This window comes from Tenrec ecaudatus, chromosome 2 (assembly GCF_050624435.1).
Source record: "Tenrec ecaudatus isolate mTenEca1 chromosome 2, mTenEca1.hap1, whole genome shotgun sequence".
Classification (NCBI taxonomy): domain Eukaryota; kingdom Metazoa; phylum Chordata; class Mammalia; order Afrosoricida; family Tenrecidae; genus Tenrec; species Tenrec ecaudatus.
In genome coordinates, this window is record NC_134531.1 from 141,866,499 (window position 1) to 142,154,856 (window position 288,358).

General features: G+C 43.6%; 1 protein-coding gene across 1 annotated transcript; it reads right to left on the reverse strand.

Annotated features, from left to right (window-relative positions):
• Nucleotides 1-6,166: 6,166 nt before the first annotated feature.
• TRPC7 (transient receptor potential cation channel subfamily C member 7) lies at nucleotides 6,167-192,579 on the reverse strand. Its single transcript, XM_075542691.1, has 12 exons — nucleotides 192,455-192,579; nucleotides 185,325-186,102; nucleotides 126,608-126,790; nucleotides 88,397-88,561; nucleotides 79,299-79,515; nucleotides 47,208-47,441; nucleotides 41,937-42,201; nucleotides 26,880-27,075; nucleotides 16,799-17,020; nucleotides 15,715-15,795; nucleotides 8,057-8,132; nucleotides 6,167-6,336 (listed from the first exon to the last, which is right to left on the reverse strand). Exons 1-12 carry the CDS (start codon nucleotides 192,577-192,579, stop codon nucleotides 6,167-6,169), a joined length of 2,712 nt encoding a protein of 903 aa, XP_075398806.1.
• Between the last annotated feature and the right edge of the window lie 95,779 nt (nucleotides 192,580-288,358).

The window sequence follows — 288,358 nt, forward strand, 5'->3', positions numbered from 1 at the left end:
TGTACAATGTGGGTGAATGGGGGCGATAAGCAGAATAGGAAAAAGTAGCAGTCAGTGCCCTGCTAGAAACTACATGGCCCCCTAAGAAACTCAGGGCATGGTGCCCATGGCACCACCACCAAGTGTCTGGACCGGCACAGTTGGACACAGTGCCGCCCTGCTCATGGACGGACGTGCCAGCGCCGCTGTGTCACTGCCTGGCCATCATCCACCGCCTGTACCTGGCTTTCCAAGGGACTCACGGTTCCTCCTTCAAGGCTCCCCGTTCCAGGCCTCCCATGGGTACTTTTCTCATTCTGGTTGACATTCCGATTGACCCCAGTTTTAAAATTTTCCATCTATTTCTGTTTCATGACTGAACTGGTTTGAACTGGTTCAAAGGTACACAGCTCAGTCTGGAGCTTTTTTTGGTGGGGGGGGGGTATTCCTCCACCATCTCTTCTCTCATCCTGTGGATGATCCCCTCCAGCGCTTCACTGAGAGAGGACTTGGGCACTTGGAAAAAAGTCAGGACACCTTTGCCTTTTTCTGCCTTCTGCCATTTCATGTACAGCAGCTCTTGTGGCATATTGATTATAAGCTGGCCTGCTAACCACAAGGCTGGCAGTTCAAACCCAGCAGCCCCTCGCAGGGAGAAAGATGAGGCTTCCTGCTCCCGTCAAGATTGACGGCCTTAGAAACCCACAGGGGTGGGGGCAGTTCTCCACCTTACAGGGTTGCTAGGAGCTGGGGTTGACCCTGTGGCCATGAATTCAGCTTGGCTTTCAGTTACCCGGTAGTGCAGGACTCCAGAGGGCCACGTTCCTGACTGCTCATGCCAAGATGGGTAGTTTGAGCCCTTTCAGAGGTGACGTGGAAGAAAGGCCTGGTGATCAACTTCTGACAAAGCAGGCACTAAAAGGCCCGAGGAGCACAGTTGCATGCTGACACAAGTGGAGCTGCCACGCATCGGAATCAACTCAGTGGCAACGGTTAGAGGCATGCTGTGTCCTTTCTTCCTTGAAGCAGAGCACAGCAACTACCCCAGGCACCTGACTGGCTGCGGGGAGGGAGGGGCGCCCAGGAATAGGCCCAGTTTCACGTGACCCCAGCTTACCCATTGGCAGTTGGCTTCCCCATTGGAGCTTGCTGCCTGAGGGCCAGGGTAAGAATGGTGCCCCGCCTGGGCAGCAAACACACATACCGAGTTATATCCCTCTGTACCTCTCCTAAGAGTTCCTTCCCCGCTGGTACTTTGGCCCTTCCAGGGATGAAAGGAAGAGATGAGTTAAACATAGAATGTAGGCGTGCCACCCTGTCTCAGCTGATCAAAGTGCCTAATTCCTGCCAGCTCGAGAGCAGGCATTAGGGAGCACTCTGAGGGGTGATGGGGCCGATGAGGCCGTTTATTTTTAACCAGAAGCTGAGTGCTCTGGAGCAGGCCAAGGTGTCTCTGTGTCCCCTGGGCACGTGGACCCGAAGGTGGCTCATCACAGGCCCCCCACCGCCGCTCAGCAGAGCTTTTGTGGAGCAGACGTGCACTGGGAGGCCCCGCTCCCCCCGGCCTGGGCTCTGTGGGCCCGCATTCAGTCTTCGGACCCAGCTGGGAGGAGGGGGGTGATCGGTGATGGACAGAGGAGGGTGGCTGTGTTTTCTCAAGTGTGTGAACACAAGTCCTTTCACAACTGCACTGGGCGTTAATTGGAGGGTTTTGCTTGGGAAGTGACACGCGGCTATGTGAGGCCCATTACAAGCGTGCTCAGAAGGTTGACAAGTCACTGGAGAACTCCGTGCTTAACCACTGGGTACCCGAGGAAATGGGCAGGGGCTCCTACCTTCCGCTGATTTCCTCCAGATCACAAATTCTAAAGAGACTTCCATAGTAGACAACGTGGCATGCTGGGTAAAAGGCACCTGGGCCTCTCTAGGCTGGGAAGAGAAGGGGACTGGGCCCACGTATTTCAGTTGGGTCTGGACCAAGATGGGTGGCTTGCATTTCCGACCGTTCCATGGAGCTTTGTGAAGGGTCTGTGTAGTTAGCAGGAGGAGCCCTGGTGGCCCAGTGGTTCTGCATTGGGCTATTAACCACAAGGTCGGCAGTTTGAAACCACCAGGTGTTTCGTGAGAGAAGATGAGACTTTCTACTTTCAGAAAGAGTTACCCTCTCCGAAGCCCCCAGAGGGCAGCTCTACCCTGTCCTATGAGGTCTCGCTGTGAGTCAGAATCGACTCCGTGGCAGTGAGTTTGGTTTTAGGGGTAGTTAGGAAAGTGGGGCTCAGCGGTGCCCGCCATGCCTCTTCTTAGGCCCTGAAAGCTGCACACGGAATGCTGACTAGTGTGCAGAGTGCAGCAAGGGGACAGGGCGGATGCTGGTGAGGGGGAGGTCTTAGCAGTGCCTGTGACATGCTCAGCCCACAGTCCTCCCTCCAGGCGCTGTTTCCCGGTTGCTGCTCCTGGCTGACTGGTCTCATGAGGGAAGGAATGGGGAGAGTGGCTGAGAAAAGCAACTGGAAAATCACAAAGCATTGCCCCGGGCTCCAGGCCTCCCGCAGTCGGGGGGCCTCCCCAACAGCCCTCCACAAAAGAGGACCTCTACCTCCCCCCCTCCCGCGCCATCTGGCAGTGCTGACCCATGCCCGGAGCATCCCCAGCTGCAGGATCTAAAGGCCAACGGATGGGACAAGTTTACTTCTCCAGAGTTAATGACTTCCCTTCGTTCAGCTCCCGAAGGAGAACACTCAGTACTGAGAGTTGATAGGATTCAGCCCTCTTACCCACATTCTGGAACCCCAGGAAGAAAGAAAAGAAGAGGGTGAGGGCTTAAGCACGACTCTCAGTAACTGCCTCATGACACACCTGTTTGTATTTCAGTGGATGGCCTAGCTGTAAGGAAGTCTGGGAAATGTAGTCCTTAAGTGAGCACGCGGGTACTCAAATTAAAAACTCCACTAGTAGCTTAATGTCACTTCAAGAATTCCATCAAGAAGAATTAACTTCTCTTTCTGTCCCTGAGCAGGTTTCTCCTACTGTTATTACAGCCAGAAGTTCATTCCCTATCAGGTTAACATCAGTGCGGTATTTTTGCCTTACATTCCCTGAAGACTGTCTCCTAGATTTCAGCATCTCTGAATCAATACTGCCTACAACTTTTTCTTGAAAGACAAATAAACTTATATCTTGTCTTAGTCAAAAATAAATGAATGAATGAATGAATGAATAAATAAAGTTGATAGGGAAAGAGCGCCCCCACAGTTCTAAAATGGAGTTGCAGCTGCTCTGGTTGAAGGGAGATTGGGCGTTTTGCTAATGCATCTCAGGCGTGTTTATTGGCCTCTGAGAAAGTTCAGGAGAGCGGTCTCCTGGGTGGATCCAGGGCTCTTCAGGCTCCCAGTTCAGCGTCCAGGCTTGAACAAGAGCCCTCTGGCCACACGTGTGCCTCGGCCCTGTCCTTGGCCAGGGTCCCAGGAAACACGGATGTAGACGAGTGTTTGAGGAAAGCCACAGGTGTCTTGTCTGACCAGTGCACGGTGCCCAGGACAAGGACACGATCAGCTGGACCCTTTCAGGGGCTGCAGGTTCGTATTTTAAGGCTTGCTTCGCTTTGTAAGGTATGGGCAGCCAGCCCATGTTGCTTGCCTTCTGCGGGACTCAGTGATGCCAATCATCCGGCGCACACAGTGATTGGGCCCTCCTGCCCAGCTGGGGTGCACTCAGCCCACCTGGGGCCTGGGAGGTGGTGCCCACATTGGGCTTTGAAGACTCAGGCGTGGACCTTCATCTCAGGAGCATCTTCTTTCGTTGCTCAACTTTTTATTAACTAGGACGATTTGACAAAAGTAGACCTGTATTCCTGATGGTGGCAACGACTGGCTGGGCTATCAGCGGTCCGCACTAGATAGGGCCTGGCTATCCAGTTTGTCACAGCGCCTCCAACCTGCTCAGTGTTGACAGCAACTTCTATGATCACCAATTTGACCTGTGGTTTTTTTTTTTTCTCACAGTGGAGATAAAACATGCCCACGGGGCTATATGAAGGGAAGACAGAAAGCATTGCTACAGAATCAGAGACACCTGGATGAACAAATAAATATATCCCAATGCACAGCTCTTGGTTTCTCGGCATCGCCTCCATCCAGGTCTGTCGGCATCGGAGGGTGGCATTTCCATCTCGCTACCCTTCCCGGAAGAATTCGGTCCTCTCTGATTTGTAATACAGCCACATGGCAGTTTGGGCACCCACAAGGGCCTCGGATTGTCTTCTTGTTCCATGTTCTTTGCGTTTGGGAAACAAAAAGAAGGCTGCCCAAAGAAATTCCCATAGCCCCGCCTACCCTCTGCTGTTCCTCAGCCCGCTCACCTGGTCCCTCTCACCAGTGCGGCTGCTCACTTTCCGGAAGCATCTTCACACAGCAGGCACGTGGGATTGCCTGTGTCCTTTGGGAAGACTTGCCGAGATGATGCCCCTGGAACCCGGCACACCAGGTGCCGACCTCCATGCCCTGCATTCAGCGGGCCCAGCAGAGCAGATCACCTTGGAAGCCGCTGATTGCTGCCCCTTTAGTCTTTGAAGACACCCTAAGGAGGCTGAGACAAGTATCTCCCTAAGAGAACCTGTCTCCAGCTGTCCACTGAGGGCAGAGGCATGTTTGAACCCATTTTGTTTGGAATAAACCGGGACATGTACAAACTGGCAGCCTAGCGGCAGTGCTTGCTGACTTATCCTGAGAATCTTGACACACCAGCCCCTCTGCACGCACCCATGTGTCTCTGCATGCGCCCATGTGTCTGCATTCGCCCATGTGTCTGCATGCGCCCAAGGGTCTCTGCGTACATATGTAGATCACCCTTGTCTTTGAATCCGATTTGCTTTCTGCGTCCTGTGAGGACCCTTGGGAGGTGTTTGAACTTGTGACTGGTCCTCCTTATGGACGCCTGAGAGGAGTCAGCAGCCCTTGGCACAGCGCCTGACAGGATGGCGCCCTCTGCCCCGTGAGCTGCCATCAGCACCAGTCCTTGGGCCCAGTGGCACCTCAGTGGAGCTGGCTCCGAATGGGCATTGTTTGGGGCTGGACCGCCCTCTGGTGGCAGTTCCCTCTCCTCACATCTGGCCCCTCCCACAGAGAAGAGATGCTGCTGGGGGGGGGAGGGGGGAGGATGGTTGGACCGCTAGCCCCAAGTTGGGGAGGGAGGGGGCGTTCAGACCCACCAGCTGCTCCGCGGGACTATCCTGAGGCTGTTTGCCCCACAGGGAAAAGTTGAGAGACAAGCCTCCACTTCCCTCACCTCACCACTTGCTTTGCCTTGGATCTGGGGAAGAGGGGCACGGAGTTGAGACTGGTGCCAACAGCCTTTCGGGTTCCTGGTCCACTCTGGGTGGGTGAGGCCCTGCCCCCTTCACAAGTCCCCTCTCCCAGAGCCCCCTGGTTTTGTGGTACCTGGGCCTCACCCCACCCCCTCCCACCCAGATGCAGGGATGGCCTCTGGCAGCACTTCCCCAAAGTAGTATGAGGTAATTTTATTATCTTTTTTCCATTTTAGGTAAAAATAGTCAATACAAGATAATCTTAATAAAGGTAAAAATACATCATTTGGATTTGTTCTCTAAACAGTCCTACCTACAGTACAATGTTTGATTGAAGAGTTTGAAACTTTTTTTTGTTTTGTTTTTGATATAAACAAATAGAACTATGTTGCTAATAGGCTATCTGTGTTCTCATCTGGCACTTAAGAATAGATCACAGGTCACCTCCCGGTTCTGTTTGGATGGTCCGAGTCCACGTGTGTGGGAGGGGGTGGGAGGGAGTGAGAAAGGGGCTGGTGGCATGAGGTGTTTGTCTCCCGGGAAACAGCTGCGGCCCCACCCACGGGCAACGAGCAGGCCCATGTGTGCATCCGAGATGAGACGGCCGTTGCCTGGCCTGGCCACAGGCAAGGCTCTCCACTGTGGCCGGAGATCTCCCCTCCTCCGGTGCTGACATCGCTTACCAAACAACCTGCAGTCACCACCCTTCTGGGCCAGGCAGGCCACTGGGCTGGAGACACCATCTGCTGCCCGGCAGTGAGCCAGTGAATCCTCTTCACGGCCCAGAGGAGTGGGCCTGGGGTCCCCTCCCGGCCGGAGCTGGTGGCCAGGGGTCCGGCCTGGCCTTGGAATGCTGGTAGAAGTCACAGATGCCCACGTGGACCCTTAGATGTCCTTGCCCTTGTTCACCCTCACGTGGTCTCTGTTTAAGTTCTTTCCAAACTTCTCACTGAGCTGTTGGATCAGGTCTGCCAGCTCCCCGGTCGCTTGCGATTTCTCCTCAAGAAGCTCGTAGCGTAGGCTGGAGATGTCCTGCTTGATCTCCTTCAGTTCACCTGCAAGGGCAGAAGGGCCATGGTGAGCACGTGGAAGGGGCTCACCCTAAGTGCACGTGGGGTGCCTCCACCAGGGGTGCAGGCGAGGGGCTGTCCCTTCTCTGTTGACCTCAGTACTGTTTACACCACTAGAGGACTCCTCCCTCTCTCCCCCCTCCAATAAGCCTTTCCCCCTATTCCTGGCAAACCTTTCCACTATGGGTCTTGGACTGATGAAGGAGTCAAGGTCAGGTTCCTCTTTCCTATAATGAGGAGCCAGTGCTGGTCTCAGAGCTCGGAAAGGCAGATTAGTGAGTAGGAAGTTTTATTTTCCTGCTGCGGCCTCATTTGCTCTGCTCTTGTTTACAGAGAAAAGACACTTGCAGCGTGGGAAGGGGAGACTGGCTCCCGCCGTCGCCGTGCTGGGCTGACTGAGAGGCCTTGCACGGGGTGAGCAAGCAGCGGCCGCAGGAGGCCTGTAGGCCAGGCCAGCCACACCGGCTCCGCCAGACAAGCTGCCACAGTGCCTGCCGCCGCCTCCTTCAGGAACAAGACACCCCCAGTGGGGGACTTGGCATCTTTGGCTTCCACAGTCCGACCATGGGGTTTGAAAGCCACGTGGGCCTGGGCTGTGGGCATCTCTTTATTGACCACAAAGGGGAATGGAAAGGTGGTCTCCTAATGTTACAGACGCTGTACTGGTCCCAAGTGAGACTATGCTGCCTGCAGACACGCTCTCTATGGTGATTTTTAAAGAATAAAAATTTACATGCACAGGCAAGAGTCTTAAAGATACAGTTCAGTCAGCACTGTAAGTGCATCATCTCCCTCCTGTCCTCTGCACCCCTCCCACTGCCTCTTTAAAATCAAGCACTTCACCAACTCTCAGCTTCACAGTGTAACTCTAGTGGTCTAAAGGGATATAGCTCTATGTTCTTCCGTGACCACGTCCATTTCGATCACAGGCACACACTGGTTGAGGCTGACTGGCATATTGCCTGGCAGTTTTATGCCCGAGACCCCAGAAGGGGTGGAGCACTCCCCACCCCTGTCAGCGGGGTCTTCTTGGTCATTGTGGATGTGCACCCTGCAGGCCAGGCAGAGCATGCCCCTCACTCCTGCCAATGATGTTTGTGTTGGAGTCCCTGCTTTTCTGCCTGTGAACATGGGAAATGGAATGAAGGAGGTCGCCAAGTGTCCGGTAGAGCGACTAATCAGATGAGGTCTGAAGAATGGACCAGAGGGGAGCAAGGACAGAAGGGAGGGGAGACCCGGCAGGGCGAGAAGGGCACAGGTCCTGCTGCTGGCTCTGGGATGTAGGGGGCCAGGTGTCTCAGCCAGAGGAGACCGCCAGGAGCTACGGCAGCCCCAGCTGAGAAATAGCAAGGAAATGGGAACTTCAGCCCTACAGTTGCATGGAACTGAATTCTGTCAACCATGCGAGCGAGCCTGGAAACATTCTCCCCAACAGCCACTAGAAAGAGACACTATCCTAGTGTCACCTTGATTTCAGCGCAGCGCTCTGTCCCCTGTAAAGATGGCAGCTGAAGTGATCCTAGGGGGCAGTTCTAGTCTGCCATAGAACTTCGCCGTAAGTCAGAATCAGCTCACGGATACACAGCTTCAGCAACAATGGTCTATTCAGGACGCCTGGCCTATAACACTGAGAGAACCTGTGCTCGGGCCCCAAATTCATGGTACTTGGTTCTGGCAGCAGCAAGCATCAAATACGATCACTTACCTTCGTTAACTTCATCATTTTCTCTATCCACCTGGGCCTTCAGGACATATCTCTTTATGAGCCGTTTCATGATTTTCTGAAATGTGAACACAAGTGATCAAACCACCTGACCCATCACAGAGCAGCCTGCCACCCCGGGGATCGACATGACCACCCCTCCAGAGGGCTTGATTCGCATGGGGATCTTGCCACGTCTTTTTAGGGATTCCCTGCTAGTGGGAACCTGGGCTGGCCTCTCTGTTGAACTCCTTTCTCCCGGGGTTGGGTAACCACTTGACTAAGAACAGGGCACCTCTCCAGGAGAGGACGGAAGTCCAGGAGAGAGAAGCACTTCGGGTGGGCAGGCTCTGGTGAAGGCCCCCACGCTTGGATCTCCTCTGCCCTCTTTTGTGACCATGGCCAGTCACGTGCTCCTTTCTGGACCTCTGCTCTGAAATTCTTTATTTCAGGAAAAGTAGGAAGGCCCTCGGGGGGATGAATTGGCATGGGGGCTGCGACAATGGGCTCAGGCAGAAGAACAATTGTGAAGCGGGCTCTGGACCAGGGCAGTGTTTCGTTCTGTGGTGCACAGGGTCCCTGTGGGTCGGAGCTGACTCAGTGGTACCTAACGACAACATTTCAAGAACTGGTGTGATCAGCAAGGAGTCTTGGAGGATGCTTAACAGCCACATGAACCTGCAGGCCCTGGGAAGACAGGGAGAAGTGTGCTGTTTGGGAAAGGAGATTTATGGAGTTGGTAGATCAGCCTAGATCAGCTCTAGGCGTGGAAAATTCCGACCAGACGCAGGAACAGATATAGCCAGGCCTCGGGAGGCTTTGCTGAGACACCACTTCCCAGGACATCCCACATGCCTGCCCCTGTCCTGCCACTCCCCCTGGAGGAGGAGGAGTGGGCCTTCATGGTGCGCTATTCTGCAGATCCTGTATTCTCTACATAAATAGGGCATGAACAAGCACTTAGGAGGCCCCGAGAATAGAGCCAAGTGTAAAGAAGACTGCAGGAGGTGAACTTTACATGCTGCCAGTACTCGTTCCAGGGTTCCCGAGAAATCACTGGGTTTATAAATAGTCTGGCACCCAGACTTATGCATCTTGTAAGAGATGAGCGGCAGGGTAAAGAAGGGGGGATCCCCTTGGCCCTGGTTCATCCTGTGTCTTACCTGCTCAGACCTGAGGACAGGCAGTATGGAGGCAGCCTTCCCCAGATGGAAGAAACCCACAGGGAGCTGATGTCCCAGGCTATGCTGTGTGACGTCTAAGTACAGGCTCCCACAACAAGCTTTCCGCAAGTAAGAGGGAGGTAAACTGCTGGAGGATTGAACTCGCTATGGTCACTAAATGGTGCCTTCAGCAGTGGAGATCTTGCCGAGGAAGGAGCCCCCGACTCTGTGATTCTAAGTTTTCAATTAAAAAAATGACAAAGTGAGCCCCCGAGTCCATTATTCAAGGCTAGGGCCACCCCAGCCTCAGCCCTCAGGCCCGTGGCCCAGATGGTCCTATCGCTCGCGTCATGATTCAATTTCAGGCTGAAGAGCTAATCAGCACGTCTTCATGTTGCTGCTTCTCAGAGAGACCCAGGTTTTATCATATTGGTGCCTACGCTGCCGAGCTAGGCTTCTCATCAATGTCCTTCTAGTCACGAAAACAGGTTAGCTAACTTGCAGCAGTAGGTATATTGCTATGGCACTCGGGAATGTGGGTTTCCCTTCAGATGGGAAAAACAAGATGCAAAACCATGTACTTAGATGCATGGGGTGGGGGGTGGGGGGAAACACACACAACACAATCAACCCAATTGTCCAAGTATCTGCTATTCTTACTCAGACATTTAGAACGCCTCTTCCTCTACAGACTTGCTGTGGTGGTTAGGTCTTATGGCAACTTGATGCTACCTCTGCAGAGACGGGTGCAGACGGACTACCAACCAGGTGGTACCCTAGAGGTTTCTCTTGCCCTTTCTATAAGGAGAAACTGGGAACGTCTCTCTCTCTCTCTCTCTCTCTCTCTCTCTCTCTCTCTCTCTCTCTCTCTCTCTCTCAGTCCATTGCCTTCCTCCTTGCTGGGACTCTGTCTGCCTCCAGAGGTGGCCCCAGGTGAGCCACCTGGCTCTGGGAGCACTCACTTGCTGTCTTCCCATCGACCTTGGATGTACAAGTCCTGCACCTGTGACCTCCCTCCGCCCTGCTCCACCATTCTGTGTTACCGGCCTGCAGCTGCGTGAGTCTGCAGAGGGCTCCAGCTAGCATCAGACTCATGGACTTGAGGTGGGCTGGGCTGGGCTGGAGCCGTGATATCAAACGACTCCTTGATAGGAAGTTATTTCTTACACACATGTGAGAATCACCTGTTTTGTTTCATTAGACAACCCAGCTACAGCAGTTCCAGACGGACACAGGTTAAGGGGAGTCTAGTTAAGAATGCAGTGTCTTTCCAATGCAAACCTCAATAATGGAGGTTTCTTTAGTTTCTCAGTCCATCGATTGAAGGACTTTTATATTTATGTTACAAAATTTTAAGATAGAGCCCAGAAGTGCTCTGTCCCCTCTTCTGTGAGTAGAAAATCCTTTCATAGTTACGATAATAAATAATCAAGGCCTCCTGGTTTAGCCAATGTGGCCAAATGCAACACAATGGGATTGTTTTAAATCATTCCCTAGCAGCAGGGTAAGTGAGAGTGTGCTCACAGGGCTTACATGGAGAGCAGCCCTCCGGGATGAAAGGAGAAAGGTTTAAAAGGAAGTAAAGAAGTGAGCATGTTGAATGCTCCCATGGAGCGGGGCTTGTGTTAGCCTCTTTGACCAAAAAAGAGAGACTTCGTTGAGTCCTCCAAGCAGCCTGGTGAAATGTAAGCCATTGACTCCATTTACACCACAGGGCACCGGAGGCTGGAGCGAGCCGGCTGCTCCAAGTTCACGTAGTGGGGAAGTGGAGCTCAGGGAATGAACCACCATGGAAGCCAAAGCTGGGAGTCCATCCAAGCTGCAGCAGACGCCCAAGAACAAGGTGCTTTAGAGAAGGACCTTTCAGGAAACCGGCTCCCATTGGTCAAAGGGGATATGGCTGCTTCTGGGTAGCGATTTACCCCTTTAAAAAGCATGGAGGTCTAGGGCAGGTGAAGTCTCTGCTTGATTTCACAGGCTGGGTGGGGCCACCCACTGTTACTTCATGGAGGAGAGGAGATACGCCATCGGCGTGGATGCTCTTGTCCTACTCTGGAACATGGGAGCTAAGGTTTATGCAGATCTGCTGCTTAAAGGGTAGAAAGGAAATGCTTTTTTATTTAAGTCTCTCAAGGGTGCTAGTGATTTAATATCAAAGCAGAATTGGCTGAGCTTCCTCCTCCCCTCCCTAAGGAAGTGCTATGTACCCTAAGGAAGACCAGTGTGATGGCCTAGCAGTTGCTTTGAGGTGACCTGGTCCTGATGGGGACCCAGCTCTCCTGGGTGTGCACATGGTAGACACCCCAACATCTCCAAGAACAAGATGTCAGTCTTGTCTTCATAGAGGCTTAAACGATTGGAACATGTCCCAGAGTGCTGAGGAAATCCGGTTCCAGACAAGATGGACAACAAAAGCTCTTCCTTCACTATGTGGTGGAAAGTCTTTGAAATATCTCAGTGTGGTCTCCCACAGTTTCTTCATTTCATGAAAGTAGCAAACGTTCCTCAGTTCATATGTCCCGGCCTGCCCCTGTGCACTTAGCAAGTGCGAGCAACGAGGATATCTAGGGACGTGGTTCAGGCAACAGAACGAATACTTGAGCAAATGGGAAGAGATGCTCAATGGATAAGAAGAATCAGTGAGGAATGCATATCACTTCCTCTCCACCCCCTCTCCGGGTCTCTAAGGGGCCAGAATGACCACTGGCTGCTGCTGGTTGGGGAGAAGACACAAAGCATTTCCCAAGACTTTCTATGGAAGGGGCAACTCTAACTGCAGGTAGGAGGGTGAAGGACGCAGACCGGGAAGAGGACGCATACTGCATGCTGAAGATGGCCAACAGAGTGGGGTCCAGAAGGAAGCAATGTTGCCATTCAGGAACACAGAAATTGAGGTTTATGAGAAATCAGAATAGAAGTAATAAGCATTGCAAGAATACCCATCCTCTTTCCATTTATTTCTCCAGTAAAAACCAACTAGAAGATGAAAAAGAAAACAATTTATGGAATTTTGGAGAAGAGACCATCGTAACATTGGGGGCTCACGTGGATGAACGGTGCCTTGATTTAGAGTTTATTGGGGACATGGCTTGTTAGGTGTGTACACGAAGAACATGCCCCTCCTTCCCTGAGAGTCAGTAGATGGGTCTGTGCGAACCCCACCTATTTGACACGCTGGCTCCTGGAAGAGGTCCCCGGCCCCTTGAAAGGAGGGGCTCGCCAATGCCATGGTAATGTTGCATTGCAGTCTCTTCCACACAGCCCAGATTAGATTTTCTAAAAAGTTGCAGATGAAAGGAACTAATTTTGTGAAAGACAGCAGTTCAGACACCCCAGCATCGAAGAAAAGCAAAGCACAGAGAGCCTCTGAAGTCTGACGGAGCGTGTTTTCTCGACAACAACACGCTAAAGCAAGCGGACAGATTGACAAGGAGCTTGAAACAAACACCTAAGGCACCGAGTTGAAGCAATCAAGTCGATCTAATGAGGAGACAACCAGGAAACAAGCTGGAAAGCCGCTTGTGAACAATCGGGTTTTTGTCTTACTGGGAGTGCTACAGACTTCCTCAGGAGCCTGACAATGGGAGGATCCGGGGCATCTGAACTCAGGAAGATGCCGGTTCTGGACAGGGCCTGCAAGGAAGAGAGGGCGTGAACCGGACCCCGTGTCCACTGGACTTTGGGGAATCGTTCTGGGAGAAAAGAATGTGCCTTGGAGGGCCACCAGCAGGTTTAAGAAAACAAGAGTGTTGAAGTTTTACCCCAGGCCATCCCCTGCTTCACCTCTTGCTGCCAGGTGAGAGTAGAGGTGCCTTCTCCTTGCCCCCTCACCTGAGGCCTGAAAGGCTCAGACCCATCTCGTCCTCGTGACTCCCACACGCAGGAAGGCAGGCTCCGATGCAACACTTGGAAGATGCATAGTGGCGAAATGCCCGGACACTGAGTCAGACAGAGCTTCACCAGATGCATAACCTTAGGCAAATCACTTGTCCACTGAGCCTCAGTTCCCTACCTGCTAAATACACCTTTCAGACGAGAGGAGTGAGATTGCAACTGGGCTGGTGTCCAGCGCGGTCCTCTAGTGTCATCTCAAGATTCATTTCTACTTTGCCATGCGACAACGATGGCCCAAGAGGCCAACACGGGACCCGCCAGGCCGAGCAAAGGGCAGACGTGCATTTGCCAGGAGCCCCCTGGCCCCCGTTTGCTGCCCTCTCAGCCTGTGATTTCTGATGTCTACGGGCCCACTTTTTCTGTCTTCTTTTCTGTGGCTACTATCTGAACAAGTGGCCTCAGTGGATTCACAAAATACAAGGTGACCAAAGCTTTCCCAGGTCATCGGGGCCTTGAAGCTGCAAATGTCCGTCTGCGCAATCACAGCAGGCAACTCCCGGGGAAGATTTCAGGCAGCAGGGACTCAGCACTGATGATGGAAGACAGACACAGGCTCACTCGGGGTTCTGTGCCGCACACGGGCATGTTCATGAAGAATTAATTCACTGCGGGCACAGGACCCTCTCACACAATCCCTCTTCCTTTATCTCAGTAGCGAATTCTGTGCAAAACCCTGAGGCGACTGGGGTCTGGCCCGTGAGGGGCTTCTGTCTTCTCAGTGACCTACAATCTATCCTCTCTGAGAAGCTGAGAAATAAAAATCCTTTCACCCACCGAAGGACTTGCCTTGTGAAAAAAGGTCAAAGCTGGTCCAACTGCTCAGCCTCGATTTGGTGTGGTGAAATACAAGATTTTTTCCCCCTCATTGCCAATTTTCAGTCTGTGTCATCTGATATAAAACTATGAATGCTCTGAGGGCTGAGCCACTTCTTAATTGTACAATTAAATCCTCCAAACGGCACAGCTGGCTTCTGAAACACAGACTGAGAGTCAATTAGCCCGTGTCTGAAAGATGCTGCGTCTGTAATTGCTTGCCTTGGGAAGGTGTCACTATGGACACATCACCTGGGCCCAAGGGAATTCTCAGGACAAGCTGAAAATCGACACCTCAGAAGGGAAAGGCAGGACAAGAAGGACCTGCACTTTTCTGTCAACCATCTGAAGTTCCCATTCAGCTCACTGGCGGATTTCAATGGATGCAGAGATTTGACATTCATTTCCAGAGACAACGTAAGGATTTTGAGAGTAACAGGTCTTCTACTTTATGAAACACAAGCTTGCAGGGGCTCAGTCTACACCCCGTGTGCACTGAGGGCACCCGTAATACCCACCTGGCGGCGTAGGGCTATTGATCCTCCAGTGCACGTATAAGCGGAAGCCCAGGTGGGAGAGTGGGCTCTGTGCTGGGCTGAGAGCCGAAAGGTCGGCCGTTCCAACCTCCCAAATGCTCCTCAGAAGCAAGATGAGATTTTCTACCATGGAAGACTTACAGTCTTGGAAACCCGTAGAGGCAGTTAGTTATTCTCTGCCCTGTGGGGTTACTATGAGGTATAACCAACTTGATGGGAAGAGTGGGTGGGTGGGTGAGAAGCTGAGGGCAGGTATCTGGGAGTCCACCATACTTCCACGTCAGGTAGGCTCTGCTTCCTGAACATCTACTGAATCTCTGCTTTCTTGACTGCCCTACCCATTGCCAGATCCAAGCCACCACTCCCTGCACCGGGCAGATCGGCTCATCTTCCTCACTGGTCTCCCTGCGTCCACTATTGCCCCCACTGTTCTCATTACAGCAGCCAGAATGGTCTTCAGTATGCACAAACAACCCCCCTCCCAGTAACCCCCCCCCCCCCACTGCCCTAGTAGAGAATTTAGAATAAAATCCACATCCTGATCCTGGACTGATCCCGCGGCCTTCCTCTCTGCCTTCAGCTCCCACGACCCTCCCTGCTCACTGGTTTCCAGTCGCTCTTGACCGGCCGGCCCGGCTACGCTTCTTCCTGGGGCCTTGGCTGTTGTCTTGCCTCTGCCTGGAGTACTGTGCCCCCCATCTCCACGTGACTGCCTCACCTCCTCCTGCTCACCGTGCCCCTCATCTCCATGTGACTGCCTCACCTCCTCCTGCTCACCGTGCCCCTCATCTCCATGTGACTGCCTCACCTCCAGAGGGCTTAGCTTACCTGCCCTCTCCTTAAGGTTGTGTTCTTTGATAACTGTCTCTAAGCCGACATTTCTATTTTCTCTCTACTTCTTCAGTCTGTTGTTTCCTTCTTGGTAATTTTTGTCAAGTTGGAGTTATAGCTTTATCTCTGCGTTTGTTTGTTTGTTTGTTTGTTGTCAGTCTCCTTCAGCAGACTGGCAGCACTCCAAGACAGGGACTCTGTCTGCATCTCCAATAGCTAGCACAGCTCCTGGTGTTTAGTGGGCGCTAAGTAAGTTTTTACTGAAGGAAGGAAGGAAGGAAGGAAGGAAGGAAGGAAGGAAGGAAGGAAGGAAGGAAGGAAGGAAGGAAGGAAGCTTAATCTGGGGAGAAGCACACAACCATGCCATCTGATCCATGTCCAGACACAACTGGCTCCTGGCCAGGCTTGGCACAGGGGTGCTTACCTGATACCTGGTGGGCTTGCTGAAAGTATTATTGGCTGTCAGGTTTTCAGAATTCCTCATGCCAGGCTGGTAACGAGTCTTCTGGAAAAACACGACAAACCAAATACAACAATGCCCCATCCATCCACCCACCCACCCATCATCTATCCATTCATGCACCCATCCACACATCCGTCCATCCATCCATCCATCCATCCATCCATCCATCCATCCATCCATCCATCCATCCATCCATCCATCCATCCATCCACCAGTCCATCCATCCATGCACATGCTTATCCCTTCATGGGGGGACGTGAACACTTAGCAGGCGGCCTCTACCAGGAGGACACTGGGGAGGACCCTGATGTTTCCATTGCTGCGTGGCTTCCTAGAACATGGCTCCTGGGAACTCTAGTTCCGGAGGATGTTAGCAGAAGTAGCACTTTATTGTTCAGTTTGTTTGGGAAACATAGTATTATTTTTAAAAATCATTTTAAAAGTGTCTTTCCTCTAGCACTCTGAGGTTTTAATATGCTACCTAACTTGGAAACTCTGCAGAAGGGAGAGATTGTGGGCAGGGCCCCTTTGTCTAAGCGACTGGGATCTTTTCTGGAAAAAGTCATTCCAGTCAAAGAGTTCCTGTCTCTGGCTTCCTGGCTCAGCGAGGCCTTCTGCTAAGTCCCCAACAGCACGACTCTCCAGGAGCTGCAGGGAGAGGGCCACCTCTGCTGGTGGCTTCCCTTTGCTCAGGTGTCTGGAACACTCGGAAGACCCATGCCCCCTCCAGGCCCTGGCTGCCCTTGCCTTAAGGGTCTTCATACGAATCCAGTGCACAGGACCCGACCCGACCCGCTCCTCCCACCACCCCCACCACTCTCGTTACTCTCTAACCCAGTGGTTCTTAACCTGTGAGTCGCTGCCCCTTTGGGGGTCGAATGACCCTTCCACAGGGGTCGCCTGATTCCTAACAGTGGCAAAATGACAGTTCTGAAGTAGCAATGACAATCATTTTATGGCTGGGGGTCACCACAACACAAGGAACTGTATGAAAGGGTGGCGGCATGAGGCAGGTTGAGAATTCCACGAGCTGCGGGTCACATACCCTGAATTTGGAATTCAGCATGCCCATTTCAAGGTCATTTTCACAGCTTTTGGTCTTAGATTTGCAAAGTTTTATGAGGCACATCTTGATTCTCATTATGAGATAATAAAATGATTTAGGACTTGGCACTAGATTAAAAGGAGCAGGTAGAGTTCTTCCTTCGTCAAAGTAAGACAGCCAGAGCTTGGCTCGAGCAAATTTCCACTCCACGTCTGCATCCTCCTGTGGGAGAAGGCAAACAGTAAGACACTGTCAAACCAGCGAGGCCTACACATCCTGAGAGGGGACATCTAAGCAGGACGCTGATTGGGGCTTTGTGAGTGACACAATGGACGGCAGGCTTTGAGGAATTTGGTCCCTGTTACCACCACCTGAGTCCTCTCAGCCTAACTCTTTGGGATTCATCACCAAGAGCCCCACTGGGTGTCTGCCACCCCTCTGGTTGTCTCCAATGGGAGTTTTCACCAACAATCCCCACCTGCCACGTCTGCGAGAACTCTTCTCTCAATGAACTTTCTCCAGCTCTGCTAAGCGAGTCACCAACCACCCCAGCATCAGGGCGTAGTCTCTCAGCGCACTCTGTCCAGGACACTACAGTGTGGCTCGCAGTCACGGTCACACGATAAGCAGGAAAACGACATGGATGAAGTTAACCTCCGGGGTTTGTTTATTTAATCCAACATATCCAAGATGTTGTCATTTTAATATGGAAACCTCATAAACCATTTGTGAGATAGTTTACATCGAAAGACAAAACGACCAAGCTCTCCACATTCGGCGTGTATTCAGTGGAGTCCCTGGGTGGAACACACTGTTGTTCGCTGGACTGGTCGCCAAAGGAACCCACCCGGAAGCAGGCACCCCAGAAGACAGGCCTGGGGATCTGCAAGGTTGTGGCCTTGAAAACCTCACGGAGCCGCCCAACCCTGCATGCATGGAGCCACCAGGAGTTGGGACTGAAGTGACGGCAACTAATGTTTTACATGGACAGACCGTCGCCCTTGGACATGCTCAGTATCCTCAAGGGGCTGCCATGCTGGATCGGAGAGTTAGAAGGGCATACCATATTGGTCAGCGTGCCGCCAGGGAAGATGGTAGGAAACCTAGCCTAGGTAATGCAGGGGCACAAGGCTTGACTGTTATTTGCAAGAGGTCATCCAGCTGGCTTCTGCGGCTCAATTTAAGGCCTAGATTGAATCGGTGTCAGTGGCCAAATGTGCGTGCCCTGCTCTCCCTCCCTCCCCTGAGAGGGAGTGGGCATGTTGGTTTTTTCCCCCTACAGACAGGCTCTTTACTACCTGTTTGAGGCCTCATTCCACACGCTGGCTTTGACAGCAGGGCCGTTTCAGCTCTGTGTGATCTTGGGCAAGGGCCTTGGGTTTGCTCATCTGTGCAATGGAGCCAACACTGCCTCCCTTGTTAGCCACTGGCACTGAGCACGCGCCCCATAAATGCGGGCTTCTTTACCCCACAGGCAGTGGCTGTGCAGGAGGCCCACACGAGGGCGTCCTGGGTGAGGGGAGGTCAGAAACAGCCCGCACGGTTGTCCCATTTACGGTGGTTGGGACTCTGTGGACCCTTGGCCTGTCTCATTAGAGACATTACAGATTGGTCTTTCAGATGGATGCTTTGTGAGAGCAGGGGAAACAGAGAAGGGTAACAGAGTGACCCTCCTTGAGAGGAAGCATCGTATGTAATGGTCAGAGCACAAACTCGAAGTCTGCATTCAGGCCTAGCGAAGTGACCATGCAGGTGACTGGCTGCTCTGGCTGAGTGCCGTCCGGTGTGGAATGGGGTCCTAATGCTGGTTTCACAGGGCGTGAGGATTAAAGTCGCTGATGCTCGAAGCACGCTCAGCCGTGTCGGACGCTCAGTCCCTCCACAACCACTTTGCTTGTTTGTTTGAAACTAGCTTGTTTGTCATCAAAGAATCTAAGTCAGTTTCCCGTTGGCTGTTTCTCCTTTTATAGCCACTCAGACTGGTATGGAGGTCTGATGGGTAAGGAATCTGGAGAATTTTTAGGATTTGACCCTTCTCTTTTTCTTTTTTACATTTAAATTTTACTCATGTCCCCCCATTTTATCTGTGGCATTTAACACAAAGAAAAACATCCATCATATGGCTGCACTGCCCATCACATCCAAAAGTGACAGTACCTCATCACTGGATGTGTGGTTCCTGTTTTTCCCCTTTTCCCAGGCTCCCTCTTTCCTGTCCATCTCACCCTCCCCACCTCGGGCCTGGCCTCCTTGTGGTCTTTCATTCTTTTGGTATATAAGCCATGTTTCTTTCTTCTTTAATGATAATAGTGTCATGAAATATTTACCTTTATGAGATTGACTAATTTTGCTAATCATAATGCCTCCGATTTTGTCCAGGTCATGAGATCTTTCACAGACTCCTCACTGTCTTTAAGGATGCATCATATTATATTGTGTGTATGGCCCGGAGTTGGTTTATCCATTCCTTTACAAACAAAGGTTCTGATTGTTCCCCTGTTTCCTCTATTGCAGAAATTGTTGCAATGAACATGAGTGTGCATATGTCTGTCTGTGTTATTTTCTTTATTTCTTTAGGGTATATGCCAAGAAGAAGGTGGCAGGATCATAAGGTATTTATGTTTGCCTCTATTGAAGTTTGCCTGCACCATAGTGGTTGCACAGTTCGGCAATCCCACAAGCAACGTGTGAGCTTTCCAGTCCCTGCACCTCTTCTCCAGCTGTTACTATTTCGTTTTTAATTTGCTCAGAGTGTTTGTGTGAGGTGGTATCTTATTACTGTTTTAATTTATATTTCTTTTATGATTAATGGATGCTAGCATTTCTTCATATAATTGTTGGCCACTTAAAGGTCATCTTTAGTAACTTGCCTATTCATGTCTTATGTTCATCTTTGATTGGGTAATTTGTATTTTTCTTATTGAGGTGGTGTAGTTTAGTAGTGCTTTGAATTAGCCCTTTCTCTGACATATCTTTGCCAACTATTTTTCTCTTTTTACTCGTTTGGTAAAGTACTTTAATGTCCGTAAATGTCGTGTTTTCAGAAGGTCCCAGTCTTCTAGTTTGTCTTCTGCGGTGTGGTTTTCATTGTGGTTGGTAGTGTATTTATGCCTTGCATTAGGATCTTTAAATGTGTCCAAATTTTCCCTTGGATGATCCTTGGATGGTTCCAGGGTCTATATTAATAATAATAATAATAATAATAATAATAAAAACCCTCACCCAGTACCATTGAGTCAATGCTGACTCACAGTGACCCTACAGGAGAGAGCAGAACTGCCCTTGTGGATTTCCCAGACTGTAAATCTTTCAGGGAGTAGAACGCCCCCCCTTCCTCCCTCAGAGAGGCTGCTGGTTCTCAACGACTGACCTAGCAGTTGGCAGCACAATGGGCAGCCGGCTTGGCCAGCAGAGGTGATAGAACCGTTTTATCTCTTCCCATGCTAGCACAGTGCGTAGTGGGTGGAGCTCACAGTCTGGCCAATCGCATGAGTATGTGAAACAATTCACCAACCTGTCTTTTACCTAAAGCTGTGCTTAGGGGAAGAAGCCCCTGAGGTACGTGTCAGGAGGGTGGCGGGAGTGCAGGGTGGAGGGACGAGTAGGCTCCTGACCTTGCCTTGGGTCCAGGGTAGGGGAAGGCTGCCCAATGGCTGATATTTGAGCTAAGATGCCAGGAATGAGTAGCTCTAAACCAGGTCAAGTGTGGGGGTGTGGCGGAGAATGAGTCGGAGTTAATTAGTGGAAGAGATGGTGAGAAACAGTCATGAAAGAACTGGAAAGCGAGGTTGCGGGAGGATTTTGTTGTTGTTGCAATTTTTTTTCCTCCAAAGATCAAGAGAATTATTTAAATGCTGACAGGGAGGATTAAGTAGAGCTAGGGGGTGAAAACGCTAGCAGAGCAGGGACAATGCGCAGTGGCGGCTTCTGCCCAGGGGCAAGAGAGAGGAGAGCCAGGGCGCTTGGAGGGGCTGCCTAGCCACCCCACCCCAGCCCTGCAGGAGGGCGGTGAACACAGAGGCAGAGGCAGGTAGCCTTGAAGATTTGGATAGCAGGTGCTCAAGACTTCTTGACGGCACATGGGTGGGGGCGTGGCGGGGTGGGGGGGCTTTGTGGAAGGGTTCACAGTTCCTCACGTGGACATTAATCAGGGACCCTTTCAGTGGCATTTCTCACAGCCCTGCAGGTGGATCACCAGCGAGGTGGGTGGGGAGGCCTGCTCTCCCGCTGGGGGAGAAAGAAGTGCAGAGCCCTTGGAGGAGGTGTGGGGGGTCAGGGAGGGGAGGTGGTATGTGTGCCCTGAACATTTTGTGGTTTCACTTCATAGTGGATAATTGGGTATCACAAACTCATGGGCTATGCCTCGGCTTCCGTGCCACATTCGTTTGGACCAGTCTGGTGGGCTTGTTAGGAGGTGGGAAAGAACCCAAACCGAACCAGCTGCTGTCCAGTGGACTCTGACTCATGGTGATCCCATGCACGTCGGGAGAGGACTGCGCTTGATAAGGGTTTTCAGTGGCTGATTTGTCAACGCTATCTTGGCAGGACTCTTCCAAAGCATCTTGGGGTGGACTTGAACCTTCAAACCTCTCACTTCGCTGCCAAGTACGTGAGTGGCTTCCCCCACAGAGGTCCACGCACCGACTGGTTTTGTTCTACACATGGGGACATGAAGGCTCAAAAGCTCAGGAAGGGTTGGTTATAGACAATCAACTAAATACATAATGTGTATGCGTGCTTCAAAAAGTCTGTGGAAAAATGGAACAGAAGGATAATGTAATTCCCCACGAACTGGTTGAAGCTACCTCGTGTACTGTCTGTTCACTGATGCTGTGCAGCCACTCGCTTCCCTATTGGACAACGTAGGACTGCCTCGGTGAATTTCCGAGGCTGTAAATCCATATGGAAGGAAAAAGCCTCACTTTCTCCCTTGGAGCAGCTGGTGGGCTCAAACCACCAACCCTGTGGTTAGCAGCCTAACTCCTAACCCACCACGCCACCAGCTCTCCCTTGGTGGTAAATCTTTACTTGAGTTGAAAGCCTCATCTTTTTCCTGCGGGGTGGTTGGTGGTTTCAAACTACTGACCTTGTAACTCACTAGGTTACCAGGACTCCTTTACGCAGTGCAGTGCTGCATTTTTTTTTCTAGGGCAAAGGGCCCTGGTGTGGGCTTCACCTCTTCTTCTGACCTCTTTCTTGCATAATTTACACTCTTTCAGTGCTTCACACACCATCTTGCTTCACACCTCTCTGTCTTGGCATATGCTACTTCTACTGTCTGGGAACTTTTTAAAAAATGTGTGTCTATTTTTTCCATATGAGAAATACACAAACAACTCTTTCTTAGAAACTATTTGAACTCAGAGGTTTACCAAGCAAATGTGAAAGCCCTTCCAATCTTCTCCCTCCTCTCTCCAGAGGACGCTCACGAGAAGAGCTTGGGAGCATCCTTCTAGTTCCTTCTTGACCGTTTCCTCCGGCTTTTGTATTCTCCCATCTGCACTTTCCTACCACTTAGTTTTTCACTTAACACTTTTTTAGAGATTTCTCCATGCCCGCACAAAAAGGTCTCTCTCTCTGTTCTTAGCAGCTGCATGGCATTTTAATGTGTGACTATGTCATAGTTTATCCGGTACTGGCTGGCTGCTTCCTCCCTCCCTCCCCCTTAAGGAACAGCTCTGTAAAATCATAGTTATACACAAATCTATTCCTAGAATTGGGAGTTGGGCCAAAAAGTTCATGTCTTTTATTTATAGTAGTAAAACATCTACACAACTTATATAGCACAAAAAGGCATACAAAGGCATCCCCCCTCCTTCCTCCCACCCCAACCTCTCAACAGGTTCCATTATTGAGAATTTCTTATGTACTCTTTCAGTACTTAAGAAAAATTGTTAGTTTACACACATATGGATATAGATCCATTTTCCCATCTCTTTTGCCTAAAACAGAGAGCACTGTGCACATACAGTTCTGAGAAGCCTGCTGGGCAGTGGTGAAGATCACTGGTTTGAGCCCATCAGAACGATGTTGCCATGTGCTCTGTGAAGACTGGCAGCCTGGGAAACTCAGTAGGGCACGTCCACTCAGTCCTAAAGGGCCACCGTGCATCGTATTGCCTGCATAGCAATATACATTGCTCTAAAATTGGAGCTTTCTTCACTAGCACTTGAGGTTTTTTCACATCAGTATATCGAAGATACTCTAACTTTTTTTGTTTTTAAACAGCAACATAGGATCCCATTGTTCAGATGCATCATCATATTTTAACTAGATGCCTATTGATGCTTTAGTTTTTAATCTCTTGCTATTTTTCATATGGCTTGTAATCCACAGTTTGTGGTTTGTGTGTTTTAGATTTTGATGTACATGTTTGACCTTCTTATCTGTCTGTAGCTAAGTTGTATTCATCTTTAATTATTTGTCGTTTTATTGGGTTAAGGAGAATAAGATTTTACTGTCATTCCAGATAACTGTGTATCTTCTTTGATATAATAAACAAACTTGACTAGTGGAAATTTCTTCAAGATTAGTTAAAATGAAGACTTACACCACATCAATAAACTATTTTTTGTACAGCTACTAAAATCAACTGGACTCTCTTTTACTTATAATGAATATTTAGTAACATTACTGGAAAATGTTGCAAATTTTGTAATGTTTTGGAAGATGTTGGTTCACTAAGTAATGTGACATCACATATTATCAAAAAGTTCATGTGTTAATGTTACCATCTATCTCATCTGAAGAGAAGCTGGTGGAAGGAAAATGTTCTCTAAAATACTAATTTCTGCACAATAACCTGCATTTTCATGGCAATGAACACTGCCAGATGGTTATTTGAAATGACGTGAAAAAGAAAACCAGACTCACTGGCATCAAGTCAATTCTGACTCCTAGCGGACTCATAGTAGAACTGTCCCTGTGGGTTTCCAAGAATGTAACTGTTTACAGGAGTAGAAAGCCTCATTTTCTCTCCCAGGAGTGATTAATGATCTAGAACTGCTGACCTCTTGTATAGCATATCAGAGTGTAACCACTACACCACCAGAGCTCCCATTTGAAGTGACAGGCACAATTAATTTGAGAAAATGTCTGCCGAATGTTCAAGTTCAAATAGCCATTACCTGTCCATTATTAAGTTTTTCAAAGGTCTGTGACAAGAGTAGGTAGGTCAACTCACGACTCAATCCCACAAGTGCCTTTCTGCACCTAATCTATCTTAGTTGGGTTTATAGCAAGCACATTAACTGTTCCTCCCATCTTCTCACATAGGCTACTTAAAAAATGTGTACTTTCAGATCAAGACTCCATAAAATTAACAATTTTTATTTCACTGACTGTATCTTAAAAATCTAAATATCTTTAAAATTTTACTTTTGATTTTTCTATAGCCCAATGGATTTTTAATTTTAATAATGCTATTGAGTTTCCACAAATCTATTTAGTTTTCCTTATTCTTCTTGTTATTGATTTGTTGCTTCATTCAGTTATGGTCCAATTAGATGCTTTTTATGGTTGCAATCTTTTTAAACTTACCTTAAACTAGTCTCTACTGGACATATGTGCAAGAAAGCAGAGTGTGTACCACGCTACTGCTGAGCAGTGCGCTCTGTTGCGTTGGAATGGCTAATAGTATTCAGGTGTTATGTTTCTTTATTCACTTTTAAAATGATTCCATCTATCATCAAAAGTGGTGCATCTAATGTTCTTCTCTGTCACATAGTAAATTTTGACTTAAAATTTATTGTCAGATATTAATATTGTGACTTCCTCTCTCTTTCTCTTACAGCTTACTTGGCATGCCATGCTCCTCCCCCAATACTTTTAATCCATTTGCACATTTATGCCTAAGGCGTGTTTCTTGTAGACAACCTATGGAGGTGTCATGTTTTTAGTACAGTCTACCACTCTGTTTCTTGACTGGAATATTTCATCCATTTATATTCACTGCATTTAATTATCAGCAGAAAAGAATTTACTTCAAACATTTTGATATATCTATATCTATCTATCTATCTATCTATCTATCTATCTATCTATCTATCTATCTATCTATATCTTGTTGAGGTTGATGGCTTCTTTGTCCTCTATCTTAAATACTGAATTCCTTTTAAGAACAGATTTGCCCCTTATTATTTTTTTAACTTTTAAATGACTGAATCACTTAGAGCTCCCTCTTTAACAATTGAAAAGTCTCTGTCTATATTAACCGCTCCTTTTAATTTTGTTACTGTCTATTATAATTTGTAGCCCAGATAGTGTGTAAGCTCGTTGTAAATTTATTTCATTGTCTTAGTCCAGTGGTTGTTCAGTGTCAACGCTGCACTGTTGAGCTGGTGCCATTGGTTTCCTTTCCAGAAAACTTCCTTTCATATTCATTGCAGGGCTGTTCTGGTGATTACAAATTCCCTTAATTTCTGTTTATCTGAGAATATACTCATTTATGAATGGCAATTTTCTGGGTATATTATGTCTGCTTGACAGTTCTTTTCTTTCAAGGCTTTGTGTATATCACCTCATTGCCTTCTGGCATGCAGTTTCTGGTGAGAAATCAGCATTTAATATTACTGAGGCTCCTTTGTGACATTTCCCTTATCTCGGGCTGCTGTCAAAATTATTTTTTTATCGTTGTATCTGGAAAGTTAAGTTATGCTATATCTTGGGGTGTTTCTCTGAGGGTTTAACCTATATGGAATTGATTGAGCATTTTGGATGATAATAAAATCTTCCATATTTTGGAAGTTTTCTGCCATTACTTTCTCAAAAATATCTCTGAGACTTTGTTTACTCTCTTCTTCCGGAATTCCTATTGCGTGTATGTTATTCCTCTTGATGTTGCACCACAAGATCTTGTGCTGTTAATTTTCCCCCCTTGTTCTTCAAACGGAGCCTCTATCCTTCCCCCCCATGCTCAATTATTCTTTCTACTTCGTACCGCCCGAAACGGTAAGGCTTCTTGGTGGCAAGGACCCCAGGGCATGGTACTTTGTTCATGCAGCTATCCAATTTTGTTTTTGTTTTCCATTTGACCTTGAGTTCTTCAAGGGCAGGGACTGTGCCTTAGCCATCTGCATTGCCAGTGTACTGCAAGGCTTGTGGCCAGTAGGTGCTTAGTACATAAGATGGGAGAAATGGAAAGGGACATGGACTAAAGGATAATCATTTTGATTTGCCATGGGCCACCTCCATAAAACCCTGAGAGGACATATAGGAAAGATTCTCGATCCCAGTTATCTTTCTCTCTTACACACACTGGTGCACATGTGTGCTGACTTTGAAAAGTTCATGGAAAAAGTCTACTATATTTTCATTCCATTTTCCCACAAACTTTCTGACGTTGATATCTATATTTATATATAGAATTGTGTCCCAAAAGAAACTTGCAAATCCTAAGCTCTGTACTTGTAAAATAACCCTGTTTGAAGTAGAGTTTGTTTTGTTTTGACACATTAACAAGGCAATGTCTAAATAGGGTGGTCTCTACACTTAATCATTTCTGATTAGTGTCTTATAAAACACATGAAATAGATACAGATCTATATACACGTGCGCATGCACAAACACATATATAGATGGGAAAGACATCAGGCCATAGAGCTACATCTAAAAGCATCAAAGGTACGCCAAGGTTGTGATAGTTACTAGATACTAGGAGAATGACCCACAGAGGAAACCAATGTGACTGAGACCCTGCTTTGGACATTTAGTCTCTAGAACTGTGAAAAAATAATTTCTGTCCTGTAAAGCTATGTATTTGTGGAATGTTTTTGTTATGGCAACACTAGGTGACTAAGATGTGTGTGTGTGTGTGTGTGTGTGTTCTTGGGCCACTTTATGTGATGGTGGGTGCCTTCTCTGCCGTGTGGCAGATTGCTTGGAGGCACCTCTCAGAACAGTCCAGGAAGCAGACCTCTTGTTCCGACTTGGCATTTAATAGTACACAACTTCACATTTAATCATACACAGCTTCCCATTTAATAATACACTGGCTTCCAGCATCAGTACCCTCTGCGCTGAAAACAGCCTTGTAAATGAAACCAAGGAGGAGAGAGAGCATTTTCAGCGAACTGGGTCTTACCTCAATTTCCTGATAGGAGTTGTTGATCATGGCTATTAGCATATTGAGCAGCACTACCACCATGGTGACGTTATAAACACCATAGAGAACGTAGCCGATGTTCTCAATGAATTTGTGGTCGTATTTCAGCACCACCGAGATCACTTCAGACAAGCCGAATATGGACCAGAATAAGGTTTTAAAACTTTCTTCAACCCTACAAGCAAAGAGACAGATCTTTCACACAACTTGCCTCAAGCTAGCATTGTAAAAATGAGAGCTTCCGTTACCGAAGATTCTGTGGTTACTCTGGAGCTGGGCTGGGGCTGGGGTGGCTGCTAGCGCCTCAAGGGTGAACTTTTGACATTGTCAGAAGTCTAAGGATCCTTTAAAAGATAGTTTCTAAGTTGCAGGCTCTTTCTTTTTTTATTCAATCCACTTACTGGGACGCCTGTCTGTGGAGCCATTTTCATCTTGCTTTAATTAATTAAGCATTTAAAATCAAACACCAGGGCAAATACTTCTTGTTTGTGATTAGCCTCAGAAAGCACATTCTTTCTTCAATAATCTCTTAAGGGTCTCTTCTCAGCTACGCCTCCCGTGTGGAGGGAGAAGCTCTGACAGGTACCCGAGGAAGGAGGTGGCAATAAAACTGGTGCCCACTGACCGAGCTGGAATCACTGGCGCTTGGCACTTGCTGGGCACTTGACACCGAGCAGCTCATTTAGACCTCATGAACACCCTCCTCGTACAGGCGGGAAAACTGAAGCACCGAGATGCTAATGCCCTTCCCAGCGGTGGCACCCAGCTGGAAAGTTGGGGGTAACTCTAGCTATGTCTGAGTTTCTCATAAATATTTTTGTTACGGTAACGTACAAAGCATCCGTGGGTGAGTTAGAAACTGTTGCTACAAAACCATGGAAATCTTTACTCCACTAACTTAAAAACGGGAAGCACTGGTGTTTTTGCCATATCTCCCACTTGGGCCTGTCCTCTTCAATTTACCCATGATGCATTGGTAGATGGGCGTCCTCAAGGGACCCCCATCATGTTCCTTTTGCACGTCCTTTCAATAGCAAAAGAAGTCTGACCAGGCAAGATGGGGCTGCAGCGTGGATGGGGCAAGGGTTCCCAATGCAATGCGCATATCACAGCTCTTACGATTGTCAAAGAATGAGCAGGTGTCTTGTGACAGAAAAGAATCCTGCGGCACAACTTCCCTGGCCTTTTCCTCACCCATGAAGCTTTCCACTTTTCTTTAAATGTCACCGTAAGTCCCTGAGATTGTCTGTGTCCTTTGAAAAAAAATCTATCAAGATTACCCCATTGGAATCCCCAAAAGGCACTCACCAAACCTTCTCTGCTTTGAGTTTCACTGGCCCAGCAAATCCCCTTGAGAGCTCCCGTTTGGATCCGTGTGGATTGGACCTTGTTTAGAAGGAACCCTAAGGCGGCTGAGATAAGTGGACAGAACTGTCTGCAGCCATCCACTGACCTCGGCGATTTGTTTGAACACCTTTTGTTTGGAGTAAACCCGTGTGCGGATGAACTGAAATCCCAGTAGCAGTCCTCTTTGACTCCTCTTTACAGGTGACAAACCATTTTAAAGTGTGAAAGTCATTCACATTAATTACACCCATCATAGTATGGGCCATCAGCAGTATTTACGTTCAAACATTTTCATCACCTTACTTTAAGAGTTAGTGCCCCAACATCATAACTCCTTTCCATTCCATTCCAGCCCCGGAGAGCACTAAGGCTCTCCTGTTTCTCTGTCCCTATGCTGCACAGTCTCTGCAAGCCGGGCCACGTATTGGTTGTCCTTTTTGTGTCTGCCTTGTGCCTTTAGTGACTTGCTGCATCGTCTCCCTGGCTTGGGGGAGTAAGGCCAAGCGTCGACCACGGCTAGCTTGTTAGGCATGGGAGGGGTCAACTTGTGCGCCCACATTTTTATTTTCACCAGGAAATTGTCCAAACCTTACCCTCTAGCTTCCTCCGGGCAGGGACTGCACACACTTGAGGGTCAATTCAGGTAAGATTGGGGTTTTAGGATGCTGCTCTTGATCTGAAGACTATGACGTTACCCAAGGACAAGAGTTTTAAGAGCCAGGCCACGCACATTTCACACTGTGCTTTGCGACTATGACCCTATATATGCTTATGACGTAGAATCCAATCAGAAAGCTGGGTTTGGGCCTGCCGGCGTACACGCAGGCATATCTGCGAGCCTCTGGAGGGCTACGTGCAGTTTCTTCAGAGCGCATTGAGGTTTTGTTACCATTATGAGAAAGCACTTTCCCCCCGTCTTCTCTAACATTTCAGGGTTTCAACACCCACCCACAAATGGCCAAGATTAGCTAGTTCTGAGAAGAAGAAGAAAATCTCCATGTTTCTTAAGGATTGGCATTTATTGGACAAGATATAAAAAAATACTAGTACTTGTCACGGTGGATAAAAATCCAGCTCTCACTTGCATGAATTTTTAGCGCTCCTGAGTGTGAGCGTGTGTGTGTGTGCGCGCGCACAGATGTGTGTGCCTCGGCAGCTATTTGGCTCATCCCCTACACATCCCAAAGTTGGAACAACCGATTTATTTTCATTTTCTTTTAAAGCTGTGGATGTGGCACTTACAATTCAATTCAGTGTTAGCAAAAAGGAATTTGAGTATTTGGAAGAAACAACTGAATATCGAGCCTTTGTTTTAGAGCCCTAGCTCCAGATATGGTGCCGAGGAAAGTAAACTATTTCCTATTTCCGACAAAACATCAATTTTGTGTGAAAGGGAAGCCATTCTCGGTGCGGCATGGCTCCGTGCAGGCCTTGTCCTCCATCCTGACACCCTTGGTCATGGCCCCAGTGGGCGGGCACAGTGGCAGAGAAAACCCAAGGTCACTGGACAAAGACAGGTGGATGTGCTCTGTGGCAGCTGCCCCCTGCCTGGCGGGATTGGGCAAAGCCTGGGGGCCTGAGCAGCCAGGGGGCTTGTCCAGGATGATGTGCTTACCATGAACAATCTAAGAACTGGAAATTACATGTGAGTAAGAGATTTTCACAGAAACTTATCTTCTCTTTCTTACAAAACCTCACAAACCTTTGGCTGGTTCTGATGGAAGTACGGCAATTATAAACACTTTCAGGGAAACCCGCTGCATTTTGATCAGGGAAAATGGGCCTGGAAGTAAGTATATATGTTTCTTGATATGAATATTTACCACTGAGCTCTGATTGTTCTGGTGCCTTCACTTAGCTATTCTACGTCACTAATTTGAGCAAGACAGAGCTGGCCCATTAAGCAGTGTGTGTTCCAACACAGTAATATTTATCAAGCTCCAGCTCTATCCCTTAGTCCTTCATCCCCCTCAACTGACAAATTATGTTCGTGACCCTGATCCCCTGGCTGAGGACCAATAACTTGGCTTGGGAGGTTGATCAGTTTGCTTTGTTGTGTGGAAGTCAATCTTCACTACTGCTCACCTATTGCACTTCTATTCTATAGCTCCACGATTAACTTCTGGATTTGAACTTGGCCACGATCTGCGGGAGGATCCAATGATAAGGGGCATGACCTCATCAGGAATGCTGTAACGAAAACTTTCCCCTCAGAGCAATAATCCAGGGCAGCACACTGGGGGTGGGAAGGTCTGAGCCAAACTGCTTTCCTGACTGCTTCTTCGAAGCTCTTTCAGGGCAGTGTCTTTAGCCTTCACATATCTCTATCTCATCTATATCTATTTAATTTGGAGACAATGAGTCGAGGTTACAAAACCCTCCTTGAAAGGAAAGATGGGTAACTGGGTCTACACTCACCAGATGGCTCTCTTGGGGTTTTCATTTGTACCCACTGCTCTTGACATGAGCATTTAATGGAGTAACCCAACAGACTAACTTTTTGGTGGGAGTATTTTTTGTTAGAGGTCACCTTCTGGGCTCAGTTATGTCCAGGGAGTTGGGCCCAGATGGTAAGCAATATAATATTTAATCCATAGTTGATGTCAATAACAAACTAAAGTCATAATGGAATTGAAAGGTTAAGTGTAAATAATTACACATTCCCCGCCCCACCCAAAGTGAATGCACAATTGGCAGACCTTCAGATCATCTTGGCTGGGGGAGATTTCAGAAATTGCAAAGGGAAAGCTTAAGGCTATGTGGACACGTAACAGTTTTAAAGTTACATACGTCAATTAAATCAATACACGAAAGACCCAAGTGAGGAAAAAAGTGTTTGCATCGTGAAGAACAGACAATGGATGGAGGGCTTTCTTATATAAAGAACTCTTGTTCATCGATATGAAAATGAAAACATCATATGCTTCACTGAAAACTTGATGTTTTTTATGGTGAGGAAAAACAAAGGATATAAAAACAAAAAACAAAGCAAAACAGACTCACAGCCATCAAGTTAACTTCCACTCACAGAGCTCCACCAGGAGCGTCAGAGGATTCACCAGTGACATCTTCTGGTGGAAGATGTGGCTGGAAATCAATGGAACGTGGTCTCATAGCCTCCGGTGGGGAAAGAATCATGTAAACCTGATTTTGGAGCCTGCAATCATGTAGTCTCAGAGAAAGTGCTGACCTTGGAACAGAGCTAATAGCACGTTCCAGCTCCCAATGGCTTGCTCACTGGAATTACCTCCAAAGTCCCATGAGGTCGAGGCGTCCTTGGGCCACGTATTAACCCTTATCCACAATTTCTAAGAGCTGTGGGAGGCAAAGAATGGGACAGCAAGCCAGTCACTGAGGAAGCCTGGGGCTGTCTTTCAGGTAGTGAGTACCTGAGATTTGTCATAGCTAAGTGTGAAACCACTGGTCCTACAAAAAAGGCCCCACTGTCAACGAGCTGATTGTGTGAGGTTCTTCGCTGATATGAACGGCAGCCATTGGCACCTCATCTCCCTGCCGCTGCCACCACTGGGCAGTCCGAGCCCTTCTACTGTGTCAACCACGGGAGGCGTCCCAGAGCCAGCGCAGAGGGGTAAGAAGAGCTCCAATCTCAGCCCCATCATTTCCCAGCTGCGTGAGCATGTTACACAAGCCGCTTTGAGTCTCACTTACTCATCTCTGGAAAGGGAGATTGCGGTTCCTATTTTGACGCACCGTTAACAAGATTAAAAGAGCAACCCACATAAAGCCACAATAGGAGAACAATAACTGGTAGCTACTCTTTTTTGTTCATTACTTTGGTCAATATTTACGCTTGCTGTGTGCCAGCAGTTGTGTCAGATGCTGAGAACCAACCGGTGCTCGGAACAAACACGTTTCTGTGCCGGGGAGTGGACCAACACTGAAGTGAGACCAGAAAGGGGCGGCCTGGTCTGAGGCTGCAAGCAAGGCTGCTCCATCGGTCACTGCCTGCACCTTCCCCAGGGGCACATACAGCTCCGCAGCTCCCCTCTTCTCCCCCCAAGTGCTCCCTGCTCAGGGCTGAATGGAGTTCATCATTTCCCTGCTGATTGACTTTCCAGAGCAAGCCTCATTTTCTCTTCTATCTGCAGAGATGATCACAAGCCCTTGATTTCATGCAAATGTTCTTTCTGATTTCCCCAGCCCAGGCTGTCTTTCTATATTTGCCTCTTGGCTTGCAGTGGGAGGGGCTGAAGTTTAGTCAATAGGCCACCCCAGCACAAGAAGTGCTCCTAATGAAGTCGAAGAGGAACAGTACCTATGAGTGACGTTGAATAGACCGTGATTCACCCTCCTCTTGCTGAGTGGGGGCGTGTGTGTGGGGGGAAGGTTGGGGCTGACTTGTCATGCAGAGAGCAGGGAGAGGTAATCAGTTCTCTAGCAGGTCTGTCTCGCCTGGATAATGGGACTTTAATAACAGGCTGCCTGACGAGGCAGTTGTGTATGGGCTTCAGAGAACAAACTGATCAACAAGGGGAGGGTTTGGGGCGATTGTTGTGAGAAATGTTGCCTCTTCAGAAGCCACAATTCCTCCCCACGCCCCCCCATCCCCCTACTGAACAGTTCAGTTCAGTTACCTACCCAAATCTACCCATAACAGGCTAACATTAAGCAGGAGGATCAGCTCTTAAGTTCAGAAGATAATAGCTGGCACGGTGCTGGAGTTCAAAGCCTTCCTGCCACCCAAGCTGGGCTTTTGGAAGAAAGTGTTTGGAATGCAGAAAGACCCCGTCAGAGGGCTGTGATCCAGTAATACTCAGACCCAGAGCGGGACAGCAAGGGGACCAGGCATGAGGAGGGTCCGGGAGACAGTCAAATCCTTGAGGACATCTGAATCACATCCTGGCTGTGGTCTCCCCAGAAAGTTCTGTACTCAGAATCATCTCTTGGGTCTTGTCTTGGGTCCTAAAGGAGGACTTTGATTTAGAAGATCCAGAAGCAGAGGAGTCTGTCTGACTTCAGAATCCATGTCAAGAAACGGAAATCCACCAAGCCTGCTTGCGATGGTTAGGGATTCTGTCAACTAGGCACTTGTGGGTGAAGATAGGCAGAGCCCAATCTATAAATCGGGTCGCAACCTGATGATACCTCCTCCGGCTTGTGGCCTTTTGTATAAGAGAGAGCGCAAGCAAACAGGGTTGAAATGGACTTCCTGCTTGCTGGGACTCTGCGCTTGCCTCCAGGGGCGGCCCCAGGTAGGCCTGCTTCACCTTTCTGCCTCACCGGCCTGCAGCTCTGGGAGTGGGAAGAGGATTCCTGGCAGCATTGGTCCATGAACTTGAGTTGAACTGGGATGCCTTCTTGACTTAAGATTACTTCTTGATATAAAGCTCTTTCATGTACATGGATATGCATATCTGTATTATCTGTATATTTATGAATGTCACTGGTTTTGCTTCTCTAGACAACCCACCCTGACCCACTGCCCAATCTGGATTGATTTATACTAAGGGTCAGACTACACTCTGGTAGCTCTGTGAGGGCAGAAGTTGTGTCTTCTACACCCTAGAAATCTCCAGTCTAGGACAGGGTGTGGTCTTCAGAAGGTTCTGTCAGTCTGATGTCTGTCATATAAAAGTACCCCTGAAGTACCCGTGGATTTCCTGTTCCCTTCTAGCACTGAAAAGAGCCCCAGTGTGGTCGAGTGCAGGTTCTGGAAGCAGGCAAGCTGGGGTTTGACTATAAGCTTCTGGCAAAGAAATGTCGCGTCTCTGTGCCTCCCCTCCTACTGGAAAATGGGGAAACAGCACCCCAGGGCACAGAGGCAGCGATGAGGATTAAAGGAGCTAGTAAAATCCGTGCGAGGTGCCCAGCACACCACAAACAGGCAACGAAAGGCACTTGGTTTATGACAATACTAGTCGCACAAAACGAATACAGTTTTTTGTTTTGTTTTTAAACTGCAACAAACTCTAGTCTCAGGCTGAAAGAGTCCCGTGCCCTACACTCTGTTCTCAGAACAAATATTTAGGGCTACAAAGTCAGAGCCTTTGAAAAGCTCCCATGGTGGGTGGTTTGCCGGAAGACTGACAATCACCGCCAGCAGGGTCCTGTGCCACGGGACTCCTCCAGCGCAAGCAGACCCCTCGCTTACCGCTCTGCACCCCAGCCCCTCTGGCCAAGGTGTTTCCTGCTTTGGTACCTTCGTGTCCGCCATTCTTTCTGCGTCAGATGACACCCCCGCTCCCCCATCCGCCCCGCCCCCCCGTGCATGGTGGCTCCTCCTCTTCCCATTTTGTAGGCCTGATTGTGGCGTGCGCAGATAGACTTGCTCGGACTGCCCTGTCGGAAGGAGGCATTGCTCTTATGATTCAGGGCACTGTTCTCAACTACAGTGATCTTTCTTGTCTGCTTATTTCTTTCGTGTATCCTTTTTGTGCGGGTGCCTCTCTGCCCCTCTGGAAGGGGAGCTCCCTGAGGGCAGGCTCTGCTGACTCGCTCAGGGCTCTCACGTTAGTGAGGACCCTGTAAACATGCCTGCCATAGAATGGTTGGATTCTGAGAAACCGTGGCACGGGGTGATTGGAAGACTTGGTCTTCCCCAAGGTGCCTCACACCTGCCTAACAACTGCCCCCTCCGATATCATCTCTAGAGCGGACCCTGGACAATCCTGCTTCCTGTCACTTTGTCACTTTGAGGAATGGTGTAGGTTAAACCTTATGTTGACTTTGGACTTGAGTCTCAGTGAAACAAAAGGTCTTTCATCCTTAAAGGTGATGGCTTTGGGCAGCTGGAGGACAAGGTTGTCTTGGGGGGCCTGGAAATGTCCTGTGTTGACGCTATCCAACTAATCAAGCTTTCTGTCTGTCATGAAGGATTTTTCCTCAAAATTAGGTGGGCTCTTAACTGGCTCCGGGGCTCATAGGCACCAGGCTTTTAAATTGCTGTGGACAGACAGAAGGGGAGAATGTAAATAGACATCACATAATGGAAGAGGGTCTACTCTAACAGGCTTAATTATTCTCCTAAAGTAGTCTGGGGAAAAATCTATATTTGTATCACTTATTGGAGAGCTATGCAAAGCTAAGAATTAATATTAGATCCAAGCTAACTTTTTTTATGTGTTCACATGAAGGTCATTTCTAAACCTCCAGCCTTGCTGAGCCTGATGTGAGCCCCACCACTGACCTCAATTGGCTCCTCCCATCAAGTCTCTGAACTGGGAATCCACTTGAACATAAGGATAATAGGCTCTCCTATTCCCCCTAAGCCCTGGTGGTATAGTGGTTCCATGCTGGGCTGTGACCTGAAAGGCCAGCAGTTCAAAACCACTATCCCTGCCTTGGGAGAAAGACCAGGCTTTCTACTCCCATAAACATTTACAGTCTCAGACACTCACAAGGGCAGTTCTGCCCTCTGGGGTCACTACAAGTCTTCCTAAGAAGAAAGCTTGTGTTGTAATTTTTAAAATGCAAGAGGGGAAAAATGTGAAGACAAAACAGCCTGTACAGATGCCTGTATTTCAACGCTGGCTGAGAGTCCTTGGCAAATCAATTCTCTGTAAAGCCCGGGAGGCTGACCCCACTACACACACACACACACACACACACACACACACACACACACACACACACACACATCCCAGGGTGACTGTTCCCTGGTTTCTCTTCATGGGATTTTAATTATAGGGGACTTTACAGGGGCACACAGCACATCACCCCTTAGGTTGTCCCAGAGCCTTCTTGGGAGTCCAGCTGTTGGGTTCAGGAGGACCCTCTGGGTCACCGGTCCCTCCTGGGGGTTTCTGTCAGCTGCTTTCCCCTCTCTTCCGTGGGCCCGGAAAGTCTCCCGCTTGCCTTCTGCTTGTAACGACAACATGGGTAGTTTTATCCCCAAAGCCACTTGATGCCTCTCGGAAAAGACTCCTCTCCTTCATCTCGAGCTAGGTGCCTCCCAGAGGCTGTCCTTCTTCGTTCTCTCTACAAAATCCTTCGGGGACTTTCTCAGTGTCCCCACTCCCTCCAAGAATATTATACTTCCTCCTACTTGGATTTATTCATTCAGTCTCATCTATTCTAAAGATCATTTCCCCAAGCTCCTGTTCTCTGTGCCTTTTGCCAGTCTCTAAGTTTAGAAGTAAGTCCTGCAGTGGGCGTGGGACTTGTGGGAACAGAGTTTGAAAAGGCCTCCCTTGGCCCCCATTCAGAGAAAGATGTCAAATGTCTTGGAAACCCACAGGGTCAGCTCTACTCTGTCCTGTAGGGTGGCTGTGAGGGGGCACACAGTCAATGGCAGTGAGTTAGTTAGTGAGTCGGCCCCAGTGCCCAGCTCAGGACTGCTAGATGGAGTAGGCATTTCTATGGCCTAGACAGATTGGATGGGGCAGACCAGTGTTTCCTGCTCCTTGGGGGTATATGCATCCTGGTTTAGATAGGATGGGGGATTTTCCAAAACTGCCATGGGAAAAAAAAACTGCCATGGAAAATAGAATCTTCTCACTTTGCCCAAACCCTTTCCATTACAAATGATTCCTGGGGTGACAGAGTAACCTTAGGAGCAGTGTTATTTGGGGCTAGAAAAACCTTGACCCAGTTATGCCGACTGCTCAGCATTCCATAGAGGTGAGCTGGTGGCTGTCTTTGGGGGCTCAGAGCCTCCATTTCATATCCCCCTGCGGTTAAGTGCGGAGGGCACTGTAGCCCCAGGCAGAGACCAGGAGCCCATGGGTTGTGTTGGCATGGTCTTCTCTTCCCTGCTCTGGGTCCCCTCTGGCCTTCCCCTCTCCCCTCTTCTCTGAACTCCCCTTTTGCTCATGGCACCCCCTTTCCTGTGCACTCTAGACAGCTGTGCTTCATCTAGGAATCAAGGACTTGCTTACTGCCTCTCACCCCTCCACCCCCGCCCCACAGTAACCAGACTGCAAAGTTGCCAGATAAGCTCTAAGTCTAAAGTCCTTGGTTTATAGACTAGATTCATCTCAGTGTAATTGACTCTTAATCAAACCTCCAAAGAGCAAATCCTATTTGTCCACTGACGCTCATGATAAAATCAAAGCTAGGTTCCCAACCAGAGAGCATTTCTAACAGTCTGACCAGAAAATTCTTAAAGAGAGCGAATTCTCAGGCGATTTTCTTTCCACTTCCTTGGACCTACGTTTTGGGATACTCCGGGCTTTTGTTTCCACACTAGTCTGAACTCCTTCCCCTCCTCCCTCTTGGTCATTTGCAGGCTCGAGGGGAAGTGGCTGGCAATAATGAGCTGTCAGATGGTGTATGGTCTGTCGTGTCCAGACAGGCTCTGGTCCAGTGTCCGCTGTACAGGGGTTCCCACGCCAGCCCATTCACCGGCTCTGCACAGAAGTGGCCGTGAAGAATAACACAGGCCTTGGAAGGAATCCTTGGGTGCTGAGGTGGAAGAGAGCTGAAAACACTAGGACCTGCTCACTGCGCCCCGATGGGGGTGGCTACACGCACTCATGACTTGTGCTTCAAAAGATCTTCCTGCACAGGCCCTGAGATCCTGCCAGTAAGCTGCACACTTCGGTGCACAAGTTACTTTTCAAGAAAGCGTTTTTCAGAAGTCCACAGAGTTAGGAGCGAATGGTCTCAGTAATGATGCAGCTGAGCAAACAAAGATCGCTCAACCCCCCAAACCTCACTAACCTCACTCCGTGCCAACTTATAGCAACCCCTTTGGACGGGGGAGCACTGCCCCATGGGTGTCCCAGACTGTCCCTCTTGATGGGAGGAGAAAGTCCTGTCTTTCTCCCAAGGAGCAGCTGGAGGCTTCAAACGGCCAGTGAGTTATCACTATGTGCCCTGGCTCCTGATCATACCTGGGGCGTTGTAGATGCTTAGACAATTGTATCAAGAATAATATTATTAATAGAACTGTTTGCATTAAAAACACACTCTGGAAATATTTTATTTGGAGCATGAGAACACTAGGAAAAGAGGAAAAATGCCTCTTCTCCTTTCTTCTGCAGCAGAATGTCCATGCCCTTGGGAGGCACTGTGACTCAGTTGGGCTGTGGCCATGCAGGGCTTTTGTGAGCAGGGCTCTCATGAGAAACTTCTCTCTAGATTCTTCACAGCTGATTTTGAAAGGGCACTCCAATCAGCCTTTAGGATTTAGGCTGCTCCTGAGCACACAGTGGTGGGGTTGGGGTGTCATAGGGACATAGGTTGCCAATCTTTTCAGTAAGATTACACCTCTGTCTCTATAGAAACAGCTAAGAGAGCCTCAGTCAGACCCTCCAGGCTTAAGATCCTGCACAGACAACACCACTCGTGGGGGCGCTGAAGGGAAGAGTTGAAGCTGGACAAGGCGGCAGGGAGGTTGCTTGTCACCAGCCTGCACCTCCCTGGGGCTGCTTGCCTTCCCCATCGTTGTAGCTGGCACAGAAAACACCTCTGGGATCCCCACTATCCTCAGGCGGCTTTTTGTATTATCAGGGGAGATCTCTTGGGGGTGGCACACTCCAGAAAATAGTCAAAAAGTGAAAGATGGCATTTGCAGAAATCTGTTCTTTTTCTTTCCGCGTTGCTGTTCTGACGGCCGGTTCCTTGTTTAATCAAATCCTCTTCGCAGCTGTGCACGCAGCCAAGTTCCGGAACTGCCAATATAATGCATGCCCCGCCCTTTCTCCGCCCTGCTCGTCATGGCCATCCTCTCTCCCAGTCCCCTTCTTGGAAAGTCCAGAGGTCTCTGTGGCTGGCTCTCTCACATCTAGAAACTCTTCATCCGGCTCCTAGAACACGGGCAAAGTCAATTGCTTTGCCCCTTTGTCCTATTTTCACGCGACCCCGTGACTCTTCCTGATCCCAAAGACCCCTGTCCAAGCACCTGACTTGCTCTTGCTTTAAAGTTAACCATCCTCCAACTAGCTGAAAATTGTGGCCAGACACACCCTGCTCCCCACACGGTCTTCCTAGTTTTCTATGTGTTATGATGTCACGTCGGCATCTGAGGGACTGCCGGGAGGTGATCCAGGCACCCTTTCAGGGGCCAGAGGACCCCAGGGCAGTGGAAACAGGACAGAGGTCCGCATGCTCAGCGTGTCAATCTGCCACCTTGATCCTGGTTTTGCTTCTCCTGTTCATGTCTCCATTCTCATTCACGAAGCCTTCAGTGAAGCAAAACCCCCGTGAGCACCACCGGGAGCCAAGGCCTGTGTCGGCTGCCTGACCTCTCCTCCGCATTCACCATCAACATCTCCGACGCCAAGTCAGTGCATTCTGCTTGGATCCAGGGAAAGTGTTTTTTGGGGGGTCATTCAAGCATATTCCACTGTTTTGAATTGGATTGATAGCAAGTTGTCCAGCTGGCTCCATCCTGTGCTTGGTCTGAGCTGGTGGACAGTTTGTAAGTGAGGCTACTTCCCAGAGCAGGTTAAATCAGTACCTAGGTGTCTTCCCCCTTCCCCATCCCTGCCCTGTTATCCCAGTCTTTCTTCTCTTACGCATCAGCCCCGCTGGAGCCTTGACCCTTGATTGTACGGCCGGAGTGCTCCTTAGGGGCAAAGAGAGCCAGACCTTGCCTTACATACTCTCCGGACATGTGCTCGGGAGAGACTGGTCCCTGGAGAAGAAGGATGTCGTGTTTGGTAAAGGAGAGGGGCAGCTGAAAGGGGGAAGGCCGTCTGGGAGATGGACTGACACAGTGGCTGCAACAATGGGCTCAAACCACAATCGTTGAGATGGTGCAAGGCAGGGAGGCACTTTGTCTGTTGTGCACAGGGTCGTTGTGAGTCGGAGCTGACTCGAGGGCACCTAACAACAACAACAACACGTACCCCATTTGATCCTCAAAACAGTTTTATGAGGTTGGTGAGCTCAGTATCCTCATTTTCAATCCCTCGACATTGAGGCCCAGGAAGTTGAAGCCACGCTGACAGCAGCAGGGGGACTGAGACTGAAGGATGGATGCAGAGACCCGTCAGGGGAAGTTCTCTGCCCTGGACAGACCCTCGCCCTGTGTGGAAAGGAGTGCGTTGCCTCAGGGGGTAGCAGAAGGCCAGCGGCTCCTGGGGCTGTTGCTTCCAGGGAGCGCCAGTTGGGCGAGGCATGGTTTTAAGCAGGGTGGCTCAGGGCTCCGGGCACCTGGTCTGAAGGTTTAGGGATAAGTATCTTTCCTCAGTTTCTCCAGGAGGGGGTTAAGGTGAGGCCCTGCTGTGAGGCAGGGATCTCTCAGAGATCCTGCTTGGTTGGCACCAGCTCAGAGCCATCTCCACGGCCCGGAAAACTTAACACTCTGGGCCAGTCAGGGCTTCCTGGGGACCACCATCAGAAGTTGGCCTCAGCTTCTGTGCTTGTGGTTCGATACCTGGATTGCTAGCCCTCAACATTCTGTTCAGGGGTCCCATGAAATCAGGAGGCTGGGCCTGGAAATGACACTTCTACACTACAGGTATTTGAGGTAAGCTACCCCACTTATTCATGAAAGTCTCCAGGAACAGATGAGAGGGCAGACGCTAGGTAAACCCAGCGACTGGGTCAGTTCATGGCCAGGCCAGGATGTCAGAATCTTCCACCACAGCAGTGCTCAGTGCTAACGATGGCCTGGCTGTACAGGGACTCACTATAGAGGGCAGCTACCACAGAGGAGGACCGGGTCTCTGTGGAGACGGGTTCATGGAGCTCCATTGCCAACTTCGGGGTGACATCCATACTCTTGAGTTTGGCTGGCTGGAACCCTGCAGCAGCTACTTGTGAGCGCAAAGGCCCATTGACTGGACAGCACCTTTCCTCATGCCTTATCCACATGCCTCTTGCTTCCAGGCCCGGGCCTCTTCTACCCCCTCACTGAGGTCTTGCAGGAGGACCATGCATGGCTGCTGGCTTGCCCAGCCAGGCACAGAGTGCTGGGCCCCCTTGAAGATTCCCCTCCTGTGCTGTGTGGATGCAGTTAACCCGGGGCTGCCCTGGAAGGGTGGTTGAGTGAATTAATGTCCTGTGGGGGTGGGTTTGACTAATGAGAGATAGCGGATGGGAGAGAGATGCACTATCCTGAAATGTGGGGTTTCCATACAGCTTCTCCAGAGAAATCCCTCCTGGCCCAGCTGTGCGCTCTGGCAGATGGTGGCCAGGTCGGTGACATACCATGCATTGCACCTTCTGCTCCCATCCCTTTCTTTCTTTTTCTCTCTCAGCCCTACTGGCTGGGATGGCAACCTCCACAAAGCACTGAGGCTGGCAACACTTGATCATGTTGGCCTTCACTTTATTGTGTTGCCTGGTGGCTCTCTTTTTCCAGAGACCATAGACTAAGCCAATACTAATGGGGACCTAAGTACTTCCTCCTATTTATTGAGAGTTTACCAGAAGCCAGCCATATTGCTTACATGAATTCTCATATCCCTATGGAGTAGGTACTCCTGCTATCCTCAATTTAAAGATGAGGAAATTAAGGCACAGAGTTTAAGGACTCTGTTCAGAAGGTAAAGAATATGCTCAGGTTCACATCCTAATTTTCTGTTCTTTCACCTCCAGAGCCCAAACTCTAAACCGGTTTGCCTTAAACTTTGGGAAGGACCGAGGGAATTGGAATCTTCTTGCAGCCACCTGTCAGAGACCCCCGGGGAGCCCAGCAAGATTCTGGGAATTGGAATCTTCTTGCAGCCACCTGTCAGAGACCCCCGGGGAGCCCAGCAAGATTCTGGGAATTGGAATCTTCTTGCAGCCACCTGTCAGAGATCCCCGGGGAGCCCAGCAAGATTCTGGGATACTTACGTTGTAAACGCCGGATTGTACTTGGCACCTCGGTAGTAGGAATACAGGTTGAACATTCCGATCATGAAGGCCACAAATACCATGATGAAAATGACCATGAACTTGAAGATGTCTTTCACGGTTCTCCCCAGGGAGATCTGCAGGGGCCCGAAGCTCTCGTTGGCCGGCAGGATGTACGCGATGCGAGAGAAGCTCAGCACGACAGCTATAGCATACAGCCCTTCTGAGATGATCTGCGGGTCTGAGGGCCACCACTTGTCCCTGGCTAAAAGAAAACGACCCGGGTTACTCACTGGGGGACACAATCTGCTCTGGGGGAAAAAGTCATTCTAACCTTATCATGCGCTCTTCTTGTCCTTGACCTTCACTCCAGCCCGACACCCTGAAGGTGCTTCCCTCCCGCTGAGCACATCCTGGCCCATCAGCCACAACCTCTCTCCCTTCACTTCAACATTGGCTTCATTTCTGATCATTCCTTAAGACGATGCAGGTGCCACCTTTTCCAGGAAGCCTCCCGGGGGTTGCCACAGGCTGGGACATTCTTTTCTCTGCTCCCACAGTTTCCCGTGCACACCCCATGTTAGGGAACTTCACACTCTCCTCTCTATCAGGATGGGGGATCCATGGGTAGATGGGGTCCCGTTTACTGGAGAGACAACAAGGGGAGCGGGTGGAGAGAATGGATTTGGGGCCACAGACTGAAGGATGGGGATAGCCTTTCCCCTCACTGGCTTTATGACTCATAGCAAATTACCCTTTGGGATCTCCTTTCCCTCACATCTACACTGGGGATGACATCATCAACCTCACGGGGCTGTAGGGTGCAATGAAATCATGTGTGGAACGTAGTCTGGGGCATGGCACGCAGGGGGTGCTGATGAGCGCAATCTCCACCACAAAGTCCAAGATGGGGCTCAGATCAGAACAAGTGAGCCCCTGTGGGGACCAGGCATCTGAAGGCTCTTGGATGAGGGATGCTCTGGGGAGTTGTTTCCCAAACTCTGTGTGTTGAAGAGAGCTGCTCGTGAGTGAGCTAAGTCCCGCTAAAGTGCTGACCATCAGGACAGCCATGTTCAAGGTAAGCAAGTGTTCTAGAACAGTCCTGGGCTAGGGAGCCTCTGCTTGGAGTCAGCAACAAGGGATTGAGTGGCTCTGGGGATAATGTCTCAGCAAAGGCAACCTGCGTGGCGTTCTTAGCTGTTCTAAGGAGGCAACATCTGTTATTAACCAGCTGTTGATGATGTGTGGGGGCAGACAGTGATTCTCAACCGAGGACAGTCCCCTGATCCCACCTCCAGCCCTCCTGGGAGAAGTGTACGTGGCTGTCTGCGGTGGTAGGTCACGATGACTGGGGAGGGATACTGCCGGGATGCTTATATCCTGTAATGCTCCAGACAGACCCACACCATGCAAACAGCCCTGCTGAAAAAGCCAATAGTGTCCCCGTTGAGAAATGCTGAGTGAAACTTAAATTGAGAAACTCTGAGAAGCCTAAATTAGCCCTTCCACTCGCATTAGCTGTAATTTTCACAACAGCCCTGGAGAGCAGAGATTATTGCCATTTTTTAAAGGTTGGATTTGGGGAATGGGGGACTTCTTAGAACATGGTAAATGCACATAGCAAGGACCTTACATAGCAATTCTAGGCTCCCCCCAAGGGAGCTGGATGAGAAAGAAATTTTTTCTGTATTTTGTAAACTGGCCTCTGCCACGTCATCGTAATAGGAAAGAGCAGCCTGAAGCCTCTAGTAGAGGAGGCCAGCCACGCAAGTCCACGCTGTGGACTCCGAATCACATTAGGAAATGTAATGAAATGACCCTTCAACATTTATAACTCAGAGTCCATGAAAGACCAGCGGGGAGAAGAAATGATGTGTTTTCCAATATTATCTGTCGCCCTCTGTGGATAAATGACACACTCAGATAACATGAACTCGGGCTCGGCTTTTTCCAACAGATACCAAAAGGGAATGAATGTTTTTTCCCCACCTGTAATTACCCATCTTCACCGTCAGCTGTAATAACAGTAAAAGTCAGTCCTAAGGTCTAGGAAGGCTGGTTGAACCGTTGTCAGGGCCCTGGAGACCAGGCCAGCGCCTTTGGTGAAACATTCTACTTGGGTGGGTCTGTAAGTGTTGTGATGGGTATAAAGCAAACTGCCCTGGGATGATTCAGATGAACGCGTTTTCTTCTTGGATTTGTTCCCAAGAGGGAGATCCCTTTTTCATTAACCTGAAAAATTGCGCACTTGGCTTGGCAGAGGTTAGACGGAACCGCAGTTTGGCTGGTCACAAGAGGGCGCTCTTCACCTGCAACTGGAGCGCAAGTGACCGCCCAGCGAGATTCAGAGAGATTTCCAAGGACACAGAATGAACCAAAGGGGAAATCAGGCTACCAGTCTGAGGGAGAGAGGTTAGCAGTGGACAACACTGCAGCCTGAATCCCGTCGTTAATGATCTGGTACAACATGACGATCGCCTTCCCTCTTTCCCTGGCGAACCCTGCACAAGCAAGAGGGGAAACCATCTAAGAGCATTCTGCTTTAAGGAGATCTGAATTTGCTGGACCAACACGATAGACTTGATTGTTCATGCCGCAAGGTTGTGCCTTTTCTCAATCCGTATTTCCCTGCCAAGCTGGTGTCCTAAAATTTTGACCTAAAATATCTGACCACGAAGGTTTTGTGGGCAGAGGAGATGTGGTTTCTTCTGACAGGGCCCTGCATTTGATGCACAGACTCATGATACAGCAGCCGCCATGAAGAAGTACATGAAAAACCAGTGAGTCCATTCCGACTCAAAACACCCCTACCCAGGGCTGTAAGCTATGGAAGCAGAAAGCTGCCTCTTTCTCCTGTGAAGTGGCTGGTGGGTTCAAACTGCTGACCTTGCAGTTAGCAGCCCAATGTTTAGTGGACTGAGCCAGCAGAGCTCCTTCAGGCACAGAAGCAGAGCTTGGTAAGTGTCCAGTGGCTATTTACTGCTGTCATTAGCTATTTGTTTACTGCTCCTTTTCTCGTCAACCTTTCTCTTTCAATACAAGAGGCACAATGCTTGAGGAGCGAAGTGATCTACGATAGAGAAATCATCATTACTGTAATCAGCCAGTAAGCGGTGGATATGTTCAGAGCACAGGGCAAAATTCTCTTGATCCATGATCCTACTTAATCCTCAGATCACATCTTTTAACTAAAGTATTCGTAACTCCATTTTATGCATGAGAAAAAGGAGGCTCAGAAAAATTGAGCAAACCTGGTTTCACAATCAGTTACAGAAACTAGTGCTTAAATCCAGGCCTTTCTAATTCCAAGGCCAGGGGAATAAAAAGTATGCATTTCTGTTGAATTTTCATTCATTTCAAGTCAGGATCCCCTGACATACAAGGCAATCCCTCTATTTCTGAGAAGACCAAAGGCCCTGCTATGAAATTTTCAATTTCTTCATCTAGGAAATAGATGCAAGGCTATTGCAAGGATTGGAGTTTATGGGTATAAAATGTCTACCCAGTTCTCGGCACACAGTAGGTCCTCATCAACAGACATTCTTTTATTAAAAGAGCTCTCCCTGGTGGCAGAGTAGTTAAGATTCAAACCCACCAGCTGCTCTGTGGGAGAGAAATAAAGCTGCCTGCTTCCATGAATCTTCCAGCCGAGAGGTCCTGCGCACCATCATGCTCCGTCATGTGGGGTTTCTAGGAGTCAGAATCAACTCAATAGGCAAGGGGGTGGGAAGAACTTTTATGAAAGGCTCCTGGGTCTGGTGTTGTAGTGGTTACCCCTTGGGCTGCAAGGTCTGCAGTTGTGCTCTGAGTGAGAAAGACCAGGCTTTCTACTCCCATAAAGAGTTACAATCTTGGAAACTACAGGGGCAGTTCTACCTTATCAGATAGGGTTGTTATGAGTCAGGATCCACTCACAGGCAGGGAGTTTGATCTTCGGGTTTGGGTGCTGCAAGCCAGTTCTAGTTGACTGCTCACCCACTGTGTAGCCAAGGATGAAGAGGCCAGTGATCTGCTAAAATTTTACAGATTACTTCTGTAACATAATACAGTCAAGAAAAGCCCGTGGACCAATTCCACTTGCTAACACATGGGGTTGCCATGAGTCAGAATCACCTTTAAGATGATTAGCATTAACAACAACAAAACCCAACTACTATTGCTGAATAACAAGGATGTCACCCTGAAGACCAAGGGAAGCTTGGTTGAAGCCATGCAATTTTCAATCGCCTCACATGCACCCGAAAGTTGGGCAATGAATAAGGAAGACCATGGGAATATGGACTGCCACAGAATATTGAAAGTACCCTGGACTGCCAGAAGAACAAACAAGTGTGTCTTAGAAGGAGTACAACCAGAATGCTTCTTAGGAGGCTGGAGAGCTTTTGTTTCATGTACTTTGTATGTTATCAGGAGAGACCAGTTCCTGGAAACGGACATCGTACTTGGTACAGGAGAGGGCCAGTGCAAAAGAAGATCCTGGACGAGATGGACAGACACAGGGACTGTAACTAGGATTTCAAGCGTAACAATTGTGAGGAAGGTGCAGGTCTGGGTTATGCTCCGTTCTGTTGTACAGAGAGTTGCTCTGAGTTAGAACTAACTTAACGACACTTAACAGCAATGATATTATCACCATTCCTGGAGCTTTGATTTGTCATCTCAAGCGTGTGGACTTGTGGTCTGAAAGAACTAAGGCATCTTGTAAGAAGAGATCTTGCCACATGAATTTTCAAACTGGGAAAGCACAACTCCACAAAGCAGAGGGAACCAATATTAAAAATAGGACAATATGTTCTTTTCTGGTTCCTAGATCCACATCAGAAATGAGATAGACAAAGGAGCTTCAAAAAGTTCTTGGAAAAAAAAAATCTCATGACATTTTAATGTCATTTCCCCATAGACTTAAAAAATTCCCTTGTGTGTGTATAATATATGTACATCCATGTGATGCCTGGAAGGCAGTTCTACTGCACTCTGGTTGCTATTAGTTGGGATTGACTCTACGGCATTGTGGTGTTTTCTTTAAAATGCCTCCAAGAACCTTTCCAAATTAAATGTATGCTCACTAGTAAAAAAAAACCATGAGCCTATTCTCGTAGTTATTAATCCTCGCTCTTCTATTCAGTAGCTATACTGCAGCACCAGGGCTTGTGTCGAGCATCCGCATTGGCCCTGGAGATAAACAACCTGGGGAGGACCACTGGTAGAGGCTGCCCATGACCACGTGCGAAAGCATAATCATCCAGGGTAGGGTGGCGCCCTCTGACTCACCGTAGGTGAAGTACGCCACTTCCGGCGGAAGCGAGACATTGTGTAGCGTCCTGTCCTGCACGTGCTGGTCCACGTACAGCTGCGCCTCGCTGGCTTTCAGAAAGGCCATGAACCTCGCGGTGAAGGAGGCCACGAAGATGGACAGCATCCCGAAATCCAGCAGGTTCCACAGGTGCAGTACGTACTCCCGCGGCCCCTCCTCCCAGATTTCCTTGCACTCGGACCAGATCATTCCTGCAGGAGAGTGAGAATGCCAGGCTCATTTGTCAGTCCCTTGGCATTTTGGGGGCCGCACAAGGACATGAAAAGAACCACGGTACAGATGTACCATAGGAGAAGAGATCACTGACAACTGGAGGCAAATGAAACGTTTTAAAAAGGCAGATAGAAGATCAAGAAATCGTGGAATCCTAGGTGAGAAGACCACCTGTGGTCCTGCTTCCAGAGACAGCATCTCAGGAAATGAGAGAATTCATTGGTGGAACCACAGAGGCAATGTAATATAAGCACAGTAGCTGGCAGTTACACAATTTGAGAATTGGAAAGTATAAGGAATCAGGTCGTTGTAAATTAAGTATAAGGAAATTGAAGTTGAGGAACAGTAATGGCTTTCTGAAGGTCACTTGTATGACTGAGACCTCAGTTCTAATATTTCCCGCCTCCCGTTAGACTGCTTTCATTTATATTTCTAAGACCATTTCAGGGATCATTATTTTCAGGATATTAGATTTTCTTTATGCTTATATACGATTTTATTGGTTTTTAACACTGGGTTTACAGAACGAGTCGTTTCCACGTGTTTCCATTTCCTCAACAAAAATTACAGAAACCGTTTACATTTACCTCCTACCGTTTATACTGTATCTGACACTGCTTAGAAGGTATGCATAAGGTTTTCAGCGGTTCTTCCTCTGAAGTGGAGAGCCGAATCCTTCATTGCTTTTTGTTCTTCTACTGCAAGCTCCACTGAAACCTGTTCATGTCGGCTAGCCTTGTTGGCTTGTGAAATACCGGTAACGTAGCTTCTGGCATCACAGCAACACACAAGCTACCACTGCATGAAAAACTGGTAAGAGAAGTGGTAGACACACTCACTCATTTCTGCCAGAAAGTTTGGAAGACAGCTAATTGGCTAACTGACTAGAAGGGAACCATATTTGTGCCCATTCGAGAAAAAGGTGACCCAACAGAATGCCCAAACTATAGAACAATATGGTGGATATTGTATGCAAGTAAAAGTTTGCTTGAGGTCATCCAACAATGGTTGCAGTGGGACATTGACAGGAAACTGCCAGAAGCTCAGGCTAGATTCTGACGAGGAAGAGGGAAAAGGGAAATAATTGCTAATGTGACATGGATCTTGACTGGAAGCAGAGAATACCAGAAAGATGCTTACTTGTGTTTCATTGAGTCTGCCAAGGCCTTCCGCTGTGTGGCTCATAATAAACTGTGCATAGTCTTGAGAAGAAGAGGAATTGCAGAACACTTCATGTGCTCATTCAGAACTTCTCCATGGATCATGAAGCAGTTGTGCAAACAGAACAAAGGTTTAAAATCAGGAAAGGTGTGATTCAGGGTTGTAACCTCTTACAATACTTGCTTAATCTATGCTGAACAAATCAAGCTGGTTTATATGAAGAAGCACGTGACATCAGGATTGGAGGAAGGCTTATTAGCAACCTGTGCCATGCAGATGACACAATCTTGCTTGCTGAAAGTGAGGAGCACTTGAAGCACTTATAGATATAGATCAAGAATGGTATGGCTTACAGTATGGGTTGCAACTAAATATAAAGATTTAATCCTCACAACTGAACCAAAATACTCACAACTGAACCAATCCTCAATCATGATAAATGGAGAAAGGTTGAAGTGGTCAAGGATTTTGTCTTGTTTGCTTGGATTCACAAAGAGTGATAATGGAAGCAGAAGTCAAGAGATCAAAGGATGTAATGAATTAAGTAAATTTGCTGCAGAAAACCTCTTTAAAGTATTGAAGAACATGGATATTACTTTGAAGACTAGCTTCACCTGATCCAAGCCATGGTATTTTCCAAAGCATTGTATGCATGTGAAAGTTGGACACTGAATAAGGAAGACTGAAGAAGAATGGATGCATTTGAATTGTGGTGCTGGAAAAGAAATTGAAAGCATCATGGACTGCTAAAAGGACAAACAGATCTGTGTTAGAAGTAAGGTCAAAGTGCTCCTTAGAGATAAGGATGGCAAGATTTCATCTTACATATTTTGAACATGTTGTTAGGAGAGACCAGTGTCTGGAGAAGGAAATCATGCTTAGTAAAATGGAGTGACAATAAAGGAGGGTAAGGCCCTTAATGAGATGGACTGACACAGTGGCTGCATCAATGGGCTCAGGTATAGGAACAATTGTGAGGAATGCACGAACCTGGCAGTGTTTCATTCTGTTGTACATAGGGTCACTATGGATCGGAGGCGACTTGATGGCACCTAATAACAACAGCAACATCTATGCTGAATTTTATCCATTTAATGAGGGAAATATAAATCCAAATTCATTTTCTTCCAAGTCTTCTAATCTTGGGATTCTCTGGGTGGTATAACTATCGCTACAGATATGCAGCAATTTGATACAAACATAAATTTAATATTAATTGAGGAGTTCCAGCAAGATGGCCACTGAGTAACACATACTGGAGGGATTCCACGAAATCAGCACAGGAGAGTTACTAAGAGGGAAACTACTCTTCCAGGTCACAGGGGGAGCATAATAAAGATAAGTAGACACAGATCCAGTAGGTTTTGAAGATCTATGGGCTTTTGGCTTACTGCTGCGGAGGCCATCTGGGGCTGAGCTTTACTCAAAGTAGCCCAACTCAAGGGCTTTATTTCCACACCACCACAGTTCTAGCTGCCTTTGGGCAGGGTTTAAATCCCTCCAGCCCCATGGTCAGGCAGTTGGGGCTCATCTATTTCTTTACATTTTTCCCTCTCTCTTCTCTCTTTCCTGCCATAGTCACTGCTGGATCAGTTTGTTTTCTGTCCACCCCCCTCCTTTCATTAGCCACTGCCAGCTGACAGGATCCTTGGGCAACTCTGTCCACCCTCCACCCACCTGGGGAAACTCCCACCGCCTTCCTGGAGACTTGGGGAAACCCTGCTGTCCTCTTAGCTGCTGGAGGAACTCTCGCCCAGCTTCTGCAATCTCCACGTGGCTGGTGGAACACCTCCAGTCCTCTAAGTGGCTGGGGGAACTCCCTTCACTCTCCACAGCAGCTGGGATAACCCCCGCCTGCCCTACAAGACCCTATAAGCAACTAGGGGAATTCCCAACACAGTCTTAGTAGCTGAGGGAACTCCAGCCCCACCTTCCACCACTCCACATGGCTGGCAGAACACCAACAGCGTTCCAACAGGCTTAGGGAGCTCCCTTTGCTCTACACAGCAACTGGGGGAACCTCTGCCTGCCCTCCAAGGCCCTCTGAGTGGCTGGGGGAACTCCTGACCATGTTTCATGGTGCTCTACTCAGCTGGAGGAGCCTCTGGCCACCTTCTACAGTGCTCCATGTGGCTTTGGAAATCCTGATGCTTTCCTAGCAGCTGGGGAAGCTTCTGCCTGCCTTCTGTGGCTCCACATGTCATGGTAGAATTCCTGCCGCCCTCCTAGTGGCTGGGGGAACTCCAAGCCACCTCCGCCACCTGCCAATCAAGTGGGGTAACTCCTGCCTGCATTCTCACCCCCCCCCCACCCCCAAGTAGCTGGAGGAACTCCTGCCAGCCTTCTGCCATTCTCCCCACCCCGCAAGTGGCTGAGGGAACTTCTGCCTTCCCTCCAAGGCTTTATAAACAGTTAGGGGAACTCCCACCCACTCTTCTTGGTGTTCTACTCAGCTGGGGGGAGCTCTCTCCCCCGTTCTATAGTGTTCCATGTGGCTGCCCACCCTCTGAAGCCATACATGTACCTGAGAGAACTTCCCCTTCTGCTGTGCTTCACATAAGGCAGCCCTGCCAGACCTCTGCTGTGCTCCACGCTGTTGTGAAAACCTCGGCCAGACCTCTGTGGCACTCTTGCTGACTAGGGAAATTCTGCCTGCCATCTGCGGTGCTCTACACCAAAGTGGGTACCCCACCTGCCCTCTGTGACACGCCCGCTGAAGCGGGCACCTAACACATGTCCTCCAAGGTACTCCAAGCAGCTGTGGGCCAAACTTCCAGGGCTTCCCTTGAGATCATCCAATACAGTGCCATCCTTGCCGGCCCTCAACCACCCGACCAGCATCCCGTGAGAGGGCCATCCAACTTTCCCTCCAAATAACAGAATACTGGTTGGCTATGGAAAGAGTGAAAACGAAGTTTGATAAAGCAGTAGCCCAGTCCCCCAGCAGTTAGCTGCCGACAGTCCATAGAAGCATTCCTATGAGTCTCCCAAAAAGAGAGCTCAGTATTCTTCGACTCTATGGAAAATAGTGCTGAGTCCCTGTAAAATGACACACAGATAGCATCCAGCCCCAACAACCTCAACCAACCCCTCCCACCCCCCCCCAAAAAAAAACCCAGGAGAAATAAGAGGCAATGTTGGAAGAAGTCCTGGACCTAATGATGTGCATAGAAGAAGCAGACATTGATCTTCCACAGAATGCTGCTTGAAGTCATAGAGGATATGAGGGAAGAAATACAGAAAAAAATGAAATGGTAGGGAGAGAAAGGCCATGCACCAAAGGGAAATACAACTGATAAGGAATGAGGAAACAAAGATGAATAACAAATTAACAGACATCGCTAGCAGGCTAGAAGAAGCAGAGAACCATATCAGTGACCTAGAGGACTACCAGGCAGACTTGAACAAACTTGAAAGACAGTCAAACAAGTTAATCAAAGAAGCTTAAGAGAACCTAAGAAGAAAGTCTGATGCCATGAAGAAGAAGAACATTTGAATAATTGGATTACCAGAACAGGACACACCAAGAAGTCAACAGCAAAAATAGTGAGAGAATTCCTAGAAGAAAACTTCCCCAGCTTAATAAATGAGAATCAGGCAATCATTTAGGAAGTAGAAAAGACACCAGCTAGATTGAATCCCAGGAAGAATTCTCAAAGGCACATACTAGTTAAACTATCTAACATTGAGGAATAGGAGAAAATCATAAGACCAGCTAAGGAAAAAAAAATGGTAGTCACCTATAAAAATCCTCAGATAAGAATATGCTCAGACTAATCAGCAGACACCATGAAGAAGATGAGAGAGTGGAGTAACATCTTTAAAAAGTTGAAAGAATACAATGCAAAGCCAAGAATCCTCTACCTTAAGATAGATGGAAAAATACAAGTCTTTCCAGAGAAGTGAAATCTCAACGAATATGTTCAAAGAAAGCCATTTCTACAAAAAATTCTTTCTGACCCACTGTGGTCAGAAGAACAACAAACCCTGACCACAAATAGAAGAATGCCACACAGAGCAACTCCACCCATAGGTCACCACATCAAAAACAGCCCCCAAGACAACATTAGCTCTACGTTGAAAAGATGGCAAGAATTATCAGCCCCCCCGCCCCCCAACACACACACAATGCAATGATAAAAAGTGAGGTAGGTAAATACCCAATACAAGAGGTACTAGATGACATCACAGAGTCCACAGATGGATGTAATAATTCTGGATATAAATGAACTGGACTCATTAAAAGACTAGCAGACTGGCTTATAAAACATAACCCATTGATCTGTTATCTACAAGAGACTTCTCAAGCTCACAGAAAAAATAGGCTGAGAATCAAAGGCTAGAGAAAATATACCAAGTAAATGACAATTCAAAGAAAGCAGGGTTGCAAACTTGATCTCTGACAAAACTGATATCAAGGTGCAAGCCATAACCAAAGATAATAGGGGGCACTATATAATGCTCAAGGGAACAGTGGACCCAGAAGAAGTGAGCATAAATTAGGAAGTTTTTAGAAACCAAATGAGAATGAGAATACAACAGACCAAAACCTTTAGGATACAGCAAAAAGAGGTATCAGAGGAAGCTTGATAGAGATAAATACACACATGAAAAAGGAAGAGAGACTTATAATGGACACTTTGTCACAAAGCCTTTAGCCATTAGGGCAGAGTCAACAGAATAATTCTACCAATAGCAAGAGAAAAGAAATAATAAAATTAAGGCAGAGATAAATGAGTGGGAAAAAATCAATACAGCAAAAAAGCTGGTTCTTTGAAAGGATTAACAGAATTGATAGACCATTGGTAAACCTAATCAAAGACAAGAAGGAGCAAATATCAATAGCCAGGATGAGGAATGAAATAGGGAAATTACAATGGACTCTAATGAAATTCAGAGTTAATTACACAGTACTACAAAGGCCTGCACTCCAATGAATTTAACAACTTGGAAGACATGGACAAATATCTTGAAAAACAATTCTTTTCTAGATTTTCTCAAGTGGGCATCAAGAACTTCAACAGACCCATAACAATAGAATAGATAACACTATCAAGGGACTCCCCACTAAAAAAATCCCCTGGGTCAGACGGCTTCACAGGAGAATTTTACCAAGCATTAAGGGAAGAACTGACCCCCAAGTCTATACAAACTCTTTTGGAACATAGAAAGGGACAGCAAACTCTCAAAAAATCATTCTATGAAACTAGTATAACACATATCTAAAGTGGGCAAAGATCCCACAAGAATTGAAGACTACAGACTGATATCTCTAATGAACACCAATGCAAAAACTCTAACAGGTTATTGGCCAATAGAATACAAAGTATATAAAATGAATAATTCATCATGACCAAAAATGGGATTCATTCCAGGGATGCAGGGATGGGTCATTATCCGAAAGTCCATCAACATTATTTGCCACATTGATAAGAAAAAGGATAATAACCACATGATAATATCGATAGACTCAGAAAAAGCATTCAACAACATCCAACACCCATTCCTGTTTAAGACAATAAGAAGATAGGAATGGAAGGAAAATTCCTCAATATAATACAAGCCATATATGAAAAACCAACAGCCAATGTATTAGTGAATGGTGAAAAGATGAGAACAGTCCACTGAAAAGGGGTACCAGTCAAGGTCGCCTCTTATACTCAACTTTGTACTAGAAGTCCTAGCTAACAACTTAAGGCAATGGAAAGCATTAAAGTAATTCATTTTGGGAAAGAAGAGGTGAAAATATCATTATGTGCAGATGATATGATTTTATATGTTGAAAATCCTGCTGGAAATGATAGAGGCATATGGCAGAGTGGTAGGACACAAGATCAGCAAAGAGAAGTCTATTGGATTGCAATATACACCGAACCAGATCACAGAATAGATTTAAAAGGTTGTACCCTTCACAATAGCAAAACACAAATTGAAGTACCTAGGGATATACCTAACAAAAAAAAAAAGCTCACAAGATTTGTACAAGGACAATTTGAAAATACTATTACAAGAAATCAAAAGTTACCTCCACAAATGGAAGACTATCCCTTGCTCATGGGTCGGAACCCTCAATATAATAAAGATGTCAATCCTACCCAGGGCATTATATGAATATCAACATCTTTTTTCAAGGAATTGGAAAAACTGATTGCTAACTTCTTATGGAGAGCGAATAAGCCCAGAATTTTCAGAGAACTCCTTAAGAAGGAGGTCAAAGTAGGAGGTCTTGCTTTACCTGATGTTAACACCTACTATACAGCCACACTAGTCAAGACAGTATGGTATTGCTATAATGACAGATGCACATCCCAATGGAAAAAAACAGAAAATCCAGAAATAAATACATCAGCATACAGACATCTGATTTTTAATAAGGGCCCCCAAAATATCAAATGAGAATCGGATGCTGTTTTCAACAAATGATGCTGGAAGAAATGTATAAATACCTGCAGAAAAATGAAGCAAGACCCTCACCTCACTCCATACACAATAATAAAGTTTAGGTGGATCACAGATCTCGAAGTACAATCACAAATTATTAGGGCCACCAACCGGGTAATTGAGACAAACCTATGAACTCTGGTGCAGGGCATACACGACTATTTGAAATAGGGAAAGATATAAACAGAATATATCCCAATTGACAAGTGGGATATACTGAAGATAAAACACCTGGGTACATCAAAACAATTCACCAAGAGAGTAATAGTAGAGCCCAAAGATTAGGAAAACATCTTTAGCCATGAGACATCAGACAAAAGGCTTATTATTAAAATAGATACCATGCTAGCCTACAAGAAAAAATTAAAGAGCCCATTGGGGAAGTGGTCAAAGGATCTGATCAGAAGTTTCACAAAGGCAGAAATCCAAATTGCCAATAAACCTATGAAAAAATGTTGCCAATCATCAGCCACAATGGAAATGCAAATGAAAACAACTATGAGATACCACCTAACACCCTCAAAGATAGCCCAATTCAAAAAATCAGAAAGCAACAAGTGCTGGAGAGGGTGTGGCAAGGGAGGAGCTCTCATCCACTGCTGGTGATGCTGTAGATACTTGTAGCCACTATGGAAATCGATCTGGCGATACCTAAAATAAATGGAAATCGAGATACCATATGATCCAACAATCTCTCTACCGAGCATATACTCAGAAGAGATAAGAAAGAGACCAACACCAGACATCTGTGCTCTATGTTCATTGTGGCTCAGTTCACAATCTCAAAGACCTGGAAATAATCTAAATTTCCATCAACTGACTAATGGATTAAAAAACTGGTAGATAGTCTTTGATACTCACCTTCCCGACATGATCATTGAAGACAAAATGGGTGCATAAGTAAATGTGGTGAAGAGAACAGATGGTGCACAGATATCAAAAGATATAGTCTGGAGTCTTAAAGGCTTGAAGTTAAACAAACAGCCATCTAGCATGGAAACAAATCAGCCCACATAAAAGAAGCATACCAGCCTGTGTGATCGTGAGGTGTCTTTCCAAGGGATCAGGTATGAAAATATCCAAAACAAACAACTATATTGATGTAAATGAGGGGGGGGGGTTGGAGTGGAGACCTAAAGTCTGTTTGTAGACAATTGGATATGCCCACACAGAAGGGTTATAAGGAAGGAATGATTCAACCAAGGTGCAGTATAGCACTGATGAATGACAATTCTACCTTACAAATCTGGTTAAATGGAGAACACACATTGGTACAGATAAGAGCTCTCAACACATGGATTCATGAAAGTGGGAGGGTGAGGGAGGGAGGGATGAAAAGAGGAGCTTATACCAAGGGCTCACAGGCTCACGTAGGAAATGTTTTGGAAATGATAACAACACATATATAAATATGCTTGATACAATTGATGTATGGAATGTTTTCAGAGCTTTAAGATCCCCCAATAAAATGATTTTTAAAAATTTGTATTCATCCCAATAAATGGATTTAATTAATGAAATTAACAGTAATACTAAATTTATGTTTGTAAATTTTTATGAGAGTAGAAAGCCCCTTCTTTCTCCCACAGTGTGACTGGGGGTTTTGAACTGCTGACCTTGAGGTTAGCAGGCCAATTCATAACCACTACATCAACAGGGCTCCTGGAGTAAATGCAATACATTATTAAATTAATTTCATCTACTTTTTAAATAATGTGGTTACTAGATGATTTAAAAGTATATATACAACTTGTAGATGTGGTTTACAAGTAAATTTTTTAAAAAACATTGTGATTTGGGTGAAGGTCTATAGAGCAAACCAATTCTCTGTTGAACAATTCATGTACACCTTGTTTCATGCTATCGATCACAGCCCTCAGTATGCAACATTTTCATCCTCCTTTATTGCCGTGCTTCCTCTTCCTTCCTCTTCCTTCTTCTATGCCTTCCTACCTTCTGAACCTTGTCCTTTAGCAAATGCTATCCTTTTGCTCTTAAATAGTTGATTGTACCAAGAAGTTCATGCTTCATAGTTTAGTTGTTCACCTTTCACAACCCAAACCAAATTCACTGCCATCGAGTTGATGCCAACTCGTATTGACCCCATAGGACAGGGTAAAATTGTCCCTGTAGGTCTCTGAGACTTTAATTGTTAACTAGAGCAGAAATCCCGGTCTTTCTCCTGAGGAGTAACTGGTGGTTTCAAGCTGCTGACCTTGCAGTTGCAGCTAAATGTGTAACCACTACGCCAACATGGCTCCTTTGTTCACCTTATAGACTGTCTCTTGTTTGGATGAACCACTTGTCTGAGTTTGTTGTACTTTGGTGGCTTTTGTGTGTGGCTGTGATGCTGGAAGCTGTGTCACTGGTATTATAAATGCCAGCAGGGTCACCCTAAGTGAATAGATTTCAGCAGAGCTTCCAGACTAAGAACAGACAATGAAGAAGGACTCAGCTCCCTACTCTGGAGGAAGAAGGTGCTGAAAAGCTGATGCATAGCCTCAAAGGATGGTCAAATACTGAAAGCCTAAGCAGAGGAAGCGGAACATTGTCCGAGACACTGCGGAGAATGGGCCCCTCAGGTCTGTGGGCACTGGGAAGGTGACTGAAGAGGAGATGATTTCTTGGAGGGGAGTGGACCATGGTGACATGAGTCAGGTACAGCCGGTGGGAAAAAGTTGGAAATAAAGAACAGTAAATAGAAAACACAGACTAGGCTCAGGAATCCTCAAACTACGGCCCACCGAGGACATTTATCTGGCCGGCCAGGTGTTTTTGCCCCGTTTTTTTTACTTCAAAATAAGATATGTGTAGTGTGCATAGGAATTTATTCATATATATTTTTTACTATAGTCTGGCCCTGCAATGGGTCTCAGGGACAGTGAACTGTCCCCCTGTTTAAAAAATTTGAGGACCCCTGGACAAGGTGACAGACAAGAAGCTGGAGCTGGCATGATAGAATTTTGTAAAGCCAATGACATGTTCACAGTAAATAATGTTTTTCAACAACACAAAAGGCAACTATACATGTGCACTTCCCCAGATGGAACACACAGAAATAAAATGGACTACATCTGTAGGAAGTCATGATGGAGATTCTCAGTATCATCTGCTAAGACCAGGCTCCCATGTAAGTTCAGGATAAAGCAGACGACAACTAAAACAAGCCCACAGAAGCCAAAATTTGATCATGAGTCGCTCCTAGTTGAATTTTGAGAACATCTCAAGAACCTGCTTGATGCATTGAACACTAGTGACAAGACCTGATGAGCTGTGGGAGGACACCAGAGTCATCACTCATGAAGGTAGTAAAAGATTATTAAAAACACAGGAAAGAAAGAAAAGATCAAAGTAGATGTCAAAGAAGGCTCTGAAACCTGCTCTTAAGCATAGAGTAGTTAAAGCAAATGGGAGAAAAGATGAAGTAAAGTTTCTCAATAGAAAATTTCATAAGGCAGCTCAAGAATACAAAGCCAAATATTGTAGTGAAACATGCAAGGATGTAGAATTAGAAAAACCAAAAGAGAACAGCATATCCGAAACTGAAAGGACTCAAGAAAAATTTCTAGCCTTGAGGTGTAAGCTTGAAAGGTTCTTTAGGCAAAATATTGAATGATGCAGGAAGCATCAAGACAAAATGGAAATAATACACAGTCACTTTATCAAAAAGAACCAATCAACATCCCACCTTTCAGGAGGTAGCAAATGAGCAAGAACCAAATGGTGCATGGGGTCCCTTATGGGTTGGAACTGACTCAATGGCACCTAAAAGCAACTTTGCTTTAGACCAGCGGTTCCCAACCTGTGAGTTGCGACCCTTTGCGGGTTGAATGATCCTTTCACAGGAGTCACCTAAGACCATCGGAAAACATATTTCTGGTGGTCTTAGGAACCGAGACATCACTCTTCTGTCTGTCTCCAGGCGGGTCCACCCACATACAGATATGCCCACATACGATAACCCGGTGTGAAGACTGTTACCCATGTTACCCCATGCTTCAAGAAAAAATTTCATTTATTTGTAATTCGAAATAAATATTTCACAATATATAATTGCATATTGCTTTTGTGATTAGTCACTATGCTTTAATTATGTCCAGTTTTTAACAATGAAAATACATCCTGCATATCACATATTTATATTATGATTCATAACAGTAGCAAAATTACAGTTCTGAAGTAGCAACAAAAATAATTTTATGGTTGGGAGGGTCACTACAACATGAGGAACTGTATTAAAAGGTCGTGGCATTAGGAAGGTTGAGAACTACTGCTTTAGACAAAGAGACACCAATATTTTCTTTTCTTTTTTTTCCCCCAGAGATGACCACTCGCAAGCATTTAAGGCCCTAGTAGCTACTCACCAAAGTACGAGGTACATTCTATTTGTGGACGAAGTTATGTCAATTAATCTTGATGTTTCCTGAAGCAATTATCCTGTGCTACAACTCTTGGCAAACATCCCCTCAAGATGTTTGGTTATAGCTTAAAATGTTTCATAACTTTGCTGCTTGTATGTGAGGGGTATTCAAGAAATACTGGAAAATGTTCCCTGGGCAGAACTTTTGTAGCATGTGTTTTTCCCTCTAGGCAAGCATCACGCAACTCTCTCTGAGCTCGTGCACCCAGTGGTGTTGCCTGAGAAGGTTCTTATGGATCACAGTGAATTTTTTCGTAAACGCAGTTTTGCTCAAACCTAATTTTTTGTGACCACCTTTTAAAGAGAACACCATGTGGCTGTGAAATTTTGTTTCCTGCTTGGGAAAAATGCTGCAGAAACCATTGTGATGTTGAACACACTTTACAAGGAACACAGTTTTGCTATGGGCAAAATTCAAGTGTATGAGTGGTTTTCTCATTTCCAAAAAGGTGAAATGGTCATTGATGACAAACCTCATTTTGGATGTCTGTCAACTTCCTGAACGGATGAAAATGTCAACACAATTCATGCACTTGTGCTCAGACTGATGATGGACCATTGAAGAGATGGGGAAGCTTCTTGGAGCTCAGTTCAGTGAATTTTAATGGAAGATTTGAGAATGAGAAGGGTCTCTGTGAAATTTGTGCCTCAGGTTCTGACTGACCAGGAAAAGGAGCGCTGAGTGGAAAATGCCGTGCTGTGAAAGAGAAGCTCCAAAGTGACCCAGACTTGTTTCCCAAGGTCATTACTGGTGACAAGACATGGTGCTATTCTTACCACCCTGAAATCAAACACCAATCAAGCCAGTGGGAGACGCCATCATCACCTCACCCCCCAAAAGGTCATCAAGTGAAATCAAAGATCAAGATGATACTCGTTTGTTTTTCCATGTGAGGGCGATAGTGCATTTGGAGTTCGTTCCACTAGGTCAGACTGTTAATCAAGATTTCTATGTAGAAGTTCTGAAAGGTTTGTGTAACAGTGCGCGACATGAGAAACCTAACTCATGGCAGACAGGGAACTGGTTTTGCCACCACGACAATGCACTTGCTCCTGTAGCCATCTCAGTGTGCCAGTTTTGGGCAAAAACAGTATGCCTTTTTTTGCCCCAGGCACCTTGCTCATCTGACTTCGCTCCACGTGCCTTCTTATTGTTTCTGTGAATGAAAAGGGACATGAAAGCAAATCCATTTGATGACATAGACGAGGTGAAGGAAAAGTTAGAGAGGTACTGTCAGCTATCTAAACATAGGAGTTTGAAAAATGTTTTTTAAGAGTGGAATTGCAGACTTACGAATGTATTAAGCGTATCGGAGAGTACTTTGCAGGTGATACGGCTGTGTTGTAAAAAAATTAAATATGTAGTTTTGAAAAAAAACAATCTGACTTTTTTTGTGGAGGTACCCCTCGTATGCTCTATTACATTAATGGACACAGTGCTTTGCATGTATTTCTGTTGAAGAGTGCTACTCTATCCTTTATCTCCCCTGATTACAAATGAAATGGTTTTGCTGTTCTTGCTGTTGATGATGCTGTTAAGTGCCGTGAGTCAGTTCTGACCCACAGTGACCCTATGCACAACAGGACGGAACAGCCCAGTCCGTCACCATCCTCACAGTGATCCTTATGCTTGAACCCTTGTTGTAGCCACTGTGTCTGTCATTCCTTCTAACTGAGGAACTCCCCCTTTTTGGCAGCCCCTCCACTTTGCCAAGTATGATGTCCTTCTCCAGAGACTGGTCTCTCCTGAAAATCTGTCCAAAGTATGTAAGATGAAGTCTTGCAACCCTTGCCTCTAAGGATTACTCTGTCCAGACTTCTTCCCAGGCAGGTTTGTTTGTCCTTTTAGCACCAAATCCAAATGCATCAATTATTTTTCTGTCTTCCTTACTCATTTTCCAACGTTCACACACTTATGAGGCAATGGAAAATATCATACTTGAGTCAAGCACACCTTAGTCCTTAAAACAGCATCCTGGCTTTTCAGTACTCTGAAAGAGGTCTTGTGCAGCAGATGGACCCATTATAACTCATCTTTTGATCTCATGATTGCTGCTTCCATGAGCATTGAGTGTGACAACTTCAATCTTTTCTCCATTTATCATATTACCTATTGGTCATAGGTATTGTGAGGGTTTAGGCCAGTTGTTCTCAACCTTCCTAATGCCATTCCTCATGTTGTGGTGACCCCACCCCCCAACCATAAAATTACTTTTGTTGCTACTTCATAACTGTAATTTTGATACTATGATGAATCAGATGACCCCTGTGAAAGGGTCATTTGACCCCCAAAGGGGTCATGACCCACAGGTTGAGAACCACTGGCTTAGGTCTTCCTTATATTGAGATTTAATCCATACTGAAGGCTACAGTCCTTGAACTTCATCAGCAAATGCTTTAAGTCCTCCTCACTGTCAGCAAGCAAGGTGGTTTCATTTGCATATCACAAGTTGTTAATAGGTCATCCTCCAATCCTGATGCCCATTCCCCTCCATATAATCCAGCTTCCCTGATTATCTGTCCAGCATACAGATCAAGTAAGTATGGTGAGAGGATACAACCCTCGTCACACATCTTTTCGGATTTTAAACTATGAGGTATGCCCTTGTTCTGTTCACACAACTGCCTCTTGATCTATGTACAAGTTCTGCATGAGCACAATCAAGTGCTCTAGGTTTCTTATTCTTTTCAAGGGTATCCACAGTTTATTAGGGTCCACAGCCATATGCCTATTCATGGTCAATAAAACACATGTAAACATCTTTCTGGTATTCTCTTCTTTGAGTCAAGATCCATCTGAGATCAATAATGATATTCCTTGTTCAATGTCTTCTTCTGAATCTGGCCTGACCTCCCGGCAGTTATCTGTTAGTGTATTGTTGCATCCCGTGTTGAATGATCTTCAACAAAATTTTACTTGCATGTGATATCAATGAAGTAATTCTATAGCTTGAGCACTCTGCTGAATCCCCTTTTGAATGGGCAAAAATAAGTATTTTTTCCCCAGTCAGTTGGCCAAGTGGCTGTCTCCCACATTTCCAGGCATCGGCAAGTGAGAGCACTGGACGCCTCACTAGTCTATGAAACTGTTTTAGATGACTTAAACTGAACCATTCAGTAACAATAAGTTGAGTACTATGCTATGAAGAGACCTCTGGCATCACAATGATTAAGTGCTTGGCTGCTAATCAGAAAGTCCCAGTTTGTACCTACCAGCTGCTCTGCAGAAGCAATATGTGGCGGTCTGCTCCCTAGTGATTACAGCTTGAAATCCGTATAAGAGAGTTCTACTCTACCCTTCTGGGTTGCTATGGAGGTGGAATCTACTCAATGGCAGTGAATGATGAATTTTTGGAGGTAGTTTTCTGTTTGATATATATATATGCTAACATTCTCAAATATATTTATATCTATATTTCTAACATTCTCAAATCTTTGCAACAGCCCTACGAAGTACATTCTGATATTATAGCTAACAAAACAGAGGCATAGACAGCTGGAATGTGCCCCGAGAGCTGAAATGTGCCCAGAGATCTGGCCGTAGAATCCATACTTTTGACCACGAATCTTTTTCACTTCTCCAGTGAATAAAATTGGGTTTAAATCAGGGTGGTACAAACAGTCTGCCCAGCTGCTAACCCAAAGGTTGGAGGCTCACATAGGTTCCTTAGAGGAAATCTACTTATGAAAAATTAGCCATTGAAAACCCTGTGGTTCATAATTCTACTCTGACACACATGCGGTCAGCAGGAGTCTAAGTTGACTTATGGCAACTGGTTTGGATTTTTGTTCCCAAACATGTAGAAAAGACTATAAACATTTTGTACATGAATTAATAGGGTCTTATAACTACTCCTATCTGGGAGAAATGTGTGGTTGAACCAGCATTTTTTCCTGTGTAACTTGAATACTTAGGGGAGTTAATACTTAAGAGTCTCGAACTGTCTGGTGATTTAGGCACCAATTCTAACTCGCTGACCACTTGTACTGAGGGGTTAATACTGGTGGCCTGTCATGGCACTCCCTCCCATGACTGTGCACCCACCCAGTGGCCTGCTTTCCCAGGCTCGCTTGCTCTCTGACTGTTCTTCTTCAGCCCTCTCTGCTGCTCCTCGAGATAGTAGGTATTTTGTTCAATTTGACTGGGTCAGGGTTCTCGGTGTTTTTGCGGGTGAGGTTTAGCAATCCCCCATGACGGGACCTGACACAACTTGATAAGGGGGTCTGCTGTGAGCAGCAAATAACCTGTGAGCAGATTAGGCTAAAGTACAACTGTCTCACTCAGGTTCGAGCCTTGATGTAACCGAAAGGACCTTTCCTCAGGGGCATGGCACATCTCCTCTGTAGACAGACTCTGAGAGCAAGCTGGCTTGTATTTGGTTGTGTTAGTCTGGGTAAACTAGGGAAACAAATCCACAGAAACTCATATGTATGAGAGAATTTCATATAAGGGTAAGTGTACATTAAGAAAGTATCCCAACCAAGTGCTGTCCAAGCCCATAAGTCCATTATTAGCCCATATGTCCCACACCAATCTACACAGTCCTCAATCTCACAAAACACATACAATGATGCCGACTGCAGGAGGAAAGCAGAATCAGTGGACGTGTAATCATCTCAGTGCTGGCAGGGGAGTCCACATGGCTGCTCCAGCACCCAGGGCTGCATCAGGTTAGATCCTTGTGGTTTCTCCTCAGGGATGTCTTGCAGGAAGTGAGCCTTGCCAGCTGAAGCAGGGAACTGGCTAAGACAGCTGCACCTGGTCTGACCATCAGAAAGCAAGAGACCTGAGAACTAGAAAGTTGAGGCTCACCGAGCCATTTATTTCTCTGCCCTTCAATTAGTCCCACATGTGTTTATCAACCAGGTTGGCACAACAAACCTTAACTATCTCATTTGCTCATTCTGGATATTGCATCTGGCTATAGTTCTTTGGACTTGAGCCAATGGCCTGCCATATTACCTGCTGGTCCCAGGAGTTACAAATGGCCTTACCATCTAATTTTAGATTCATTTGCCTCTCCAGTCACAAGTGTGATATGCTGGTCTTGGATTCATCTGCCTCTTTAGCCACTATCCTGTGGTGTTTCAGCTAATCTTGGACTCATCATCTCCTGAAACTACGCAAACCAGGAGAAACCTCCAGCTTAACACCTGATCCATGGACTTAGAGCCAGACTGAATTTAACTCCTTCAGCAATTGTGTGAGCCATTTTTGATACAAGTTTTTAAAATAGGTTTGTATGTATGGATGTATGTATCTACCTATCATATTCATTTGGTTTTACTTTTCTAGAGAACCTAGCCTAACACATGCACACTCCTCTACCACCTCTTAAAGGATGCTATTTTGCAAGTTCTTGATATTATTATTGGTTCACTACCTGATACCCTGGTCTGCTGATTCTCCCCTTGATGATGCTCAGATCTGCCCTGCCCTCTCAATTTTCAACTCGATCCTCTTACTTTGTGAATTACCTATCACCTCTTGTCATTTTCCTCTTCAGGCCCCAGCCACGAGTCTTGAAGAACCCTCAAATAAAGTCCTGAGTCCAAAGCAAGCCCATCAGACCTTCCCATGGTCTCCCACCAACTACACATTCAATATTCCAGCACAGCAGGCACACCAAGGAGTCCCAAACAGTTACATCCCAAACACTTGCTTGGATTTCCTCTTTCCACTACTCCAGACTTTCAGCCCCAACATTCTGGCAAATGCCCGTGTTATAATCCAGTGGCATTTGAGGACAAAATTACTGAAAACAAAACAAAACAAAAACAAAAAAAAAAAAAAACAACACCCTAGACTCTAGGATGATGCTGGGAGCAGACAGATGGCCATGAGGTTCTTCTCTGGCCAAAGCATGGCTGACTTGGTCACAGGCCCAGATCTGACTGTATTTGAGTGATGAGCTGAGCACCTTCATTCCTCTTCTCGGGAACTGTTTTAATCAGAACCTTTCCTTTTCCAGTGACCATGGCCCATTAAAGGAAAGGGGTTGTAACTAAATGTTTTTCTAAGGAGAAAAGGCATCTGAGAGCAGCTGTTTAGAGAAGTCATGACTTTGTTTGATGAGACCAACTCCAAGAGCCACATGTTGGTGTCAAGTTATAGTCCCTGCATGGGAACTGCTTCCAAAAATCACAACATTGCAGATTGATTTGAAAGATCCCCTCCCCCCCTTAACAAAGTCATGCTTTTCAAGGATACCCTATCAACATTGGGTGATAATTCAATGAGGTTAATTTTCATAATGTACTTTCACCTGTGCCTACTCAAGTAAGTGTTTTACAAATGTTGATACAACCACCACAAAGTAGAAAGCACTATGCTTGCAGTGTCCCTCTATGCTCAAATGAAAATTGGTGATGTCACAGAGCTGCTTTAGCTGGGCCCCAGGGGAATCCCCGGCTATTATTGTACCTTAGGGCTCTCGCTGGACTTGACCAGGAAGCACTGGCTTCAAGTGTCAACCTGATCACTTGCTGGTGTATGTATGACCTTGGACAAGTCCCTTGATTTTTCTGGGCCTCAAAATCTGTATTTGCAAAATGAAGGAATTAGGGTTTCGAGGTAGATTCTGGGGGTAAAAGCTCTATGAATCTGAAATGTGCATTATTTACAGAAAACTGACCTTTCTCACCAGGAGAAGAGCTTACTCACGGCATTACGAATCACTTTCTCCACGGTCAAATGCCGAAGCCAGTCTTCCTAGATGTCAATATTAACTCACCCAGTCTAATTTAAATTATTTCAAGGCTGTAAGTAAAAGTAACATGGGCCCAAGGGTTTGAGCAGCAGGAATGCTTAATGAAAAACGAAATGTGTGAAATTAAGTACTTCAGTGAGTGAAATCGGGCCCCGTGCTTCCAAGATGTCCAGGGGAGTTCAGTCTTTTATATCCAGGCCGAGCCCCGTGGCCTCTTGCCTCCAGCATTCCAATCAGAGGAGAGTTTGACAGCCCCGAGCATGTGGATGCTGGGCCTCTGAGCCTCCTTCCGGCAGAGTCTCCTTCACTCAGAGGAGCCTGGAGCCCAGAGAGCAAGGTCACTGGTAATTAATGAGAGTGGCTGGCAGAAGAACGGACTGGGAAGCCCCGGGAAGCCCCAGGGGAGGTTCTGAGTAATGGCTTGCCAGCTGTGGAGATGGAGCTTGAGAAGTCACAGGCAGGGTTCCTCCCGTCTCGGTTACTCCGACCGGGTCCCTCCTCGTGTCCTGTCAGATTCAAATGTGCACAAGCCTCTAGGGCGGCGGTTCTCCATCTTCCTCAGGCCGCGACCCTTTCAGACAGTTTCTCATGTTGTGGTGACAGCCCTCCAACCATAACATTATTTTTGTTGCTACTTCCTGTCATGTTGCTACTGTGATGAATCAGGCGACCTCTGTGAAAGGGTCATTCGACCCCCAAAGGGGTCGTGACGTTGAGAAGCGCTGTTCTAGGGCTTCCATACTGTCTCCAGGCCCAAGAGCAGAGCAGCTGTTGCGGAACACAGGAAACTTCTCCTGAAGTCGCTTTCTGAGAGGCCTGTCTTTCTTTGATACTGTCCAGCCCATGGGCCTGCCATAGAAGACGATGCTGAGGGGCTCTAAGGCCATCACCCTACCATCCCAACACCAACCTCAGAGGCAGGCCCTTTGTGGAAAAAACTTGGGCCTCAAACAGATTTAGAAAATAAGTTGTTTTAGCCAGTCAGGGCGTAGTATGTAGCACATACAACTTTCCTCTACTTCTTTAATGCTTCACACACACACCCCACTCCCACCAACACACACACTATCATGATACCAATTCTACCTTACAAATCCAGCTAGACTAGAGCATGTACACGGTTACAGATAAGAGCTTGAAACACAGGGAATCCAAGACAGATACCTCCCCCAGGACCAACAGTGAGAGTATCCATACCAGGAGGAGAGGGGATGGTGGGGAGAGAAGGGGAAAGGGGGAGTGATCTACATATAACCCTCTTCCTGGGGGATGGACAACAGAAAAGTGGGTTAAGGGAGACCGATCAGTGTAAAATATGACAAAATAATAATAACTTATAAATTATCAAGGGTTCATGAGGGAGGGAGGGTGGGGGAGGATCTGATACCAAGGGCTCAAGTTGAAAAAAAAATGTTTTGAAAATGATGATGGCGACAAATGTACAAATGTGCTTGACACAATGGATGGAGGTATGGATTGTAATAAGAGTTGTATGAGCCCTCAGTAAAATGACTTTTAAAAATTCATTTGTTTTTTGAGCAGGAAAAGGATATTCATGGAGTCAAAGTTTTTCTCCTCTTTTTCTCCCTTCTGCTCTAGTAGCTAACAATGACCGAGCACCTGCTCAGTGCTAGGCCCTGTGCTATGTGGTTTACTAACATTCAATTCTAATGGAAACTCAGGTACAAAGATGACACATGGTCTGATGGCTCAAAACTCCAGGACCTATGGGGTCCTCTACTATCCTGTCTCCCAGAAGGTTACTGTCACTGGGAAGGATCTCCTTAAACCACTTACTGTACCAGCCACCATTCTGGGGTCCAACAAACAAGAAGATAGCAGCCCTTCCCCAGCGAGCTCAGCCTGATGCCAAAGCCAGATGTGTCCACATGAAGCAGTACTACAGGATGATGGGGACTTAACAAAACGCACCCAGGGGACTGTTTGTGGAAGCACATGGCTAAGAGTGCTCGTCAGTGTTAAACTCATGGGACCCAGCCAAGTGCTTGGTGCAACACGTCCCTGTTGACTTCATAGAAGGGTGCATTCATGGGGTCAGGAAGCATGAGTTAGCTAGGTGAAGGGGTGGGGAATGGCAATAGTCTGGAAGTGAGGGGGACCATGCCTTTCATGGAACACCAAGGGGTCTAGTGTGGCTGAAACAAGTGGGGCTCAGGAGTGGTGGCAAGTGGAATTAGTAAATAAATCCACCCAAACCTATGTCGATTCTGGCTCATAGTGTTCCTGTGTAGGGTTTCTGAGATTATAAATCTTTATGGGTGCAGGCAGCCTCTCCTTTATCTTGTGCAGTGGCTGGTGGAGTTGAACTTTCGACTCTAATAGGCTCTATTGCATCCTGAAAGACCGCCAGCATGTCAGACTTGCTGGGAAAAACGTTGGCCAGTTGTTCAGGGTAGTCTGCTTGGAAATCTTACCTAAATAGAAGAAGACACCATCACGAGAAAGAACTGGCTGAGGAGCTCAGCCATGAGCGTGTTGGATTTTAATCTTAGATAAACCTAAATATCAGTAAGTAGAGTCAGAATTCTGCCTCTGTCCTTCAAGAGAGTGGGGGAGGTGGGGTGACAGTGTCCTGATCCTCAAATTTTACGGACGAGAAAGTGGAAATGCCGAGGGGCAAAGCCACCAAGGAGAAAGAGGCTCAGTGGGGGCTACATTTCCTGACCCCCATCTCTCCTTTTCTCCAGCTCTTCCCATGTGCTTTCTGGCTGACTGGCCATTTGCCTCTAACCCCTTTTCTGAAGTTCTTATATCAGGAGCAGACACTTTAGGAGACACTGCTAGGCTCTCGAGAGCAGCTGGGCAGAGTGTCTTCTGTGAATGGGTTGTATTCCTAGATGGAGAGGTGAGACGTATTATGGAAAATCTTCCTGCCTGACCTCCTAGCCTTCCACAGTTCTCTGATGAGCATGTCTGGAGCCATAGCCACCAACTGAAACGGCTTCTCAAAGTTCTTGGCAAGGCCTGTACTGATACTGGCAAGTCCCCAGGCTGGAAGGCACAATGGCTTCTGGCTCATTTAAGTGCTCCCCCAAACCACTCAACGGACAGCTCTACAATGGACAGGAGTCTGTCCATGGGCATGGACAGGAGTCTGTCCATGGGCAACTGTGCTCTTTCAACACCCCACCCCACCCGCTCCCCAGTCTTGCTCTTCTCCTGGCTTTCGAGTTTTTGTGTGCTCTGTGCCTTCCATACACCTGTCTGTGTCTTATCAATCACGTGTGGCCTCCACCACCTCTGTCCACGCCTTAAGCCTCCTAGATTGATAATCAAGAAGTTTCTCAAAACCCTGCTATTAATTGGGGAAATCATCGCTGGTCGTTATTTCTAATTGGGTTTCCTCTCCTACAGAACTGTGTGACAGGAGAGGAGCAATTTATGTGCACAGTGGATGGGGCGTGGGAGGCAACTTAGAGTCTAAGCCCCTGAAAGAGCTCATTAGCAAGAGCACTCTGTACATCGTAAAACGTGAGGCTCAGCGGCTCCCTCCTCTCTCTGCTGTCTTGACTTCAGCCCCTCGCCTTGCCAGCGCTGCCATGACTCAGAACCCGCTCGCAGGCAGTGGATTTCTTCCTTCTTTCTTTTGCTTTAGACAAAGTAAACCCGTCAGAGGGGCCAGCGGTTACAGACACACCCACCGGAGAAGGGGACTGGGAGGACAGTGAGGGCTGGGGACACACAGATCTAAATGGATTGGTTTTAAAAGGCCTCATTTTGAGAAGGCTTTTGAGCAAAATCCTGAAAGGGGCAAGGGGATGAACCCCTCAGATCTCTGGAGGAAGAACTCTGCAGCCTAAGCAAAGGTTGTTGTTTTTTCTTTTTGATATGAACTTGTTATAATAAAAGACTGCCAGTCCATTTCAATTTTACTACCCCACCTCTCTGTCTTTTTTATTTTTTTTTAAGCCACTGAAACCACTGTTTAGGTTTTTGAGGGCTAAGGAATCTGGAGGGATTTTGTTTTTTTGTTCTAGAAACATCCTATATATATTTACACAGCCCATCTTAAGACATGAAATTAACAACAATATTCTTTTAAATCCTCCAGATCTGTGATTTTTTTTCATACTCCTCTGATCCCTCCCCTCTCCCTGCTCATGCCACCATCCCTGGCCTCGTAGGTACCAGTCTTGTCTATTGGTGTATAAACTGTGTTTTTCCTTGTAACAATGGTGATTCTAAATACTTATCTTTGTAAGATTGGTTGTGTTTGATAAGCACAGTGCTCTCTCGTTTTGCTCATGTCCTGCGGGAGTTAGGAGTTGTCATTGTTTTTAATTGATGCATAATATTCCATAGTATGAATGCACCAGAGCTTGTTTACACATTCCTCTATAGTTGGGGTTCTTTGTTATTTCTATTTTGTGCTATTTCTGAAATTGCTGCAATAAACATAGGTTTCCATATGTCTGTCTGTTCATGCTGTATTCTTGATTTCTTTAGGGTACATGCCCAGTGGAGAGACGCCGGATCATAAGGTTCTTGTACATGCATTTGTTTCAGGCAGTGTCATGCTGATTCCCATGGTGGTTGTACAATCCCACAGCTCTATGCACCCGCAAGGTAAACACATCTCTTTCTCTCCACATCCTCTCCAGCATTTGTACTTTTCTGTTTAATTGACTTTTGCTAAAAGTATCAGTGGAAGGTGATAGCTCATTGTTGTTTTATTTTGTATTTCTCTTATTGCCAATTATGAACATTTCTTCATATGGTTGTTGTCTGCCTGGATGTAGTCTTTGATATATTGTCTATTCATATCTCGTGCCCACTTTGATTGGGTTATTTGTATTTTTCTTGTCAAGATATAGTTTTCTATAGATTGTAGAGGTTTTCTGAAGTAGTACTTTACAAAGTATAATTACTGAATATTTTTTCAAAACTGTGGGTTCTCTGTTGAATCTTTTGATGTGCATAACTGTTATGTTTGTAGTGGGTTCTGGCATTTTGTCTTCTTTAGCGTGGCTATTTTTTCATTATATTTGGTAGTGTGTTTATGCCTTGCAGTAGGGCCTTTGTGAACCCATTTTTTTCATTGATAGTCTTTATAATTGTGTGACTAATATTTAAAATTTAAAAAGAATGAGGAGCCCTTTCACTCTCAGACTTTAAAACCGACTATGTAGCCATGATCATAAAAATATCCAGTACTGGTACCATGATAGATAAGTAGACCAATGGATTAGAACTGAGAACCCAGAAATACAACCAAGTACGATAGATACCGAATTTCTGATAAAGAACTACAACCCATTAGTGGGCAAGAGATAGCATTTTCAACAAACGGCACTGGAAAAAACTGGATCTTCCCTACAAAAGAATGAAGCAAGGTCAATACCCATTTCACGGCATGTCCAAAAGCAAACTCAAGCTGGATCAACATCTGAGCAAAGATTGCGAGGCAGAAGCAGCATGAAGGGCAAGGGTCTGCAGGACGGAAACATTCCTAACTGAGAAGGCAGAGGTGGTGGGAGACGGGGGTGCGGGGAGGAGTGTCAGACCGTAATCATGACCCTGGTTCCCACTCAGGGACATGCAAAACCCAGGCAAAGTTTTGAGAGGAAGAGTGTCGAGCCCTAGTTTACAAGTTCAGACCATCTCTCAGGCTCTGCAGTTGTGAATAGAGTTTAGACCCTTTGGGCTCTGGAGTGGGAAGGGAAAAAGCTGGGAGACCTGGGCAAAGCCATTTACCTCTCTGTGCTCAATGTCTTCATCGCTAAAAGGAGCAGGTCAGACCTGTTAGGGCCCTGAGGTTCCCTTCAGCTTTAGAACTGCTCTTGGAAGACAGCTATGGTTTGAGTGTTTTCGTGACTGGCATACTGCATTGATGAGAATGATGAATTCTGAGAGAAAAGAACTGAGCCGACACAGGGCCCTTCCCAGCAGTGCCTGGGAACAGACCCTGGAGATTCCATCAGTCGGGGTCTGGTGCCATGTCTAGCCTCCGCGTCTCTGAGCAGACATTGGGATGTAGAGATCAAGTCCTCAGGGTACATTCACACAAAGAAACTTCTCCCAGGTGGACACTGCACTACATATCATTTTCTATCCCCTTTGCCCCCTCATAATAGTTAAGGATCTCTAGAAGATATTTAGGGACCAGATTTATTGAGAATACAAATGATATAAGAATAAGATTCTGAAATGCTAGCAACACTGAAGCTACTACTATGCCCTTACCTCTGCCTTCCCTTCGTTACAAGGGGTAATGGGTTCTTGCTAGGGCTAAGGTCCAGTCTTCCACTTGTGTACTGAATCCCATTCCCCTCTTGTGTGTTCAAGAACTTGGCTTCCAAAGCCAATGGTCCAATCCCAGACTTCACATTACTGAGCCCTCAGCAGCATTCGATCACTCTCTGGCTCTGGATACATTTCCTTCCATTGATTTCTGGAACTTTTTACCTCAGTCTTTTGCTGACTCTTCCGCATCTCCCTGTTCGTTAACAATGTTGTGCCCTAGGACTGGTCTCTCAGCTCATCTGCCTGCACTTACAGTTGTTATAGCATTGACTCTAAATGTACCATTTTGCTCACATTTGTATCGCTAGCCCCAGCGTTTCCTCTGAACTACAAGCATGTGTGCCATTTCCATCTCCACTGGATGCTTGATGACTCAAACCAGACTCTTAATTTGCATCTCTCTTCCCTCCCCAAATTGCTTCTATCCAACTCCTTCCTATCTCAGTGGGTAGCTCTTTATGCTACCACTTGTAATGATGCTATTTTGCTTTCTCTCTCTCAGGAGAAAGATGAGGCTTTCTATTCCTGTAGCGAGTTAGAGTCTTGGAAATCCACAGAGGAAGTTCTGCTCTGTGCGGCAGGGTCGCTATGAGCAGGCATCAACTCAATGACAGGGAGCTTGTTTTGTTTTGTAATTTTCTTTTAAAAAATCATTTTATTGGGGCTCATACAACTCTTATCACAATCCATCCATACATCAATTGAGTAAATCACCCTTATACATTCATTGCCCTCATCATTCTCAAAATTCACCTTCCACTTGGGTTCCTGGAATCAGCTCATTTTCCTTTTTTCCCTCCTCCTCCCTCCCCCCTCCCCCATGAACCCTTAATAATTTATAAATTATTATTTTATCTTGTAATTTTCTTTCTCTCACAAACCATATCAAGTCCAGTAGTAATTCTTTGAGATAATTAAGGTTTATTGTGCCAACCTGACCAATAAACACATGTGGGATTAATTGAAGGGTGCAGAGATAAATGGCTTGGTGAGCCTCGCCTTTCTAGTTCTCTTGTCTCTTGCTCTCTGATGGTCAGACCAGGGTGTGGCTGCCTTAGCTAGTTAGTTCTCTGCCTCAGCTGGCAAGGCTCACTTCCTGCAAGACACCTCTGAGGAGAAGCCACATGGACTTACCCTGATGCAGTCCTGGGTGCTGGAGAAACCGCGTGGAGACCCCTGCCAGCGCTAGATGCTTACACCACCACTAGATTGAAAGACTTTCTACCCACTGACCTGTGATCTTCCTGCATTTAGTGTCATTGTGTGTGTTTTGTGAGTTTGAGGAGGGCTTTGTTGATCGGTGTTGGACATATGGGCTAAGTTGGACTCATGGGCTTGGACTGGACGGGGTTGGGATGCTTTCTAAATGTACACTCACCCTTTATATAAAACTCTCTCTTCTTCATATGAGTTTCTATGGATTTGTTTCCCTAGTTTACTCAGACGAATACACTTTTAATGATTTTACTTTCAAATCTAGAATATATGCCTATCAATGCTCTCAAACTTACCCATTTCTTGTCTGAATTATGGGGGTAGCCTCTTAATTTGTACCCCAATTTGTCATTCTAGAAGTGCCTATTCTTTGCACCACAGCCAAAACTCTGGTTGCTGTCCAGTCAGCTGACTCACAAGCACCCGTGCATGTCAGAGTACAACCCCGCCCTATGGCTGATGGTTTCAGTAGCTGATGTTTCTCAGATGTCCATCACCGGGCCTCTGCATGGACTTGGCCCGCCAACCTTAACTGCTAGTACTGCCCGGAACTCAACCAAGCAACCAGTGACCCTTTGAGAATGAAAGCCATACCAGGCCACTTCTCAGTTCCAAGCCCTTCAATGGCTTCCTTCCACACGCAGAATAAAATCTAAACTCCGTAGCACGGCCTACCAGGCTTTGTGTGAGCCAACCCTGCCTAACTGTCTGCTTTCTGTGCTTCTTCCTGCCGTAGCCCCTCTGCTGCTGTCACGCCAGCAGAGCTGCCTCTGCTGATCCTCACACACGCTATGCTTACTCCCGAATCCAGGGCTTTAGCAGACTGATCTGCATGGAATGATTTTTCACCACGACATCGGCAAGCTGTGCTTCCTCTCTTCCTCCACTCTGTGTTGAAATTTCACCTGGTCGGGGCCGGGGGTGGGAAGGCAGGCTCCTACCTGCTCCAGCACTCTGATAAAGTAACATTTGAACCGAGAACTGAAGGATGTAAGGTAGGAAGTTATGTTTTATTCAGTGGGTCTTTTTTCAATCAGAGAAGTTTGAGTACTGACAGGACACTTGACAATGTTAAGAATTTGATTAATTCCTCTTTGAGGCTTGGTAACAGTTTTGTTGTTGTGTTTTAGGAAATGAATCCTGATTTCTTTTTCTCTCTCTCTTTTAAAAAAATAAATCATTTTATTGGGGGCTCATACAACACTTCCGTCTATCCATCCATCCATCCATCCATCCATCCATCCATCCATCCATCCATCCATCCATCCATTGTGTCAAGCACATTTGTACATATGTTACCATCATCATTTTCAAAGCATTTGCTTTCTACTTGACTTGAGCCCTTGGTATCATATCCTCATTTTTTCCCTTTCTTCCCTTTCCCTCCCTCCTTCATGAACCCTTGATAATTATCAATTATTGTTATTTTCTCATGTCTTGCACTGTCCGATGTCTCCCTTTACCCTCTTGTCTGTTGTCTATCCCCCTGTGAGAGGGTTATAGGTACGTCATTGTAATTGGTAACCCCTCTTTCCCCCTACCTACCCCTTTCCCCTCTAGTATGGCCACTATCAATATAAGTCCAGAGGAGTTTATCCGTCCTATATTCCCTGTGTTTCCAGCTCTTATATATACCCATGTACATGCTCTGGTACATGTAAGGTAGCCAGACTTGTAAGGCAGAATTAGGGTCATGATAGTGGGGCAGGGGGAGGAAGCATTAAAGAACCAGAGGAAAGTTGTATGTTTCATTGGTGCTATATTGCACCCTGACTGTCCCGTCTTCTCCCCATGACCCTTCTATAAGGGGATGTCCAGTTGCCTACAGATTGGCTTTGGACTTCCACTCTGCACTCAACCCCCTCATTCACATTATGATTTTTTGCTCTGGGTCTTTGATGCCTGATACCTGATATCCTATCAACACCTGATGATCACACAGGTTGGTGTGCTTCTTCCATGTGGGCTTTGTTGCTTCTCAGCTAGATGGATGCTTTTTTATCTTCAAGCCCAGATGCTATATATTTTGATAGCCGGGCTCCATCAGCTTTCTTCAGCACATTTACTTATGCATCCTCTTTGTCTTCAGTGATCAAGTCGGGAAGGTGAGCATCAATGGAAAGAATCCTGATTTCTGTTGCCAGCCACGACAGGTGACAATTATTCTCCGATGATGGAACAACTCTTTTCAGACCCTGGGAACCAACAGCTCAGGATTGTGTTCTCGGTGTGCAAGGAAACAAGTGGAGTGAGGTCTATACCCTCCCTGGGTTTTATCCTGCAGGCACAGTCCAGTCTGCAGGAAATGGAGAGAGATCTCAAGAGCATGGCCATACCTCTGAGTCGAAGAGACAGATTGTTGCTCTGAGAGGCTGAGGTGATGTCCTCTTTTGGCAGAGTTCTAGAAGCAAAGTACTATGAAAGGGGGAAACAAGGGGCTCCAGAGATTTGCATAGAGGTCCTTTTGCATTTTTTGCTGAATGCTGTTTTGCATACAAATAACAGAGTAAAGTGCCACAAAGGCTGACTGTTGAGCAATCAGCAGCACAATTCTCAGCGCTTTCTCAGAAGTCAAAGATGTTTGAGTTGTGATCAGCCGGTGTAGAGTCCTTATTGATGACCAAAGATCAATGTGTATGTTAAGCTCTGTACTCACTCTAAGAAAACAGGAAACAGATGAAACTGATCTGCAAGTAACTTAACAGCCCCTAAGGATAAAGCCAAACACTGTTGAAAGGAAGGCAACACAATTCAGATGCTCACTGTTCTATTTTAAACATTCATCATTCAATAAAAATTACTACCAACACCAAATGTGGAGAAATAGGATTCATAACCCAGAAATGACAGAGATGATGGAATTAGCAGTCAAGGACTTAAAATGGTTGTAAAAACGATGTTTTAGGACTTAAAGAAAGGAGAACACAGTCTGATGAGGAAAGAAATGGAAGATATTAAAGAATCAAATGGACACCATGAGATATGACGTCCCTCACTGACCCATGGCCCTGCAGGAGACAGCACCGGAGACACAATGTGGGATTTGCACCCGACCTGATCCCATCACACTGAGGCAAAGCACTGGGGGTGTGCAGCGGAACAGCAAGGGAATGGAGTGGCAAGGTCCCCAGGGAATGCTGAAAGTGGACTTTGGGGCCAGGGCGTGATGCCCCAACAGACTGGACTGGAAAACACTCCTACAGGCCAACAAATGATCCTTGAACTAACTACAAGCTTTCTTGAAAAAAAAAAAAAAGAATGAAATGGAATCTCAAGGATTAAAATATATATCATATCTGAAATGAAAAATTGACTGGTTATCAACCAAGGTGGAACACACAGAACAAAAAAGGTTTATAGCAGCAAAGAGAGGCTTCACTAAAATTTGATGCGCACTACAATACTTGTAGATGAAATCTGATGATGTCAGAGATTTACTTCAAAATCATACAGGATTGAGGAAAAGGGAAGTCGGGACGGTACAGAACAAAGATTGGGCAAAGAGTTGCTAATGGTTGAAGATATAGGTTTATGGGAGTTATTATGCTCTTGTATTTTGTTTGTTGTTGAAATTATTCAAATAAAATGCTTGAGAAAAAATGGCCTCTGTTCTACTCTGTCATACGGGGTTACAATGAGTCTAAAATCAGTTCAGTGGCACCTAGCAGCAACACGTAAGACAGAGTAATGAAGATTTTGTTTGTTTCTTCCTATCTGAATCTGAAGGAGAACTATTTTAATGAGAAATGTCCTCCTTTTTCCAACTGTTCTGGTGTAAGTCTTGAAAACTCAACTCTGCTCTGATAGACAGAAGTGGGAAAGGTTGGGACCACTGTCGCTGGAGACATATCCCACTGATGGACAGCGCTCTGAGGTCCAGGGTGAGGAAGATAAAGATGGAAGAGGAAGTCATGCTCTGGGACTCTGGGAGGAGCCCTTGGCATATGGCAGCTCTACCTGGTCAAGGGGAAGCCTGGTTGCACTACCAGCATTTTCTGTCTTGCATCAATATGGGAAGATGGGGTGGATGGATGGTGGGAGCCATATATACTTTGAAATCTCATTTGTCAATTCAATGTAAAGGTTTAATTTTATTTTTTGTTAAGGTGTGCAATTTAAATAGGAGGCCAGGTGGCACAGTTGGGTAAACATTGGTTTGCTAAATGCAAGCTTGGTGATTCAAATGCACCAGCTGTTCCATGGGGGAAAGATGAGGCTTTTGTAGAGATTCATAGCCTTGGACACTCTATATAGGACCATTATGAGTACGGATGCTTAAAGTGACTAGTTCAAAGTCATGGTTCAGACTAGGGAAAAGTTGGGATAGATTCCAAAAGGCCACTGAACTCAAGTCTGTGAGTGACCCCCAACATCTCTTTTGGGTTACTCAACTAAGTGAGCATGTGGTTACAGACTTGTTGGTGATTAAACACCCTTGGAAAGGACGGTGTGCTTTCTTGTCTTGGTTGTTTGGGTCAAGTCATTCTTCTCATCTCTTTCTGTCTACTTATAAGATTCATCTTAGAGATCAGAATTCCAATTTTTCTCAGCATGAGCTGAGAACCCTTGGAGGGTTCAACTCTTGGAACTGTCCGTAGGAGAGATTTCACTATCATAGCCAAGTGCTGGGTTCTTTTCAAATACTACTCTTTTGTGATTTTGATTTATGGCAATGATAGTTAGACTTTGAATGTTTTCACACAAAGTTTGGAAGCCTAAAATAATGAAAATGATACCAATATTGAATTTTTATTGAAACAATATTTATATGAAACCATTAGTCCAATTTAATGAGTTAATCAAATATTGATACTTGATAATGATTTTTCATATTTTCTAGCTTCAGTTTGGTTCTCAAAATATTGCCATCAAAATTAGAATCTTTTAAATATAAATTTGTAGTTTATTGACGGATTTTGCTTACACAGAATATCACTGATTATCGCTTTTGCAATTAAAAAGTTATTCCTACAAAGTGTATTTTAAAAACAAGTTCTCCCCAAATTGTGAAGCAAAATGTAGTGTCAGAAAACACCTTGCAACACATTTTGTCATATGCAATTTTATGCACTTCCACTTTCATGTTGCTTATTCCTGTGACTAATGACCATTATGTATTAGATAAAAGAATGCTATCCTTTTTTCCTTCATGAGAAATTTGGGAATGATCTTCTAGGAATATTCCAGAGGCATACCCTTGGCATCCCATTATTTTTATGAACAAAGTTAAGGAGAAGCTATTATTCCCGAAAATTATAGGATCACAATCTACTATATATCAGTGTTTAATGAAAACAAAAATATCTTCTAAGCCATACAATTTTTAATACTTTTTTAGAGGGGGAAATTCTGCTTTCCCCATGACTTTCTTCAGACTATATTTAAATATACAAAATCACTTTAAAATTGGTTTGATGCCCATATAATGAAAATGTTTAATACATTTAACAAACTTCCCCCAAAATATTTCTTTTCAAAATTGGGAGTGATATTGAGACACCTGTAGAAGTGAATGTGGACTACTGCCCCGATGGTCATCCAGTCACCATTCTGTCAACTGAGAGTGCACCAAGGGGGAGAAGTCAAGGCTTAAAGGGGGAGGAGAGAATGAAACATTGGCTTACCTAAGACCCATTTCATGATGAGCATCTCTGTCCAGGAAAACTGTGTGGTTTTCACTCGGAAGATTTGTTTCGGGTAGTCTGTGAAAGTTTCATTCGGCAACGTTTTAACACCTTCAAAACGGTCTGATGCGTTCACAACTAACAATCCCAAGAAGATTGTGAAAGAAACTGCATGGGCTACAAACTTCATGAATGGACTCCTCAGGGTGCGTCCTAGCTGGAAAAGAAAATATGGACAAGACACGTTAAGCTTGCAGCTTTAAATCCATGGAGGTCTCTTTTAAATAATTGCTTTGCCAAAGGTTTAACCCGCTAATTCACCACCTTGGGCAGAAATTGCAAACTGCGCGACCCAATGTACTTTGTCCTGACTTCAGTGTTTCTCATTTAGAAGACTTGGTGGGAGTGACCAAGAAAAGAGTACAACACACTGAGGTGTCACACCTGACTGCACTAGAGGCTACTCCTAATCCTGTGTCTGTGAGTTGTTTGCCCTTCAAATACATGAAAGGAAATATCTCAATGGAACTCACAATAAAATCAGTCTTTGGATGAGCTTTGCTGCTTTTTACATTTTTGTGAAGTTTTTAGACTTAGATGATTTGTTTTCAACTTTTCTTGTAGCTTATATAAGTTTATTTAAATCTCCACATCTCCCACCGAGTACTATTTTGCTGCTTGCTAAAAATAAAGGACATGAAACACTTATTGAAAAAGATCAAAGACTACGGTCTTGAGTATGGGTTGCCCTTGACTACAAAGAAAAGCAAAATCCTCACAACTGGACCCATCAGCAACATCATGATAAATGAGGGAAGATGGAAGTTGTGTATTCAATGTTAATTGGATCCACAGTCAACCCCATGGAATCAACAGTCAAGAAATCAAATGACATATTACATCGGGCAAATCTGCTCCAAAATATCTCTTTAAAGTTACAAACCAAAGATGGCATTTTGAGGACTAAGGTGCATCTGATCAAAACCATAGTATTTTCAGCTTTCTCATCTGCATGAGAAAGCTGTGCAGTGAATCAGGAATCAGGAAGACCAAGGGAGAATTGATGCATTTGAATTATGGTATTGGCAAAATTTATTTAACATACCATGCATGGCCAGAAGAAAGAACACATAGCTCTTGTAAGAAGCACAGTTAGAATCAAGGATGACAACGAGAGCGACTCTGTGTCACATACTTAGGCCATGTCATTGGGAGGGGGCCGTCCCTGGAGAAGGATATCGTGTTTGGTAAAGTAGAGGGCAACACAAAAGAGGAAGACCCCCAGTGAGACGGATTGACACAGTCGCTGCAAGGATGGGCTTGAACACAACCCACTGTGAGCCTGGTCCAGGGTTGGACAGGTTCACGTAACGTGACTATGAGTTGGAACGTCCTTGGGGGTGACTAACAACACCTGCTTTGACGGTTTCATCAATTTTGGCATGAAGTGGTTTCATTGGTATTCAGTTATGGTTATCTTGAAATTTCCATTTTGATTTCACTTTTAACTCAGAGGATATTTACGATTTCATTATTAGTCTCCAGACATACAGGACTTTTTCCTGCTTAAAAAAAATAAACTAATTTTACAGCAGCATATTTACAAAACAAAGCCTCTGTGACACGCCTCTAAAGTTAAAGGAAGCTTTCCTTGCGGCCAGCACATAGTCAGCTTGTGTCATTTTCCCATATGAGCCTGACCAGGGTATAACTGCTGACCACATCTTCTCTATTTTGGGACATGTTATCCAGAGGGCACTTAGGTCTTTGAGGACTAGATTGGGGACTGCACACTGAGCCCTTGCTGGCAGCCTGTGGATGCCCTTATAGGACGCCAGGGCCTGAGCACCAGTCCTCACTACTCACCCAGCTAGACTGAGAAGCTGGAGGGAAGAAGGACACTTTTATTAAAGTTCAGTTTCTTTTTCAGTAGTAACCAGTGATCAATTAAATTGATGGTCAGAGTCAGCCTCCTTCAGGATCCCAGAGTGAGATGTCACCCAGAAGATCAAGTATTGGTTCAGTAGAAAATGAACAGTTTTCTTGAGGTGAGATTTCTCTAACTGTGGCTATGTGCAATGTAACGCTACAACATGGATAGCCTGAGAATGTTCTTTCAACGTGCTTTAGCATGGGAATTGTCTACCTTACGTATCTCAGGTATTAGTACAAAGAGATGAATTATGATCCATACGTTATGGAACCCATTAAAATTTGTTTTAAGTTAATTTTTCTCTCTCTTGAAAACTGCCATCGGAGGTTCAGTCATTGTGAAGCCTTGAATGTGCTGGGAAGAGAAAGTAAAACTTACTTGAATTTACCTGCACTGTCAAATTGTCACAAGGCACTTGAATAACTTTTACAGTGGAAAAAGATGCTCATTTGAAAATCATGGGTTCCACATACATTTTACAAGTGGCATTTCCGTGTAATTTCTGTGGCATTTTGTTTTCAAAATATAGACCGTAGGGTATTTTTGATACTGTGTAGATGCGCTAAATAGAAAGAGACCCGTATATATGTAGCAAAATGCAGAATTAAAGAGTGCCTTGTTTTGGCTTCCGTGATCCCAAATAGCTAGTGCAATCCATTTGTCAACACTTCTCCAGTGGTATTCTGGAATCTCGTTTCTCAGCCACATCCACGGACTATTTGACGTCTTTGGGGCAACATCTTTAAACGAGTGTCTCATTGTTTCTTGTCCCCGTGCCCTGACCGGGGTCGTGAGAGTTGAGGGAAGGTGGCGAAGGACTTCAGGTCGGCACGTGGTAGGTGGGAGAAGGGAGACGGGAGACACACAAAGAGCAAGGGCAGCCATTGCTGTGGCTTGCAGACGCGCCGTAGAAAAGGTGCAGGGCGTGGGGAGAGACAGGGTCTGCTGGGACTGGTGCTTAGTCTTCCTAGATCTTTGATCCATGATGTCTACATAGCATCTTCTGGTGACCAGCCGGGGTGAGGATAGGGGGACCCCCCAATATTCTCTCCCAGGTGAGGAACCTAATTGTGGGACTCTGCTTGTGACTGCAGCCAAGCTGGCCCAGGGATTCCCCAGAAACCCTGGTTTTAGGAGTTGTCTTTGTGATTTCCTTCAAGTTTTCAGTCTTGTGAGAGAAGCTCCATCTGTACAAACCATGGGCTATACTGAAAACCCTCTGTCCAAACGCCCTGATAAAGTCCTGTCGGAGGGTCACCCCGGCTCAGTGCTCATCTGATCTAGGCCCAGGGAGGAAAAATGAGGTTCCTATTCTTGGCTTTCAAAAAGCGTCTTTTTAACCGGTAACACCTTAATAAAGGTCAAATGAGTTGAAACCATTTCCACGGCTGCCAGTTTTCCTTTGCTTGTGTGACATTCCTGTTTGGCTCCCGTAGATAATTTTTTGAAGTAAATTGCGCTTGGGGAAAACTTCCTCTTACACAAGTCCGCTAGGTAAGGCAAAATATAGCAGAACGTCCGTTGACATAGAGCAGCAGTTCTTAGGGAAGGGATCATTAACGTGAACGTAGGTAGTGGGTTTGGGTCAGAGGTTTCGCACACAGAGATAGAAAAGCTTTGAGAGATGGAGGCCTTGGCTCCTCCTGCCTGGAGGGCTCTGGAAAGTGTGGAAACAAGGGCAAAGCAGCTCTCACTAACGTGGCCTGAGGCTCTGAGGATCTTGTAAAGCAATAGTAACCCAGGCCCTGGCTCCCTTTCATGTCTCAGGGTTCTGTTGTTTTGGCATGAGAAATGGATGGTTGTGAGTGCCGTCTAGTAATTCCATTCAGGAGAATCCAGTCTGTGCCCCTAAATGAGCGCTGAGAGCACTGTATTCTCAGGCCCCCAGGTGGGTGGTTACATGTTGGGGTTGGTTCAATTCTGTGCCTTAGAGTCTTAAAAGTGTGAGTCACTTCCAACTTGGACTGGGGATCTCCACATCGTCATGGCCACGACTGTAGGCCCTCAAGAGAGACTATGTCAGCTTCTGTCTCCATCAGAGTCCCCATCAGCAAATGCCATCTGCACTTTCCTCTAGGTGCTGTGGTCTTAAGCAAGGGCTCAGGTGACAAGGTGGGAAACTGAATGGAGGCAAACTTTAGAACAAACATTAAAAAAAGAGATATGCACGCCTTGAAGACGAGAGTGGGTTTTAAGTGTTAGAAGAATTCCTTAGTATGCCTCTCAAATTCTTCATCAAAACCTCTAACAGAGGGCTCCAATGTATGCCCCCCTTTGGGAGGGGTCCAGTGGGTGTCTTTAGTTAGGGTGTCCTCATATGATCGAGTCCTGACTTTACCCCGGGGGCTGGAGAGATACTGAGTGATAGTGGGACTGAGAAAGCAGGGATTCTCATGAGACAGGCAGGGCTAGAGTTTGCCGTATGGTTTTACCTCCTCCCTTTCAACAGAGTTACTGTCAACTCTGCAGATCTGAATCACGTCCATTCCAAAGTCCACGAGCAAGCAGCTGTCATGTTTGCGGGTTGTAACTGCGGATGTCACTAGACAGGTAGGGTGTGTCGTGGTTAAGGCCCTACACATTTTTGTCGAGGTCTTGATTCATGTGTTTCTGTTTCTTCAGTAAAATAGGAGTAAAAGTAGCATCTATCGCATACAGTGGCTGGATAAGTGAGCAACGCGTGCCAAGCACAGGGACCAGTGCTGGTGCAGAGGACGTGCTCGGAGGGGACGCTAGACGAGCTAAAGCAGGGCTTTTTCTTCACAGGGAACTGAAAAGAAACTCTACTGCCTTTGACAAGCCTGTATGCCTGGGAAACAGATGACTGCAGATAGCGTTTGGGTAAAGTTCAACATCTTGTCCTTTTGTTTTCCTTTGACCCACTGACAGCGTGTAGTTTTTCTTATTTTCCTATTTCTTTTGGATTGAAGTTTGCTTGTGTTTTGTCTTGCCGTTGCTGGAGGTGGGGTGGGGAGGTTTGGTATGATGCCCTGTAGATGAAATCCTGGATAGGTAAACCTATAGAGACAGTCACTCGATTATAGCTCCTTAGGGGCCTGGCAAGGAGGGTTGGGGAGAAGTGGAGAGCTAATAATCATGAGGAAATGAATGAAGAAAGGGATCTAAAATTGATTGTGGGGCCGATTACACAACTTTTTAACCTACTCAAGGTATTGAATTGTATAGTGCGTAAATGATGTCAATAAAATGGTGACATTTAAAAAAGTCTATCTGCAAGGGTCCACAAAGTCATGCACGAATTTGGAGTATTGTGGACAACATGATAGCGGGTTCAGGAGGTGACAGAGATAAAGTAAGCTATGGTCCCTCACATATCTATGAGTTGCTGATTTGCCAGCTGAGAGAGACACACCGGCTAAAATCTCTGGAAGGAAGTAGACGTTTGCAGGGCTCTGATTGGGTGAAGTAACGCTTATCTCAGTCGTACTCCAACCAGGTGCTGGCTGCTGGGCTTCTCTCGGCTGAGGAGGCATTTATTTGTAGCACAAAGGTGTCACTGCTCTCTGTCCTGGTAAAAACTTCCCATCGTGGCAGCACGGCAACAGCCTTCTGCAGCGTCCTCTCTGGCGGGGGCAGGAGTGAAGCCAGCCAGGTCTTTGGAGATGTCATCCTCACCTGTTGGTCCCTGGCGCACAGGGGAATTTGAGGGAGCCTGTTGGAGTCGGTGTTGCCAGGGTAGAGCCGCAGTCGCTCCGCGCTCACTCCTGTGTTTACATGGGAGAGCGGGCTTGACAACGAACACGCTGATGGTTTTCAAATACGGGTTCTGCGTGGCAACAAGGACTGGTAGATCGCCCACTTCAAAGGCCGTGGGCGGGGTTCTGAGGTGGTTTGCCGCCCTCCCAGCCTGAGTCCTGGGACTAATTTGTGAGGATCATTACACAGCAAAGGTGAACAGGTAACGGAGGAAGTCAGCCTCTCTTCTCACACTTTTAAAATCGGAGAGTGTGTAGTTCCGCGACATTTTCACGATGTCGACTTCTGTCCCAGTCCCCCTGCTGCGCGGACACTGAACCCTTGAGGGAGGCTGCTGTTTAGTCAGCGCTTAGATTTGAACAGGCCAACAATGTAAATTCTGGATCCGAGTGGAAAGCAGCCGAATGAGCCACAAGGCCCTGTGGACTGGAGAAAGACCGTTACCAGGACCTAAGGGAGAGCATCCACGCAGATGAGGACTTACAGGCTTTCCAGGGGGGCTGGCCCACCTCAGCCAGCTTGGGGATAGCAGTGAGAAACGAGATGCAACATTGTTTCTCTTCTCAGCGAACCTGACACTGAGTCCTTCCTCCAGTCCTGTGTTGTTCACCACATCTACCTATTTGCCAGACCCGGTGACCTTCTTAAGCACTGGTACAAATCTCAGATTCGGTTGACACCTGCAACCTTATCACCGCCCTAATTAGCCGTCTTTCTTAGGAACCTTCAAAAGTTGAACGAGGATAAAAATAGAATCGCCAGCCTTGGGAACCTGAATAGGAAAGAACTGGCAAGGCTATGCTGGCAGGTGCTCCCAAAGGTCCCAGAACTAGGACGGCCACTACTTGGAAGTAAATGCACCATTAGGTTGGGAACAGAAGTCTCAACGTTTGCTAGATGATGATGAGGTTTAGCAGTGACGTTTGTGGCTACGTATATCGAAACAATAGGAAGGTCTAATTGTTTTAAAGGAATGTGATGTCATCAGGCCATGGAATCCCTGGAATGAGGTCAGCACTTTCATGAAGTTACTAAACAGCTCTCAAGGCAGTGGCCCGCTGGCAAGTGAGGCGCTAGCACATTGCCGGTCTCTCACTGCGCTGCTTCTCCTGGGAGGACATGGTATTCTGGGCATCGGGAGCCTTTCGAGAGGGTTGGTTGCTTCACAAGGCAGATCTGACCCTTCTGTCATCCCCAGGGATATCTCTGCCGAACCTGAAAAGATTTATTTCTGAACGGTGAAGGGAAAACCTAAAAATACCACCTCTGTTTTATGTGTCCTTTGGCTGCTTCAGAGCAAGTCTGACAAGCTCGTTTAATGAAGCAACCGTTCCTCGTAATGAGCAGAGCCACCAGAAGTCAACTCACGCTGCAGACCATGATGCCACTCAGCCATCAAAGCTGCTTCCCCTGCATCCGACTCAGATGCGGAGCCCAGAAAGCACAGGGCCATGATACGTGATTTAATCAGCAGCTCCTAGCGATCATCAGTGCTTTGTTTTCAGTCTCGTTGGAATCTCAAGGAGCACCAGTGTCCATCATGGACCTGAACAGACGGAAGAGGGCTCCAGCCAGGGACCCAGGTCTCTCACAATTGTTTGGACTAGAATATTCGCTAAGCCTGGTATCGGAGTGACCCTTATGTCACATGAATGCAGTAGCCTCTGGATTTACTATTTTTTTAAAATTACATAAATGTGGTTTTTTTTTTACCCAGAATTATCAAAAACCAAAAGAAAAATGCAATTCAGCATTTGACAGAGAATCTCGTGCAATTTTTTTTTTCTTGAACCACCAATCAGAGACAAACCAGGACAATTTACTGATGTTGGCTAGTTCCTGGAAGCTGTCACATTTAGTTGACTAGTTCCTGGAAGCTGTCACATTTGGTTTTACAGCAAAACTGAGGCTTGACAGCGTTTGGTCCACCAGTTTCCTGTGATTTTAATGGGTGAGCAGCGTCGATTTAATCTGGAGTTCAGCAAAAGTGGAGGTCAACGTCCCTATCCACGAAGGCTGGGCAGTGATGCAATTTGCAGTACAGACTAGAGTCCCAGCCTCAAAATAAGTGCATGAAGTCAACTTAATGCAGATTAAAAACCGGTTAGCTTCCTGTTTTTGTTTTGTTTTGAATTCACTATGCTCTTTTTGCTGCTCATAACGAGGGACAGAAAGAAAATTGCCTTCACTCGTGTCGGTCTCATTTGAGGACGTGTGATTTAAAAACCCATCGCCTCATCGGCTGTCAAAAAAACGAACTCCTCAGAGGTGGAGGGTTGAGCACGCCACAGACTCCGCCTCAGGCTTTTGCTTGTAATCGTGTTCTAAGGAGAAGGCGTTGCAGTTTGTTCTCTCTGACACTTGCCCAAGTCGATCGGTGCACCGCCTGCCTGCCTGGCTGTGGGCCTCATTAGCTGCCCTGAAGTCTCCTCTTTTGGAGTTGACAAGATGGTAGGTTCACCGATGACACCTTTATTAACTGTATTAGCCGATCTGGGTCCCGATGGGACTAATTTACCTGTAGTATATTTCTTCTACTGACGATGGATTACTTCGGCTTAATTTCTTTTTCAATATATCACTAGATAAAGCAGCTTTGGAATCTTTAATGATAATCTTTAATGATAATCTGTAATGATAATCTTAAGCCCACTGCATGGTTCGGTCTTAACAGGCACTACCACTTAGACAGGAAGGACTGCTGGTGCTGGCTGTGGCTTTTGTCCAAATGGCTGGGCTTTGGCGACAATGGATCCGGTGGTTTGGCAGCTCAGCCCCCGTGGGCGGCACTCCTGTTGCCAGGACACCCCAGAAGCTCCTCCTTCTTTATGAGGAAAGAGCCCAGTCCTGCATCCTTCGGAGTTCTCCCTGTCTTTACTTTGCCTTCCTCCTCCAAGCTGATTTGCCTTCCAGGGGACCCAGAGCCCCGTCAAGGAAGCCAGGGTAACTAGGAAGGCCCTGAGGTCTGCAGAGGTCCAGCAGGAATACACGTGACTCTCGGCTTGGCCATCACTTAGTGCTTCTGTGGCCCTTGAGGAAGTGGAGGGAGCTATTTCTGAAAAGGACTTAGCAGGAAAAAGTACTCAATGAATGCTGACTCGGATTGCGGCTATCATCGCCAGTATTCATACTCGGGATGTGGAGGATACAGGACGTCACACAACTAAGAGGGCTACCAAGTGCCTTTATGCAATCACAGAACGATTTCCCAGTCCGTCTCATAGCTCTCTTTTTAAATGCCGATGAAAGACGAAAGCAGGATTTGAACAGCTTCCCTCTTATTGGGTTTTTCCACTCAGCGATGGGATCTCAGAGATATATATATATATTTGGTTTTTTTAAAGTGTGGGAAAAGGTAAGCCACGAACGTGGACAAAATTGACTTGGGGTCACGCTAAGAAGAGAGAAGTACCAACCACAGACGCCATGCCCCTGAAGCAGTCTGTACCTTGCTGCACGGAGCAATCCAATAGGCTACGGCCAGAAAAGGGAGGCCTACGGAGACTCCGAAGACAGCCAGGAATTTCACAGCGATAGACTGTTGACGTAAGCCTGAGAGATTTTCATACCACAGGGTAAGCAACTGCTGCTGACAGTTAGGATGAGCAACGAACTGTAAAAACAAAACAAAAACAAAAACAAAACGCAAACAGGAAAATGGCATCGGTAGCACTTGAACAGTATATGACCTACAGTAAAGAGTCCGGGTTGACTCTTTCCATCTGGGGCGGGGTGGGGGGAGGAGGAGGGCGTGGGGGCGTGGCCTGAATGCTAAAGCAGTCACAGCTGAGTTAGGTCTCTCCTGGGGCCCTCCTGATTTAGGGATGCTGGGACCAGCTGCACCAATGCCTGGCAAATTGAGGGCCCAGAGTAGTTTCTGGACACCAAAAAAGACAGCCAGCTGCTTTCAGGCTTATCTCTGATCTAGGTTGTGTCTGGTTGACCAGAGGCAGGGATCCTTCGGGAGGTGGCACACAGCAGGGATGGAGCATGAATATGGTTCTGGAGTCAGACATCAGTGACTACTTTCATCCTCAGCATTTAGTACGTGCGTGACCTGGGACCAGCTTCTCAACCTCTCTCAGCCTCAGCCCCCTCACCTGCAAAACAGGTCCTGTCACGTTAGCTTGGCGGATTAAATGTGCTAGTGTTCTCGTGTTCCCTAGTGTTCTAGCAAAAACGCTTTGCTATTTCGAGATGACTTGCCACATCTTCTCAACGTGTCCCCACTGGAGCTGCGTGGTGTCTGGCTCAGATCCCTGGGACATTTTGTGGCATGAGGAAGCCCTGACACATTTGATCCATCAAGTAGTCCCTACTTTCCTGGAGTGGCCATGTCACCACCACTTCCCTCTCTTTGAAATTGACTTATTAAGTAAGTCACAGGGTGGACAAGATGGACCCTTGGTGGCCATATTCAGACTGAGTCACCAGGTCTCCTGGTGGACTGAGAGTGAAACCCTAACATGAATTGTGCCAATGAGGCATTTTCCCTCTCGTGTCATCTAGTAGGGGTTCACACATAAACCTGGGAGAACCAGACAGCCTTTGTCCACTGTGTGGACTAAGTAGCAAAATAGAGTTGGTTATGCAGAGAAAGGAGAATGCAGATGTGCAGGGAGCAGCAGAGCTAGTGCCTGACTCTGGGACCCACCTCCATCCTCTATTTACACATATGCCGGATTCTCTTCTTTCTGCTTCAGTTAGCATGTTGGCTTGAGTTGCTACAACTAAAATACCTTTTTGCTGCATAATTTGTTTGGCTACTTGTTATTTCTTGGCTGAACCAGCATCCTAATAAGGGGAAACTGGTAAAAGTCAATATTTTAATTATAGAGGGATAAAATTTAAACTTGAGAAACGATACTAATTAGCTTTTTCTTTTTCCCCTCTATGACATTGATGCACTAAACCCATTGCTGTAGAGTCGATTCTAACTCATCATGACTTTTAAGGTCAGAGTAACTGTCCCTTTGGGTTTCGGAGGCTTTAAATGTTTATGGGAGCAGCAAATTTTGTCTTTCTCCCATGGAGAGATTGGTGGATTTGAACCGCTGACTTTGCAGTTAAGAACCCAACACATAACCCATTCCACCACCAGGGCTCCAACTCTCTTTGGCATTAGGAAGTCATTCATTCTTTGGGTAGTCCTGCCCTGTGGTGATACTCAGGGTACCCATTTGCCACAGGAGATATAAACAGAGGCTGACTTTTCAACTGATTATCCTGGCAGGTAAGATGCCAGCTTTTATCCCATTTACCTCTGAGTGCTAAAGGGATATGCACCAGCAATGGTCCCTGGGAAAGGCCAAATGTCTGTTTCCTTCTCCCTCTAAGAGCACTATCCATAGACTCATTTTAAAATTCTCAATGCAGATAACATACCCTCATTTTCATTTCTGGGAACTCACAGTAGCAGATCTATGAGGACACCATCAAAGGTCTATTTGGCCCTGCAGCCTCTGCCAATACCATTACTTAAACATTTGATGCAAATGAGACCCGGGTAGCATGATTGGATCCATAGCCATTGCAGTCTTTCCCTCAGAGAGAGAGAGAGAAATCAGATTCTCATCATCCCAGGAAAGAAGCCCCAGGCCAGCATGTTATATGAGTTCCTGGCCTCTTTCTGGCTTACAACAAGTGGAGTAGGAGACAGGAAATTAGGCAGATGTTCCAGCAATTCTCAAAACCTGGCCGTACCATGCAGACCCGGGAGTAGGATGGCACATGGGATGGGGTCCAGTTTAGGTTTTTTGTTTTCATTAAAAAAAAAATAAGTTAGCCTGCTGTGGGTGCTGAGATGGTCCTGTCCTGGAGAAACACTTAGTTTAAAAGGTGCGGCATATACATTTGAAATAGTGGAAGACCACCAGTGGCTTCCAGTCTCAGTCCACACCATCAGCATCAGTGGCCTCCTCCAAAGCCCGGAGGAAGAAGTTCAAGGGAGACTGTTTCCACTCTCCCTTCCCTCCCTCAGAAGACAATGGTCCCAAATAAAAGCAGGGGAGGTCTCTTGGGTCTCTGCCATCTTCCAGCTGGGCCTTAAGGTCTCACAGCCATAGCTGTTCCTTCATAATAAAGCAATATAACTTTAACTTGACTATTTGTGCATAGATTTTATAATACTTCAGAAATAGTCAGTAGCAGTGTATATTCCCCCAAATCAAAACCACTGCCACTGAGTGGCTTCCGACTCATAATGATCCTATAGGACAGAGGAGAACTCTCTCATGGGGTTTCCATGGCAGCCGTCTTTCTCCCATGGAGCAACTGGTGGGTAGGAACCACTGACCTTCTGGCTAGCAGCAAATCACTTCATTGCTGTGCTTTCCCAGCATTGTGAACTAAAGAAGCTCCACTAGGTGTTGATTTGAACATGGGCACTTCTCTACAGTTGTTCCAAATCTTTGAGTGCAACTTCATGATATAGGTATCTAAGTTTAATATGTATCAAAGGATTTTTTCCCCATTCTGTGTTTGAAGCCCAGAAAAATAGCACCCCCGACCCAAGAAAGACAAAAGCACCAAAGGAAGCCCACCAACAGGACACAAAGACAGCTCTGACCCAAAGGGCACCCAGCCAGGGAACAAAGGCAAGGACTCTGAGTGGGAGGAGAGCAGGAGGCTTTTCAGAAACAGGATCAGGGAGGAACCTATAGGAGAAAAGTTCTTGGCTAGAATAGAATGGAATTTAGAAAACTCTTGTAGTCTTGGGCTTGCTTTCTTCAGCATCTAGCTCACAAGAGGACAGGATGATTAAAGGACAGTTGCTGCCAAGAGCTCAGCCCAAACCACTTGTAAACTATTCTGGAACCAGAGCATGGCACCCTGTAGGAAAGTTATGCAGGGAAATAATTGATCTGACCACCCTTTCTCAATGACACAGCTCTTCATTCTCAGAGCAGGGAGTTTCTAATGGACTGGCGCTGAGACTATGTTCAGTTGGGTTTGCATAGGACTGAGCAGCCTCTTAGGAGAATGTCACCCAAACCACAATAGGGATGGACTGCCTGGCAAACTAGGGGGTGGGAGGTGCTAGGACACGTTTAATTGCAAGGATAGAGAGGAAAGAGCACTTGGAATTCCCTGGAATTTCCTACCATGAAACTGGTAGAAAGTGGGATTTGAGGAGCCGAAGGGACCAGAGACTCCATTGAAAACCAACTCTCTTGGTGGCATGTTTCCACCAACTTTCATAGTTAATGCAACAGCATTTGCATCCAAAGCTAGTTCATGTTAGTATCTAACCCAACTGTCCTTTAGCTCTCAATCCCAGCTGACAGCTAAGAACATCCTTCTGGGAAATGGGGACTCTCAAGCATAGTGACCAAGCTTGTGTAGGTGCTTGCTTTGCTTTTTAATTGACCTATGACCCAATGATTTTCTTTCCTGGCTCACAGAAAATCCACCCTCGTCGCTTTTCCCCTGCTTTTGTACTCATCCATTAGAGAATGACTGCCATTTAAAAGAATTATTTAAAATCAATTCCCAACCAAACCAAACTGCCAGTGAGGAGATTCTGACTCTGTAGGACACTGCTTCCTACCAGTTTCCTTTCCTCCCTCCTTAGGTTTCTGAGGCTGTGAATCCTTCTGGAGGCAGAAAGCCTCCTCAATCCAGCGTTTCTCAGGCTCAGAGGCTGGTGGATTCTCACTGCAAAGACCTAACCCAATATGCTGCTAGAGCTCCTTTGAAGACCAAAACTATTGAGAAAACAAAGAAAGACCTCACTAACTTTAGAGTGTGTTTTATGAGAGGTTAACCCCCTTTGAGCCAGATACTTACATTATTGCTGGATGTAAGATTCTCCTGCTGTTGGGTGATGAATGCGTGGACTAGGGCAAGAATGCTGGGTTCCCAACCACTTGATGGCCATGTACATTTAGGACAAGTTTTGAGTCTTTCCATGCTTAGCTTTCCTTTTCTGTTAAATAAGGCTTATATTGGATGGTGTAAGATATGGCAATGTGTATACAAATAATAATAATAAATAACAATGGCTCCTGCGGAGAAGGGGGAGGGGAGAGAAAGGGGAGCTGATATCAAAGAGTTCAAGAAGAGAGAAACTGTTTTGAAATGGATGGTGGCAGCAACTGTACAATTGTGCTTGATCTAATTGAATTATGGATTGTTACAGATATTATATATGTAAGAGCTTCCAATAAAATGAGTAATAAAAAAAGAATCAGGTTTATAAGGAGGATTGAGTCAGTATTTACAAAGTGTTTAGATCAGTTCCTGGCAAGTTGTAAGCAGGATGTATCTGATTAGTAAAGATAAGGCCGTGCCTACATTTCCCCCCTTTAAACATCTTATTTCTCTCTTGCTCCTTCTCAGTCCCTTCAGCTTGACCTGCCCTTTCTCCTGATTCGTGGGCTCTATGTTGGTTTAGTTCCTGATTCGTGGGCTCTATGTTGGTTTAGTTCCTGATTCGTGGGCTCTGTGTTGGTTTAGTTCCTGATTCGTGAGCTCTATGTTGGTTTAGTTCCTGATTCGTGGGCTCTATGTTGGTTTAGTTCCTGATTCGTGGGCTCTATGTTGGTTTAGTTCCTGATTCGTGGGCTCTATGTTGGTTTAGTTCCTGATTCGTGGGCTCTGTGTTGGTTTAGTTCCTGATTCGTGAGCTCTATGTTGGTTTAGTTCCTGATTCGTGGGCTCTATGTTGGTTTAGTTCCTGATTCGTGGGCTCTATGTTGGTTTAGTTCCTGATTCGTGGGCTCTGTGTTGGTTTAGTTCCTGATTCGAGGGCTCTATGTTGGTTTAGTTCCTGATTCGAGGGCTCTATGTTGGTTTAGTTCCTGATTCGTGGGCTCTATGTTGGTTTAGTTCCTGATTCATGGGCTCTATGTTGGTTTAGTAGACACTTTCTTGAAGTGCTTTTGGAAAGGTCTACGTGGCCATATTCACCCACCAGCTGCGTCAGAACACCCCTCTGCCCCCTGCTGAAGGTGCAGCTTGATTTGTCCAGACAATCAGCTCACAGTGGGCTGGGGCCGTGAAGGTCACCCATCAGGTCTGTCCGTCAGACACACCGTGCTCACCTCTCTGCACTCGTGGGACCCTCCATCCGCTACGAGCAGTGTAGGTTGCTGAATTTGCAGAGTGCCTTTCCTTCATCCCTCAGTGTCCTCCTGTCTCATCTTAAAAGAGGTCAAGTCCTCCTTTTGCTTTTCTTAGGGGAAGGGGAAGAGGGTTCTATTTGACCTCAGAGATTTTGAGTCTGTGTGATTTCCATTTCCCATAAAAACAGATATTTCTCTCTAACATTAGGTCTCATTTACACAGTACTGAGACATGGCAATCAGAGATTTTGATAAGCTGAAGAACAACTTAGCTAAAGGACAATTTAAGGAACCCAGCACTTACAGTGAAGATGATTTTTCTTAACATAGATACACCACCAAAGGCCTTATTGATGTCTGATGGGACAGTGATGAACCAGAATTTGCCTAAGAAATGTTTTCCTTTGGAAACTGCTGATGATGACAGACATAGGGAGACAGATACCGCAGCCGTCATCCAGTGTAGACTGAGTTTGATCTGAGTTAATATAATCCTGTGGTGGCATTTCCTCTTTGGGACAATGTGTTGGATTGGGTTCAGTGTTGCTAATGTTCTTCCTTTTAATTTTATCTTGACGAAGCTCTCAGGTTATGAAAGAGTGGAGAAGGAGAGAAACGTGAAAGTCAGTTTGTTTAGCAGTTCAGCTTTGCTGGTTTGTTCATTCATTCCATCCACTCACAAACATTTCCTCAGTGCCCTGTCTCGACAGTCTCTGTGCAGCGCTGGGGAGACAGAAAGAAACTGTAATCTTTGTCCGCTGGAGTAATCTTTGTCCGCTGGAGTGCTCAGCTTTCTGGCTCTGGAAGTGCAGTGGGGTTTGGCAGTAACACTGCCGGTTCCCGAGCAAGAGCTCTATTATTGGTGAATGAATGAATGAATGAGTGCCGAATGTTCAGGTGGAAACCATCAGCACCCTCTTCTGTGTCTTTCCTCTTTGTCTGGAATAGGGCTGCTATGATCAGTTCCACATCCCTGGTGTGGCCAGTTACTTGGCCTCTATTGATAACTCATCCTTTAAGCATCTCTTCTCTGGGCCAGTAGTTACCAGAGTTGGGCTTTAGCACAGGCTTTGAGTTAGACAACTCATGTTCATTTCCGAGATCTGTCATTTCCTTGCTGTATGACCTATGACTGTGAGCTTCATGATCCATGGGAAAGGAACGTGTATGTTGGGTGCTCACTGCATGGCTGGATACTTGGTGTTTACGATGGGCATTGGCATTACTGTAGCTGCTGTTCCTAGTACCACTTCTTCTGGCACCTTGGATCTACTGTAGGTGGGCTATCTAACTAGTTGTTTGCCCTTGGTGAGGACCAGAATGTTGGATGCCCTTGGTATTGGTTGAATAAACTTGCCCGAAAAACTTAGTGTACTTCATTACAATAATAAAAAAAAAGAAAACAAATTATTCTTGCTCTATTAGGTTTGAAATCAGTGGGGCATTCTGGCATGGGGCCAACAGGACCATCACCTATTCATTTAGCCATGTAGCTCCTGGTTTTCCCACGATGAAAGGATAGGCCAAGATAGTCCCGGGATGCTGATGCTGAGTGGGAAGAGGGGTGGGGCTTGGCGCTTTAGGTGGAAAACTTATAAATCCTACTTTGTTTCAAGGAGCTTGTAATTATGGATGTCAGGCAAAAAGGAGAGGTTTGTTTGTTTGTTTGTTTCTACTATTATTTCAGGGATGTTACTTACATGATCTATAATCTTTATAGTACCCCCAACCATGTTTTCTAGTCCCCATCTCACAGGTGAGCTAACGGGGCAGGGTCAGAGCAAGTTTCCTAAGTCTTCCAGCTTGTCCTTGGTGCCGTCAAGGGGCCCAGCGGTTGCTTGTCTGACTCTTGCACTCTCTGAAGTTCCTGCTTGTATTTGGTTGACATTGACTGTTACCCTTCCTCACCTTAGTTGCTTGCTATAAATAAAACAACAAAAAGCAAACGTTTAGTGGGCACTCCCTGTGTACTGGGCCCTGTGCTGAGCACAATGTGAACACTCTGTCATTTGATCCCCATTCTACCCCGGGGTGGGGGCTATTCCTATGCCCATTTTACAGCTGATGTCCTGTGACTGTTCATGCGGAGTAGAGCCAGGATTCAAACTCAGATTTGACTCCAGAGTAGGTATTCTTACTTCTTCTCTTACCCACTTTCTTGTATTTCTTTTGTGTCATGTTACTCCTTCATTCTGTTTATCAAGCATGAGGGCGCCTCCACGAACCTGAGGATGTTTGGCTATGACACCGAGATACCTATGTGGTTTTGCAGCCAGAGTTCTGGGTGTCTCCCTTTATCCTTTAACAGTGAACCGTGTGCTCCTCGAAGGACAACCGAGCCCAGACCTCTGTCCCTGAAAGTAGAAGTCGCGATGCTAATCCTACACCTAGTCCAGCTGCACAGTTTGGGTTAGAAAGAAAGATGTTTGGATAGAGGGAATGCGATTTCAGTTGGGCATAAAGGTCTTGTGCTTGTTCAAGGAGAGAGAAGATTGGAAAAAGGAGCACGGAGCCAAGGAAGGGGGAGTTGTAGGAGATAGAGTTAAAAAGCTGACCTCCAGCTGCTGTTCCAGGAGGGATGTTCTCTTTTTATTCTCATTCCTGGTCACTGCAAAGCCATTCCCAGGGTCTCCCAAGCTTTACCAATCCCGAGCTTCTGCTCAAGGTATTTCTGCAAACTAGAAAGCCTTCTCTGTCATCTCCATTCTTTCACGTCCTGCTCAGCTCACTATCTGTGTTTTCCACGGTGCCTTGCTCTCCCCGCACATGAGAATCACTTTTTTCTCTACTTTCATGTCGCTCTAAGTCTTTCCGTTTACCGTGGTTATTTGTTTGAAAGGACAGTAAACTTCTCCTGGGGCTCCTTCTGGTCCTTAGACTGGTTCTCAGGTATTGCTGTTTGAATGAGTAAATAATGCAGCCGCAAGTTCTCTGCCTTCAGACTGGGAACCTGGAACTATTTACAGGACAAGAGTGGCCTTCTTTACACATCTCCTTCATGATATTTGCAGCTGTGTCACCACCGATACAAGAAGCTGTCTGTTCGCTTGCTTTCCAGGAGACACAGGATACATACATGTTTGAATTTTTATCTCCTTTGAGTGGATACTGAAAACAAGCTCACAAACTTAATTCCCCAAAGCAATTGCACTATAAGTTTGTAGACGATAGCAGGGGAAAAAATTCACACATCATCTGGAGAGGGTATTCCAAGAAATGAGCACAAGAAAGAGACAAAGATTGGAGCTCAACTCAAGAGAATTTTTGTTGTATATCAGGGTTCCTCATTAAATATGCACTCTGTAGTTAATTTTTGAATCATATAAACATATGGTCCACTGTCCAGGAATAACAATATGGGGAGGAATGGTCTCATATTTATTGCCAAAAAGAAATTTGTAGCTCGATCTGAAGTACAACACTGGCAGTGATAGGATATTCATATGCCTAAAGGACTACAGTTAATGTAACTATTATTCAAATTTGTGTACCAATCACTAATGGAAAAGATGAGGAAACTGAAGACTTTTGCCAACTTCTGCCAGCTGTAGTTGACCATTCAATCAAGGTTCATTGATAGTAGCTGGTGATTCCAATGTGAAAGTTGGAAGCAAAGACTAAGCTCGAAAACAAGGCCTCAGTGATGGAAACAACAATAGAGATCACACGATAAAGTTTTGTATAAACCAGTAATGTACTCATTGTAGATAGCCCCTTTTCAACAACATAAACAAAGATTATATATGGGCTCAAGTAGAAAGATAATGTTTTGAAAATGATGATGGTAACACATGTACAAATTTACTTGATACAATTGATTTGTGAATTGTTATAATACTTGTAAGAATCCCCCCCAATAAAATGATTAAAAAAATAAAACATTATGGAGAAAAAGTGGAAAACAAACAGTGATTGTACTACATGTGGGTCTCTCACTAACTGGAACACACAAGAATCAAATCAATTACATCTGTGAAAAAAGATTATGGAGAAGCTTATTATTAACTGTAGAACAGGCCATCAATTGCTCATATGCAAGCTCAAGTTGAGATGTAGAAAATTAAAACCAGCCTATAAGAGCCAAATTATGGTCATTAGTATATCCCGCCTGGATTTAGAGACCATCCCGCAAACAGATTTGCTTCCTTGAACACTAATGACTAATGACGGGATGAGTTGCAGAATGGCATCAAGAAAGCAATGTCATTAAAATGACAGGGAAGAAAGAAGCAGACCAATATGGAGGCCAGAAGAGACTCTAAATGAAGAGTGGTTAAAGTGAATGGAAGAAATGAAGTAAAAGAGCTGAACAGAAGGTTTCAAAGTACAGTTCGAGAAGACAACTGAAATATTGCAGTGAAGTGTGTGAGGCCAGGGAGTGAGAAAAGCAAAGGGAGGAGCAGGCTCGGCATGTTGCAAGCTGAAAGCACGAAGACAAAAATCCAGCCTTAAGATTTACAGTCTCGGCTATGCTTCGAGCTGCTCACGCGGCTCAGCACCCTGAAACCACTAGTTACCCTTCAGAGAAAGAGGAAGGCCTCTACACCCGCACAGGGTTAAAGTCTCGGAGATCCATAGGCGCAGTTGGGCTCTGACTCTGAGTCAGAATGGACAGAATGACGGTGAGGTTTCTGTTTTCTGGACAAGATGCTGGCTGTTGCAGGAAGCATCCAGTAAAGATAGAAGGAAACCATCTTTACTGGATATCACCCTGCCAAACTATCACCATGCCAAACAGAATTGGTTTCTGCTAAACCTCTCTATGAGGAAGCATAAGATCAAGAACTGGGGGTACCGAAGAGGTCCAAACTGCACTAAAGGCACTGGTAAAAAACAAGGGTCCAGGAATTCACAGAATGCCAACTGAGCCATTTCAATAAATGGATGCAATTTGAGAAGTCCCTACTTTTTATGCCAAGAAATTGGATTAGTTATTTGGCCAACTGACTGGAAGAGGCCCATGTTTACATTTACTCCATATGAAGGTGATTCCACAGAATGGGGAAATTATGAAATTCTCATTACTTTCAAGTAAAAAAAATTGCTGATGAGAATTCAGAAATAGTTACATCAAGTCCATCAACAGAGAACTGTCAGAAGGTCAAGGTAGATTCAGAAGAGGACTTCATTGCTGAAGTCAGATGGATCTTGGAAGAAAAAAGATATACCAGAAGACGCTTCCTTGTGTTTTATTGACTATGCAAAGTCATTCAACTCTATAGATCATAATCAATGATAAAGAGTAGAAAGTTCAGAACATTTAATTATTCTCATGAGGGAGCTATATAGAGACCAGCGGGGAGTGATTTGAACAGAGGAAGGGGGTCACGTGAGGTTTAAAATCAGGGAATGTGTGGGTCAGGGTTATATGCGCATATCATAACTGTATCTTGATCATTTACTGATGAACATAAAAGACTATTGTCTTCAGTGTGGATTACACCTTAACATAAACCAAAAATCCTCATGACTGACCAATAATTAAAACCATGATAAATGCAGAAAAGATTGAAGTTGCTAAGATTTCCGTTGTGGTTGGAGCCGCAACCACTATCTATGACAGCAACAGTAAGTCAAGCAACATTGTGCATTGGGAAAATCTATCCCTAAGAGACATCTTTACAGTGCTCAGAAATAAAAATGGCACTTTAAAGACTAATGTGTGCCTGCCCCAAACTCTGCTGTGATCAATACCTCCCACGCATGTGAAAGTTGGAAGAATAAGCACAGAAAAGCAAGGAAGATTGAAGAAGAATGCATGTATTGGAATCATTGTGTTGGCAATGAAGATTGAACTACCACGGACTTCCAGAATAATGAATAAATCTGTGTTGGAAGAAGTACGACCAGAATGCTCCCTAGAAATGAGGGTCCTGGGACTTTGTCTCCTGTATCAGGGGCATGTTATCAGAGAGAACCAGTCCATGCAGAAGGCCATCACGCTTGGTAAAGAAGAGGGTAGCAGGAAGGAGAAGAGCTGCAGGAGATGGATTGAGCTAGGGCTGCAGTGGGGCAGTGGCTTACACACAGCGGTGGTGGTGAGGGTGGCACCGGACCTGGCCATGTTTCATTCGTGGGCACAGAGGGTTTTGGTAGTTGGAATTTCCTTGCCCCTCTCATCTACCACCACTGCCAGGCAGGCATGCATCTGTACCTACACCGTTCCCCACACCCCCATGCTTTTTTTTTTTTAAAATCACCACCTTCAAAATGCTCCATTTTCAAACTCCTCCATTGGAGGCCCTGTCACATGTTTCCCATGGCACAAGTTCACCGGGCCCTCGTGGAAGTCTGTGAGGCAGCAGGAAGAGCTGGGGGCTCCTGAAGGCCCTTCTCACCTGTGGGCATTTGATTTCGTCTGTTCATTTGCATTCTTCGTCTGGAAGATCCGCTGAAATCTGTTCATTTTGGGAGACCCTGCTGGCAATAGCAATGCCTGTGACATAGTTTCCAGCAACACACAGGCCACCACCGTACAACAAACTGACAGAGAAGACTGTCTGCTGAGCAGCCAATACGGGAAGCTGGGTCATATGAAGGAGAATCTGGCCTCAGGATCGGAGGAAGGCTTATTTACAAACTGTCACATGCAGACGACACAGACTTGCTTGCTGAACACGAGGACTTGAAGCCCTTGCTGATGAAGACCAAGGACTGCCCTCTCCAGTGGGGATCCCCACTCAGGGCGACCCACTCACCGCCATGGAATCAATGATGCCTCCGAGCACCCGCCCCCCCGGGTTTCTGAGACTGTAGCTGCTGATGGAGGAGAAAGTCCACTCTTTCATCCCGCGGAGCTGCTGCTGGATTGGAAATGCCGACGACGTGGATTACAGGCCAACATGTCACCACAACACCACCAGGGCTCTATGTAAAGACCAAAGTTCTCAATCCTGTACCAATGGGCCACATCATGATAAATGGAGAAAAGATTGAAGTTGTTCAGGATGTCGTCTTGGTTAGATCCACAATCCATGCTTGTGGAAGCAGCGGTCTAGAGACCAAACAATGCATTGCATTGCATTGGGTAAAAATGTTGCACAAGACCTCGGTAAAATATTGAAAATCAAGGATGCTACTTTGAGGCTGATGACATGCCTGATGTACTCAATTGCCTCAAATGGATGTCAAAGATGGGCATTGAATGATTTGGTTTTCCGTCTGGCTCCGTTGTCATGACCATAGCGCCACTGAAGGCCCGGAGTGGGCTTCTAGCCTCCTCTAGATAATTGTCTTGGCTGTTTCAGAGTACCACCGAGGAGTTATGTGCTATACATCTTCCTACCCCACCTCACCCTAGGGTGATGGCCTATTCTGGGACCAGAGAATAAGCAGAAGCAACATCTAGTAAATCTTCTTGGATAATTGGCAAGTACTCCTCCCACTGCCAAGCCTTCCATTTTAACGAAGCTGCCTCTATAGTCTTCCCAACCTGGCCTCGATGCCCACCTCCCGGCTTGTACACAAGAAAGGCCCATCCTGCTCCTCTCTGATTCAATTCACAAGCAGCATTCAACACCCAACTTTCTCTTCGCTTCAAATCCAACCAACTCCCTCAGCCCCCGGAGATGTCGCGGACTCCTGTGAGTCTTCCTTGGTGGCCCGTTCCCTTGTCACTTATCATGGCTCATTGGTCCAGTTGTGACTCACTAGCTGTACTCTTCTGTTTACGTACTATCTCTCCTGCTATTTTAAACTCCTTACGGGTCCAAATGTTTTTGTGCCTCAACAATGTGCAGCCAGTTGTGTTGTATATAGGAGTTGTTCAGTAAATATCTACTGAGGATTGATGAATGGAGTACTCTTCCAAATCCTTTAAATATTGGCTCGTGGGGCATTTCCCCCCTGTGAACCATCATTCTAGAATAATATCCTAAGTATAAAAAAATCCTCTACCACTCAGGATCTGAGTAACCGTTTTTACAGCATTCACACCGAAGGGCAGACAGGGAGAGACGCTGAAAATGAAAGCTGGCTCTTGTGTTTTTATACAGGAGATGATTGAAATGTGAGTCAAAATAGGATCTGTGGATTATATTTTAGTTTCATTTCTATGTGTACCTCCTGCTAGCCGTGAAAACTGCAATCTGACATCACTCTGGAAAACCTTTGGGCATAATGATTACGCTAATAAGATTAGCTCATGTTTGTTGAAGGAGCCCTGCGGGTGCAATGACGGGAAGCCAGCCGTTGGAGTGCACCACCTTCTCCAGGGAAGGAAGGCGTGGCAGGCTGGTCCAGAAGATGGTAGCCTTGAACTGGTGTGGGGCAGGTCTCCCAACCCAGCGGCCCCCGGGGCAGCATGAGTTAGAATTGACTCAATGGCACACTAGCAACAGCGTTTATTGAGTAACTGCTCTACCAGTCCCCGTGCTTCAGGGATTATTTATCGTATACTCGAGTATAAGTCGAGTTGGCCAGCACATTTAAAAAATGTTCAAATTATAGCTCTTTTATTTATTTATTTATTTATTTTTCTCTTTAGACCTCATCTTTTAAAGTTTATGATTATTATTTAGGTTATTTTATTGGGGGCTCTTACAATTCTTGTTACAATCCATACATCATTTGTATCTGACATATTAGTACATATATTCCATCGTTCTTTTCCAGACATTTACTTTCCATTGAGCCCTTGGGATCAGCTCCTCTTTTTTTCCCTCCCTCCTCCCCCCTCCCCCCTGCAACCCTCGTGGCCCCTTGATAGATTGTAGATTGTTAATTATTTTAAAATCTCACACCAACTGCTGTCTCCCTTCCCCTCTGGTTTCTGTTGTCCTTTCCCCTAGATGGGGATTTGTGGTTATGTGCCATTCATTGTGATCGGTGGCCCCCTCCCCCCTGCCCCTGCCCCCTACCCTTTTGGTATCTCTATTCCCATTCCTGTTCCTGGGTTCCATGTGTCGTGAGTTTTTTCTCTTGCCTATATCTATGTACATGCTCCCATCTAGCCCAGAGTGGGAAGCGGCACTGGGGTCATGATAGTGGGGGGTGAGGAGGCCTCAAGGGATCAGAGGTATATTGTGTGACCCATTAGTGTTCTACTGCACCCTGATTGACTCATCCCCTCCCTGCGACCCCTCTGTGGGGACATGTTCCATTGTCCATAGAAGGTCTTTGGGTCTCCGCTCCAATCCCCCTCCATTCTCACCAATGCATTTTTGTTTGTTTGTTTACTATTTGTTGTGAATCTTCTGTTGCGTCTTGCCCGGTCTCAATGACACCTCATGATCACACTGGCTGGTGTGCTTCTTTCATGTGTGCTTGTTACTTCACTGTTGGATGGCAGCTTGTTTAACTTCAAGCCTTTAGGTTCAACACATTTTTTGTGTAGTTTTTGTGGTGAAATTAGGTGCCTCCGAGATATTTGTGTTGGCTTATACTCAATTATATACAGCAACTCTCACATCAAGTCTCTGAGGCTGGCATTGTTCAACTCCTATTTAAATACGAGGGGCTTGAGACCTGTTACAGTCACAGAGGTAAAAAGACCTGGACTCGAATTCAAAAATAACATTTGAAATAAGTATTCTATATTTCCCCAAGGTGGATGTAAATCAGGTTGGCACACCAAAGTACAAGGGGCCATGGTGAGTTCTCTATGTTCACAAAGGTCAAGGGCGTTCACCGTCCAAGATGCTGTTAGAACTTTCCTATATCTGTGTTTCTCTCTGCTGGTCAGCCAAATCCCAGTGGAGATAAAAATCAGAAATACATGTGGGGAAGGGGTGGAAACCAATTTCAACAACTCCCTCCTAATAAGAGTGAAAATCATCACGCTCAAGATGAAGTGCTAAGCGTGCTGTCGTGGGAATGAACCAGGGTAATGGCAGCCTGATTCCGTGATGGTACGATTTCTCACCACTATGCCAAGAGACAGGTTGATGTGCAGGCCACCAAGACTCAGACTTTCAGCCTTGAAAAGTACAGACTCCAGTCAAGGAACCACTTTGCTGTAGGACCTAATTAGACTCTCAGGCTCCTCGCCAAATTCCACCTGACACTGACATCTTAGTAGGCAGAGGTACAGTTCCAGACACGTTCCTGAACCTGAGGACTGAGTGGATTTGTTCCCAAGCAGATTTCATGACTCCACGGCCTCGCTGGTGGGCTGCACTGTTAGCTGAGGGCAGAGATTCATGGGGGCCAGAGACATGGGTGGGGCTCTGGGGTCAGCCAAACTTCACCACGGAGTGTAAGTCACTGAGTAATTTAACTTCTCTCTATAAAATGACCATAATCAACAGAGTTTAGTTCTAGTTTTAGTTTTATGGTGCGATTTTTAAGGACAGAATACTCATTTTTGGTGGTATAATTTTTAATGTCTACAATAAAAATGAGAACTAGAAATAGTAAGCCCGATCCAATGCATTATACTGTGTATTAAACTTTTCAACCAATGATACATTTATAGAGTGTTCTTCCATGCTTTTTTAAGTGGAGATAGAAATTTGAGAAGCATTAAAAGCAAAGCTTTTCTGGCAAGATACTTCTTACCCTAGCTTAAAGACTTCATCGATAGATAAACAGAAGTCCAGATGTATTGATATTGATAAAAGAAATCCACACTTATATTTAATTAAGGGAGAGAAGACAAAAATGAACTGGAAATGTTTTCTTGAAATACAAAATGCAGCTTTCATGCAACACAGAACCTATAGTCCTGGGCTGCGAGTCTGAGAAGTGGGGTGTTAGATATTCAAAAAGATCTTCTCACACGATCAAATAAAAGCTTACATCAGTTCTAGAGGAAGGCATCAAGACAATATTTGGGATTTATTTACAACTATCTCTTCTTGATTCCAATAAATAAATTAGTCCAAAAGTGATTTTATCAGCTGAAAATTTTGCAGGGAAATGTGTGCATGACTGACAGTGATACAATGAGAGCCAATGGAGTCGCTAACAGTCAGAATTAACTCCATGACGGAGAGGTTTATTTTTGTTCTTTTTAAAAACTGTACTTTGTATTTTCAATGTGGTTGTATTCAAATAGCACTTTAAAATTAATACTCTCTCTTACTAATCAGTATTATAATGCCACACAGACCCCATGTGGTGGTGGTTGCTGAATCGCTTTGACTCCTTCGTGTTTGGGCCTGTGGGGTCTGTTTTCTCTACATGAGAAGTCATTATTTTTATCTTCATTGCTTTTCTCTCCAGACCTCCATCGATCTATCTATCCCTCATCCTGACATGTGGGAAAAAGGCCTGTGTCTTCTTGTGTCCCCCCCTCCCCAACACACACACATGCGCGAGCGCGCGTGCGCATGCGCGCGCGCGCACACACACACACACACACACACACACACACACACACACACACTTTAAAGGACAGTAACTCAGTGCTCAGGCTCTTTCATCTGTGGTTCTGAGTTCTGTATAAAACTATTGTGTGATAGGTTTATTGTGCCAACTAGGCCAAGAGGAACAGGTGGGCGGAATTTAATCAGGTCGCAGTTTGATTGGAGGATGACTGAAATCAATAAAGTTAGCCTGCATCTTATTTCCCTCTTGCTCCCTGGTGATTGGACTAGCATGCTGCTGCTTTAGCTAGTTTTGTCTCAAGCTGTGTGCTACACTACCTGTGGACCAAGCAACATGGATGTGGTTGCAGAGCTTGAGGCTCCTTCAAGACCTGCTTCACCACATTGCTGGTGAATACATTGCTTGAGCTTGAGGCTGGTGAATCCTGTCTCCTTGTTTGAGTTCGAGATCCATCTAGGCCTGCTTTGCTAAGCTCCTGAGCTTTTGACTATCGCTCACCTACCCTGCTGTCTGCTTCCTTTGGCAGACTCTGTCTGCCTTGTCCCAGGAGGGATTCTGCTGTCTGCTTCCTTGACCTTGGACCTGGCAGCCCAAGTGAGTTGAAGGACTTCCATTATATTAACTGTTCCACGAAAGTGAGTTGAACGGAACCCTCGGTCCTGCTGTGTGTACTAATTAGCTCTTTCATTCCTTCTTGCTGCATAGACTTATCCTCTTATATATATATATAATCATAAATGTCTTGGTTTTGTTTCTCTAGAGAACCCTGCATAACACAAATACGGTGTGCCTCTTGGTGATCACCTACACGCCACCCCAAACACCACCATTATTCTTCCCATCAATTCACCCAACAAAAACCCAGTTCCATCGAGTTAGTCTTGGTAAAAACCCTTTATAGAACAGAGTAGAATGTCTCCTTAGGGTTCCTGAGACTATGAAACTGTATGGGAGCAGGCATCCTTCTCTTTCCAGGGAGCAGCTGGTGGGTTTGAATTGGCAACCTTGCAGTTAGCAGCCCAGTGCATCAGCCACACTCACACCAGGGCTCCTGCTCTGGAGCCCATCGAAAACGTTGGAAAGATGTCGCTGATGCCACAAGCCAGGCTTCCTATTGCTATGCTTGGATGCTTTTGATTGTTACTGAAGCGAAGAGGCTGGCACATACTTATGCCAGATATTTAATAAGCGTTGGTTTCCTCTCTCTTGCTGCTAGCTATCTGTGCCCACTTTGACACCTCCGACTTTCAGTCTGGTGATCCTTAGTCAGCATTCTTCATTTGTCTAGGAAAGGTCAGAGGTCATTGCATTGAAAACATGCAAAAATTTATTTCTGGAGAGGCCATATTCTGGGCATGAAGGTGGCTGCTGACTCTGCTCTTAAATGTCAAAAGAGGGATATAAATATTCAACAACCATTTAAAAGGCCTCTTGGCATTTGCTTTGCTATTTTAAGATGAAGTAACCCCTTAGGCAGGCAGGGCCCATCCTCCAAGTCATGGTAACCACACATACACATAGTTATAATTTTTATAGGTGCATTAATATTGGCCATACTTTTAATTCTGGTTTTTATCAATTGAGAGCAAATAGACCCTTTCATGTATATTCTTTCAATTTGGAAACTGATTTCAATAAGATATTGACATATATAAAGGTCACATTTCCTACACACAATTTATATGTGCGCTTACCTACTTTTCTACCTACCATTTATCTATGCCTTCCTTCATCAAATACCTACTTAGGCAGAGATTAGGAACACAAAGATTGATAATAATAACCCTGGCCCCCATGGCCCTTGCATTTTAGTTATGGACACAGTAAGAATGTAGCCTGTAAATATATTTACATCTGTATATGCCTGCATTTAGATCTCTATAACTGCCTTTTGCCTCTAATACAGGCATATACGGATGGAAATATATTTACATATGATGAGGGGGAAATAGATATATGTACATATATTTATAGGTTTAGTATTAAAGAAACAGATGGACAATGGGCCCCCACTCAAGTACGCCCTCAACACAAGAACACTTTGTTCTAACAATTCAGCAGTCTGAGATGCTCACCTTCCTGGCACAATCGCTGAAGACAACGGGTGCACAAGCAAATATGGTGAAGAAAGCTGACGGTGCCCTGCTGTTAAAAGACATAGTGTCTGAGGTCTTAAAGGCCTGAAAATAAACAAGTGACCATCTAGCTGAGAAAAAACAAAACCCACATGGAAGAAGTACACCAGCCTGTCCTGACTTGATCGCTGAGGACAAAGTGAGTACATAAGCAAATGTGGTAAAGAAAGCTAATGGTGCCCAGCTGTCAAAAGATATAGTGTCTGGGGTCCTATAGGCTGGAAGATAAACAAGTGGCCATCTAACAAAGCCCACTTGGAAGAAGCACACCAGCCTGTGAGATCACAAGATGTCGAACGGATCAGGTATCAGGCATCAAAGACCAAAAAAAACAACCATAGATTTGTGAATGAGGGGTTTGTGTGTGTGTGTGTGTGTGTGTGTGTGTGGAGTGGGGACTCAGGGCCCATCTGTGGGAAATTGGAAATCCCCTTGCAGAAAGGCCACGGGGAGGAGACAAGCCAATCAGGGTGCAGTGTAGCAATGATGAAATATACAATTTTCCTCTAGTTCTCGAATGCTTCCTCCCCCCTCCCCCACTATCCTGATCCCAGTTCTACCTTATAAATCTGGCTGGACTGGAGGATGTACACTGGTACAAATAGGAACTGGAAACACAGGGAATCCAGGACAGATGAACCTCTCAGGACCAGTGGTGAGAGTGGCAATACTGGGAGGGTGGAGGGAAGGTGAGGGAGAAGGGGGTACCAACTACAAGGATCTACATATAACCTCCTCCCTGGGGGATGGACAACAGAAAAGTGGGTGAAGGGAGACATCGGATGATGTAAGATATGCAAAATAATAATAATTTATAAATTATCAAGGGTTCATGGGGGAGGAGGGAGGGGGAGGGGGAAAATGAGGAGCTGATACCAAGGGCTCAAGCACAAAGCAAATGTTTTGAGAATGATGAGGGAAATGAATGTACAAAAGTGCTTGACACAATGGATGGATGTATGAATTGTGATGAGTTGTACGAGCCCCAAACAAAATGATTTAAAAAAAAAGCATCTAGTCTAATCCAGCCAGTGCTATAACAGGGATTAGCTCAGGTTATCACAGAGGAGGGGCACTCAGCCTAGCTAGGTCATGGAAGGACAGTGAAGGAGGGCTTCCTGGGAAAGGGATTCTTGAGCTGCGCCACGGAGACTCTGACTGAGTCGGCCAACACATGCTGAAGAAAAGCTGCTAAGCACTAGGGGCGCTGGCTCTGGAGTCAGATGGACTTTGGTTTGAATACTGGCTCTGGTTGTGTGGTATTGGGCACCCCTGAATCTCATCTATTTGTCTATAAAGTGGGGATGACTCATTTAATAAGTTATTATTATTGGTTTGTCAGAGACTGATATGTCAGAGGAGGTACAGGTAGCACTTAGATTGGACCACAGGGAAGTGAACGATGGGAGCAGGGCCTGGGAAAGCTGGTCCTGAAAGGTCTCGTGAACCCCACACTATGGTGGAGAATAAACATGATCCTGAAAGGCAGAGTGTCTTGGGCAATAGGGGCAGTTGCAATGGTTATTTATTTTTAGATAGATGGGCAAATATGGTGTAATTAGCATGTGTACACACACTTGCCCCCCCCCGCCAGCCCCTGCCTCCACATTTACTAAAGGGCAGGACAGCATCCTTCACTGAAATTACAGTCAGACAATCTCAAGAGGCTCCAGAGGCACCTGAATCATTAAATCTGCCCGGTGGACAACGATCATTTATTGCCAAGTCCAGGATTCTGTTTGCAACCTCTTTAAATGTTAATGATTACGAATGTAATTATGATAGGGAAAGTTCCTGGGCCAGTTGTGGCTTTAATTTAATTTACAAAGCCATCTGGAGTTAGGCAGACTTCTTAAAATATGTTTCGCAGACCAAATTCATATGGCTTTTGATTTCTAGGTTAAGCCTAGAGTAAAGATGCTCTCCTTAGGCTCTGGGCATCCAGAAGAGAAGTCCAGGGACAGGAGGACCAGTCAGAGGGCTGAGGACAGCAATACATGCTGTCATCTCCCTTCCCCTTCAGTCCAAGGACCGGAAAGCGCTGGCTAGTGAGGACCCGTTCTTTCTAAGGACTGAGCTGCATGTAGCCGGACTAATGGTTAGGATCCTTTCTCTGGCTCACCCTTACTGCCCACCCTCGGCAGCCGGCATAGCATCAGTGTCATGACCAGCCTAGGTTGTAGAGGAGCATCCATGACAACCTTGACTGAAGTTCATCATGTGATTTTCTTGTTCAGAATCCTCCAATGGCTTTTTACTATGCATAGAAAGAAGATCTAAAAGATCTACACGATGCGTTGGATGGTGCGCACCTGGCCTACTTCACACCCCATGGCTCTGTGCCCACTATGATTCATTCCCACCAACCTCCTCACTCTTCCTGAAAGTCAACAAGAGCATCTCCCCTGACCCCTCTGTCTCAAATAAATGTACCGGCATTCCATCTGCCCTGCTGTCCCATTACTGGAACATCACTGAGTGGGTTCAAAACCTTCTTGGGAAAAAAATGGGAATTAAAAAATAACAGACCTTTTTCCTTGAGCTTGTTGAAGCCTCCTCAAATCATTATATCACTTGGCGGCCTCCAGATATTATTTCATTTCTGTATGCGTGTGTTGCCTGCGGCTGGACTAGAATTCAAGTTTCATAAGGGCAAGGGCTATTTTTTTCTTTTGCATTGTATCCCTAGTTTCTATAACAGTGCATAGCAGGTTCTCAATACATGTGGTGAATGGAGGACGCCTCTGGCTCATCTCCTTAACTCCATAGTGTGCTTGTATGAGTAGGGACTACACCCATTCTCTCTCTGAGCACATTACATTTCCAAGATCCCACACGTTCTTCAGTGTGGCCTCAGTACGCTTCCATGAAGAGATGGTGGCTAGTCCCCTGTGTCTTGAATGTAGACTAGACTATGTAAATGTGGTACTATGAAACTTTACAAGCCAGAGCCTTAGAGACCTGCAGCGTTTCCAGATACCTTTGGAAAGACTCCTTCCTGGCAGGTAGCAGTCGTGTAAGAACCTGATTCTCTTACTCTTCGCCTGCTCTGAAGAAGTCAGAGACAGCTATGTAGAGGGAGTCAAACCACACGCAGGGACACTGGGTGCTGGATGGGGGTGCGAAGCATCCTCCCTCTTCCATCTCAGTCTGGCCACCATCCTTCCAAAGCTGAGCGAATGGTTCCATCTGAAACCACACGGCACAAAAGAACTTTCCAGTTGGGCCCTGCCTGACCTCCTGACCTACAGAGTTGTGAGCAAATGATATTTTTGCAGGCCACTGCATTTTATAGACCCTAAGGTGAGTTGAACAGCTCTTTTCTGCCTCTAGTCCCCAGCACTCGATGGTGGCTCTGTCTTCATGGCACTGTTTGGCGAAAGCTCTCCCCTCTGTCCTCCTCTCTGCTCGGCCTTGCTGCTCACCCGCCCTCTGGTCACTCCTCCGAGGACCGACACAGCCTTTTCTTCACGGTTCCTTCTCCACCCGTGTTTTTGGTCCACCCGATGGCCGCCCTCAGGAGCCCTGGTGGCAGAGAGGGTGAGGTCAGCGGTTGGAACCCCCAGCATCTCTGTGGAGAAAGACGAGCTTTCTGCTCCTGCAAAGACTCGCAGCCTCAGAAACGGAAAGGGTCTCTGTGAGCCGGCATCTGCTCGTGGCGGTGAGCTTGTCTGTCCTCGGGCATCCATCTCGACCGGACTCGCAGCACACTACAGACGTGATTTTTTTCAGAAACTGTTCCAGCAGTAGTTACGGGGACCAACATGCTATCATCTACATCTATCCCTGTCATCTGAAATCTGACTCCTGAACGCAGCTGAAATGACTACCTCAAAACCGCATTAATATTTATAATATTGCTTAATCATATATTTATAATTTTCATTAATATTTATCGTATCATTTATCCATCCCTGCCATCTGAAATCCAGCTCCTGATCGCTACTGTAACGACTACTTCAACTTCTCACTAATTTCCTTCTGGTTAAACTCCAGATCTGTTCCGTGTCACCATTCCCTCTGACAGCTCTGCACACCAGCTGCAGCCTTACCAGCCCATTAGCCACTGAAGCCCTCCTCCCTTGACCCCACCGGGGCCACTAGGAGAAGGAATAGGCGGCCTTGGACATGAGCCTGTCTTGTTTTCCTGCTAAGGGCTCATTAGGGGGGAACGACAGTTCGCCCTGATTCCATATCCCGTAGAGGGGTCATGGTTCAAGAGGAAGTTCCTAGTTGCTAGGGGGATTAGGGCTCATTCTGGCAATCCCACACAGGCCCTTAGGGGCAGGGGATCAAGGTCCACTGAGGGGTAGAACTGGTGAGGATCGAATGGCTTCCTAAGATTAGGATTGGAGAAAGGGGTTTGAGAGTTTTCCATGGGGGTGGTAGACACGAGGTTCTACTTGAACTTTTTGTTCTAGACATAGAAATATTCTTGGAGAGCCGAGGAATTTAAAAGTACTGAGGGTCTTCTTTGTGGGAGTTCAAAGTGGGGAATCACTCTCTGGCAGCGCAACTGGTAGGTTCAAGCCGCTGAAGTTTGGGTTAGTGGGCAACACTTTAAACACTATACTACTAGGGTTCCTTATAACCCTTCTACCGAACCCCCCCCCCCACCCCCACCCCCGCCCCAATGAGGGTAAGGAATCTTGATGGTTTAATTGTTCCACAGCAGGCTGCTCACCGTAACCATGAGCAACAGAGATGCTTTCTAGTCCCATAAAGAGGTAGTCTCACCCGGCAGTTCTAGTCTGCCCTAGAGGGTTGTCATGAGTTGCAATCAACTCCGTGGCAGTGAGGTTTTGTTTGTTTGTTTGATTTTCTTTTGGTGGTGGGTCTAATTCTCAGCCTGATGGTCATTGAAAACAATTTCTAAACTATCTACCACTTCTTTTTTGCCCATGGACTGAAAGTCCTTGTTAGGAATGGAACGAGTGTTTCCCTTCTACTTAACAGAACCCAGAGAAAGCCGGGAAGGAGAGTAGCTGAGGGCGAAGAGAGATTCTGCATCTCTGCAAAGGCCCACGACCTTGCTTCATCAGCGGGGCTTGCAGATGGAGAAAGAGCCCTTACTCCATGCCTTCTCTGTCTCATGAATTTCTCTGACAGGAGAGCTTGCATGAGCTACCTTGGCCCCAGCAGCGGGTGTGCATTACTAGCGGAAACATTGACATTATGCAGGCTTCAGTCCCTGCTCTGCTTTTTTAAATCAGCCGTATACCGTGAGATGACTTGCTTTTCTCTCTGGCCTCTGTGCCTTCATCAGTAAAAGGCAAACCCACAATGCGACTAATGTCAAGATTAGGGGGCTGGCTAGCAATCGACAAGCTAGAGCGACTCTACCCACCTTTCTTTCTAAGCATTTCTCTTAAGTCTTACTTGCCTCCCCCACCTATCACTGGGATCCTCCGAGGATCATAGCTTTCTGCTACCCTATCCTACCCCACAGCCGTCGGGGGTCCAGAATGCACGCTGGATTCCCTTCCTCATCTGAAGTTAGTCTCTGTTGGGGTCATTTAGGAAGCTGAGGTCAGTAATTTATCCCCTCGGGAGTGGTTGGGAGGCCAAACTCTCAGAGAAGATTTTATACGGGACTTGTCCCATGTTTTGTAGACTCCTGCCTTCTACTTCAAGCGATCAGTTCGACCCTTCTCTCTCTTCTGTTCACACAGCCCCTGCCTTACTTTAAACCCTCACCCCCTCCCTCCGGATGTCTCCAATCATGACTGACTTCTTTAGTTCCACTGGCATCGATACTATCACACCTTGCTCCCCAAACTGTCTTCCTGGCACAAAGCTTCCTGCTGTCACGGCACTCTAGCGCTACAAGAGCCTCTGAACTTGGCACAGATGTGTAAAAATCTCCAGAGTGTTCAAGAGTCTTACATGGGCTATGTTAAGGTGCAGCGTGGTGGTGGCTTTTTGTCTTGCTTGGATTCACAATCAATGCTCACGGAAGCAACAGTCAAGATCAAAAGACACGTTGCTCAAGGTAAATCTGCTGCACAAAACCTTGGTGGAAAAGCAAACATGTTAAACTCTGGTACTTTCAATGGCCTCATCTGCGTGTGACGGTTGGACGTTGAATAAGGAAGACTGAAGAAAAGTCGATGCATTTAAATTGTGGTGCTGGAGAAGAACGCTCAAAGAACCAGAGTTCTCCTTCGAGGCCATGATGGCTAGACTTCATCTTACGTACTGTGTACATGCACGGTCAGGAGAGAACAGTCCCTGGAGAAGGACAGTCTCTTTGAGAGAGTAGAGGGCAGGAGCTGGATTGACAGTGGGGAGGATGGAAAGCAGTCCGGGCCATGTGTCATGCTGTGGTGCATGGCATCGCTGTGAGGCGGAACGGACGCAATGGCACCCAACAGCAGCAACTGAGTGACTAGGGGTGGGTTGGGGGACTGCTTCACATGGAAAATGCTATCTGCCTGGTAATCAAAGCAATACATATTTAAACATACCTAAGAGAATATTTTATACCTATTAACCTAGGAAAACCTCCAAATAAAACCCAGTACTTCAGACATGCTGACAAAACTGGTTCAGTTGAAGAATTCCAACAGCATTAAGAACTAGGACACATAATCTTCACTTATTGAAGATCTCATTATCCAATGTTTTGCATTTATGACCATAGTAAAGCAATCTACTCCCCAGCGATTTTGGACATTGATGATGTTCACCTGGCAGTAATGAACACTGAAGTGCTAGGGGAGAGTCATATTGTCTGTGATGCTTAAAGTTCTATGTCAATTTGGCTGAGTCATGATTCTCTCTCTCTGTGAAATAATTTTGTAATGCATTTCAAGAACCATAGTAAATATTTATGTCCTTTTACCCAGTAAACTTTAATCTGAGAAATTCACTTTAAAGAAGATCAGAAAAGGAGAAATAGAAGCTACGTGAATGGGAATCATTGTAAAACTAAATTATATTTTAAAAGTGAATGTTTAATAGTAGACAAAAATAAATAATGGTGTATCCATGTTTATCATCAAAAAATAATTACAGAAAACATAGAAATATGTTTATATTTTTCAAGTCACAAGATTATTTGCCCTCCAGTTATACTTATGTAAATATGAGGACCCCTGGTGATGTACCAGTGGACTACATATTGATTTACTAACCACAAGGATAGCAGTTCAAATCCACTAGTCCACTCCTTGGGAGAAAGCAGGGCTGTCTGCTTCCACAAAGATTTAAAGGCTCAGAAACCCAAAGGGATCATTCTCCTTCGTCCTCTGGGATCACTGTGCATGCGGATTCATGTGACTGCACCGAGGTTGGTTTTGAGAGCTGTGAGGGGCAGTCAGAAAGTACAGGGACCAGGGTTACAGCTCATAGGTGGAACCTGTTTCTTCCAAACAAAATGTGTCTGAACATGTCTCTGTGATCAGTGGATGGCGCAGACGTTCCCTCAGTGAGACACTTGTCCCAGTCTTGGTAGCGTGTGTGAAAAGAAAGGGCCGTTCGAAACAGTGGCTCGCAAGGGGATCTGCCGGCCAGTTCGATTCAAGGCAGAGAGGACAGCTCAGAAGGTCACGGCAACATCTGGTATTTGTTTTAGTTTGTATTACAGATGAGTGATCTTGGCAGACTCTTTTGAAGGGCACAGGAGGATCAGTAAGGCCTATTAGAAAGAAGTTTTAATATAAATCGAAAACCGTGTTGGTGACAAAAAGGTCAGAAACATGGTGTGGCGGAATCGAGTTTCTCTCGGACACCTTTGCTCTCTCATTCTTCTGGGCTCTCCAGGGCTGCTGACCAAACTTGCCTTGGGAGATGTTACCTCATCTGCCCCACAGCGCCAGTCTTGCCCCTTAAGACTTCTCCCCCCCCCCCCCAAAAAAAAACTCCAAGGATATTTCAAAGGAACATGATTTCTGCCTAGACAGTCTTGGAAACCCAACAGTTTCATTGGCATATGATTCACATGGGCTACAACTCAATAGTTCAATCATCAAAAAGAATTGCCCAATCACGTGATTTCCATTAGAGCCTCAAGAGAAGCCTGTGAATTTTATTAATAGCTTTTAGGAATACATTTTACTTTTTACTGGGGACTTTGTTCAAATTTTGTACTGGAGGAAAACTCAGGTAAGGCATTAAACAGTAGATGCATTTAATCACTCACTCACTGATTTGATAAAAAATATATGCTACCATGGCGTTTGCTGTGTAGGAGGAAACAGACATTAGATACGTATGTGAATACTGATCATTGGTACAAAAGAGGCTCCTGGTCTACTAGACATCAGATTTCAGATCAGATCTTTCTGGAAGGCCTCTCTGAGACCTGGAAGGCCTCTCTGGGTCTTCAATAAGGAGAACTCTCCAGCTCAACAGAGATCAAAGGCACAAGACCAGCAACTTCTATGGGGTAAGAAGAATGTGGAGTGGGTGAACCACCGGATGGCAGGAGGTGTGACGAGAAATGCTTGTACACGATGATGTTGGGGAGGAGGGCAGGGACCAGTCACACTGCGTCTCGGATCCACAGTGAGCAGTTCGGATTATAAATACGTCAGGTGCTGGGGAAGGTGTTGGTGCCTTGCCAAGATTCCTTTAATCAGGAAGATGCACTCATAGCTAGCTGCTGGAGCCACTGGCTGCTAAGGGCTCATGCAGATCTCCCCAAACTCCCCTTAGCCAGTGGGAGTCACCTCACCTACAGCGGTGGTGAAAGTCATGTGCAATTGCTCACTGCGGAGGACTAAATAAGCACACATACCCTTGCTTATTGGGTTTACATCCCTAAGTGGCACTGGAAGTGCACAGCCTTCAGGTCAGGGGCCTGGCCTTTTGCCTGTGTCAATCATTAGATTCAGATGACCTAAATGTAGCAGCGTATAACCTGATCTGCATTTCGGGGGGAGCTGGCTCCTGCTGGCTGAGGGGAATTTGTGGAGAGGGTTGTCTGTGGGTCTGTAACAGGCCACAGCTCCAGGAGGTAGGGATGGGTGTGTTTTCCTGGTAAGAGGAATGAAATGGTTCACTCCAGATGAGTAAGTAAGCACCCATAAGCCAGTGCTTACCATGCTTTGGGTTATCTGACCCTGGAGCCAACCACACTAGCTTGCTTCCCATAAGATTAGGCGGAGGGTAGGCTTCATTGACACACAACCTTGCTCAGCCTCTTCTCTGGCCCCATCCTGCGTCTGCCGCTTGCTTCACGGCAGGTTCTTTGACACCATGCCTTTAGTTAATAGTGCAAGAACTTGTGCACCAGCAGCCACCTTGAGCCCTGCTTCCCGTGTGATGACTACTCGACTAAAAACTCCCCGAGAGCAGGAACTAGGCTTGGCTTGTTCACTCTTAGCTGGAAGGCTTGCGCAGGCAGTCGCTGTGACCTAATGACTGAAGACACTGCCGTCCGGCTGCTGCATGTGCAGGATGTAGAGGCGGGAGTGTTTTAGTTAGAGACAGATGGATTACACGAATTAAAGCATCCCTAACGAGCCAGGATTTTCTTTTCTTTTAATCATTTTCTTGGGGGCTCTTGCTGCTCTTATCACAATCCATCCATCCATTCATTGTGTCAAGCTCATTTGCCCATGTGTGGCCACCATCATTTAAAAAAATATTTTCTTTCTACTTGAGCCCTTGGTATCAGCGCATCTGAGCCAAGATTTTCATCCACAATTATACTTACCAAACTCCCCTTCCATCAAGAACATTTTCAAGTGACCTTGGATGATTTAGGCAAATTAATGCTAATAAACGAATAACGAAGTAGGGTACATGAACGGGAGGAATATATGAGAAACCAAATGCTCATTAAACCTCTAGACCCATATATGAGCAGTTAGCGCAGAAACAATGGGCTAGAAATGCATAGTTGTCTTTGGCTTACTTACTCGAGCTAGTCGCAGGTCCTTCGGGACGTGATGTTTAAGATCTGCTTGGCTCTGGGAGCAAAGACAATCTTTGCAAATGACTCTTGTTGTTTGCTCCCACTTTGGGCGAGTAAATGCCTGTAGTTTGTATCTGTTTTTTTTTGGAGGGTTTAGGGTTTTTTCTCTCCCTTGAATTCTCCTCCGCTTCCTCTCTTCTGGTAAGATGAGGATTTAATAACCATCGGGCTCTATCTTACCAAGTGCACAACAAGAAGACTACAACAATATTCTCACAAACAAGGCCATGTGAGAGCGGACATGATAATTAAGAAGAACAAATGCTTGAAAGGATTATCCGTTCACACAAACAGATGTGTATTTAAAAAGTTGAATGCAAGGCGGCGACCTAGCTAAGAAGATTGATTTCTTAGCCGGTTATGACAATCCTTGGTAAGTAAGGCCTTGATAAACTCAGAAGTCACTGCCATGGTCCATTCTGATGCATAATGATCCCAACTCGTTTGCCAATCAGCAGTCCTGCCTGCGCTGTAAAGCAAGTAGCAGGTGACAGCTCACAGATGCCCGAGGATGTGGGCAGCCAGGGAGGGGGCACCGGGCATTTGGTTCATCCCTCTTCAAGCTGAGCTGTGAGGAGCAGGGCAGCAAGTTGGGTTGGTGAGTGGACATCACTCTTGGGGAAAAAAAATGAATACATGAAAAACTTAATGAAAGGTAGCAAAATAGCTAAGAAGGCAGTAATTTTCTGGACTTATGAAAACCCTTACTTTAAGAATCTGATAGACTCAAAACTCACTGCCATAGAGTCAAGATCTGGCAGGGAACGTTCAGTGATCTGAGCTCTCCTCCGCTGGGCTGTGCAGGGCACCCTGGGAGCCACTCACCTCTCCACTCCATGCCCCGTGCTGGGACTTCCCTGCACGGGAGATGAACTCTTTTCCAGAGTTACAGACCCCAAAGGGACACAAGGCCAGCAATGGAGGGACTTGAGGTGAAGACCCACTGTCTGGGGCAGATTGGGACATCATGTACATTTTCTAATGTGACATCGATTTCTAATCCCAAAGAGAGATTGCTGATATTTGGAGAAACATTCAAGTCTCTGGCTTCCCACTAACCATGCCTGTGTTTTTTTTCATTTACTAGGAAATGTGCTATGCTCCGCTCCCCTCTCCCCGCCCCCCCGAGACCACGGCGGATGAAGAGATGGAGCTGCAGTGTTCTAGGACCTTATTCACTGCCAACAAGTCGATGCCAACTTAAAGCGACCCTCTGGGACAGGGTAGAACTGCCCCTGAGGGTTTCTACCTTGCGATTAGCAGCCCAGTCTTTAAAAACACCTGGACACCCACACAGATCCATTGGGTTAGAAATTCTTTGGGTGTTTTCCTTAATTTTTTCTTTTTACCAAGTTCTCAGATGACTCTGTTTGGCAGTTACATTTGGAGGAAAGTTATCCTTAGCAGGAGCCCCGATTGTGTAGTGGGTTACCCATGGCCTGCCCGTAGTTCAAACCCACCAGCAGCTCTGCGGAAGAAAGATGGGCTGCCTGCTCCTGTAAAGATTTAAACTTCCGAAGGGGACAGTTTTAATCTGTTCAATTATAGGGGTTCTGTGAGTTAGAATGTGCTGGAAACCAGTGATTTTTTTGGTTTAATATCTTAAGAGACACAATGCATCCTCAGATAACTATAATCCTTTTCCTCGGGGGCTTTTAGTTTAGAAGTTATGGCCTAGTTCCTAAACACCAGCCCAGTCATTCTCAACAGGGAGTGATTTTGTCCTTCACCTCTGAAGGCCATTAGGCGATGTATGGAGACAAGTTGTTTGTCACACAGAGTTGCTCTGGCATCCGGTTGGTACAGGCGGAGACACTATTGCCGCCATGCACAGGACGTTCCCAACAACAAAGACATATCTGGCTCAAAAGGTCAACGGTGCTGAGGTTGAGAAACCCTGGTTCATGTTAAGGGTCGTTCTGACTGGAAAACTGACACGCATGTAGTTTCTGTGAGTTAACATTCCAAATGCATTCCATGTGCTAATAAACATCGACTATTTGGGATTCAAGAAAAAGAGAAAACCATATTGCCATCAGGTTGCTTCTGTTTTATAGTGACCCTATTATAAGAGAGAGTAGAACTGCCTTCATGGATTTCTGAGTCTGTGCATCGTGACAGGGGCAGACGGGGAGCAGCTGGTGGGTTTGCACTGCTGACCTTGAGGCCAGCAGCTCAACACATCACCCAGCGTGCCACCAGGCAGGGCTCCCTTTGGGATGCTCTTATTTGTTCTTCTCCTCCCGATGAGAAACCCGAGGTCTAGAGATTAAATAACTTCTCTAAAGTCATATAAGTGGAGGATTTGGAACTGGTATCTGGGCAGTTAGGCTCTGGACCACAGCCCCATACTGTTCTAACAGGTTCTAATGTTCTTTTCCTGAGAGTTTTTACAGGCAGAAAAGGGATCGTGATTCATATTTACCAGATGAACGATCCCTCCTTTCTAAGGATAGGCTGCCTGGGCGAAAGCAAACTTCCTCATGCAAAGGCAGACCTGAACTGGGGGACTCGCCGAGCCATGGGAATACTTGGGGAGTCCCCGCGCCTGGGTGACGATGCCTACTTCTGACACCCACGGAGCCCGGCAGTGTGTGGCAGCTGGCGGGCATCGTGCAGCACAGTTTGGGGCCGTGCCTGTTCAGGCCGACTGTGCGTGTGACAGCTCTGAGCTCCTGAACTGTGAGAATCTGCTAAAAGGATGCCTCAGCAGGGAAACTCAGTGGAGACTGTCTGCTCAGAGCATGCGAGCGTCTGACTGGCCTCTCAGACATCCTCTTGAAAGCCCGGATGTCCCCAGATCCCCTTTCCGCACTGGCCAGGCCTGTGCTTTGTGCAGACGGAGGAAATGAAGCAGCACCCCGGCAGAGGTCATCTGCCTTCTCGCTAATGTCCCTTCCCTGTGGTCAGGGCAACACGCAGAGGGATTTAAGCAAAATCGTGCTTCTACTGCTGCGTCTCATTCTCCTTCTTAGCGCCCATTTCGACTCAGGAGTCCTTGAGGGCTGGAGCAGTGTCCCCTCGCCGGTGCAGCTCCAGGGGGCCAGCAGACTAGGTCGAGGGCCTCAAGCCATCTGTGCAGTAAGCGTGGGACTTGAGCACTCATCCTCTCAGCGCCAACGCTGCATTGTCTACCAACGGGTTTCTTTTCTAGGGAGAGTTTTCAAGGGCGACAAAGGGGCTCATTTATGGCATGTAGAAGAGGGTCAATTACGGGGAAAGGAAGCCCGCGGGCTTCTCGTTACCGGCCCGGGTCCAGCGTTAGGCAAAGCAGTGGTGCCAGTGGAAATGGTCCTCCTCGCCCCCTCCCTTGGAAACGAGACCCTCTCCCCTGCGGGTGGCCCCTTTGCTCGGAGGGGAAGCCCCTGGACAGTGCGAGGTTACCCAGTAAGCAGGGAGGCACAGGCTTACATGTGCTTACTTCTTAACCTATAGTAAACATTTTCAACATCCCTCAAGTCCTCTGACCTGCTCACATCTACCTTATTTCTGTTCTGTTTTCCAGAATATTTATTTGATTGTGTTCTCGGTGAAGGTTCACGCAGTATTTTAGGTCCCATTCAAATCATTCCAGTCCACCTTGTGCAATGACATTGGTTACACAACATTCTTCACAAGGGGCAAACAATCTTATTCTCATTCTGGTTGCTCAATTTTCCCTGTCCCTTTACATTCTTATCTTTCTTTTAAAGTAATTGTTGGGTGTTTGGTCTTGATATGTGATTTATTAAAGGGCCGGGCTACTTGTGGGTGAGAATCATTATTTTGGAGGGCCAGTTTTTTCTTTGGTTACAAAGTGACCTCAGAGGTTAGTTTGCATTCAAGAACTGAAGACTAACAGCATTTCTGGTGATGCTTCCTGGTCCCCCACATGCTTTCTGTAATGGGGTAGTATGTTTGGGGGAGAAAATATAAATGCATTTTTCTCTTTGTCTTTTTTTTTAACTACCATGCCTTTGCTTAATTATGCCTGAGGGGGTCCAAAACTTCCTGACAGGTGGAACTGATGCCTCTATCATGCAAATTGGGTCATTCGCAGTCCATTTGCTCCACTCTCCTTTGACATTGGAGTCTGGTGTAGTCATGTAAAGTATTCATGTAAAGACAAGGTTCACTTGGACTTAATGAAGGCAGACCTGGAGTCAGGAAGAAGGGAGAGATGATGTGGGAGGAGTAAATGAAAAGAGCACCCCCTGTAAGTTCAAGGACTAAGACAGGGCAAAGAGGAGAGGGGTTGGGTGGGGGTGGGGGGGAATTAAGATTCCAGAGCTCAGATCTGTGTCTTCTGTTAGATAGACTGAGTACTTCATTAATGGTTGCGGCCTGTGTTTGGATCTTTGTCAGCAGTCACCAAGCACTAGGCACTGGGTTCCCCTTACAGGTGCCAGCTTCAGTCCAGCTGAACCTGCACTGGGATTCAGGCACTGACTGCTTGGGTCTTTCCAGTGGTGAGGCTGGAATACCTGGGGGCATTTATTTATAGTTGATGAGAGTAGAAGAGGGTCTTTGAAAAGGATGTGTAGGAATGATTCCCAGGAGACAGAGAGATGCAGAAGATAGCAAGGTACATGTTAAGCAAACAGGCCCTGGGGGATTAGCCCAAGGTCAGTATCCATCAAGGCACCGCAGGCCAAAGGTGATGGACTGTTGAACCCTTGGAGTTGCTTCTAAGGCCAGGTATCTGCTGCTCAGCATGGAGGAGACTATCCTATTCCTGTTTCTTTTAGAGTCAACCTGAAAGGCCTGCAGCCTGTAGGAGGCCAGGACAGAGTGAGAGAGGTAACAGAACTGTTCTGAAGTCACATAGGGGAGAGATTGTAAAGTGTGTGTACTAATATTGTCTCGTTTATATCCTAATGAGCCCTGAGGATGAGGCACACATGCTTCCATGAATCAGAAACAACTGAACAGCAGCGTGTAACTCCAGACACTATTATCCCAATTCTGCAGATGAGGAAACTGAGACCCAGAAAGACTACGAGATTTGCTTAAGAGATTCCATGAATGAGTGATCGAGCTATGGCGGAAACTCAGAATTCTCTTACTTAGAATTTTAACATTGACTCTCAAACATCATGACTATGATTTCAGCTAACACACTGGCCTGCATTATTGGGGGGTCGGGGGAGCGGAGTTTACTTCCTAAAGAGAACAACGGTACCCTCACACTTAGCACCTTCAGGTAAGATTTTAGACTATATGGACCATGTCTTTTCCCAGGGAAACAGTCCTAGTATTCCTGGCGGCAGGGGATGCGGTCAACAAAGATGGACAAGCTAGGCAGTATTTCTGGGGCTAGAAACGCTCCCATAGTTCCAAGGAGGGAGATCATTGAATGGCCCCAATAGTGTTGACCTTAGAAGCGGCACAGAATCTTACAGTTTTTGAAGAATTGTCTCTCTTATTTCATTTGAAAGTTTATACAAAAATGGTAACCAGGAGTTTATATGCCCAGTTTATAGCTAGGGAATAAGACCCAGAGAGCTGAAATGACGTGTTCAAGATCAGTATGACTAGTAAGTATAAGAACCAAATTAGGCACAAGCGGCCATCTAGCTCAGAAGCAACAAAGCCCACATGGAAGAAGCACACCAGCCTGTGCGATCACGAGGTGCTAACGGGACCAGGTATAAGACATCATGCAAATATATATATATATATGTATATGTGTATATATATGTATATATATACCATAGTGAATGAAGGGGGAAGTGCAGAGTGTAGACCCAAAGCCCATTTGTCAGCCACTGGAGATCCCCTCACAGAGGGGTTTAGGAGAGGAGATGGGTCAGTCAGAGTGCGATATAGTACCGGTGAAGAACACAGCTTTCCCCCAGATCCTGTATGCTTCCTACCCCCAACTACCATGATCCGAATTCTACCTTGCAGGGTTGGATAGGGCAGAGATTGTACACTGGTGCATATGGGAGCTGGAGGCACAGGGAATCCAGGGTGGATGATACCTTCAGGACCAGGGGTGTGAGGGGCAATACTGGGAAAGTAGAGGGTGAGTGGGTTGGAAAGGGGGAACCCATTACAAGGATCCACATGTAACCTCCTCCCTGGGAGACGGACGGCAGAGAAGGGGTGGGGGGAGGGAGAGTCCGGATAAGGCAAGATATGACAAAATAACAATCTATAAATTATCAAGGGCTCATGAAGGAGGGGGCAGCGGGGAGGGAGGGGAAAAAAAAGAGGACCTGATGCAAAGGGCTTAAGTGGAGAGCAAATGCTTTGAAATTGATTAGGGCAAAGAATATATGGATGTGCTTTATTCAATTGATGTATGTATATGTATGGATTGTGATAAGAATTGTATGAGCCTCTAATAAAATGTAAAAAAAAAAAAGAGAGAACCAAATTAGATGTCTGGTCCCTTAACTTCTAGTCAAGGATTAGTTGCCCTTCATCAGGCAGTCCCAACCTAATGTAGGCTGGTGTCATGACTGAGCCAGGTTAGCACACTGCCGCAAGTCAATTCTGACTCATAGCAACCCCATAGAACAGGGTAGAACTGTTCTGTGGGTCTCAGAGATGGTAACTCTTTACAGCAGTAGAAAGCCCAGTCTTTCTCCTGTGGAGCAGCTGGTGACTCCAAACCACTGACCTTGCAGTCCAGCATCTTGCCAGTGCTTCTTACAGAGACAGGTATGCAAGCTGGACTTGAAGAAGGAAATTTTCCAAAGAAGAACATGATTCAGGGTGCTGCACCAGCCAGAGAGTTTACCCGCTTTGTTTAGATCTGTTCATTTCATGGACATACAGGTCAATTCTGCATTAGGATTCCTCAATGACTCTTATGGGGTCAACTAGTTTCACTGGCTGCTCCCTGAGGACAAGGGTTTTGTGGTCAAATAATGACACTGTACCTATGTTTGGAATGTCAATGCAAGCTAAAGATTCTAAAATGTCTTTTTAACAAAGACATCTATTGTATGCTACTTAAGCTCTCCACGTTTATTTGAGCACAATAGATTACACGTCTGTGGAACTGCCAAGGACAGCTAATTTGCCTGAGTCACTCAAGTTAGGGACTTGATTTGACATGTGGTCAGATCCTTCTATGGTTTGATATTACCACCTTAAGACTCATGTGTATATGCAAGTCTAAAATGAAATATATTTACAAACAGGGCTTGGTGTCAGTCATTTTATTTCTTGAAGACCCAGGGTTTGATTGGACCCATGTAAGCACACCTAGGCTTTTAAATTGAAAGTGAACGTCTATTATAAGCCTTTATAATATTAAATATTTTCACTGGTAATTAGTGGTAGAATAAATGTCAAGGAAGACTATCAATATGTCTGCTATTTCATGGAAGCATAACCATTTTGGGAGACTTTATCCTTTAGAGGTCTTTGAAATGAGCAAGGCTGACATTGTAGGAAGGTCGTTTTTCCTCTTCCTACCTAGGGATTGCAGCAGACACTCGACATTCATGATAAATTTTCCCTGAGACATTTATGACTCCTCTAATTTGCAAATAACACTAAAGCAAATAATTTCCTCATAAAACCTTTTCATTCTGGCACAACCATCATGAGCATGGAGTGCTCCACTTTTTCTTCTCATTCATCACCAGGGCTGTTTTGTATTTGGCAGCTGACAATGAGAGGGAATCTGTAGCTGTGGGGTTGCTGCCAGATGTCTGGACTAGCTGAGTGACTTTACCCTCAATGATAGTTTTGCTAGGAGGCTCGAACTGATGTTTCAGGAAAATGATTAATGCCTACATATATGGACCAGCCACATATGCACTTGTTCAGTGGCTAGCCAAAACTATGGATGGAAACCTGCAAATGGTAACTCAACAGCCCCTGTTCTTTGGGGGTTTCACACCATACTGGGATACTCTGGTTTGGGGAAGGAAGGAAGGAAAGAAGGAAGGAAGGAAGGAAGGAAGGAAGGAAGGAAGGAAGGAAGGAAGGAAAGATTCATCGGTGCCCTAAGGGCAAGAATACTGACGCCTTCAAGAAGTGATTTCTGTGCTTTGGGGAGAAGCCCAAGTGAGCTTTTATGTTAAGCAGGAAATGAGTTTTCCAGAGTAAACATCTTTGTACTTGACATTGCGTCCTGACTCCCCACCCCAACGATGTTAGGCTTTCTAATACTAATGTCTGGTCCACTTTTTCAATGATTCATCAGTTTTATCTTTGGAACTAATAATTTAGGAAAATAAAAAGCTTTTTCCCTGTAGAATTTATCATTATTCTTAAAATAAAAAGAAATATTTTGTCCAGCTGGGTATCTCTTTCAGCACATCTGAATTCAACAGGTATGTATAGTTCCTTGTTGATGGGTTTCCTCCACCCAAAATATAATAGTGGGGGAAGTCAGGAAATGCACAGAAATTAATTTGAGGGCATTAAAAATATCACTTTTCTTATAACCATGCTAAATAGTTGAGGGAGAAAATACAAAACAAAACAAAAAAAGAACACCATCAGAAACCCCTCAAAGATCGATCACGCATCATGCTTATATGGAAACACTATGCTATTTAAAGACATGACTCTTTCTAGGTCTCCAGTTTTCAGCAGGCCTAATGATGCCATGGAACATAGGAGCAGATTTAAAGACTCCCAAAGTGGAAACAAAATTGAATTTTGCCCCTTAACGCTTCAACCTGACTAGCCACTGGGGCCAGTGACCAGTCTGAGAACTACTGAATGCTGCTGGCCCTTATAGATGCCTTGATATTGAGGAGACATGTGGGATACACTTTCTCTTGATAAAGTCTCCCTGAGCTTTCTACCAAGGATTGTTATTTGCCTTTGGAGTAAAATTTAGTTAAACCACTGAGGGTCTTAGATACTACGAAGCCTCTACTCAAACCTTTCCTACCCATGTAGTCCTGAAGCACACAGATAAAGCTCAGTCAATGCTGTTCAAAGGTCTAAGTACTAAGTGTCTCATAAGGCCAGGGAGTTGGTTTGCCAGCCCATGAGAGCGAGCACTATGTGCCACCGTCCCTGCCAGTAGTTTGGAGACTCACAGGTCTACTGTTCTCCAGGCTCAAGGTCCACTCCCGAATAACGGAATAACGGCCCCCTCTTCCTTTCTCTCTCTTGCTAGGGTGGGGATGGAGGGGTAGGGGGTGGACAGGGGCTCTGAGTTGTCCCGTAGAGCTGGCAGTTCCCTGCCTAAAGAGAAATCCAGGAATTGGTGTCATCACAGTCACCAGGTGGGGACATACGACATGAATAAGCACAGCACGTGGTCAGCGGCCCCGCGTGGCAGGACGGCCCAGAGAGGTGGGGAAGCTTACCTTCTTGACTTCATATTTAATGGCGAGTTTGATCCGGCTCAGACTTGGACGGTGGTGGTCGGACCAGATTTGGAAGTTCACATCACCATTTAAAATCGCTTCCACTTCTTCTGTGTCTCGGCACAGGTCCAGCACGCCCACCACAAAATCCTTGCATTGCATAGATAACTTCCTGTAATCGTTCTAACAGAATAAAGAGAAATCAGGGGTGTGCGTCACATGGAGTTCCACAGATCGGCTTGTCCAGCACAGCCGTGTTGATCATCAACTGTCCACCCAGCGTGAGCTTAGTGAGCACATTGGAACCAATGAGATTTGCTGGATCCAGAAAGCAAGAAGGTTTGTTTTCATACAACAATCTAGAGGACTGTCCTCTCTAAGGGCTGTATGTCTCAAGGTGTGTCCGTGGGCTACCTGCATCAGAGTCAACTTGGGTATATGTTAAACTTGCCAGGACTTACACCAAGCTTATTAAATCAAAATTCCTAGGAGTAGGTGCTAGAAAACTGCCTTTCACTCTGCTCTCAGGGTGATTTTGATGTCGGCCAAGCTGCTCCTGGACTCTTTCAATTCCGTGATCAATTTTGAGCCAGGGGATGGAGAAGGCATGGACTACTATGCCTGAAAACACTTCACTTGTTTACTACCAATCTATAAGGATGAGTTTTCCACATAGGAAGGTTACTTGAAAGATTCACCTGATATGCTAAAAAAGCAAGGGTAAAATATACACAGGTGATTTTTTTGTTTTGTTTTTTGTTTGCCTAGGCATGACTAACTTTTCTGGAAAGTCTAGTTATAAATTTTAAATTGCAAAATCAAGTGTAATTTGAACCTAACAAGATCTTACTGACATTGCAGCAGTTAGCAGCCCAGCTAGTAACCCACTATACCACCAGGGCTATGTTTATGTATGTGTGCATGTATGCGTGTATATGTAAATGTATATGTGTGTATATATGTATATGCATGCATATGTGCATGTGTATATGTATGTGCATGTGTATGTGCGTGTGTATTTGTATGTGTGTATATATGTGTGTATGTGTATTGTATAAGTATATGTATGTATATGTATGCATATGCATGTGCATGTGCATATGTATATGATGTATATGTATACAGAATTTCTGAATAATCTTTAAGAGGTACGACTTCTTTTTTGATGACATGCCAACATCTCTCTCTCTAAACAGCCTCCTTAAATTACTGATAAGGATCTAAAATGTTGGACTAAAGAATGTTTGTTTTTATCCTTTTATTAGGGGCTCATACAACTCTTATCACAATCCATACATACATCAATTGTGTAAAGCACATTTGTACATTCATTGCCCTCATCATCCTCAAAACATTTGCTCTCCACTTAAGCCCCTGGCATCAGGTGCTCATTATTTTCCCCTCCCTCCCCACTCCCCCCTCATAAACCCTTGATAATTTATAAATTATTATTTTGTCATATCTTGCCCTGTCCGACATCTCCCTTCACCCACTTTTCTGTTGTCTGTCCCCCAGGGAGGAGGCTACATGTAGATCCTTGTAATCGGTTCCCCCTTTAAAGAACGTTTCTTATCACCCACCTACCACTACTTCCCAAGAATATTTTCTCCTAGAGATTTTCTTGCTGCTTTCCTTGTTGAACTAAGCCTGGAAGAAAGTACACAGAAGCCAACAGTCACTTTCAATGTGGATCAATGGTGACAGCCTTCAGAGTGGAAAGCAGGAGTCGCCACAAGGCATGCAGTTTTTCCGGACTCTTCAGCAGCTCAGTGGGAGTCTGGCAAGCGGCAAAAGCTCAGCCATTTCTCTAAATTAGGGATACTTGTCTTCCTCCTAGGCTGCTGCTTCAAAATGTCACGTTACATTAGAGAAAAGGGTTAATAAATATGTGTTTTCTTGGAAAAGAAAAAGGATTAAGAAAATGTTTTGAGAGGCAAATGATTGCCCTTCAATTTTGTATACAAACTAGGTAGAAGAAGGATTTTCCAGAAATAATGGCTATGGACGTGGATGCTTAATGGAGAGTGCCATGAGTGAGCAGCTTCAGGGAATTGGGGTGAGTATTGATTGGGCCAGCTCAATCAATGGTGAACCTCTCAGACTTTGCAGGTAGAGACATGCACCCAAGACATGACAATTATGCTTTAAAAATAGGTTTCAATCCATTGAGAGCTGGCAGCTCCCATCGGCATGACAGCCAGACGTGTGCTTTGACTGCATCCACTCACTCACTCCCTACAAAAAGTCCTCGATGGAGGAACTATTACACGTCTAACTAACAGATAGGGAAACAGAGACGCAGAGATTTCCTAAAGGCTATCTCAACCTCTCTCCTCCTCAGAGTCACTTACTGATCTTGGGGTCTGTCTTCCATATTCCTTGAAGGCTTTAGCTCCTGGTTCATTATCACTCTCATCATTGCTGCTGTGGTTATTTTTGGTGGTTTCAATGTCCAGTAAATGGAAACTCACTCTATCCTTCCCTCTCACTTCCTTGAGTAATTCTCTTCCATTGACTGTTAGGCCTTATTTTCATGATTTCTTTATTCCCAAACTGAAGCTCATCCACAACCCTGAATTCAAGTTTCTCTTTGTGAAACACTTCCTTATGTGTAGCCCAGTTCCCTGGGATACTATTCCCATGGCTCTTTGATTCCACCACTGTTTTTCGTCTCCCTCTCTCCTGATGGAGCTTCACTTCCACATCACTCATTATATCATCCCTGCACACATCCCCGGCCATCTTGCACTTTTGTTTTTTTATTGTCCTCACTGCATAAAAGCCCACTCAGTTGAGGTCACTTCTGACCCACTTTGCTCCTGTGCGTGCAGAATAGATGTGGCTCGATTATGCACACTATTCTGGGCATGATCTAAATTAATTACCACCAAGCTCAAGTAGGATTTAGTGCATCTAAGAATTTTTTTCTCCTATTCTTCACCAAAATACAATTGAATGCAAAAGGATCAGTATCTTAGGCATTAGCGAGCTAGAATGGCCTGGTCCTGGCCATCCTGAATCAGAAAATCATATGATTTACTATGCTGAGAATGACACACCCAAGAGGAATGGTGTCTTCATCATTAGAAAGAACCTTTCAAGGTCCATCTTGATGCACAATGCCATCTGTAATAGGATTATATCTATATGCTTACAAGGAAGACTAAATACAACTCTTCAAATTTACTCACCAACTAAAGCCAATGATGAAGAAATCAAAGAATTCTACCAGCTTCGTTAGTGTGAAATTTCTCAAACACGCAATCAAGGTGAATTGATTGCAAAAGTTATAAACAAGGGAGAAAGAGGAGTTTGAAAATACGGCTTTGGTGCCAAAGCCAGAGAGCATATAAAAGACTATTGTAAGCACAATTGGCATTTTTATTGCAATGCCTTCTTCCAACAACATAAACAACAATTATTCACGTGGACCTTGCCAGATGGAATACACAGGAATCAAACTGGCTGCACATGTAGGCAGAGACAATGAGAAGCTCAATATCATCAGCCAAAACAAGCCCAGGAGCCAACTGTGTAACAGGCACTCATTCTTCATATGCAAATCCAAGTTGAAGCTGAAGAAAATTAAAATGAACCCAACGTAGCCAAAATATGACCTTGAGCAAACACAATCTGAATTTAGAGACCAGCTCGAGAACAGAGTTGATGTATGGAACACTACTGACCGAACATCAGATGAGCTCTGGGATGACAGACATCAAGCAAAGCATACACGAAGCAAACAAAAGATCACTGAAAAGACAGGAAAGAAAGAAAAGACCAACGTGATGTCAGATGAGACTCTGAAACTTGGTGTGGGCTATTGAGTGGCCAAAGCAGACGGAAGATATGATGAAATAAAGGCATTGAATAGAAAAGTGCAAAGAGTAGCTGAAGAAGACACAGTAAAGCATTTTAATGAATGTGTCAAGACTTGAGTCACGCCCCTTATGGAAGGGTCGCGGGGAGGAGGCGGGCCAGTCAGGGAGCAGTGTAGCAATGAGGAAACATGCCACTTTCCTCCAGTTCCTAAACTCCCCCCTCTCCCCCATTATCATGACCCCAATTCTAACTTACAAATCTGGCTAGATCAGATAGACTTTTACTTGTGTTTTATTGAGTATGCAAGAGCATCCAACTGTGTGGATCATAGCAAGCTATGGAAAACATTGCAAAGAAAGGGAATACCAGCAATCCTAACTGTGCTCATGAAGCACCTGTACATGGACCAGAAGACAGTTGTTTTAATGGAACAGGTGGGACGCTGCATGGTTTAAGATCAGGAAAGGTGTGCGTTAGGGTTGTATTCTTCGATCATATTTATTTAATCTGTACGCTAAGGAAATAAACTGAGAAGCTGGACTATGTCATGAACATGGCAATAGGATTAGAAGAATATTCATTAACAACCTGTGATGTGCAGATGACACAATCTTGCTCTCCTGTCTCAACTACAGGAGTAACTAGGCCCCGGAAAAGGACATCATGCTTGATAAAGCAGACGGTCAGAGAAAAAGGGAGGGACTCTCACTGAGATGAGGTGACACAGTGGCTGCAACAATGGGCTCAAATAAGACAATTGTGAGGATGGTGGCATGTCTCCTTTTCTGTGCACAGGACCACTACAAGTTGAAGCAACTGGAAGTAGATACCCAATAGCATGAGCTTCCAAACACACGTTTCTAATACTCTCTTCTCCTCGGTCTTCTTTCCTGTATCATTTTCCCATGAGAACCTTGTACCTTATTTAACTGAGAAGGTAGGTATCATCAGAAGAGAAGTTCAAATTCTCCTGCCGTCATATATATTTGCCTGTTTCCTCTTAAAGTCAGCTGCTCCAATCGGTCTAAGAGAGACTACAATTCCATGGAGGGCATGCCAAAGAAGTAAGGCCACCTAGCTAACAGTCGATCTTTCTCTCCTCAAACAACTCTAAACCTTATAAAAGTGACACATTTGACTTTCCTCAACCATCCTCATCTACAACGCTCACTGCCGTTGAGTCTATTATGACTCTCAGCAGCCCAGTATGACAGAGTAGAACTGCTCCCGTGGCTTGCTGAGACTGGAACTCTTCCAAGGAGTCCGTAGAAAGCTTCATCTCTCTCCTGCGGAGTGCCTGGTGGTCTAGAACCATGGCCCAGTGTATAACCACCACCACCACCAGATTGCACACAACTAGAGACCAGGCATCTGACTCTTTAGCACCTCTGTCGTCAGCTCAAATTACCCATGTGCATTTCTTTAAAAAGTAGTAAAAGCTACCATTTCATTAGATGTTTACTATAGTTCCTCCACTGTACCAAATACTGCAGGCATGGTCTTATTTAAACTTTATATGGACTTGTTATGATTGACTCCATTTTCCAGGAAGGAAAGGGGCTCAGATACAGTAGCTAGCCAACACTTGTCTCCAGGAAAATTGCTAACCTTTGTGTACCTTTTCTTTTCTCATAAACCTTTATTGTTGTTCAAACCCCACATTTCACTATCAGCAAGTTAATCCAGACTCACATTGACCCTCTGGGACACAGTGGAATTGCTTCTGTGGGTTTCTGAGGATATTAATCTGTACTGGAGTGGAAAGCCTCATCTTTCTACGACTGAATAGCTGGTGGTTTTGAACTGCTGACCTTGCAGTTAACTCCAGACATAACCAGCAGGGCTTGCGGGTCATTGTTAGGTGCTATCAAATGGATTCTAACTTCTAACGACCCTGTGTACAACAGAACACAACACTGCTCATCCTACGCCATGCTCACAATTGTTGCAATGCTTGGGCCCAGTGTTGGAACTTCTGTCTCATTGAGGATCTTTCTCTTTTATGCTGATCTGGTCTTGAAGCCAGATGTTCTTTCCTGAGGACAAATCCTTCCGGATAACACGTATATAAGTTGAAGCCTTGCATCCTTACTTCTAAGGAGCATTCTGGCTGTATTTCTTCCAAGAGAGATATTTGTTACCCTGATAGTCCTTGATACTTTTAGTATTCTTTGGTATCACATAATTCAGTCATTCATTCTTCAGGCTTGCATTTTAATTATACAGCTTTCACGTGCTTATGAGACAATTGGAAATACCATGGTTTGGGTTCACAAAGTCACACACACACACACACACACACACACACACACACACACACACTTCAATCTTTGGCAGCAGATATTCCCAGTAGAATATATCAGTTGATTCCTTGACTGCTGCTTCCATGTGTGTTTACTGTGAATCCAAATAAGATAAAATCTTTGACAAGTTCCATCTTTTCTTTGTTTATCATAATATTACTTATTGGTTCAATGATGAGGTGTTTTTATATTCCTCTTGAGCTATGATCAATACTGAAAGCTGTAGTCTTTGATCTTCATCAATATGTGTTTCTAGTTGTTTTTGCATTCCACAAAAGAAGATGTGTCACCTGCGCATCCTAGGTGTTAATGAGCCTTCCTCTTATCCTGATGCCCCAGTCTTTGTCATGTTGTTCAGTTTCTCGGATAATTTGTTCAACATACAGATTGAGTGAGTATGATTGAGAGAAAGACCTTTAATAAACTTTAAATCAAATATTACCTAAGAAGATGAAGTCTACACTATGTTTAAACCTTTAATCATTATTCCCGGCGGTTACTGCTCTAGCATCATTTTGTAGTAGCATTTGTGTCCCAACCCCCTTTCTGTAGTTTGCCTGCATCTGTGATGAGTTGAGCTGCCATCAGTGATAGCGCTCTGGTGTCCCCTTTGTTCTTCAGTGTCTTAGTCGCTGCCTGGCTGTGACTCCACCCTTGGCCACCGGGATGGCCTCCTGCTGATGGTCTGCCTCATCTGGATGACTTACTTGTCTTTGTCTTGCCTTTGCCCGGTTTAAGACTGAATACATGGATCTCTATAATGTATATTTGAATTTGGGTATCTTTTTACCTCTAAAACACCACTGATCTGTTCTCAGTCTCTAGAGTGGGTTTCATTTTTCATTGTGTTCTTTCTGTATCTAGTCAGAGAGAGCTATCCATTTGTGTTTGGAGAGATAATTTCACCCACTGCTGTATTGGCTGCCAATTTCTTGCCTCTCTTTAGTAATTATGAGGCAGATGCCTTTTCCTCAGGGAAGAAAGTCCCAAGGTTGGTTGCCTTTGCTAATGATGAAATGTCGGAAAGACAAGTGGCAAAGCTATTGCCATTGGCATGTTTCACATGAACCACATCAGAAGAATGATCAAAGCTAAAACTGATGATCATACGAAATCATCCCCAAGTTAGCACCTCCCATCCCCAGAGGCTGTGCCAAAACGGGGAATCTCGCCTATCTCCAATCCACCTGAATGATGCTGTTTACTTAGATAAGAGGATCAATCAGTGACTCATAAAATGACATTCTTTTTTGTCCCCATAAAAATCTTTTTCATTTGTACAACTAACAGTTGGCCTCTGCAGGCACAGTATGATAAATAGCAAGGTGACCCTAGGTGGCTTAGATTAGATGGCAGTTCTTTCTGGTCTTTGTCATGCTGAAGACTCCCAGGGCTCAGCAAGATAAGTCAGATCAGTGCAGACTTTACTCTGTATCTCAGTGAATGACCTGCAGCTTGGAGATCTCTCCTGCATCTTTTTATTCAAGTATAGTTCTTAGCAGAATGATAAGAGGGAGCTGTTATTGCATCTAGTGGGGCTGGAGGATGCAAGAGGAGCAAACACATGCATCCAAACAGGCTTGGGGTCTGCTAGGCACTTCTCGGGTTTTGGTACTATGTGTATTATGAAAATGCTTTTTTGGTTGGTCTTGTTTGTCTGTTGACCTTACATTTTGCAACCTTGCTAAACATACATACTAGTGCTTTGTATATTACCTGGGATATTTTTTATATAGAGACAAGCATGCCATCTGCAAATAGGGATTATTGAACACCTAACAGGGATACTTTGGTTAAAATGACTGATACAGTGTTCAGCAATGTACTTTTATATTGCTTTGAACATGTAGAAAGCAGTATTCCTAAGAAAACACTGTGGCTAACAAGTCAGGATTACAGTCCAAAATTAGGACTTAGCGCTAAAACACTGGAGCATTTTACAAATATTCACCCACCATTTATTTCCTGTACTCTGTGCTACACATCCATGTGCACTGGGATTCTTTAATTCTTGGTTGTCCCAGAGTTCTTCCTTTTCCTTTTAGTCCACGGATCTCAAAATTCATGTATATGTTCCAGATGCATTTCTGGCTACAACACAGAAGATGAACCCAAACCTTTGATGCACTGCACTTTTAATAATTAACCTATTGTTTTGACAGCGTCAATTTTAAGAAGTTATCACTTCATTTGACTTTGGTTGAAAACTCCTAACTGTCGAATTTTTTCAAAGCTACTGACTAATTTAAAATCAGAGAGACAGAGAGAAGCTCATTACCCTCACTGGTCAAAGGGTAAATGAATTTCTCAGACCGATGCTGTGGAGACATCTACACCATACTGGGTAATTAACACTCCTTCCTCAGTAGGGGACCTTATAAATTAAATATTAAAAGGTTGTTGGCCTCAAACTGGCTTCCCCTCCCTTCAGAGACCCAGTTAGTGGGGGGTGTGTGTGGGAGGAGGTTTATCAAAAGCATCAAATGAAATACAAATAAGATTAATCAACAGATTCTGCGGACTATAAGCTGAGGGAGTGCTTCTGTTTTTGACAGCTAGTCTGAATTTTTAACGAAATGATTGGAAAAAGATTTGCCATATTACTTTCCTAAGCATTTTACTATCTCATTAAATGGCTACAACTATTCCATAAAGCTTATAGTTATTTTTTAATCTGCGAATAAGAGGGATGCTGAGAATTAAACATAGATTTAGTTCCTTGGTCACCTTTACTAGATCAGTTTTGGAAGAGCAGGGGATGCAAATAAACAGGGCTAGCGGAAAGGAGGGAGAGCAATTGGAGTCAATGACGTAGATTTTGTTGTTGTTTTTTGTTGTTGAAATTTACTGTTAAGAAGAGCAGAGATATGGGTCACTAGCTGATGTGAGAAGTAAGGTCAAGAGAAACTTTTTTGTATCTCTTTGCCTCCCTCTCTGTTTCTCCTATTTTCTCCCCCTTCTCTTTATTTCACGGGAGAGACAATAATGTGTGCTAATAAAACTTTGTTTTTATAGTAGGTCACTATATCATTGCATGTGATATGAATAGATCATTGTTAGTCCCGTAGTTCAATAACATATTTGGTAGGAGGCATTGGACCTAGTGTACACGTAGAGAGGTGAATGAGCTATCATCACATATGCTTTGATATAGGAGCAAGAGGAAAGTTGCGTATGTGGGTGAGGATTCTGGATATATAGATAGTTTCTTACTATTGCTTCAATTTCCTTCCAGGATATAGGAATAGAAATATATCAGGTGAGAGTAAAAATTGGTGAAGAGGTGACAAATGTTTGAGGAGGTTTCAAATAGTTTTTTTAAGGAGTATATAAGGATGAATGGATTAGAGATAAAGGACATGCTTGAAAGAGTGTGTTAGTTACGTATTCTGGTGTCAGTTTGGGACTTGAGAAGATTAAGAGTGAAGGGGTGGAGTCAAGTCATTTGGGTCAGAACCAATGAGGCCTCTGTGTGGGCATCGCTTTCTCCTAAGGATTCTGGGAAATCCTGTTTTTCCTCCTTGGAGGCGGGACACACACTCTCTCTATGCTGACTCCCTGGAGAGATGCTCTGCTGACAAGACACATGTCACTTTGCTGATAGACTCCATGCCCTGCCACATGGAGACCCCTGCCAGTGTTGAGATGCCTTTACTGCCACTGGATCCACAAAACTTTGTACCCACTGGCCTGTGATCTTTCCTGCATGGGTTTCATGAGTTTGACAACGACTTTACAGATTGGTATCAGACACATGGGCTAATATAGGCCCATGGACTTGATCTAGGCTGGATTTTCTCAGTAGTCAACTGCTCTTGTATATAAAATTCTTCCTTATACACATAAGCACATTTATGAATTTGATTCTCTAGTCTACCCAAACTAGCACAGAGAGCAACATCCACCTGAGGTCATAGTTGCAAGTTTAAAACAAGAACAGCCAATGTGTTGTTCTTCTGTGGGCACATCCACCCCTCTGGAAACTGGCATGAGGGAGGTTGAGAGCTAAGTTTGATCAGGGTTGTGTTTTTGCCATCAGGACCCTGTAAGAGAGCATAGAATGCCCCTGTGGTCTTTTGAGACTATAACTATATGGGAGCAGAAAGCCTCATCTTTCTTCCACAGGGTGGCTGGTGGTTTTGAATGGCTGACCTGGCAGCAGACCAATATATAGTTCTCTACACCACCAAGGTGTTCCTTATGGCCAGAGAGGCAGAGAAGTCGAAGGTATATGCAAGGTAGTGATGATCCATGGAATGACAGCAGGTGTGACAGGAAGGGAGGGCATCCAAGCAGAGAGAGAAAGTGAAAAGATGGTTAGATGAGTGAGTTCCAGTTTCTGGAGTGAGGTGAAATATTATCAGAGTTGGAGTGTTAAATACGATTTTAGGAAAACATTGAATCTGGTAGGTCGAGTGTGGGATGTGGAGATTTTAGATTACGAGGGTTGCATTTATTCAATATGATGACATAGGCTCAGGAGACTTATGGAAATGGTTAGAAGGGACTCCACGTAACGGATCCAAAGTGTTGACCCAAAGCCAACGCTGTCAAGTCGATTTGGACTCAGAGCAACCCTGTCGAGCAGAGTGGAATCGCCCCTAGGGTTTGCAAGGCTGGCCATTCCTTCAGGCATAGGCAGCCTCCTTTTCTCCCTCGGGCCAGCGTGCCAACATTTTAAATCCCAGGATCTGAAATCATGGGGGAGGGACAGAGACTGGCCTGTTCTTATAGATGGCCACAATGCGGGACTGTGGGCGATACCGTCTGATGATGTCTAATTCAAAACTTGACATTTTCAGGAAGCAGAGAGGAGCTCCGCAAATGGCAGGGAACAGCAAGGGGACACCTGCTCGCTCGCCAGGCCCAGTGGCTCCTAATAGGATGAACATCACGTGGGATTGAAACACTGGCTACATCATGTTATGGTGAGGCAGTGAGACGATGTACTGGGGAAGAGGTCATGTTCACTACTTTTAGCTCAGAAAGCACTGCCCTCAGCTTTGTGCCTTCTGCTACAGGTCATGTCTTGCTGCATTGGGCTGATATATGAGAAAACACGGAATGTTGAGATTTAATACACATGGCTGCATTCTTATTAATTGTAACTGGGATCACTGAAATAATTGATGGCCATGAAATGCTGTTTAAAAGCCTGAGCCTGGTGCTCATTATTGCAGACGAAAATTGAAAAGCTTCAATCCATGCTTTAGCTTTCATGCATATAATTAATTGTTTCATTAACCTTCACCATATAAGGATGCCCACATTTCAAAGTATTGTAAAAGGCAGATATCCTTCAGCATTTGATCTCCATTCAGGAATGAAGATCTGAGGAAGGTAGTTTATGTCCAGTACATGAGACAGCCAGGCCTTGTCTCTTCAGCTTTCTCGGGGTGATTGAGACAACCCCCTGGTCCTCAGGAGACCTGGTGGTGTAGTGGTGATTTGGTGGGTTGCTAACTGCCAGATGAGCAGTTTGAAACCACCAGCGACTCCACTGGAGAAAGATGGGGCTTTATACTCCTTCAAAGAGTTAGAGTATTCGTAATTCATGTGGCAGTTCTAGCCTCTTCTAATGGGTCACTATGAGTTGGCAGCTACTTGATGGCGGTAAGTTTTTTGTTTCATATTTTTCTTGGTTGGTCCTCAGAGTCCAGAGTTTTGCCCTGAGGATGGAGTAGGGTAAGCGAGGGCTGGCTCCCTGCGCACTGCTCCAGGCGAAGACCCTCCTCCCCAGCATTGCCGTTAGCGACCCACTGCCATTCTAGGTTTCTCACCTGCTTGCCTCACGTTTTCCATGATTTCACCCGCATTTACACCTGCACTTCCCAAAGGAGTCTCTGTGTCATGAGTACTTCAGGATTTAGGAAAGGTGGTGTGTGTGTGTGTGTGTGTGTGCATGCGTGTGTGTGTGTGTGTAATTAGTGGTCTTAAATCTTTTCATCAGGACCCGATGAGTCTTGGCATCAAAAGGATGGCTGAGTGCAAACACTTCAGTGGTAGAACTTAAGTGCCTAATTCTGTGATTTGGGAGAGTATAATCTATGCGCCTGTGTGCATTAGCTGCAGTGAGATTCTCTATTTAGGAATGGCTTCAAGGAGTAAATGAAATAACAAACCGTATATATTATTTATGTCTTTTTTTAAACACACTACATACTCGTGCTATCTAGTCTTATGATGACCTGGGCCTTGCAGCTCAGCAGAGAGGAGTTAACTTGACTATTTGGGAGTTGATCTTTCAGGCCCTCAGCTGACAGCCCAGATGGAACTCCTCATTTGGTTAAGTTCTCCAACTTTGCTCTGTGTGAGTCTAGGTAGGAGGTGCAAGCAACAGTTCAGCACTTGGAAGTGACTGTGAATTCTTAGCTGAGTGTTGTTGATTGTTCCACTTTGGCAGTGGTTCTCCACCTTCCTAATGCCACCACCCTTTCATACAGTTCCTCATGTGGTGCTGACCTCCAACCATAAAATCATTTTCGTTGCTATTTCATAACTGCATCTTTGCTACTGTTATGAATTGGGTGACCCCTGTGAAAGGGTCATTCAATCACCAAAGGGGTCGCGACCCACAGGTTGAGAACATCGGCTTGATTGCCACTTGGGTTCACAACCGGACTGTTGGTTTACTTGATTAGAGCTACTAACACTGAGAGGGGCTTTTAGCACATCAGCGCGGCAATTGTGAAGTTCTAGAAGTCACAGATTGCTTTGATAATTTTTCAAGAACACATTCTCTAACAGATTCAGTGGTATGCCTAAAGATGACAGGGTCTGTCTTTCAAAGAACCAGGTTACCAACTCAAGGATCACATCAATTAATTCAGCAAGTATATTTGAGCATCCACTCTATGTCAGACACTGGGAATACAGACCTGAATAAAATATCACCATTGCCTTTGAGAACTTAGGGTCTTGCTCGAGAGAATGACAAGTAACCAGGTGCGGAGCACAGTACGCAGTGAGTGCCTGGGGAGCAGAGTTGGGGCCTGCCACTGCAGTTATGGAGATGCTACAGGCTCCCAAGAGGATGAATGGCACGTAGCTAGGAGAGCAGCTGTGAGGTTGCAGAGGGGAGAAGGGATGGTTTAGGGAGCAGAGGACTCCGGAAAGAGGGAGCAGCAAATGCAGTGTTCATGAGTGTGTGCACGGCGACAGGCAGTAGTCCACTTTAACCATAGCATGGTTTTATTCATAAATGATGCACGTTATTCAGTGTTTTACATAATTTCTCATAGTTAAATAAATATGCATAGACTTGTGTGTCCAGAAGGGAATCCATACACAGTCTGTGTACACCCTTATCCAGGTTACAGACAGTGCTGGGTCTCTTTTGTGGAGCTCTCGGAAGAGCTCAACTTGTGGCTTTTCCTGCTGAAACTGCACCAAGACTGAGAAGCATGTGTGCCTCGGCCCGTTCCCACACCTCATTTTCTTCTGGCCTCCTGAAAGGTTCTGGGGCCTGCACCAGCTCTGTCTCTTCCGTCCCTGCTCTTCCGCTTTTTCCTCTTTCTCTGTCATTCTCTCTCTCTCTCTCTCTCTCTCTCTCTCTCTCTCTCTCTCTCTCTCTCTCTCTCTCTCTCTCTCTCACACAAACTGAAATCACTCCAATAACTGTAGGTCCATGTTCCATGGCAGAACAATTCCTCTAAGCTTGGCCCAGTAGTGACTCAGGAAGTCAGTTAAGAGATGTGTATTCAGAGAAAGAGGAATGCTCAGGAAAACCCTTTGTTCGCTCACATAAAAGCAGCACCCCGAACTTGTTGTCTTGCCTTCTGTACCACCTCCTGCTTTCACTGTGCTGCTCCCACATTGCTGATGGGCCTAAGATTGGGTCCTGGACCCCTGAAATGGGAGATAATAACAAAACATGTGAATATTACTGTTATTACAACTGTTATTATTATTATTGCCAGTATTGTGATTTATCATTTATTGAGTACTTATTATATGCCAGGCCCTGCACTGAGTGCTTCACATATTTAGTCTCTTGAAATTTCATGACAAACCTAGGAAGTAGATACTCTCATCATTCATCTTTTGTAGACAGGGAAACTGAGGAGTAGAATCTAGAATTTGAAGTCAGGTGTGACTGAGTCCAAAGCCAGTCTATTCTCTTAAGGCACATCCTACTGAAAAAGAAAGTAAAGACGTGGACCTATTGTAAGAGACAGGGAAGGATGAGGCTTTCCACTCCTGTGAAGATTTGAAGGTCCAGAGACTCACAAGAGCAGTTTTATCCTGCCCTATAATGTCACCAAGAGTCAGCATTGTCTTGATGGCAGTGGAAGGGATGCCCCAGGGGATTGATTGATAATATTCTCTAACACTAAATGACAATGATGTCTCTAAGGTGAACCAGAGACATATATAAACCATAGATGCATGTATGGATTTGGGGCTTGCACTTAATTCTAGCCTAATTTAAAAACAATTATTTCTTTTGACATGGCCCTGCTAGATGTGCACTCTCATGAAGAGATCACTGAAGATATAGGTGCTATAGCAAAGTGTGCTGAAGAAACTAGATGGTGGCTGGCTATTAGAAATAATAGCTTCTGTGGTCCTAAAAGCATATTTTCAAGCAAGCAGCCACCTAAGTAAGGCATCAACTGAGTTGGCATGGAAGAATCACACTAGGCTGTGTGATCCAAGGACTGTAAATAATACAATACAAATCTAAGAATGTGTGGTAGTTACATAATCTGGTGTCAATTTGGGACTCTAGAGTATAAGTGTGAAGGGGTGGAGTTCAGCCTGTCAATCAGGATATAGCCAATGAGGCCCCTTTGTGGGAATGACCTTCCCCTGAGGATTCTGAGAATTCTTGTATTTCCTCCTTGAAAGCAGGAGACTCTCTCTCTCTCTGCTCACTCCCTGAGATGATGCTCTACTGACAAGACACATGGTGCTACACCCTGGAGCTGGAGAAGCCACATGGACCTACCCTGATGCAAGCAGACCTCTGGAGCTGGAGAAGCCACATAGATACCCCTGTCAGTGCTGAGATGCTTACAACACCACTGGACCCAGAAGACTTCCAACCACTACCCTGTGATCTTCCTGCATCATCATTGCATGTGTTTCCTGAATCTAAAGGAGACTTTATAGATTGGTATCAGACATTCGGGCTACAATCGGACTTAAGGAGTTGATCTGGACTGGACTGGACTGGGTTGTTTTCTCAAAGGTTCAATTGCTCTTGTATATAAACCTCTTTCTTATACACATACGAGTCTCCCTGGATTTATTTCTCTAGTCTACCCAGACTAACACAGGGAGGGAATGGTTTTAGAGCTTGAATTGTGAACATTTGATTTGCAGAAGGCTATGGATGACAGTGGAAGGCCAACATCCATTTGCCGGGTCCACACATGGATTGAACCTCGGTGAATACCCTCTGGTCATAGTTGAGGGAGGTGGATAGCCCTATTACCAGACAGTGTAAAGTCAATTATGGCAGATGTGGTTAGGGGAAAAGGTAATAACTTTTATTTGATCTCCCTTTTGACCCATTTTAAAACTATTTCAGTTATTTAAAAAAAGCAAGGGGAAATACACGGGGATAAATCCCCTGAGGGATCCCCTCTGACCATGGAGGAGAGATGCGAATAGTCTTGTTAACACACAGAATGTACTGGAAAGTGGATTGTTGCAGATACAGTTAGGTTATTTGTTGTTCTTTATGATCCATTTAAATTTGTTCTAGTTTTCAATATTTTGTTTTCTTTTTGATTGAACTTTTTATCTGTTTTACTGTATTATTCTTGTTAGGTTTTTGTTTGTTTTAAAATGTTTTCCTGTATACACGATCCAGGAAATCTATAGAGACAGTAAGTGGATTAATTTCTTTGGGGAGGAATTTATTCCCTCCATGGCAGGGGAATTTTCCTTGGGAGCTAATAACAATGAGTAAACATGAAGAAAATGTAAAACTTATTGTGGTGATGATCGTACTGATATGAGTGAGTTATTGAATTATATGATATGTGAATATTATGTCAATAAAATGGTTGGAAAACAACAACAACAACAAAAACAACAGTCAGTCTGTTTAACTCGCTGCCTTCTTTTTGGTCTCTTGACTCCCACCAGCTGGTTGATCACTTCTATTCTGTAGCGGGTCTTCCAGCTTTACCAAGGACTTCTGTTTTTATGGCGAGGAGTTAGGAGGCTGGGTAGGAAAGGGCAAGGCTTTTAGTTTCCCTGCAGCAGTGTCTGGGGGGACAGTGCAGCTCATTCTTGATAGTCAGAGAAACAGAGCATGGCAGGATGAGGCACTGTGCTTGTGCCAGCTGAATTCCAGAGGGTGAAGCACAGAGACTTCCTTTTCACGGTGCTCTGGCTTTTAGCCGTCATGCTTTTTGGGTCTGTTTGCCCTGTTGGAGCTGAAGAACACAGTCTAACTGCAAAGTGGTGTTGAATTAAAAGCTCCCATTTCCCGACCCTTCTAAAGCTTTCATCCACAAAACATACCTATGCCATTTTGGATGATATATTGGTTTGTGGAAGACCTCATCTGTTTAGTTATTTGTTCACGGAATAAAAATGAACGGAACATCTATCATGTGCTAAGCACTGTGCTAGCCATGTAGCTGCAATGGAAAGTGAAAGATCAACAACAATGATCCTGCGGTGAAGCGTGGTGAGAATCTCCTGGTTTGAGCAAATGAGTTTCTTTGCATTCACATCTGATAAGCTACAAAAACCATATATTAGACTGTTAGCTACAAAGTCTGCGTGATTTCTAGTAATCCATCCTTGCAAAGATGTTTCACCCAATCCGACACCTCCCAATGGGCCTGTGCACCCTATTCATGGTGCCTGGGGATAGAGGAGGAGTGAGATGTGGTCAGTGTTCACCATGTGGGAGATCTCATACAACCAATCATTTGAATGTAATCAACACCCTCTCTGGGATAGATACTGTTCTTGCTTTCTGAGACATGTATAAGCAAAATAAAGTTCTCACTCTTGTAAGCCTTACATTGTACTGGGGAGCAGGCACCATGAAGGGGAAATTGCTAATTTAAATGGATGGTCAAGTTGGGACGCTTTGAAGAGAGACGTGAAGGAGATGCCAAACCTACTGCCACCAAGTCCATCCCAAAAGGTTACCCCATAAGGTTTCCCAGGCTACAGGCTTTATGGAAGCAGGTCGCCACACCTTTCTCCTGTAGGGCAACTGGTGACCTCCAATGATGGCCTTCTGGTTAGCAGCTGAGCGCGCTAACTATTGCACCACCAGGACGTCTTGAAGGACTTGAGAGAGACAGTTAAACAACTTAGGAGGAAAGTTATACAAACTTATGTTCCAAGTATACGGTCAACCAGTGGAAAGGTCAGAAAAGAGAGACGAGAAGAGACAGGAGACTCCAATTACTTGAGGAGAGAAAGGGGAAAGGGGCAGCATCAGAACCCAGCTGGAAAATACTCTGATGGACGCTGGTCAGGACTGTGGCTTTGAGTCTGATAAGGTAGGGAGTCACTGGGAGATTCCAAACCAGGAGCTGACATGTGTGATCTATGTTGCAAGGGGATCCCGTTGACTCTGGGGTAGTAATAATTTGTAAGAGGCAGAGCGGGAGCCAGAGACCAGTGTGATATTGCAATCACTCGAGGGAAAGATGAGGATGGCTTGCACCAGAAAGATAAATATCTAGTCGTGGGAAAAATGTTATATTCTGGATGTCTTTTAACGATAGAGCCAAAAGAATTTATTGATGGAATGAGCATACAGCAAGAAAAAAGTACAAGGAAAGGCAGAGTTGATTCTCGGGTTTTTTAGATAGTTAACTAGAAGATAAAGTTCACACGACGGGCACTTTGATAGATTAGGTAATTGTTCAACGATTCTTTTTACTCTCTCCAGCTCCATAAGAGGAGGGTGCTTTCTGCCTCATTGATTTTTGTCATAGAACATGGTTTGCCCAATGAAATGTGGGCAGAAACCGAGAGTATATGAGATCTACAATGAACGACCCACCAGGCAGTTTTACTTGGACCTCTGGGAAAGCCTCTATCCCCAGAAGGATGTGCTGCAGAAAGTCATTGCATTTCCAAACTGGATCCAGGATGAGATATGTGGAGGAGCCACCTCCTCTGCCTCACAGTCTTAAGAGCAAGGAAACGGATTTTTAGTGCATGGACTGTAAAGTTGGCATCACGTACTGCAAACCATAGTGACAACCAAGACTATGGTGACAGTGTTCTGGGTTATCAACATGCAAGAGGCTCCTCTCCGTGTCTGGATAGTCACTGTACTTTCCCTAGAGCTGAGAAGTCATAGCTGAATCACAGGGATCAGTAAGAGTCATGGACGGCAGAGAAGCGGGGGCGGGGGGGGGGGGAGGGAGACTCCAGATAGGGCAAGATATGACAAAATAACCATCTATAAATTATCAAGGGTTCATGAGGGAGGGGGGAGCGGGGAGGGTGGGAAAAAAAAGAGGACCTGATGCCAAGGGCTTAAGTGGAGAGCAAATGCTTTGAAAATGATTAGGGCAAAGAATGTACAGATGTGCTTTAGACAATTGATGTATGTATATGTATGTATTGTGATAAGAGTTGTATGAGCCCCTAATAAAATGTAAAAAAAAAAAGAGTTACCCATTTTAAGAAGTCAAGGAGAGGCATTCACTGGTGAGGAGAGAGCAGAAGAAAAAGCCAGGAGGCACAAAAATATGGTGTATGAAAATGCAGGGAACCAATGGCGTTATAGGGGACAGCACCGGAGACACAGTGTGCGAATTGCACCTGACTGATCCCATCACACCGAGGCAAAGCACTGGGGGAGTGCAGCGGAACAGCAAGGGAATGGAGCGGCAAGGTCCCCAGGGAATGCTGAAAGTGGACTTTGGGGCCAGGGCGTGGTGCCCCAACAGACTGGACTGGAAAACACTCCTAAAGGCCAACAAACGATTCTTGAACTAACTACAAGCTTTTCTTTCTTGATGTGTTTTGTTTTGTTCTTTGTCAGTAGTTTGTTGTTGCTGTTTTGTTGTCTAGTTATATACTGTTGCTTTGTTTTCCTCTGTCTTGTTTTTGTGCATGTTATTCTCTCCACAGGTCTGTCTAAATAAGACAGGCTGGATGAACTAACTGGAAGAAAAAAAACGGGACCGACAGTTCGAGGGGACTTGGGATAGGGAGAGGTGGGGGGAGGGGGTTGTAAGGAAGTGGTGTTAACAAACACAGGGACAAGAGAACAACATGGGATCCAAATTGGTGGTGAGGGGGGAGTGGCAGGCCTGGTAGGGAATGATCAAGGGTAAGGTTACGTAAAGAAGAGGTATAGCTGTAACCCAAGTGGGGACGGAGCATGATAATGGGGCAGGAGGAAAGTCAAGGAAAATAGAGGAAAGAGCTAGGAGGCAAAGGGCATTTATAGAGGTCTAGGCAAAGACATGTACATGCAAATATATATATATATGAGGATGGGGAAATAGACCTATGTGTCTATATTTATAGGTTTAGTATTAAGGGGGCGGAAGGACCTTGGGCCTCTACTCAAACACTCCCTCAACGCATGAATACTTTCTTCTATTAAATTGGCATGCTATGATGCTCACCCTCCTGACACATCTTCTGAAGCCAAAGCGGGTGAACAAGTAAATGTGGTGAAGAAAGCTGATGATGCCCGGCTATCAAAAGAGATAGTGTCTGGGGTCTTAAAGGCTTGAAGATAAACAAGCGGCCATCTAGCTCAGAAGCAACACACCAGCCTGTGTGATCATGTGGTCCCAAAGGGATCAGTTATCAGGCATCAAAGAACAAAAAATCATATCATTGGGTGCACGCTGAGGACAAACGGGTACATAAGCAAATGTGGCGAAGAAAGCTGATGGTGCCCGGCTATCAAAAGAGATAGTGTCTGGAGTCTTAAAGGCTTGAAGGTGAACAAGCCCACACCAGTCTGTGAGATCACGAGGTGCCAAAGGGATCAGGGATAAGGCATCATAAAAAAAAAATCTTACCATAGTGAATGAAGGGGGAAGTGCAGAGTGGAGACCCAAAGCCCATTTGTCGGCCACTGGAGACCCCCTCACAGAGGGGTCTAGGGGAGGAGATGAGTCAGTCAGGGTGCGATGTAGCACTGATGAAGAATACAGCTTTCCCCCAGTTCCTGGATGCTTCCTCACCCCCAACTACCGTGATCCGAATTCTACCTTGCAAATCTGGATAGAGCAGAGGTTGTACACTGGTGCAGATAGGAGCTGAAGGCACAGGGAATCCAGGGTGGATGATACCTTCAGAACCAGGGGGTGAGGGGGTGATACTGGGAGAGTAGAGGGTGAGTGGTTTGGAAATGGGGAACTGATTACAAGGACCTACATGTGACCTCCTCCCTGGGGGACGGACAACAGAGAAGGGGGTGAAGGGAGATGCCGGATAGGGCAAGATATGACAAAATAATAATCTATAAATTATCAAGGGCTCATGAGGGAGGGGAATAAAAAAAGAGGACCTGATGCAAAGGGCTTAAGTGGAAAGCAAATGCTTTGAAAATGATTAGGGCAAAGAATGTACAGATGTGCGTTATACAATTGATGTATATATATGTATGGATTGTGATAAGAGTTGTATGAGCCCCTAATAAAATGTTTTTAATAAAAAAGAAAATGCAGGGAATTGTACAAATAGAGGCAGAGGGTACCAGAAGAGTAAATCAGAGCCAGATTGTGAAGTGTCTTGAAAAACCTGACTAGTACTGTGGATTTTATTCTATAGACTAGGGAACCACTGAAGCCTTTTTAAATTGGAGAGTACCATGGTCTGATTTTCACCTATGAGGGATCCTTCAGGCCACGAGTGGTGGACACCTCTGTGTTTTGTGAGTAGGGTACTCTGGCCTGGGAATTGAAGGGTCAGGTATTGTAATCATCTAGGCCACTGCAGTGTGGTAAGGAGGGAGGGATGGAAATGGAATGGAGAGACATTTAAATTTAATATCAGTAGGTAAGCTAGATGGGGTTCTCGAGAGAAACAAAACCAGGACACTTATGGTTTTATATATACATATATAAATATAAGAAATAAACAGTTAATCTACAGAGCAGTACAAATGGCTCAGTGCAACTCACTTCTGTGAGACAGCTAATACACTGGCAATCCTTCAAGTCTTGAGGGCTGCTGGGTACAAGTCAAGGAAGCAGACAGCTGAGTCCTCTGTAGAGCAATTCAGGCTGTCTGGCCACAGGCACAAACAGCAAGGCAGATCACCAACAGGCAGCCAGATGACAGGGTCAGACAGTCCCCAGCTCAAGCAATGTATACTCCAATAGTGTGGCAAAGAGGGTCTTGAAGGAACCTCAAACTACAGTGATGCAGTCCATGGGTTAAGTGTCCCACAGGTAGTGTAGCTTGCAAATAGAGGCAGAGAACAAGCTAAGGCAGCTGCACACTTGTCTAATCATCAAAGAGCAAGAAACAAGAAAGGCAAGGCTTACCGAGCCATTTATCTCTCCGTCCTTCAACTAATCCCACATGTGTTCATTGGCCAGGTTGGCACAATAAACCTACCTATCGTAGGATTTAAAAGACAGAAAGAAAGCATACTCAGTATGTGGCATGCTTGAGACTTAAACACTGGAAGGAAATTTACTTACATGGGATGATAGATGATTTTTTCTTTTATGCAAATTTATAATCATGCATTGCCAAATGTAATCAGAGTTTCTTTGTTTTATTATTTTATGGTGTTTAAGCCCTCTTGGTTTTTCTAAACCCTAAAATCAAGTTTGCTAAACCCTAAAATCTTATGATTGGAAGAGGAATGTCCACTTTTACTGTTCTCTGGGCCAGCCAGATTTGCAGTCCACTCTATTCCCTTCTGAGTTCGTTTTAAATGGAAATCCATAAACAAGATTCAGAGAAAGTATGATGTATGTATCTTATTTGTACTAACTGCCTATTATGAAAATATTTTAAAGAGTCATTCATTTCTAATTGGCGTTACCAGATTATGTATCCAGAGGATTATGTCATTACTCATCTGATTATAGATTCAGGAAATGAAATGTGCATGAGACTTGTGTCAAAAGTAATTCAAGTCCAGTGTATATATAGAAATCATTCTTTCAAACTTGCTGGTGATTGCGGAAAGTGCTATTGATTAAGAGGGGCCAATAGCAAGACAAAGTGCCAATTTAAAAAATGTAGAGCTCTGCTAATTCAAAAGCAAAACCCAATTAGGCAAGTCAGTACTTGTGATTTCTCTATTCAAGGATCCTGCTGCCTGATTTTCACCTCAAGGTTTCTGTCTGTGCCATTTGTGAGCCAAGACTAATGCTCCTGTTTACCAACTCCAGACATCTCCCCTTCTTCAAGAGCAGGTCTAACAGGTCACCCCCGAATCATTTTCAGGCCCCTTTCTCTGCTCATGCCTCACAACACCATGTACTGACCACACTCTCTTTGTGGAAAGCAGAGACGCGAAAAGCTAGCAGAAATTCACATGAGATGTAAACTAGGTAAAAACCACCATAAGTGGTCCAAACCACCTCTGTTGGTGTGCATAAGCTCCATCTGAAAAAACACGCTCCCTGGTGGTAATGACGCTGCCACCCCACTTTATGCCCGTGGATGTTCATTAGCTTCTAACAATGAAAATGATTTCTTTAGAATCCTCTGGATATGTAAGCGTTCTTGTTTTAAAGTATATAAAAATGAAAGTCACCCAGCATTCAAGAGAACTCTATCTAGAATCGATCCTTTCAAGGCCCTTGCACAGAGGCTTGTAATAAAAGCAACCTTTCGTCTTCATCTTTCCCATCTCAGCGTCTTCTTCATTAGGCTGAAAGGATTCTTCCTTAAGAGAAAACTAACTGGTAAGGGTTTTCTTGATATGCCCAGGAAAATGTACCATTTCATGTTATGGGATCCCACATTTTTATTCTTAGAGTCCAACCTCTCTGTCAAAGTGCCGTCTGCCCTTTGTCTTTTTGACATGTTTGTAATTTTTAATCAACTTTATTTATTGATCTGCAAATGATCTGAGGAGTGCATCACAGGACTTGATGTACAGGTGTGTGCAAGTAAGTTGATTCCAACTTAGAGTGATCCTTTGTACAACAAGACACAACACTGTCCCGTCCTGTGTTCTTCTCACACTTGCTGCTGTGCTGCAGCCCATTGTGTCAGCCACTGTAGCATCCATATGGTTAAGGGTCTCCTCTTTCTGGTTGGTCCTCTGCTTTACCAGGCATGACACCTTTCCCAGGTACTGACCTTTCTGATAGCATGTCCAAAGTACAGGAGACAAGTCTAGCCATCTTCATTTCTAGGGAACATTCTGGCTGTACTTATTTCTAGACAGATTTGCCTTTTGCTGGCAATATTCACAACCAATACCACAATTTGAATGTGTCGATTCTTCCTCTAGCTTCCTTATTTGCTAAGACATTACAAAAGACAAACAACTGGGACCACTTATATATGAATGGAAAGTAGCATGACTTGGATCAGGTGCACCTTAGTCCTCAAAATGACATTTCCCCTCTCCTTTAATGTGTTAAATAGATCTTGTGCAGCAGATTTGTTCAATACAAAACATAATGATTTCTTGACAGTTGTTTCCATAAGCATTGATTGTGCATTCAAATAAAATGAAATCCTCGCTAACTTCAAACCATTTATCATGATGTTGGTTGTTGGTCCTGTTGTGAAGACTTTTGTTTTTTACCCTGAGTTTTAATCTACACTGTCAACTGTAGTTTCTGATCTTTGGTAAGTTCTTCAAATCCTCTTGGCTTTCAGCAACCAAGGTTGTGTCATATGTGTATTACCGGATTGTGCTGCACTTCATGTCATCCAAATTTCCAGGTTATTAAGTTCGTATAATGATTTTATGTGGTGAAAGTATATAACACTGACAAGCGCCTTTCCTATTGCTGATACTGAGCTTCTCCATAATCCCTTTTGCCCAATATGGTAGATTTTGTTTCTGTGTATTGCATCTTGAGGAGACACATTTATAGTGGCTGTTTATGTTATTAAAAATGCTTGCAATTTACAAAAAGATTGGTCTTAATATAGTAGAATTGAGAGCCCAGAAATACACCAAGTACCGATAGATACCTAATTTTTGATACAGAACTAAAACACATTAAATGGGCATGAGGTAGCCTTTTCAACAAATGATGCTGGAAAACTTGGATCTTCATCTGCCAAAGAATGAAACTAGACCCATACCTCACACCATGTACAAAAACAAACTAAAGGTGGGTCAAAGGCATAAATATAAATCACAGAATTATTAAGACCATCCATGAAAAAACTAGGGACAAATTTAGGGACTATAAAGCAAGGCATAAACACACTACCAAACAGAATGCAAAATATCCACACTACAAAAGACAAACAACTGGGACCTAACAAAAGTAAAATATTTGTGTACATCAAAAACTTCATTAAAAGAGTCAACAGACAACTCACAGACTGGGGAAAAAATACATCAGATTAAGGGCTAATCTCCAAAATCTATAGAAAACGGCAACATCTTAAGAAAAATACAAACAATCTAATCAAAAATGGGCAAAAGTCTGGAATAGACAATTTACCAAAGATCACAGCCAAGCAGACAACAACCATATGAAGAAATGATTGCAATCATTATCACTAAGAAAAACACTAAGTACAACAACAATGAGATAGCCTCATACTGACACTTTCAGAAAAATTCAATGAAACATAAAATAATAAAAACTAGGGAGGATATGGAGAGATGGGAATGCTTTTACATTGCTGGTGGGACTGTTGAATCGTACAACCACTATGGGAATCAGCATGGCACTTCCTTAAACAAATGCAACTACAAGTAATTTGTGATCCAGCAATCTCTCTACTGAGTATAAACCCTACTCAAGACTACAGCATGGACAGACAGAGGTACACCTGTGTTTTGTGCAGCTATTTCCACAGTAGCAAAAATATGGTAACAACCCAAAACGCCAATTCTAGGCAAATGGCTAAACGAGTTCTGGTGCATTCACATGATGAAATTTTATGCATCAATAAGAAAACAATGACAACCTTCTCAAACATCGAAAAACATGGACAATTCTAGAGAACATTATGCTTAGCAGACTTGGTCAATCTTAAGATAAATATTTAATATCAGCATTACTATAAGGAAAAATGAGAAGAAATGTGGTTTATACAAAAATAGACAAGACTTTGGTAACTTTGAGTAGGCCAGGCATGAGGCAGGAACAGGGGGAGAGGAGGGCAGGCAGTGGGCAGGGAAAAAAAGGATGCTTAACAGGTTATTGTTGTTGATTTCTTGAGATGGAATGTGTAATATATAGTCTATTTCTTTAAAACTCCAAATTAATTTTTAAAAATCCCGCCAGATTCCTTATCTCTCAAACCTAAGGAATGATATGAGTGGTTCAAAATTTTAAAAAGAGGAGGAAAAAGAAAATTGTAAATAAAAGAGAAAAATGATTGGTCTTGAAAATTTTTCTCATAATCTCTCATCACATTTCTACCACCAAGGCCATTTTTAAAAACAAAATTTTCATTGTTTCAACTTTCACATTCCAGTCACTACTAATTATCAATGCATCTTAATTGCATGTTTAATCCATTTTAAACAGAAGAAGTCAGTAGAATTTTTCAATTTCTTCATTACTGGCCTTAATGGATAGTGTAAAAATTTGAGTCATTACTTGTTTTAACTGGTCTTATTTGCAAGTGTACAGATATTAGCCTTGGTCTTATTTGCAAGTGTACAGATATTAGCCTATCAAAAAAATATTAGCTTTACATTTCAAGATCTTGAAATTTTTTTTTATGATTAACATGACATCATTCATCTTGAATTTGTCATCCCTGGCATAATAAATCATATGATTAACTGATTTTGAGCATCCAATGTCAGTTAATTTCAGCTCACTGATGCCTAGGATATAGTTTTTTATACTTTAATTATCTATTTGCCAAATTCTGATTTTCCTGCACTCATATTTTATACTCAGATTATGAATCAGTGATTGCAGCTTTCCTCTCCTTTTGAGTATGGATCAGCAACTGAAGATCCTGGAAGCATTGTTCCATCTACTCATTAAGGCTGACTGTACTTTGAGAAGGCAGCTCTTCCCCAGTCGTATTCTGAGTACCATCTGACTTGCAGGGCTCATCTTCTGGCGCTCTATCTGACATTGCTCCACTGCTATTCCAAAGGTTTTCAGTGGCTCATCCATCAGAGTAGATAGATTTTTCCTTCTTTCTGTGACAGCTCCTCTGAAACCTGTCACCAAGGATGACCCTGCTGGTGTGTGAAATAATGGTGGCACATTGCTCTTGCTGTTAGGTGCCATCAAGTCAGTTCTGACTCACAGCAACCCTCTACACAACAGAACGAAACACCACATGGCCCTGCACTATCTATACAATTGTTCCTGTGCTTGAGCAGCCGCTTTGTCCATCCATCTCATTGAAGACATAGCTTGGTGGCATAGCTCCAGAATCACAGCCACGTGAAAGCCATCAATGTCTGACAAACTGACTGAGGAGTGGTGGATGCCATATAATAGCACCTGCTAAATGCTGCATAAATGAGTTATGACCTATAATTTGAATAAAGAATTCCAATTTACTGGAGCCTAGGATCCATTGCTGCTTGGCCACCATGGAATTGATCTAGAAGCACTCAGAGGGCATATTTTTAGTGATAGGCCTGAAGTCTGGAAAATCAGTTTCCTTGTGCTTAAACAAATTTTTCTAAAAGACTTTAGAAGATATGAGTGACAGAAAGTGATTGACCTGCATTTCTAATCAAGAAAATTCAATTCCAGTTGTCTAGCTTCAAACTTGTTTTTAGGATGAGTGAATAACACTTGGAAGTGCCCATTGCCAATGAGTCGATTCCAACTCCTAGCAACCCTATCTGTACAGGGTTGCTATGCTTGTCAATCTTTATGGACACAGGTAGAGTCTTCTTTCTCTTACAGCCAATCTCATGGCTAGCACTCCATTACTTACCTGACAGCACCCCCAAACACCCCACAAACAAACCACTGCCTTCAAGTGGATTCTGATTCATATCAACCCTACAGGACAGGCTAAAACTTCCCCTACATGTAGGTTTCTCAAACTATAAGTCTTTGCAGGAGTAGAAAGCCTCATCTTTCTCCTTTGTAGCAGCTGGTGGTTTTGAACTGTTCACCTTACAGTTAGCATTGCAACATGTAACCCACTATGACACCAGGGCTTCTTTATTATATCTCTTCAGGAAATGAAAAAGCTGAGGTTTTGGCATGATTTCATTCACCTGTGCAGCTTCAATGATCACCTCTGTACTTTTGATTCCTAGGCTTGTCCTTCAACCTGACCTTCATTCTAGGGGGAAGACTTAAATATTCAAGAGGTTGCCTATGCTGTCAAGTCCCAGAGGCTCTTAAAACTCTGCATGTCCCAAACCGAACCACAATTCTACCAACAGTTCCTTTTCCACTCAGATGACAAAGCATCATTTCTTCAGCAAAAAGCTCTATGGTGAATTCTAAGAGTCTTTATTATCATATTTTCACATAGCTCTCTAACATTAGCTCTGCCTCCTTCCCATCAACACACGTCCCTTCATCTACACCTATTTACCAAGTGCACCAAGGTGGTCATACCTCTGCAAATGTTCATTCCCCTACTTCTGTACCATTTTGTCAAACTCCTGCTCACCCTTTAAGACCCACCTTAAAATGTCAATTTTTGGCAAGCCTTATTTTTTTACACCACCACACCATTTGCTGTTCTCTTCTCTGGATTGTTGGTACTTTTCTCACACTACTATTTAGCACACATCCCATTTTTCTTTATCTTCAGTCTATTATCTTCCGTCTCTTAAACACAGGGCTACAATCTCATTTGCACATGTGTCCTTAGTACCAAGCACAGTGAAGAAGACTTCTTATTTGCTGATAAAAATTTGACCTTTCTCATTCTTTCCTTACCTGAAAAATGGAAGCGATAATCTCTTGCTAATCATTTTTTTGAAAAAGAAAACTCAATTTAGATGTTGTTTGTAAACTGCCCTGATTATATAAGAAGCAGAAAGTGATAAAGAAGTGAGAAGAATCACTAAAGTTTTATTTAGTCAAACCAACTGACTTTACAAATAAAGAAAATGAGCTTCAAAATGTACGTGCAATAACTAAATCAAGGTTACATAGCAGTTAATGATAGAGCCAGGATTCCTTGACTTAATACCTTTTCCTTCCATCTCTCTGCTTCTGGAGTCTTACCTGATAAGGCCCATCCTAGGATTGCTCTACAGAGTCTTAAAAAAAAAAAGCTAATATATCATCTGCAGCACCATATCTTGGTTCAGGGGTAATGTGACCACAAGGCTCCAAGGTACTTGGTATCCCAAAATAATCTACAAACTCTGACTACCACAAGAGACCACCTCATAGACGGCTTTAGATAAAGACTAGACCCATCTTATCTTTCTCCCTCAGAATGTCTGGTGGATCCAAAATGCTGACCTTGTAGTTGGCAATGCAACACGCAGCCACTATGCCACCAGGACTCCTATGAGACCCATTTCAATGTTTAGAATCTGATTTTCAAATTTTCAATCCTAAAGGAGATATCACTTAGGAAAAAAATTTTGCTGATTTTTTTTCATTTTTGTAAATGACTTTTCCTTTTCCTGCACATTTCTTGGAGCTCATCTCAATGTTTATGTTAAAATATGTTTTAAACAGACAAAATATCAACTGTGATAAGTTGTGGGAACTAATTAGGTGAATTCTTTGTAGTGTGAACTCTAAGCAAAATTAATAATCACAAGAAAAGAGAAATTATCATCTGAAAGCGTCTTGACCTAGCATCACTAAGGCAGATGGAAAAATGCCTAAACCATAGTTTCCAAAGATGAATATATAAAAGCTAAGCAGTGGGTCAATAGGCAAAGCCCTGGGCCCCATCAAGTAGAAGGTTGTTGGTTGAATACGACTGTTCCCAACAATGCAAACATGTGCTCTGACCCCCCAAGTCTAATCAATGTACTAGGAGTGGGTGTGCTGTATTTTCAGGCCTGAAGAGGCAAAGACGGCAAAGTTTAGAATGCCAGGGTGACCCTTCTGTCTTCAAAGCATTTGTCATCAGCAATTAGTAAGCTTGCTCTCGAGCTAAGAAATAAAAACCATTATTATATATCAATTTCACATGGTAGGTATGGGTCACTGAGAGTTCATACTGTCATGCTACCAAGTACTTGGGAGCCCTTTTTGGTTTGAGAATGAATGATACTTAGAACATTTCAGCTCAACCATTCTTTCATCACTATGATTTTAAGTAATACCCACATAATCTCAGCTTTCTGGGATCTTCTGTATTCAGAGCTTATATCTTATACTCTCTCAGGCTTGTGGTTTTATAAGGGTTGGCGAAAGACTGTAGAGGGATCACACCAAGTATTACATAATATTGAGAGCTGATGGAGAAGTATGGGACCTGGTTATTCAGGACGTATATGGTACAAAAGAAAGTATTCAAAGAATATTTCTTATAAGATTGCTTTTACTGTTTGAGTAAGTATCATCTATGATAGTTAATGATCACAGTTTTTAAATAGGAAAGGAAGAAAAAGACATTTATTTCATTAATGCCAACTGAAATTTCTGGCTTACTAATCTTGGAGATTTTTCACTTTGAAATGAAATACAGTTCTCTCAGTGGGCATTGGCTGAGACTATCTTGGACCCAGTGCCTGTAATGGCACTTGCCAGCTTATTGTCATTCATAAGCTTATGAGAGAAGAGAAAAAGAAATGACATTTTCCCCACGTATAATCAATATACAGCCCAAAAAGCAAAACTAAAATAACCAAAGCCTGAAACAAACAAACAAAAAACCTCCAGTGTAACTCAATGTGGCTTTTGGCTGTTAATTTTTAATTGCTATGGATGCAGTATGCATATCTGAAGTTTATGGACAAATGGATAATCACATTCACTGACAGACATCGTCATTCTGCTTAGTTTAATTGGTTACATTTATTAATATTTTTAGAGTCAGAAATCTTTGATTATGCAAGTGAATCTGGGCAGCTGACTGAAAGGAGCAGAGGAATGGTGCTATTAGGAAGATGGGAGGTTTTCCTCCCTACATCAAAACAAATTCCAGGTGGAAAATAAATAAAATAAAATAAGACAGAGAAGTACTAGAAGAAACATTTAAGAATAGTCTCTGAGAAAGGAAGCTATTACTAAGTAGGACATGAAATCTAGAAATTCTACCTGACCTCTCTCCTCCCAGTTCCATGTGGACAATCAAGAGGGGTTGAGAGTTTTAAGAAATTGATGAGAACAGGACAAGATGGCGGCCATGTAGAATTACCCATCCACTGCTCCTGCTGTCAGACCAGAAAATTAAGACATAAGGAGGTCAAGACTGAGAGGAGGGTGCTAAAAATAGACGCAGTGTACTAGGGTCTAGCTCAGACCTCCCCTTTTGATTTTCACCCACAAGATGATTCGAGATTGTACAGAAACACTCTTGGTTCATTGGGCCTCTTGGTGGCCTCCACTAACCCCATTCCAGATCTGGAAGGGTGGCATCAGTGACCTCTTTCTGTGCTCTCGCCCTGCAGTGAGCAGCGATTAGCCCAGGCTGCTGTCTAAAAGTGGGCATAATGATTTGCAGACAGCCGCTGAGAGGTAGCCACAAGACCCCACACTGGAGTTCCAGGCACTGCTAGCCACCCTGCACTTACAGCATTGGGTTGCCAGCTCCCCTCCCTCCCCAGCCAGGAATGGAGGAAATACATCAATCATCTCCTCCCTCCTTTCCCCAGTTCAACATCTGCCAGTGTGGGGAGCGATAGATAGTTGGGTAATAGCCATCAAAGAACACTGGAATATTTACTTGTGTCAGATCATAGTTCCACAGAGCACAAATGGATAGCCAAATAGCTGGTGGGGAGAGTAGGTGCAAATTCAGTTTCAGTTGGGCACAAAAAAACACACAAAACCTCTCTACTAAGCTAGTCCCTTTCCCCAGGGGCCAGCATGACACGGCCCCCCAAAACAGAGCACCCCACAAGCCCAATATAAAAGGGGGAAATATTTTCTTTGCAAAAACTTCCAGTTCCATACTGTGACCCTTTGTATAACTTTGAATGCAAGCCTGCAGAGCTCTGTCCTTTAGCATACATTAACATAATAAGGTAGCCAGAGCTAATCTCTAGAGCACACAGCCTAGGGGCTTTCAACATAATAGAGCCACTGGGGATATTTAGCAGGCTCAGAATGCAGTTGCACAGAGCACAAACGGATAGTCAATAGCCAGGAGGCCAATTCAGTTCCACTCAGCTGCCAACCCTCCCCATCCAAAAGAATGCCAACCCTCTCTGCCAAACTAGTTGCCCTCCACTGGGGCTAGTGGGGCATAGCCCTGATACCAGGGCACCCCACAAGCCCAATATAAAAAGGGAAAAAGAATTTTTTTCCTGGTAAAATCTTTAATTTCCAGGCTGTGGTCCTTTTTGTAACTTTGAATGTAAGCCTGCAGAACCTGTCCTTTAGCATACATTAACATATCAGGGCAGGCAATCAGGTAGGCAGCTCACCCTGGGAGCTCCATGGAGATCAGTGAGTTGAGAGATCTGGACGGTTAATTCTCCAGACAGTTCAGGGTACCTCCCTGAACCAGGAACTGAATCCCACCCTATCTCCTGAATCCACCCCATCTCCTGCACCAGCTGCCCCATTGCAGTGTCCCAAGCAGAGACTCAGGCAGCCGCAGTTTGATATCCCAAAAGCATAGAATGCTCCCGCTGCCCATTGGCGAATCCCTGCTTTCAAATGTTTTTGAAACATTTTTCTTGTGCTGCCTGGCATTCCCTGCCCCTCTAACAGACGTGATGGGCCTTATTTGCCACCCACCTATCTGTCTATAATGCCTCTAGCTGGGCAGCAAGAAACCTCCAACCTTCCCCACCCCCATTTCCTTAGCTGCATGCTCCCACATCTAGGCCAGCACTTTCCTTCAAATTGCAGCCTGCACAGCTGCAAATGGTCCATATGTAGGCCTGAGGGTTGCTGGAGTGTGACACAGGCTGACTTCAGGGTCATCCAACCTGCCTTCCAAATAACAGATCCCTGATAGGCTAGGGTGAGAGAGAAACCCCAGTGGAACAAAGGTGAAACACAACCCCTCAGGGCAGATGGTAACAGGCAGCCTGCAGGAATTAATACCAACCTCCAAAGGACAGAGCCCCGGGCTCTTTGAATCCCTGGAAAATGGCACCTACTTCCTCTAAATCATCATGGAAACAGAAATTTGCCTCAACATCTTCAACAAAAGCACAAGAAAAACAAAACGCAATGTCAGAGGATGACCTGGCCCTAATGACAGTCATATAAGAGGAAGATGTCAGAAATAAATCTTCAGAATTCTGCTTAGAGTCATACAGAATATGAGGGAAGCAATATGGAAAAAAGGATAAAATGATAGAAGAGATAAAGGCCACACACCAAAGGGAAATACAAGAGCCAACGGACAAGATAACAAAAAAAGTAGCAAATTCACATCACCAACGGACTGGAGGAGGCAGAGAATCACCTCAGTGACCTAGAGGATATCCAGGCAGACTTCAACAAACAGGTAAAAACTCAAATAAGATAATCAGAGAAGCTGAGAAAAACCCGAGAGCCATGTCTGATGCTATAAAGAGGAACAACATCAAAATAATTGGATTACTGAAACAAGATACAATTAATAAGTCAATGGCAAAAATAGCAAGGGAATTCTTAGAGGAAAACTTTCATTCAGCTTACTGAGTGAAAACCATTAACCATTCAAGAGGCTGAAAGAACACCAGCTAGACTGAATCCTAAGAAGTCGCCAAGGCATATAATATTTAAACTATCCAAGAAAAAGAGAAAATCATATGAGCAGGTAGGGAAAAAACACAGTCACCTATAAAGGTACCCAAAGAAGAATATGCTCAGACCTATCAGCAAACAGTATAAAGAAGAGGAGGTAGTGAAGTAACATATTCCGATAATTGAAGGAAAATAATGCAAACCCAAGAATACTCTATCCAGCCAAATTATCTATCAAGATACATGGAGAAGTAAAAGTCTTCCCAGAAAAGGAAAAACTCAAAGAATATATTTGAAGAAACCCAGCCCTACAAAAGATCCTTGCCGACCCAGGATGGGAAGAAGGATAGCACTCACTGAGCACAAATAAGATAATATCACCTAAAACACCCCCACCCAGAGGGCAACAAGTAGAACATCCCTCAAGATAGCCATGGCTTAAGGGTGAAAAGAAGTCAAGAATGAAACACACACACACATACACACACACACACACACTGATAAGACAGGGAGGTAGGAAAACACCCACCACAAAAGATAAAAGTTGACATCACAGAATCCACAGATGGATGTAATAACCCTGAAGATCAGTGGACCTAAGTCAGGCATTAAAAGGCAGAGGCCAGCAGACTGGCTTAGAAAACATAACCAATTGATCTGCTGCCTATAAGAGACACACCTCAAAATTACAGACAAAAATAGGCTGACAGTTAAAGACTGGAGTAAAGCATACCCAAGCAAAAAGCATTGGTTGCAACCCTAATCTCAGATCAAATTAACTCATGGTACAAGCCATAATAAGAAGGAGGGGGACTGTATAATGCTCAAGTAAACAGTAGACCAAGAATTAGTGAGCATAATAAATATATAAATACCCAATGAGAGACCAACAAAATTCACCCATCAAATGCTCCAAAAGATGAAAAAAGAAATCACAGGCTAAACAAATATAGTAGGTGACTTTAATACACCACTCTGAGAAAGATAGATCACAGGGAAAAATGATTAACAAGGAGGCTACAGATCTCAACATTACAATTAGACGACTTGACGATAGATATTTTCAGAGCTCTCCACCCAAATGCAAAAAAATTCACATTCTTTTCAAGTCCATATGGCACATTCACGAAGACAGACCACATGATGGGCCCCAAGTCAAATCTATGTACATTCAAGCACATTGAGATCATACAGCCATCTCTTTCTGACACTATGCCATAAGCCTGGAATTCAACAAAATAATGATGAATAAAACAAGGGAAGACAATTGCAGGATGAATAACTCTATTGCAATAGGAGTGGGTACTGGCCCAGATCAGAGATGAATTCAGGAAATTTTTAGAAACCAATGAGAATGAGAATACGAAATACCCAAACTTTTGGTACACAGCAAAGGCAGTTATCAAGAAGATTGATTGCAATAAATGCACACATAAAAAAGAAGAGAGACTTATGTCTGATAATTTGGTACAAAATTCACAGCCAGTAGAGTCAATAGGACAATACTACGAATAGCATAAGAAAATAAATAATGAAAATCAGGCCTGAGATTCATGAGAGGGAAAACAATGGAAAACGTAATGCTGCTAAAAGGTGAAAGGATGAACAGAGTCAACAGACCACTGGCAAACCTAACCCAAGAAAGGAAGGAACAAATTTCAATAGCAAGGATGAGGAATGAAACAGGGGACATTACAACAGATCCTAATGAAATCAAAAGGATAAATACACAGTACTCGGAAGGTCTGTGCTACAATGAATTCAACAACTTGGAAGACATGAACAAATATTTGTAGAAGCAATCCCTGCCCAGAGTATCCAAGATGGATGTCAAGAATCTCAACAGACCTATACCAATGGAAGAAATAGACAAGGTTATCAAGGGATTGCCAACAAAAAAATCCCCAGGACCAGATGGCTTCACAGGAGACTTCTACTAAGCATTCAGGGAAGAACTGACACCAATCCTACACAAACTCTTTCAGAACATAAAAAAAGGTAGCAAACTCCTGAACTCTTTCTATGAAGCTAATATAACTTTCATAAGAATTGAGAAATACAGACCAATATTCCTAATGAACATCCATGCAAAATTCCTTAAAAAAATACTGGCCAATAGAATACAAAAGTATATAAAACAAATAATTCACCATGACCAAGTGGGATTTATACCAGGGATGCAGGGATGGTTCAATATACTAAAGATCATCAGTGTTATTCACCACATTGGCACAGAAAGTTATAAGAACAATATGATATTGATAATGTGGAAAAGGCATTTGACAACATCCAACACCCATTCCCGTTTAAGACACTCAAGAAGATAGGAATGGAAGGGAAATCCCTCAGTATAATACTAGTTTTATATAATAAACCAATGTGGCTGTCAATGGCGAAAAACCGAAAAGAATCCCCCTGAAAAAGGGGAACAGAGAAGGATGCCCCTTGTCCCCACTCCTATTTAACATCATACTGGAGATTGTAGCTAACAACATAAGGCAAAGAAAAGACATCAAATTAATTTGTCTGGCAAAGGAAGAAGTGAAAATATCCTTATTCACAAATGATATTATTTTATATATGGAAAATCCCAAAAAACTCCACAAGGGGATTACTGGAAGCATTACAGGCATATGGCAGAGTGGCAGGATACAAGATCAACAAACAGAAGTCTATTGGACTGCTGTACACATCAGACAAGACCACAGAAGAGGGGATCATAAAGGTAGATACCCTTCACAGTAGCCAAGCATAAATTGAGATATCTAGGGATATATCTGACTAAAAAACCAAAAGATTTGTATGAAGGAGACTACAGACCCCTATTACAAGAAACCAAGAGTGACCTCAACAAATGAAAAAATATCCCATGCTTGTTGATTGGAATACTCAATATAGTAAAGATGTCAATTCTGCCCAAGGCACTATATAAGTTCAATGCCATCCTGATACAAATACTATCATCTTTTTTCAAAAAATTGAAATAAACTGATTACCAACTTCATATGGAGATGGAAGAAGCCCAGAATTAGCAGAGAACTTCTCAAGAAGGAAAAAATTGGATGGCTTGCTTTACATGACTTTAGGACCTATTCTATAGTCATGGTGGTCAAGACAGTGTGGTATTGGTATAATGCCAGATACTCAGACCAATAGAAAAGAACTGAAAGTCCAGAAATCATCAGCATACAGACAACTGATCTACCATAAGGGCCCCAAAAATATCAAATGTGAAGCAGATGCCCTCTTCAACAAATGGTGCTGGAAAAAATGGATATTTACCTGCAGAAAAATGAAGCATCATAGACCTTGAGGTAAAACCCCAAACTATGAGGGCCATCAGTGGTAGAGTTGGGTCAAACCTGAGAACTCTGGCTCAGGGAATACATAGGCTATCAGAAATAGGGAAGGACACAAACACAGAGGAAGTACAAATTGACAAGTGGGATATACTGAAGATAAAACACATGTGTATATCAAAATAATTCTCCAAGAGAGTAATAATAGAACCCACAGACTGGGAAACATCTTTAGCAATGACACATCAGACGAAGGCCTTATTATTAAAATCTACAATACTCTGCTAGCCTACAATGAGAAAAAAACTAATAGTCCATTGAGGAGGCGGGCAAAGGGCCTCAACAGAACTTTCACAAGGCAGAAATCCAAATGGCCAATAAATCATGAGAAAATGTTACCAATCATAACTATAGGAGAAATGCAAATTTGAACAACTATGAGATACCACCTAACACCCTTAATATAATGGAAATCGAACTACCATATGACCTAGCAATCCCCCTACTACGCATACCCAGAAGAGGCAAGAAACAAACTACAGCCAGACACTTGTTCTCCAATGTTCATTGCAGCACAGTTCACAATCACAAGGACTTGGAAACAATCTAAATTTTCATCAACGGACAAATGGATTAAAAAACTGTGGCACATACATACAATGGAGTACTACGCATCCCTAAAAAGCAGTGATGAATGCTGAAGCACATTACCTCATTGGAAGAACTGGAGGAAATGATGCTAAGCTAAGTAAGCCAAGCACAAAAGGACAAGTACAACATGAGTTCACTGAGGTAAGCTTAAAGATGCAAGAGGAACAGAGTGGAAAAGCTACTGTATACATACATTCCTAGGGAGAGGTCCAGGTACTATGGCAGGGCCCAGACCCAATCCAGCGATACATATTCAGCCAATTTAAAAGGAGGGGAAAAGAAAAACAAGAGACATGGGTAGCAGGGGAACAGGATACTAACCCACCCAACGGGAGAATATTGTTTATTTCTCAACAGGAGAGGGAGAGAGGGACCAGACTTCAACTTGGTGAGCCAATACATTAATGCAACACACCAGCATGAAGCAGTGAACCAACAGAGAGGTCTGTGGACTGGCCCCAATCCCAACTACATGGACACCCCCCTTCCCCCAAAGAATGCACTTCAGACGACAGCACAGAAGCTGCAGATCAGGGAAAGGGGCACTTCTGATCAGGAGCAAATGAAGAGTGAAGGAGAGAGTGGAACACATCCTGGACCATTAAGCCCCAAGGATTATATTCTGCCTCAGAGCAGCCAATGCACAAAGAGGATCATAGGGCTGGACCCCACCAGGGGACACGATGTCCCTCACTGACCCATAGCACTACGGGGCACAACACTGGAGGCACAGTGTGGGAATTGTGCCTGATCTGACCCCACCACACCGGGGTGAAACATTAAGGGCGTGCAACAGAGTTGCAAGGGGAGGAAAGCAGTGAAGTCCTGAGGGAATACCAAAAATAGACTTTGGGGTCAGGGTGTGGCATCCCATCAGACTTGACAGCAAAACACTCCTAAAGGTCAACAAACAGACATGGAACTATTTAAAGGCGTTTCAATTTTTGCTATTGGTTTTAGTTTTGCTTTTGTTGTTATGTTTTGCTTTGTCTTGTTTTTGTGCTCATTGCTGTCACTCCATGTCTATCTAGATCAAATAGGCAGGATAAATACACTGGAGGAGAAAACAGCAGGGTCGGTGGGACCCAGGGGAGGGGGAGGCAGGGGAGGCAAGGACAAAGTAACAACAAGTGATCTAAAATTGATGGCGAGGAGGAGATGGGATGCCTGATGGGACTTGATCAAGGGCAATGCAGGCGAGAGGAATTATTGAAACTCACATGAAGGTCAAATATGATAGCAGGACATGAAGAAAGTAAGCGGAAATAAAGCAAAGGACTGGGAGGCAAAGGACATTCATAGAAGTCTAAATATAGGCATGTACATATGTAAATACACTTATATATAACGATAGAGAAACAGATCTATGTACATAAATTTATATGTTAAGTATTAAGGTAGCAGACGCACATTGGGCCTCCACTCAAGTACTCCCTCAATGCAAGAACACTTTGTTCTAATAACCTGGAATTCTGTGATGTTCACCTTTCCTGACATGATCGCTACAGACAAAATGGGTACATAAGCAATTGTGGTGAAACAAGCTACATTAAAAGATATAGAGTCTGGGGTCTTAAAGGCTTGAAGATAAACAAGCAGCCATCAAGCTGAGAAGCAACAAAGCCCACATGGAGGAAGCACACCAGCCTGTGTGATCATGAAGTGTCGAAGGGATCAGGGATCAGGCATCTAAGACCCAGAACAAAAATCATACTAGTGTGAAGGGGAGGGGGCAGAGTGGAGACCCCAAATCCATCTGCAGACAATTGGACATCCCCTTACAGAAGGTACATAAGGAAGAGACGATCCAGTCAGGGTGCAGTATAACATCGATGAAACATACACCTTTCCTCCAGTTCTTTAATGCTTCCTCCTCCCCACCGTCATGACCCCAATTCTACCTTACAAATCTGGCTACATTAGAGCATGCGCACTGGTGAAAAGAGGAGCTTGCAACACAGGGATCTGGGACAGAATACGAGTAGTGATACCAGAAGGATAAGGGGAATGGGGGAAGGGGAATAGAAAGGAGGAACCAATCACAACGATTGACATATTGCCTCCCACCCCAAGGGTAATTAATGGGTTAAGGGAGTCAGTGGTTGCTGTAAGACATGAAAAAATAATAATTTATAAATTAACAAGGGATTATGAGGGAAGAAGGGGTGGGAGGGAGGGGAAATGAGCTCATATTAACGACCCAAGTAGAAAGAAAATGTTTGAAAATGATGATGGTAACACATGCACAAATGTGCTTGATACAATGGATATATGTATGGATTGTGATAAGAGCTGTAAAAGCCCTCAATAAAATGATTAGCATAAAAATAAATTGATGAGAAAAAGAGAAATTATACCTGAAAAGACATGCTTTTTTACCCAGCAATTCTATTTTGGGTTTATCCAACATATATACTTTAAAAGGTATGCAAATTATATGCATAAGAGTGTTCAATGCTGAACTATATACTAAAAACAAAAACCAACTATCAACAAAATAACTGGAAATGACTTAATTTCCATCCATAAGGGAATATTACATAAATTGCAGCCAATAAATGCTGTCCAACATTCTAAAACTATTGAGGAAATAGTGGTAGACCTGTACATGCTGAAATGGAAACATGTTTCTGCCAGATTTTATTAAGTGAAAGAAAACTCAGTTATAGAAGTGAATATAAAGTACGTATTTTGATACAATTGAGCAAAAGAAATCGCCCTGTGTGTATATGTACATATATGTAACCCCACAATGCCCATTCTGCTGAGTTGCTTCTAACTAATGGTGATGTCCCGTGTGTGAGAGTAGAACTGGGCCTACCAGGTTTCCAATGACTGATTTTGTCAGAAGATCATCAGGCCTTACTTCAGAGGTGCTCTCAGGTAGAAATAAACCTTCTGCTTTAGGTCAGCAGCCTAACGTGATTGTTCGCAGTAATACACACGCCCATAGGCATGCCTATGTATGCATAAAGATTTGGTGCCTATATATGGAATAAGTTATTCCTAAAACTGAGACTAAGTGAAGGGAAAGTGCCAAGGAAGAAGGACCTCAATTTTCATTCTATATTGTTTGATTTCATCAGAATTATCTTTTTAATCATGTAGACCTTTGATTGACACATCGGAAAGGAAGATGGGCATTTTCCTTATTTGTTCTTATTCCTTGGTGTACTCATTCCATGGGGGAAACCCTCAAGGAGAAAACCAAACCCTTGACCTCTCCAGGTCTACCTCCTGCATTTGACATTGAACCCTTAAACCGATGACACATCTAGCAGCTCAGTGGGATTACAGATTTAGTTCTTATTCATATTATGGCTGAATCCAAGTGAAATAGATTCAGTGTATCTGGATCATGTAGCTGAAACCACTTTAAAAACAAGCCTCTGATCTTAACCCTCTTATTGATTTTAATTTCAGTCCCTTCTTGTTGATCTTCAGAAAATATAGAAAAGAACCTCACCATTCTTTTCTAATAACCATTTAGTTTATTTGCATTCTATCAACTTCTCTACTTATGACTCCACCACTTCCTCTTGTAATCATAATGTAGGGTTTTTCAAGGTTCTCTCAGAGTCTTGAAGACATAGAATGGTAGTAGTTCCATCCTGGGATGGAACTGGCCTTCAGACTGGATGTTCCTCTCTCCTTCTGCTCACTAAACTCCCTACAGAAAGGTCAGTAGAGTGAGTATCAAAGATCTCCCAAATCCATATTCTAATCTCTAATTCTGTTCAGAGCTTCTGGCTGTGAGTTTGTTGGAGCAGGAGCCTTTTGGAAAATGAGAATACACTTCCCCTTTCTGAATGGATTGTCACCAGCATTTGGGAGTTATGGATCCTATTTTGGAGAGAAGGGTTGAAGGTGACACTGTGGAAACCACATCTTGTCCACACATCATCCGATAGCCCTCCCATCTTTCTGTCATTTGCCAGGACTCAGAATCCGCATTTTCCAGACTTCCACCCTTGGGCCTGACCCCATCCTCAGTACCTTGAATTCACCCTCACCCTAGACTAGGTTGTATATGTTGCTACAGGGAATTCACAGAACATTCAGAAATTTAGTTTTATTGATTACAACACTAAAGTTTTCTAGTAAACGGTACTTATGAACAGTTGATATGAGTGAAACACCAATAATATCACAGCACTATAGTGAAGAAACTAGAATTCCAAATTGCATATGCAACCTTGTCACAGTGGCAAAAACTGAAAATCAATCTATGCACCGAAGAAAATAACCGAATTTTTCTACCAGATAATACCAAACCCCAAACCAAACCTCTCAATGCACAGAGTAATTTTGACTCCCAGCGACCCTATAAGACAGACTGTGCCCCCTCGAGGCTTCCAAGACTGTGATTCTTTATGGGAGCAGAAACCCTCAACAGATAATAGGTCTTAGAGTAAAGTGAGTGAAATTGTTAATATTTGTGGAGGAATAGTCAGAACATTAGCGTCAGAATGCCCAGGATTATTGTACAGTAAGTATCAGGAGCGAGGATGGTGCTGCAGGGTAAGTGTTGGTCAGTGGTTCAAACCTACAAGCTGCTTCTTGGGAAAAAGATGAGATTATACCCACAAATATTTTCAGTCTACTAAGCTCTATATGAGCCCTGGTGCTGTGGTGGTTACACATTGAACTGCGATCTACATGGTCGGCCGTTTGAAGCCACCAGCAGCTCCCCAAGAGAAAGACTGGACTTTCTATTCCTGTAAACAGTTACAGTCTTGGAAACCCACAGGAGTTTGCTGTGAGTCAGCATTGATATGATTGTAGTGAGCTTTTTTGTTGTTGTTTTTGACTTCAAATTGGCTCGATGGCAGTGAGATTTTGGTTTAGAGGTTACAGATCAGTGCAGAAATGTTATTTAATAGATTACATTGGGAAACTAAACAGGTAGAGAAAAACAAAATCATATATGATCTCACCATACATACAAAAATAGACTCCAATTAGACTGAGATGTAGAAGAATATCGTTGTAATTGGCTAGTGAAAGATGGTTTAAGATTACATTCACAAACCATAAGGAGAAACTGATGGATTTGACGACTTCAAAAACAGGGATTTCTGTTCAACGCAGTATGCTGTGGATAAATTTAACATGAGCGACAGACTGCGAGAAGTTACTTGCAATGTCTGAAATACACCAAGAACTAGTATTGAGCATATACAAGGAACTCCTGGAAATCAATGTAAAAATATGCCCAAACAGGATTCCAGTTTATGCAAGTGGCCAAAGGATAATCACTAGCCATTTCCCAACAAGTCAGTTCTGACTCACAGTGGCCTCCTGTGTGTTAGCGTAGAACTGTGCCCGCTACAGGGCTTTCAGTGGTTCGTTATGTGGAAGTAGATCATCAGACCTTTCTTCCCAGGTACCCATGGGTGGACTCCGAGTTTTCAATCTTTCAGATTGCAGCTGAGTGCTAACCATTTTCAGTCCCAAATCCTACAGGCCAAGGACAAGAAAGTGAATGTCACAGGAAGGAGAAACCACATAGTGAAAAAGAATATGAAGCACTCACCCTTGGTAACAATCACAGACATGCAAATGAAAATACCTTCACATCCCTCATTTTTCTACTAGAAAGTAAAAAAAAAATACCTAGAAATGGCAGCATGTGGCATACCCAGGTCCCTGAGGGAATACAGGCCTACAAGGAAGCAATCTGTGATGCTTCATGAAATGTGTCTTGGGAGTCCTTGGTCTATAGCTCAAGAACCTTGAAGTAGGAGCAATTACAATAACAAGAAGTGAGAGGCAATCTAGTGTCTTTCACTGTGGGACCTCAAGCTACCTTTAAGGAACCACGGTACAGCAGGTTGATGTGTTGGGGTGCTAACCAAAGCTGAACAGCACGGATCCACATAAACATTTACAGCATCCCCACCTGTGCAAAAATCATCACTACCTCTCCTTTTTCTCGAGACTGACCCTGCTAGTTTAAGTTCTTCCTTTGGCTTCCCAGAATAACTGATCTCTGGTCTTCTCTCCTCCTCTGCTCCGGACCTGTCTGGGTTCCTGGTATCAGCCTTTCCTAACTTACCTCAGCCACTTGTCATCCCCACATAGACCCAAAGAGCCTACCAAGAAAAGAGCCCAAGGCAGATTTCAAGGGAGAACTAAGCAGCTATTTTGAAAACTTCACCTAATTTCAGCAGCAGTGAGTGCCCGCTCCAGGAAGGACTTGGAGTGCCTAGAAAAGCAGTCCATGCTCAACCCCTGGAGCTCTGAGGAGGGAGAGGGGGAAAGGAGGAGAGGGTTACTTGAAGGACTTTGTTTACGCTGAATCAAGCCCAAGTCTCACAAAAACTAGAAATAATGTTTAGCCATTTGCCTCTGATTAAAAGAAAATTTTACTTAAACCACACATGGAAGGATATTCTTAGAATCTGGAAAATGCAGGAGGAAGACTAAAATCATATGAAATCACTCCTATAATTAAATGATCACTTCTGAACCTGCTTTCTAATGCCTCTGGGCTCCAGTGGTTTGCAAGCAACCAAGCCTGGGACACACCCAGATGACCTTGTAAGGTCAGAGTGAAAAGTGGAATCTATACCATTCTCTTGCCTTCCTCTCAGTCCACTGGGCTTCTGACTTGGTGCAGAGGATACAGGACTGTCCCTATTCTGCCCTCTCCCTGTGCCTCTCCACTACCCTGAGTAGTGGAGCACTGAGAAGCTCAGGGGCCAGAGAAGTGGGTCCTGGAGGCTCATAGACTATCAAGATGACCTGGAATTGGCCAGAGGTGGATCATTTTATCTAAGTACTGTGGCTCCCTCATTGGTTGAGATGTGTTGATCTTTCTCCTTTGCTCTTGTGTTGTTAGGTGCCCTTGAGCCGATTCCAACTCATAGCAACACCGTGTATAATAGAATATAACTGCCCAGTCTTGCACCATTCTCACAATTCTTGTTTGGGCCCATTGTTGCGGCCATTGTTCCACTCCATCTTGTTAAGAGCCTTACTCTCTCTTGCTGTCTCTTCACTTTACAAAGCTCCATACCCTTCTCCAGGTAATGGTATCGCCTGATGCCATGTCTAAAGTACATGAGAGGAATTCTCCCCATCCTTGCCTCTAAGGAGCATGCTGGCTGTATTTCTTCCAAGACCGATTTTTCTGTCATTTTGGCAATGTGTGGTCCTTTCAATATTCTTTGCCAGCCCCATAATTCAAATACATCCAGTATACTTTGGTTTTACCTATTCAATGTGCAACTTTCACATGAATATGGGACAATTGAAAATACCATGGGTTGGGTCAGGTGCAATCTTAGTTCTCAAAGTAACTGCCTTGATTTTCAACACTTTAAAGGGGTTCTGTGCAGCAGACTTACCCAATACAGTGTGTCGTTTGATCTCTTTACTGCAGCTTCCGTGAGCATTGATTTTGGTCCCACGCAAGCTGAAATCTTTGACAACTCCAGTCTTCTCTTCATTTGTCATTAACCCAGTTGTAGGATTTAGTCTTCTTTACCTTGAGTTGTAATCTCTATTGAAGGGTTCAATTCTTAATCTTCATCAAGTGCTTCAAATCTTTCTCCAAGCAAGCAAGGTTGTGTCATCTACATATCTCAGGTTGTTGATAATCTTTCCTCCAATCTTGATGCCATATTCTTCTTCATATAATCCAGTTTCTAATTAGTCAGCATAACGATTGAATAAATATGGCGAGAGGATACAACCCTGTGTAATATTCTCCTGATTTTAAAGCATTCAGTCTTCCCTTGCTCTGTTTGCACAGTTGCCTTTTGATCTATGTACAAGTTCAGCATAAGCATAATGAAATGCTCTGGAATTCCCATTACTCTCAGGGTTATCCATAGTTTGTTATAATCCACACAGTCAAATGCCTTGGCATAGGCAATGAAGCACGAGTAAACATCTTTCTTTATTTTCAGTCCAGATCCAGCTGACATCTGCTATGATATCCTTGTTCAAGTTCTCTTCTGAATCTGGCCTGAACCTCTGGCAGCTCCCTGTCAATGTACTGCTGCAACTGTTGTTAGATGAGCTTCAGCAAAATTTTTCTTGCATGTGATTTTAAGGATACTTTTTCTAAAATTTCTACATTTTGTTGTGTCACGTTTCTTTGGAATGGATTCAAATATAGATCTCTTCCAGCCAGTTGGCCAAGTAGCTGCCTTCTAAATTTTCTTTCAGTGCTCCATCAGCTTGTTGAAATATTTTCATTGGTATCCTATGGATTTCTGGAGCCTTGATTTTGGCTACTGTTTTCAGTGCAGCTTGAACTTCTTCAGCACCCTTGGGTCTTGTTCATATGTTACCTCCTGAAAAGGTGAAATGTCAACTAGTTATTTTTGATACCGTGCCTCTTTGTATTTTTTCCATCTTATCTTGATGCTTTCTGCATTGTTCAATATTTTTATCTATAGAATCTTTCAATCTTGTAGTTGGAGTCTTAAATGTTTTCCTCAGTTCTTTTAGTTGACAATATGCTGAGCATGTTCTTACTTTTGGGTTTTCTAATTCTAGATCTTTTCAAATTTCACTATAATATTTTACTTTGTCTTCTTGAGCTGTCCTTTGAAACTTTCTGTTCATCTCGTGTACTTTACCATTTATTCCATTTACCTTAGTTATTCTACAATTACAACCAAATTTGAGAAACTCTTCTGACAGACATTATGAAATCTTCTCTTTTTCCTTTTTTAATAACATCTATTTCATGAATGATGCTCATGATGTCTTCCCACAGCTGAACAGGTCTTTAATGTTCAATGTAGCAAATCTGTTTTTGAGGTAGTCTCTAAATTCAGGTGGGATATACACAAGGGTGTATCTTGGCTCTTGTGAATTTGTTTTCATTTTCTTCAGCGTCAACCTGAATTTACAAATGAGCAGTTGATAATCTATTCCATAGTCAGCCCTTGGTCTCATTTTAGCTTCTGATGTTGAGCTTCTCCACTGTTTCTTCCTACAAATGTAATCAATTCGATTTCTGTGTATTCCATTTGGAGAAGTCTATGTGTATAGGTGCTGTTTGTGTTGCTTAAAAACAGTATTTGGTCTTGCAGAATTTATTGGCCTTGCAGTATTTGGCCTTGCAAAAGTTATTGGCCTTGCAGAATTCTACTATGCCATCTCCAGCTTCATTTCCATCACCAAAACCATATTTTCCAACTATTGTTCCATTCTCTGTTTTGGAATTTTTCATTCCAAACTTAAATTACAGCAACGCAATCCTGACAGGTTGTCTAATGACCCAGACTCCTCAGGAATGAAGGTCTGGGTCACCCACCAGGCAAAAAACTGCAGCCATTTGAGGTGTTTGCCGAGGGCAACGGTAATACAGATTGGGTAGTAGAAGAAGGCAGTTCTATCTATCTGTTATGACCACATGGCCTAAAGCAAAAGCGAGGTTCGTGATTGTCAATTTATTTTCTTTATAATGTGCGTATTGAATATCTTTCCTTTGTTTATGTATGATGTATCAGATACAATTAGACTCTGTGTTTTCATTTATATGTATGATAGATATTTGATGTTAAGTATAAGTGTGATTTCATTAATGTCTGGAAATTATATATGGCTAAAGAATTGTGTACGGGTGCCAAGTTGGCAAGGGGTGGATTATGATAGGTTTATTGTGCCAACCTGGCCAACAAACACATGTAGGGTTAATAAGGTTGCAGTTTAACTGAAGGGCAGGGAGATAAATGGCTCTGTGAGCCTCATTTTTCTGTCTCTCACTCTCTGATGATCAGACCAGTGTGCTTCTACCTTTGCTAGTTCTCTGCCTTAACTTGCAAGCTACACTACCTGTGGGAAACCCAACCCGTGGACTGTGTCATTATGGTCTGAGGTTCCTTCAAGACTTGCTTTGCCATACTGCTGGTGTATACATCACTTGAGTTGGGGACAGTTGGACCCTGTCATCTGGCTGACTGTTGGTGACCTGCCCTGCTGTTTGCTGCCTGTGGCCAGACTGCCTATATTTCTCACAGAAGACTTAGCTGTCTGCTTCCTTGAGGGGTCCTAGCACCCCTCATGAGTTGAAGGATGGCCAGTGTATTAACTGTCTTATGGCAGTGAGTTGAACTGAGCCATTTGTACTGCTCTGTGGAAAAATTAGCTGTTTATTTCTTTATCTATCTATCTATCTATCTATCTATCTATCTATCTATCTATCTATCTATCTATCTATCTCTCTAGTCATAAATGTCCTGGTTTTGTTTCTCTAGAGAACCCTGTCTAACACAATTATCTTTTATCTATTTCAAACTGAAGATGTTTGTAAAATTCTTTAATTTTTTTCATCACTAGTGCACAAATTTGAATAATGGTGTGCTGGTTGGAATTCCAGCATTATACTTCAAGATAGATCTTAAAATGTTCTTTTTAAAGATGTGTGCAAAGCCATTCCTCTCGATTATGTTATTCCCGGCATAAAAAGTCATATAATTTTCTGATTCAAAATGTCAAATCCCATTCCATTTTTGCTCAGTAATACCTAGGATACATACCTTTATGCAGTCCATATAATTTTTGACAAGTCCAAATTAACACAGATGCATACTTCCAAGTCTCATTCCAAGCACACCACAAGTTTCCATCATTAGTAGATTTTGTAGCTGTTCCCTCTCCTTTTGAGTAGTGCTCAATTAGCCAATGAAGATCACAAAGATTTCACTCCCACAGGCTTTACTCTTTCCACGTTATTGCTGTCAACTCCATTCGGAGAACGCGGCTCTTCCACAGTCATAGTTTGAGTACCTTCTGGTTTCGGGCTCATCTTCTGGCACTATCTCTGACAAACTCCTGCTTCTATTTATTAGGCCTTCAAATTGTAACCATGTTTCAGTGCTATCCATGAGGTTTTCAGAGGTGAATCCCTCTGAAGTAGACAGCCAATTCCTCCTTCGTAGTCTCTTGTTAGTCTGGAAGTTCTGCTGAAATCTGTTCACTTTGGATGACCCTGCTGGCATTTGAAATACCAGTGACAGCAACACACAGCCGCCACAGTGCAGCAAATTGACAAGTTTTTTTCTCTAAGAAACCTTAAGCACATCTATACACAATTGACCTTACATATCCAGCTGCCTTCCAACACCAATTGTTTTAAAACTACACTTTTGTTGAGCATTCAGCTCAATTTTTTATTTGTGTTATTATATGAGGAATGCTTATCTCCTCTATAAGCCTATAAGTTTATGGATATTAGGTGTTATGTCAACTTGAACCTATGTGGAGGTAGGGATGGAGTCCAACTTGTTAATCAGGTGGTAGCCTGGTGATACTTCCTTGAGGGAATGACCTTTTTATATGGGAGACAGTGAGAGCATCCCCTTCCTTGCTCATGCCCTTTGCCTTCCTCCTTACTTGGACTAGTGTATGCCTTCAGTGGTGTCCCCATATGGGCCCCTGGAGAACTGTTGGTGACCTTAGATCCAAGTGACCCTGTACTCACAACCAATGATCTCTCAGCACCCTGCTTCACCTTTCTGTGCTAGCTATCTTCAGATATGTGAGTCTGAAGAGGGCTCTGGGCTAGCATAAGACCTAAGGACCTGAGTTGGACTGGGTTGAGAATTCCTTCTTGATATAAAAGTACTTATTAATATTAAGCTCTTTCTTATACATACATCAATATCCCTGGTTTTGTTTCTGTGGCCAACCCAGACCAACACAAAGTTTCTTGAAGCTAGGAATTTTGTCTTGTTCATCATTTTATTTCCAGGATTTAACCTAAAACCCAATATAAGAAACCAAAGCATTTTTTTTGTGTGAATGATACTTTTTTATTTAGTTCTGTAGCTGTAGCTATAGATTTCATCTAGTTCTGATGATCCACAAGTCTACAAACCATACCTACTCCTGTCCCACCATCCTGGCAAGTATTCCTCCCGTTTAAGCCAAATGTAAACTTACATCTAATGAAGCACACACTTTCATACTAATGGTGTTTACAGCATATTTAATTAATGCTACCATTGTATGGTTAGTTTATGTAGTGTTCTAATAATAGGAAGAAAGACACAATGATCTACTTCTAAATAAAAGAAAGAAAAGAAAACAAATTAGCCCGCGGAAACCGTATGAATAACCAAGAGTCATTGGCTGAGGCAGTACCAGAAGGTGAACTTCTCAGGGTGATGGAAGGCACTGGGGCATATGACTAGGGAAGAGCTGCCACCCCAAACTAGAGCTTACCTGGATGATGTGGACATAGCAAAGCCTTGGGACCTTTATATGCTGATGTGGACAACTCTAAATGGAAGGAATAACTACAAATGTCCATTAATAGGTGGAAAGTGGAAAATATGAAGTATGAATCTAGGAAAATTGGAATTTATCAAAAAGTTATATGGGAATGCATAGCATAAGAGGCTGCTATGCTAGGCTTAAGTGAGCTGAAATGATTGTGCGGTATTGATCATTTTGAATTGAACAATCATGTGTTCTACGATGTCAGGAATGAAAAATCAAAGAGAAGTGAAGTCACATTCCTGGTAAAACACACACACACACACACACCCAACATTTTAAGATCTATCCTGAAGTACAACACTATTGGTAATAGCATAGTAGCCCAAAGCATAAAAGAACAGTTAACATCACTGTTTTTCAAATTTATGCACCAATAACTAATGCCTAAAGATGAAAAATTTTTTTATCAACTTCTACACATTTTTATCAACTTCTAAAGATTTTTTTTATCAACTTCTACAGTCTGAAATTGATGAATCATGCAACCATGATGTTTTCATAACTATTGCCTATTGAAATGTAAGAGTTGAAAACAAAGGAGATTGATAATTGGACCATTACCTTGGTGATAGAAAAACCACCAGCGATCACATAATAAAATTTTAAGACCAGTGACTTCTTCGCTGCAAGTCCCTTTTTCAAAAACAGAAATGGCAATGATAAACATGTACCTCACCAGGTGCACACACAGGAATTATATGGACTCCGTTGTGGAAAATCACTGTGGAGAAACTCAGTGTCATTATCAGAACTAGGCACTGGCTGACCATGGAACAGCAACTATATGCAAGTGCAAGTTGAAGCTAAAGAAAATTAAAACAGGTTCATGAGCCCTAAAGTATGGCTTTGAGTATATCACATTTGAATTTAGAAACCATCTCAAGAATAGATTTGATACATCAAGCATTAAAGACCAAAGACCAGACAGACATTATACACAAAGAAAGCAAAAGATCATTAGACAGACAGGAAATAAAGAATAGACATCAACGGATGACAGAAGAGACTCTGTGACTTGCTGTGGAATATAGAGCAAATGGAAGAACGATGAAGTAAGCAGAAGTTGAACAGAAAACTTCAGTGACTAGCTTGAGAAGACAAAGCATTATAACGTAAGAGGAACTGGCATTAGAAACCCAAAGAGAAGAGCATGCTCCATAGTTCACACTCTAAAAGAAGTGAAGCATATTCACCCTCAAGGTGAAACACGGAAGGATTCAATGGACCAGATACTAAATGAGGCAGGAAGGATGAAGGGAAACTAGAAGGAATACACAACCCTTGCACCCAAACCAATCAACTTTCAGTTAACAGCTGAGTGCGATGGCATTGCCAGCGCTAGTCCTCCCTGTCCCAGAACCAATGTAAGTTGTCCGATGGGGGACGGGTGGCGGGGGGGGGGGGATTAGTCTCTGATGAGCTATTTCGGGAAGTAGCATATGATGAAGAACTGATTAGGGATTAGAGAAGACGTTATTGACACAAAGCAAGGCTCCAGGAATAGATGAGACAGCAGTTGAGATGCTTACACAGATAAATGCAATCCCAGAAGTACCCATCATCAGTGCCAAGAAATTTGGAAAATGCTACTTGGGTGACCGGCAGGAAGCTATATTTGTGCCAATTTTAAGAAAGGCGATGCAAAAATGATCAAATAATACGATTAATATCACATGCAAGTGAAATTTAGCTGAAGATAAGATTGCTGCAGGACAGGGACAGGACACTGCGAAGACTTGAACAGGGCTTGAACTGAGGATGTCCTTAGTGATGTCAGAGGGATCTCGGCTGAAACAGCAAACACCATGTAAAGAAGACCATTTTCTCCACAAATACGTAATATCCTGGTTCATGGAGGAAAGATGGAAGTTGTCAAGGATTTTGTCTTGCTTGGATCCACAATCCATGCTCACTAGATGCAGCAGTCGTGAAATCCAATGACAGATTACATTGGGCACAACCTCTTTAAAGTGTTATAAAGGAAAGATGCCCCTTGGAGGACTAAGGTGCGCCTGGCCCCAGCCATGGAATTTTTGACTGCCCCATATGCATATGAACACTGAACAGTACATAAAGAAGACGGAAAAAAAGTTAATGCTTTTGAATAACGGTGCTGATGAGGAATATTGCGAATACCATGGGTTTCCAGAAGAATGAAGAAGTCTGTCTGGAAGAAGTACAGCTTCAATGCTCCTTAGAAATGTCTGAAATGCTTTGGAGAGATTATCAATGAGGACCAGTCCGGCGAAGGCTGTCTTTCTTGGTAAAGTAGAGGGTCAGAGCAAGCAGGAAGATCTTCCACAAGATGGATTGATACACTGGCTGCAATATTCAACCCTAGGAAACAACTTTGAGGACTGTGAGCCTTTTGTTTTGTTGTACATACAGGTGGTAGTAGTCTGAACAGATTCCATAGTGCCCAACATATTTTCACACACCACCAACCCCAGAGAAAAATTTCTGAAATTCTCCCTGTCTTAATTTGTTCCCTGGGCATTGGCTAATATTCTCTAAGAATTGTCTCCATTTCATCTGATATTTCTGACTGATAGCTACACTTGCATCAGAAATTATTTTTGTCCCATTTTTAAACATGTGGATAGTGGTGAAACTTTTCCATGGTGATAATTTTCAGGAAAAAATCTCTGTGTATTTGGCATGAATTCTGTTTGTGCATTTCCTTTCTCCTTCACATTTGCTCCTCGGGCTTTCCTGCCCACCGAGTTTCTTTTCACAGCAATATTTTAGCAGCAGTTTAGGAGCCCTGGTGGTGCTATCAGATAAGTGCTGGGCTGCTAACCACAGGGTTGTTGGTTCAAAAACACCAGCCACTCCTCAGGAGAAAGACAGGTCTGTCTCTTCCCATAAAGTTTGACAGTCTAGTCAACCCTTTAGAGGGTGGCTATGATTCGATGGCAGTGGTGTGCTTTGGCTTGGCACAGACTTACCTCAGTTTCCGTGGTCTGCATCTTTCTAATGAGAAAATATTCCCTCAGACTACTTTAAACCATAGAGCTCAGAAGTAAGACCTGTGGGGATTTTGGGAGCTCAGTAGAGCAGAGGAGGGTCCCGGGAGAGAGTGGGCACTGGTCTGGAACTTAGCCTGTAAGCAAGAGAGCTGCAGTGCTGATTATCTTACAGACTTTGAAGGAACAAAACAGGCTATTCATTGAGCTGCCTGGGAAATAGCAGTGCTTATGTGTCAGGTTTTATGCAAAGAACTTTACATTCTTCATGGTATTTAACATCTGTGCTCTGAGTCAGAATGGCCTCAACAACACTGACTTTGGTTTTGTGGTAACACCCTAGGAAATTATTATTGATTCATTCATTTACAGAAACATATATTTACCTATTAAGCTTATATGTATTCAGTGCCCAGGATGCATCAGGGAAAGGTCCCTTGTGGCCACTAAGCTGCTAACTGCAAGGTCAGCAACTTGAACCCACCAGCTGCTCCCTGGGAGAAAGAGAGGCCGTCTACTGTCTATAGGGTTACGATGAGCTGACATTAACACAAAGGAAATTATTTTTCTGCTATGTATCAAGACTTTCTGGGGATAGTGTGGTGTCATTTAAGGAGATGGAGGTTTAAGAGTAAGAGCAAATTTCAGGATGGAGAAAACAGGCCTTTCCTTTCCCACACATTACAACTGAACATGTACAATGGAAATACCTACTATTTTTCACATTTTTCAAATAAATTAACTTTCATTGATGCCCGAGATAGAGCTGGAGCTGAAACCTAGGTCAGGCTGATTCCAGACCTAAGTTCTCTGCTCTCCACTACACAGCCTCGAGGAAAGGAAAATGGCTATATTGGGGACTTGCCAGACCCCATCCCCTGCCCCCGTTCTTTTCTAGCGTAGTGATCTTCTTTATCCCACTTGAATGGGTCCCTCAACATCTATCATCTCCCTGCACTTTTGAGGTTCAGACTCTTGCCTGAAACTCTGGAAGAGAAGAATTTAACTTCTTTTAAGTATTGGTTGTGACCCAATGAAGACGTGTCATTGGAATACACATTAGCTAGCTCATTTCCCCAAGATGCCTCATTCATGAATGCTCTAGAAATAGTGCTCTCCTAGAAAACTGGGAGACAGAGTTAATGTGGGTAAGTCATGGTCTGTCCTTTCTCCTGAGATAACCAGTACCTGGCTGTTGTCCTCTCAGATAGTGGCTCTGTGACCCTGACCCCAGTGTGGGCCTGGACAGGCACTCATGCTTTGCTCACTCACCCACCCACCCACCCCTGTGCCTGCTCAGTGAGCGACTGCCCCATCACAGCTAATCATCTCCAGCTGTGATCTCCCTCTTCTTTACCTGCATGGTGCACCATCAGGTATTCCAGACAAGGGCTCCGGGTAGGATGGCTTGATTCCTGATGATATGGAAATGATATCTAGTTAAGGCTCCCTGAGGAGTTTTCTGCCAGATTCTCTTATAAAACAGCACATGAACCTTGCCTTTAAAACCTGCAGCCTTCACAGCTTAAAATACAGTTTTCCCAATGGAAAAGGAACCAATTTTCAAGTCAATTCCTGCACGTTAAGCAGACATTTGTTTATACTACCAGCCAGGCTTTCAGGTTTCAAAGAGATGCATTTTCTCAGTGTGTTGATCTGTAAGATTTACAAATCCTAAAAATAGGCCCAGAATGTGAGAAACTGGTACAAATACAGATTCCACTCTAGGCAAGGGGCTATCAGCTTGTCCAAACATTGGTACCTCCTCAGGCCTACTGTCGGTTTTCATAGAAGCAACCTTCCTTCCAGGAGTCTAGACAGCCAGAGTTCATATGCATTCCGAGCTCTCAGCACCACAATAATACTGGAGTCCTCCTCCTCTGCCCTCCTCTATTCTTTTCCATTTTGATAAGTTTGCAAGCAGATCACAAACTGTCATCTCAACATCTTTATCTTCTACAATAGTCTCACTAGAGATTATAGCATGTGGAAAATTGGTCCGATTTATTATTATTTGCATTTTTAATTTGTGATATTTTAGGCCCAGAGAGTTTTTTATGGGTTGTTAAAATGGCAGCACAAACATCGAGACATAATTCATCATCTGTTTTTCATAATACATGTGGTTAACAATTCATTGATAGACATAAAAATCATTAATATTTTAAGCAAGATGGCTTGATTTTCTTGTTCCCTCTTCTCTCCCTATGTGTTCTATAAGAAAAACATCCTTGCACTAAAGTTCAATCAGCAACTTCTATATGGACATTGTTTTCAACAACAGAAGCCTTCTCAGGTATAGCTTTGCTGCTCTTGAGAGTAACCAGATTTTAGACAATAAGATAAAGTGTTTATTGGGCTTCCACAATCCCCCAGCTTGGGGACACTGGATTTAAAAAAAATTAAGCAAAAGATGAGCGCACAAGAGGTCTCTCCACCCTTGTTCTGCTTCCTCTGTCTTTTCAAAGCCCTAAACCTCACTATTGTCATCGCAATATCTTCCTCCACCTCCAACGCCAGTCCCACCCACACCCAGACATTGCTGTGGCCCGTGACCTTGAGCTGGAGAAAGGCTGAACTCCTCTACTCATTTTGAAATGCCGAACAGCTCCGCAGCAAAGCAACACATAAATAAAATGCCTAGGAACTTGACCGTGAAGGTATCAGTCAAACGAGAGGCAGAAAACCTATCAGAATGATCATCAGTGGGAAAATCAGAAGATTAACTCAGAAAAGATGCAGATATCTCATTGTGGAAAAGTTGTAACCCCAAGGAGAGATACAAATTCTTTGTTCCCATTCCCTCATCTTGAGTCCATCAAAGTGACTCCCTCCCAAGAGTCCAGTCGTCAATGGCTCCTATTACCTAGATAAACCAATCAACCAAATTGCCCTTTGTGGGCAGTGGCCTCATATCTAATGGGGGCAAGACCAAGAAGACACATTCTGCCCTCTTTGAGCGTAGTGGTCATCGGCACTAGACAGTCCTTGGTTGTTGACTGCGTGTTTTTTCTTCCCAACTAGCATATGACCCTCTTCAGAGACTCTCCCTTTCATTATATCCATCCACTACCTTTATTGGGTCACATTTATGGAGAATTTAAACCAGAGCTCAAAATGATCACTAGCTTCATCCGTTGAAATGTTTTTCCTTTTAGGAGTTTATTTCATTCCTTGCACAAACTATGTACGGAGTATTGACTAGGTTACTGGACATCGTGAAAAGCACTGGGAAAGCCCCTGTGACCACATCGGGTTTTAGACTCAAGAAGATTAAAGAAAATCCATGAACAGCTGCAGAATTTTCACACCCAAAGCAATGACTTGCCAGCAGGCATCTGACACCAGCTACAATTCACTAGAGAACTTGACATTGGCTGTACTTTTTGTTAATGACTGGACTCTATTCTGGTCATAAATTAAAATGATCCCAAACAATGACTCCTGGGAAACGGAATCCAGGTTTTCATGTATGGTGCTCCCTAGTCAGGAAGCATAATCTTCCCAGTGATGGGTGCAAAGGATGGTGGAGGATGGCATACGGCATTTACAATAGGAATTTGATAGCCTGTTACAGTTTATGATATTGGGCCATCTTTATAACATACTACAGGCAGCAATTCATAGTTCCTTTAAAGCATCACAGACTAATAAAGAGTGCATTTACATTTGCTCTTTATTCTTTTAGTACAATTTGACTCCTCTCCTGCTTAAGCTGCTTTCTTCTCTGAGACAATTTATAATGTCAGGAATGCAGGTACAAGGATAGATGAATAAGTAATAAAGTTCCAAAGGAACACTTAATGTTAATTTATGATGCACCATTTGTAGACAATCTGAAAGACGTTATTTCAAACAAAGGTAACTAGCGGGACATTAATAGCCAGTGAATGTATTTTTGCTAATTCTAATTCTGACTAAATCAGCCCATTGCAGGATGAGTTTGTTACCAGGTTAGTAGTGTTCTTTATTCTCCATAATTTTCATAATTTACCTTTAATATCAAAATATCATAAAACAGTTTTAAATCAATTTCCAGCTTTCCTTCTATGTGTACTAACATATGCTAGACTTTGGATTTTAATAAAGAAAACAAGTGGCTCAGATATGCTTCCAAATGCTAGTCTAGCCTAGTGTTATTTAGTCAGGCTGGCTTGCTCCCACATGCCAGATAAGTAGATAATCTGATAAAAAGTCATGTTTGCTTGAATTATCCCCCCTCCTCTTTTCCTTGTATCTGAGTTACTTGACTTGTTAATTAACTATGTGCGTGCAGCCTCAGCCTGAAGACCAGGGAACGAAGCAAGATTCTACCGAGCTTCCTGGTATTATCCTTTGCCATAATAACTGGCAGATGAGGTTTACTATCCAGAAACAAGGAAAGATTTAATAGTTCTATTTGGGGGGAACATATTTGCGTAATTTCTATATACACATTTGCCAATGGTTCTAAATGAAGTCAGGGGCAGCAAGGGTCAGTTGGGGCTCTAATCTGCTGCAATGGTCTGAGATGAGGGACAACATGAAACATTTCTCTCCTTATAGGATTCTGAACCTCCTGTTTCCTGCAAGCCTGGTCCTTTCGTTTATGCCCGTGGGTGATTCCGGTCCTAGAGAGAAGCCTCCGGGGCACTATGCATGACAGCTAGACCTTCACTGCCTCCCACATGCATCCCTCCACTCAAAGGACAGTCACAACCATTCAGTACATCTTAGCAGTTGTCAAGTGCACCTGGAGATATCCGGTCATTGTCATTCACTCCTCTAGTCACAGCTTTCCAGGGCCTCTTGGCTTCTTTCCAGATCATATCTGAAGGGCTCAACCTGACACAGAAGACCCCCAGAGATCTTCCCCACGTCACCCCTTCGGCAGTTTCCTTAGAGGAAGTCTGTGTTCTAATTGCACGAAGCTTCTCACCCGTCCCCACCCGCCCTGCCCACGCTGGGCCTTCCCTACACTTGCCTTCACCAAGCACCACTTTCTCTTTTCCCGTGGATCCTCCTCTTCCCCTGTTTCATCTCCTCCTCGGAGCCTCCCTGAAGACCAAGTTCGCAGAGTCCTCCCTTGCAGTGAGCGGATACTCAGCACTGGCCACTCAGCTCTTGCCACAGCATCTTACTTGGATAATAAACGTTTCTGTCACCATGGCGTGCTTTCCCTAATCTACTGTCAGCCCTGAGTGTGACATCGCTTGACATGTTCCTTAGCACGAGGACATTATAGACTCTTGCTGAAGGCTAGTGTGAGAAATGATGGATTTAGTTGTAGTTCCTTTTCCCCCTGCCTAATGTTTGCAACGAGGAATCCCTTCATCATTCAGATAAAGACAGTGAAACCCTGAGAGGGTCACGACCCTAGCCAAGCTTTCTGAGGTCATAATAGCTAGATGTTCAGCAGTTGGCTGTGGGGTCTGAATGCCTGGATTGCAGCCATGGTTTTGCTCTTTACTAATTGCTACTGAGCAAGTTATTTAACCTCTCTCTACCCCTGCCTTCATATGTAATGGGGATAAGGCAGTACTAAAGTCAGATGGCTTTTAATTGAAGCAGTTAAAAAAGGTCACAAGGTAATCATCCTGTTAAATAAAAACCCAGTTGCTTTCAAGATGATTCTGGCTTACAGCCACCTTGTAGGGCAAGATAGAATTCATCCCACAGGGTTTCCAAGACAGAAGCAAGCTGCTACATTTTCTCCTGGAGTGGCTAATGGGCTTGAGCCTCTGACCTTTTAGTCAATGGCTGAGTGTTTACCCACCAGGGCTCCCAGTCACATAAGTCCTCACTAAGTATTTGCTGTTATTACTATTAAGCATCGTGTCCAAGGAAGCCACTATACTAGGTCCCAGTCTCCTCTTTTAGAGAGAGTCAGTCGACAGAAGCAGAAAACGGTAATTGAATAATGGGCTTTGGGAATGGCCTGGGAGGTCCTGATGTTCAGGGTGAATAAATTCTTGAACTTTGCCCTGGGCTTCTTCTCCTGGGGTGGCAAGCTCACCTCTACAAAACTGGTTTTGTTTTCATTTATGTTTCTGTTTTCCTGCCCTTTGACAAGGGCAATCCCCTTAGCCCTCTAGGGTTGGGAAAGGGTGCAGCTAATCTCTGAAGATTTAGAGTATGAGACTGAAACTAAGACCCACGCAGTCCAGGATGTGGTAGAGACATGAACAACACCAAGCAGAGAACCATGCGAGTGAAACACCCAAGAAAGGTAAGCGCTGCATTAGCAAAGAACCACCAGGAGCCGAAATTGAAGTATTTATACCAGAACCACATTCTCCTGTTGCCTACCAAGTGCTTTCTTTACTCTGTGCTTAAGCCACCTCTTTACTGCATTTATGTAGTTTAAAATATCCCACTCAACAGGCTGTGTTTGCCTTCGGCTGTCATCAGACACAAGTTGAGGAAATTCTCTTTCTTCCCTTGACCCTGAATCACAAGACCCTGAGGCTTTCACCCCTCATCAGAGAAGAAAACCACCCAGATAGTTGCTTGACTCAGTGGGAGCGCCCCCGGGCCATCTGCCTGCGGGGGTGGGGTGGGGGGTGGTGGTGGGGTGGGGGGTGGGGGGTGGTGGTGGTGAATGGGAGTTACCGTACCTTGAATTCAGTCTCAATGTTGGCCAGTCTGGCTAGCTCGTTGCTCAGCTCCAGAGCGGTGAGGACGGGGTCTTCGCTGGACAGAGACAAATAGGCTGCACTTGCCAGTCCCTTGTAGGCGTTCATGCGCGACCGTGAGTGGCTGAAGGAGTCTTTGCGCTGCTTCTCGGTGCACTCGGCGCATTTGCAGAAGTAGTCATGGGGCCGCTCGATGCGGGCGCCCTTGAGTAGCAGGATGTGCACGATCTCATACTCCTGGCAGTGCGCCGCCAGGATGATGGGAGTGATGTCGTGCGAGAAGCGCGTGCCGTCCTCATCATAGGCGTAGAAGTCATCGTCCCGTAGCTCCTGCTCCAGAGGGCTGAGCGTCAGGCGCTGGCCCTGTGCGAAAGCCGGGTGGTTGAGAATGGCCTCCACGATGCGCACGTAGCCCTTGCTGATGGCCAGCAGCAGCGCGTCCCCCACCCGCGCCAGCGTCTCCTTTTTGAGCAGCAGTTCGGTGACCTCCAGGTGCTCGTTGCCCACGGCCAGCTGCAGCGCGTTCTGCCCCATGTAGTCCACGCAGTTGAAGTTGAGGGTCTTGGACTCCTCCAGCATCTTCCTGACCACAGGGATGTTGCCATACTCGGCTGAATCCAGGAAGCGCTCCTCCTCCGCGGTCAGGCTGGTGCCCTTCTCGTTGAACATGTAGGCAGGACCCCGGATGGCTTGGCGGCGGCCCTTCTCTCTCAAGGTGGTGTGTCGGCGCTGCATGTTTTTGAAGGTGCTGCTGCCCAACCTGGATGACAACAAGGCAGAGATGCTTAGTTGCTTTCAAGGGGGCTGACAGATGACACAGGTGTGGGACAGAGGAAACATTGTCACGAGCACACGCAGGGTAGTAATAATAATATGATGGAACATTTATGAGAAATATTATTAGAAAACATTGTCTTCATGGATGAGATGAAAACAAATCGGATTACTTGAACTTTTTTTTCAAATAGAATATTGATTTGGTTATAGAGCCTCGATTCAGAGCTTTAGGAGGAGTGAAATGGGAGATGGAGCTGGAGGGTGGGAGCTACACGTATGACTAAATCAGGCAGATAGTCGTTGGCTTTATTCTCATTTATTTTCAGTCGTGTAAATGTAGCAAGTCTTAACATCTCAGAATTCTGGTTTCTCACTTGTACAACATAGGCAATGATCTGTGTCATAGGGGCCACAGGAGGCTGAAGGGAAGTAACTGTCATGAAGAAAGTTCCCCTTCAGTGCTGTCCTTCAGTTCCCTCCCACTTCACGGAGTGCCCCACTCTCTACAGGTTGTATCACCCAGCAGGGCACCATGGGTCTGAATCTTTGGCTCAGATGTATCACCAATTAGTGAGCTCATGGAAAAGATGGCAACAAAATGCAACAGAACAGAGGACCTGATGCAAAGGGTTTAAGTGGAGAGCAAATGCTTTGAAAATGATTAGGGCAATGCATGTACAGATGTGCTTTATACAATTGATGTATGTATATGTATGGATTGTGATGAGAGTTGTATGAGCCCCTAATAAAATGTAAAAAAAAATGCAACAGAACAGTACCATCTGCTTCACATTCCCTGCTGTTCTCTAGGAGCACCGTTTTCTGGTGCCATGTAATTTAACCCCTACTAAACAGCAAGATGGGACAGGGAGCAGTCTTTGAATCAATGGCAGTGACTGGTGGCCCCTGAAGCTGCCCTTTTGAGGGAATTCAGTCACGTCCTCTAAGACTGAACCTGGATACTTGGTGAAAGAAATAGGTCAACATCTCAGGTTCTCATCTAACTGGTCACTCTACTCTTTGTAGCATAAGGTAGTGGTTAATAATAATAGTCATACTAATAACTGAGTGCCTAGTCTATGGCAGATACTATACTAAGGGTTTTACAGGTATTAACATTTGAAACCAGCCTTTGAGTTAGTACTATTATGATTTTCCTCTCATATCCAGATCAAAGTTTGCAGCCTACAGTTTAGATTATTACTTTTCAACCCAAAGAAGACAAAAATCCATCCATCCGGACGAAGAAGCAACATCACGAGAAACAAAAGGTTGACCTTGTCAAGGAAGAGTTTCCTTTCACCTGGATTGACTTCGGCAGTCAACGCCCACAGAAGAGGTCAGGAAATCAGATGATGTGTTGCGCAGAGCAAATCTGCTGCGAAAGATCTCTCGATAAAGTGTAACAAGCAAATGTGTCACTTGGAGAGCTAAGAAGACAGGAGGGAAACCTTTGCATTTGAATTATGGTGTTGGTGAAGAACACTGAATATGCCATGGGTTTCCAGAAGAATGAGCAAGTCTCTGCTGGAAGAAGTCCGGCCAGGTGCTCCTGAGAAGCAAAGATAGTGAGCCTTTGAATCCCATACTTCAGACATGTTATTAGGAGAAACCAGTTTCTGGTATGGACATCATACTCAGTACATAGAGGATCAGGGGACATCATACTTGGTATATAGTGGGTCAGGGGACATCATACTCAGTATATAGAGGGTCAGGGGACATCATACTTGGTACATAGAGGGTCAGGGGACATCATACTCAGTACATAGAGGGTCAGGGGACATCATACTTGGTACATGGAAGGTCAGGGGAAATCATACTCAGTACATGGAGGGTCAGGGGACATCATACTTGGTACATAGAGGGTCAGGGGATATCATACTCAGTACATAGAGGGTCAGGGGACATCATACTCAGTACATAGAGGGTTAGGGGACATCATACTCAGTACATAGAGGGTTAGGGGACATCATACTCTGTACATAGAGGGTCAGGGGACATCATACTTGGTACATGGAAGGTCAGGGGAAATCATACTCAGTACATGGAGGGTCAGGGGACATCATACTTGGTACATAGAGGGTCAGGGGGCATCATGCTCAGTACATAGAGGGTCAGGGGATATCATACTCAGTACATAGAGGGTCAGGGGACATCATACTCAGTACATAGAGGGTTAGGGGACATCATACTCTGTACATAGAGGGTCAGGGGACATGATACTTGGTACATGAAGGGTCAGGGGACATCATACTCAGTATATGGAGGGTCAGGGGACATCATACTCAGTATATGGAGGGTCAGGGGACATCGTACTTGATACATGGAGGGTCAGGGGACATCATACTTGGTACATGGAGGGTCAGGGGACATCATACTCAGTACATAGAGCGTCAGGGGACATCATACTTGGTACATAGAGGGTCAGGGGACATCATACTCAGTACATGGAGGGTCAGGGGACATCATACTCAGTACATAGAGGGTCAGGGGACATCATACTCAGTACATGGAGGGTCAGGGGACATCATGCTTGGTACATCGAGGGTCAGGGGACATCGTACTTAGTAAATAGAAGGTCAGGGGAAAAGACTGGGCAGTGTTTTGCTCTAAAATACAGATCTAGAAATGTTGTCAGTTAGAACTGATTTTCAATTACCTAACAACAATGAAATGAAATAAAGGCTTGGAACCAGACCATCTATCTAGCTTTGGAACCCTGACTCCACCATTTACCGGCCTTGCGACTTTTGATCAGTTACTTGACCTTTAGGTTGCCAAGGTTTTAAACGGGCTTTTTAAGAAATCAGAGAATAACAACTATAGTATAATTTGAGTTTGAGCCAAAGTACTCCATCCCCAGCTAGGCTTATGATCTTGAGGGTGTCCTTAGCTCTAGGGTTCAGATACCTTCACCATAAAGCGCAAACCTCTACCCAACGCTAGTGTGTTCAATTTTCCTGCTGTTTCTATTACTCTTATCAGAAGTTTTCTACATTCCTTTTTTCAGTCCCACCCCTCATGCATTATTCAAATTATATTGGAGTGCAATTAATCTTACCAAGAGTGTATTTGCTCAAAAAAGTGAGTACCTGGGGATTTGCTTTCACTATTTTTCATGTGCTAGGGAGTTTTCACTTTGTTATTGGTCTTGTCTCCTCACAAAAAGAATACTCAGCATTTCACTTAAACCATTTTGTTCAGAAAACAAAAGAAATTGAGAAAGACTTTAAAATGAAGCCATATGTTATGAGATTTTTTTAAGCTTTGAGAATTAATCTTAGTCTATTTAATTTTTCTGCTTAGCTTACCCTTGGTCTACTGCTGGGACCCTGTCTCAGGTGTCACAGTGGGTTGTGTGTTGGACCACTAACAGCTAGCCACTCCATGGCAGAAAGATTTACAGCCGTGGAACCTCCAGGGGCGGTTCCCATTGGTCCCACAGGGTCAGTGGGTTGGAATCAGCTTGATGGGAGCGATTTGGGATCTCTGGTATAAAGCGAAGACTGGAGATCAGAGCTTGGACTCTCATCCTCCCATGGCTGAGTCACCTTTCCCTCAGAAAAGTTGTTTATTCAGTAGAGTAGCAGTTCTCAATCTGTGGGTCGCGACCCCTTTGGGTGTCGAATCATTTCACAGGGGTTGCCCGATTCATAACAGCAGCAAAGTGACAGTTTTGAAATAGCAACAAAGATAATTTTAGGGTTGGGGGCGGGTCACCACATGATTAACTTATTAAAGGGTCATGGCATTAGCAAGGTTGAGAACCACTGATCTAAACAATGGATCAGCGATGAAATGGTCACTGCCTGGATGGGGCAGGCTCTATTGCTTGATTCCATGACACTTTTCCATCAGAGATCTGCTCAAGAGAAAAAGCAGGTCGGACTACAAGGTCAAGAATACACAAGGATCACACAGCAACAAGCCATGGAGATATTGGCTCACAGGAAAGATAATCACCATGAAACCCACCGAGAGCAGAGAAATATTTCACGAGCAACTTATTCATGAGCAACGATCTAAATTCAGAACCCATCTGAATATCACAGCCTCTGCCGTCTACAAACTTAAAGGGTCTTCAGGCATGGTTTCTGAGCTCTCCTTATTTCCGTGGAACGCAAACAGAAAAGGCAAGCTCGTCGCAGTCTCGAGGTGGTGAAGCTAAGGCAAGTAAAGCAAAAAGACCAAGTGGAGGGCAAATCATTTCTGTGCTTGGTTAAATCATCACCTCAATCTTTATTTCCTTTATATCAAAGAAACTATATCTCATTTTTCTTTATCAAAGAAAAACCTTTATGTGCATAGCTAGGAACTGACAGAAGTGAAAAGATCTGCATATATATTCTATATGTCCTTGAAAGCAATCACCTAGATACAGTAATAAATAAACGAGGCCCCTTTCCAAGACTTCAAAATCTCAGGTTGGAAACACTCATTTGGATGCTCACGACATTGCCATTGCTTTTGCTTTCCTAGAGAAGTTGACACGGGTGACGTCTACACAGCAGCAGATAGTGAGAAATGCTACTTAGTGCACAGGGAGATTACTTCAGTAGAAGGGGTTTGATAATTAACCCCTCAGCCACATGAATAAAGTTCAATATTGATGGAAGCCCCCCAGCCTCACATTCTAATTGGTTTGAACCCCTTCTTATTTTGATTACCTGTAATGATGCTTTTACGCATTTATATGTCTAGGAATACATTGAGTCCTTGTCACTCAATATCACTATCATAGATATATATTCTTGTCACTCAATATCTATATCATAGATATTTATACTTTAGCCATATATATCAACAGGCACTGGAAAGAGCTCATCAAAGACAATATGTTAGAAAGATAAAGGCATTAGGGTCCACAGCATCTGATGATCAAAACCCACATTCATGACTTATCAAATATGTGGCCCGCACAGGTGATTGTGTCCCAGGCTTAGGGTCCATAAAGAGCAAAATAAAATGCAATTGGGAAAAAAAATCCTGCAATTGGTAACTGATTGCCTGTACTTTAAAATTTTTCTTAAAAACCGAACTTTGAATTCAAATGCATTTTTATTTGCATGTATTAGGAAGATAATGAGTGATCAAACTCATCAAATACCTCAATTAAGATACTGTGGTTTTCATTCTGCAGAAATGCATACATTGACATTTGATGGCATTGAGGAAGATTCCAGGGGAAACAAAACCATATTGGGGAGCAGGACTGATGATTAAATTCCCTCTCGATCCCTCGGCTGCTATTTTTATCCAGTGGAGTTTAGAGATGCATCAGCCAGTCTGAAGGAAGCCAGATGCCAGTGACCCATGAAAAGTATGAATTCTGTGCCCTAAGTCCAGCTGCAAAGGAGATGTCCATAAAGCCTTTGGAGGGCTGTGGTTAATTTCAAGGGAAGAAAAGGCCACTTACTCACATTTTCTTTTGAGAAATATTTGTCTTATTTTTCCTAAAATTGACACATGCCCAAGGCCCCTGTGGAAATTATCCAAGCCGGAAACAAATTCAATCTGTAATGGACAGCTGGACAAAATCTAAGAGTCAGGTCAGATACCTTGGAGAACCTAGCCTCTGGTCTCTGAACCTGTCCAAGTGTACGCACGGATTCTGAATTCTAGCCCAGGGCAACCGTGATGAAAGAGACAGTGATTTGGCGTCTTCTCCTATACCTCATCTCTCTTACCAATCGAAAAGGCAAAAGAGAATCCACCACAGTGCCCTGCAGGACCACAGTGAGGATGAAATGTTGTGCACTAAGTGCTCTGGGGACTGGCAAGCTTCTTCAAATGTGCATGTCAGTGATGATGACAACCTTACATATCAATACATTTACATAAATGATCATTGAAATTGGCTCACATTTTACTCAAGGCTAACATATTCAGATTAGTTCTTTTTCTACATGATTATGTTGAAGTAATAATAACCTATTTTACATACTTACAATGTGCCAGGCACTCCTAACCACTTATATGCAGTATCATTTTAAATTCACACAAATCACCAAATGATGAGCTTAGCCATTTTCCTAAATGACTACTTAGGAAACCATTAATCACAAGTAACATTTACTACCCATTAACCATGTGCTATATACCGTGTGGAGGACTTTACATGAATTATCGTTTTACATTCTTACAAACTAACGCATGATGCAGGTGCTACAGCCCTTCCCGTTAAACAGATGATGAATTGAGGCTCAGCTAAAGTAGCCACTTTCACTAAGGTGGCACAGATTGGAGTGATCCTCTACTAGGATCGATCTACAGTCTATCTGACTGCAGGACCCATGCTTTTGAACGGTGTGCCCTTGCCATTCATTTTTTACCTGTATTTATTTATATTGTTAGGATTATTCCTTTCAATGGAGTATCTTTGAGGGTAGAGTTTTACTTGTTTATCTGGTGGATGCACCTGGGGCCCAACATCTTTTCTGTCTGGCAAGCAGTGCATGGTCAAAGAACTAAATCAATTATCACAGACCTGATCTAGGTCAATCATTAAAGAAAACCAGTAAAATAGAGAGCTACTGATGTTTATCTCTTTCCAAATGCAATAGCCACAAAACCTGATCTTTCCTCTTGGTAACCGATAACTTTTAAAATCAGATGTGAGTTCCAGAGCACTACAAACAATGACCCATACATTTTTAGATAAGACAGCTAGTATCGAGCAAAACCCAAATCAAATTCACTGCCACTGAGTCAATTCCGACAAAACTCAGAACCTTTGGAAGTCTTCATGGGAGCAGACAGTCTCATTTTTCTATCAAAAGTTATAATAAATATCTTCCTGAAAATTCAGGCATTATTACTCTTTTATAATCCTTCTGAAAATTTTATTTATTTCCAAAGGTACCCAATTTATTTCTAAATTTCACATTCCTTATTCTATTGAATTTGAGTTGAGATAGTACATATCAATTATTAGTGACTACAATATAGTCTGTGCTCTATTAATACCGGATACTATTAATTTTCTTTTAGTCCATTTCAATTACAATAATTCTGCAATCCAATTTCCAAAGATAGCGACAGTAAATTGTTTACAACTTATGTATTTTAATTAACAGGAAAAAAATAACCACTTATTCACTCCATGACATAGGTGAGCTCATACCCCTTGCTAGTCAAGTCCTTGTAAAGAATACACAAAATTGTCCTACGCTACTTACAACTTATCATGTTAAGTTTACAACCAATTTTGCTAATGTAGGATAGTTTCCCCATTGCATCTTGGATTAAAAAAGATCTGGTGCTTACCGATGCAAAAAAATTTATTCTATAAATTATTTACTTTTCAATAAATGACATTATTTACTTTTCAATAAATAACATGACATAAACAAGAACTTATTTTCACAATATTCTATTCATTAGCATTCAAATATGTCCAGTGCTTTGTGTATATTTCTTTACTTCTTCCCTACTAAGAACCCTTATTTGCCTCCCTGGAACTGAGGAATAACATTATGCCTATATTTCATTTCTTATAGCTTCGAAAAAAATTGGAACAATAATTTCCAATAGGTGCATGACTTTTTTTCCCCAAAGAAGTTTCTTGGAAGAAATAGATATGTGCAATCCTTTTATGGCTTTGTTAACCTGTGTTAAAAGAGTATGAAATGAATCTCTACTGCCAGGAATATAAAAGAGGCCATTAATCCACTAAATTACAATACTGGGAAAAGTCACACGCTGAATATTTATCTGTGGGAAATGTTGATTGCTCTTATCAAGCAAGTGTTCCTGGAAGCTCTCACTCAAAGTACCACATGCATTCTGCAATTAGCCTCAACGAGGCTCCATATAGTTCTGATTTTTCTGGGTTAATTACTGCCTAAAGGACTGAGAAAGACTACATGCCCCTAAGCTTAGAAGGAAGTGATTTTGGAAATTAATGTTTCTGAAAGTATAATAGTGACACAGAATTTTGTAAGCTGTTAAATAATCGAAACAATGTAGTTGTTTAAAAGATCTTAGAGAGTGAGTTTGAGTCATATCCATCATGAATATTCTGGACTTAATATGAGTTCATTCATAAATATGGTTAATGTGTCCACTGCTTCAGAAATAGGACCTGCCAGCAGGTGGCATTCTCAGGCAAAAATTCACCGAGCACCATAGACAGGGTCAATCATTATTGCCTTTTTCAAATTTATCCTGAATCCATTATGCTTTTAAATGATAATCTATGTCCATAACATCCTGATTGAATCTACTCAATCGTATATATAAGTGGATGTATAACTTCAAAGGGAGAGTCCATGCAGCAGAGTTGCATTGCTTGTGTAAAAGCCCTGCCCATATCCCATCTCTTTTATTAGTAGCATATTCATTATTTTGAAATGGATGTCTAAAAGAGACATACAGTTCAGACCATATTTTAAACAAAAGAAAAGCTTAAAAAAATTACAATCTCTTTATCCCTCCCACCTGTAGTTCTTCCATGGTGGCTACTTATTTACAATAACCCCCTTTTCTTACTTTCACCCCATATTTGTATGAAAATAAATATGACCACAACACCCCTCACAATTAAAATCTGTCGATAGTGAAGTAGGAGACAAGTTGATGCCCCCACGCTCATCTCAGGATAAGACTACATTTCATCACAAAACGACTGGTTTCCCTGGACGAGCTGTCTCTTTCTAAATAGCTCTGCAAACTTAGACTTTCCATAAAAAGTGAAAGCAACAACAATAATAATAATCCCTCAACAAATAAGAGCGTTCAGGGATGGATTTCCATATAAAATCAAACAATATCCTAGGGAGAGGGTAAATAAATAAAAGTTTAATCCCATATTTCAGGAAGAAAGCAACCTCTCCCAGAAAAGCAATATGAACGTATCATCGTAGCTTACATTGAAGGTAAAACAGGCAGATGCGTCCCTCCTCTAGATGAGTGGAATCCGGGTTTGAGTCGCGGGAATCTTGCTCCCCATGGGTGACGGGCAATGAGGTGCTGCTCTCCGTGGTGCTGAAGTAAAGAGCTGGCCAAGTGAACGGAGTTTCGAGGCTGTGGAAGCGCGCTCTGCCGTCCTTTGTGTTGCAATGGTAAAGGTTTGCTTTCTGAGGCAAACCCGCGTTATCGTCCTTTTCCTAATTTGGGGGAAATTTCCCAAGGAACATGACGGAGAAACATCAGTGTGTGAGACTGGCACGCGGCGTAGTGATGGGCTAGCATAATCCCCACCCCTCTGCCAGACAACGTTGAATAGGAAGTAGCAACTCTGCCTTCCGACCGTAGCCCCTCAGAATTCCTACCTTGCCCCTCCCCAGCTACACACACACACACACACACACACACACACACACACACACACACACACACACCTCTGTTATATAAAGTAGTAGGTTTGTCGTTCCAGAGGTAGACAGCTTTAAACGAATGAACAATGAGGAACAAGCTGATTTCCTACCTGTTGGGTCTGTGTGTGTTTACAAGGGAAGGAAGTTGAGGGGAAAAAAAGCAAAGCCAGAAGAGCTTCAAGAATGGGGGCAGGAGTTTCCTTTAACATAAAGCCATGCCCCATTTTACCTTCTCTAATGTATTCTTTATCACACTTTATCCTTTTCTTACATGACCCTTCAGTTTTGAATAGAATTAGAAAGAGGTACTGGTGGAGAGCAAATCTGAGGTTAATTACAGCACTTTAAAAAGATTAGCTTCAATTTGTAACTCCCTTTCTTTGGTAGAAGGTAATCCCTAATGCAAATTTCCATTTCTTCTCTGGTCCCCACCCTGCCTCATATTACCAAATATACCTGAATCTCACCCTCAAAGGTATTTTGATGGCCTTGCTGGAAAGAAACACTCTTAACTGAAAATTGCCTTGATAAGAAAGACCAAGGGATACACCCCACTTGAACAGTTAAAACGCTGTCATTTGATCCCCCTCTGAGGCACGCTGGATCTGATCTGGTTTTCAACATTTTTTCTATTTTTGTTTGTTTTACTTTTTGTTTGTCCATATTAGGGTTTATCTCAGAGGTGTTATGTCATTGGGGATCACCCTCTTGAAGTTGTGTTATATATTTTCCTCTTTTTTTGGTCTCTGAAACCCAGGATTGATGAATGTATAGGGACATCAAGTAGAATAAGGGTTTTGGTGGTGGGATACAGTGGGGGCAGTGGGTGCAAAAAAGAAACAATGTGAAAGAAGACGGGAAGGAAAAGGATGTTTATAGACCGATTGTGGTAGCAAGTGTACCACACTGCCTGATGTGATTGAACTATGGAATGATATACATATTAAATACCAATTAATAATAAAGTAAGAAAAGAAAAACCAAAGTTGTTTCTTGCTTATTCTTTGGGGCCAGCTCACAGATTATTTACCAATGCTATGTAAATACTACTTCTGTGTGCAGATGGCAATGTTTAGGGCTAAGATTTTACTTAAAATGTGTTTTGTGTGCTGCCACTGTAGATTTATATGCAAACAGTTTGAATTGGCTCATTGATATGCTGCTAGCACTTCCACTGGAGATAGCGTGAAAGGTGAACAGTTATTATAAGATGTGGGTTCACTAGTTAACTGTGTGATTTTGAATAATAATACTTTACCTCACTGAGTCTCAATCTCCTCATATGTAAATAGGGGAGGCAGTAAGAATGGGGGTAGTATGCTTTCTTTTAGTGGCTGTGGTGGAGATGAATTGAAACCAAATAACATGTAAGAGAGCACCCAGCACAGTGGCATTTAAGGGTCACATAGTAAGTGGAGTGTTCTCCCTTCCTCCTTTGACTGTTCTACCATGAGAAGTCAAAGTAGTTCTCTAGTTACAATTCTCTTAAAATATTGATGACACATTCATGTTATTTATTATTACAAGCATCCACACCCATTTCCAAAGTTAATGTGCTTTGTTGAATACAACTACTTTAAAAACTTTTTAATATGTATAAAGCTATTTAATGCAACAGTGTATAAAATTATGCAATAATATAAACACTAACAATCAAACTATAATTTTTATTGGCAAATTAGAGCACAACAATAAAATAGTAAGACCAAAAAAAGATGAAATAAAGAAATTTCCCATATAATGATGCATAAGTGACTACAGTCTTTTTCTCAGTCTCACAAGTTTTCTGCTGCTGACAAAATGCAGTATTAATACACCCATATAATGTCTTACAAGAAAAAGTACCCTCAGAAATACATGCACATATAAAAATCTGGAGTAATTCCTATTAAATTACCTTCTTTCCCGCAGCCCTTCAGTAAGGGAGTGTCCAGCTGCCTAAAGATGGGCTTTGGGTCTCCACTCTGCACTCACCCTCATTTACAGTGATATGATTTTTGTTCTTTGATGGCTGAAACCTGATCCCTTCAACACCTCGTGATCACACAGGCTGGTGTGCTTCTAGCCAGTCATGGTGCAGGGTAGCAACGATGAAACATACAATTTCCTCTAGTCCTTCAATGCTTCCTTCCCCAAATATTATGATCCCAATTCTACCATACAAATCTGGCTAGACCAGAGGATGTACATTGGTACAGATAGGAACTGGAAGCACAGGGAATGCAGGACAGATGAATCCTTCAGGACCAGTGGTGAGAGTGGTGATACCTGGAGGGTGGAGGGAAGATGAGGTAGAAAGGCAGAACTGATTATAAGGATCTACATATAACCTCTTCCTTGGGGGACCAACAACAGAAAAGTGGGTGAAGTGAGACATTGGACAGAGTAAGGTATGACAAAATAATAATAATTTATAAATTATCAAGGGTTCATGAGGGAGGGGAGAGTGGGGAGGGAGGGGGAAAATGGGGAGCTGATATCAAGGGCTAAAGTAAAAAGAAAATGTTTTGAGAATGACGATGACAACAAATGTACAAATGTGCTTGATACAATGGATGTATGTATGGATTGCGATAAGACTTGTACGAGCTCAATAAAATTATTTTTAAAAACCACTTTCTTAAAGACAAGAATATTTCTTTTAAAATTGCAATCTTGAAGGACAGGGAATTTTGTTTTTCATTAGAATTAGAGACAAATAGGAGTAACCCAGCTTAATAAAATACGAATAAATTAAGAGCTCTTTAATATTACACTAAAATGTATGAATATATATATATATATATATCAACAAAAGTATCCTATACAGCCACAACGTCAAAAAATGAGCTCTAACATAGATAATCTCCTTTTGATTGGAATCCTCATCAACATGATTAGTGAAATATTATAGCAGAGGCAGATTACCCAATCAACAAGATAAGCACAGGCTTATTCGTGCTTACTTACTAATGTGTATTGAGTGATTTAATATTGCCCATATAAAATTGTTCACTTGAAAAATAACCCCACTCTCACTTAGTTGATTTGGAATCATACTGACCCTCTATAAGGTCTCTGAGCTCATTTTTCTGCCATGGAGTTGCTAGAGAATTTGAAAACTACCTTGTGGTAAGCCATTCAATGCACCACGAGGTTTTCTGATAGATTATTAAATAAGCATAAATAAGTCTGTGCTTCCTGGGTTAATTTAATCCTTGTTAGGGGTTGTACCTTTGAAAAGTGAATTTAGTTCTATAGGAAAGTGTTGTGGGGTTGGGAGAGTAGAAGTAGAATGTGTGACTTGGTGAAATTGTTCACTGCAAATGAGTAAGAACGTAAAAGTGAACCCATGCTCACCTTGCTTATTGAGGAATTCGACACTGCAGTATAGGACAAAATACTGTGAATTATAAAATGCTTTCTTATGAATTCTAAGTTGTAGCTTTTAGCTTTGAGATCCATGAAATATGTTCTTGTTTCACATATGGTGAGCTCATTAAAATCATCTTTTAACAGTGTCCCAGTTAATCACATATAGAAGACATAAGAATGACTTTTATAGAGATATTTACTAGATATAGGAGTGTTGATGACGTTCTGGTTCTGTGTTTGTCTACTAACTTCTGGGTCTGTAATGGGAGACCACCAACTGCTGTACAGGAGGAAGAGGATTCTACTTCGGTAAAGAGTTACAGTCTCAGGAAGCCACACTGGCAGTTCTACTCTTACCTACAGGATCACCATTAGTCATAGCTGACTCGAGGATAGTGAGCTTGGTTCTGTTTATTAATTGAATGCAGGTGAGCATCAGTCCTGACAGCTATTCAAAAGCATTAAGAAAAGATGACATTTGGTGAAGAATTTAGCTTCCAGATTCTTTGTTACTAGTTGACTTATCACATCTATAGGATATCATACACAATAATTTCATTCAATAGGCAAACATTGTGATTAAAAACTGTTACATCGAAGACATAATGTCCTTTTCAATATCTCAAACATTAAAGTGATTATGTGCTCTGTATTAGCAATGAAAAATCAGAAGATTCTTAGCTATTGAACCAGAAGATGCTGAAGATCCCTGCCTGAGGTCCTCAGCCTTGCTTCCTACCAAAGCTCAGGGAGCTTAGTAGTTAAGAGTGCATTTGTCTTCCAATCAAAATTCTATATTTGAATTACAAATATTTCATTGCCCAAGTCGCCAATGAGTTTTATGTTCTATAAAATGAAAAGAGAAGTTCTTGCTTATAGAATTACCCCCACTGCTACTGAGTCAACTCTGACTCATAGCAACTCTATATAAGGTTTCTGAGACTGTAAATCTTTATGAGAACAGACAGCTTTAACCGTCTCCAATGGAGCAGCTGGTGGGTTTGAACTACCAACTTTGTGTTTAGTGGCCCAACCCTTATCTCACAGCACCAGCAGGACTCCTTTGTAGAGTTATAGTGAGGATATGACGGAGCTGTCATATAAAATGTCCAGGACAGTGCTGACATGTAGCTAGCACTCAGTGTATGCCAAGCTTTCAGTATTGCTTAGCAGCTACTCTATGACAGACAGCGAGCGTACTGTCGCTCTGTGGTTCTCAGACGTTGTATGCTTCATCATCAACTAAACAGCCACTTAAAAGTATCAAAATACTAATTTCTGGTGCCCATTTCTTAGAGGTTTGCATCCACTTCCCCGACGCCCACTGTACCCTGGGTGATTCTGTTATAGGCGGTTCGTGAAGCACACTTTGAGAAAACACTCTCACGGCTACTGGAAGAGGAAATTGTTCCAGGAACTATAATCATGAGTATTCAAGTCTGTTTGAAATGATTAGTTTCACTTGGAGGACTCATTCACTCTCTCTTCTCACTCTCTTCCCTTCATCGCATACTATTTTTTCATTGTGTTTGCCATTTGTTTGGTTAACTGACAATTTATTCTTCTTTCTCCTAGATAGAAGTAGCAATACCCCAAGCAGACTTCCTATACCTTTGAATTAAGAATATATTGCAAATCATTCCCTTAGGTATGGGTGAGTGAAATTCTGGTTGAAATTTCTAGAAGCCACTCTGTTGAGCCTAGTTTTTTAAAAATTAAATCATTTTATCCGGGGCTTGTACAACTCTTATCACAATCCACACATCCATCCATTGTGTCAAGCACTTTTGTACATTTGTTTCCCTCATCATTTTCAAAACATTTGCGGTCTACTTGAGCCCCTGGTATTCACTCCTCATTTTTTTCTGCCCTCTCTGCTCTCCCTCTCCCATGAACCCTTGATAATTTATAAATTACGATTATTTTCTCATATCTTGCACCATCTGATGTCTCACTTCACCCACTTCTCTGCTGTCTCCCACAGGGAGGAAGTTATATGTAGATCCTTGACATCTGTTCCCCCTTTCTCCCTCATCTTCCCTCTACCTTCCAGGTATCGTCACTCTCACCACTGGTCCTGAAGGGATCATCTGTCTCGGATTCCCTGAGTTTCCAGTTCCTATCTGTACCAGTGTACATCCTCTGGTCTAGCCAGATTTGTAAGGTAGAATTTGGATCATGATAGTGGAGTGGGGCATTCAAGAACTGAGTAAAATTGTGTTTCATCACTGCTACACTGCACCCTAACCAGCTTGTCTCCTCCTCAAGACCCTTCTGCAAGGGGATGTCCAATTTTCCACAGATGGGCCCTGAGTCCCCACTCTGTACTCTCCCTCATTCACAATGGTATGATTTTTTTGGTCTTTGATACCTGATACCTGATCCCTTTGATGCATTGTGATCTGTTAGGCTGGTGTGCTTCTTCCATATGGGCTTTGTTTTTCCTCAGTTAGATGGCTGTTTGTTTATCTTCAAGCCTGTAAGACTCCAGACTCTATATCTTTTGATAGCCATCAGCACCATCAGCTTTCTTCATCAGCTTTCTTCACCACATTTGCTTATGCACCCTCTTTGTCTTCAGCGATCATGTCGGGACAGGCTGGTGTGCTTCTTACATGTGGGCGAGGCTAATTTTGTAAAGAATAGGGAATCCCTTTCAACTTGGTCGATGGCAGCATCACTGTACAACATCTCCAGAGTAATTAAAAGGTCTTTTAGAAATAGTTTGAAACTCTCAGTCCTGAATAATGCTACCTTTATTGACAAACAGATAGGAAATGACTGCCTATGGCAAGAATAATGCTAACCAAAGTAGTTTTGTTTATGCATTTTACAGAAAAGTATCTATCTAGTTTGGACTGTAATTTTGTGAATTAAAATGGTTGTATGTCTACAGACCTGTGACTGTGTCCATAGACTATTGAAGTTTTTTTTTCTGAAAAAGCAAACAGAAACGAATATGAACTAATTATTTACTCATGCTCTGTCGTGGACAGAGATTTAAGGAAGGACTTGCAGCCCTGCCGAAGGCATGAAAACCCACAGGCGCCAGTTGTCATCTCCTTCAGAGGACAGCTCAGTAGCCAAGACCAGTCTCTTCTGGAGTCACAACATTTTGGCTGTTAGTTGTTTGGACTTGATTCTGCCCTGAGACGACCCTTGCTGTGCACAGAACCGTTCCCCGGGGTTTCCAAAGCTGAGCCTTTCCACAAGACCTGCCCTCTGAGGCACGGCTGGACGGACGTGAAGCACCAACTTTGCGGTTAGTAAGTTGAGGGGTTAATTGTTTGTGTCACCCAAGGATTGGACCTCCTTCATGAGGAATCTATATCCAATGAGCAAGCCAGAAATTTATGGAACATTTCAGGGGTATTCTTGGGGGGAAATCGTAGAGTATTGAAAGTTTTATGGGTAAATTATTGAATGATGCAGGAAGCATCCAAAGAAGGTGGAAAGAATGCACAGTCACTGAACCCAAAACAACTAATCAGCACTCCACTATTTCAGAAAGTAGCAGATGAGCAAGAACCAATGGTGGTGGAAGGGAGTTCAAGCTGCAATGAAAGCATTAGCCAAACACCAGGCTCTCTGACGAAGCACTGGAAGCTATGCCAGGAGATTTGGAAGACAGCTCCTTGACTAACTGACTGAAAAATATCCCTATTTGTACCAATTCCAAAGAAAGGCAAACCAACAGAATCCTCAAACTCTCTAACAATATCGCATATACCTAAAATTTGACTAAAGGTCACACAACAGTTGCAGCAGTAAACTGACAGGGTTCTGCCAAAGGTTCAGGCCGGATTCAGAAGAGGAAGTGGAACAAGGGATATCAATGCTGATGTCAGATCGATCTTGACTGAAAGCAGAGAATACCAGAAAGATGTTTATTGACTATGTCAAGGCATTCGACTGAATCATAACAAAGTATGGTTAGGTTTAAGAAGAATGGGGATCCCAGAACACTTCATTGTGCTCCTGCGGATTTGTATATGGATTGGATCAAGAGGCAGTTATGTGAACAGAACAAGAGGATTCTGCATGGTTTAAAATCAGGAATAGGATTGTATCCTCTGATCATATTTATTCAGTCTGTCTGATGGGCAAATCTTTGGAGAATCTGGCTTATCTGAGGAAGAATGTGGCACCAAGATGTGACACCAGGAAGGCTTTTAATAAACTGTGATGGGCAGATGACACAACCTCGCTGTTGAAAGCGAGGAGGACTTGAAATGCTTGCTGATGAAGATCAAGGATTTAAACCTTCAGGATGGATTCCAACAAATGGACAGAAGATCCAAATCCTCCCAACTGGACCAATAGGTAGCATATTGATAAATGGAGAAGAAATTGAAGTTGTCAAGGATTTTGTCTTACTTGGATCCATAATCAATGCTCATGGAAGCAGCGGTCAGGAGATCAAATGATGCGTTGCACTAGGTAGATCTGCTGCATAAGACCTCTGTAGAGTTTTGAAAAGAAAGGATGTTATTTTGAGGACTAACGTGTGCCCGAGTCAAGTCATGCTATTTTCACTTGCCTACTATGCATGTGGAAGCTAGAGACATTGACTAAAGAAGACTGAAGAAGACTGGATGCATGTGAATTGTAGTGCTGGAGAAGAATATTGAAAGTACCATAAGTTGTTATAGAATCTTTCAAAGGAAGAATATTTAAAATATCATGGACTCCTAAAAAGGACAAGAAGTAAGGCCAGAGTACTCCTTAGAGGCAAGGATGGCAAGACTTAATCTTGAATTCTTTGGACATGTTGTCAGGAGAGACCAGTCCCTGGAGAAGGACATCATATTTGGTAAAGTAACGGGGTGGAAAAAAGAGAAACGCTCTCGATAAGATGGATCGACATAGTGGTTGCAACAATGGGCTCAGGTGTAGGAACCCTGAGGCTGGCACAGGATCATGTAGTGTTTCATTCAGGGTCACTTTGGGTTGACATCAACTCGATGGCGCCTAACAACAACAGTATGAATCGCTGAAAGGACAAACCAATCTGTCTTAGATGAAGGAAAGCCAGAGCGCTCCTTACCGCCAAGGATGTAAAACTTCATCTTACTTACTTTGAACATGTTAAGAGAGACCAATTCCTGAGAAAGAATTCATGTTTGGTAGAATGACAGCAAAAAAAAAAAGGAAGGCCCTCAAGGAGCTGCTTGGCACAGTGGCTGGCTGCATCATTGCACTTAAGTGAGGGTGGCAAAGAATGGGCAGTGTTTTGTTCTGCTGTACACAGGGCTGCTATGGGTTGGAACCAACCTGATGGCACCTAACAACAACAACAATTTGGGTGATATACTCATTAAGGAATTATAGTCCATGTTAGTCAAATACTATCACAGTTTGATTCCCACTCCACCTCTCATCTTGGGTCTTATCCTTTTCTGATATATATATCTATCTATCTCATATATATATGATATAATATATATATATATAAAGCCATTATGTATATGTATACATATCTTAAGCCATTTTCTATATACATACACATTTTGTATCAAGGAAATGGCTCATATATCTGTAGAACTTGGCAAATCCAAAGTCCAGATAAGTTCCAAGTCTGTGGAGCAGATTTCTGCAAGGCTGGAGACTTCTCTTAACTCATGTAGGTGTGGGATCTGATGAACTCAAGATTGGCAGTAAGGTCACAAGCTGGTGGTTGGGGAGGAGGATCAATCCAATATTGATGGTGTCAGGCCACTGATAACTCTCAGGGCTGGCAGGTAATATGGTAGGTTGTTCAAGGCTAAAGAACCAGAGAACCATGAGCTAGATGCAGCATCCAACCCCAGTAAAAGGCAAAGCAACTTTTCCAATAGCATCCACTGACATTTGGATCAGGCCACAGCCCTAAGGAAACGTCCTTTGGATTGTATCAGGGCTATGATCTGAGCAAGGGTGTTGCATGTTACCTTCATCTCCTAACAACCGATTGGCTGCTCATAGCAGATCCCATTGTGAAGTTGATTGCTGTGCGTTAGGTCATGTCACTAGGTCTTAACTGTCAATTCACTGAAAATCCTGACCCAGCCGAGTTGACACAAAACCCAACGAGCAGAGCATTTCACCGTCTAACCCAGTGTGCCACCAGAGTTCCTCCAGGAATCACACAGCAGGTGTATAAGACAGAGGACCTCTTTGGTTCCATACAAAGAAGCTCTTGTCTCTAGTGGGAGGGTAACAAAACTCAAGCTCTAGCCTGGGAATTAATATTTAGAGTGACTACATTTCACAAATGATGAGATATCCAATCTACTAGATCTGCCAAAGTTGACACTCTGGCTGGGAAAAATTTGAGACTCTGATCCGTGAAGTAAAGATATCTCTGAAGATTTTTACTTCCTATTTGTTTCTGAAATCTGTGAACCTGAAGACTTGGCCCACTCAACCCCATTGACCGTGTTATCAGGAGAGCCATTCCTGAAAAAAGACGTCGTTCTTGGTAAGGCAGAGGGTGATGGGAAAAGAGGAAGAACAGTAATGAGATGGACCAGCATAATGGCTGATCCTTTAAAATACCGATTGTGAGAATGATACAGGACTAGGCAGTTTCCTTCTATTGCATGTAGGGCCAAAGTGAGGTGGAGCAGACACGATGGTACCTAAGGACAACTAAAACATCAATACGAAGGGCACTAGTAGAGGGCAGCCATCATGATTTAAACTTCAACAGCTGTTCTTTGTAGGTCTGTGCTGACAGTAGTGTAGTCTGTTATAAAATTTGGCTCACTGATAGCAATGTGAAAGAGAGAACCCAGGAGCCATTAGAGGCCAGGTGGTAGCACCTCACTGCTATGAAGCAGGCAGTTACCACTATTTTAATGATCAGCAAGATTGGAATGGTAGTGAAGGAAGCATAACACGTGTTACTAGAACTGGATGTCCCGAGGGGAAAGTAGACTTGTGCTGTTCAGTTTGTGCCTGCAGAGAAAACAAGACCGGATGACCGGTAAGCTGCGAGTGGTTGTTCAAATGAAAAAGCATGATCTCTTTCCCCATTTCAGGACCTGATCCAATTTTGAAATCTGGAAGGTATTGACTGAGAGAGTTGGCCCAGGTAATCCTGCAGTATGACAACCACTGTGACTCCATTAGTCCTCCCCAAAGTCCCTGCGGTCATTTACTTGAATAACTGTGCCCTGGAGAAAGAATGCATGGGAATACCAGATACTTTGAGGTCTGCCGGACACGGGCTTTGAGATGGCATCAGTATGCAGAGACCCAAAGCCTCAATCTGCCCTTTCCTTTCTTTAAAATGGGTGCATATTGCAATAAATGGAATTTGGCCGCCATGATTTCCCTGTTGCAGAATGCATAAATGGGACTGGCGTACATGGCAGTGGGTGCATATTCCAGATTGGGTTCTAGCTATGTGAGTTCAGAACAATCAGCAGGATAAATTCAACCCAATAATTAGCTCCAACTATAGATATCAGGATGTGGAGCCCTCGTGGCATAGTGGGTTATATGTTGGGCTGCTAACTGCAAGGTCAGCTGCTTGAAATCACCAGCCACTCTGAGGGAGAAAGATGCGGCTTTCTACTCCTATGAGGAGCTATACTTGTGGAAAACCACAGTGGCAGTTCTTCTGTGTCCCACAGGGTCTTTATGAGTTGCAACAGACTAGACAGCAGCGAATGAGTGCGTGCTAGATTTGTTATAGCTATCTTGGAGAAGAATAAGAGAGTGCAGGTCCGTAATAGGATCAGATGTTGTTCATCTGTACATAAAATTGAATTTTGTTATGTTAATTATCCTGCTCTCTGTCATAAAACTGTGTCAATAGATCTGTAGTACCTATGTGTACTGCAGAACATCATACTGATTTATCATGTTGATGGCTTGATGCTGATTGGTTCAGATGAGCAAGAGGTGATTGACATGCTTCAGGTTTGTGTTATCCTAGAGGATAAGACATAAAATCGGTTAATTTAGATTCTCTCTCAACTGTAAAAAATTTAGGGCCCAGGAATTGGTACCACGGTGGGACATCTCATCCAAAGTGAACACCATGTTATTGTGTCCTGCATCTCACATTCATCGGTGGGTATCTTTGAGTTCTGGAGGAAGCATATTTTACACTAGAGATCCTTCTTGAGGCCATATCCCAGGAAGAACGAAAGCTTCTTCTGGACGATCCGAGTTTGAGTGGATCCCCAAGCAGGGAAAATACCTCCCGCAGGTCCAGCTCCTGCTGTGTGGGCCACGCAATCTGGCATATCCAATGGTACTAGAGGTTATCATTGGCGGGAGAGATATCATGTATAATCTGTGTCTATCCTCAGTAAGGGAATCACAATGGAGGTTTAAGAGTTCTGGAGAAATGTCATGCCATCTTTATAGAATATCTACCTTTATATGTTTTGAAAAGCAACTGACATAGCAGGGCCCTGATAGAGATGCCCACAAGAAATCAAATGATCATTTGTTAGAACTGTCTATCCAGAGCTTGGTTTTGCCATCTCTACCGACTCATAAGCTCTGATTGACCTGGGCACGACTCGTTGTCAAAGAAAGATGGTGCATCCAGGACTAGTAGGACTGGTACAATGGCTAAGTGCATGGCTGCTTCAGCAGCTGCTCATGGACCACACGGCCTGGGGATCTGTTCTCATAAGATTACAGCCTAGGGAGCCCCGTGGGGCAGTTCTATTCTGTTGTATAGGGCACACAGCAACAACAGGACCAGAGAGTACAATTATGATGCATGCGGGTGAGCAGGTAGCTCCCATACCAGGGCACCCCCTCTGTGGCATCATGACCTGTCTGGTTGAAGAAGGAAGGAAAAGCTGAGCTTGGTATACTGATGGGCTGGCTTAGTACTTGGACACACGCCAACAGTGTATGCCAGTTACCTTGTACTCTTGCTGCGGATGGCCTGGAAAATACCCCGGGCGATCCTCCCTGTGGGCCGACCATTGGTGAACCAGGTCATCATTCCCGTGGAAAGGAAACTGCCCACAAGTTATACGCAGTGAGACTTCAAAAAGCTTGTAGGCAAATTCCATTGTGGCTTAATTCGATTTTTCCACAAACGGTAGTGTGTGTGTAAGATGACTGGATGGGATGTTGGAATATCAGCCATTTCAACTTGGCAGAGCACTCTCAACAGGCAGTACTCACTTCAGAGTTTCCTCCCGTGTTGGCAAAGGCTATATATGCCGTGTATTGTCTGTGTGCCAAATCCTGCTTCCTCGGTCTGTCACCTGTGCTGATGACAAATAAACTTCTGATTGCTTCTACCTCTGCATCTGTTTCTAGAGAACTCAGCCTGCAACAGATGGCTTTTAGGGACATCTAAAACAAAATAAATAGCATGAATTGTATCTTTGGATCTTATCCACTAGGTGCAGACAAGCTTCAGGTCTTCTAGAAGTTACAGTGAAACAAAAATCAGTAACCAAGTCATGGGCAACAAATATTCACCCTGAAAGAAGAAGAGCATTTTTTTCCCCCTGAGAAAGGACAACCTAACAATTACAATTGTGCTGCATGGTTAACTAGATGGCTTCCTGCCATTTGTTGTATTTATTTCAAATGGAATTACAATCAATCACATCATCATAAATTGGTTTGTTGTTGTTTGTCATTCACACTTCTTGAGCTCTGGACCAGGGGATACGGATTAGTCATTCAAACCAATGAGTCAAGGATGTTTGGTTGAGAAGATTGCTCCTGGAAATGGAGCATGTAAAACCACGATGACTAAGGTGCCCACAGAGTCATTGTTGTTATTGATTTCATAGTTTGCTCGCTGCACTTTTTGACTTGTGCAGTTATTTCCTCTTTGGACTCTCTTGCCCCCAAATGGTTACATTCTTTAAAACCATGAGAAAACCCCCAAATATGATATAAAATAGGCCAAATATGAGAAAATCAAATTAACTCACTCACTCATACACACAAAATAAAAATATCTCTTAAACACAAGGGAAGATTTCACCTTTATGCACAATGAAACAACTGAGAAATTTGTGGGCAGACCATTTTTCACCTACAAAAATGACAAAAACTTTAAAATTTAGACAACATATTTTCTTTTGAAAGTTGTAGAAATCTAGATACTTCCATATATTTCTGGTGGCAATGTAAAAATTACCAATTCTATAGAGGAACTTTACAGAAGCACTTGCTTTTTTGACTTACCAATCCCATTTCTAGAAATTTACCCCAAAGACACAGCTCCATAACTTGGAAACAGAGTACTCGCCATGTAGAGTTCATTCTGGTGCATAGCGACCCCATAGGGCAGAGTAGATAGATATCCTGGATTGTAAATCTTGTTGGGGACAGACAGGTTCATCTTTTTCCTTTAGATTCACTGGTGGGTTTGAACCACTGACCTTGCAGATAGCATTCCATTGTTTAACCCACTGTATTACCAGAAATAGAAAGCTATTCATGAAGGAATTATTTGCCATGATGAAATATTCCCCTCAGCCAAATGGTAACCCAAAGATGTCATGAGTGATTAAATATAGCACCCCTGTGGAGTATGTTATAACTAAAGAGGAAGAATAAGGAAGATTTCTGAATCAAGGATATCTTGTTTAATGAAAAAAAAAAAGCAAGTTGCCATGGAGTGCAGATTTATCTGTAATGTAAGAAAAAAAGGAAGTTGGACTTTTTGCAAAAGAAAATTTATGAAAGATAAAGCAAAATTAATTGGAAATGAAAAATAAAACAAAAATAAATGAAAACATATAAAAAGATAAATAAAAAATAAATGAAATGGTGTGAAAGGTACAAGGATCCATTTGTGATTTTTTTATAATATCCTATTTGTATACATTTTAAATTTGATCATGTAAGTATTTAAAATAGAACAAATCATGAATGAGATGTGAAAAAGGAAATTAGAATATAGATAGAATATAACTCACATGCAAATAAATTGATGATAATCACAGAGAAAATAATTAAATCAAGCAACTTTTGAACACAAGACTTTGAATTCAAAGTTTTTGTGAAATAAAATAGAAATCTGTAGACCTATTGGCATTTATTAAGCTCTTAAACATAAGGAAAGATTTCACCTTGTAATGACATTCTAATTAGAAGTTTGTTCTTGGTAGTGGTATAATTTTGAATCTCTCTTGTGTGTTTAATAGGAAAATATAAGCGAGTAAACATTGATGTTTTGGTGACACATAATTTTACTTTCAAAGGTGACATAGATTGAACTGTATCCCCATACCACCACCAAATATGTGTTGTATATTCTAGCTTTTATGTTTATGGATTAACAAGTGGAAAATTTGACATTGGTGATAGTCTGAGGAAATCATATGATATAATTTTGCCAAAGCAACCAATTATTCATTGGAAATTCATTTTTTAGCAACATAAACTGTGCCTACTTATGTGGTTCTCACAGATGGAATACACAAAAATCAAATTCACTACATCTGTGGCAAGAAACAATGAAAAAACACCGTATTGATATTAGATCAAGACCAGGGGTCAACTTTAGAACAGACCATCAATTCCTCTTATGCAAATTCAATATGAAGTGGAGGAAAATGTAAACAAATATGAGAGAGCCAAAATATGATCTTGAGTACATCCCACTTGAATGTCAAGGACATCTCCAGAATAGATTTGATGCGTTGAACACTATAGATTGTAGTTCAGTGACATCAGAAACATAATACTGAAGAAACCAAAAGTTAATTGATATGATAAGAATAAAGAAAGACCAAAATGTACATCAGAAAAAAAACTCTGGAACTTGTTCTGGAATGTAGAGAAGCTAATCAATCAATGGGTGGAAATGGTGAAGTAAAAGCTGAATAGATTTCAAAGAACAGCTTGGGAAGACAAAGTCAAATTCTGGAGTAAGAAAACCCAAAGAGAAGATAAAAAGGGATATTTCTCATGCTGAAAAAACTGAATAAAAGTTTTAAGCCTTAATTTGAAACACTGAAGAATTCTATAAGCAACATACTGCAATATCATCATTTGATGTATAAATTGTTATAAGAGCTGTCAGAGCCCCCAATAAAATGATTTGTTAAAATAAAAAAAGAAAGAAAATCAAAGTTTTCACAACTAGACTAATTAAAAAACATCACAATAAACAGAAAAAATGAAAAGTTTGAAGAGTTCATTTTGTTTGCATCTACAATCAATGCTCCTGGAAGCAGCTTTCAAAATCTTCCTCTAATCCTGATGCTTGTTCATCTTCATATAGTCTAATTTCTCCAGTGATGTACTCAGCATTCGGTTTGAATGGTGAAAAGATGCAACTCTAACATACACCTTTCCTGATTTTAAACCAAACAATATATCCACATTCTGTTGGAATGACTTTCTCTTGTTCTATGTGTATACTTTGCCCTTTAAAACATTATCTGTTTATGAACATTTAATATTACTCTTCTGGGTTTCAATTTGCTATTTTTGCATGGTTTCTAATTTTCATTTACTTTGTCTGTTTCTTCTTGTAGTGTTTCCCTGAAAATTTCTATCCCCCCCCGTATTTTTCTTGCATATGCATGCTGCTCTCAACTTTAATCCTAAGTCAATTGAAGGAGTTTATATTCTTTTGAGTTCTTTATCAGATAATCACAATTTCATTCTTAGCAAGAGTTATGGCTCTGTATCCTGGTTATCTGTAAGAGGAACAATAAGAGAAAGAGGAACAATAGCTTCACCTAGACTATTTAATCAGCTTCGCCAGTTGTATAAGGTAAAATCTCTGTAATAATCAATTGCCATCAAATGTATTTGGAATCTTGGAGATCCCACGTGTGCCACAGTTAAACTGTGGTCCATAGGATTTTCCGTGATGGATATTTGATCAATCTTGATCAAATGCTGCTTGCCAAATTTTGAGATGTCACACTATGTCATGCTAATTGACAATTCACCTATTCCACTGGTCTCCTCCAAATCTGTTTCATTTGGTCTCTTGTGTCTTTGTTGTAGAAGGTTTATAGAGGTGTCTGCTTATTCTGCCATTTTTTCTGGAAATCCATACTAAAATTAAGTGTCGACAAGGGTAAAGCACGTGAGGCAGTTAAAATAGTGCCAGGCATTTGGTAACATCAATATTTCTTTGGGAAAAAAACCAACTCCTCATTCTCTATATAACCTTGTGCAGATACTGAGATACTGTTGCTGTCAGTTGTGCTGAGTGACTTCTGATTCACAGCAGCCTCACATATCCGCTTTAGAGCTACTGTATAGGGTTTTCAAGGCTGTGACTTCTCTGAAGCAATTCCCCAAGCCTATCTTCCAAGGCATCTTGGTGGGTTTGAACTCTTATCCTTCCAGCTAGCAGTTGAGTGCTTAATCATTTGCGCTACTAAGGGACTTGAGCAGATCTAAGGGGACCTTTTCTCAGGAAGAACATCTGGTCATTTCCCTCTTGTGCTGGATCATCTCTGAACAAATAGACATGGAGCCTTTGTATTCTGTCAATTTTTCTAAATAGGAACTACGTTTCTCAGATTCCTTTCCTTTCATAATTCTGTCATTTGGGTCACAAGAAACATTCCACAGTAGATGTAGAAGGTGAAAATGATATAGCAGCCACCTTCTTTTATCTTCTTTTATGAGGTGCTGCTGAAGGCTGCAACCTGCTATCACTGTTGTAGCTGGCTCTAACAGCCCCCCGAGCACTTGCAATTCTGACATTATTGTCTCTGGTTCTTGGATAAAAAGTTTTACTCTTTGATAAAGGGTTCCACTTTCATATGCAGGAAATCTTCATGATCCAAATAAGAGTCTTGAGGGTAATGTAAGACTGCAACTGGTACTAGTCTGTAGCTCATCAGCACAGGTTTCAGTTTTCCCCTCTCCCATTTCACACCCATCATCTCTTTTTGGTAGCCTTGTATGTCGACTTCAGTCACCAATAACAGAAAGAGGAACAGTGGCTTCACCTGGACTACTTAATCAGCCCCACAAGTTGCATAAGGTAAAATATCTGTAATAACCAGTTTCCATCAAATATATTTGGAATCATGGAGACCCCATGCATGTCGCAGTAAATTAGGATCCATAGGGTTTTCAGAGGTTGATATTTTGGGGAAAATTCTCTAGATTTTTATTGCAAGGTCCCTCTGGGTAGAATAGAACCACCAACCTTTCAGTTATTGGCCAAATGTGTTAAGTATTTGTATCACCCAGGGACTCTAATCCCTATAATAATTCATTTTAGCTATGCTTTTTCTTAGTGGTTTTGTTCTGTGTTCGGACTCTGACAGATAAAATAGTTAAGGAGTTTGAAGAGATAATGTGGATAGCTTAAATATGACATCTCCCATGTAGTAGACTATATAAAGTAAAAACTGGCAATTTCCCAAGGAATAAGAAATGAGGCTCTACTCTATGCTTCTGTCTTTAAATTCATATATACATCTGTGGGAAAATTCCACTATCTTTCAATTCTATTTTCCCACAAATTTCTGGAGGCTCCTCATACAAATCTTCCTCTCACCCCCCTTTTCTAACTCCGTTGAGTCAGACTAATTGCAGGATGTTGTTTCCACTCAATTTCACAATGATTACGATCTATAATGATAGCCTTTCCTAATGTGGTGACAAAAATGTTACATAGCTTTGCAAATGTTACTTTGGTAATTTCTAATACAGTCATTGAGTGATTTATAGGATGAGTGTGTGCCAAACTGCCAATTTTCACATTTTGAATGTAACATGCAAAAATAGTACCTTTTCAAATGTAACATGCAATATAAAATGTAATAAAAACGTGAGGAGAAGTCAGCAGAGTGTAATTGTTACTAATGTAGAATATAGCCAAAGGGCCTGGTGTTTTGAGTAGCATTGAACTTGCTAATTATGTGATCTTTGGTGATTACCTGACCTTACTGTGTTTCAATGGTCTCATCTACTATAACAAGGTTACAATAAGGTTATTGTGGGGATGAAGTAATATGTGTCAAGGGCTTGGAACAGTGTCTGACATAATGGTAGCCGAAGCTTGAGTTTGGTTGCACTGCAATGTTTGTAATGTAGAACCTGTTGGTTTCATCACATGAAGGTTGTCCATCACTTGTCTGTCAGTTTGTCTTACTCTGGTGGCTCGTATGTTGCTGGGATGATGGAAGCTATGTCATTGGTGTTCACATATCAGCAGGGTCCACCAAAGTAAGCAGGTTTCAGCAGAGTTTGCAGACTGAGAGCAGAGTATGAAGAAGAAGCATGCTGGCTACTTCAGTGGAATTAGCCACTGAAAATCTTATGGACAGCAATGGAAAACTATCAGATCGTGGAAACCTCATGAACAGCAGCAGCGCACTGTCAAAGATAGTGTCAGAAGGCCCTTAGCATTGGATGGAGGAAGAGCTGCTCCTCACAGTAGACTTGAACATGACATGAATGAAGTAAAGTCTTTAGAAGGACCTTCAGTTGCTGATGGGGCATGACCCACAAAAAGAAGAAATAGCTGCAAACATCTATTAATAATTTGAGCTTGGAATGTAAGAAATATTAATCTAGAAAAATTGGTGATCTCTAAGAATGAAATGGAATGCATAATGATTAGAATGTCATATTTTTCTATGCTAAGAAGTCATGTTTTTCTATGCCAAGATTTAAGCGAAGTGGCATTACATTCACTGTCAAAACAAACATTTAAAGGTCTATCTTGAAGTACAATGCTGTCTGTGATAGGATAATATCTAGGATAATATCTATCTGGATACAAGGATACTGCTGGTGGGCCTGTAAGTATGTACAGGCACTATGGAAATCGATCTGGCAATATCTAAAACAGATGGAAATCAAGTTACCATATGACCCAGCAACCCCCCTACTGGCATATACACAGAAGAGGCAAGAAACAAACCAAGGCCAGACATCTGTGCTCCAATGTTCATTGAGGCACAGTTCACAATTGAAAGGAGTTGGAAACAACCCAAATTGCCATCAACTGATGATTAGATTAAAAAGCTGTGGTATATACATACAATGGAGTACTACACATCGCTAAAAAGCAGTGATGAACGTATGAAGCACATCACTGCATGGGAAGAACTGGAGGAAATCATGCTAAGTGAAGTAAGTCAAGCACAAAAGGACAAATAAAATATGAGTCCGCCAAGGTAAGCTTTTAAAAAAATGCAAAAGGGGCATAGGGAAAAAGCTACTGTATACAAACATTCCTGGGGTGAGGACCAGGTAATATGGCAGGGACCAGACCAAATGCAGGGATGCACATGGTCGGCAATTCAAAAGGAAGCGGGGAAAGGGATAATAATAATAATAAGAAGAAGAAGAAGAAGAAAGAAAGAAATGGGGAGCGGGGGCACAGGACACTAACCCACCCAGGGGGAGGGTATTGTTTATATCTGCACAGGGAAAAAGGGACCAGACTTCAACCCAGTGCTCCAAGATGTGAATGCAACATGCCAGCATGGAATAGGGAACCAAGGCGAGATCTGGGGGGGGGCTGGTTCTAATCCCAACTACTAAGTGGACACCTGCCCCTCCCCACAAAAGAATTTATTTAAAAGGACGGCATTGAATATGCATCTCCGGGCGAGGGACATATATGACCGGAGCCCAACGGTGCAGATGAAGTGGGGGCGGGGGGGGGGAGGAGAGTGGAGCACATCCTGGCCCACCAGGCCGTAAGGACGATGTTCCCAATTAGAGCATCCAATCGACAGAGAGGACCACATGGGAGGCCCCATTATGAGACATGGTGCCCCTCACTGACCCATAGCCCTATAGGGGACAACACCAGAGACACAGTGTGGGAATTGCACCCGATCGGATCCCGGCCACACCAAGGCAAAACATTAAGGGCGTGGAACAGAACAGCAAGGGAATAGTGCGGCGAGGTCCCCAGGGAATACTGAAGGTGGACTTTGGGACCAGGGCGTGGTGCCCCAACAGACTGGACTGGAAGACACTCCTAAAGGCCAACAAACATTCCTTTAAATCACTACAAGCTTTTCTTTCTTGTTGTGTTTTTTTGGTCATTGTTTTGTTGTATATCATTGCTTGGTTTTGCTCTGTCTTGTTTTTGTGCATGGTATTATCTCTGCAGGTCTGTCTAAATAAAATAGTCTGGATGAACAATCTGGAGGAGAAAACAATGGGATCGACAGTTCTGGGGGGACATGGGAGAGGTGGGGGGAAAGGTAGTGGTGTTAACAAACCAAGGAACAGGGGAACAAGTGATCCAAATCGGTGGTGAGGAGGGTGTGGGAGGCCTGGTAGGGCATGATTAAGGGTAATGTAACCAAGAGGAATTGTTGAAACTCTGGTGGGGACTGAGCATGATAGTGGGATAGGAGGAAAGTCAAAGGAAATAGAGAAAAGAGCTTGGAGGCAAAGGGCATTTATAGAGGTCTAGATAAAGACATGTCCACATGCAAATATATTTATATATGAGGATAAGGAAATAGATCTATGTGCCTATATTTGTAGGTTCAGTATTAAGGTAGCAGAAGGACATTGGGCCTCCACTCAAGCACTCCCTCGATGCAAGAACACTTTCTTCTATTAAATTGCCATTCTATGATGCTCATCTTCCTGACACAACTGCTGAAGACAAAGCAAGTGGGCTGAAGAAAGCTGATGGTGCCGGCTGTCGAAAGATATAGCATTTGGGGTATTAAAGGCTTGAAGGTAAACAAGCAGCCACCTAGCTCAGAAGCAACAAAGCCCACATGGAAATAGCACACCAGCCTGTACGATCATGAGGTGTCAAAGGAATATGTTATCAGGCATCATCAGAAGGAAAAATCTTATCATAGTGAAGGAGGGGTGGGTGTGTGGAGTGGAGACCCAAAGCCCATTTGTAGGTCACTGGAGATCCCCTTACAGAAAGAAGCGTCTCAGGGAGGAGATGAGCCAGTCAGGGTGCGATGTAGCAATGATGAAAAATACAACTTTCCTCTAGTTCCTAAATGCTTCCTCCCCACCCCTCTCGCCACTATCATGATCCCAGTTTTACCTTGCAAGTCTGGCTAGACCAGAGGATGTACACTGGTGCAGATATTATCTGGAAACACAGGGAATTCAAGGCAGATGATCCCTTCAGGACAAGTGGTGTGAGTGACGTTCCTGGGAGGTATAGGGAGGGTGGGTTGGAAAGGCGGAACAAATTACAAGGATCTGCATGTGATCTCTTCCCTTGGGGACAGACAACAGAAAAGTGGGTGGAGGGAGACATCAGACAGGGCAAGATATGACAAAATAATAATTTATAAATTATCAAGGGTTCATGAGGTAGGGGGAAACAGGGAGGGAGGGACGGGAAAAATGAGGAACTGATGTCAGGGGCTTAAGTGGAGAGCAGATGTTTTGAGAATGATGAGGGCAATGAATGTACAAATGTGCTTCACACAATTGATGTATGTATGGATTGTTATAAGATTTGTATGAGCCCCTAATAAAATGACTTAAAAAATAAAGAGCTGAACAGGACATTTCAAAGGGCAGCTCAAGAAGACAAAGTAAAATATCATGACACATGAAAAGACCAAGAGGCAGGAAATCAAAACAAACATAGTCAGTATATCTTAAATGCGAAGAACTCAAGAAAAATTTCAAACCTCCAGTTGCAATAGTGAAAAATCCTATGGGAAAAATATTGAATGATGGAAGAAGCTTCAAAGGGTGATGGAAAGAATACAGAGTCACTATACCGAAATGAACTAGGCCACACTGAACTGTTTCAAGGGGTAACGTATGTTCAAGAGATAATGTTGCTTATGGAAGAAGTCCACGCTGCACTGAAGGCATTAGCCAGAAACAAGACTCCAGAAACTGATGGAATACCAGTTGAAATGCTTCAAAAGGCTGATGAAGCAATAGAAAAACTCAATAATCTAAACCAAGCAATTTGGAAGACAGCTACTTTTGGAAGAGATTCATATTTGTTCCCATTTCCAATAAGTGTCCCAACAGAATCAGCAAGCTATAGAACAATATTATTAATATCATAGACAACTAAAATTTTTTCTGAAGATCATCCAACATTGGTTGCAGCCATACATTGACGGGGTTCATGCTGGATTCCAAAGAGGATGTGTTCACTGAGTCAAATATATTATTGAGATAGTCTCTAAATGTAAGTGTGAAGCAATCAATATATTATTTAGACTTTCATGAACTTATTTTGATTTCAACTTGCAGTTGAGAAATTGAAGGTATATTTCACATTTGACCACTCATTTTGCTGACTGATAATATTGCTTTTCCATCAACTCTTTCCATCCAAAAATACAAACTTATTGCTGTGGAGTCCATTAAGACTCACGGAGACCCTTTAGGACAGGATAAAAATTCCGGGTGGGTTTCTGAGACTGTAACTCTTGGTGGGAGGAGAAAGCCCTGCCTTTCTTCCTCTGAGTGCCTGGTGGTTTCAAACAGCAGACCTTGTGGTTCTCAAGCCAATGAGTGTCCACCATACCACCAAGACTCTGATTCCTGTGTATTGCATTCTGTACATTCCATGTATTACTGCCATTTATGTTGTTGAAAAAAAAGCATGTACATTAAGTAAGTCAGTGATCTTGTGAAATTTCCTGCCTCATTTCTATCACCAGTGTCACGTTTCCAACAGCTGATCTTCCGACTTTGTTTCTGGCTTTCACATTCCAATGACCAGCAATTATCAGCACACCTTGATTACATCTTTGATCAGTTGTAGGACTGCAGGAGGTGGTAAAAATCCTACAATTTCCTCATCTTTAGCATTAATGGGTAGTGCATAAATTTGAACAACTGTCTTAACTGGTCATACTTGTAGGCATATGGATATTATCCTATCAGAGACAGATTATATTTCAAGATATATATTTAAATGTTCTATTTGATGACGAATATGATGCCATTCCTCTTCAATTTATCATTCTTGGTATATTAGACTACATCATTGTATGGTTTAATATGGCCAATACTAATCCATATCCACTTCCAATATCTAGGATATGTATCTTTATGCATTCTATTCATTTTTTATGATTTCTAATTTTCCTAACTTTATGCTTTGTGAATTCTATATACTGATTGTTCAAGGATGTTTGCAGCTGTTTCTTCTCATTTTCAGAATTCACATCATTGGAAATCATTTTCAGAAATCTGATTAATATGGCCTCTGATGTAATTTTGTTTACATTTCTTTCAATTATAGTTCATTGATCCTTTGGTTATTTCATGAGGAATATCTAATCTGGTGTTAAAACTGAAGGGATACTCTATATGACACAGAAGGTCTTAACGTTATGAACACTTGTCACTTGCCCACAGCCAATCTTGAAAAATTTCCTTTTTTGCCAAAAACTTGGATCATAGATAGTGCCAGGCAAATGGACCACCTGCATCTGTGTCTCAGGAAGGTTCTTGTGATCCCTGATAAAAGACAAACTTCAGGGAGACAAAGAGCCTGAGAGCAGGGTATCCCAGCCATTGCATCCTCTGAACGGCAGGGATGCTTTCTCAGGTGGCTCAAAAACTTTTCTCCACACTGACTGTGTTTCTCTAATTCGCCAGGTGGAGATCCTCTGTGGTACAGTCCCTTTTCAGAGCTTTAGCGTGAACTAAGTGATCTTCAAAACAATAAAGAGAAAAAAGTCCCATATTTCAGGCCTAGGACTATGTTCTAAAACCTTGGTTTGGAGCATTTAACTTAAGAATACCTCTACTGTCATTCTTCATTGCCTTTCATAAGGCTACATCCAGCCTTGTAGAATAGCTAAAATTATTTCTCAGGCTCACAAGCATAGTGGATTTAAGAAAAAACTACAAAACGAACTCAAACAAAATATATAGTTTGGTGTGGAAAAATCAGAACTTGGTATGAAGGAGAGGGAAATAAGTCCGTTTCTAAATTGTAGACTTTTTCTACATCCTTTCTGACAAGAAAGAACAAAGTTATACATAAACGATGTGCATGAATAACACATTTCTTCATGATGGCAGAGATGGCAACTGAACTTGGGCAAAGCGACGTGATTTTGGCAAAGCCCTGAATCTTGGAACAGAGAGAATCAACACAAACGGGAGGCAGGGGCTTCCTGTTACACTGTTGATACAGATAGGCCTCCGTCCACTCATAGAAATGCTTGATAAAACATCCTTCACAAGTGTAAAAAATAAAATTCAGTGCTAAATGTAAAAAAACGAAAAGAAATCCCTAGCTGCCAGTCTAGAATATGAAGAGAAGTAAGGTGAAGGCTTCTGCCCTCGTACATCAAAGAAATGAGGGACTAGGCTCTGGGTAACTAGATACATGGGGGTGTATAGACTTTAGGGGTTGTGAGTTGGGGTTTTAAGATTCTCACAGTATCTTAAGATCACATGGGACACAATCATCATAGGAGGACAATATTTCATGGGACACATGTTTTCCAAGTAAATAGGATCACATAAGACATATCCATCACAGAAATACAGGATCCCTGCTGTCTAGTATTTTATTGTATAATCACACCAAAATCTATTTATCCATTCCTCAGTTACTAAATCTTTCAGTTATGTCTGTAGTTTTAAAAATTAACATAAACTGCATCTATGGAAAGCATTCTATAAGTCATCTGGTGCACAAAAATAATCATTACTTTATGGTGTATGTCTAGAAGTAGACTACTTGGTCAAAAATTCTTACACATAGTTTACAAAATGTGATAGTTTTCTTTATCACTAATGGGTATAGAATGATATCTAATTTTGATCTTCAGTGAGAAATTGTTGATTGTTGTTTCATATGTTTATAGGTCATTTGCGATTTATCTCTGTGGTATACCAGTATCTTTTGTCCATATTTTCTACTGAGTTTTTGAAAGAGTTCTGCATTTATTCTGAATCCTTCACTGACTTTCAGTTTGTTGTACTGTGGCAGCTGTGTGTTCCTGTGATACTGGAAACTATGTTACTGGTATTTCAAATATCATCCGGGTCACCCAAAGTGAACAGGTTTCAGCAGAGCTTCCAGCCTAAGAACAAACAATGAAGAAGGATTGGGCTGCCCACGTCAGAGAAATTGGACACTGAAAACACCATGGTTAGCATCAAAACATTGTTATTTACAGTAAACCTAATGAACAGAAGAGAACATTGTCAGCTATAGTGTCAGACATGAGCCCTTCAGGTCAGAAATCGCTCAAAATATGACCGAGGAAGAACTGCCTGCTCAAAATCTTGTTGACCGTAATGACACGGACAGAAGGATGCCTGTGGAACTTCACTTGCGGACGGGGAATGAGTCAAAACGAGAAGAAACAACGGAAGACATCAATTAGTAATTGATATTGGGACTGTAAAAAGTGTGAATCTAGGAAAGTTGGAATCATAAAAATCCACATCATAGATGTTAGTGAGCTGAAATAGACTGGTAGTAGCCATTAATTACCATAAAGTCTTATGATTTACTTTGCAGGGAGTGGCACAACCAAGAGGAATGGTGTTGTATTCATTGTCAAAAGGGACATTTCAAGATCTATCTTGAAGTACAACACCATCGGTAATAGTATAATGTCTATCCAGAGACAAGGAAATTCAATCCATACAACTATTACTCAAAATTATGCACAAGCCATTAAAGCTAGTAATATAGAAATTGAAGAATTCTACCAACCAACCAATTTCATCTAAAATTGATCAAACTTCCAATTAAGATGCATTGATTATTAATTATTGGCAATTGGAATGCAAAAGTTGGAAACAAAGAGGAAGGAAAAGTAGTTGAAAAACATGGATGTAGCACTAGAGAGGAAACTGGACATTCCATGATAGAATTTTGGCAAGACAAATGACTTGTTCATAGTATGTACTTTCTTTAACAACCCACATGGCAACTATATAGGTGGCTTCCCCAGATGGAATACACAAAATAAAATCGACTACACCTGTGGGTAGAGAAAATGGAGAAGATGTTATTAGCACCTAACACAAGATCAGGAGCTAACTGTGGAACAGACAGCCAGTTGCTCATATGTAAGGTCAGGTGGAAGTTGAAGTGTTCAATGCTCAAATCCATTCTTGAGATGTTATCAAAATTCAGGTGGCATAGACTCAAGGTGGCATTTTGGCTCTTGTGGACTTGTTTTAATTTTCCTCAGTTTCAACCAGAACTTACATATGAGAAATTGGTGGTCTGTTCCACAGTTGGTCCCTGGTCTGATTTTAGCTGCTGATATTGAGCGTCTCTATTAATTTTGATTTCTGTGCATTCATTCTGGGGAAGTCTATATGTTTAGTAGGTTTTTGTCTTGGTGAAAAAATTATTTGCTATGAACAAGTCCGCCTTAATTTTGATTACCAAGTCCATATTTTCCAATTACCTTTCTTTCCTGTTTGCTTCCAACTTTTGCATTCCAATTACCAATAACTATCAATGCAACTTGATGGCATATTTGATTAATTTCTGACTGAAGTTGGTAGAATTCTTCAATTTCTTTATAAATAGCTTTTGTGGTTGGCATATACATTTGAATAATAGTTGTACTGACTGGATTTTCTTGAAGGGGGGCAGATATAATTATATCACAAAAATCATTGTACTTCACGATAGCTTAGGAAGATCCTTTCTGACAATGAATGCCATGCCTTTCCTCTTGATTGTGTTATCCTACCAGAGTAAATGAGATATGATTCAAAATGACCAATACTAGTCCATTTCACTAATGCCTAGGATATTCAACTTGTGTTTCATTTCAGTTTTGACCACTTCCAATTTTCCTAACCTTATCTTTCACACATCCCAAGTTCCAATTATTAGAAGACTGTTGCAGCTGTTTTCCCTTACCATTCCTTGCCACATCAGCAAATGGTCCTGAAGGTAATACTCAATTCAAGTCACCATGGTTGACTCCTCTCCAAGACAAGCTCTTCTTCACATTTTCGAGTGCCCCCACACCTGTGGGCCTATTCTCTGGCAGTGTCTCCTAAATGTCTGCTCTGTTTGTTTAGGTGTTCAGTGTGTGACGGTGCTTCCAAGCTATGCATAAGGTTTTCAGCTGCTGCTGTTTCTGAAATGGGGAGCTGAGTCCTTCTGTGTTTCATATTCTTAGTCTGGAAGCTCTGCTAAACACGGCATACTTTGGTTGACCCTGCTGGCATTTGAAATACCAGTGACATAGCTTCCAGCATCACAGCAACATATAGCATGACAAACTGACAGAAAAGTGGTGATTTGCAATAATGGACTCAAATATAAGAACAATTCTGAGGATGGCCTGGGGCTAGAATTAAGTGGGAGCCAAGAATCCATCTGCTTGTTCACAGGTTATGAACAGCTCTGGTTTTCTTTGGCAGTCACATTATGACGGAAACAAAAGCAACAAGACCAACAACAAACAACAAGAGAAACATTCACACAAAAAAGATTATCAATCATCCCCTAGGGTGTAAGGCGCTCGCATTGATGACATCACGAATTTATCCAATAGCATAGACTTTAAGGTACTGTTAATATGAGGAGTTTATGTGAATATAACCCAACTACAAGCTGTAATCCATCAGTCGTTGCTTTGTACAGATCGATTTCTTAATTGATTGAACTCTGTTTGCCTTGAGCATGGGGCCTGGTGCTAGGGGAAAATTCCATGGATCATTTTTTATAAGGGTAGATCCTTGCCTATCAAGTAAATACCTGTCATATTAATGCAAGGGGAGCATTGAGGTACTAAATATATGGTGGTGTGGATCCACTTTCATTGGACACCCACTAAACCAGGGGCCACACCCAAGGTCCAATGACCACCATCTTCACACTTGTAAATCCAAGGCACACATAGTTTTGAGATAGCACCTAGTTCGTTCACTAGGTCTTCCACATTGAGTCCTTCTGGTGTGACCCTTGGGGGATGTCTTATTCCCAGTAAGGCCATGTCATGTCATCATAGTGCATAGTTCACTGAGGGTGGGGTAGAAACATGTTCAAGTGTCTATCCAGGTTGGTAGAAGCGGGTTTATTCTCCCCTTTGTTTTCCTACAGTTATTGTTTAGTGTCCCTTCTTGATGGGAGGTTTTCCTCCCCCTTTACCACCATCCCCACCAACAGAAATTTCAGTGCCTCTTCTGACATGTAGATGCTCCCCTCCCCTGGTCTTAACCTGATGCTCTAGTAATATTCTCCTCTCATTCCCGTGGAGGGCCTGCGGATTTGGTGCAACCTTGGTTCCGTGTTGTGTAGCATCAAGTGGATGATTTTTGCCCTTTTCCTCCTTCTTGAAGGAGTGACCCCAGCCTAGGGGAGGTCTCCCCTTTTGAGGTGGTTCTTACGAAGTGCGCAGAAGGAGGGTGATGTATGGCTTGTGGCCAGTAGGCAGACAAAATCTACCCCTTTGTTTGTGAATTGGCCTCTAAGGCTCTTTAAAATTGGTGTTTCTCCTTCTAGAAATGGAGTCATACAATATTATCCTCTTGTGATTGGCTAACTTCACTCAACATAGTGGTGTCCAGGTCCTCTCATGTCATCGGATGTTTCATGCTTTCCTCATGGTTTCTTAGAGGTGCATGGTATTCTGTTGTGGGTACCATAGTTTCTTTATCCCTTGTACCACTGTTGGGCATTTGCGCTGCTTCCAGTTTTTTACTATTGTGATCTGTGCTGCTATGAACATGGGAGAGCATACATCCGCTTGTGTTGGGACATTTCTTTGTGGTGTATGCCTCACAGTGGTATTGCTGGATCACATGGGATTTCAATCCCAGTTGTTGTAAATATTCCGATATCATTTTCTACAGTGGTTGTATGCATTTATAAGTCCGCCAATAATGCATATGAGTTGTAATTTCTCCACATACTCTCCAGCATTTGTTGTTCCTGTTTTTTAATTGGTCCAGCATTGTGGGTATAAGGTGGTATCTCATTGTGGCTTAATTTATGAGCACATTTCACATGTGACTCATGATTGTGAGCATATTTTTATGTGGTTGTTAGTCATTTGTATGTCATTTTTGGTGAACTCTGTTCATATCTTTTATTCACTTCTTGATTGAGCCTCTTGTTATTTTCTTATTGTGCTGTCGTAGAGTCCTGAATATTTTGGTAATGAGACCCTTGTCTGATGTATCTTTGGCAGTATTTTTTTTCTAATGCATGGGCTCTTGTTTACTCTCCTCATAAAGTCTTTTGATGTACAAAAGTGATGTAACTTCAGTATGTCCAGGTCTTCTGCTGTGTTCCACTACCATTATGCATGGTAGTCTATAATCCCCTGCAGTAGGGCCCTGAAGTTTGTTCCAGCTTTCTCTTTGATGATCTTGATAACTTTGGGATTTACATTTAGGTCTTCAATCCATCTGGGGTTCGATTAAAATAATCATTTTATTGAGGGCTCTTACAGCTCTTATAATAATCCATACATCCATTGTGTCAAGCACATTTGTACATATGTTGCCATCATCCTTTTGAAAACGTTTTCTTTCTACTTGAGCCCTTGGTATCAGTTCCTTATGTTTTTCTTCCCTCCTCCACACTCTCACCCTCATGAACCCTTGATGAACTATAAATTATTATTTATTTTTATATCTTGCACCATCCGCTGTCTTCCTTCATGCATGTTTCTGTTGTTTGTCACCCTGGGTGGGGGGCGTTATACATCGATCATTGTGATTGGTTCTCTCTTTCTTCCCCCACCTTTCCTCTCATGGTATCACTACTTCTATTATTGTTCCTGAGGGGTTTATCTGTCCTGGATTCTGTGTGTTGAGAACTCTTATCTGTACCAGTGTACATACTCTGGTCTAGCCAAATTTTTAAGGTACAACTGGGGTCATGATAGTGGGGGGGGTTCATTAAAGAACTAGAAGAAAGTTGTATGTTTGTCAGTTCTGTTCACATCAATATTATTGTTTGTTTTGGGTCTTCTGATACCTGGAAACTTGTCCTATTGACATCTCATGGTCACACAGGCTGATATACTTCTTCCATGTGGGCTTGTTGCTCCCCAGCTAGTTAGCTGCTTGTTTAACCCCAACTTTAAAGACCCCAGATGCTATATCTTTTGATAGCCAGGCACAATTAGCTTTCTTCACCACATTTGCTTATGCACCCATTTTATTTTCAGCAATTGTGTTGGGAAGGTAAGCATCACAGAATGCCAGGTTATTAGACCAATGTGTTCTTGATATTGAGGGAGTACTTGAGTAGAGGCACAATGTTTATCTACTACCTTGATACTGAACATATAGTATATGTACATAGATCTATGTTCCTGTTATATATAAATATATTTACATACGTGCGTGTCTGTATTTATACCTCTATAAATGCCCTTTGCCTCCTAGTTCTTTCCTCTATTTCCTTTTACTTTCCTCTTGTCCCACTATCATGCTCAGCCTTCATTTGGGTTTCAGTAATTCCTCTGGGTACATTGCATTTGATCAAACCCCACCAGGCATTCCATACCCTCCTCACCATTGATTTTAGATCACTTGTTGTTCCCTTGTCCCTGGATTTGTTGGCTCCCCCCTTTCTTTCCTCCACCTCCTCATCTTCAATATAGTTCAGGAACCATCGGTTCTGTTTCTCATCAGGACTGTTTATCCTGCCTATCTTACATAGATAGGAAAAGGCAAAAATCTATAGTTTCACATCTGTCTGTTGACCGTTATGAATGTTTTCTGATCAAGTCTGATGGGGTGCCAAGCCATATCCCCAAAGTCTATTTTTGGGATTCCTCAGGGGCTTCCTTGCTCTGCTCCCCTTGCTGCTGTGTTGCATTCTCTTTATGTTTTGTCTCAATGGGGTTAGGGGGAGGTTAGACAGGGCACAATTCCTACACGGTCTCCAGTGTTGTCTCCTGTAGCACTATGGGTCACTGAGGTGATGAATGTCTTATGGTGGGGCTGGCCCTATGGCCCTCTCTGTGCATTGGCTGCTCCGAGCAGGAATATATTCCTTAGAGCTTGGTGGTCCAGGATATGTGATTCTCTCTCTCTTTCTCTCTTTTCTCCCTTCTTTCCTCCCTCTCTCCCTCCCTCCTTCCCTCCCTCCCTCCCTCCCTCCCTCCCTCCCTCCCTCCCTCCCTCCCTCCCTCCCTCCCTCTAACTTTGCTCCTGTATGTTCTGAGCAGACCCTCCCCTCTCCCCGAGCTGCATCTTCAGTGCTGTCCTCTGCAGTGGTTCCACTTCTGGGGAAGGGGTCCACATAACTGGGATTAGAGCCCACCCCACAGATCTTTGTTTGTTTATTGCTTCATGCTGGTATGTTGCCTTCAAGTCTTGGCATACCAGGTTGAGTTCTGGTCCCTCTCTTCCTTTGCTGTGGAGACATAAACCATTCACTCCCCATTGGTAGGTTAGTGCCCTGTTCCCCTGCTACCCATGTCCTCTGTTTTCTCTTTCCCCTTCCTTTTTAGTTGGCTGCCTTATGTATCCTTGGGCTGTGTCTGACCCCTGCCAGAGTGCCTGAACTGCGCCCCAGGAATTTATGCATTTAGTAACTTCTCCCCATGTTCCTGGTGCCTTTAAAGCTTACCTCAGTGGACTCTTACTGTATTTGTCCTTTTGTATCTGGCTTACTTCACTTAACATAGTTCCTCCAACTCTTCCCATGTAATGATGTGCTTCATGTGTTCATTACTGCTTTTTAGGGATATGTAGTATTCCATTTTATGTATGTACCAGAGATTTTTAATCCATTCATCCATCGACAGACTTTTAGGTTGTTTCCAATGCTTAGCAATTGTGAACTGTGCTGTGATGAACGGCACCGCGTGTTCAGATTTCTGGCTGTGGTCTGTTTCTGGCCTCTTCTGGGTATATGTCCAGTAGGGGGATTGCTGGGTCATATGGTAACTCCATTTCCATTTATTTTAGGTATCATCAAATCCATTTTTATAATAGCTGCACATACCTACAGGTCCACCAGCAGTGGATGAGAGTTATAGCTCATCACAGCCCCTCCAACACTTGTTACTTTCTGATTTGTTGAATTGCACTATAAGTTAAGGGTGTTAAGTGGTGTCACATAGTTGTTTTAATTTGCATTTCTCTTATGGTTGATGAATGGGAATATTTTCTCATGTTTTTATTGACCATTTGGATTTCTGCCCTTGTGAAAGTTCTGGTCAGGTCCTTTGCCCCCTCCTCAATGTGCTATTATTTTTTTCTTATTGTAGGCTAGCAGAGTATTATAGATTTTAATAATAAGGCCTTTAGCAATGTGTCATTGCTAAATATGTTTTCCAAGTCTGTCAGCTCTCTTATTACTCTCTAGAAGAAGTCTTTCAATGTACCCGGATGTTTTACCTTCAATATAGCCCACTGATCTATCTGTACTTCCTCTGTTTCCATGTCCTTCCCTATTTCTGATAGCCTATGTATTCCCTGCACCAATGCTCTCAGGTTTGTCCCAATACCCTCATTAATGGCCCTAATAGTTTGGGGCTTTACCTCGAGGTCTGTGATCCACCTTGAGTTGATTCTTATGAATGGAGTGTGGTCAGGGTCCTGCTTCATTTTCATGCAGATAGATATCTATTTCCCCCCCAGCATCACTTGTTGAAGAGAACATCTGCTTACTAGTTGATATTTTGGGGTCCCTTATCAAAGATCAGTTATCTGTGTGCTGACAATTTTATTACTGGGTTTTCAGTTCTTTTCCATTGGTCTGAGTATCTGTCATGAGTTTATTTTTTGTGCACGGTGAGATAGATGGGTCTTGTTATCTTGTTTCCTTTTTCTGCATATGGACACCCAGTTTGTCCAACACCATTTGTTGAAAAGGCTGTCTTTGTCTCACTGGATAGTTCTATCTCCTTTGTTGAAGATTAGTTGCCTGTCTGAATATTCGGTTCTAATCCATAGGTCAATATAAAGCTCATTGAATCAATACCAGGCTGTTTTGAGTATTGCTGTGGTTATGTAGTAGGTTTGTCGATCAGGTAGTGTCAAACTCCTTTCTTGGTTCTTCTTTTTAAAGAAATTCTCTCTTTATCCTGGGTCTTTTGCCTACTTACATGAGATTGGTAATTAGCTTTTCCATTTATTTAAAGAATGTATTTGGGATTTGGATTGTGATTGCATTGTATCTGTATATTGTTTAAGGTTGTATTGACATTTTCACACGATTAAGCCTATCCATGAGCATGGGATATTCTTGCATTTATGTCGGTCTCCTTTGGTTTCTTGTAGTAATGTTCTGTAGTTTTCTCTCTATAGGTCTGTTCCTTCTTTAGTGAAGTTTATTCCTAAGTATTTCATCTTTTGTGTGGTTATTAGAAATGATATTTCTTTCTTATTATCTTTTTCATTGCTCTATTCTCTGGTATACAGGAATTCAAATGATTTCTGATCATTAATTTTGTATTCTGCTACTTTGCTGAGTCCCTCAGTTATTTCCCGTAGGCTTTCTGTGGACACTTTGGTTTTTCTATATATGGAATCATATCGTCTGTAAATAGTGAGACTTTAACGTCTTCTTTGCCTGTTTGCATTCCTTTGTTCTCCCTTTGTTGTTTGGGAGCTCTGGCTTGAGGTCGGATAAGAGTAGATACAGGGGACATCCTTGTTGGATCCATGTTTTCATTGGAAAGGTTTCTAGATTTCCCCCATTGAGTATGATGTTGACTCTTGGTTTTTCATATATGGTTTTTATTATGTTGAGGATTTTCTCTTTATTCCTATTTTGTTGAGTGTTTTGATAAAAAATGTGTATTTGGAATTGTCAAATGCCTTTTCTGCATCTACTGATATGATCATATGGTTTTTATTCTTTGTCTTCTTTATGTGGTGAATTACATGGATTGTTTTTCAAATATTGAACCATCCCTGGAATGAATACCATTTGATCATGATGAATTATTATGTTTATATGATGTAGATTTTATTGGCCAGTATTTTGTTGTCTATTTTAGCATCTATGTTCAAGAGCAACATTGGTCTCTAATTTTCTATCTTTGTGGGGTCTGTGCCTGGTTTGGGGATCAGTGTTATGCTGGCTTCATAGAAAGAGTTTAGAGTTTGTTGTCTTTTTCTGTTCTGGAATAGTTCATGTAACATTGGTTTCGGATATTCTCTAAATCCTTGGTAGAATTCCCCCGTGACATCATCTGGTCCTGGGCTTTTCTTTGTTGGTAATTTCTTAATGACCTGCTCTATTTCTTCCCTTGTAATGGCTCTGTTGAGTTATTAAATATGCCTGTGTTAGTTTGAATGTGAGGATGTATTTCTAGGTATCTATCAATTTCTTCTAGATTGTCGAATTTGTTTGAATACTGTGTTTTGTCTGCTAACAAAATAAGTTAAACAAACAAACAACAAGCCTTTAAATGGCTGTGCCTTTTGGATGCCCAAAGATGGTGGCCATGCAGAGCAGAGCCTCTGGGATGGGGGAGGGGGTTGCTTGCTGAGTGCCATTGAAGCTGCCCTGGCTGCTGTAGAGAGTTAGTTTATTCACTATTTATGCCCACTGCAGGCTGCCCTACATAGTTATCCTCACAGGGATCTGTGGGCTGTGCTATTCCTGCTTTTGGGAAAGTAGGGCTGCGAGGGTATCTGATGGGGCCTCCCTTGACTTGGGCTGAGAGCCAAGTCTATTAGTGCTTATTTCCTCCTCTTCATGGTCACATAACACTGTATCGATGGTCGGGGACCAAGAAAACTCATTCCAGACAATTAGGAAACCATGCTCCGCTGGTGTGTGCCTAGAACCAATAACAAAGTGGGATCTATTGGCCGGCGCTGCTGTGTTTTTCTTTAACTAAATCTGTGTCTGCTTATCTTTATGCTGAGAATTCTGCAGTCTGGAGGTGTAAGCTATTGCTCGCCATAGCCCGGCTGCACTGGTCTCTGTGGAGTCCCCACCTGTGTGCTGCTTGGTTGCCATCTTGCTCCCGTAGGTTTTTACAATGTCACAAGATGCAAGTGACACTCTAAGAAGGCAGGCTCTACAATGACCCTTTGGAAATGATCAACACCCCATCTTTCTCTCGGGCCACGAGGTCATCAACCCCTGAAGCTTCAGGCACCCTTGTTTATCCAAATTGGGGTGATGCTTCATTGTCATTTGAATCTTAGCTAACTTTAATTGTTAAGTGTAGTAGCAATATTGTCATTAGAGTATAGGATTTTTGCTAATAAATCTTTTCCTACCCAAGGTCCCAATGCACTCCAGAGTATGCTCCCTTACTTTATAGTCCTCCTAAACGTTCATCATTTGGACTTCAATCAGATTTTTCCTTTGAGATTTTTAGGGGAGAAGTCAGTTACATATGTTTTCATATATAAATGGTCTCAGTACCACTTACTGTAAAATGTATCAATGCCCTATAAATCTGCATGCCAGCTTGGTCTGAAATCAAGTTTTAATGTATGCAGTGCCTATTTCTGGGCTTTCTATTCTGAATCATTGTCATATTCCTTTATCTAACAACTAACTGAGTTATTGATTAAAGCTTTACAATAATCTTACTAATTTCTAGGCCATTCCTTCTGCTATATTTTTTATTTTAAGGAAAGTTTAGCCATATATGTCCTTTTTTCTGTCCAGTATGAATTTTAGAGATAACTTAATACTCCAAATTGAACCAAGCATACAATATACACACACAGAGAAATACGTAGAAATCATTTTTATGTTATTTGTTTAATTAGGGAAAATAGCAAGAAATTAATACCAACAAGAAGGATGATATTGCTCATATTACATGCTAGCAATATGTGTTGAATTACACCAATCAGAATTTTGTTTTAGGGATAAAAGAGGTCTTATATAATGATGGAGAAAAATATGAACAATGAAGCACCAACTCAACAAGAAGGTACAACAATTCTGGATCAATAAAATACAACTTCACAGTCCAAAAATGTATAAGCAAAAATAAATAGCATTGGGAGTAGAAATTGACTAAACAATCACCATGGGATATTTCAACACATGCTCCAAAATTGATATATAAATTGGGCAAAAATTTAAGTCAATGAAACATTTGAGCAACAAAATAAACAATATTGATCCAGCAGACATACCCTACAAATAGAATAAACACATTCTTTTAAAGTACAGATGGATAATTCCCCAAAATTGATCATGTTCTGGGCAATAAAAGGAGCTTCAATAAAAGCCATCAATACCAAACACTGAATTTTCTAACTACAAGATAATAAGATTAGAAATCATAAATGAAATGGTAGCTTGTAAAAGCCTATAAATTCAGTTCTCATAGGGTTTTTGCACAGCTTGCCAGCTCTTGGAAAAAGCCTCCACAGGGGCATAAGAATAAAGGGAAAAGACTTAACAATTAAGGCTTTGGAATCAAGCAAGTCCGATGGGAATTTGTCCTCATTATTTACCAGTGTGGGGACTTCACGCAAGAGATACATCTTTGAGACAGTTTTCCTACACTCAATGTGGAAAGCACTTTCCCATGGAGGTATGTTAAGATTCAATGGCATAACACACAACATTTAACATAGAATAAGTCCTCAGTAGAAAAATCTAATGTTGTGTTATTATATTGACATTTTCTTCTCAACATCACAAGGTGAATTTCTCGTAGGCTTCCGAACCCATCACCAGGCACACTCCATTTCAAATCTGCATCATTGACATAGGTCCAAACGCAATCTTGCATCCATGCAACGTGACTAGCTTCTTGAGTTTAACAGTTGGGTTTTTGATGTTCATGACCCCCAAGGACATTTCCTTTCCAATTTCCATATTTTAAAACATTTGAGGAATTAATTTGGATCTGACTGTGTTGTACCACACCTTTAGATTAGTAGCTAATATTTTCCCTATTGCCTTTTTCACTTTTCCTCTGAAGTCCTTTGTGGATAGATGTTGTGCTGTGGATATGGAATGTGGATGAACAAGCCACAAAATAATTTGGTGTGGAAATCCTGCCATGTCTCCATCACTTGGTGACCCTTTAGAAGCAGTTTCAAAACAAGTCCTTTCTCTGGCAGTGAAATGTTGAGTACTGAAGAAAACAAACAAAATAAAAACAAAATTCCCAACTTCATTGTCATCCAATCAATTCGGACTCACAGTAATGCCGAGCACTGGTGGAGAGCAAATAGATCGTAACATAATGTTTGCATGTGCCTTTTGAATTCTTCATTCCCTCCTTTCCCAATCTGGCCTGCACAGCCCCCAACTACGCAGTTGAGCTTCCTTCTCATTTTGTCATGAAAATGGGAGAGGAGAGAGGGAAAGCAGTGTTCTATTGGAGAAAAGTTTGAGAAGATGTGGGAAGTGTTGTATAAATCAAATTAACAAGAGCAGTGAAAAAGAGTCATGGAAAATGCAGGGGGGTTTGGAAGGTGATCATGAGTCACTGACTGTTGCCACAGGACTTCACGGGCATGATGCCACAGCAAGAGAATGAGATATTATATAGAGGGATATATATATAATAAAAGACAATTTTACATCTAAAAATCATGTCTTCAGAGATTTTGTGATATGTGGAAAAGATTGGAACACAATGATAAATAATCATTATATTTTTGCACTAGGCTTCATTGTGAAATTGTTCACAGTAGCTGAAAAGGAAACCGAGCCCAGGGTTCATCACCAAAGGTTCCTTCACACTATGGAATATTATTCAGTCAGAGGAGAAATTAATTTCACATAAATGCTATAACATGGATGAACCTTGAAAATTTTATGTCCAAAGAAAGAAGCCAGGCACAGAATGATAAATATTTTATGTGGGGGGAGGTCAGACACTTACAGACATCCTCCCTGGGGATAGTTAGTCACCAGACTATATGGCAGGCCTCACTCCCTGCTACTGGGGACAATAAACTATTCCTCCCTGAAGCCTGCGACGAAGCGTTCTCACCCTACCAATAATGATCTCTATCAACTGAGTCAGGGAACAGGCCAAACTGACTCTGTGACATCCAAAGTTAAGTTATCCGCCCATCTTATCACATGTATACTCCCAATCCCTCCTCTTACTGTTGCATGTATGTCCCTAGACCACCCCCTCTCATTACGGTATTACCTATGGCACAACCCCCTCCTGTGATGTATGTCCTCACCTGTGATGTATGTCCTCACCTGTAATTAGGGGGCTTGCATGTCCCAGAGAATATAAAAAGCCTGGGTTAGCATTAAAGAGGCGCTCTCTCCCTCCATGTGGACCATCGAGTGAGGCTGAGGTGAGCATGCTACTATGAATCATATATGATTCCATTTATTTCAATACTTCACTTCTATCTCTCAAGCTCTCTATAACTTTACTATGATCTTTACTTATTACCGCTGTACAATTGCACCTACCGGTGATGTGTTAGGGGCTGGCTTCCCCTGACAATTGTATGCTCCTACTTGTGTGAATGGTTTTCCTGGGATAGAGATAAGGGAAAATGGAGTTCTTCCTGTTTAATGGATACAGAGTTTCTGTGTGAGACGCTGAAAAATCTGTAGAAATAAATAGTGGGGATGATTGCACTACATCAGGTGGGTGATTAATGTAACATGACTGAAATCTCAGAAATGGGTAAAATGGCCAATGTTACATTGTCTGTATTTACCACTAAAATTATACATGTGCATGTAGTTATAACCTTTATTTTTAGTTTTATTCTGTACAAGTCTCATTTTGTACTCACAAGTCAATGACCTCAGTTTCCACCCTTTAAATAATTGAATTTGGAGAGCAAGTTAAATCAGAGTAATAAGAAAGGCCAAAGCAGAATTCACTGAAATAAAAAAATAGAAATAACAATAGAGAAAAAAATTGAAGTATAAACAAAGGCTAATTCTCTGGGAATAGCAATAAAATTAAACCTTTAGCTAGTATGAAAAAATAAGATGTAAATTAGTAATATTAGATATGAGCGAGGTGATGTTATTTCCAGATATCAAAGCTATTAAAAGGGTAATGAAGGGAATATAATTAACGACCCTGTGATTATCTGTTTAGCAACTGAGATGAAAGGGAAATTTTTCTTAGAAGTCTCTAATTGCTAAAATTTATTCAAGAAGAAATAGATAAATCGAATAGCCTACTCAAAATATTGAAATTTTAATTTAAACAAGTGTCATGAAAAAATCCATGCTCTAAAGGCTTTATTGGGGAGTCAGACAAGATAGTATGCAAGCAAGAAAGTACACAACTTTTACACAAACTCAGAAATAGACTTAAGAGAAGGGAACACTTTTTAATCGCATTCTGTGGGCTCAGCGTTAGTCTTATGGAAAAATCAGAGAAACTAATTATGAACAAATACAAATCTAAGGCTATTATTCTGTATGAAAAAATATACAAGCATTAAAAATGAATATATAAAAAGAGTAATATGACATGACCAAATGGGCTTAGACTGAGAGTTTAAGGTTGGTTTAACTTAAAAAAAATCACTCAATATAATTAATCATATTAGCAAACTAAAGCAGAAGAAAATATGACAATTTCATTGTTAGATTAGGAAAAAATAGTTACCAAAAAAAACACACAACAATCCTGATAAGATGCTCAGCAAAGTATAGTTAGAACACAACCCCATTCATCTTGAGAAGTATAATTGCAAAAATAGTTGTCCAATCTGTTAGGTGCCGTCAAGACCCTGTGAACAACAGAACAAAACACTTCCTGGCACTGCATGATGTTCACAATGGCTAACATGTTTGAGCCTATGGCTACAGCAACTGTGTCCACCGTATCGGTGAGCATCTTCCTCTCTTTCCGCTGACCTTCCGTTTTACCAGGCATGATGTCCTTTTCCAGAAACTAGTCTTCCTGGGGACGTGTCTATAGTACTTGAGGTGAAGTTTTGCCATCCTCACTTCCAACACCATCATGCAGATACATCAATTCTTCTTCATCTTCTGTAGTCATTGTTCAACTTTCAAATGCATATAAGGCGATTGAAAAGACCTGGCCTTGGGTCAGGCACAGCTTAGCTCTCAAAAGGACCTCCTTGCTCTTCTACACTTTATAAGGTCTTGTGCAGACGAAGATGTTCCCAATGCAATCTATCATTTGATTTCTTGACTGCTACTCCATGAGCATTGATTATGGATCCAAACAAAATGAAATTGTCTCCATTTCTCACGAAGCTATCTCTTGCTTCAGATGTGAGCATCTTGGTTTTCTTTACAGTGGATTTCAATCCAATTACGCCTTGCTTTCTGAGAACAAGGTTGTATCACTTGTATATTGTAGGTTGTTAAGCTTTCTTCAACCCTGATGCCACATTATGTTTTACATAATTCAACTGCTTAGGTTATTTCCTCAGAATATATGTTGAATAAGTATGGTGAGGGGATACAGCCATGGTTCATACCCTTTGTGGTTTTAAACCATGCAATAGCCCCTTGCTCTTAAAAATAGTGACTGGGGTCTTAAAGGCTTGAAGATAAACAAGCGGCCATCTAGCTCAGAAGCAACAAAGTCCACATGGAAGAACACACCAGCCTGTATGATCGAGTGGTCCCAAAGGGATCAGTTACCAGGCATCAAAGAACAAAAAATCATATCATTGACTGCACACCTCCATGATAGGATCGCTGAAGACAAATGGGTGCACAAGCAAATGTGGTGAAGAAAGCTGATGGTGCCCGGCTATCAAAAGAGATAGTGTCTGGGGTCTTAAAGGCTTGAAGGTGAACAAGCGGCCATCTAGCTCAGAAGCAAATAAGCCCACATGGAAGAAGCACACCGGCCAGTGCGATCACGAGGTGCCCAAGGGACCAGATATAAGGCATCATGCAAAAAAAAAAAGATATAAGTGTGTGTATGTATGTGTATATATGTGTATATGTATATATGTATGTGTATATATATATATTATATTAAATGAAGGGGGAAGTGCAGAGTGGAGACCCAAGGCCCAAGTGTCGGCCAATGGAGATCCCCTCATAGAGGGGCTTAGGAGAGGAGATGGGTTAATTAGGGTGTGAGGTAGTATCGATGAAGAACACAGCTTTCCCCCAGATCCTGGATGCTTCCTCCCCCCAACTACCATGATCCGAATTCTACCTTGCAGGGCTGGATAGGACAGAGGCTGTACACTGGTACATATGAGGGTTGGAGGTACAGGGAATCCAGGGTGGATGATACCTTCAGGACCAAGGGTGTGAGGGACGATGCTGGGAGAGTGGAGGGTGAGTGGGTTGGAAAGGGGGAACTGATTACAAGGATCCACATGTGACCTCTTCCCTGGGAGAGGGACAGCAGAGAAGGGGGGAAGGGAGACCCCGGGTAGGGCAAGATATGACAAAATAACGAGGTATAAATTACCAAGGGCATACGAGGGAGGGGGGAAAGGGGAGGGAGGGGGGGGGGAAAGAGGACCTGATGCAAGGGGCTTAAGTGGAGAGCAAATGCCTTGAGAATGATTGGGGCAGGGAATGTATGGATGTGCTTTATACAATTGATGTATGTATATGTATGGATTGTGGTAAGAGTTGTTTGAGTCCCTAATGAAATGTAAAAGAAGAAAAGAGAAAAAAAATGATTAGGGCAAAGACTGTACAGATGTGCTTTATACAATTGTTGTATGTATATGTATGAACTGTGAAAAGAATTGTATCAGCCCCAATAAAATGTTAAAAAAAAAACACACAAAAAAAAATTAAAGAATCTGCTGTGAAAGAACACTTTTGGGATTGTGGAAATATTATAGCTGTGAGAATTTTGAGTTAATGGAGTTGGCAAAGAGTTTGACTATGTCCTGTTTGAGAATACTGATGCAGTTCATCTTGCTCTGAAATGAAATAATTCTGAACTAATGGGAAGAAAACTTAGAGTCATGCATTCTGTCAATAAAGAAAAACTAAAGCAACCAAATTTAACTCCAGACTTGAAGAACATCAGTAAGCCTAAGCAGGGACTTCATTTTGATTCACACATGTACAAGGACATTCTAAAAGTTAATTTATTGGAGAAAAGGCAGGTCCCAATAAAAAGAAAAAGAAAGGACAGAAGAGAAGTGGACAACTTAAGAGACATAAAAAGAAATAGTGGTCTGAAGGGATTAAGTGTAGTGACCCATGTGTTCAGTTTCAGAACTTTTATGGATGTCATGTGGGAAACTTGGAAACTCTAGTCTTATTTCATTCAAATTATAATATGGCTTTTGATGCTTAGCTTTTAAAATGTGGGTTATGTGTAACTGCTGATGGTGAAAGAGGTGATTTCAGGCTTAGTGTGAACATCTAGAATTTGTTAGAAATACTTAATTAGCAATTTAGCTGTTTCAAGAATAGGTTCTATGTGGTGGAATTTTAAAATGAATGAAATGAAAATTAAAACAATGTACAACTCTTCCTGATGTGTACTATTGAATTGTATGATATATGAATTATATGCCAATAAAACTGTTAAAATAAAAAAAATGACTACTTCTTAGTTCATGTGCAGTTTTCCCATGAGCTCACAAATGAAGCGCTTCAGAATGACGATTCTCCTCAATGCTACCCAGAGTTAGTAGTTAAAACTCAAGCAAACATGTTTCTGGGATTCTGTGCTTGATATCAGCAGTGATCACCCCACTGCATGTCCTCTTCTGGATCTGGCTTCAGTTTCTCGCAGCTCCTGTCGATGGCCTACTATAACTGGGTTAAAACGAGTTGTGATCAAAACTGTACTTGCCTGTGATATGAAGATATTATGAGATAATTTCCCCATTCTTTCGGGTCGACTTTATTGGGAATGGGTACAGATATTGATCTCTCCAGTTGATTGTCTAGGCAGCATTTGGCATAGACCAGTGAGGTTGTTGAAGTGTGCCGATTGGTGTTCTGTCGGGTCTTGACACGTTGATTTTGCTGATGCCGTCAGTGCAGCTTGAACTTCTTCCTTCAGTACTTTTGGCTCTTGATCATATGCTCTCTCTTGAATGTTGACCAGTTCTTTTGGATGTGGCAATTCTCTGTATTCCTTCCATTGCTTGTTTATTTTTCATGCATCATTCAAAACATCTACAACCAACACAACACAAAAATATCCATAATCAGCAAAATACTTAATGATGACAGACTGAAAACTTTCCCTACCATCAGGAACAAGACAAAGATGCCCGTACATACCATATCTTCTCAACATTGTATGGAATGTTCTAGCCAGGGCAAACAGGCAGGCCGAGAGAGCGCAAGAGAGAAAGAAGTAGAAGAAAAGCTATATATGTACAACTGTATTTTTCCCAGATAACATTATTGTCATAGTAGAAAAATCGAAGGCAATATACAAACAAGAGAATTCAAGAAGATTGCAGATGCATGTTCACTACATAAAGATTAATTGCATTGATTTTTTTTAATTGCATTGATTTTTGCTAGGTTTTTTGTCAGGTGCCTTCCAGTCAGTTCCAACTCACAGTGACCCTGTGTGCAACAGAACGAATCACTGTTCTCTCCTCTTCACAATTGCTGTCATGGCACGTTGTGATGTTGGAGTCCATTGTAGTAATGACAGCACCAGTCAATATCCCCTTTTTCTTTAAAAAATCACTTTATTGGGGCTCTTACAACTCTTATCACAAGACATACGTACATTGATTGTGTCAAGCACATTTGTACATTTGTTGCCATCATCATTCTCAAAACATTTGCTATCGACTTGAGTCCTTGGTAGCAGTTCATTTTCCCCCTCCCTGCCCCACCCTCCTTTCCTCATGAACCCTTGATAATTTATGTTATTATTAGTTTTTCATGTCTTACACTGACCAATATCTCCCTTTACATAGGGAGGGGGCTATATGAAGGTCATTGTGATCCATTCCCCCTCCGTCTTCCACCTTTACCTTCCCATCCTGGTATCTCTACTCTCATTATTGGTCTTGAGGGGTATATCTGTCCTAGATTCCCTGTGTTTCCAGCTCTGATATGTACCCGTGTACATGCTCTGGTCTAGTCGGATGTGTAAGGTAGAATTGGGATCATGATAGTGAGGGGAGGAAGCATTAAAGAACTGGAGGAAAGATGTATGGTTCATCGGTGCTACTCTGCACCCTGACTGGCTCGTCTCTTCCTTGTGACCCTCTGTACTGGGAACTCCTCCTCTTTTTCAATGACCTTCTGTGTTACCAAGCAGGATGCCCTTCACCAGGGTATGGTCTTCCTGAAAACGGGTCCAAAATACTTGAGAAAAAGTCTTACCATCTTCGGTCTAAGGAGCATTCTGGGTCTACTATTCTTAAGACAAATTTGTTTGATGTAAAATAAATCAATTCTTCAATTTCCTATTCGGGGTCTAACTTGCACCTGCATGTGAGGTGACTGAAAATACCAAGGGTTGGGTCAGATTCACTTTAGTCCCGACAGTGACATCTTTGCCCCTTAACACTTTAAAGCACTTGTGTGCAGCAGATTTATCTAGTGCAACATGTCATTTCATTTCTTCAACACATTAGCAACAGGCACTTGGGAATTTAGATGAAAAATATGTGTTGGTAGACAAATAAAAGGAACATAGGCTGTAATCAGGAGATGGGAGATTCCATGTTTTTAAACTAATACAATTGATCATCAGATAGGGTTCATATAATTCTCCCAAGCAATAAAACTTTGAAAATAATAATTAACACTACTCAATTAAGATTTAACATAAAGCTGCTGCATTTAACACCACGTGGTATTGTGCAAAGATGGTAAAAAAAATGAAACAAAATAGATAATCCAGAGATAGAACACCTATATGGAAAACTGATTTTTTGACAAAGTGCATATTCAATTAGTGCAGAAACAGTTGTCTTTTCAAATGATCAGAGCAAAATGAATATATATATATATATATATATATATAAACAATGTTTGAAATGAATTCAAATGAACCCAAATAAGTACGTCACCAAAGACTCTGAGTCCCCTTCGGTTTGACTTTCCCTCCTTTGTTAGCCACTCAAATCAATATTTAAATCTGAGGTGTCAGGAATCTGGACATTTATATTCTTATGAAAGGATTTTGATCCCACTTCACTCATATCACAGGCAAAAATGAATTCCAAAAGGACTGTAGACCAAGCTGTCAAACCTGAACCTAAATGGAATGTCAAGAAGCAAAAATACAGTTAGGGGAAATGCTTTGTGGCATTGAATGAAGCAAACTTTTCTTCGATACACATCAAAAGTATAACTCACAAAAGAAGAAAAGAGACAATTTGGATTTCATCAAAATCAAAATGTCCCTTCTTTGAGGAGCCCTGGTGGTGCGGTGGTGAAGCTTAAGTCACTAACTAAAAACTCTGTGCTTGGGACTCTGGCTGCTTCAAGGAGAAAGATGCAGCCACGATTTGATTCTGGGGACACCTGAGCATCGTGAACTTTCCAGGGCCATCCTACTCGGTCCAGTGGGGCCTCTGGGTAGGAATCAACTCACTGGTAATGGGTTTGGCTTGGATTCTCTGGAAACTGCCTTAGGAGAATGAAAAGATGAGTCATCACAGAATGAAAATTATACTTGGAGAAAATCTTTTAAAAGTCCGTGTTCAGATCATATAAAGAACTAATAAAACTGAAAAATAGAGTAAACAACCCAATAAGAACATGGACCAAGGACTTTTAAAACAATTTTACTGGCACATAATTCACATGTCATACAATTTAATAGTTCAGTCCTCTTTAAAAGGACGGAATAGAATTGCCTCTGTGGTTTTGAGACCAAGATCTTTAAAGGAGTAGAAAACCTCATTTGTTTCCGACAGATTTTGAACTGCTGATCTTGCTGTGAGCAGCCCAATGTGGTGGATGATAAATGTGGTAGTTAGATTTTTGTGCCAACATGACACCTGTAAGAAGATATGGGTGGAGTCTAACCTGTCAATCAGGTCACAGCCTGATGCTACCTCCTTGTGGGCATGGCCTTCTCATAAGGAGGATTCTGCTAACTTCCTCTCTGAGTCACCTTCTTGCTATTGAGTCACTCAGAGAGCTGACAGAGACACCACCATTGAATTCACACAACTTTGAACCCACCAGCCTGTGATTTGTCTGCATTCTGCATCATTGAACATGGCTGTGTGAGTCTGAAGAAGGACTTATGGGCTAGTATCACACTTATGGACTTGTTCTGGACTGGGTTAGGATGTTTTCTTGATATATAATTACCTCTTGATATAAAGCTCTCTCTTACACATATATGAGTGTAGTAAACAAGCACCTGAAAAGGATGATTACCATTAACTAGGGAAATGCAAACCACAATGAAATACTACGATATACTTATTATAATGGCAAAAATTAAGAAGAGTGACCATAACTGCAGGGCAGTGAATTATTTAATACACCTTTTCAGACTCCCATCAAGCAACCTGTCCTGTTGGGTCTGAGTAAGAGAAGGTGGGGAACGCTCCAGCTCCCGGTTCTGCTGTCACTCCTCGGATGTCAGAGATGTCTCCTGGATCACGGAGGTTTATTGCACAGGGATCTCCGGGTTCACAGGATCAGCTCCACACTTGGAGCTTGTTGGTAGTGAAATCCCTGCTCCTGCTTCTGTGATGGTTTATTTTATATGCAGCAGGATGGAAATCTCAATCCTGTTTAATAAAGCGAGTGAGTGCTTTGGGGCAAGGCCCTGACCTTGGAGTGAGGAGCCTCTCAGCTGGCTTCTATGACCCATGGAACTGAAGCTGAGTGCCTTCACGCTGGGCATTCATTAGTATGCCCTACCTCACTGCCAAACTACTGCCAGTGAGTCAATTTAGACCAGGTAGAGTAGCAATGTCCCTGTGGGTTTTCTGAGACTAAATCTTCACAGGGGTAGAAAGCCTCACTGTGCTCCCGAGGAGTGGCTTGTGGTTTCAAACTACCCACTCTTGGGCTAGCAGCTCAACCTGTAACCCATTATGCCACCGTGTGCCACCCCTAAGGAACCTTGTGACGTGTCCTCCCTCCTTGAATAGCTATCGTGAGCTCTTCTCACCTGAATTATAAACTGTTACTTTTCACATCATAAACCTCATAATGGTGAGCGTTGTCTATGGCACTGCAATGAACCAGAGTCCCCAGTTGTAAGTGGGTAGTGCGGTGGGAGTCAGAGCTGAGCAGAGTACACCCTGCGAGACAGAAGGTGGCGATGCGGAGGCAGCCTGGAGCGCTCACATAGCATTGGTAGAAATCGTTAGGTCGTGTCTTCAAAAGTTAACATGATCTCCACTATATGCCCCAGCCATGCAGCGCTTAGTAAGGATTGTACCCAGGAGGAGGGAGAGCACACATTCATCAAAGAGCGGCAGCTAAATGTTCAAAGCAGCTCTCAGACTGCTCCAAACTGGAAACAGTCTAAGTGCCTTCGGATAGGCAACTGGTTAAACTTATAATGCCATAACCATACAAGGGAATACTACACAGAATGAAAACACACCAAATACTCAATACAGTGGGATGACTTTCAACTCAATGATGCTTTGCAAGAAAAGAAACAAACTAGATAAGAAAGGAGTACAGATTGTACGATTCCATTTATTCAAAATTTTAAGAAATTCATATTGTCACAGAGATCAGAATAAGGTTCATAAATGAGAGTTGGATGGGAGAAGCAGGAGAGATGGGTTACAAGAATGCATTACGAGACTTTTGAGGGAAATGGATGTGTTCATTTTTTTATTGTAGTGATTATATGGTTGTATCTGGTATGTCAAAAATTATCAAATTGTATATTTAAATATATGCAATTCACTACATGTCAAGTATGCCACAATGAAGGTGTGAAAAGAAAAACATGTGAGAGGTAACGTTAATCCTCCTAATATTGATAAGGAAATTGATGTTCATAGATTAATTTGCCTCGTGTCATATGGGGACCATCCAGTTACAGTACTTTTAATGTTTTGATTTGATACTGAGGACAATTCACAGCAGCATGTGTTGCTTGTCCTATTTTACAGGAGAAAAATTAGACTTACAGAATGTAAGTAAGGTGTTTGTGTTCACAGTTGTGATTCAACTGAGTCTTGAATCCAGATCTCCCTGATTCCAAGGTTTTTGTGTGTCTTCTTACATCTGAGCATCTCAATATACTTATGTCTAGATACAGTCTTTAAAATCACAACCGAGCCTTGAGAATTCTGTGTTCTCATTGTGAGGTACCATTAAATCAGTTCCATCACATAGTGATGCAACACTGCCTGGTTCTGTGGCATCTCACAATTGCTTTGTTTGAGCTCATTGGTGCCGCCCCTGGAGGACATCCCTCTGGCTTTACCCAGAGGAGTAGGTTTCAATTTCTGCCTTCCTGTACCCATACCATGTGAATAATGTCCCTGTGGTAGTTACATAATTTCATGTTACCTTGAAGTTTAAGGGTGGAGTCTAGCTGGTCGGGTCACCTTGATGATGTCATTTGGAGGTGCCACGAAGGTAAATGACTGGAGGTGGCCACTCTCTCTGCCTTCACCTCCCTGATGACAAGCCACGCCGAGACCTGCGTCAGCCCTGGGATGCTTCTACTGCCATTTGATCGACAAGACTTTGATCACTGGCCTGTGATCTTCCTCAATTTTGCATCATTACTTGTGGTTGCATGAGTCTGAAGATGCATTCTTGGACTAGTATCTGACTTATGGACTTGAACTGCGCTGGGTTGGGATGTTTTCCTAAAATATAAGTACTTCTTGATATGAAGCTCTCTCTTACACCTACATGAGTGTCACTGGATTTGTTTCTCTAGTCAACCTGGCCTAATGCCTTTTCTGCATGCAACACGTCCTGTTTAGTATTCCTTGGATGGTGAGCAATTTCCCACAAGTGAACCACCATTCCGTCCTTTGTACATTATTCATCATTTCAGATAGTGCATTGAAATGCAGGCCAGTGAGAGTGAAGCCTTGTTAATTTAACATTATAGAAACAAATGATTTATAAACTCCCCCAATTAAAGCCATAGCTGACATTTATGGAGAGTGCCAAAAATTCTTTGAGTAAGTAATACACACTTTCTTATTTAATCCTCAAAATACCATAAGAAGCAGGTATTCCTGTTATTTTTTAAAATAAGAAGATAGAAGCTCCTCAAATTAGAGAAGGCCTAGGGGAGTGGGGATTCTCTTGACATGACAGAGGCCACGTGTTTAGCTTCTTGCTCCTCTAGAATTGAACACGATCTTGAGACTGCGAAAAATCTACCCCAGCTGATCATTAATACCACTTGTCAGATAATAAGACTGACAGAATCATGCCGTGTTTTCATTAAAGATACTCAAGAAGCGGACATTTCTCTCACAGTTGTGAGTTTTTCTGCTTCGTTTTCAAGAATAGAGCCTATGTGCCATCAAGACCTTCAGCATTTTCAAGTAGACTTTTATTAATACAGATGGACTTATTATGAGCTGGAGTCATTGCGAAGTCAACCATTTAAAATAGATCTATTCCACTCACTTATAATAATTCAGTCAATCTCTGCAGCTCTCCTGGTGGGTCAATGTTTGCAGTTGGGTGTTATTGAGCATTTTCAGTCTCACATTCCCTTTAGAAGTTACAAATCAGTGTCAGAAGGCAAACTTCGGTAGCATCAGTGTGAATACATTGGGGAATAGCTGCATTGATGGGAAGGGATGAATGAGGCAAGGAGGGATGGATTCTTGTGGTTGTAGACAAAGCTGAGACAGAAATGAGTCAGGTCTGGGGGAGACTACCTGTGAAAAGAGCATATATGGAGAACGGTGCCTGCTTCCCTTTATCATCATCATTTGGCATCTGACACGAATATGACTCTTGTACTTTGTATTGGATGAACAATAACCTACGTCCACGTGTTAATTAAGGTAAGCCCAGGGCTCCCTAGGTCTCTCAGCTATCAGTATCCCCAGAGATGCTCTGAGAAGGTCATAGGAACTCAGAGGGATCCTGTGTTTCTTTTTGGAGCAACCTGAAGAATGAGCAACTTCAGATCATGAACCATCTGTTAGGATTATGTTCACACTAGCACCCCAAAGTAGACATGTCGTGATTAATTAATGGACTGATGCTGTTTTGTGAAGGTTACTTTATGATCATCTCGGAATCTTCTATAAGTCCTTGGCTCTTAACTCTTCAAGCCACTCCCATATCTCCTGCAGTTCTCCAAATTCTAGCTGTCAGGTATGGATCCAGGATGCAGAGACATCCAGGAAGTCAGTATTTGCACTGACAGCTGCACAGGGGCTGGGCTGGAAGGGAGGAGGGGAAGTCCCAAGTGTGGAGGCATGTACAAAGTGTGCATCTAAGACTGGCTTAACTTCTAGAGATCCGTGACAAGGCAGCGCATGATTAATGGATAAGTGCTAACAATTGATGTGTTAGATATGCGAGAGGCAGGGTAGAGGTGTTGGGGAGAAATTTACAGAGGATGTAGACTTTGATGAAGGGTATGAAGCTTATCAAAGCTTTAAATCACCTGAAAGAGGTCAGAGGATGTCAGAGAGAGGCTGAGTATAAGGGTGCAATGACAAATCACCTTGCGTGCTCCTAAGGCATTGGGCAAACTGGTTTGGCTGAAATTGACAAGGGAATATACTAACGATAAAACACTTGTGTCCATCAAAGGAATTTGCCAAGAGAGTAATAAGAGAGACCACAGAATGGGAAAACGTCTTTAGCAATGACACATCAGACAAAGGCCTTATTACTAAAATCTACAAAACTCTGCTAACTTGCAACAAGAAAAAAACACAATTGTCCACTGAGGAGGTGGCTAAAGAACCTGAACAGAAGTTTCTCAAGGGCAGAAATACAAATGACCAATAAACATATGAGAAAATGTTCCAGATCTCTAGCCATAAGAGAAGTGCAAATTAAAGCACCTATGAGCTACCACCTAACACCCTCAAAGATAGCTCAATTAAAAAAATCAGAAAATAACAAGTATTGGAGAGATAGGAACTCTCATCCACTGCTGGTGGACCTGTAGGTAGGTATGTACAGCCACTATGAAAATCAATTTGGTGATTTCTAAAACAGCTGGAAATTGAGCTGTCATATGACCCAGCAATCCCCCTATTGGTCATATACCCAGAAGAGACAAGAAACAAACCACGACCAGACATCTGTGCTCCAATGTTCATCACAGCACAGTTCACATTTGAAAGGAGTTGGAAACAACCCAAATTTCCATCAATAGACAAATGGATTAAAAAACTCTGGTACAAAATGTGCTTTACATAATTGATATATGTATGGATTGTGAAAAGAGTTGTATGAGCCCCTAATAAAATTATTTAAAAAACAAACAAAACCGGTGGTACATACATACACTGGAGTACTATGCATCGCTAAAAAGCAGTGAAGAACGCATGAAGCACATTGTCACATAGGAAGGACTGGAGGAAATTATGCTAAGTGAAGTAAGCCAAGCACAAAAAGACAAGCACAACATGAGTCTGCTGAGGTAAGCTTAAAAAAGCAAAAGGGGCATAGGGCAGTAGCTACTGTATACAGACATTCCTGGGGTGAGGTCCAGGTAGTATGGCAGGGGCCAGACCAAACCCAGGGATACATTTGGCAGCCAACTAAAAAGGAGGGCCAAAAAAAAAAAAAAAGACACAGGTAGCAAGGGAACTACCCCCCTAAGGGGAGGGTGTTGTCTATATCTCCACTTCAACCCAGTGTTCCAAGACAAGAATGCAACACACTGGCATGAAGAAGGGAAGCAATAGAGAGGCCTGAGGGGCCGGCCCCTTTACAAACTATGTGGGCAGCAAGTGGACAGCCCCCTCTCCCCTTAGAAGAATTCATTTCAGAGGACAGCACTGAAGGTAGAGCTGAAGGAGAGGGACGTGTCTGATCCGAGCACACAGGAGCAAAGGGGAGGAAAACAGTGAAGCACACCCTGGCCCACCAAGCCCTGAGGACAATATTTCTGCTCAGAGCAGCCAGTGCACCGAAAGGAGCATAGGGCCAGCCCCACCACGAGACATGACATTCCTCCCTGACCCACAGCACCACGGGGGACAACACTGGAGACACCCAGTGGGAATTGTGTCTGCCCTGACCCCACCACACAGAGACGAGATGCTGGGGGTGTGCAACAGAGCAGCAAGGGGAGCAGAGCAATGAAGTCCCCAGGGAACACCAACATTAGACTGTGGGGCCGGGGCGTGGTGTCCATCAGACTCAATTGGAAAATGCACGTAAAGGACAACAAATAGACCTTGAACTATTTATAGTTTTTTGGGTTTTTTTCGTTGCCTTTTTGGTGGTGTTGTAGCTATTGTTTTATTTTCTATTGTTGCTTTGTTGTGCTCAGTCTTATGTTTTTGCATATTGTTGTTGCTGCATGTCTATCTGGAAGGGATAGGTGGGATAAACAAGCTGGAATAGAGAACAAAGGGATGACAGTTGGGGGTGGGGTGGGGGGCATGGGAGATAGGGAGGTGGGGGAAAGGAAGTGGGTGTTAACAAATCCAGGGACAAGGGACCAACAAGTGACTGAAAATCGATGGTGAGGAGGGTGTAGGAGGTCTGGTAGAGCTTGATCAAGGGCAATGTAACTGAGAGGAATAACTGAAACCCAAATGAAGGATGAACATGATAGTGGGACAAGAGGAAAGTAAAAAGAAATAGAGGAAAAAACTAGGAGGCAAAGGGTATTCATAGATTTCTAAATACAGACATGTACATATGTAAATATATTTATATATGATGATGGGGAAATATATTTATAGGTCTAGTATTAAGGAAGCAGATGGACATTGTGCCTCTACTCAAGTACTTCCTTGACACAAGAACACTTTGTTCTAATAATCCGGCACTCTGAGATGCTCACCTTCCCAACATGATTGCTGAAGACAAAGTGGATACATAAGCAAATGTGGTGAAGAAAGCTGATGGTGCCCAGCTATCAATATAGTGTCTAGGGTCTTAAAGGCTTGAAGATAACCAAGCGGCCACCTAGCTGAGAAGCAACAAAGCCCACATGGGAGAAGCACTCCAGACTGTGTGATCATGTAGTGTCAATGGGATCAGGTATAAGGCATCAAAGACCCAGAGCAAAAACTTGTAATGTGAATGAGGCCAATCTGTAAACAATTTTATATCCCCTTACAGAAGGATAGTGGGGAAAAGACGGGCCAGTCAGGTTGTAGTGCAGCACCGATGAAATATACAGCTTTCCTCTGGTTCTTTAATGCTCCCCCCCACCCCTCACTATCATGATCCTAATTCTACCTTACAAATCTGGCTAGACCACAGCATATACATGAGTACAGATAAGAGCTGGAAACAGGGAATATAGGACAGATAAACTCCTCGGGACGAATATTGAGAATAGCCATACCAGGAAGGTAAGGGGAAGATGGGGGCAGAAAGGGGGAATCTATCACAATGACCAATCCCAGAGGTATGGACAACAGACAAAAGGGTGGGGGAGACATCAGACAGTGCAAGACGTGAAAAATAATAATAATTTGTAAATTATCGAGGGTTCATGAGGAAGGGAGGAGAGGGAGGGGAAAAAATAAGGAGCTGATACCAAGGGCTCAAGCAGAAAGAAAATGCTTTGAAAACGATGATGGTGATATATGCAAAAATACGCTTGAGACAATGGATGTATGCATGGATCGTGATAAGAGTTGTATGAACCCCCACCAAAATGATTTTAAAAAGTACCCTTCACGTTTTCTTGTTGGAGATCAAATGCAATACCTGAACATTTATTAAATATATAATTCCTTGTATCAAACACTGGGTTAAAGCTCATAATATGTACCATTTCAATAAATGCTCACAGAGTCTTGTGAAGTAACCAGGATCGTGCTGACCTGTGCAGGGTCTTGAGGATTTAAAAAGGGGCATCCCTGGAGCAGACATATCTTCATGGTCACTGGGCTTGAGGTGACTCAGCAAATTTGTGTAACTGTCAAAGGATACATGGCAGTGGAATAAAACCATTCACCAGAGCAGATCATGGGCCAGGCTTTTGTAAGGGGCCTCACACATGAATTAATGTTCTCTTACCTCTCTATAGCCGGCATTCATTTCCTATGACGGCTCTAACCAGTTGTCACAGACTGGTTGGTTTAAAACAAGAGAAATGTGTATTCTATACAGTGTGGGAGGCTTAGAAGCCCAGATCTTAAGATCAAAGACCACTACTGCTTTGGAAGGTCAACAAGGCCATGCTGTCTCTCTTTGTGCTCTATGGATATCGCCCCCCCCCATCTTCTGTCTTCCACTCTACTCCAGCATGAGAAGCCCAGTGGTTATGTACTTGGCTCCCAACCTCAAGGTTAGCCTCCTCACCATCCTCCACAGAAGAAAGAGTTGGCTTTCTACTCTGGAAAGGGTTACTGTCTCATAGATTAAACAGGGACAGTTCACCCTGTCCTATAGGATCACTGTGAGCTGGTATTGACTCAATGGTAGTGAGTTTTGTTTTGGTGTATTCCAGCATGCCTCTGTTAAGGTAATTAATTTCATCTCAAAGATACTGTTCCAAATGAGGTCAGCTTCAAAGCTACTGGGGTTTAAAATTCAGTATCTGTTTGTGGGAGATGCAAATCCACCCATTGCAAGTCCCATGAAGTGTGGAGGGTCTTGGCTTGAGTTACAGTCTTCTGACTAAGCCTTAGCTCCCCTGAACCCAATGGCATCCTCCTTAGTTTATAAATGCAGCTAGACAGCAATAGTTTTGGAACGGTCTGAATGAGTGCCTACAGTTGATTTTAGAGAGCACTGCCATCTTAATATTTCAACTAGAAGCCGAGGCATGATGCACCCATGATCTACACGATGTATTTTCCCTTTAAAAGTAAATAATTAGCTTATAAAGGAGGTTACCTCCTAGCACACACATTTTCATTTTGCTATAAAATTTTCATGCCACATGTTTTAGCAGTGTTGATTGAAAGTCAAATCAGAAGCCTCAGGGCAAAGTGCACTATGAGATTTCCAAGAATCTCCTTGAAATTATTTCCAGTTTCTCCCAAATAACTTCCATAAATTTATCTCAGTGAGAAAACTGATAATGCAAACAGGAAAGAAAATGAAAGTATGCTCCCAGGGGTTTTCATTTGCAGGCAGAATTTGGCCGATTCCAGGAAAGTTGCCCGTCTCTGCCACCTCCCATGTCCCCGTCTCCCTGTACCTGAACTGTGTACCTGAGAACTAGGGAGCGCTTCTATGGGGAAAGAGAATGTGCTGCTTTCTAGTGAGAAAACTGATCACCATATATTAGAAGTCTCCTTTCCTGAAAGATTCCATTTCCTCATCTCTTAAATGGGAACTATAGGTATTAGACAGGATGGACACAAAACTCAGCTGTGACTGTCGGCGTAGTAGGTTGTGATTTGGACTGATAAGCACAGCACAGGGATCACGGGGTCACCCCTAGTAGAAATAAAATAGATCGCAAAGACAATGTGTGTGTGTGTGAGGTCTTCAGAAAGATCATAGAAAATACATATTTTGATAAAAGCATTCATGACTTTCAACATGTTTTAGCACCAACGTAAATTCGTACCAGCCTGTCTGAATAAGATCTAGTTTGAAACACTAAGAAGGGTAAGACACTAGTTTAAAAAAGACATCAGTTTGAATTCTACTAAAATTGAAGCAGAAGGAAACATCCAATTTAGGATGAAGCTTAGACAGAAGAATGGTGAAATCATTGATGCTTTGTAAAAGGCTTATGGGGACTACACCCCAAGGAAACCATCAGTTCATGAACCTATTTTAAGAAGAGACAGGAGGGTGTTGAAGATGAAATCTGAAGCAGGAGACTGCCCATATCAATTTGCAATCAGTTAGTCTTGTTAATGCCCTAATTGAAAAGGGCTTATGGTTTACAGTAGAAACAATAGACGACACCACAGACTTAGGAACTGGCTCAAGCTGAACCTTATTTTGACTGAAACCTAAATTGAGCAAACTTTCTGCTCAATGGCTGCCCAAATTGTTGCTTCCCCATGAACTGCAGACAAGAGCAGAATTTTCTTAAAAAAATCATTTTATTGGGGACTCGTATAACTCTTATCACAATCTACACATCCGTCCATTGTGTCATGCACCTTTGTACATTTGTTGCCATTATTATTCTCAAAACATTTTATTTCTTCTTTTTAAAAAATCATTTTATTTGGGGCTCATACAACTCTTATCACAATCCATACATACATCAATTGTATAAAGCACATTTGTACATTCGTTACATTCGATTTTCTCAAAACATTTGCTCTCCACTTAAGCCCCTGACATCAGCTCCTCATTTTCCTGCCTACCTTCCCCCTCCTCCTCCCTCATGAACCCTTGATAATTTATAGATTATTATTATTTTGTCATGTCTTACACTGTCCAATGTCTCCCTTCATCCACTTTTCTGCTGTGCTTCCCCCAGAGAGGAGGTTATGTGTAGATCCTTGTAACCGGATCCCCATTCTACCCAACCATACCTCCACCCTTCTGGTATCGCCACTGTCACCACTGGTCCTGAAAGGATCGTCCATCCTGGACTCCCCGTGCTTCCAGTTTCTAGCTGTACCAGTGTACATCCTCCGGTCTAGCCGGATTTGTAAGGTAGAATTGGGATCATGATAGTGGGGGGGGGGGGAGAGAAGCATTTAAGAATTAGAGGAAAGTTGTATGTTTCATCATTGCTACACTGCAGTCTGACTGGCTCCTCTCCTCCCCGCAACCTCTGTAAGTGGATGTCCAGTTGCCTAGCAATCAAGTGAGATCATGGTCCTAACGCATTTTTTCAAAGAATTGTAACAGAGAAATGAAACATAACATTACCAGTACAACCCTGGAGACAAAGCACAATCTAGGTATTGGCTACAAAGATGTGGAACACGAAACCCAACTTACTGCCATGAGAGCGACCCTGTAGGACAGAGTAGAACTGCCCCTGTGGGTAACTCCTTACAAGAGTAGAAAGTCCCATCTTTCTCAGAAGGGGTCCAGAAAAAGCAACATTGGACCAGTCAGGAGCCAAGGTCACGGCAACAGTCTTGTTTGGGAATGCCCCAGGCATTTTGCTCGCAGCCTGTCTGGGAGGACAAATGTTTTAAGAACATTAGCCAAGCATTTAGCAGAAGAACACACAACAAAGCTTCCCCAGAGAATCCTTTGTCATCAGGACAATGCTCCTGCTTATTCCTCTCATCAATCCAGGGAACTTTTGTGCAAGTTTTCATGGAGAATCAGTGGGCATGCACCTTACAACCCTGATTTGGCTTCTTGTGATTTCTTGTTTCCTAATTTTGAAAACTCTTTAAAGGGCATCTACTTTTCTTCAGTTAATAATGGAGAAAACACTGAGCAGACGTGGTTAAAATTCCAGGATTCGCGGTTCTTTAGGGACAGACTTACACTTACAAAACTATCTTGACCTTGATGGAGTTTAGGTTGAGAAATAAAGTTGGTGCTTTTAATCTTTTAATTTCGGTTCTCATTTAGAGAGAGTGAGCAAGGAGAAGGCCAAGCCTGCAGCATAGCCATGGTTCCAACTGCCAAGACAGTGGGAACGCTTGTTCTCAACTACCAGGCAACTCCTGTTCCAGAGAGAAGGCCTGGCCTATCATGAACAATGGCACACAGACACCACACACAGGGAGGATTGTGGAACTCAGCTGGACAATCCAATCCCACACATGTTCTGTGGAGGGAGCCAGGTCATGAAGACATATGCTGGACACTCCCTGAACATCCCCAGGAAAGCCTTGGGCTGAACCCTCTTTCTTAGGAGCAGTTAAAAACAGAACACAGAGTCCACAGAGTAGGCCAAGGTTAAGCACATAAAACGCAGAAGGTGCAAGCTCTGCCAGTGATACACCTCTCAGTCCAGGGCCCACAGCAGCGTGCACAAACCCTGACGAGGCACATTTGGGTAATAGCCAAAACCACTGACGAAGAAGAGAGGCAGGCATGTTACAGAGCCGCAGAGTTATACCCGAATGCTTAGCCTGCAAAGCTAAGCTAATGTTCTACAGGGGAGGCTTTAAAAACAACCCCCAAACTTGGCACAAACTCATTCATGCATGCAAATGATCTCTGGCGTGTTATTTGCATGGAGCACTCCATGCATTGTTCAGATATGCTTAAACATTCTTGGGCAGAAAAACGTTGCAGCGTTTCCACGTGGCCAGGAAATCCTGGGGTGCAGGCAGGAATAGAGGCGAAGCAGGCAAATGAGACACATTTCTCAGAAGTTAGGCCTGTCAGAGCTAATGGAGAAATGGGCTGGTGGTGTGTCTGTCCAGGTCTCCTGGAACAGTGGAAAGAAACCAGTCCACAGACTGCAGTCACACCCTGGCCCTCACCTGCTCTGCCACTCACTAGCTGTGGACTCGTAGGCGGGTACCTCCCCCGTGATGGCTCTGAGTTTCCCACATTTGTAAAATAGGGTTATTGGTAGCGGCTAAGGTTGTGGCTATAAAAGGCGACTGGTAGACACACAAGCACTTCACTGCTCTCTGAAAGTTGGCGGTTCCACTTGGCTGGCAGCTACACCGGAGAGGGACCTGAGGATCTGCTTCCGGAAGATGACAATCTAGAATGGGCAGTTCTCCATCACATGGGGTCACTGTGAGTGGAAATGGACTTGATGGCCAACACCCAATACCAATCGGATTGAGGTGGAGCGTCCACTGCACGGTGTGTGTGAATGCCCGACAATAGCACTTGACACGGGCTTGTATTCATTCTCATGTTGGTTACTACTTCTGTGGGTAATAATCAGTCCACTTATTATTATTTTCACTATTCATATTACTGACATGTGATATTGGTATTTGTTTGGGGAATCATCTCATTCTCAGGCCCAGTTTGAGTCAAAAATAACATTTGTCCCTTGGGGAGTGAGGGCTGACCAGTGGGGAGCAGGCTCTGGCCACCTAAGCTTCTCTCGGTCACTTGGCAATGAGGACGGAGAGTCCTTTCCCAGGGAGCACTCTGTGGGTAATTACCTGGGAGCCTGGCAGGGGGCAGATTGTTTCAGCAGAAATGACATGACTGGCTTCCACGTGGCGCTGATGATTAGACATTAGCATCTGCCTTGAGGTCGCACATGGAGGGGACCCAGGTGGGAGCTGTGACTCATTCCAGACAAGATGCAGGTCCAGAGGTTCTTAGCTAGGAGACACAGTTCTCGATTCCTGAGGGAAAGGGGTACTTAGACAAATTCTCCAAGGACTAGTTCCCTACAACCAGGATGGCAATGGGCCAAGAGCATTAACTTCAGTGCCACACTGTCCTGGAGATCACTCCCATCAGCCACGTGGCCTGGAATGAGTTGCTTTTCTCTCGGAGACGCAGTTTCCCTGATGGCTTTAAGCATCTTGCCTTTATGCCCGGTTACAAACAAGTGCTGGCCATCCATTAAGTGGAGGTTCAGTGACACCAGCAATGCTGCAGGTGTGAAGCAGTCCCTTCTGCGATGCTTACTATGCACCAGGTGTGGTTTTCTCTGCTTTCCAGCCGCTATCTCACTTCATTCCCATAACAACGTTATGAGGCGGGTAATCTTAGGCTCTCGATTTTTTCACAGGGAGAAACACAGGCACAGAAATGTGGGATAATTTGCTGGAGATCCCACAGTGAGTTAACAGGTTCATATGAAGCAGTCTGACTCCAGAATCCAGATTCTTAAATAGCTGTTTAAATGACATCACAGCCACAATGGGGTCCAATAAGGACAATGACAAAGGGCCCTAAAGATATATTGACTATAATGGAAAGAGTCCCTCCGCCACCAACATGGCTTTAGAACTTTACTGAGAGACTGTGCTCACTTAGGAACAGAATCACACTTCTAGTGACCAATGATCCTCAACAGAGGTAGAAATCCCTGCTCCCCAAGCCCCCTATGAAAACCGATTTTTCTTGAGAAGTTCATAAATCAGAGCACCTCTGCTTGGCTTGTGCATTTCACTTTGTTTTCAAGATCATGTCTGTGGGTTGGGAAGGTGCATCTTGAAAGTCCTCCCCCCTCTCCCCCAGGTAGAGAGCACCTGTAGGACTAGAAATCCAACCCTATATCAACACAGAGCCTACTTTGGTTCCAGGGCCCATGAGTTGGTTTGGTTCTTTTGTGAAGGACCCGCCTCTGTGGCCACCCACCTCCGTATGCACACATTCTCCTGATGACAGCTCCTCCAGGAGCAGTTTGAGAAGACCTGCTTGTGTGAGTGAAATGGGGTGGAGAATTTCTAGCAAGAAAAGCAGTCAAAGTGAGAAAAGAACTACACTTACTGCGTGAAAAGAGAGGGCTGTGAAATTGCGGGTCCCCTGCCTTCCTGGACAGGAAAGGAGGAGGTAGGGTCCCAGGTGCCACAGCAGGAAAGGAGTACTGCGTGTTGAGGGAAGAGCTCTGTAGCCGGGTGGTTGGGAAACCTCAGGGGGCGAACTCAAGGCCAAAGATGACCACCTCAGAGGCGTGGACACTTTGGCAGGACAGACATTTGGAGATATGTTGAGATAAAAGGGAATTTAAAACAAGACTAATGTGGATCATGAATAAGATCTATTTGATATTCAGCTTGTTCAACAAAGAGTGTTGGACAAACTGGATTTCCATTTGGAGAAGAATGAAATAAGACCCATATCTCTTCCCAGGCACAAAACTGAACTCAAGATAGATTAAAGACCTAAATGTCAACCCAAAGATCTTAATCATCAAGGAGAAGGCTGGAATAAACTTAAGGGCATGATTGCAGGGCAGACACAGGCTACCAAGTATAATGGAGGATGCACACACATCAGAAGACCAGATAGATGACTGGGACATGCAGAAATTACATAATGTGTACACATCAAAAGAGGACATGCTGAAATTACATCATGGATGCATACCCAAAGACTTCATCAGAAGAGTGAAATAAGATCCCACATATTGGGAAAAATATTTTACCAACGACATATCTGATAAAGGGCTAATTACCAAAATATGCTCTACAACAGCTCAATAAGAAAATAACAATAAAGAAATAGGAAAAAGATGTGAACAGGCAGTTCACAAAAAAAAAAAATGAAGTACAGAGGGCTAACAAACACAAGGAGATGCAAATTAAAACCACAAAGAGATACCACTTTACATCCACAGTGCAAGCCAACACCGCCCCCCCCCCCAAAAAAAAACAACCCAATCAATGTTGGAGAGGATGTGGAGAAATTGGAACTCATGTACACTGTTGGTGGACTTGCAAATACATACAATACTGTGGAAAATGATATGGTGATACTGAAAGAAACTGGGAATTTAAATCCCATATTATCCAGTTATTAGACATATGCGCTAAATAAATAAGAGGCACAATATGAATGGACGTATGCTGTCCCTTGTTCATAGCAGCACAGTTCACAATGGCAAGAAACTGGAAGCAGCCCAAATGCCCACCAGTGAAAGATTGGATAAAGAAATTATAGTGCATACACATGACGGAAAACTGTGCATCCCTAAAAATCAGTGATGAAAGCATGAAACCCATGTGACATGGAAGGACCTGGAAACCATTGTGCTGAGTGAAGTAAATCAAGCACAAAAGGGCAAGTGTTGTGTGAGTCCACTATTATAAGGAGAAACACCAATTAAACACATTTTAGGGATCAATTCCTAAACAAACGGGTAGTAGGCTACCTATCGACCATGAACCATATGTCACCTTCCCTTTGCACACGTCACAAGGGCCACCTGGAAGGAGGAGACCTCTCATTGTCTGTGGTCACCCCTTCAGGAGGGGGAAAGGGGAGAAGACCATCCACTCGATGCTGTACAACATTGAGACAAGGCCGGGGCAAGTCAATGGGCCCTCCGCAGAATGAAAGACGCTTCCAGGAAGATCAAGCTGAGAGCAAGGGTGAGCAGGATCTACGTTTTGGAGGAGGCACTGATATTTCCGTTGTTGAGTATGGTGGGTGAACGGGGAGAAGTAGCCTCACTTTGGAAAGGGATGCGAAACAATGATTGTAGGGAACCTAGGGGGACAATGGAATACTAGACAAACTATGATAGCCACCCTATATTGAACTGACATAACTGAATTCTACTCCTGACTCTCTCATTTCCTTTTCCTCAACTACTGGACAGTTGTGGAAATGCAGTCCCATCTCTGATCAAACTATCCAGCAGGGAGTCTATTGTGGCTTCACCTGGGGAATGGTGTCTTTTTCCCGGCCTGGCTCACTTTCCATGTATGATAAATATGAGGCTTTCCCAGCTGGCAGACTCAGGCTTGGGGTAATTTTTTATGGCCTACGTGTCATATGAACCCCAACAGCTATTGGTGTGTTGCCTTTTCTAGCTGTGAAACTGAGTCTGTGAAAAATGGTTCTGTTGTCAACTAAATCCTTATGGAAGAAGCATACCAACATCTGTGACCCAAGGATTGTAAATGACATAATCCAGATCTGCCGAGGGAATCGTAGCAGAGCTTAAAATGTGAGCTTCTGGTGTGCAGAAAGCTATGAATGATAGCAGAAGGCCAAAATACATTTGCAGGATCTATATAGGGAACAAGCGTCTGGTGATTTCCCTCTAACCATATTGAGGGGAGGGTTTGTTTGGAGAGATGACTATGGTAGATTAAAATGATAAATCTGACTTGGACGGTTAAAACCTCGGTCATTTTATCTCCCTTCTGATACTCTTTGGGCTTGATCTGATTTTTAATATTTTAGGATTATTTAATATTCAGGTTTATCTCTGTTGCATTTCATCATTGTGTGCAGTCGTCTTGAATCGTTGTTATGTGTCTTTCTATGTTCTTCAGTATGTAAAACCCAGGATAAATGAACCTATGGAGAAAGAACTAGAATAAGGGTTGCCGGGGGTACGGTGAGTGGGGTGGGGTAGTAAGATAAACCTGCTGTGCTACCTCTTCCTGAAAAGAAAAAAAAAGAAAGGGGAAAAAGGAGAGAGAGATATTTAACATCTATGTCAAGGCTATAGGCTATGGGGAAGTTCTACTGTGCACTTCAGGGTCACTGTGTATCAGAATTAACCCAAGGGCAAGGAGCTTAGCCTTTCTGTTTTGTTTTCTTTTCCCTGGGTCTTGGGAAGGGAGGAGTACCCAGAATGGAAAATGATATCGAAACGCTATCAACCAGGTGATCTATTAGTTACAGATTTTACTTGGGGTCAGAACTTTGTCTAATACAAATATAAAGGATTATTTTGCGTGTGAGTCAGAAGTGGTTAAACTGCATTTTTCCCCTGTGGGGTTGGGGTGGCAGGAAGTTTCTTCCTTTTAAGGGAAAAAAAAAAACGAAACAAAACTGGGTTCTTCCTAGCAAAGCATAAAACAACTTTTGCTTGGCATTATGATATTAAAGAAAAACAAAGAAGATAAAAAATTCCAAAAAGCAAGAGTCTATGAAATGTCTACCAGATAAGGAACTAAACTTCCTATGTGGGGTTTCATCCACATTGGGCATCTCCTCTGTGCGTGGCCTTGGGCAAGAATTCAAATATGACTCTCGATCCGAAGGATATGGCCCTTGCTTTAACAAACCAGGATATTGATAAATATCACACAAAAGAGAGAATATTAAGTACTCCAAGTAAAGTTCCTAGAAATGCTTATTGGCCTTTAGAGGGTGGCTTGGGGAATGTGTCGGAATGGCCCAGGGGGACTTTGGTGCATTGATTGTGAGGTTACTTTAGGTGGAGGGAAGCTCAGGGACAAAGTCCTAGAAACAGGAAATAACAGGAACAGAGTTGACCTTTGACAGATGCTAGCAAAGTTGAGAGCTGAAGAGCAACTGTTAAAAGCTCAGAGAAGGAGGAGGCACCCTGACAGCTAAGTGGGACATGGTACAGGTGGGACCTTCTCTGTTTATTTCTGACTACATTAAATATGGGCAAAGTTCTTTGTTAGCTCTGCTGTGGCTGCCCACATTTTAAATTCTTTCTTTACCATCACCCATTCCTCTCCCCACCCCCCAGCTATTCCTCCTAAGGTTGGTGTTCTTTCTGGTTAAAACCTGATCGCTTGTTCCCTTTCTTCCGGAAGAGAGTCCAGATTTCTTAGCTGACATCCGTTGGCTCTCATCCTCACAATTTAGGCTCTGATACGAATCCCTCCTTCTGCAACCTTGTCCTTGACAATGTCTTCTCTCAGCCCCTATGCTCTTACCGTGTCTCTTACTTTTGAGCATTGAACACCATCTTTCCTTTGCTTGACATGTTCCTCATTCAGTTAGTCTGGGTTGACTAGAGAAACAAATTCATAGACACTCATAGGTGTATAAGAAAGAGCTTTATATACAAGAGCAATGGAATATTGAGAAAACATCCCAGTCCAGATCAAGTCCCTAAGTCCGATATTAGCCCACGTGTCTGATGCCAATCTATAAATCCTCTTCAGACTCACGAAACACATGTAATGATGCTGAATGAAGGAAGATCATGGGCCAGTGAGTGGGAAGTCTTGTGGATCCAGTGGCGTAAGCATCTCAGCGCGAGCCGGGTTCTGCATGCAGCTTCTCCAGCTCTAGGGTATCTTGTCATGTGTCTTGTCAGCTGCAATGTTTCCCAGCATGTGAGCAGAGAGTGTCTCCCGCCCGTAAGGAGGTAAAACAGAAGTTCCCAGAATCCTCAGGAGAAGGCCATGCCCACACAGAGGGCTATGTCTTGATTACCAGGCTAGATTTCACCCCTTCACTCTTTATCCTCTCAAATGGACTATTATATAACTAGCACACTCATCTACCTAACTTTTCTTTTTTGTGTGTGTAATTTTCTTTAACTTATTAGTAGGGAGGTAATATATACATCATATCATTCCATAGTTCAATCACATCAAGCAGAATTGTACAACTGGTACCACAGTACGTTTCCAAAGATTCTTTTTCTCCGTGCCACCACCACTGTACCCCTGTTCTCTCCATACACACCCCACCACCACACACTAAAAGCCTTATTCTACTGTCATCAATCCTGGCTTTCATACACTGAAACACATGAAAACATATAACACACTTCATGAGGGTGACCTCTAATGATATAACGCCTCTGAGATACACCCTAATATGAACAAACAGAAATGGAACAACACAGAAATGCAGAAGCTGGATCAGGTCCAGCATACATCAGAGGGGTATCTAACGACAAGGCTTTAACTGTTCTAGTCAGATTTATCCCTTTGATCTTCTACACTCATATCTCAATGCACTCTGTTTAGTAACCACTTTCTTCCCATCCCTCAACTATGGATACACGGAGATCACAGTAGGCTCATTTCCTCTATAGATCCCACAATTGATCGTGGGCTCCTACTGTCATCCATAGCCCTTCTGCAAACTGGATTCTCACAATTTAGGTTCTGATATAATCCCATGTTCGACTTCAGATTATATGATTTACAATCCTTTGGTGACTGATGATGGTGTGCTTCTTCCATGTGGACTTAGTTGACATCTCACTTAATGGCTACTTGTTGAGACAAGCCTTTAACACCCCAGTTATTACTTTATCTGGTAGCCAGGTACCATCTAATCTCTTCACCACATTTTTCTCTAGCATCCCTTCCTGAGGGTGAGTACAGAAGTATCGAGCCGGGCCTTGAGGTCAGAACAAATTGTTCTTAAGTTGGAACGATGGTTTAGTGCGAGCTCCAAATCCATTCCTGGATCTACTTATTTTTAATTGGGAGTTAATGCATATATCATTCCATAGTAAAATCACATCAAGCAGAATTGTGCAATACCTTCCACAATCAGTTTCCAAACATACTTTTTCTTTCTGGACTCCTTGACGGTGTCTCCCTTTTACCCCACTACTACTACTCTTGTCCCATCGCTCCACCCCCACCTCGAGTTGATTTCTCCAGCTTACCCTGATGACCTTTTCTGCTAAGTTCAGGCCTCCTGCCAAGAACCTTGGGCTTTTCTTGTCATGGCCCGTTTGCATGTACTCTGGCCAATGGGGAGCTGGGCTGTGTCTTAGATGCTTTATTCTCTGGGTCAGTTTAACCAAATGGTAGTATAGTGAGCCCTGTATGAATAGTAAGACACTTTTGGAAAATGCTGTCTCCCAGAAACGTCTATGGAATCACTTGTAAACATTCATCCACAGATGATTCCAGATGAACAGTAGTAAGCACTACCTATTGAGTATGCACTACAAATTGATCACGGAGATGCAGGAAGAGAACAGTCAATTTATCAGACAGAGCCTGGAGTCCACAAGTTAGATTACTGACAGGTACAAGTGAGTAGCTGCCTTCACAATTGTTTTCGGCTGGTCCATCACAATTCTTTCATTTTGTGGCAATGAAAGACAAACTTTGCTTACGAGGCCTCTGCCTATGACATGAGCATGTTGTTGGTATTCTTTCCTTCTCTAGTACATGCTAGGCAGTACCTGCAGCACTTTCCACCAGTTGGGCATGTGGTTCTAGAGTTCTACAGGAAATTACACAACACAAGGCAGTTTTTGTGCAGTAAAGAACATAGACAAGTGAACCAGAAGGGCTGAGTCTTAGGATATGGCTCTGCAGCCATACCATCTTTTGATTCTGAGTCATAGTCTTAATTTGTGATAACAAGATTCATTATGTTTGGTAATCACTGTGAATGCCAAACATGCTTTATCTCATTCATTTTTCAAAAGAAAACAATGAACTCTAGGCTTAGAGAGGTTGCATGATTCTCTAACCAGGGTTCAAATCCATGATCACAGAAGTATTTATGAGAAATGAAGATTCAAATCTATCACTGGTTGACTCTACAACTGAAACTGTTAACCACCATGTAGTACATTTTGTGTCAACTTGGCTGAGACAGGATTCTCAGTGGCTTAGCAGTTAAAATAAGGCATCATGCAAAAAAAAGATATGTGTGTGTATGTATGTGTATATGTATATATGTATGTGTATATATGTATATATATCATATTAAATGAAGGGGGAAGTGCAGAGTGGAGACCCAAGGCCCAAGTGTCGGCCAATGGAGATCCCCTCATAGAGGGGTTTAGGAGAGGAGATGGGTTAATTAGGGTGTGAGGTAGTATCGATGAAGAACACAGCTTTCCCCCAGATCCTGGATGCTTCCTCCCCCCAACTACCATGATCCGAATTCTACCTTGCAGGGCTGGATAGGACAGAGGCTGTACACTGGTACATATGAGGGTTGGAGGTACAGGGAATCCATTGTGGATGATACCTTCAGGACCAAGGGTGTGGGGGCGATGCTGGGAGAGTGGAGGGTGAGTGGGTTGGAAAGGGGGAACTGATTACAAGGATCCACATATGACCTCTTCCCTGGGAGAGGGACAGCAGAGAAGGGGGGAAGGGAGACTCCTGATAGGGCAAGATATGACAAAATAACGATGTATAAATTACCAAGGGCATATGAGGGAGAGGGGAATGGGGAGGGAGGGGGGGGGGAAAGAGGACCTGATGCAAGGGGCTTAAGTGGAGAGCAAATGCCTTGAGAATAATTGGGGCAGGGAAGGTATGGATGTGCTTTATACAATTGATGTATGTATATGTATGGATTGTGGTAAGAGTTGTTTGAGTCCCTAATAAAATGTAAAAGAAGAAAAGAGAAAAAAATGATTAGGGCAAAGACTGTACAGATGTGCTTTATACAATTGATGTATGTATATGTATGAACTGTGAAAAGAATTGTATCAGCCCCAATAAATTGTTAAAATTAAAAAAAAAAGGAAAAAAAAACCCCAGTAATCCTCCTTATACCATAATACAATGCATTCACTTCCATAATGGCATCTACTATGAACAGCCACTTAGTTGTAAGAAGATTAGAGTAGGATGTAACGCCCTTATACCAGTCACAGCCTTGATGCAATCTATTCAAGGGAAGTTTCCTTGGGGGAAATGTCCAATATAAGTCGACATGGTGGAAAAAGGCGGTTGCTTTTGGGGTCTGTATTCTGCTTCCTGTCCATCGAACTCAGGCCCTTTGGACTAGAACCAACAGCCAACCAAATTGCCTGCTGAGCTGTCATTCACGGATTCGTCTGCCTCTTCAGCCACAAACCTTCCTGCTTACCCGGCATTCATCCACCTGTGCAGCTATGAACCTGCTGTCTTTCTGCTGATCTTGAGTTTATCTGCCCTCCATGGATACTCATCAGGAATACCCTAGCATAACACCTGACCCACAGGCTTGGAACCTGCCCACACTTGGACTTGTCTGCTTCTAAGACAGTATGGGCCATTGAAGTCATATGCATTTCTATATTGATACATATATGTAAGCGTCTTTGGTTTTGCTTCTCTAGAGAACCCAGCTGAAGACACGCCACATAACAGTTCTTTTGATTTTAAAATCTGTGAAATGAGGTCTCTTTTCAGGTATAAAATGCCTTTCTTGAATTCATGAGCACAGCCAGATATTCTCCATCCTTATAATCATATTTTAAGATGGAAACACTGTCAGAAAGAAAATATTATGCACATGCATCTTCAGGTGGGCGTTTTGTGGATAAGGGCTTAGAATACCAGCTTCATGTTTTCCTGTTAAAAAATGCAATAGTTCATCTTTATGCATATCCTTACTCCCTCTGACGACAAAAGGAGTCAGCATGTCGCTCTGAGACATCCTCATGAAGTCCCTGAGATAGGCATCGTGCAAGTGAAAGGCAATATGGGGGGAATTTGAATTAGATGGGACCCTTTCCTCCAAAGGTGCTAATATTTTGGATGGAAAAAGAACTACTCCCTGGGTGTTCACTAGGGATGCCCAGGCCAAGGTCAATGTCAAGCCGGCTGGAGCACTGAGGTTCTTGATGACATTCAAAAACATGAAAGGGAAAAAAAAATGCCCTGAAAGGATTGTTCACAGCTCAGTAGAACGAAATGATTAAAGCACAGATTCTGGGTCCAAGAGAGAAAGGGTCAGGTCTGAGGGTCTGTGGGTCAGTTCTCCGAATCTGCTGTATCCTGCCAGGCCGACTGTAATTGCCATTTCTGTGCTCTAGACGCTCTCAGCAAGCGGATGAAGCCTAGGACTCTGTTTAGAATAATGTTTTTGAATGCCTCAAATAAAGGATGTAAGGTTTTTTTCCTCCTCCAAATTCCAGGTCTAATAAGTATTTGTTTATTTTGAGGAAAAAAGGAAAAGGTCCCAAACATCAGGCTGCTCACAAAAATCACCCCCAGTATCAATGTTAGAAAACAATTCTTAAAACGATTACACTATTTTCCAGAGGATGCATTTGACATGGCAACTCCCATTCACAAAAAATACATTGGCACATTATGCTCAACAGCAGCACGCAGCCCTCTCACATGGGGCATGGTGCACACACCCCAGACTCAAACTCTTCTCAGAGGCCACTCAGCGAAACGAGAATGAGTGAATGAATGCCTGTGCTGCTAGCGAAGCAACTACTGACCTCCTCTCCGTGGTGTTTATTGGAACTGCCAACACTCTCCTGGTCAAGAAGTCTGATGTAGAAGCGATCTTCTCCAAAGTGTGGCAAAATTGTGGGGTGCTCTGTTCGTAAAGGCTTTGCCTCTGTTCAGGGTGTTAGTGAGGGCAACGCCCGGCTGCTGTAGCAGCATGATTGCCAGCCAGGTTGTAGACGTTGACCTGCCGAGCCCAAAGTGAACCGAGGAAAAGCAGGTGTGGAACAAGCTCCAGCAGAGGTGGACGACTCCTCTTTTGCTTTTGACTCTGACTTTCCACAGGATTCTTACGACTGGATGTACAGGCTACCCAGCAAGCGTTTCTTCTTCTTCTTCGTTCTTCTGCATACAGTGGGTTAGAAAGCGTAGCCTATCATTTCTTTCCCTAGGTGCTTGTCTCAGATCCGATTTCCCACCAGATCCCGTCCCCTAGGATTATCCCCAGTACATGCTCGCTATTCTCCTTGTCCTTCCCGTGTTCGTTAATTCGCATCACCCTGCACCTCGGCCCATGTTTGCTTCCTTTGACACTCCTAGTACTTGCATTCTCTTTGGCTTAACAATAAAAAGGATGCATGGTTTTTTATCAATGGTCTCCTAAATAATCTCTTGTTATGCAGGGAGTATAGGAAATAACTCGATTGGCTATGGACCTTAAACTGAACTGGAGTCCCGGATGGTACCAACACTTATGTGCTCCACCGCTACCAAAAGTGTGTCACTTTGACTTTTCCTAGAGGCGCTTTGGAAGAAAGGACTGGCAACATGCTTCTGGAAAGCCAGCCAATTGAAAACCCGATGAGCACATCTCATGAGTCAGCATCAACTTGATGGCAGATAATTCATTAAGTCACGAGATCTGGTAACTAGTCTAATACCTGTGGTGATTTGAAAATAGGGGTGAGTTCTTGAGATGTTCTAACTGCAATGGATGTTAAAGTCTATTTCTATTGCTAAAAAAGTCAGTTAATTATTTTGGATAGCTATCTATACTCATCATTGAAACCAAATACCCACCGCCATTGAGTTGATTGTGACCCACAGTGATCCTATATCAGGTTTCCGCATCTGTAAATACTAACAGGAGCAGATGGTTGTGTCTTTCATCCTTGGAGTGGCCGGTGGGATTGAACTGTCAACCTTGTGATTAGCAGTCCAATGCTCCCCCCACAGAATCGCCAGGGCCTCTTATTTAAAGTGGAAAGATGTGAAGATGTGCAACATTTCCTCAAAAGGTTGGCAGAAGTGGTGACATGGTTATTTTTTTCTCATCCGAGTTCATAGCCCCCTGCATTTTATCTAGAGGCTCCTCAGTCCTCGGAACCACAGAGGTTAAACGTTCTCTACACTTCTTTCTGTCCGGGACTTCATGCCATTTCTTCCACTAAAAGGACATTTGAGAAATGAGGCAAATGCAGCGAAAAAAGGACATCTGCATGTAGCTCTGGCGCAGGGACATCAGCGGATGACTGCAGCCCCTGTGCACACAGCAGCAGTGGTCTGTGACCTCCTGCAGTGACTGTAGTGACCTTGCAGGGCCCAATGACATGGATCAGGAGCACACAGGCTCCGAGGATGGCATGGCCTTACGCTCTATTCTTTGTATTTAGTGGATCACATCATGACCCCCTTCTTCTACCGGCCCCAGTAATTTTAAGTTTAATGTTCTGTATTAAAGCAGGGCTTTTCAGTTTGAATTGTAACACTACCCCCAACTCCCCCTACCCCCCACATTCCGCCCCTCAAATTGTAGTATTGCCTTTTACTAGTTCTGGTCCTAGCAGATTGTATTAGCAAACCACCTTAGAAATAAGTTATTGTGGGTGATTTCTGCCCCAGGTCATGTCATTTTAAGTTGCGATAAACAACAATATTATCATGCAAATTGCTTTTCTCCAACACAGAAAAGAGAATGCTAACCACACCAAGAACAACGCCTGAAGTTTATTAGATTGCATTCTTCTGCTGAGTCTACAGATTAGACAGAAGAGTAAATCCACGGGGTCTGTAGGGCTCAACTGTAAGAGCAATTGAGAAGTAGGAGCAGCATAGGAGCTGGTTTGAACGTGCTGTACGGAGGGTCTGCTGGGAGGTGAAACCAACCCAACAGCACCCGACGACAACAGGAACCCTGGTGACGTGGTGGGATAGGAGTTGGGCTGCTAATTTCAAGGTTAGTGGTTCAAGCCCAGCAGCCACTGGAGAAGATGAGGCTGTCTGCTTCACTAAAGATTTGCACGCTCAGAAACTTTATGACGCGTCGCTATCTGTGCAGTTGGGTTAAAACTTGGCACCCTATCATTTGATCTTCCTTATGGTCCATTTACATTTGTTCTAGTTTTTAATATTTTCTGCTTTCTTCTTGATTTAGTATTTATCTGTTTTACTTCGTTGTTCTGATAGCTTGGTTTTTCCTTGAATGCTTTTCTGTAGAGGACAGGTAAGTGCTTAGACAGGACTGGAAAGGACTCCTTGAAGGCATGGCAGGGAGGGCCAGAACGGAGAAAGGTTCTGGAAGGGATTGTGGCGAGGATTGTACAGCTCTTCTTCTTTTTCTTTTGGTCCATTTTATGTCTGTAGTTAATTGGGAGTTAATACATATCACATCATTCCATAGTCAGTCACACTAAGCAGTATTGTACAGATGCTTGCACAACTCTTCTGATGTGATTGATCTATTGAGTTGTGTGGTAGGCTCATCATGTATCAGTACAAACATGCTTGAAGGGAAAAAAGAGTTGCTATGCATTGGGTTAGAATCAATGGCAGTGGGTTTATTTTTGGTTTGCAGTGACTGCCAAGAACTTGAAAATTAAGGCACTAAAGAGTCTGCTGAGAGGTAACTGTAAAGACCAAGGCCCATTGATCATGACAGAGACAGAGAATGGGACCTGGAATAGAAAAAAATGGCTCTCACTCCCAAAGGCCATTTAGTTTACTAAACAGTATTCTATTCATTAACCAAAGAAGAAAAGGACGTTGGGAAAGAGATGTGCAAAAATGCATAAGTAGTGCACGTCTGCAGAATAGAGGCAGCCTTAAGCAAAGGACTTGATTAGTCTGGCCTTATACCAGACGGACTTGGCTGATGTCACTAAGCATTGCATTTATTGAATGTGCACCCCCTGTACATACTGTAAAAAACAGTGGTGTGGTATGGGACTCCCATCTAACTCCAGGGGTGAAGTTGGCGACTCTACATTGGCGACCCTCAATCCCAGTCCCGTGACTGGAAGGTGAGTGGAGGGAACTGGAGAAGGAGAGAGAGGAAGAGGGGGTGGGAGATCCCAAAGCCTGCCAGCTTATGGCAAGAATCATCATCATTAAACCAAAGGATGATTCCCATGATGTGGAGGTGAAGTATACCTCTACTTCCAACAAGTTTATCAATTCTGACACCCATGGCCCCTCTCATGGGATTCTCTACTGTCCTATTGGGTTTGAAAATTAATTGCACTAGCCACACAAGACTTACAGATCACCCTCACAGTTATGAGGCCTATTAGAGAAGTAACAGATTACAATCTAGTATCAGGAAGTCCTCAGGATACAGTCTTTCACTCAGGACAGTTTTTCTAGGCCATATTCACAGACAGTGGACTCTTTTAGCCAATTGTTATCTTGATCCCCATCCAGGACTGTTCCCTGCTTGGGCACGTGTTACAAAGTTCTTTAGCTCTGTCAGTAAATGCTCAGAGGCACCCTGCTTAGCCAGGAAGCTCCTTTCCAAAGATATCCATCTCTCTCACTCCATGGGTTGGCATATCCCATGTAGCTGCCTTGCTCTATGTGTTGGGAAGCCTGCTATGCCATCCCACACTGATAGCCTGGTGCTTTTGCAAGCAGTTCTTGCTACTGCCTCTTCACCGGCATTATAACTTTTTATTTTCTGAGTCTGGGAGGTTGGTAGTAAAAAACCCTAGGTCCAAAGGACACACTCCACTCCTGGCTAATCTTCTTGATGGTAGTAAGGTTCCCTCCTCCCACTTCTACCTCTAGGATGACTCATTTAGTCCAGAGAGATGGAAACACAGATCAATCCCCTCATTAGGGTTGCATATGTCTTATTTGCATAGTCCCACAAGTGTTATGTATCTTATTTACCTAATGAACAAACTGGCCAGTCTGGTGGGCCACAAGCACCTTATTTGCATAGACCCACCCAGTCATTTTTGTAAGAGTCAGGAAGGCCATATATAAAAATGACTGCATTGTACTCATCAAGCAACACTGTGATTATGTTGGGGTCTGTGTTAGTCTGGGTAGACTAGAGAAATAAATTCATAGACACTCATATAGGTATAAGAAAAAGGTTTATATACAAGAGCAATTGTCCTAGCCCAGTTCAGATCAAGTCCATAAGAGAAAATGTCCCAGCCCAGTTTAGATCAAGTCCATAAGTCTGATATTAGCCCATTTGTCTGATACCAATCTATAAAGTCCTCTTCAGACTCACTAGGTATATACAATGACACTGAATGCAGGATGATCACAGGCCAGTGGTTGAAAAGACATTGGATCCAGTGATGGTAGAAACACCTCAGCACTAGCAGGGGACGCCACATGGTTCCTCCAGTTCCCAAGGCACGGAGTCTATCAGTGTAGTGACATCTGTCTTGTAAGTAGAGTGTCCCTCAGAGAGTGAGCAGAGACAGAGAAGTCTTCTGACCCAAGGAGGAAATCCAGGATTTTGCAGAATTCTCAGAGGCCTCATTGGCTATGATCCAATTGACAGACTAGACTCCACCCCTTCACTCTTAATCTTTTTAAGTTCCAAATGGACATCAGATTATGTAACTACCACAGGCTCTTCCAAGTAGATTCATTTACAGAGACAAAATGGGATGATCATAAAATGACATCAACAGCAGCAATTAATATTTATTTAGTGCTTCCTATGTACTAGGAGCTGTCCTTAAGTATGATCATACTGAATCCTTACAAAAACTTTATGCAAAGATTATTGATATCTCCACTCAACAGATGTTGAAACCAAGGCTTAGAGAAGTCCCATAGCTAGATTCCAGGGTTTACTGATACACAGTAAAGAGTGTTCCTAATATGGGCTGATTGCTTTTTGTCCTCCATCCACCAGCAAGCTTTTGGGGTTTTATCTCAAATTGTTTTTCTCCCTTTCATGCTGTTGCATGTGTGGGACATTAAATCACCCAATGTGAGTGATGAAAGCTGATTTTTCTTTCTTGAAATACAGATTACATTTCCAGCCGACTGCTTCAGAAATCCATTTAGTCAGTGGCGATGGTGAGCGGAGGGAGCCCTTACATGCTGCATTTTGAAATTCCCTTATCTGCAATTCCAAAAGCAAACCCAACAGGCTTATTTTTGTTTCTAATTAAGATTTGCTTTTTATCCAATTTGTGGGAGCTCCTCTAGCCATGCCTTCCCTTACATGAGGTCACCTGCTTTGGAGGTCCACCATCCATCATGGTTGCCATAAACCTGGCTTCTGCCAAGGGGCAGATGCTTAATTTTGGAGGCAGGCAGTGTTTGTTCTCAGTGTGCTTATATGATGAGAAGGGATTTAGACCCGGGGTTCCCAGGATGCACCGATCTTTAACGTCAGCTCCCACCCAGAGTCCTGGTTCCTGCAGATGCACATAACCATGAACTATTCACTTGGAGGCAGGCAGACCTGGGGAAATAACCTGAGCGAGGAAGCGGAGTCATAATACCCACAAACAAAGTATTTCTATGAGCAATTTTCTCTGTAGTTAGAAATCACAACTTGATTTTCTTGCCTATTTCCCAAAGCGTGGGCATGATTCTGGTCTAAGTCCATTGAAAGACTTGGTAAGAATGCTGCAAACAAGAAAAGGATCATGCCTCGGGTTCTCTGGCGATATACCTTCCATAATTGTGAAATGTGTCCTCAACTCTTGTGAAAAGGCTAGAGTGGCGTAAAACCTCAATAAAATGAGAGCAAGACAGGGATGGGACAAGGGTAGCAGAGAAAATGAGGGAAAATACCACATGTGGCTTCTAAGTGGTCTAATGAGAGCACACACTGTCTTACTGCAGAAGCGCTCCTGGGGTAAGACAAAAACAGAAACCACAAAAACATTTGAATTCCCAATAGGGTTTCTAAGTCCACTTACATTAAATCAACTTCTATTCAATAAAATGTCATGCCCACCAAAAAGCCCAGAAGCACCTTAAGGGTTCACAGTTGTGGGATTTGATCTCCGAATAGATACACCAAGTAATTTGCCCACACAGGGCAAGATGTACACTCTTGAGAATTGGACTCAATTTTCGGCCATTCAAGTACTTTGTCTCTGTCACCACTCTGGCATGTTTCTAATGTCAGCATGCTTTCCAGTGGTCTGGAAAACTCTCATCTTACAGCTGAAAATTAGACCAAGAAGCGGAAATGGGATCTTTCATTGGATGGTGGTGTAGCTATGTCAGTCATTCTGCAGTAGCTCATACTCACATCAGACGACTAGATATTGTCTGTTTCACTTTTGATCCTAGTTTCTTTGGTTTCTTTTTGGTCTTTTTTCCCCCAACTTACATTGACAAAAAACAAAGCTTTATTTGAAAACCTTTCTTAGCTTAGATCTTGGAAGCAATACATATCAGGTAAGGTGGACACTGGTGAGAGAGCTATTAAAAGCCCGTGTTCAATCACAGAGCCAGCGTGGAGAAAAGAAGAAACGCATAAGGAAGCGCATGAGCTTCGACATGGGAGCAGTCTCTTTCTGGCCTATTGTCCTCTCCCAAGACAGATTTGTTTGTTCTTTAGCAATCCATGGTGCTTGCGATATTTTTCACCAGCACCATGATTCAATGCTCCAATTCTTTTGCGGTCTTCCTTCTTTTATTGTCCCTCTTCACATACATGAGGCAACAGACAATAAAATAGCCTGAATCAAGCACACCTCGGTCCTCCAAAGGACACCCTTGCTCTTCAGTCCTTTAAAGAAGTCTTGTGTGGCAGATTTGTCCCATGCAACATGTTTGCTTTCTTGACTGCTGCTTCCATGAGAATTGATGGTGGATACAAGCACACTGACATCCTTAACAACTTTGAACTTGTATCAGTTTATTATGATGTCTGTTGGTCAAGTTGTGAGGGTTTTTTGTTGTTGCTGATGTTTTTTTAACTCTAAATTGCAATCCATACATCCTTCTTACTTTCAGAAATCAAGGTTTGTTAACTGTTGTGTTAATCCGGGTAGAATAGAGAAAAAAAAATCCATGGACACTCACATGTGTATAAGAGAGTGTTTTATATAAAGGGTAATTTTACAATAAGAATGCATCCAAACCCAGTCCAGTCTAAGTCCATAAGTCTAATATTAGCCCAGATGTCCGATACCAATCTATGAAGCCCTCTTCAGACTCATGAAACACATGCAATGACGCAGAATGCAAGATGATCACAGGCCAGTGGGTAGAAAGTCTTTGGGTCCAGTGGCATTGTAAGCATCTCAGCATTGAAAGGGGTCTCCACATGGCTTCTCCATCACCCAGGGATGCATCTGGTTAGGTCCATGAGGCTTCTCCTCAGGGAGGTCTCCCAGGGCGTCAGCCTTGTGTCTTGTCAGTAGAATGTCTCCAAGGAATTGAGAAGAGAGAAAATGTCTCCCGTCTCCAATGAGGAAAAGACAGGAATTCCCAGAGTTCTCAGGGGAAGGCCATACCCACACAGAGGCCTCATTGGCTATGACCCGATTGACAGACTAGACTTCACCCCTTCATTCTTAATCGTCTCAAGTCCCAAATTGACACCAATTATGTAACTACCACAACTGTGTACTCAGATTATTAATAAGTCTTCCTCCAATCCTGATGCTGAGTTCTTCTTCATATAGTCCAGCTTCATGGATTACTTGTTCAGCATACAGATTGAATAAATATGGGGAAGGGATACATTGCTGACCCACACCTTGTCTGATTTTAAACCATGTAACATTCCCTTGTTCTATTCAAATGACCACCTCTTTGTCCATGTACAAACTCCACATGAGCACAAAAATGAGTGTTCTGGAAATCCTGCTCTTCTCCACGTTATCTCTAGTCTGCTATGATCCACAGAGCCGAGTGGCTTTGTTTAGTCAATAAAGCACGCGTGAACATTTTAAAGTAGAGGGGTCGTGAAAAAGAAGGAAACGTTCAACACGATGGGTCAACCCAGTGGCTGCTACAATGGGCTCAAACCCAAGAGCAATTGTGAGCACGGTGCAGGGCTGGGCAGTGCTTCCTTCTGTACACACAGGGCTGCTGTGAATTGCAACCAACCCAAGGACACCTAACAATCAGAAGCACCTTTCTGGTTTCAGCCAAGGTCCATCTGATGTCAGCAATGGTATCCCTCAAGTCATATCCTCTTGTGAATTTGGCTTGAATTCCTGGGAGTTCCTTTTAATATACTAGTGTGGGATATTGATATTAGACTTTATAGCATTGATTAATATCCTATTATATTTATATTAAGTATTGATAGGTATCTTGTAGTATTGCTAATAAGATTAGATCTAATGTGTATCAAGGCCCTATCCATGTGCCTGGCTAGGAGTGGACTGAAAGCACATGACAATCCCTTTGGCTATCAGATTTAGAGTGGGAAGGAAAAGGCTGGCTGTCATCGCCATGTTGGGACTTGGGACCGTTTAATTTAGGAAGCCAAGAACAGAATTCATCCCTAACCTTCTAATTCACTTCCACACCTGGGCCTTATTTTCCCCACATTTAAAACAAAGGAATCAACCGAAGAAAACTATGGGTCTTCCCAAATAATAGAGAAATTAATGAAACCAAATGGAGCTCCCCTAGGATAAATCATTCATTTTCACTGTGAAGTATCCCAGTGGTGAAAGATGCAATGATAACTCTTGTCCTAAGCCCTATTTTTAAGGTACGACGTATGCTGTGTTCATGTGTATGTATGCACGCGTCTGTGTGCGCTTGTGCAGACGTGCGTGCTGCTGAGTGTCTCTGTAAGCCTCTATATGTATGTGTGCTTCTCCCTTACGTGCAGGAGAGAAAGAATGGAAGGAGACCGTGAGAGGTGAGGGCCCAGACAATGACAGCATGGGGCCATGTGCCTGCGCCTACGGTTGGAGCAATTGAAATTTATGCTCCCACTCTCTCATTCCCAAAGCAGTACTGGCACTGAGCCAAGTCTTCCAATTAGGCCATCAGTAAGTGCGACGACATCGGCAAGAGAGGCACAGGTGGAAAGCGAGTGTTTGGTGTGCTCAGGTCCCTTGTGCACATCCACCTGGCGTCACTGTCGGTGCTAGAGCCCCCACAGCACCTTTGAGGAAAAATAGGAAATGATCGTTTAGTGGTCACAAGGATGGTTGTTGACTTATAAACCCAACATATGTTTTCATGTGTACTTTCTTTATTGGAAGAGTACACCTCATCATCTCACTTCCTTGTCAACCGGATAGGGACTGAAGAGCATCCAGGCTTTATCAACAAAAGGTTAAAGCTGAATTTAATAATGAAATGAGTGGAACTGAGCCTGGGAACACATGCTCAGGACGCTGGCCGTGTCTGGTGCTCTGTGCAGAGGACGTTATGGTTGCATGGGGGGTTGCTCTCTTGATTCCTTTGTGATGTTTATCTTTCCATCTGCTCCGATGGTTTTGGCTGTAGATGTTCCAATGTTCAATGAGACCTGAAGCTAAGACTGTGTGTGACATGGCATCCTGTGGGGCCCTAAGAAATAAAAACAGATTTTACAGTCCATTTCCGCTCATTAATGCTGAGGTATTGGATTTCACCCATTCTGTTTCATTTGGGAAAGCTTCTGATTTTCCTAGATTTGTACTTCATGCATTCCATATTTTGATTATTTTTGGGGGGCTCGTACAACTCTTATCACAATCCATACATGCTATCATTGTGTCAAGCACATTTGTACATTTGTTGCCATCATCATTATCAAAGCATTGACTTTCTACTTGAGCCCTTGGTATCAGCTCCTCATTTTCCCACTCCCTTCCCCCTCCCCCTCCTCATGAAACCTCGATAATTTATAAATTATTATTAATTTGTCATGTGTTACAACATCTCCCTTCACCCACTTTTCTGTTGTCCACCCCCCAGGGAGGAGGTTATATATAGATCCTTGTAATTGGTTCCCCCTTTTTACCCCACCTTCTCCCCATCCTCCTGGTATCATCACTCTCACCACTGGTCCTAAAGGGGTCATCTGTCCTGGATTCCCTGTGTTTCCAGTTCCTATCTGTACCAGTGTACATCCTCTGGTCTAGCCAGATTTGTAAGGTAGAATTGGGATCATGATAGTGAGGGGGGTGGGGGGAAGGAAGCATTTAATAACTAGAGGAAAATTGTATGTTTTATCATTGCTACCCTGCACCCTGACTGGCTCATCTCCCCGCGACCCTTCAGTAAGGGGATGTCCAGTTGCCTACAGATGGGCTTTGGGTCCCCACTCTGCACTCTCATTTACAATGATATGATTTTTTGTTCTTTGATGCCTGATACCTGATCCCTTAAATACCTTGTGATCACCCAGGCTGGTGTGCTTCTTCGGGGCTTTGTTGCTTCTAAACGAGATGGCCACTTGTTTATCTTCAAGCCTTTAAGACCCCAGATGCTATATCTTTTGTGGTACAGTGGGTAAGAGTTGGGCTGTGGTCCATATTTTGGTAATTAATGGATGTTTGAAGTTGTTTCTTCTCATTTTGAGTCATGTGCCATCAGCAAAGGCAGGTCCTGAAAACTTTGCCCCATCTTCACCATCAAGACTGACTGTCTTGACAAGGCTTCACTGCTAATTATACGATTTTCCGGGGCTAACCCTTCAGATGTGTACATGCTATTTCTTCTTCATAGTCTGTTCTTAGACTGGAAGCTCTGCTGGAACCTGTTTGCCTCCGGTGATCCTGCTGGTATTTGAAATACAGGCTCCATAGCTTTCAGAGTCACGGCAACATGGAAGCCATCACGACATGACAAACTGACAGACAAGTGGTGGCCAGCATATTTATTACATTATTTACCTCAAAGGCTTAAATTTCCCCCCAAATTGCACTTCACTGTGTTCCTGAGTCCGTGTAGTTTTAGTTTTGTGACCTCATCTTGTGTTTTATTTTAATTAAAAAATATTTTTAACACAGAGCTTTGTTTCAGTTACTCCTCGTGGATCCCAGCATCTAGAAACTTCCACGTTGGTGTCTTCATGAGAACAGCAGTGAGGGTGCCATTTGAATGTAATGGGAAGTCTGTCAGAGACGAATTTTTTTTAGGAGCTAGAAATTCTGACATTTGAGTTAATCAAGGCATTTTCAATATTCCCAAATAAACATTGCAGTTTGTCTTCAGATAGAACCTCATAACGTTTTGGTAGGGCCACTGAAGTCATGCAGATGTAGAGAAATTAATAAACCTCTAGATTTTTCTTGGGGAAGCCCTAAATGTATGCAAGGGGACAAAGTGGAAGCAATTCAGGCTAAGATTTTATATTTCAGTGAGTTAAACACTGGGTTACTTACTCACAAGTGGTTCAAATCTACCACCCTCTCTGGGAGAGAAAGATGAGGCAGCCTGCTCCATAAAGATGTAGTCTCCCAAGCTCTCGGGAAAAGCCTTCTCTCAAAGGCAGTGGGTATTCTGAAAAATCAGCAGGCAGTACTGGTAGTCTGTGTCCCTTCAGAGTTAGAGACCTGTTTTAATTTGTGTTACTCTTATGCCTGCCCATGCCTCTTCTCAGAAAATATGTGTGTTTTCCTGCTGGCAGCTGCTTATAGAGGACAGTGAGGGAGGACCAGGCAGGCCATAACCTCAAGTTACCTCTTTCTGAAGAGGAACGATTATGAAAGAGACTGGAATTGTCCTTAGAATAGGCTATATTGGACCAGACTTCTGGTGTGTTGTTTGTGTGTGTGTGTGTGTGTGTGTGTGTGTGTGTAATGGTTGAGCATTGGGCTGCTAAATGCAAGGTCTGTTTGAAGCCATCAGCCCCTCCACCGGCGAAAGATGAGGCTTTCTATTCCTCCAAAAAGTTATAGTCTCGAAAAATCACCGGGGCAGTTCTATCCTGTCCTCCAGGGTCACTATGGCTCAACATTGACTGGATGACAGTGAGTCTGGTTTTATGCATTATAGTTAGGGTGAGGGTCTCTGGTGAGGCAGTGGCCCAGTGCCCTGCTGCTGAACGCAGGGCCTGAGGTTAGAAATTTGCCGCCAATGGGGCAAATCTGTTCTGGCCTATAGAATTGGTGTGAGCTTGCATTTACGCCCCAGAAAAGAGTTTGCTTTTTGGTTATAGTTAGGCTATCTTGCAGAAGTCAGGCTTCTTTGAACTTGTGAATCTCGTTGTACCCCTGCTTATTCTCGGGTGCTCTTGGAAGTAGGAAAGCACAGCACTCCTTGCCCTGAGTGGGGGCGATGGAGTGACCCCCTGCCTCGGAGGCCAGCAGGAAGCTGCGGCTGGCCAGACCAGGTGGCTCGGGGCTGGAACTGATAGTGCTCCTGGGAGAGGCTGCATCACCCTGGGTCCCCTCAGACTCGTGATGATGTCATATGTGTCAGACGTCTCAGCAGCTGCTCTTGCAGAGGCAGATGATCAGACTTTTTTTCCAATGGATTTTTCAGTCAGCAGCCAGGTGGGCTGACTGTGCGGGCCACTGAGGGACCCACAGGCGAAGGCCAGAGATAGGTCGCGGAAGCACGGAACTAAGATGATGGCCTTTTCCCCCATCAACTTTTTGAAGTCTTCTCCACTTAATTGAAGCGGTGATTACACTGAATCATGGGTCTCAAGCAAGCTTGACTTTGTTAAGTCCCACGCTGGTTAGGCTGTTTGTTTGTTTGTTGGAGGATTCCGATTAATTTCAACTATATATTATTTCTCTTCATAAAAAATAAAAACCAAGATGAAAATTGCACTGCTGTGATTGGGTCTGGAATAGAAACCACAAGGACTGAAAGCGGTTAGGGCCGCGGCGCGCAGGGCCAGCCAAGCGAGGGAAGTGAAGACGAGGGGAAACACGTGTTCCCACCGATGCTGGCTCCGTGTCTTGTTGCTGCCTGGCAAACCGCTGTGCGAGGGGCGAGGTTATTGTGTTTAAAACAGAATAGAGAGCCAACGTTGTAGTGTTATTCTTCAAGCTGGGGTTTGGGGGAAAGCAGGAGATGGGAAATGTGATTGTCAGATAAGCCTTCTCATCTTTTCAGAGACTGATGCGAAGGATGAATTGGAAAATAGAGACAGGGCGTTTCTAAGTGTAATCACTGAACACAGGGTGTTGCCGTCTGATTCTAGCCCAAGTGAGGCCCCAGTCCTATATAAATCTGCACGCATGAAGAGGATGCTACTTCTGTCTGAGCCTTCGTTTCCCCAGGGGCTTAGTCCTTTAGCGCTCTAGGGGGAACCCGTTGTCTAAAACTATGACTCTCTCTAATAGAGATGTTCAGAGCCCCATCTTTGGCTAATGAACGATGGTTTGAGTGGAGAAAGGCTGACTTTCAGGTGCTCAAGAAGGACGAAGTAAAAGGCATGACAAGGCATCACGTAGTCCCTGAGGACCAGCTCTCTGCAACGCCCCCTGGTGTTTCCATGTACTGGACTGACACACTAATTTGCATACTTGGCATTTTCCAGGGTCACTCAGGAAGCCAGAAACAGATTGCCAGCAGGGAATTCATTGTGAGGGTGATAGAGTTGCTGAGACACTTCCTTGTGCCCAAGTTTGCATATCAAATAGCAATATAAAATGTGGATTGTTTCCAGTACCAAAGTTGAACGGAGCATAAATTGGCAACACGGTCAAACTCCATTGCTATTTGATCTGAATCCCAAGTAGAGACAGGGCCAATGGGAAAGTACAACAAAACATGGGGGGAACAGAATTACTTTCTCTAGGAACGGAGGTACTTTCTCATCAGCTTTAAATTAAAAGTATTTTCCGGGCAACCGTTGGCCGTCAACAGCCTGTGTTCATATCACGCTCTGGTTTACAAGTCGCTGATGTGTAATTCCGGGTATAACAGTTATCTGTAATTGAAATCATCATAAAACAACCCCCCCCCCCGGCCCGGCTGCACTGGCTGAGACAGTCATCAGCATCAGGAATGCTGTGTCTGCAGCAGTCAGGATCCATAAAATATGCAAGATTAATTTGCTGAACTTCATTCAGGCTTCCAGCAGCGCTGTCACCTGGGACCAGAGACGCAGCAAATTAATTCTGAACCTCCCCTCGTTTCCAAACACCAAGAGGGGCCTCCTACATGCTGTTGTCTCCTGCACTGCTTCTTTGCCCTGGCAGATGCTGTTTGGAAAAGTCAAGCAGTCAGACTGTCAACATTCTGTTTGTCCATAGATACAACTCAGTCCTGGTTTCCATGACCCCTTTCTCCCCTCCCATCTCAGTAACCCTCATTTTCACCTGTTCATTAAAAAAAACCAAATAAATAAAGCTCACTGTCATCAAGTTACCGCCGACTCAGACTCTCTGTGGGCTTCTAAAGCTGTAACTGTTTATGGATATCAGCCCAAAGCATCACCACCAGACCTCCCAGAGCTCAGGAAAATAGAAAAGATTAACTGTGGTTCAAGACACTGGAGACTTTGCCTGTATATCAAAATCATGGAACAAAGTATGCCAATGGCAAAACATTAGGAATTGAATTAGGAAATGAGGCTCATCCCAGCTCCGACACCAAGTGCCTGGCCACCTGGGACGTTGTTATCCGTATTGGGGCCTCAGTTCTGTACATTAAAAAGAGAAGCTCGAGCAGTTCAGGTTTCTTCCAGTTCTGTTTGGACACAGCCCTGAAGGACACCTTTCCTAATTTTGAACAACGCAGGATTCCTTTGTTTTATTGCCACCACTGCCTCGCGATCTAGGCACACATTTCACAGAAGCACAATGAAGTGCTCTGGAATTCCCATTCTTTTCCAAGCTACCCACAGTGTTCGATGCTCCGCATAGCGAAATGTCTTTGCATAGGCAATAAAATCACATGTAAACATCTTTCTGGTTTTAGCCAAGATTCATTAGGCATCAGCAATGATATCCCTTGTTCTACATCTTCTGAATCCAGCCTGAACCTCTGGTGGCTCCCTCTCAATGTACTGCTATAATGATTGTTGGGTGATCTTCAGCCAGATTTTACTTGCATGTGATATCAATAATATTGTCCCATAACGTGAGCATTCTTTTGGTGACCTTTCTTTGGGTGGGTACAACTATGGTTATCTTCCAATCAATTGTCCAAGGAGCTGTCTTTCAGATTTCTTGGCATAGATGAGTGAGTATGTCTTTTCAATGAAGAGCAAATTTTTGCCTCTTGACATCCACTTAGATCGTGTCTTTCTCATGACCTTTGGCTTTCTTCATGAATGTTTTTGATGGTATTCCATAGCTCATCAAGCCTTTTGTCATTAGTGTTCAATTTATCAAATCTCATCTTGACATGTTCTCAAAATCCAGGTGGGATATACTCAAGATAATATTTTGGCTCTCATGAACTTTTTTCATTATTTCTTGCTTCAATCTGAACTTATATATAAGCAATAGATGGTCTATTCCACAGGAGACAGTTGGCTTGAATTTAGATGCTGATATTGAGCTTGTCCATGGCCTCCCCCAGAGATGTAATCAATTTAATTACTATGGAGAAGCTCAAGTGTATAGTTGCCATTTGTGTTGTTGAAAAAAAGATATTTGCAAAATTGTTGGTCCTTCAAATTCTATCGTGTGAACTCTAGCTTCTTTCTATCACCAAGGCCGTATTTCCCAACTACCGTTCCTTCCTCTTTGTTTCCAACTTTTGCATTCCAATAACCAATAATGATCAATGCATATTGAATGAATGCTTGATCAATTTCAGACTGAAGTTGTTGGTAATGTTGTTCAATAACTGTGTCACTAACTTAGTGGTGGGTGTATAAATTTGAATAAAAGTTATATTGACTACATTTCCTTCTTTGTGGATAGATTTTATCCCAGACCTAATTGTACTTCAAGATCACTCTTGAAATGTCCTTTTGGACCATGAATTTAATGCCATTCCTAGTGAATCTGCCATTCCTGACATTGGAAACCATATGATGTTCTAATTCAAAATGGCCAATACCAGTCCATTTCAGCTTATTTTCACCTAGAGTATCAATATGTAAGCAGTGTATTTCATTTTAACAACTTCCAACTTTCCTAGATTCATACTTTGTACATCCCAAGTTCTGATCATTCATAGATACCTATGGGTATTTGAAATTCCAGAGACATAGCTTTCAGCATCACAGCAACACATAAGCCACCATGGTAAGCTGAACTGGCAAACAGTGGAAAAGGATTGGAGACAGACTTATGAACAACTTGTGATATGCACGTACAAGAACCTCACTTGCTCAAAGTAAGAAGGACTTGAAGTACTCACTGATGAAGATCAAAGATTCAAAATGGACTACATCTCCATGTAAAGAAAAAAAAACAAAACCCAACACTCCTCACAACAGGACCAATAGGGAACATCATGATCAATGGATACAAGATCCAAGCTGTCAAGGATTTCATCTTTCTTAGATCCACAATCAATGCTCATGAAAGTAGAACTGAAGAAATCAGTTGGCACATTTCATTGGGTAAATATGTTGCATGAGATCTCTTTAAATGTTGGAAGAGCAAGAATGCCACTCTAAGGACTAAGGCATTCCTGATTCCACAAATGGTTATTTCAATTTCCTCATCTGCATGTGCATGTTGGACACTGAATAAGGAAGTCAGAAAGGACATTTCAAGATCTATTTGGAACTGTTAAGGAAATTCAACCATTATAATTGTTATTCAAATTTATACACCAGTGAGAGGAGATCATGGTAAAGAAATTGAAGAGTTTTACCAACGTATTTCCTCTAAAACTGATCAAATATGCAATGAAGATACATTGATAATTGTTGGCCATTGGAATGCAAAAGTTGGAAACAAAGAGGTAGGAATGGTAGTTTGAAACTATGGTTTTGGTAATAGAAACTAAGCTGGGGATCTCATGAGAGAATGTTGCAAGATCATTGACTTGCTCAATGATCATTGACTTGTTCAATATTTTTTCAGCAACGCAAATGTGGTGGCTGTACACATGAACTTCTTGAGATAGAATAAACAGAAATCAAATTGACTACATCTGTGGGAAACTAAAACTAGGCCAGGGTCTGACTGTGGTAAATTGCTGATATGTAAGTTTCTTGTGACATCTGAAGAAAATTAAAATGCATCTGCAAGAGCCAAAATTAGACCATGCATATAGCCCACCTGAATTTTGAGAAAATCTCAGCAAAAGAGTTGACGCATTGGATGTTAATGACAGAAGACCAGATGAGCTGTGGGAGGACATCAAGAACACAATCCATGAAGAAAGCCAAAGGCCATTAAAAACAGAGGAAAGAGAAAAAGATCAAAGTGGATGTTAGAAGAGATTCTGAAACTTGCTCTTAATCATAGAGTAGGTGAGGCAAATGGAAGAAATGAGGAAGTCAAGTTGCTGAATAGAAATGGTCAAAGGCAGCTCGAGAAGACAGAGCCAAATATTATAATGGAACGTGCAATGACCTAGAATTACAAACCCAAAGGGAAGAGCAAGCTCAGCATATCTGAAACGAAAAGAAATCCAAGGAGTGTAAATTATATAATCTAAATCCAAAGAAGGGAATCATATCAGAGCTTAATTTGTCAGATTCTGGTGTGCAGAAGCCTATGGATAATAGTGGACGCCCCCAAAACATTTACAGAATCTACATAGGGAAGAAGCCTCTGGTGACTTCCCTCTAGCCATAATTATTTATTAGCTTTTACCTAGTGCAGTCATCCATTTGCACTGTCATAGATAGAAACAATGCTGAAGTCTATAGAAGGAAATATGAAGGTGCCTCTTCAACCTGAGTCTCCTTCTTGGGCCTGTGTCTCTCCCCTGGCTTCCTCTGTAGTTTATTGGGTCTCTTCCCGCATTCATGCTGCTCCCTTCTTGTTATAATGGGCAAAGTGACTGTGGGCTATTATCTCTTGGAACATGGAATCCTAGGTGTTCTGGTTCACTCGTCTTTTACACACCTGGAACCCTCTTTGCAATGATGACAGTAGGTGACGGCAGCACAGACTCCTGTGTCCTGATCTCGACTTTTCTTCTGATTCTTTGGAACAAACTTTCAGTTCCATGTTTCTTTCATTCTTTACACACCAAGCCAGAAAAGCTTTTTTAAAAAAAAAGAGTTTCTATTTTTCATCAGTATAGCTATGTTTATGAGGAGAGTTTAAGTTAATTTGTATTACATGATATAACCTACCAGGTATTGTTCTGAGCACATTACAAATACTAACTCATTTAACTCTCACAGTAGCTCTCTGACAAAGAGAGCATTATTTTTATTTTGCAGATGAGGATATAAGACACAGAGGGGGTAGGTTACATTCAGGTTTTGCAATTAGTAAGTAGTGCAGAGAAGAATCTAACCCAGATAGCTGTTCTCCAGGGCCTGTGCTGTTATGGATAGGTGGACAGTTTACCTTTTCCTGTGACTTACACTTCCCTTCTGTCATGGCTCATGTCTGTAGGCCATCAATGCACTCAAATAGGACACACACACACACACGCACACACACACACACACACACACACTTTCCTGTATCTCCTTGCCCTTGTCTCAAGGTACCACTTCATCTATGTCCTACACTCAGGTGTACCAAGTCTTCCAAGAGCTCTGATCGTTCCCCATCCTCGCTTAGCTCCCAGCCACTCAGTAGCAACTGTTCTGGCACGATCAAGCGAGTCATTTCCATTTTGTCTCCCGCCATATTGCTATGACAAAGTATATGAAAACATCTCCTCGTCTTATGGAAATATCTTGGCAAGGTTGGGATAACATTTTCGACCATCAGTTTTTGTTCTTTAAACACAGTGCAGGGTTGGATTTGGCACTAGTTTACTTATGACTCAGATGGATGCTCAAACACCCGGAAGTCCTGTTCAGTACATTTGCTCTCCTGGTTAATTTACAGGGACCAGTGTCATTTGTACAAACCATTTCACTCCTTATGTCATTCAGGTTTCTGCCCCTAGGGTCCAGTTAAAGGGACAATAAATGCACTCTCTAATTATCTGTAAAATAGTCACATGGGGTCATACCTTCTCATGGAGGCCTGAATTAAGGGAGAGTATCATCCGATAGGTGCTGTCGTTTACGTTTCGTCATCGCCATGGCCATCCTGATTACCCTCGAGAGTGCTGGTTTGATCTGAACAAGCTGTGTGCCACAGGGGTATCAGGGTGGGGGAAACAAGGTTGCTTGGGCAACACCATCGAAAACTACCTTTCTCTCGTGACTCACAAAATAAGAGCTAGTCAGATTATTGTAGCTTTCCTATTTTATTCCTCAAGGAGAAGGTGTGGCCCCGTCCTATGAATGATGTTAGCCATTGGACCAAGCTGCGTACATGTAGTATTTATTAGAATGGAATGTCTGTGCAGGCAGGATTGTGTGGATTGTGCTTATTATGGTTGAGTTCAAAATCGAAGCAGTAATTGAACGAGCTGCCATAGACATGATTCCCACTGACAGCAATCCCACAGGGCAGAACTGCACATGTAGGTTTCTGAGGCTGTCAATGTTGCAGGCGAAAATCGCCTCCTCTTTGTCCTGCAGAGTGGCTCACGGGTTTGAAATGCCGACCTTGTGGTTAGCAGCGCAATGCTTAACCGACTACCCCACCAGGGTTCTGTGTGGTGAGCGCTGCTATGGTCTCCATTTTACTGATGAGAACACTGAGGGCCAGAGAGGTAAAATCGCTTGCCCAGGACTGTACAAAAAGATTCTAGCCTATTTGTCGCTTTGGTCCCCTGAAGGGTTAAGTATCATGCAAAACAAGTTCCAACAGAATGTAGTCAATCCCCTCTGTGCCCTCCATGTGTTTGGGCCATCTGCAGTGTGCAGTTGTGAACGGTTCCCATGCCACCTTTCTGTACGTGCTATTTGCTCGTTCTGGAGTATCTTGTACCCTGGCTCGTTTGCCTCATCTCCACTTGTCCTTTGCCATTTAGTTCAAGAGTCACCTGGTTCCTTTAGTCAGAGCACTCTCTGAACCTGGAGGAGGCGCTCTCCTACCATCCTCTCAGCAGCCTGCACACGTCTCTCCCCTGGCCTTCTACCCAGCAGAGATCCCCCAGGTCTGTGTCTGTCTCCCGATCTAAGCAACACACTAGCTGTTCTCCTTTGGGGACAAAGGTCTGCAGGCCACACAGCATATATGTGTTAGATACATGAGGATGAGGGTCCCTCTTGGCTCCCTTCACAATTAAGCCTGGCCTGGTGACTGATAATGGTTGATGAGACCAACCTCCCGTAGTTCCAACTGTAGCCATGTTGGCAAAGTCTGGCATCTGGACTCATGGACCCACCGCCTCCTCCTCTCTGACTCTTCTCTGACCCTCCAGGGAAACACTCACTATTTCCAAAATCATCCTGCATTCCTCCTAATGTCACGTGTATTTACTTTACTTATTTAAAGATGAATTAGTCACACAGTTTGCTCAACCAGATGCCGAGAACAGTGACAAAAAAAAATCCACCTGAGGTTTCAAAACCTTCCGCACAAGGACACTGAGCCTCCACTCAAGCACTCCCTCAATGCATGAATGCTTTCTTCTATTAAACTGGCATTCTATGATGCTCACCCTCCCGACACAACCGCTGAAGACAAAGCGGGTGAACAAGTAAATGTGGTGAAGAAAGCTGATGGTGCCCGGCTATCAAAAGATATAGCGTCTGGGGTCTTAAAGGCTTGAAGGCAAACAAGCAGCCATCTAGCTCAGAAGCAACAAAACCCACATGGAAGAACACACCAGCCTGTGTGAGCACGCGGTTCCGAAGGGATCAGTTATCAGGCATCAAAGAACAAAAAATCATATCATTGGGTGCATACCTCCATGATACAATCACTGAGGACAAATGGGTGCATAAGCAAATGTGGCGAAGAAAGCTGATGGTGCCAAGCTATCAAAAGAGAGTGTCCGGGGTCTTAAAGTCTTGAAGGTAAACAAACAGCCATCTAGTTCAGAAGCAACAAAGCCCACATGGAAGAAGCACACCAGCTTGTGCGATCACGAGGTGTTGAAGGGATCAGGTATAAGGCCTCATCAGAAAAAAAAAAATCTTACCATAGTGAATGAAGGGGGAAGTGCAGAGTGGAGACCCAAAGCCCATTTGTCCATTTGTCGGCCTCTGGAGATCCCCTTACAAAGGGGTCTAGGGGAGGAGATGAGTCAGTCAGGGTGCGATGTAGCACTGATGAAGAATACAGCTTTCCCCCAGTTCCTGGATGCTTCCTCACCCCCAACTACCATGATCCGAATTCTACCTTGCAAATCTGGATAGAGCAGAGGTTGTACACTGGTGCAGATAGGAGCTGAAGGCACAGGGAATCCAGGGTGGATGATACTTTCAGCCCCAACGGCGTGAGTGGCGATACTGGGAGGGTAGAGGGAGAGTAGGTTGGAAAGGGGAACCGATTACAAGGATCCACATATGACCTCCTCCCTGGGGGACAGACAACAGAAAAGAGGGTGAAGGGAGATGTCGGACAGGGCAAGATATGACAAAATAATAACTTATAAATTATCAAGGGCTCATGAGTGAGGGGGAAGCGAGAGGGTGGGGGGAAAAAGAGGACCTGATGCCAAGGGCTTAAGTGGAGAGAAAATGCTTTGAAAATGATGAGGGCAATGAATGTACAGATGTACTTTACACAATTGATGTATGTATGGATTGTGATAAGAGTTGTATGAGTCCCTAATAAAATGTTAAAAAAAAATAAAGTGTGCCTGAAAAAAAAATGCCTTCTGTTTGAGAGGAAAAAAAAAACCCTTCCACACTTGGTGGACATAATGTGAACATTGGCAATTCCTTTTCTGAAATTGCTGACTAGTTCTCAAAAATAAATGTTTTTCAAGAGAATCTTACTTCTCTCACCGTGATAAATCCTGTGACCTTCAATTTGGGCGGAATAATCCAGCTTGTCTGTCTTTCCTGAAGAAAAAGCACTGATCAGGAGCTTTTATTTTCTCTTGGATACAAATGCTCCTTTCTACGGGAAATAAATGGAAAAACAAATTCAGAAAAATCCATCCTGTTGTTATCTTAAGATATAAGAATGTGAAGATTCTTATCCATCATATAGCAAAAACAGAAAGAAAAAAAGTCCTATTTGTACATAAAAATAGCATGAAGATTGTGCATCTCTCTTATTTATGCAAACCACATTGGGTTTTGATAATAATCTTATGTAAAATTCAAATTTTTTCATGAGACGAATCAGTAGGTCAGGTTGTGTTTTGTGCAACCAATTGTTTTCTGAAATGAATGTACTCATGTGGGAGACCAGTGCTTATTCCTAGACCACCGTGGGTCAGCCTAGCAGGGGTCTAGATTAATTCTCAGGTGTGAGCACAGTCCCTGGCTACCAGGCAGATCTCACTAATACACGTTGAGTGCATGCATGAAAAAAAAAAGCAAATGACTGCATTCGCCCTTTCAAGACTGCACATGCTAACGTCTTCTGCAGGCACAGGTCTTCCAGAATCCTGCCCATTCATTCGTTAAGCCCAGTTCCAGTACCACTTCCTCCATGGAGTAAAGGCAGCGTGAACACACAGAGGAAGACGTGTCTAAGTCCACTGAGAACACAGGAAGAGCTTCATGGATCTGGGTGTCTAAATAATGAGGGGGGAGGATGAGAGAGGGAGAAAATTCTTTTAAGAGGAAGAAGAACCCACAGGCAGGTCCAGATTTGCAGCTGAGGAGCAATTGCCCTCTCAACAAGCCACTCCTGTTAGTCTTCTGTGAGCGTCCAGGAGATCAGAGGTCCGGGATGTAATGATGCCTCTTCTCAGAAGTTTTGTGAGAGCTTAAAACCCTATTTGCTCTCAACACGACCTCTCAAGGGCGCCACAATCTACGCTGAGCATCTCTCCCTACCTGGAGTGCAAGCACATCTGTCAGCTCTTGGTCCTCTGTGCTTTACACATCACAGCCAGAGCCACATTGCACATAAGGTAGGGACACAGCTACTTGGCCTTCAGAGGGTTTTGATGGGGAGTGCATGAATAACCTTTTCCTTTGATTTCTTTCTACTTTAAAAATAACACTTTATTGTGTTTTGGTGAAAACTCACAAAGCAAATTATGTTTCCATTGGACAATTTCTACACAAATCCTTCAGGGACATCAGTTCTTTGGAAGAAAGCGTTAAAATTATCTTTCATTGACTTCCGGTTGTTCTGTTTCCATTGATCAAGTTTATTATCACATCTTGGCTTTAGAGTAATTATTGACCTTTTAGTCCAATACAAATCTAGATTTAAAAAAAATCGTGTTCATAGCCCACTGTCATTGAGTTGATTTTAACTATTAGCTACCCTATGCTGACTGATAATATTCTTTATT

What these genes read in the sequence shown, in the direction of transcription:
- TRPC7 (XM_075542691.1), bottom strand. Translation starts at nt 192,579, where the DNA reads ATGCACTGCTTGCCAGACAGAAAAGATGTTGGGCCCCAGGTGCATCCA. An exon ending in TGCTGAATTCCAAATTCAGG is followed by an intron (nt 15,796 to 16,798) that starts GTATGTGACCCG and finishes GTGTTTTTCCAG; the next exon opens with AAGACTCGTTACCAGCCTGG. An exon ending in GCAAGCCCACCAGGTATCAG is followed by an intron (nt 8,133 to 15,714) that starts GTAAGCACCCCT and finishes TTCACATTTCAG; the next exon opens with AAAATCATGAAACGGCTCAT.